This window comes from Peromyscus maniculatus, chromosome 5 (assembly GCF_049852395.1).
Source record: "Peromyscus maniculatus bairdii isolate BWxNUB_F1_BW_parent chromosome 5, HU_Pman_BW_mat_3.1, whole genome shotgun sequence".
Classification (NCBI taxonomy): Eukaryota; Metazoa; Chordata; class Mammalia; order Rodentia; family Cricetidae; genus Peromyscus; species Peromyscus maniculatus.
Window position 1 is genome coordinate 2,502,666 of NC_134856.1, and position 288,358 is coordinate 2,791,023.

General features: G+C 38.8%; 1 protein-coding gene across 3 annotated transcripts; it reads left to right on the plus strand.

Moving 5' to 3' along the window:
- The first annotated feature begins 18,882 nt into the window (after nucleotides 1–18,882).
- Cdh11 (cadherin 11) lies at nucleotides 18,883–183,364 on the plus strand. 3 transcript variants are annotated; one of them, XM_042277240.2, is made up of 13 exons: nucleotides 18,883–19,080; nucleotides 88,063–88,190; nucleotides 134,903–135,302; nucleotides 139,624–139,918; nucleotides 142,785–142,904; nucleotides 144,976–145,143; nucleotides 147,945–148,132; nucleotides 154,080–154,333; nucleotides 162,442–162,578; nucleotides 165,147–165,280; nucleotides 165,508–165,625; nucleotides 179,743–179,994; nucleotides 182,040–183,364. In XM_042277240.2, the coding sequence occupies exons 3-13, from the start codon at nucleotides 135,075–135,077 to the stop codon at nucleotides 182,534–182,536; spliced, it is 2,391 nt and encodes a 796-aa protein (XP_042133174.1). In that variant the 5' UTR covers nucleotides 18,883–19,080; nucleotides 88,063–88,190; nucleotides 134,903–135,074; the 3' UTR covers nucleotides 182,537–183,364. The 3 variants fall into 3 exon arrangements, with proteins under 3 accessions (XP_042133174.1, XP_006978545.1, XP_015852700.1); XM_006978483.4 differs by lacking the exon at nucleotides 18,883–19,080 and adding an exon at nucleotides 20,869–21,070; XM_015997214.3 differs by lacking the exon at nucleotides 18,883–19,080 and adding an exon at nucleotides 69,206–69,323.
- Nucleotides 183,365–288,358: the final 104,994 nt, after the last annotated feature.

A 288,358-nucleotide genomic window follows, 5' to 3' on the forward strand; every position in this document is an offset into this window, starting at 1 on the left:
TATATATATATATACAAAATAGAACTTACCATGTTAACCATTTTTAAATATATATCTTAGTTACTGTATTTGTATTGTTGTGAAGTCAGTTTCCCAAACCTTTTTCATCTTGAGAAACAAGGATCTAAATCCCTTAATCAAGAGTATTCCATCTATTCCTTCCACGGTTCCTGAAAACTACTATTGTTACTGTTTGTTTCAATAAGTTAAGCTGTACCTGATACTTCACTGATGTGAACTTATGCAGTATTTTTCCTCTTGTGACAGGATTATTTCACTGAATATCATGTCTTCAAGGATTGTGCCATTTTGTAGTGTTTGGCTGAATTTCCCTTTTGGCTGAATACTATTCTAGTGTCTGAACATACAATGCCTTGATGGTCCAGTGATTAATTTGGGTGTTTTCTACCTTCTAGCTACTGAGCATAATGCCACTATAGAAATGAATATGCCATTTCTTCTTAATCTTCACTATGTTTAAAACCTCAACTCAAAATGAAATGGTTTTATTTTCCAACCAAGCTGCAATTGGGCTAGAATCCAGCTGCAGAGACGAGTAGAATGTTGAAACACTTGCTCTGTTATAGAATTTAAGTGGCTTTACCAAATGCAGAACTCAAATCACATAGCATTTTAATAACTGTTAATAATGCCATAAAAGTACAAAAACTTTCGTTGTATTACAATATTAAGATTTTAAAGATATAGTGTGTAGCAACATTGTGAGGAAGCATATTTGAAATGGATGGAAAATAAATAAAATCAGAGATACTAATCCAGCCTTTATATAAAATTTGCCATTTTTGCTTTATAAAAATATTTTAAAATAATAAACTGAAAATTTACTATTTTTTTCCTGAGACTGTGTTTGTTGCTAAGGATTGAACTCAATACCTACAAATACTAGGCAAGTGTCCTACCACTGCACTAAGCTCAAAATCACCTGGTTACTGAGCTTTTGGATAACTCCCTAAATGATGCAACACTTGAGTATAGTTCTTTACTCTTTCCAGTGCCTCCTCTGTCAAAAGGATCCCTGTTTTGTGTTTACCCACTGGATTTACAAAATAATATCAGATCAAGCTTCCCTTCCATTATTATTATCTTTCTAAATAAGAAGCAAGAAAATGTCTAGCCCAAGTTCTCATCAACACATCCCACAACTCAGCCAAATACATCATTCTTTGGAATGCCCCCTTTTGTGTAAATAAACTTTTTTTGGACAAATTAGTTTTGTAGGTGATCAGCAGAACATAGCTAAAAAGACATTACTTGAGAATGCCTGGGGAAATATACAGCATGGACTGATGTATACAGATATGTACGACAATGCATAGTGTAGCTGTCTGAAGTAGGAGAGCCTGCGGTATTTTCATATTTAAGAAAGAAATTATCTTTTCACATAAGTATGCCAGGGCAGCATTCCGTGAAGTGCGTCCAGGGAAATGCCTAGACAGTGTTGGGGAAGAGGTCTCAAAGGCTGTTACAGAAGATGCACACAGCTTGTGAAGAGGTAAATTGATAATAGGCATGCTGACACAACCTAAAAACTGGTGTCACAACAGAAAGTTGACAATAGCTCTCTTTGCCTCTCCAGGGGAGGAAAGTTTATGTTGCATGATTTAGCATCCCCCTGTTGTTTCATGCTAACACGAAGTTTCACACAGGAAAAATGGGAGCTCTTGTTCACTACCTTATTAGAGCTGCTAGACTGGCATTGACAGAAAAATAGCATTTTGCTAATTTCATTTTAACTTTCATGAAATCATCGCTTAGAGCTGAAGGTTAGGGTCAAAGCTGGCTTAACAAGAAGGTGGGGAAAATGAATTGAAATTGATTAACTCGAAGACAAGGGGAAAGGCTCCTCTCTTAGACTGTAATGGTGAAATCCATTTCTCTGGCTGAGGCAAAGCAGGAGTTTCTTTTTATTAGATATTGACAGCTCAGCAGTCTTAAAGACATCCCATTACTAAAAGTAGACAACGTTTATTGGTTGCTTTCTGTATGCCAGATTCTGTGCTAAGCACTTATGTGGATTATTGTTTTTAATACTTATGCCAGGCTTATGAGACAGAAACTATAATTACTCCTATTTTCTACAAAAGGAAATTAGGTTCAGAGAGGTTAAGTCACTTACTAACTAACAGCCCTAGTAAAAGATAAAGTTGAGGTCTAAAGTCAGGCAACCTGTCTTCAGGGTCAGCTCCTAAGTACTGGTAGTTAAGCTTGAAGAGAAATAAGGGGAGAAAGGAAGAAAATGATCTAGGAAGGGATGGGGGAGGGAGGAAGAGAGAACAGATAAAATAAGGAATATAGGAAGGAAGATTGATCCACTTGTTAAATATTATTTTATTTTATAAGATAAGCCTTTACTGGATAGCCTAGGTTGGACTTAAGATTTTCTAGGTTCAGTTTCCAGAAAGTTCTAGACTTAGACACCTGCACCCAGGCTCAGTAAAATCTTTCTTTTTATAAACCCTTAGAAAGCACTGTTGGCCTCCAGCTGGCATCAGGTTCAGGTAAGAATTCTAAGCATTCTTCCTGTGACTAGCTTACATCATTCCAACTTTAAGGTATGTAATATCAACCCAGAAATATTACATCCACACAGTAGCTTTGTGCTTCCCATGCCCACTTTGTATATTATTAGTCAAAAGGAAGACCGGGAAAGGTACTACAAAGCAAAATGGAAAATATTTCAATGTCTAAGCCAAAGACAGAGGGCCTCAGATTGTTCCTGTAAAGAAGACATCTTCTTTGAGGTTCATCCATCAGAGCTTTGAGTCAGAATACAGTTTGATGTGTTAGGTTTCTAATGTTTCACAGCTGGTTTGTGATTGTGCTTTGTATAAACTATCTTGATAATACATAGCAACTATCAGGGTGACTAAGGAACTAAGCAAAAATATTAAGATGATGGGGTTTCACACCAGTCTACAATATTAAAATGAGGTATGAACCCCAACTCTTACAAAACTAGAATATTCTCATGATGGGAAGTTTTGAAAAACATGTTGACTGTCATGTTCATTCCATCAACCCTCTAATCTGCTTTGCTGCATCGTGTGTGTGTGTGTGTGTGTGTGTGTGTTCATTCATGTGTCTCTGTATATATCGCTGTACATGTATATCTCTCTCTCCCCCCTCTTCGTCTCTCTGCCTGTTTGTCTCTCTGCCTGTCTCTCTCTCTCTCTCTCTCTCTCTCTCTCTCTCTCTCTCTCTCTCTCTCTCTCTCTGTGTGTGTGTGTGTGTGTGTGTGTGTCTGGGCATTTGTGTATATATCCATACACCAGACGTGTGTATGTGTCAGTGCCTGTAGCTCACAGATTTTCTAAGACTTTGTAGTACTGTTACAGTGTAGCTGTGAAAATGAGTTTTGTGTTCTATCTCTATTATGTATTACAGGTGTACCATTAATAATATTATCTAACTCTTCTGGGATCTGCTTGAAATTAGTGCTAAGTTAGCTTCTAAGTGAAGAAATGTTCTCAAGGCCACCAAAATTTATGAAGTGATGCAGTTGAGATATGTGCATCTCACTTTATTTCTTCTAAGACAGAGTCTTGTTATGTAGCCTTAGATGGTCTTGAGCTCTCAATCTCATGCCTCAGCCTACTAAGTGTTGAGATTATAAGCATGCATTGCCAAAACCAATTTGAATGTTTTACCTTAATAATGATGATGATGGTGAAGATGCTGACCTGAACAGTACCTACTTTACAAAGACATTGGGAGGATTAAACAAGTAACCATGGAGACCACTTAGTAATGTCTAGTTAAAGATAGTCTTGAAATGTAGTAGCTTTTCCTATATTGTTTGATAACCATTATTTCTTATGTATAATTACAAGAATACTATCTAAATATAAGAATTCAGATTGGAAAAGCTTGGGGAACTCAGAGTACTTTAAATTTTAAGTAACATTTTATGATGCATTTCTTTTTATCCTAAGTGCATAGATTTTCATTGTCAAAGGTATTTCAAAAATAAATTCATACTTATTTCAAGAGATTCTTTTAAAATATTTGGGCTGATACTTCAGCTTACTCATGAATCATATTTTTACATTTTACAAATAGTGCATGCTCCAATACACACTTTTATGCCACTGCTGTAATTAATCAAGCAAAAAATGAGTATTCTATTTCCTAATGATAAATTTGTGCCTGAAAAAAAAAAACATTGCCTAGATTCTAATGTATCTATACGGTTGATTGTGTCAAAAATGTACAAACCTCCACCCTAAATTTAAGCTTTACTTGCTATAGGACCTAATTGTAAAATATATAAGTTTTTTTAATTTACTTTCAGTAGGTTTTATTTTTGAGTAGCATCATGCAATAATGACATGTGACACAAAAACAAAAGGACAAAGAACGCCAAGCATTGCAAATGTGTTTGGGAAAGACGGGTTAAGCTGCTACGAATTTTAATTTAGTATAACCTGAGAAAATGCATTTAACTTTAGACTTTAGAAAAAGGAAAAAAAGCTTTTGTTGTATGAAATGTGTGAAATAAAATATAGACTGTTCCATCAGAAAAACCTCATGCAATAATCAAATGCTTATTCCGCTTCTATTGTGTGTGCCTTGTTTTGTGCTAGGAATTTAAAGATGTAGACATTAAGAAAAGCAAAATTTTTCTCTTGATTTTGTGTTTGCAGTGTTGAGAATTTAATAAGTTGTTATTGTTTTGTCTTCATAATTCAGAACAAGAACAACAATCTGTGAAATTAAAAACCATAAAATTCGTGACAGATACCAAACGGCTGAAATGGGGGGTCAGCTCTTCTGCAAAGAACAGATTTGGCTGTAGCACAATTGCATGTCTTCAGATATTTAAAGAACAATGCAGCCATCAAAAGAGAGGGAAAACACTGAGAGATCCAACTGTATGATATAGACTATGTGGATCATTCCCCTATGAAAGTACTGAATTTTTTGGGGAGATGTTCCTAAGTCTGCATAGCTGAAGCCTCCTGTAAACTTCACAGTTTGAAGCCTCTGCATAACAGCAGCTCTTTTTTCCATTCATTTCTTCCATTAGAAGAAGTATTCTCATGGAATTACCAACACATGAACATACACATACATACACACATACAAGCATAAACATGCACACACACAACACGCATATACACAGACAGATACACACACACAGAGAGAGAGAGAGAGAGAGAGAGAGAGAGATCTCACTGTCATTAAATCCACACAGTAAGTTTATTATGAGTAGTCAATATGTTTGCTTTAATATAAGCAGATAGTAAATACATGTTGAATACCTTGTGTTTCTACAGTTTAATTTTGTTTAGAAGCTTTAACAGTTCTAACAGTTTGAGCTTATCATCATTATCACATACATATATGTAGGCCAAATGTCTTTTCTTCCATTCATTTTTGGGCTTTATGAGAAAAAAACTCCACCTATGGCAATTTAGGTTCATAATTCAGCCCATCTGTCAATATCTCATCTCCTCAAACCCAAGAAACATTATCAAACCTGACAAAATTTAATTACAGTCATCAGCAGGAAAATAGAGGGATACTTTGACACAGGGTCTTTATGGAAGTGTTCCACATTAGATGGTATTCCTTTTCTAATCACTTTCCAGACAGCTTATTAATAGAATCTCTCTGAAGTTGTTCGGCAGAACATTCCAGCTCCTATAGCTTGGTTTTACTGTGACTCTACCTACTTATTTTCCATCCTCTTAGTACTCAATTAAAGCAAAGTTCTTTTAGAGCTATGTTTTGCCTGACATGGTAGTTTGGAATCCATCTTTCTCTCCATGAGCATTTTCTTAATACTGTTAATAATTTCTTAATACCTACTGTGTATATTATTTATTTCTTCACAAAATGCAGTAGGATTTTCTTAGACTATCTGGTAAGGTAATGCCTTTATTGCCTTTCAATTAATTAGACAGTAAGTATCTGTTTTGTCCAGATCATTTTTTTCTCATCATTAAGATAACTCAAGTAGTAGAAAAATACAGTGAGCAAGGTAATCACCACTTTGAGGACTTAAACAAGACTGAATTATTGAATCTGCAAAATTGAAGGGTATATACTGAAATTCACTGTATTCTCCAAGTAGAGTTGAGTGAGATACACTGGAAAGGCCACTGAAGGCCTCTAGTTGGCACCTCCATAGGAACTGTAACCCATTGCATCCACTTACTTGGAGAAGGAACACATGAAAATAAGGGTGAAAATCCAGCATCACTTGATTTGGTCTCTAAATGAAGTTCCATGGATGACTTCCACAGGAGCTTGAGCAAAAAGCAGGGGAGCTAGAGAAATAAGAAAGAGCTTCACAATGATGCTAGATCATGTGGGAAAATGGGCAGAGAATGTGCCATATAAAAAGGACATCTTTTATGGAAAGACAGGCACAGGCCCTTTTGACATGCTTCCAAAGCATTTTCTCAACTGTCTAAATCAACTTAAGTAACTTTGTGTTCAGACACTTTTTTCCTTCCTCAGTTCCCCCTCCTTCCCCCTTCCCTTCTCTTCTCTTCCCTTCTTTCTTTCTTTCTTTCTTTCTTTCTTTCTTTCTTTCTTTCTTTCTTTCTTTCTTTCTTTCTTTCTTTCTTCGACTTTTTCTTTATTTTTCAGTTTTGAGGCTGGCTGATTTCATTATTTGTGTGTGTGTGTGTGTGTGTGTGTGTGTGTGTGTGTGTGTGTGTGTACTGATGCTATCTCCAATAGCATGTACATATATTTGCACAACCAATTATTTCACAAGTTCTTCAACTTACACAACTTACCCAACTTAAGCCCCTCCTGATTTCTCATTAGAGAATTATATTGCCATACTCAAAAGTTGATCTGTTACCATATATTTGTAATTTTTTTCTTTGAGTATGAAATGGCTTTATCAGAGAAAGACCCAAGCAAATAAATCTCTCACCAGTAATTGCATCTATCCAATCACTTACCTATTAGTGAAACATGCAAAAATCCGGGATATTTTATAAGCCAAATGCTGTCTTTCCTCAGATTCTAACTCAAGGCTGTGACTATTATTTCTTGTAACTCCCCTTTCTTTCCTCCCCTCCCTCTCATCTTTTCCTTTCCTATTATTTCCCATTGCCCCTTCTAAAACAAAAACAATTTATGTTTTCATTAACCACATATATATTTTGATGCTGCTTCCTGGCTATCTATGGGAAAGCAGATAGCTTCACCTCCAACAGCCTCAGTACCCTACAGTAGCAAAATGAGATTTGTGCCATCAGGTATACAAGTTTTTGTATAGGTTACAGTGCATGGGATTTATAAAATGAAAATAATCAAAAAGAAGGAATACCTATCCATTGCATAGTCACTACTCATCAAACTTTCTATTCCATGACTATTAAGTATAACTATAATAGTGGTGGCTGTATGTCCAGGTATCAGGCTGAGCTTTGGGAATCCAATTGATGAAAGAGAGGAAAGATACTGCAGGCGAGGGACATTGAGATCATGATGGGAGGACGTGCAGAGATGATCGGCCACACTAGTGGAAGCCCATGAAATGTGGACTGGTGTCTGTGGAACCCCCATGGGACTGGACTAGGCCCTCTGGATACAGAAGACAGTTGTTTGGCTTGAACTGTTTGGGGGGCACCCAGGCAGGGGGGTCAGGATCTATGGGCAGGCTTCTGGAACCCGATGCCTGTGGTGTGACACCTTGCACAGCCTTGGTGCAGTGGGAAGGGGCTTGGACCTGCTTAGGCTCAGTGTGCTGGCCTCTGTTGGCTCCCCATGGGAGACCTTGATTTTTGGGGATGTGGGGATGCAGGGTGGCTTGGGAAAGAGGGCTGGGCGTGGGAGGAGGGAGAAGGGGGGATCTGTGGAGAGCATGTGGAGCAAGTAGAAAATTTCTTAATAAAGAAAAATGAAAAAAAATAGTGGTGGCTGTATTGGAACATTAAGTAGTCAAAGAAAAGATCTTTTGTGCAAGCCTATACTCTCTAGGTATACTTGCTACATTTTCCAATAAAATAAATACAAAGAAGTCACAACCATCCTTTAGTGCCTTCTCTGCTTTAAAGCAGATGTTCACTGTGAAATATGACAGATATATCAAGTGGACATGTAGTCTGAGTCCAAAAAATGAAAATAACGCAAACTGTGCATCCCCAGGAGCACATAATCCTCCAGGAGAGATACAATTTCCTAGCACTCCCACCGTAGCTTGTGCAAAGTTCTCCCTCCCTGAAGATTCCACCCATTAGTCCTGGTTTTGTACCCCCCGGGGCTGAGAAAAATGAATAAAAATGCTCTTCTTCAGCCTTTGGGTATTTGAACAAAGTGATCGTATCTCCCTAGTGCAATCACTTCTGCAAACTCTACCACATCAAATCATTTTCCATGTGATTCACATTCTGGAAACTTCTGTATTATGAATTTCAACATGATTGCAGGACTGAAAACTTTAACACAAACCTTGGCAATTTTCAAGAACATTGGGTTGAGATCTGCATAATGTATTTATCAGTGAACTAAATCATTCAATAGTTTGTCTTGAGAGTGACCAGGTTAGCAGGTACATGAATCAGTAAAATATTCAGAGCTATAACATGTGTGTCCAAATTGTACATGCTGCCCCCCTCTCACTCTCTCTTTCTTCCCTCTGTGTGTGTCTTTCAGTCTGTCTGTTTCTTTCTTTTCCTCTCTTTTCCTCTCTCTGTAACAAATGGCTTTTGCCCATAGCTCCTATTCCACATGTTTGTGAGGCAAATCAAATGAATCTACATATGACCTGATTTGCATCGTACCTGGCCTGCATAAGAATTAAAAATGTCAGCTACTATTATTTTATCATATATATATATATATATATATATATATATATATATATATATATGGTGGGTGGAATCACACACACACACACACACACACACACACACACACTGAAAGTGATGGCTCATGGTCTCTATCTCTATAATATAGGGTGCTTAAAATACAAAGGGCAGATTTTATATCCACACTGGTGCTCTAAGAAGGGGAACAGAAAGGAATAACAGTTCAATACTTCTTGAGGCTAAGACACATAAACCCATTCTTAGAGAATATATGGGAGTGAGCCAGAACACTATGGAGAAGCTTGTTCTAAGCTGGAAGAACAGGGTGTGCAAAGGTAACAATGATACATATGGTGAGTCTTTGTAGAAAGATACAAGTAGATTTCCTTGCATCTCTATTTAGAATTATGACATCTGACGATGAGACATTTTCACTTGACAAGACATTACCAGCCCATCAAATTGAATGTTGTTCAGTTTTGTTTTAAGGAAAATCAAGGAATGCAGAGATAAGACAGTCCAGCACGGATACCCAAGTTCCACAATGCCTGATTTCTAAGCACACAGCTTCTCACCTGGAGCTGTAGCTCCTCCATCAGCATCATGGATGTGATAATGCTTGGCATTTCCCTTACAGGACCTGCTTAGGATGCTGCTGCACCTCTTGCCAAGGATGCTTTCTACTTATGACATGATATTTAAGACAGACATTGACCCAGTGAAACGTAAATGTTCCTGATGCCACCTTGTTAACAAAGCAAAGTCAAAGATGTTTATCATGAGAAAGCAATTACTGGGTGCTGGGCCTGAGGATGGGGAATGGTATTGGCTGCGGACTGGCTGCTATTTTTGGCTCCATTTCTGCTTTGAAATCGTAACTCCTTTTACACAATAGTCTAGTTGAATTTTTTTATTACCAAGCCATTGGCAAATACATGAACTTTTAGCTTAAAAGAAGTCTCACTTCATTTTGTACATCTGCCACTTCCAAACAATTTTATCTGATGATTGATTATTTTGTAGCTTATCTTCCAACTTTTGCTTCCATGAGTCATCTGACTTAAAGAAATTAGGCATCTGGGTGATGTTCCCCCTTCCTTGGTTGATACAAGCAAAGCTAAAGGAGCATAGTGTTTCCGACTACAAATACACATGGCAACTGTTGCTTCTTTTGATAAACATTTCTTAGTCAGTCAGGACTGTTGTCATTAAAGTGAACCTGATGATTGCATGCTGCAGAGTAAAGAACTAGGACTACAATTTTAAACAGCCAGTGATCTGTTTTTACTATGTGCCCTGGTTATTCTACACCAAAATTTATTTTGAAGAGCTGACATGACACATGACACCTCCCCTTCTCTCTTTTCATTCATCTTTTAGAATTCCTTATTTCAATAACTTTTTGGCAATAATAGTAAAATGATATTCATTCAATACCTCCTTATGCCTGCATGTTTGAGATAAACCAATAAAGTACTAATATTAACAGTTACTGGCTTTTAGATATCTTTGCATAGACATACACAAGAAATTCAGCATAAGGGATGATACACATATAGAACATATAGAAGACAGAATTATCGGTGAGAGTCTTTGTGGACAAGGAGATATTTTTCAAAAATGTCTCACCCCGTGTCTGCATTTTGTATTAGAGTAGGGACAGAAAGGAGGCAAGAAGGAACAGAGAGAGGAGAGAGGTGGCAAAAAGCACTCATCGACAATTTAGAATATTCAAGCCACAGCCAATTTTCTTTTCTAAGGAAAAACAATTCTCAGAAGCAAGTACGGAAGATGTTATCATCTTAGAGCTGCAGAAGTCAGTCTTCCAGGTCAGGTAAGCAAGGAGCACAAACTGAACTCAAGCCTTACTTAGCCTGTTCAATTTACAAGAGCATGTTCTTTGTCAGTAGAGTCTGCCCTTCCCCTGATGGAAACGGAGAAAGCACAATGTGACTGAGCATTGCACAGGCACATCAAGCAAAAAAAGATCACAGGTGATGATCCTTGGAGGCTGAGACTATCAACAAGCTGCTGACGAAAGGCTGGTACAATGACGTTAGAGGACCCAGGTGACTTCTGCTTAGAGCTCTAGGCTACCTGAATACCTCTGGTGTTTTGCCGTCCTAATCACTGCCTCATAGCCGTCTTTGTCTGTGTTCCACAACAGCTCCAACAGATATGAAATGAGTATGTATATCCTTTCTAGATGGCTTTCAGAAATCATCCTTGTGTTGGTCATAATCAGTAATCATGGACTGTTAGAAAGAAGTTGGCACATCAGAATCTTTGGAGCAAATCTTTACATTGTAGGGGACTACCCTCAGAGAGAAAGGTGGTCAGACAAAGTCCAGAATCTATATCTCTTGCCTCAGATATATCAACTTTGGATTTTTAACTAATTAAAGGTGAGGTGACTCTCTGTCATCCAGGAGGCGGTCTCTGAGAACCCTCATGTCCAAAATACTCTCACACAACCCTGAGCTTTAGAAACTTATGCCCAATTCCCATTCCCATATTTACACAACTGGCCATCATCCATATTTCTACTAGTCAGCAAAGTGTAACTTTAACTACCAATTACTTTAATTAGTCCCAGGAAAATGATTCTCAGTATATGTTTTGCTCTTGCTGCTACAGCTAGTACAATATGAAGATTTGATTCCAATTGTTTCCAAAACACATCTAAAATCATCTCCTCTGTTGTGATTCTTCAGTCTAAATTGAAGGCCCTCATCTGCTTAAGTGACCAGTCCTTAGCTGTGTATCAACAGAAGACCAATGAAAACAACAAAATCTATCCAATAAGTGCCACTACATGTGGATACAGTTTGGGAGTCTTTTCATAATATACAGAGCTCTGGGTTCTGTGTGTCTGCATTCTATACTGAAGCTTATTAAGCTTAAGTTTTATTGATCCCTTTTTATGTTATTAAGTATTTTTCAAATTCCAGTTTACCTAAAAGTCCTTATACAATCTATTGCTATTATATGAAACATTCTGTTGCACATGTATCCTAGGTGTTCTGTACACCACCACCTTCCACGCATAAGTTAGGTTCAGAGTCACACTACCTCTAGGGCTTGAGCAACTGAACATTATTTAATAATTCGCTTACCAACTGTTGGCTGACTTTGAGTAAAAATTTCCAGTGCTCTGAAATTCCCCATCATTACCTATAAAGTGTCTACAATGCTCTGTAAGATAATAGCAAGAGTTTGAATGAAAATATTTATGCATTAAATAGTGGGTACTGAAATATTTTCCTTGGCTGGGACATAACTTGCCGGTAAAGTGCTTGCTGAGCATGCCTAGGGCCTTAGAGTTCGTCGGGTGCTCTTTAATTTTACAAGTAGCCCAGAAATTTATGCAGTGAGGACTGAATCATGTTTTACATCACACAACTAAGGTGACTATCAATCAGAATAGACAGACTGTTCCAGAATATTGTTTCCTGGAAGAAAGCCCTCAAGCTACCTTTGGTCTAAAACCACTCCAGTTTTTGTTACATCTTGTGTTACAAGGAAACATCACTATTATTAGCCCTTGAGCCAGGGATACACTGGGAGAAGAAAACATGTTCAGCAACTAGATCAAATATGGAAATATTCACCTGTTATCCTAAGCATATTCAATTGCCTTAAGTCTAGAACATTAAGGAAGATTAAGGATGATTCCTGCCTTTCCGTTTCCAGTACTGAGTGAAAGGTCATGAAAATTGGAACACAGATCTCTATGGAACCCCGTTGTCCAAATTGTAGGCTATTTGTAAAGCAAGCCAGTCTCAAATTTGAATACGTTTCCAATGGTTCTCCTGGAGAGCAAACACATTTAAATGCTTCTATTCAGGATTTTTTAAAAGGATGTAAATATATGCACATATGAACGTGGAAATAGTCTTCTGTGAGGTGTTTCAACAAACCACTTTCCCAGTCCATACAGCAAACACAGTGAAGTCAAAAAGCAGCAGCGGAATTGTCATTATGCATACCTGTATACTTAATTTTCGGAAATTCGTACACTCTAGGAAAGTTGTCTGCATCCCATCATTCCGTAAATTGGATTATCATTTTTAAAGCGCTAAAGGAGGTAGCTATTTTAACTACCTTCTGAACGAAACCTTCAGTAAGTTGAAGGCTCGGGTTTTTGTAATGTGAGTAATCTGCATCATTAAATTCACTTTGTAAACAAGGGACACTCGCATCATGTTTAGATTCAAGCAGATGATCCATCTGCTTTAGGTTTGGGGACTCATTCATTCAGCTAGCATTATTCATGCATTTACTATTCATGAATTCATTCTACAAATATTTACTGAGTGCCTACCATATGCCCAGTACTGTGTTAGATGCTCAAGTTATAGGAGTGAACAAGGGAGAATATGTATTTTGCCCTCCTGAAGCTTGTATCTTAGTAGGGTGAGACAACCAACAAAAATACGTCAATAAAATGCACAGTGCTATTTACTCTAGATATATTCATTATGGACAGTGATAAATTTGTCACAATGGATAGGAAATGATGGCCACTGGTGATTGGAGTAATGAGTGGGTGCTGATGCTGATGAGAGTCAGAGGAATGAATGCCCAGTAAGTGAGCAAAGTGACAAAGTAAGCACAGAAAAACCAATTGAGAAAAGAAATCCTACATAGATACCATACAAGCAACAGATACAGGTGTCTTGAAGTTGGATTACTTTTCCTCAAACAATAGCAAAGAAATAAATTAGATCCTCAATGATCAAAGGGGACTCTACAAGGTAAACAAGAGCTGGTCATTTGCACCTAACAGAAAAAGTAGGCCTTGGTAAGATGGTTATTCTCAGCATCCTGAGGAAGTCAGGTGATTCAGTGCTTTTATTTTAAACCCACAAATTTATCCATAACATGGAAAGGGGCCATTTGCTCATGCAACTCTATGCTCTTCTTTACGACTTACTTCTTGTTCTTCTCTGTTTCTTTTTGAAAAAAATTCTGTGTGTGTGTGTGTGTGTGTGTGTGTGTGTGTGTGTCTGTGTGTGTGTGTGTAGGTCAGAGAACAGCCTGAAGAAGTCCTGACCTGATTCCATATGAATCTGGGGAGACTAAATTTGGGTCCATGGGCTTGGTGGCAAACTCCCTTACCTATGGAGCCCTCTCACTGCCTCTCTTCTGTTTCTTCTGGTCTTTCTTCTCTATCTGCTTTTTTCCTACCTGTTTATTGTCTACTCTTCAATTAATTATTTACCTATGTATGAGGCAATGTGCCTCAGATCTGATAGATGTCCTCCACCTTGAGAATATGGAACAAAATTCATTGTCTTTCTTCTTCCTCCTGTTTATCATACCAAGACTGAAGTCCATCACAAGTTTCTCCACTGAAAACCAGGCTAATGTAGCAGACACTTTGTAAGTAAACACCCACAGACTGGAGTCCTAGCTCTTCTGTTTACCAGCTGTTGTCAACTGACCAATGCACGTAACTTCATCTCTCACAGTTCTCTTATCTGTAAAATAGGCACAATAATACGGCCTTTGAAAGAGTATTTAGAGGATTGTTAGTTTTGTACCTAAATGTTTTTGGGATATAAAACAGGCTCAGTAAAGGTGAATGGTTACTTTATTAAGTAACAAAATTTACTTTATTAAGTAAAATTACATTATTAAAAAGCATATCTTCTTCCTTTCTGTCATGAACCTTGATAAAAAGTGAGTGCAATAGTTACACTGATTTGAAGTGAGGCTGAATGGTCCCACTGACCAACTGTCTCTAATGTTTTACAGAATTGTATTCATGTCTATCAGAACCTGTGTGACATGGTAACACAAGATGGCTATGAGAAAGGAATGATGGGAACCTGTTTCTGCCTGTTGAAGAATGTATCAACTGCTCTAACACTTCACGTACCCCTGTAGGGACACTTTTCCTTACTCAGCTCTGAAGTCTCTTCCACTGAGGAATCAGATTCTGGTCTTTCATTGCCTTAACTACCCATTTGGTCCTGTGATACGCATTGTCCAACAGAGTAAGTCAGAAGAGAGAGTCTCCAGTACTGGGCCTTAGAACTCCAAAGGTGTGTATATTCCCAAATGATGATGTCTTGTGTGGTTTCCTTCACTATTAGAATGTTACCACATTAATATAGAAAGAATGATGAGAAATCCAGAAAGACAAACTGAGTTTTCCTAAGCCAACTCACTATAGACCAAACAACCCCAACCAAATCACAGATAAGTGACTAAGTAAGTGTTGTTTTTAAGTCATTGATTATGGAGACCATTTATGATATAATATTGGCATGATAGCATTGAGGCAATACCCTGGTTTTAATTCCCTCAGAAATATTAGTTCATTCAAAAATATTCTCTGGTTTGTTTTCTTTTGTATGTGTCAGACACTGAGAGAGCTGCTAGAAATGGTTGTAGATATTAGTCATAAGGGTATCATCATTTCCCTTAGGGAAATTTACAGTTTAGGTGAGAAGGGAGCGATTAAAATATTACTTATAGACCTGTGAGGAAATTTCCTGGAAGGAGCTGTGTGCAGTCAAGAGTTTAGCAGGAGGTGGTGAGCTGCTTGCTCCTAGTGGCATAAAAGGGAATTGCAAATCTGAGGTGCTTTGCTTTATCTGTCTGTCTGTCTGTCTGTCTGTCTGTCTACCTATCTATCTATCTATCTATCTATCTATCTATCTATCTATCTATCTATCTATCTATCTATCTACAAGTGTGTTTTGCCTACATATCTGTCTGTGTAAGGGTGTCAGATCTTGGAGATAAAGACAGTTGTGAACTGCCATGTGGATGCTTGGAATTGAACCTGGGTCCTTTGGAAGAACTGTCAATGATCTTAACCACTGAGCCATCTCTTCAGCATGATGCTTTGCTTTTATGGAAGAGTCAGACAATTTTAATTCCAAAGCTTCAGCTCTTTAAGAATTCCCCACCCCCCATCCCAGAGCTCAACTTGGACAAACATTCATTTACAACTATGGGGAGTAAAGCTCAGAAAACAGGCATGGCTCATCCAGCTGTGACTCAAGGAGGAATTTGTGTTAGACGTAGGAATGAGCCCAGAGCCTTTTTGCTCTTGATATTGTCACTGCAAATGATGGTCTTAGTAGAGCTTTCAACAGCCATAATTTTTTAGACTGAGATTCGTATTTCTAATTCTCATAATTATAATCTATAACTACAACATGGCTTCTTCTTCTTCTTCTTCTTCTTCTTCTTCTTCTTCTTCTTCTTCTTCTTCTTCTTCTTCAGATCAATGAAGGTGTGGTAATTAAATATAATAATTAATAGTAATAACCAAGAGCTCCTATTAATTGAGTTTCTGCTCCAGGTACAACACTTATTGTTTCAGAATGTGGAGATACTGAATCTCCACAACAATTGTGGTACAGGCAATAACCTTATTTTACAGATCTAGAAACTGCATTTGGTAATAAAGGCTTGCTCAAAACTGTGCAACCAGTGAATGACTGCTGTGTATTGGTTTCCTATGAGATACGACAATATTTTGGGGAGAAGTTCGTAAAGACTTAGGGTAAAGCATTTCATTCTCCAGAGAATTCTATTAAGCTCACAAAGGAAACAATTCAATAGTTTCAGGAAGCCCCTGAAACTGACCAGATTCACTGGGTTCCCCCTTTGCCAAGTTTATATAATCAGCCTTAAAGACGGCTGAGTAACACTCTCAGACAAGCTGCGCTGCCTGGAAGTGGCACTTGGATTTAACCATAAGTCATGCAGTGTGCTTTGGAGTTCTTTGATGAGCCATGCTGGGCTGGGCTTTTGGCAGTAGAGATCTTTTTGAGACATTTCTGCACCTGTAAGTAAATCCAATATGCTCACTGTCTCACCACGTTGGACTTGGGCTTCCCCTTACTTTGGTCTAGAATGACTTGATATTTGTTCAAGTATTTCCATGAAAAATGGGACACAACAAGACAGAGACAGGATTTAGGCAAAGATCAAAGACACGACGTTCTTTTTCTTCCTTCCTTCCTTCCTTCCTTCCTTCCTTCCTTCCTTCCTTCCTTCCTTCCTTCCTTCCTTCCTTTCTTTCTTTCTTTCTTTCTTTCTTTCTTTCTTTCTTTCGAGTTGACTCAATGGTTTTCACATTTGATCTTTGTCTTTGTGCCTTCTCTGCTTGTGGAAGGCATGTCTGGAATCTAATCAGTTTTAAAGAAATATATTCCCTGCTTGAATTTTGCCTCACTTTTAAGGTCATTTACCAAGGGTCTCTCTAGAGCAAGAACTTTCTAGAAGGTCTGGGGATCCTGGAGCTTCTGACTGGAAACAAAGAACAGCAATGCAGATGCTGGCTATCTTCAGAGTCTGAGGAGAGACACATCAAAGAGACATGGTCCCTTTGATGAGGGAAGACAGGAAATTATCAGCCCTGCTCCAAGGATAGAGACAGAGACCAGTAGAGGATCATTTGGGCTTCCTCTGGATCTGGATTAGAAAGCACAGGCAACCTTGAACCCTCGTTTCCTCCCTTGAAAAACAAGACAAAAGCCAGAAAGACAAGCAGAAGAACTTGGTAGCTGCTTGTGAAACTGGTGACTTCCTTTTCTTTTTTCTCTTCTTATTCTTTTCCTTTTACAATCTGAACTAAAATCACACATTACTCCACCCAAGTGCTTAATATGGAATTCTATGACAGATCCTAACATAGTCATAAAAAAAGAAAAATTCCCCTCTGAAATGCATACTCTGAGCTGTGTAGGTGTGTCTAATAAGTCAGGGAGCTAGAATGCCTGAGTCTAGTTCCTAGGAATTAATCACTTATGAGATTTAAAGGGGGGAGGGGATTAACTTGCTTTAACATTTGTAAGGCTCTCAAACAGCTTCCAAAACAGAACTTGCCAAATAGACCTATGGCAGCCATCATCCATAAGAACAAGACTTGAAAAAACAATTTTTCATTTATTTTCTCTCTCCAAATGCCTTGCAAGAAGTCTCCCCTAAGGGCTGAGTTGCAGGTCACAGAATACCCTGAGAGTCTTCCTGAAAGAAATGCCTTTTGGCTTTTTTAAATTATCATCTGAGGTGTTTTAGCAAATTTGTACAGCCATCACTGCTATTTCGTTCACAGCACTTCTGAACAGAAACTGCTTTTATCCTCAAACCACAGTAGCTGGTTCCTGTTTGTAACCTCAACCTTGGCCAACCACAGATCTGTTGTCTGTATTTGTAAACTTGTTTTTTTGTGACACTACATATTAGTGGAATCATGCAATTTGTGATATTGTTTTTCACATTTACCATATTTTTAAAGTTTCTTCATGATCCAACAAGCATCAGTTTCCCTTTCCTTTCTGCTGCTGAATAATGCTCCATTAGTAAGGACACATCACTTTTTATATATCCAACTCATGTCTCCATGGCCATTTGCTTTGCTTTCCATATGTAGGACCCTGTAGCTAATGCTGCTATGAACATTCATTCATATGCCAGTCTTGGTATGGCATGCTTTCTCTGAGTTTGAGGAGAAAGAATTCTTGGCATAGAATTGTGTAAAGACCGTTCACTTCTGCTATCCACTACATAACTCTGATTAAAGTGTGCAATGCCAGTTAAAACCTACCAAGCGAAATTTAACTTCATTTTTGAGATTCCATTATGTTATCATTCATGAAACAGTCTAAAGAACAATTGTTGTTACTTGATGAATCTTGAACAGAAAGGGGAGGACAATTTTCAGCTAAAGTCAGGTCAGAAGTGAACAGGCTCAGCCTGAGATATACCTCCCACTGGAGTTCATGAGACTTTGCTCATGGGTGCCCTACTCATCACTGGCTCTGAGCCTCTCTCTAGCAAAGGGTTACATTGATGTTAGCTGTAAGTTTCGTTTGTTCTTTTCATGTCCACTTGGAAAGGATGCAAATATCCCAGCAAAGGTTTGAAGCCCTTTCAGAGCCACACTGGAGTAAATACTAGGGCAAGTCCGACCCTTTTCCCTCCTCCTGTCCAGTAACATCACTTGTACATAAGAATGATTAGGTAGCAGCCTCTGTGTTCTTTTGCAGTGGGGACTTCCGGTGGCGGTTTGGAAACTACCCAAAGTTTTAAGGTTTAGAGCAGACTTCAGATGCACGACAGAGCCAAAGAGATCAAGAAGAAGCAAAACCTAGCCTAATGGTGGAAAGGGCTTAAGTCCCTGAGCCAACAGGAGCAGGAAGAAGCTTGCACTCTCCAGAGAAGCACTTGATGCTCCCCTGTGCCGCAGCTGCTACAAGGCGGGTGTTGTGGCGGTGGCGGCGGGAGGCCTGGCACTTTGGGCACGATCCGGAGTGAGGTAAGCGGAGGAATAAGTAAAGTGGGTAACTGGAAGCTTAGCGCCCTCTTTTCCTAGAAGAAGAGTGGGCAGTTTAAAGGCCACGTCCACACGGAATGACAGAGGCTTTCTTTCCCGGCAGAATGGCGACTGGGGTGGGGGTGGGGGACAGCACCCAGTGTCACAGGGACCCCGAGGTGCTGTGGAAAAAGCAAGCACAAGGCAGATATTCCCCCAGTCTTGCCTACCTCTTGTTCCTGGTCACATTTCCCGGAGCCCAAGGGAAACCAAGGAATCTGTGAAAGTTCCGGGCCCCCTAGGCTGGTGGCTAAGAGCTCTGGTGCTGGGATTCAGCAATCATAGGCTCTCCCTGGGTCCTCAAGTGTCCTCCCCTTGCGCTTTGTATCCCAGGCGTTCTCTTCCTTCCTTGGCCTCTTTCCCTCTAACTTCTGGTCCCCGTTACTGGCCTCTTGGTTTTCTTGCTTCTGCTGCATCGCCCAGCTTTTCCCTTGGGTCTTATGTATTTATTTATTTTATTGTTCTTTTCTTGGGGTCACCACTGCCACGCCACCACGACCCTCAAGATTCCTTTTCAACCTTCACCCAGTGGAAATTTCATCTCTGCTCTTCCCACCACCTTTCAGGTTGGAAAGTTGTCCTAATCCAAGGTCCCCATGGAGGCACGGATCATTCATGACTCCACGTTCACAGAGCAGGTCCCCTCACTGCTCTCGGTACCAAAAGCGCCCCGCCTAGTCCCTGGCGTTTTTTCGGAATACCCAGCCCTTCTGCCCAGACACCTCTATAATGGGCAGGAAGTGGGTTGGGGTCTCCCTTGCTGTAGTGTGTCCTTGAGGGAAAGGGATAAACAGGAGGCTGAGTCTGGGTCCTGGCTATTCTTCACATAGGCCCATCCTCTAGCGGAATGGCATTCTCTCTGGGTCCTTGAGGGGCTCTGCGGTGACCAGTGGGGGAGGCAACAAGTGAAACTATGGGATGGGGGTAGGGGTGTTGCTTGTACCTGGCTGGGCAGAAACCAAGGAACACTCCTGGCTGGCTGACCCCAAGGAAGCTCTCCTCGCGTACCCGCCGAGGCTTTGCATATACGGTAGAATAAAATTGAGAAAAACCCACAGAGGCTGAGTTTTTTTTTCCAAGTCCGAATGCCTCTTTTCAGTGTCTTCACCGCTCTCCCGGAAAACCGACTTCGCAAAGGATAGGTGATGGGGTGCTGAAGGCGCGCGAGGGGGTGGCTGGGCAGGAGCGGTTAACGCGGAGAGATTTTTAGAGGGTGGGGTGCTAACTGATAAAGAATAGAAGGCGCTCCCAAATTCCCGATTGCCTCCCCGACTTGGGCAATGCCTTCCATCCAATCCACCCTCCGGCCGGCCAGTCGAGGCCCTAGCTTGTCCATCTGGAGCGGATTTCAGGAAAAGAGGAAAATGGGGGCTCCCAAGCCCTCTCCAGCTTCCCTCCGTCGCCCTTCCTGATTGGCTCTGTATCCCCGGAGCCCAACTTCAGTCGCTTCAGACTCAGTCTGAGCCCCCACAGGAGACTGAGCGCCGCGACCCGGAGCAGGAGGGGCGGCCACCTATCCCTGGGTTTAGCATCTTGCGGGTTCCCGGAGGGAGGGGCCCGGACAGGGTCGGCCCCGTTGCCTCCTCCAGGCCCAATTCTCCGCGTCTAGCAGGCTCGGTTCCTCTCCGCCCCCCTCCCTCTTCTTCCCTCCCAGCGGCGGCCTCCCTCCTCCTCCCCCCTACCCGCCCGCCTGCCCGCCACCTCCCCCCGGTTTCTCATTCCTGCCACTAGCGCGCTCCGCGGCTCATTCCGCGGCCGCCGCCAGCTGAGGGGAGCGTCGCGGGCCGAGGAGCAGATGCCGCGGGGGCCGCTCGCAGCAGCCGCCGCCGACTTGTGAATGGGACTCGGACTGGGGCCCGGGCTGACACCGCTGCGCACACCCAGTGCCAGGGACCGCCGGCCGGGAGGTCGCGTTCGCCCACTAGGGCTCCAGGTGAGGTGCTCTGCCAGTCTCTAGCCCCCCGTCTAGATGGGGCTTCTCGGAGTAGGCAGAAAGAGAAAAGAATTGCTCCTGGAAGAGATTGTCTACGAAAGGGGGAGGCTGCTGGTTGATGGAGATCACTAATGCAAAAAGGGAGGGCTTTTTTTTTTTGGGGGGGGGGGTGCTAAAATATATTTGTTTTTAAATTTAGAGAAAAAGAGAAGGCAGCCAGCTGTGGGCGCGGGCAGAGCAGGGGGTTGAGGCGCCAGATGTGTACTCCCCCGCTCTTTGATGTGTTGCTTTGGGTGGGGGACAGTGTTGCACCGAGGCTTCAGCATAGGGGGCTTGCTATGGATTAGGGCAAAGGACTGCAGAGCTGAGCTCTGGACACGCAGACTTCTCCGGTCATGTCTCTAGGGAAAGTCGACCCCTGTGCGGTGCCGCCCGCCCGCGCCGCTCCTGTTCCCTGTACAGGATAGCTCTCTGCAGGGCTCCTAGGGGTCCTCCAGCACCTCCGCAAAGAGAGCTACCCAGAACGCAGTCCCGGTGTAGAGAGTGCGGGGGGAAGCCCAGAAGAAAGCAAGCGGCCGGCCGGAGACGAGCGGCGATTGGCAGCACTTTGATAGCGTGGGTCCGGGTCTGCCGACTGCGGCTCCCAGGCCAGCGGCTGCGGAGCGCTTCAACCCTCCCAGTCAGCGCCTTTTCCGGGGCTCCGATCGCCCTTCCTAAGCGCCCCTTGGTGCAGGGGGTGGTCTGCGAGAGGCTCACACTCAGGCTGGGCTCAGGCTTGGGCTAGAGGAAGCTTTCCAGGGTCAATGTTAACTTTGAGAGTCAAACCTTCCCCGAAAGCCTGCGCCTCCTCTCGGAGCGCTCCAAGCCTCCCTAGCTTCAGCACGCTCGGCCTCCCTCCCTGCGCTTGGCCTCCCAGCCGCCGCGTAGGGAGGGCCAGGAGCGGCAGGAAGGGGGCGGCGGCAGGGGCATCTTTCCCCCTCGCTCCTACCCAGCCTCGCCTTGGCAGGGTCTTCTCGCTCTGGGATGTAAAGAGTCCCTGGAGAAAGTGGGACCCAGGAGGCCACGGGTCTAGCTTCCTGCTCTCTTTCTTGCCAAGGCCAGGGTTTCGCCAGAGCTCCGCGCTCCTGCCTTCCGTGGGTGAAAGGTTCGCTAGATGTTCGAAGAAGCCCTGTTGCTTTTGCTAATAAATGCAGCAGGAATTTCACAGGCTATCGCACTGCTATGAAGAAATCGCATCTTCTAATTATTTAACAGTGCCATTTCTGCACTAAGAAGGGTCGTCCCTAAGGGCTGGGAGTGGGTTTGTTAAAGAAAGCCTGTTACTGCAGGAGGGTAGAGATTTGTTTAAAGTCTCCCCTTCCGTTCCTTCTTCAAGAAGTCTTTTATGATGGCTCCCAAATCTTTTCCTATTTTTTCCTGATCGTTCTTATCTGTGTACTAGGAAGCAGTAAGTTTTCGGTTTAATCACAGAGAGCAGTGATAATTAATCTGGCCACAGGATAAATCAATTTCCTTATCGTTAGGGCTTGCAGCGAGGATTTTGCGGGGTGTCTAGATTTTCCGGGGGACTGGCATGCAGATGTGTTCTCAGGACCGAGGCTCCCTCAGCGGCACATCAACACATTAGCCAGCTTGAGCTGAGTGTGAGAGCCTTTAAGGCTAGCAGAGGAAAAAGAGAAGGGACTGACCTTGGTTTTATTAATGTTGGAGTTGTTTTTTGTTTTTTTTTTTTTTCCTATGAGCAAGGAGACAGAAGCCCCCGAACCTAGAGAGTGATGCTCAACCTTGTCTGCAGGCAGTCTGCTTCTCTTCTGGTAGACAAAGGACTAAAAGTTACAAAACAAAGGGACATAGATATGGCCAGTACTAGAGGGACCTTGAAGCCACAGGCATGTTAAGTTCTTTACACAATCTCTGGCTCTTAAGTTTTAGGTTGATCAGTTAGGCCCTGGAATTCGAACCCTCTGTGCAAAACATCTGTTTTGCCTAGTACAAAGGAATGTGAGCAGTTCTCAATAGAGACCAGGCAGAGGCATCCAAAGGCCAGGAAACTTTGCTGGGTGAAAATGGGCTTTGCATCTTGCTTCCAGAGACGTTAAATCTTAGCATGTTGAAGTACTTGGAGCCTATACTTTTATTTTTAGTAATAACCAGTGGTTACTGTCATTATTTTAATTGTTAGTTCAAAGTCTGCCTATACTGATCAGTAGATCAGTATGTTATATGGAGAGAGGGAAAGAAGGAGGCAGGAAGGAAGGGAGAGAGGGAGAGGGAGAGGGAGGGAGAGGGGAGAGAGAGAGAGAGAGAGAGAGAGAGAGAGAGAGAGAGAGAGAGAGAGAGAGAGAGAGAGACACTACATCCACCCCTGAGGGTAGGGGATGAACAAGTAAATGCATGCTTAGGAAGGATGGAAATAGATAGGACAATCTGGGGAGGCGAGACTTAGAGATTTGTTCAAAGTGGGTTTGTTGCACACTAGAAAAGAAGAAGAACAAGAGGAAAGCTTTTTAGAAACAGTTCTTGTGGAAGTACTGGGCCATCTTGATAACACCCCAGAACTTCCATTATGTTCAGAACGCTTATCAGTGCACCACAGCAAATTACTTGAAACTTAAATTCTATTTTCAATTAAGATGCAATCTTTTGTTAATTTGAAAAAAATTAAAAGTTACGGCTCTATATTTTTTATGGCACAGAACTCATATTTCCCATTTAGTGTGGTGGCTGCAGAATATTTATTTGTGGGAGGAGGGTGCAGAGTTGGAGAGCTGTGTCATCATTTGGGGGAATATGGATCAATTTCATGCCCCTTTAATGCACATCGCTTCGTAATTCATGGTTTTTCTCTTACTTTGAATAGAATTACATGGCTGCTTTGTCAGGATCCAGATTTGGGGACCCTCATGTGGGAATCACCATGACATTGACTTTATGGCTTGATTTACAAAAACCACACTCCCATGAGCTTTGTGTGTCTTGAAGCCTTTCCTATGAATGCCAATAACTTAGGAAGCAGACGGTTCACATAAACTTGGATCTGTTATATGTAAATCTCTCTTTTTTTTTTTCTGAACAAGCTAAACAAGGTCTACAAATCTGATTTTAATCCGCTTCCCCAATGCTTTTATGTTGGAAGTTCGAAAAGCAAGCTAAGTTTATTTGAGCTTATTTTCAACATTGACTTTTATTTTTTACTTTGATTATAGGCCTACCTATTTATTGGCTAGTAATAACAAAATACACTTCATGGAGCTGAGAGAAGGCAATGAACATTTTTGTTTCAGAATCAAGTCTGCAGAATTGCTCTAAATTTCCAAGTATTTCCTTAGAAATGTACATTCACTTTATATATTCACTAGCCAGTGGTTTTAGTTCATTAAAATATATTTGCAATGAGCTTCTCCTTTACAAAACCGGTCGTTATTCCACCAGAAGTTGGTTAATTTGTCAAGAACTTTCATTCTTTACTTAGAATTTGAAGTAGTCAATATTTCTATTTCAAACTAAATGATATATATATATATATATATATATATATATATATATATATCCTCTTTAAAACTGGAATTTATTTTTTTTAATGGGAAAAGGAGCAAAATCCACAGGTTTGTTGGGGAAAAAGTAAAGGAAGAAAAGCAGGAGAAAATTGGAAACATTGTGATTTCCCCACATGAATTTACTGATCCATCAGGATTACTGTGATGGTGGTCATCTACAGTTTCCTTTCTAAACAGGAAAGACTAACAAAAACAGTGGAGGAGGATAATTAAACATCTTTCTGCTTTAATTTTACACTGACATTGAGATCCTTGTCCATCTCTGAAAATGGACTCCTTTGAGGAAGATTGCACTTTTGGCCACTAGAGGGCAATGGTGACCTTCTCCAACTTCCTAGTTTGGGCCCCTCTGCATTTGAGAGCACATGAAGAGCAGTTTTGTTACTAGCCTTGTCCGTACCTCCGCGGAGAGGCAAGATTCCCATCTCTGAGGCTCTGGCTCCTGATCCGGTGGAGTGTGTGCATGAGCATCTTCCGAGGTGGAGGATCTGTCACCGGCGGTCTCTCCTTCTCACTTTGCAACTTGTTAGAAAGTTGGGAAATTTTGTGATTTGAGATTGTCTAAGTCAAACCTGAGTGGGGGTTGGGCAGAGGATAAATGAGGTTAGCTCTCACTGAGGCAGCTATCTGCTATCTGCGAGATAGGTGGGTGGATGGATAGGTGACAGATGGTGGTTTGGGGTTTTTGTTTTTGTTTTTTGTTTTTAATTTTGTGATAGGAAGAGAGTTTTGATTCAGGGAGGGGAATAAATCACAGGTGGGAGGAAAGAAGGAAGTATGCCTGAGACTTCTGTAATAACATTACCTCTTCTTTCAAGAGGTTTAAAAGACATTAGAAAGGCATTTGCAGTTTGAAAAAAAAAAAAAAGAAAGAGCTACACTTTAATTTTTAGTAAACACTTTGGAGTACTGAGTTTTAATATAGCAGTAATGTTTTACTCTTACCTTTAAATCATTTCTGATATTGCTGTATAAAACTTAACTTTAGCATGAAGCAAAATTTAATTCAAGTTTGGTCCTCAATCACTGAAATTTAATCATTGGGGTTTTTTTTCTTCCCTCAGTGATATGGAAATTATGGTTTATGATTAAATTGCACATTTCAGGCTGCACAAATTTATATTTGTTACTGTTTGATGGTGTCATTATGAAAGTTCAGAAGAATTGAAAGAACAAATGCTATGTTATAATTAAGAGGAAAGCTCTATTAAAAGTAAGTACTGTCTTAAGTGGATATTCCTGTATTTTTTTTTAAAAGCTGAATAGAGTTGTCTCCCCGGTGGTTCAGCAGTAGAGTTCTTTGCAGCTCTGAGCTGTGTTGAAATTTGTGGACATTTGATGAAGCAGGAATCAATGTAAATGGATTATGGGAGGGACTATTAAGTCACTCAGTGGAAAGTAAGATAGAGTGTTTTGTAAACTGATGCTCACTCACTACCAGACAGTTGATTTAACTTAAAAAAAAAAAGTCAGTTTTATCTTCTAAGGGCTTGTGAAGAATTCACGTTAGAACTGGAGACAAGATTTTCATTGTCATTTTGTTTGGTTAAGGGACATTTGTAGAGATCTGGGATACTTTCAGGGAGAAAGCGTTTGGTCCCATAGTCTGTCATTTCAAGATTTCAGCTCAGGCAGAGAGTCTGGTATCTTAGGGTGTTAAATGAGAAAGAATCTGCAGGAGAGGAGAAGGAAAGGGGAAAGAAAACAGAGGGAGTATGAGAGAGACAAGGGGGGCTATTCGTCATGGCAGGCTAAATACAGGTCTCCGTGGTGCTCTCTCTTACTTTCTCAATCTCCCAGGGTCCTCAGATAGAACATTTTGGGAGTTGAGCCTGGAAGGTGCTGTAAATGGCTCTACTGGCAGCAGTGAGCAGTGAATAGAGACCTACTCTGTGTCTTCTGTAACTGTGGGCTCCTTAAACAATACTTGAGGATGAGCACTGCTTTCTTATCAGATACTCTGGGCTGCTACAGATGAAGGAAAGCCTTTACTTCCTTATCTGGTCCATTCTACTAGGGTGATTTTTACATATTAAACTCAGCTGTCAGTGTTTTGGTTCTTTTGTGTGGAACGGCTTTAGGCACAGTGACAACTTCAGTGTAAGGGTGACCTAATTGTCAGAGCGAGCTGAGTGGTAGGAGGCTCCTCCCTAGTCTTAATATTAGATACATAGAGATCTGTTTCCAGTTCTCGTTACGTCCATGCAATGAAGCAAGACTTTAAATAGAGGCCTGGCTATCCACTCTGGATTATCCTTCTCTATATGAATAAGTTGGGTATGACCAGCACTGATGATCAAACTGTGGGAATTCACTGTGGTCTTTGGGAACATTTTGCCCATGGGCATGTCGTCGAATGGTTAAGCCAGGTTTTACCCTCACTGAGGATTGGACCAGTTATTTAGACATGGTGGTAGCTTTGCTCAGCAGCATGGCTAAGATGAGGACTAAGAATATGAGCTTAGGCGTGTATGTGCAGGGTTAAACCTGATCTTATTGAAGACTTTTTGTCTTTTATTCATCATGAATTTTTCCAACCATCTCTTAAAACAGATTTATTTGTATATTTTATGCATATTAATCTTTCCCCTGCATGTATGTAAGTATATGTGTGCCTGGTACCCATGGAGGACAGAAGAAGGCATGAGATTATGTGGAATTGTAGTTGCAGATAGCTGTGAGCTGCAGTGTGGGTTCTAGAAACTGAACCCAGGTTCTCTACAAGAGCAGCAAGTGCTGTGAACCACCACACCATCTCTCCAGGCTCTTTCCAATAATTTTGATTTTAAAATATAGTATTAAATATTGTTTCTTTTGATTACCCAGGATTCTTTTTTTTTTTCTTTTAATCTCCACATACATCCTTCATTGAGAGCTCGTTATCTGATCCTGGTCTCACCCACCTCTGGTCAGCACTGAAATTATGCTGTATTTAAAGCTCCTTTGTATATGGATATCTGGTGAAGACTAACAAAATCTATGCTAAGGCTCAGATGCCTCTTCTGTGAAAACAGACCCCATAGTAATATCTGTGTCCTGGGATTGTTATGAAGGTAAAAATCAAGTTTAGGCCAATGCCTAGTGATCCCCAAATAACCACTAAAGCTACCAACTGCTAAAAATAGACCTGGGGGCTCAGGAGACACTGCAGCCAGTCAAAGTGCTTGCTAAGTAAAGACAAGGACCCGAGTTCAACCCCTGGAACACATTTAAAAAGCCAGTAGCATACACTTTTTGTCTCAGTGCCTGGGAGGTAGAAACAGGCAAATCCTTGAGGCTCACTGGTCAGTGAGGCTAGCTTATTAGTGAGCTCCAGGTTCAATGAGAGACCCCATTTCAAAAACCAAGGTAGATGACAGCAGAGAAAAGATATCTCAAATTGTCTGTGGCCTCCACAGGCACATGCACACTCACACACAGTCCTTTCCTCACACACAGAACTGGGACTGAGTATTATAGACTAACTATGACAGCCAGCAGCTCTTCCTTTCCATGACTAGATGTAAATCTTTGCTCTGGATTGGAACATCTCTCAGTAAGTGATGGAATGTTCATTAGTGCCTTCCTTTTTTTTTTTTTTTGAATAATTTCATGTGTTTAAGTGATCCATCCTTTTTCCATTTATAATATTCGGGAGGCAGTGGAGATTTTCGAGATGGTTACTGCTTCCAGGAAGCTCCTGCCTCCTTTGTACATTTGTGAGTTTTGTTCCCACTGTTCATTTCACATATGGGTTGCTGTGGGAAGTTACCCCGAAGTAACGTCTTCCCGGGAAAGCTGCCTGAGCATGGGATGTGGAGATATCCATCAGGGGTCTGCTTTCGTGTGAAAAACGGCTCATTACTATTCCAGACGAGCTTAAAAGATAATTAGTCTCTTGATAAATTGTCTCAATTTCAAGACTGTTCCTGTTTGTTTTTCAGGTAAATGTAGTTTGGGATTTCAAGGGGTTTGAACAGTGACAATTTTAACTCCTGAAGAGACAACAGCTGAAGAAGTTTGTGCCCCACCTGGTGATTTCTGTCTGTGATGGGCCCAGACAAAAACAGTCACTTGACTTCTAGCTAAAATAAACAAACAAACAAACAAACAAACAAACAGGGGTCTCACTCTATTGTTTTCCCAACTGTTTTTACACCCTATCACTCAGCCAGTCTGGGTTTTGCAGGCTCCTGGGCCCTCCATGCTGCCTGCTGATTTCCACTTGCAGCCTAGTTGAGGCACCTGTTCCTGCCCCAGGCCAGTGTTCTCTCATGGGCTTTCCTGCCAATGAACAAGAATATCTGCTCTACTCACCTGGTAACAGGGATAGCAGAGAAAGCCAACTCTTCGAGATCCTACTACGTGCCATATGCTGGCCCCCTCCCTCTATCATTACATAGCCGGTATAGGAGCAGGGACTATAAACTCTTTACCAAAGAGGGAGATGGATAGCTTTCAGGGAAACTCAAAACACTTGAGGCTGAGTTTGCAAACCTAGTCTGAGTCCCAGTGCTCAGCAGTTTCCTACTATGTGGGGTGTGTGTCATACGCCTGGGCCTCCCTAGCAATCAGGGTCAGAGTGTTATGGTAGAAAATATGAGGTCATCCTGTGACCCCAGTACCCTGCACAGTCCATAAAAGGAGCTCCTGAGAGCTACTTGTTTAACTCTTCTCAGTAGGGTTTCTTTTTGTCAATGATCCCACAAGCATCTGAAATGCCTCAATGGATGGCAGCCTGTTAACCACCTCTCAGGGAACCTGGGAAGCAGCAGGTGATTCATTAACTTTGTTCATTAAAATGTCCTGTCTAATGCAGGAGGAACTTAAATGCTTCCTTGTGTAACTTCCTCCAAGGATTTACACTTTTGTGTCCCGGCATGTTTCTTATCTTTCTTGATAACACTACAGATATTAGAAACTGATTTTTCATAACTTTTGAGGTCTAGAGTTTATTGAGCACTAAGCCAGTGTGGCACTATGCTAAAAGGATTCCACACACTCTCAGAATTTCTACTCATAGGCACACTGGAAATTACTGTCAGCATCTTACAAAGGGTGAAAACATTCATTTTCAGTGTTCTACTGCAAGTCACAAACAAACCTGAGATCCAGATCCAGGCACCACATACCAGAGCTTGGCTACCATGTTGGCATGGTACCATGTTGGCATGTCCTGGCATCTAGAGTCTAACCAAACTGATGATATATGGCTCTCAGATTTTCTACCATGCTCATTTCCCATCTTCTTCTACCACCTCACCCCTAAAATTTGACAAATGGGATGATAAGTGATGTTCCAAGCTGCACTCTGACCGCTGTGGCTGAGTGAGTGGATTATTTATTATAATGAGGGCTGAGGACTTGGTTTTATCAAATATAACTCTCAGAAATCAGATGTATGAAATCATTAGAGAAATCATGCACTATTCCAGGAAGCCTTCGTGTAGAGATGAGGTTCTAGCATCTGTAGGTGAATCCAAAATGACATAGTTACCCCTGAGTGAATAGTAGACTCCTACTGACAAAGAACTGGGCTGTCTTTGCTCTTAACACAATCTCTTTTCATTATCTGCAAGCAAAAGTCAGGTTCATTTGGACAAACCCATGTGTGTGTGTGCATGTGACCTCCCATGTACACACACACACACACACACACACACACACACACACACACACACACACCATGTGTGTGTGTATTTAATTTAAGAATAATTTTAGTAGATATACTTGTGATCTATGACTTTAAAAACATCATTTAATTCAAGATTGTGTAAAGATACAGTATGTCACAGCCTCAGCAAGTTAAACTATGAGATTTTATATGACTCTTTCGTGAGAGTCTATAGTCAATTTGGTATGCTGTTTGATAATATTTTGTAATTGGTCTTGGCCTTTAGCTCTTTCCTGCTGTGTAGTGATTTCCCCAGGATGTATCCTTTCTGTGTTTCTCCTCAGGATAAATGAGAATGTTGCTTGTGACACTCAGCTTTCTAGCACTAACACCCTGTACCAAGGGTGATTTGTTTATAACGCAAAAACACACAATGTTAATCCATAATGGATTGGTTCTTTTGGCTTGTCCTTTGGCAAGACAGCCCATGATGATGGGAGTGAATCATGATGGGGTCTGTGTGTGTGTGTGTGTGTGTGTGTGTGTGTGTGTGTGTGTGTGTGATCACTTCCTTTATTATCAGGAAGCAAAAAGAAGGAAACAAAAGAGATCTGGGTCAGACAGTCAGTCCCCTTCAGGGGTACAGCCCTAGTGATATTAAGACCTCCCATCAGGCTCTACCTCCTGAAGTTTCCTTTATCTCCTAATAGTACCCATACTAGGGAAAGTCTTTAACACATGTGTATTGAGGGTACACTCAAAATCCAAACTTCAGCAGTGGCTTTCATTTACCTAGCCCAAACCTCAAAAGACCCTCTGTAAGGAGTTGGCTTAAGATTAATTATTCTGTCATTAAAGGGCTGTAAGTTGAACATACAGTTGTGGTAAAGTCACAAAGGAATTTTCTGAGTGAGCTGATATTATCTATACTGCAGAAAGTACTCAGTCTCCTATAAAACTTGAGTTTGCAGCAGTCGGTGATGCAGAAGAAGGAGACATTAGCACATTGGGCTGAAGAAAGAACAAGGCACTTCCACCTCACTGAGCAAAGATGGTTTTTAAAGGGGATGATGGAATCCAACTCCTGCATGTTAAATAGGGACCTTAGAGGCCATCTAGACTAAAGGATTGTGCCAGTAGGTGGTCGTGTCTTGGCTATCACACACCAATGATAATGTGGTACCCTTGCTGATGTGCAAGTCATTGTCCCTTTAAGAATATCATTGGCACATTGACATATGCAACTGTGAGAAATAGTTCCTTAGGTTGAGTCAAACTCAGACTCCTTGAAGATTATGTTCTTTGATTTTTGGTGCCATGTAAAATAAAAGTAATTCTCCCTTCACAGTATGACTATTTGTTATTTATCTACCAGGATGGCTTCTTCCACTCTCCATGTGTCTAGATTACACAGCCCATTCATTTTTCTCTCCAAACCTCTTCATAGAAATGGACTGTAGACTGAAATCTAGGCAGCTAGACTATAGATTATCAACTCACTTCTATACACTTCTTTTATTGCAGCCTGAGGCTACATTACATTAGCTTTTATTGCCAGCCACATCACCCAGAGGACTTACGCTCCACAGTTTATTTGTTTATTTGTTTTTCCTTATGTGCTGCTGTTAAGTCACATTTACCCACCTGTCCCTGTGCACATAAGACATGACAAGGCACCATCTGCATAGTATGGGCTCTAAAACCAAGCTGCCCTGCTTCAAATCCTGGCCCCGAGACCTACCAGTTGTGCAAGTATCTATTTTTCTTCTTTCTTTCCTTCCTCCCTTCCTTTCTTTTTTCTTCTCAGTTTCTCTAATATGTAGTGATCTACATTATAAGGCATCTCTGACATGAAATTATATTCGTATAAAATTATTTATGCAGTGAATAGAATGGAAGTATATCATTGCATTCACTTTTGTATTTGTATTGTTACATGTGTTTCACTGAAGTGTTGCACTAAATATTTTTAAATTTAAATTATAATTCTGCTATAAAAATATCTGTCATCTTTGTTAATCTCATTCTTTGGGTTGGTTTACCAACATCTGTTGGGAAAAAAAAAAGACTACAGGGACAAAAATAGAGATACCCAGATGCAAGCAGGGATAGAGTCACGTTCAGTCATTCAAGACCTCGATTTGAATGATCTGGCATCCCAGAAGAACACTTCCTGTCTATAACTCATTTTTCATAGTGAACATTTATCACTTTGTTTGCTTGATCTTCTATTTGGTCACAGAATCACTCCTCTGTGTTTGGAGAATAGGTGCCTATAAAAACTTTCCTATAAAAAGAAACTTCCTTCTACTTAGAGTCTTAAAGGACCAGAAAGTGCTTTTACTAGTTTCTGTGGAAGCCAGAGCAACAACTCAGCCCCAAGTTCTCAGTGTTTTAAATTTGTATTCAATACATTTTGTGTGTACAAATACAGAGAAAGAGAGCTTGAGAGAGGACTAGGAGATGGAGGAGGGGGGGATGAGGGAGGGAGGGTAAGTGGAGAGGGCAGCCATTGACATTGATGATGAGGGATCATCTCAATCATAACAATAATGGTATAGTAGAGGTGGTGCCTCTGTAGTGATGGCCTTCCCTTTATGGAGAAGATAGCCATGGTGCCTCTACCCATCTGATTCTATGGCAGAATCTGGTCCATAGTTCTAATTCTCCACTATCCTGAGGTTCCTGGTGTTTTCCTGAACCTGTCTGCGTTCCTGCGGAAACTGTACTACCTAGGGGTAATGAGGTTCTTTTTATTGCTTTCAACTGAGTAACCCCAAATACTTCATTTCCCCATATTTCCTTCAAGACTCTTGCAAGGAATGAGTCCACTGCAATACTTAGGTGAGGCATTTGAAGTTTGTATTATGCTGGATGGCTGGATAGAATGTTAGGGTATAGAGTGGAACACAAAGAAGTTTTGTCAAACATTAACTTGATTTAAGTTGAGTGTCAGTATGGTGGGCAGCATCAAATATTAGGACGTTAGTAGAGCTGCTTGATACAGCTCAATGGAAAAGGTTTTATTTCCAGGGATCCCCACAGGAGGCAGTAAAACAGGCTGCCATTTGCACGTCAAATGCTTTCTTGCATAGGATGCAAATTATGTGGAGAAAATGGCCCACAGATTTGAGCACTGTTAGCCATTGCAAAAGTCCTCAAAGTTAGAACAGATAGGGATTCCGGGGCACTGATGTGCATATGAAAGTGGGTCATGACCAGGATGGACAGGTAATGCAAATCAGACCTCAGCTCCTGGGCAGAGAAGTCTGCACGCCTCTTGTGCAGCTTCTGTGTTGGCCCTAAATAGCCGACTGTTTTTAGTGCATGAAACTGGATGAGTGCGAGAGGCAGGGCACACAGTGGAAATATCTTCTGGATTTTGCTGCACATTATTCCAGGATGTCTTTCCTGACTCACATTTGACTCAGTCAGCTTTTTAGGAACTAAAGCCTCTGTCATGTATCTAATGAGTTAAATGATTGAATCATGAGTGTTTTTTGTTTGTTTTGTTTCTTAAAGAAAAGTAATAGCATTCTTTGTTTGGAACTAGCCCATTTGCAAGTAAACTGCCCAGGCTAGGGCTCCTGAAGCCATGCATTTCATTTTCCATGTACTGCTTCTGTCTGATCACCATGAATCAAGGGGGCCTAGGCAAATCTAAGAGAGGCTACCTGGGAAGCTAGACAATATCAGCAGTTACTAGTTTTTTATGATCTATGTGTATTTAAAAGCAAACATAGTTTGGGACTGGCTAGATTGCTAAGCACTCAAGAGTATGTGCTGATTTTGCAGAGGATCCAGCTTCAGTTCCCAGAACCCACGCAGTAGCTCGCAAGTTTCTGTTACTCCAGTTCCACAGGATCTAGTGTCCTCTTTTGGCCTCTGTGTACAAATACCTATATGAAGGCAAAACACTCATTCATATAAGATGAAAAACAAATAATAACTCAGTTGAAGGTTTTCCAATGAGACATCTTTGACTGTAGTGGCAGAACTGGTTTTGAGCCTCAAAGCCAAAAACCAAATTAAGGTCCATTTATGGCAAGTATTCTAATTCACAATGTTTCCCCTAAAATAGATGAATAGTAAACAGATTTGTCTGTTATTATTTCATTTTACTGTATATACAGTGTACATAGACACAGCTGTAGTATAAGACACAGTTTTCATTTTCACTATTATTTTTTAGAGACTGCAACAGAACTGGATAAATGAAGCATCACTCTTAGAATTATCCTAGAGAAAAATCACAGTTTAGCTCTTAGTGCCAGGCCCACTTCCCTTCAGCATAATGTACTATTGAGTCTTGTGTTTTATTCATCATCATTTTGACCACAAATATATCAGGGAATCTCCAACTTCAGCAAATCTCATTTGCATATTTGGGAGTGTCAGTCAGGACGAAATACAGTCAGAGAGACCATGTGCTTGAAATTAATGATGGATCATATCACAAGGAATCATTTCAGAAACACTCTCCCAGTCACCCACCCCCTTCCATAATTCCCTGCATTGCAAGCCTGGGATGTAACTTACACTCACAGCAAAACAAACGTTATGTCCTTTTCTTATTAGATGCACACCTTCTGCCCCATATTTCATAAATGGACAAACATTCCCTATCAGTGAGTTTGTGGTCCATTGCTGACAAATATTTTTCCTAATAGGCTGCCCTCAGGCTCTGTCCCTCTAGGCAAGCCAGCAAAGGATTTGCTGATAAATAGCTGTGTGACCATTGAAAGCCAGTTGACCTCAGTTTTATCATCCATAAAGTGGCATTTTGGGGACTATTCAGCTGTAAAATAGGCTGGATCTCAAATCTTTATCCAGCAATCACTTGACATAGTGCTTGCTGATTCTCACATCTCAGAATTCTAAAGCAGGAGGCATGCAGAGGAGAATATCAGAATGTGTTTTGTCTGAGTTGAGTAGATGTCCCCAGGAAGTAATGGCACCCAAGCTTAGTATGCTTTGCAGAAGCTGTACTTGAATATCAACTTCAAGGCTTTGGTAATTATTCCCCAAGTCCTGGGAAAGGTTTACAGGATACGAAGCAAAAGAGTGTCCAGTGTTTTTTGTTAAATGGCAAAATAGACAAAAACTAATAGGAAGAAGTAGAACTCTAAGGAGTGAAATCTGCATGAGGAGGATCATGCTACAGATGCCGCAATTAGACTGATTATTGTAACAACTGTAATGAACATACTGTGCTCAGCACTTTCCATGAATTATCTCCATCCATCTTTAGTACAATATCAATGAGGTGGAAACTGTAATTATCTCCATTTATAAAAGGTGGGAAGTAAGATTAGGGATGGTCAAATAACTTTTCTCAGTGTTATGTAGTTGAAAAGTGGAGAGACACAAACTTGAGCATAGAGTTCCTGTGTTTTGTATTGTTCTGTTATATCCAACAGATTTAAGACACTTCCACTGTTTGATTCAGGAGACTTACTACTAATTATTCATGGACTGTAACAAAGTTCTTGAGTGAGTAACTGAAACTGGACTTCCTGTAATTTATCTCATTTTGTCTGGTTAGTCCTATAAGAGCCTGAGATGGCACACAGACAGTTTCAGAGGATTTGAATTCAGGACAGAAATTATCTGGAAAACTTTTCCTGTGATATTCTTTCTATGTCTAGGATTGATGGATTCTTGGCTCAATCCCCACCCAGGGTGATTTAAAGATGACACAGAGTGTTATATTTTCTGTGATGTGTTCACACAACTTAAATATTTTAAAAAGAAGTGTTAGACAGTAAGAAGTTGTGTTTCCAAAATTCATACTCTCTCCTGAAGTTTGGGCTTCTGTCCAGCCTTTTTGTAATGAAGGGAGGATGCCACCAAGAGTGTCACATCACAGTATGCATTTCATACTCAGAGTTTACAGTGTGCTTTTATGAGCTGTTGAAGGAAGACACATGCACTTAGTTTTGATACATCAGTAGCTGCTATCTACTTCTTGTGATGGGATGCATGTGAAAGACAGAAAGTCACATTCTAGGGGTTATGGCACATTTTTATATAGACAAAACTCATTAGTAGGTTCAAATCAATAATCTAAACTGGACTTCAGGATTACACTAAGAGACATCAAAACTGACATCCCAAGAAATTATTTCAAAACAAATGTAATTGTCAACACATGACAGAGATTTGCACCAATAAACAAAGGTCATCAGATGTTTATGCTGTGTGCTTTGATCTGCCATAATATAATGTTCTTGAGTCTTTTCTATTTGTATAAAACTGGATGCATCTTTTTACCAAGCACTCAACTTTCAAATAACTCACTGTGTACAAGAAGTAAATTACCTTACCTGGATTCACGTTTCTTTGTAGAAGACTAGATTGGAAACTATGTGGAAAAACATGGAAAAGAAAAGTTAAACTCTGATTAAAATGTATAGATAGAGGGAAGTTATTGTGCCTTGCTTGACTAGAGGCTCTGTTCCTAATCTGGCTTGTAGGCATCACATTTTTATTCAGACAATAAAAACTAAATGGCAAGGCATTGGACACTCAAGAATTTAATTCTCAGCCCTGCATGGAGCCTCCAAAAGGTGTTGCCAAACTCACTTAAGTGACTAGTGTTTGAAACTAGGAAAGTACAAGCTTTATGGGTAATATTGTGAACTGATCAAATACATGGAAATAGTATTAATCTTGGAGAAATGCTTGTGTTTGTTTGTTGCTGAGACTCTCCATACTACCCAGAAGTTGGTCTTCCTGATTTTACACTTGCACAGAAAACCATTTAAACCATATTATTATTCAGAAGATGTGTTCCTTCTGAGAACATGACCTTGATTGCCCCCCATGGTGCATATTTTCTTGTGTAGGGATGATTTGGACTTAGAACCAAGCAGTTTTGGGACCAGTAGAGCCACTTCCTTTCAAGGCTTAGTTGGGTTTACTACCAAGGAGCACTGAGGATGGCATTCATATGACCTCAAATGTGGAAAAAATATGCTAATCTGTTTTTAATTTCTACATCAAATTGAGCAGAAATTAATTTGTCAAAATAATTATGTCTACAGAGGTGCCAGGTTGGGTTGCTATGGATATTTGACTGTTGCCCTGTGAGGGGTCCTTGTGTTGTAAGGTGTACAGATGGAGGTCTTCTAGTCTGCTGGTCCCATTATACCCTCTACGACACTCTTAGGGACTATTTCTAGCTGCAGGCTTATTTCGGCTAAGAGATTTCCTTAAATCTTCCCTGTATCTAGTTCTATCTCTGCTTAATCCCCAGTGACTGCTATAGTCCATAGAAAAGAAAACAAAACAAAACCCACCAACTTTTACAAAATCTCAGAATTCTTAGGGCATTCACACTTTACTTCATACAGAAATCTTGTGACTGAATTCTGGTGGTATGAAGGTAAATGAAGGGAGAACTGGAAAGACCCAAGACACTTGTTGTAGTTAACATGTAGGAACCGGGGCCAATAGCCACAGGTAAGGATTCTTTATAGATTAATTGTTGAATATTTCTTCTCTAACATTTGTTGATCCCTATCTGGGCCACTATTAACCTATCAGAATTTACAAAGTTGACTTTTGTTCCTTCTTATATTTTTGGAGCTTTTATTTTGGGCTTGTTTGATCAGAATTGTTTAAAGTCTATGTCCCATTGTGACAACAACAACAATAGAAATACACATTCTCCTTAGATATTGGCTTTATGGTCCATCACCTCATTCAGTTTTGTTACAGCATGAGAGTCTCATCTGCATTTATAGCAATGATCAAAGGTTCAAATGACAAAGGGGTTTGGATGAACTGTGTTCAGTTCCATCACTCCAATCTCTTTCTGTGGGGCTCTGAGCACAGTGCAGGCTGAAGCTGTTTAACAGAGTTCCCTCATCTATACAGCTAGACTAATGGCAGCACTATGGTGGCCTACAGAGGCTTCCTAGTGGGACCTTACTCAAGGTCAGAATATCTGAGCTTGCTTTACCCAGTAGGGCTACCTAAAGGAATGATTTGGCCACAGGCATGTTTACCAGGTGTTTGGAAGGGTCTACACTTGGCTGTACAGTGTGCTTTGATCTTTCAAGGGGAGGTCTATTATGTCTTCCCTTGGCATATTATAAAGAGCCCTTTGAATAAAGCTCTGAATGGCTGGTTATTGACCCAGGGCCCTCCTGTGTAACTGAAAGTTTTCCTGTGCCCACTCAGCTCCCACGTCCTCGAGGTCCCACAGCCATTCAGACCCAAATGAACACACAAAGGCTTATATTAATTATGAACTGTATGGCCTATTGGCTCAGGCTTCTCACTAGCTAGATCTTACATCTTAAATTAACTCATTTCTATAAATCTATACTTTGCCACATGGCTCGTGGCTTACCGGTATCTTCACATCTTGCTTCTCATGGTGGCGGCTTGAAGTGTCTCCTCTGTTCTGGCTTTGTCCTTTCTCCTCTGTAGTTATAATGTCCCATCTAACCCTATTCTGCCTCACCATTGGCCAAAAGCTTTATTTTTCAACCAATCAGAACAACATATTTTCACAGCATACAAAAAGACATTCCCCCATCACTCCAAAAGCTATCCTGTGTCTCTGTCTTTCTTATTGTCTCCTTCTATCTTTCTATCTAATATTTCCTCACTCCTTTCTCCTTCACCCAAGAACCCTTTCATAGGTAGGAGCAGGTCAGAGCTAGACCCTGGCAGACTCCCACACAGCACCTACCAAAAGCAAAGTTGTGTAGTGAATACTTGTGTTGACTTTCTGTGGTTATGACAAAATATTTGAGGGATGTACATTAAAGAGGGAGGTTTACTTGGGCTCATGGTTTTAAAGATTTCAGTTTGTAGTCACATAGTTACTAGGCTGGTGGTGGGACAGAACAAGGAGAGAAGAACATGGTGAACAGAATTGCTCATTTCATTGTGTCTAGGAAGCATAGAGAGTGCAGAAGAGGGTTGAGGGATAAGGTATAGACTGACAAGGATCACTTCCTTCAGCTAGGTCCCAACCTCTAAGTTTCTATCACTTGCCTATAGCTCATCTAATTATGAAACAATCAACGGATTAAGCCATTGATAAAATCAGAGCCCTCATATTCCATTTACTTCCCCAAAGTTCCTTCTTAAAACAGTGATGCACTGGGGATCAAGGCTTCAACACACATGTATTTGGAAGCATTTCAGGTTCAAACAGTACTTAACAAATGGTAGCTGTAATACTGTATAAGTATGTAATATTTCTTTTCTATGGAGATTTCTGTCTCTATGCTGAGTTATGTGGGTTGAGTGGCACTATGGAATTGTTACTAAGTTCAAGTACTGCAGCACAGTTGCTCCTCTCCATGAGCCTCACTGAAGTTCACTAAGCAACTGTTCCTTCCACACCACACTGTCACTTAGATTTAAGAGAAACTTCTTGTTACCTGTGACCATTTAATGCTTTACCTCAGAAAGACACTGACATCTATAATGCTTCCTTCTCAGCATGAATCACATTTGCATAATGCTGAGGATGTTAAGAATTCAATTTTCTCTACCAATTCCTTTGTTTTTGAGCTTTTATGTGATTGCAATTGAAATTTCAGGAGAAATCTTCAACCCAGTGCTGCCGACAGAGTTATAATGCAGGGCATTAATGGAAATCACATAATTTAACGTTCTCTAGCAACCAGATTTTTAAAAAATGAGAGGAAATAGTGGGGTTAATTTGTACATATATACATAGTTACATAATTAATATACAGGTATGTACATATGTTAATTTGTACATATGTTAACATGTACATAAACAGTGGTGTTAATTTGTACATCTATGGCATAGACAAAATGTTATAACAGGATATAACAAAATATAAATCATGTACTTAATATTAACCACATGATTATTTTCCTACTGCATCTCAAACATATGGCATGTGCTTGGAATTTATAACTTATCTCAGTTTGGACCATATACATTTTAAATGTTCTATAGCTACATGCATTTGGCAGAAACTGTGTAGATGTGTGCAGAACTCAGCTCTTCAAGGAACACTTTATACAACATTTAAAAAATACTGTTGGTGAAGGAGATGCTCTGTTGAACACCTTGTCATGTTATCTTATTTCACAGTCAAAGCATCTCTACACTCCCACCCATATCATTCAGATAAGGTAAGAAAGCCTCAGAAATCTTAAATAAGCTTCTCTAGTGTGCTCATCATTATCAGTAAGATTCAGAACTTGAATTTATGCTTAAATATTTTGTTGCTCTGTACAGAATCATTTCTACACTGCTATAGCCATTCAAGAACAAAGAGGAAGAACATGGCAACAGTAGTGTCAACAGTTCTAGCATTAACACAACAACTCAGTTAACATAGGACATTAATAGATTGATAATATGTTTTTCTACATTTCTCATATACTGTACTTGATTAATATTTCCTATGTGTTTATGACTGAAATGAATCTCAATTCATTTTGCAAATTTCATAGCTAGTCAGGAAGGAAGAAGATGAAATAACCCAATAAACTAAGCCACTTCCAATGATGTCAAGTTTGTCTAGGAAATCAGATTCTTGTGAAGAGAAGATTGCCATGGAAGATCTGAACTTCGAAGAGTAGCAGGGGGTGCTGTGGCACTTTGACCATGTAGATAACTACCACTTATTTGTTTTGGGTTCTGTAACTAAGACATGGATTCGTGGAGACACATCATATCTATTCTGTTTGGTCCTGGAGATGAGGCAGCTAGATTTGGAATTTTGACTCTATTACAAAATATCTCGGGAATGGGAAACAAGTTAGCCTTTACTGGCTGATGATAGCTTGCATGACACTTAACTAGAGCCTCAAATTTTCAAGCAAATGGCTTCTTTGTGATTTTAAATTATGGTAGTTGACTTTGAAGAGGAAATAACTCAAAGACGTGTTTCGAAGGACAGTCTTGATGTACCTGTGTTCATGGCTTCATTATCTCATGTTTGTTTATGTCACCTTGACCAAGGGGCAGTTATGTGACTCAGTCTAGTATCACTGTATAACGATCTTTGCCAAAAAGCATGAATAAAATTAAGATCTCATGTTTAGTTTGAGGGAGCAGACAACCACAAAAGACACAGACAAGTGAAGAAAACAGCATCTAGTAGTGATAAGCATGGTGAGTGAAGCATAGCTGAAGTGTGTATCAGAAGCTGTTTGACATATGCAAATGAGAGCCACTGTCTCTGTGAGCCCTAGGACAAAGGGAAAGGCAGCAGTGATGTTCCTTGCTATTACTGGATCATATTAGAAGGTAAGTGGAGAAGGGAGAAAGTAGAGAAAAAAAAAGGAAAAATTAAAAACTAGAAAAAAAGAAGTGGAAAGGACCATGGGCAGCATCACAGTCAGTGATTGTCAGGCTTGTCTTCCCCCCAGTTGATCAAATCCATTCTAGCAGGGAAGGTCTAACTTAGCACTCATGTGTCAGGAGAGAGACAGTTCAGAGAGGTCAAGGAGGTTGAGAAACAGGTTTGTGCAAATAAATGTTTGGAAGGAGAAGAATATTAGACTATATCTCCCTTGAATAATGGATATCAGTTTTGAGGCAATGCCTGAGGGAAATTCCTCATACATATTTGAAGGATTGCTTTGAGGAGAGATATTACCAGATTTCAACCTCTGATGAGAGAGGAAAAAGAGAGAGAGAGAGAGAGAGAGAGAGAGAGAGAGAGAGAGAGAGAGAGAGAGAGAGACTAAATGTGAGAGTGAGTTTCAGGATGAGAAATTTAGATTAAATCTGAACTGCTCCCTTGAAAAGAGATGTGAGCTCTAAGTGGAAGGGCATGGAATCATTTTCTCAGAGGACATTAAACATAGCAATTGTCCATTCATCTTGAGTATCACAAATAAATGCCATTTTGGTTGGGGGGTACCTCTGGCTGTCCTTTGACTCCATCTTCCTTAAATTAATAATCTTCACATTTTTCCCTTTTTTGGGATGATAAACTTTTCCTTAGTGTGTTAATCAGCCTCACATTATTGCAATTAAATGTCTGCCACTGGATGCTTATAAAATAGAAGTTGCTCTTGGCTCAGAGTACAGATGACCAAATACAAATCAAATACACCCCTACTTTGGATCTCCACTAAACACAGTACATCATGTGTGATGTTGACATGTCTTGTCAGGAAGCAGAGGGAGAAGGGGAAGGAGAGAGAAAGGGAGAAAGAGAAAGAATGGGCCATGTCCCAATCTCTTTTTAGGGCAGGTTCACAATGACCTAAGGCTCTATAGTGTGTGCCTCCTCTTCAGGGTCCACAGTTTCAAAAATATATATATGCCAAGTATCCAGCTTTTAAATATAGACCTTTGGGCAACATTTTTTTAAACCTTAGCATTTATACTTTCTGAACCATCTCTGCTTTGATTGTATTATTTGCTGTTACTCTACTATTTAATTGGAGTTTCTTAGTGCCTGTTTTTTAGTGTTTTCTTCAGACATCCTCTTATGCCGTATTTTCCTGTTTTCAATGAGGACTCTTAAATTTATGACATTGCCACTCATGCTACTAGCTAATGGTCTTGCTACCAACCTTTAAATATGATCATTTCTTGTATTCTTTATTCCAATAGCATCAATATCATCCACTCAGAGAAAATTAACAAGCTAAAATTCCATCTTTTAAACCTCATTTTGAGTCCATTACCAGCTACTATTATTTATTTTGTTTCTGACACTTTTTTCAGTTTACGCACTTTGCTAATCCTAGTGCCTTTTTACAGTTTCTGTCTAGCATTTTCCTTCCGAGATCCCCACTTATTCTAACTGGTTTCTTTGTCTTTGACCCTCAGTTCTACTCCATTCTCCTCCACATGAATGAAGTGCCATGCTAGGTCACATCACCTGTTTATGAGGCAGACTGTAGAGGTCATGAGTTATATAATCATAGATCAAAAGTTGTAAAGGACATAAAGAAAAGGTATGTTTGAACTTATAATTAGGTAATTCAAACTTGGTCCAGCCTCACGCAAGAATTGGTACAGGATTTAACCTTAAGTTATTTTGAACTCTGTCTTCCCAAGTCTGTCTTTGTATATCTCCATCATTTGTATACATAGACATCTTCTTACTTCTGCTTCCTGTCAAATGTTCACCCCAAACTTATTGCTCATGGGAGGTCTTCCCTATGTGACAAAACAATGACACCATAGCCACTGGACATCTTACAACAAATCTTTTGTGCTTGCAGATTATCAAAGTAAGCAAAAACTATTTTTGTGTCTCTATCAATAAAATCCAAAGAATTTAGATTGCCTTATTTGAGTTCCATCTTTGAGAATATTTTCTGTGTGTTGTGAAGATCTCAATTTGAGCTCTGTGTTCAGCCTTACAGTGAACAGTGGAGTTTGGACAGAAAACAAATCTCACTAACCACACAGATGCTCTAAATTGTTGGGTGGGTAGATAGATGAGTGGATGTATTAATTAATTTTTGGCTTCTCTAAATGTTCTCTGTGTTTTAACTACTCTGTAGAATTCATTATGATCCAGCTTTCTGAGTGTCAAACCACTATATTTTGGATGCTATGAAGTCTGAATTAGCATACATACTCATAATCCATAGTATCATCTTTTAGGAAATGGATTGAATGAGTTCTTGGTTGATTATGCACATTGATAAGAGAAAGAAATGAGAAAATAGATGGTCATAAGACACCTTTGCAATTTATGCCCAATATATTGAATACTAATATATCAGAGATCTAAAAGTAACTTTGAGGGCCTTTTATATTATATATTGTTTTGGAAATGATTCTTTAGAGAAACATATACTGTTAACCTCTAGTCTCATAGCATAATCCTGGCAGAGCCAAGTCTAAGACTTTAGCAGTTTGGCCTTTCTTTTATAGACTGGAGTCTCTTAATATCTTTTAGTCATGAATGCTAGAATTACAGTTTGCTCCAATATGCATAGCTACACTAATACTTTTAAGTCCTAGAGTCCTAGTGAGCTACAACCTGTGTTACACATCTTATTGTCTTAATAAATGTTCATGGGACAAATAACTAATATATATATATATATATATATATATATATATATATATATATATATGGAAATGCTGTAAGAGATACAGCAATGCTAGAGTTCTGACTCTTTATAAACACAGACAAATGAGAAGATATTGACAAGGCCATACTACAAAGCATAAGATACAAGAGGGGAATCTTTCTTGCCAGATGACTCAACACTTGCTTTCTTTTCTTTTGTTTTGTTTTCTGTTCTTTTGTTAAGATGTTTTTGTAAGTATCTATCTACTAAACTTAAGTTATAGAGACATCTGAAGACTTCTTTGTTTTGGTCTTTTATGTCCCAGTACTCAGGGGACTTAGGGACAAAAGGGAGAGGGATTTGGTGGCAGTAGTTAGAGGCTATTTATTAATAAACACTCCACTCACTAGCTGTAGTCTCTGAGTTATCATATTGGCAGTGTTAGTCCTTCCTGTCATCACTCTACCCAGCCTCATGGCTCACCTTTCCTAGATCATGTATGCGGGTAATATCTACACTCCTTCAAGTTGGACAATTAAGCTGTTGTTCAACAAGATGGAAAAAACAACTGCTGTCATTTTGAAAAAGCTCATGCACTACCTATCTTTAACTGACAACTTGACATAGCCTAGTGTCACCTGGTAATGGAGTTTCAATGGATGGATTTCTTATATCAGATTGGCCTGTGGGCATATCTGGGTGTATCTTAGTAGTTATAAGAGCACCCATCCTAATGGGGATGGCATCATTTCCTGACCAGGTATCCTGGGCTCTATAAGAAATTTAGCTAAGCATGTGAATGTGGGTAAGCCAGCAAACAACATTCCCAATGGACTCTGCTTCAAGTTTCTACTTGAGTATCTGTGTCTTTAACATCTTCCAAGGGACAACTGCAGTCTCAAAGTTGAAATATGCCCCTAAATTGGTGCTTGTTAGAGTGTTTTATTACACAAGAAAGGAAACTAGAATGCATTCATAATGCAGACAGTCTGCACAATCTCTACCAGCAGGTTTCATTACTATAACAAAATACATGAGTCAGACTACATTATAAAAGTTATGGATAATTTGGGTTTATATTTCTGTACATATAGGTCAAAATAGCAATATATAGGCTGCACATAGGGCTTTCTTTGGTTGTATCTCATAATGGTGAGTACACTTTAGTTTCTCTATGGCAGTGTGATAGCTCTCCTTTTTACAAAGCTGTCAGAATCCAGTTGTGGGGATTTGACATAAACACTAGCCTTTTGTAACCACTTTGTAGAGTTCCTTATCTATAGTACATAATGGGGTTAATCATCTGCTCAATACTGGGATGAGTTTGCATGGCTCTCCTCTCTCTCTCTCTCTCTCTCTCTCTCTCTCTCTCTCTCTCTCTCTCTCTCCTCTCTCTCTCTCTCTCTCTCTCTCTCTCTCTCTCTCTCTCTCTCTCTCTCTCTCTCTTTCTCTCATGCTCTCTTGCTATCTCCCTCATTTGCTCGCTTGTTCGATCACTTCCTCTCACTCTCTCATTTCAGTTAGATTATTATTCTTGTAGAGTTCTGTTACCTGGATTAAGTCACATGGGAAACTAGTTTCTAAATTCATATTCTGAATTTCTTGTAATTTAAAAATGTGCGTATGAGTTTTTTTTTTTCTTTCTGAAAGTCCTCAGTTGTTACTGAGAGAAGAAAATGTCAGAGGCTTCCACATTAGGAGGGGTGATGATACTGCTCTGTTGTTTGTTACAGGGCTGATTGACATGATATATGTTCTTAATAAAATAAATAGACCAGTTCTGGAGCTTTGGTTTTCTGTATGCACATTACATTTTAAGATTTCAGAACAATGAAAGGCAAATACCACTCAAAATAATTCCTTGTGTAAAGCAATGGCAGTTTTTACACTAGAAAATGTTAAGAAAGATTTAGAAACATTTTTTCAAATCAAAATTTGGGAGAGGATGCTGTTGGCGTCTAGTGAGTAGAAGCCAGGGGTTCTGTTAAATGAACACTGCACAGGGTCTCCCTCCCTCAGTAGTCTAGTTGAAAGCATCCACAGTGTTGAGGTTGAGAAGCACTGCTCAGAGTACGAGAATTAGTCTTGAAGATTCACTGCTAAGAGACCATGACAACTTCCATTCACAGAGCCATATAGATCTGCATTACCCATTTGAGGAATCTGAGGCTAATAGATCACACAGATCAGAGTGCAGGTTCTTATGAAGCCCAAACCATTAATGTTTACAATAAATATCCTACTTTGTTTATTATTGCTTCTGCAGTACAAAATAATACTTTGAAAGTTTATGATTATGTTTTTCTCATGAAAGTGAGAGAAAATGTGTATGTTTGTGCATGTGTATGTGAGAGAAAGACAGAGAGAGAGAGAGGACAAAGACAGAGACAAAGAGAGACAGAGAAAGAGAATAAAACAACAAAAAACAGTTGTAACCAGAAGCTTTATAAAGATATTTTTCACATGGTCTTTTCAATAATGCCTTTATTGAAACATAATAATAGACCACCCTGGATTACTTTTTGCCCTGAGCTTGTCAAAAAAATATTGCAAGCTGGAAGCATTGCATTCTAGTTATTGAACTAGCTGAAATTTGACCTTTGGATACAGGTAAGGAAACAGCTGTCATTCAGGGAAGTTAAAATATGTTCCTGTATACTGTCAGGAGATTGGAAAGCCTCTTTTTATTATTTTATTCAGTTGGAAATCTGATGATGTTTCCAGTTGAAAACAACCCCCCCAACACACACACACACACACACACACACACACACACACACACACACACACACACACAGAATGCATCAGTAATCATTCCAATAAGGAACAAACCAATAGTGATAGTGATATATATATATATATATATATATATATATATATATATATATATATATATAAGCAACTCTATGTCTAAACCCCTATGAAGCTGCTGTAAAAACATGCTGAGACTGGATTATTTATAACACAAATTGAATGATCACAATTCTTGTAACAGTAAAGTCTACTAGCAAGGTGGTAAGGATTTGATGTCCGCTGATGCTTCACATATTGGAAGAGGGACACAAATTCCCTCAGGTCTCCTGTAAGTACACTAATCAGAGGACCTCATCCTTGTCCCTAACGTCTTGTGCTGAATATCACTGCATTGCAGGGCATGTTTCAACTTATGAAATGGTACATGAGGTTTGCTAGACTGATCTGAAATCTGAAGGGGAGGCAGACAAGCACAATAGAGGAGACAATGGAAGACGATCGATGCATGACATGAAGCTGTAGCCCACAGGACGTTCACTGTCTCAGTTGAGGGCTCAGTTCTGCTCATACTGCTTCTCAACTCCCAGGATCAGAACCATTCAGATTACCTAAGGTAATTTTCCTTAAAGTACAATGAGAATGGATGCTATTTATAACACTTAACTTGATGTTCAATTATAATATTGGGATTGATAACCTAGGCAAGTTAATAAATAAGCTGGACCATGCCTCCAGCTGCACTATAGATCAGTAGTAGTGTGCTTGTCTAGCATACACAATATCTTGGGTCCAATTCTCAGCACAAAACAGTTAACCATTTCACACATTTAACTATTTTATTCAGACACCAATTTGTTTCTGATGGTGAAATCAGGATATCAAAATCTATAGATACAATGGAATGCAAATCACATTTTCTCTATTCTTCCCATTTTTCCTGTTTGGAAGAGGCATCTGTGTATATTACCAGCTAATTGAAATTCTGTCTTGAAACTCACTTTGATGTCACTTGGGGCCCCAATGAGGTGAAATGGAAAGAGGGAGGTATGAGGAAGGTCTGGACACAGTATAGGGTAAGAGCTATTGGAAACTAAGCAGAATATATTAGTTCACTGCCTTGTAGATTTTGGTAAAGTTTATCAAACCTGGAAGTTGTCAGGGCAGTGTATTGGCAAGTTAGACATAGACATATGTACATAGAGTTATGAGAACACACATAGTTACTTTATTGAGTATCTATGAATCCATCAAAGTATCTAATATGTAATAGCCACAGTGCTGGGTCCTGGGTGCACAGACAGAAACCATTATAGCCTCCAGTTTTTAAATGTTAATAGTTGGAAGTGCAATAACCCTCACTTGGAGATTTTGTTCTGTTTTGTGCAATAACATAGACATTTGAAACCACATAAAAACCTCATTGAAGGTTAAATAATTGAAATCACAATTATTTAGCTCTAAATTTATCTTCCAGATGTGTATTTATTGGATGGACTTTCAACTAAGTCTGCCTGAGTAAAGAATTATTGTTGAGCTTTAACTAAATCTGGGCAGACCTCCCAGGAGAAAGGAGATTGGATTTCCAGCATCTGGCCCTGTGTAAAGCCCAGCCAGGGAGGTCTATGTACTTGTCTATTTATTTACAGTCTTCTCTGCTCTAAAAAGAAATTGAAGTAGCTTTCATAAATAGCAGCAATGAGTCGAGTTGTCAACAAATAGACATTTTACAGAAGTCAGTGTGAGGGGAAAGAAAGTGAAAGTGAAGCTGAAAGATGGACTGAAGACCTCCACTGGAAAATGCACCTCTCTATATGATATAGAACATTATTTCCTAGTATCCAGAGCAACTGAAGAAACAGCAATAGCAAAAGTGCTACCACCAAATAAAAATGCATTACTTTTCAGGTGAACACTTGATTGCTTAATGCCTGATGCCAGGGAACTTCTCCAAAGAGCCTTAGAAAGAGGTTAACACCACAGTGAGAACCAAAGGATAATCAGAAATCTCCATATGTGTTTATTTAATTCACACCAAGACCAGCATAGCAGTCCACTTCCATCTCAGAAACCATATGTTAGTATCTCTTCTTATGACTTCAAAGACCTTATGCAGTCCCAGCCTCTCCCATCTTCCTCTCCATGGTCCTTTAACCCACTGCTTAGTAGCCACGTCTCAGGAGAGATGACACTGTCCACCAGGAGAGGAGTAGAAGTGGGAAGCAGAGGTAGACATGCCCAAGGGAACAACCACACTGTCCAGAGTCTGATGATCTCACAATCTGCCTTGACTTTCTGCACCCTGTTGCCCATCTCTTCGTGTAGTTACAGACAAGGCATTTCCATTTGTGCCCACACAGGAGCAGACCTCCATGAAGCTAAGAATCTCTCGTGGGTCTCAGATATAAATCATGAGTAGCATGAGTAGATGCAGTGTCAGTGTCCAGGTGGGTTTTTGACTTGTGGAGCCTTCTCTTAAACTCTTCAAACAAAGAAACTTTTCAAAAAATAATATGGAATGCTTCATGACATTTTGACAAAGGGCACCTAACATTGCCATATAAATACCTTGAACATAATGTTTCTTTTTTTAAATTTTTTGTGGAAAGCATAAAAGCTATTCTGTTAAATATTTCTCAAGTGAAAGGGAAACCCCAGCCTTCTAGTGTAGAATCATGTCTAATGAACCTGGGTGTGAGTATAGGAAAGAAGCTATAGTTTGTGCTGAGTTACAAGAGGACACAGGACATACATTCCTAAACTGAGTAAGTGGACACCTGGTTTTGGTCTGTCCTGTCACTTGTCTGTGGCACATTCTTAGGCTCTTTCATGCTCTGAAGTGTTCCCAACAATAAGAGGGAGCCAGTGCGTTCCCCATCTTGTTCACCATACTATGAAAATAGTGTGTCAACATGATATCATGCTTGATTGGGATTGGATAGTGCCCTTTACAGTCTAGAAGAGAGGTTCCTCTCATTTGGCCCAGGTCACTTTACTACTGGGCTGTGTGGCTCAGAAGTGGTCAGTAGTTGGCCACTATGGGGAGAGTTCTGGCCTAGAAGTCTAGAGATTTTATATTATTATTCAGATTCTGTCATTCTCCAACATTAGCAAGTCATTTTCCATCTTGGGACATCTGTTTATACATATTTTTAGGTAATGACCTCTCTTTAAAGTGTGACCTTCAAGCCTTTCCATGTCCGAGGGGCTTCCACAGACCATGGGGTGGAGGTAAGTCAGTGGACAGAACAGATTACCATCTGTGACCATTGCATTCTGTGGAAAGTGGCATGGAATTAGTCAGGGCAGGACTAGCTTAGACTGTCACATTTGTCATGAAGGAAAAAAAAAAGACTCAGCAAACAGAATGCAAGAGTAATGGCTACGCCTAGCTGACAGAGTCTCGGAAGTTTTCTGCTACAGGATGCTATAGTTTGAGCTACTTCTGCATCATTGCAAAACCAGTTAAACATGCATCTAAAGAGCACTTTTTCCTATGTAAATAAGTCCTAGCAATAGCAGGGAGAACTGACTTAGCAAGCAATTCCTCTGCCCTAAATTCTTTATGGAATGTGTCAAGGCATAAATAAAGGAAAATGAATAAAAGAACCATAGTAACTTCAATATGGAATTAATTCCTATAGTTAAAACAAAGATGGAATTTGATATACAATTTTCAAGATTTGTCAATCAATGTAGTGAATATTTGTTGAACATCGGCACCAGAGTTGAATTCAGTGTGTTTAATTGACTAAAATTTTTCTCTAACAAGGGCTAATTTAGAGGTGAAAAAGATATATAAAAATAATTCTCTCCATATTGTTGTAACAAAGGTGATCTGAAGGGATGTAGAAACTCAGAGACATTGTCGGGCTATGAAACCTTCAAAAATAACACACAGAAATGCTAAAGATGAAGGCCTTGGTAATAAAAAAAATACTGGTATTAATGTGAAATAATGACATTTCTATAGGCATTTTATTACAACCATGTCACAATATTCTGAGATTAAAACTAAATGAACAGCTTCAAAACTATTTTAAAGAGTCGGTAATATGCTGGTGAAATGGTTCAGTGGGTACACATGCTTTCATCTAGACTGTGCATTCCACCCACCTAAGTTTCATCTCCAGAATTCAGATAAAGTTGGGAGAGAACTGACTCCACAGTGTTATACTCTAATTTTCACATGTGAGCCAGGGAATGTGTCTGTATGTGTCCATGTGTGCACGCGTGTTTTGTATACACACACACAAATAACAATGATGACATGACAATTGGATAATAAACTTAAAAAAAATGAAGTGCATGTCTTAGTTTGATTTCTATTGCTGTGATAAAGACCATGACCAAAGCAACTTGGGGAAGACAGGATTTATTTGGCTTATTCTTTTATGTCACATTCCATCACTGTGGGAAGCTGGGACAGCATCTCAGGGCAGGAACCTGGAGGCAGGAACTGAAACAGAGTCCTACTTACTGGTTTTCTTTCTTTGCCATGCTCAGTTGGCTTTCTTATACAACCCAAGATCACCTGCCCAGGAATGGCACCTCCCCACAGTAGACTGAACTCTTTCATATCAATCATTTAAACAAGAAAATGCCCCACAGACTTACCTACAGGCCATCTGAGGGAGGTGTACCAAGTTTCCCTCTTCAAGATTTCCCTAGTTTGTGTCAATTTAACAAAAAACTAATCAGCAGAGTCCAAAATATGCCTGTGGGCAGAAAAGGGAAAGAAAAGAAATACAAAGAAAACTTAGATATCAGGGGGGCTGTTAGAAATTATATATATTATTATAATCAATGATTAATTTACTCTGTTTAATAAATATTTAAGTAGACACATACCTAAATAAAATCTTAAGTGGTATAGGGTAGGTCATTGAATTATCTATTCAATCTGACTCTTTTCACACATGACCAAATACCAGCAGAACTGTGCAGCGCTGATGTGCCTGGTTTTTGTTTTTATTTTCCATTTTAATTTGAAATTCTAAGCCTTCCTCTGTATTCATTACTGCACATTAGTGTTCATATTAGTGTTAGAACAGAATTGAAATCACCCCAATCTTAGGATAACTGGAAGGGAATGGAAAAACTTCCTCTTCAAGTTTCCAGTTATTTCTGTGGTTTAGATGATTTAGTCACCAGATCACTGAAAAGAAGCTGGGCCTTGGATTATACAAAGATTTTTTTTATTTATTTTTTTAAATTTTATTTTACAATACTATTCAGTTCTACATAATAGCCACAGATTCCGTTGTTCTCTCCCTTCCTTCCCCCCAGCCCACCCTCCATTCCCACCTCCTCCAGATCAAGGTCTCCCCCAAGGACTGGGATCAACCTGATAGACTCAGTCCAGGCAGGTCCAGTCCCCTCCTCCCAGATTGAGCCAAGAGTCCCTGAATAAGTCCCAGGTTTCAAACAGCTAACTCATGCAACGAGCCCAGGACCTGGTACCACTGCCTAGATGCCTCCCAAACAGATCAAGCCAATCAACTGTCTCACCTATTCAGAAGGCCTGATCCAGTTGGGGGCCCCTCAGCCTTTGGTTCATAGTTCATGTGATTATACAAAGATTTTAACTTGAGGCATTTGTGATACTGCCTTTGTTTATTTCCTCAAATTAAAATGAAACAAGAATCAAATGCATACATGAATTTAGAAAACCTGTTTTTATTGTGTTTCTGTAGGCATCCCTGAGAGGGCTGGGGAAAAGATGACAGTATAATCATAAACAAAAAGGACCTTAGCATAGTCACTTCATGACCATGACGCCAAGCGTCCCAAAACTCTTCAAAGTACATAGTCACATGGCTGGCTGATAGGCACATGAGGTGCCATCAAGTTACATATGTGGAAAATAAGGCTAAAAAAAGAGTTTGGCCAAACTAAATCTTACCTTATGATTATTAGTGATGATCAAGACAGAATAAGGAGTCAGGCTTCTGCTCAGTTGGGAGGTACAATATGCTCTGTGATTTCAAGTGTAGAACCTTTGAACAGATTTTTTCACAAACAGAAACACGATGTCATAAAGGGAGTAACGAACCCACCGTCAATCATTGGAAACTCACGATCTAGGCTTAAGCTTTGCTTTTTCATGAAATCTCAGAACATGTCAAGTTTCAGAATAGAAATGTTTATCTCCATATCTGAATTTTAAAATTCGTTGTGCATATGTTCTGTGATTTAAAAGTAACAGTCTTTTCCATTTTTCTCATTCGATTGCAAATTGCAATCGCACCATGTCATCAAAAAGTTATTTAGTGACAACTTATGGGGAGCCAAAAAGTTTCCTGTAATTTGCATATATTTTCCACATTCAGAATTTTAGCGATTAAGTTTTTTCCCCTGTGTTCACTTAAAATAATATATTATTATTGAAAATAAATATAATAATAAATGTGAAATGTTGGCTGTAACGGCATATGCTAAACATTTTCACAGTGCGACACAGCATATGCTTAGTTCTTCATTAAGAGATTTTTTAAATAACTCGTATTTAGCAAGAATACATTATCTTTTATTCAGAATTAATTATATGCTGTTTTGTGTACCATAATTTAAAGTGCTACCCACTTCTAATATGTAATATCCAGAAGAAACTATGGTTACAATTCATTAGAATTGGCTTCTTTCCTTAGCAATTTAGTAGCATAATGAACGCATAGTGCTGAAATGCTATTTGTTACTTGAATCGAAAGTTACATGAAGTGCTGATAGCTAAGAGTTACAAATCCTTTATTATTTTTTTTTAAGCACAGCATGCCTCAGGAGAATGGGAGAAATCATGAGAGTAATTCTTGCATAATTAGTGACTTTCCCATTCTTTGATGGTTTTTAGAGTGTGTTTTCACAGGGGCTATTGGAATTTGAGGGGAGAACATTGAAAAGACATTTCATATTATTCAAACACAAAATGGCTTCAAATTATTTACCGTGTCAAGTCATACACTTTTGTTTTGCTTTTGTTTGGTTTTTTTTTTTTGGGGGGGGAGGCTTGTTTATGCAAGCAAACTCTAATTTTTGATGACTTTGAGTTTAGATGTGTAGTAAATGTGGCCTACCTACTTTAAAATGAAGTCACCTGTCTTAAACAACAACCCAGACTATCTCTGTTGCCTGCTTGGTATTTTATCATCTCCTACTTAAATCACTATCATTTTTATTACCATGAGGAAAACAATGGCCATTGAAGTTATAGCAATGTACCTCTTGAACAAAGATTGCATGGTTTGGAGTCCAGGATTTTGGCTGCTCTTTGAGCTCTATGCAATGCCCTCCATTCTCCATTTTAATCATTATCAACACTTTGGTTAAGAGAGGACTACAATGTGACTCCAACAATGCAGGGTGAACACGATGAAGGAGATAGAGGCAAATAATGAGTCAAAACAGAATTTACAATGCAGTATCCATGTTTTGAATTCTATGCTGGCATCTTGAATATTTTTTGAGTGAAAAAAATGACAGAATTTACTAATAATACTTACCTTATATGGCTGGAAAAAAAGAGGGAAAGTGCTAAGTCTCTCCTGAGAGGAATTAAACACACACAGACCATTTATCTTATTTGGTACCCAGCCTTTGTATATTCTAGGGAGCACATAAAGATGGAGATGTGACTATAAAGTACCTCCAAGGCAGTGTATATGCCTTATAATTTTACTTTGATAAAGCTGACAAAATTATTCACTATATTTTTATTCATTAAATATAAATATGAAGATGTTACTTTTTTAAAAGAAATCTTTAAATAGTAACAGTTCATTCATAAAACTTCATCCTGAGAAGCCACTGTTTATGCTCATTAAAATATTTTTAATAATCTAGTTTGTTTTGACCCCCTACATGTTCAACATATTGTTTAATGATGATTATTATTTTAAACTAAGGAAAGTTCAGTGAGGAGTCATCATGTACAGACATCTTTTCTATGTTTAAAGTGACCACATGTAGTTCCCCCTTTCACAGGATTCAACTGCAGTTAAATGATACCTTTTTTTTTTCTAACCAGGAGAAGCCAGTTAAGTGTATTGACTTATTAATATTGAATATTCTCAACTGCAATATTGGGGATCAACTCTGATACAATGTAAAATGATTTACAAGCAATTCATTTAACTTAATTCAATAATTTGCTCAACTCTCCATCTTTACATCAAGTCAATCATGGTTTTATAACTTAAATTATTTTGAGCAACACTCATTAAAGTGACAAGAGCAGGATTTGCTTACTACAGCAGCACAAGGTGGGCAACTTGAATCAGAATCTAGCATTCCCTGCTTCATACCTTCTTAGGGTTTGAGCCTAGGTTCAGGCATGGGATGTTAATATATTCCCTATAACCCATTAACTCAATTGCATATTCCTGTGAACTGTACCAAACATCTCTCATAAAAAGCCACTTGCATGTCCTCCACAGATGCTGACACTTCATTATTTTTAAGGGAAAGCAAAAGAAAATAACTAAATTCCCTGGATTCAGAAAGAAAGGGAAAATGATTAAGATGTTGAAATTGCTTGGGCTCTGTTACTGCCATTGCTGGAAGAAGCAATACTTATGTCAAGTGTAAAATTTAATAGTTCTGATTATCCAGTACCCATCTTCTGGGACATTTACCATTCACACCTAACTCTGAAAACTTTCCTAAATCAAAAGATTCCAGAGTGTGTGGGCCTAGCTTCTCTTTCATCTCAAATGCTATCACTTTTGTCTCATCTAAAATTCACTCTGAAGGTCCTAAAGTAGAATATTTGATTTAGATTTTACCTGAAAAAACTTAAGTGCATTTTTTAGTTTTACACTCTGCTGTGGACTTGGGGTATATAATATTGTTGGGTGTTCAATCTCTATACTGCACTGAAGCTTTCAGAGTGAGAGCTGTAGGCCTTTTGTCTTCTGTATATTAGAACTTGTATTTGTTTTATAAGAGGTGTCTGTGGACCATCTGATTCAACCTTATTTGGGACATTGTTTCAAAGGAAGTTTCTAGAACAATAACCTAGATCTTCTGTAACTGTGGCTAGTCTTTGAGAACATGACTTCAGGTGATGATGATAGTCCCTAACTTAAGAAGTGGTTGACTTGATCCTTTTCGTTTACAGCAGAAAGTTTTCCTCTGGTATTTTATTTTCTATTTCCTAGGAAACAGCTTTCTTTAGACACTGGCATATTCATAGAGTGTGTTCATTAGAACATCTCAGCTCAGTAATAGAGTATCTGAGAAAACAATGGTTTGTAGAAGGAAGGGTTTCTGATGACAAGACATTTCAGATTATGGTGGGTAAACCAGGAATGTCATAGTGGAAGGGTGTGGCAGAGAAATGTCATTCATCTCATGACAACCAGGAAGCAGAAATACAGTGAGGAAGAAGGTCACCAACATGAGATTATTTCCCTAAGAAAATGTCTCCCATTTTCATCCCAACATCTACTATCTCACCGTAGTCCATTCAATTTTCATTCCACCAGTGAATTAATCTGTTATCTAAGGCAGAGAGATACCTTATGATTGCATTACTTTTCTCTGACTGGATCTACTAGCAAGGACCACACCTTCCACTCATAGGTACTTCATATCCAAGCCATAGCACAAAGGTAAATATGCATTCCAATTTCACAGCACCAGTAGCAATGGACTTAGATGAGGATGTTTGACAATGTACTTCACGGAACAACAGCATCTACATCCTCTTGGAGTAGAATAGTGGGACACTTTTTGAGTTCATTATCTGATTTGGGGAGTCATAAACATTCGGTTTTATTAGTAAATGTCAGGGAGTAGAATTACAGCTCAGTGGTAGAAACTTTCTTAGAAAATGGGGAGTTTTGGGTGTAATTGCTAGCATCATGAAAAGAAAATACAACCAGATACTTGGAGATTTTTTGATATTTGGGAACCCCTAGTCTAAAGTATAATTTTAAGGCCTTCAGAGCCAGCTGCAAGCCTCCATTTATTAAGTTGTCTACCTCATCAATGTCTGCCATAGATGAGGCATCACCTTTTTCCATACCACAATTTCTGTTAGAGAATCTCCCTGAATTTATACCCTTGTAAGAAATTTTAGAATCAATGTCACAAGCAAATACTGCCTTTAAAACAGGTAATGGCCCTACTCAGAGAAGGTAATGGCTTGTTCTCCTAAAAGCAGCATCAAAATAGCATGACAAGACCTGTTGGGCCTTAAATTAGATGACAGGTTTCGAAGTTAAAGCTAATTGAATTGAATCTTGGTTTTGACATTTACCAGCTGCGTAGCTTTTAGGAAAGTTAAAGAATATCCAGGCACCTTATTTTTTTGTGCCTGAAAAGGAATAATGATGGTACCTTTCTCTCCCATGGCAATTTTGAACATTAAACAAGACAACAAATGGAAATGCTTTTAAGGGCCCAGTAAGCAGCAAAGCCTAAAAGAATGTTTTAAGACATGTGACCGTAGATACATACTGCCATACTTTCACCTTGGCTTTCCTCATTCTAAGTGGGGAGTGCATGTGGAATCTAAAAGATGATGAATTTCAACAACTAAATGGAGCAGAGTGTATCTCAGTAAGAACAGAGCCTAAGACTTTTCTGCAAAAGAGGGTTTACTGCCAACAGCCCCAGGGGCAAATACAGTCACTCAGCTTCCTTACATAGGAGGTAAACTGAATTGGTATAAATGGAATGGATGGTGCTTCAGCTCGCTAACTTCAGGGATACTGCATTTATTATTCTGCTATGCAGAATAAATAATATTCTTCTGCTATGCAGATCAACCTCAAGTGACTTTGTCTCCTGATCTCTAAACATAAGCAACAGAGGTATACAAGGTTAAAACTAATTTCTTCAGCATCTAGAGAAAAATAGGGAGAAAAAAATGATGTATTTATATGAATCATTAATGATTTTGTAATTTTATACCTATACGTCAATTAAATTTTAGCCAAAATGAGAAAAGAAAGCTTTTTATTTTGTAGAATTTTAACTTTTTTTTTGTTTTGTTTTTTGTTTTTGGTTTTTCAAGACAGGGTTTCTCTGTGTAGCTTTGCGCCTTTCCTGGGACTCACTTGTTAGCCCAGACTGGCCTCGAACTCACAGAGATCCATCTGGCTCTGCCTCTCGAGTGCTGGGATTAAAGGCATGTGTCACCATGCCTGGCTAAATATGTTTTTTAATGTAATAATATTTTAAACTCTTGTTCCATTTTACTTTTCTGTTGCTTTGATAAACACTATGGCCAAAAGCCATGTGAGAAGGAAACAGTTTGAAGTCTATGGAAAGAAGACAAGACAAGCTCCAGGCAGGAACCCAGAGGCAGGAATTGAATCAGAGATCCCAGCTCATGTTTGGCTACCTCTCTATATATTCCATACCTATGTGCCTAAGGATGGAACCAACCATAATAGGCTGGTTCCTTCCACATTAATTAGCAATGTGGAGAATTTCCACAGACATGCACAAAGGCCAGTCTGGTGGAGGTGATTCTTTAATTGAGAGCCCCTCTTTCCAGGTATGCACAGTTGACAACAAAGAGTTGCTATGGTAACTATCTTTTGATTAGATACAGAACATGGAAAGCACTTAGAAAAGTCTTTAGCTAAATGACTTACTACCGGCACACAACCTCAAGCCATTATCACTTTGCCAGACCATCAGGGCCACCTCTTCTGATACCTTCTATCTGTACAATGGTTCTTGTTCTCCTTACATATGCAGTGATCACCCCTTCATTGTCCATGAATTTTTTTCCAGATGCTATAGTTCAGAATGTCCATTTTTTCTCGAAATTGATCTTTTCAGTTTAGCTTAATCCACAAGTGACCTTATTTCCCCCTCTTATTGAAGAAATACTGTTGCTTATCATATAATCCAAGGTTCCTTACATTCAGCGTTATAGACTTTTTTTTTGGGGGGGGGGCATGGTTTCTCTGTGTAGTTTTGGAGCCTGTCCTGGAACTTACTTTGTAGTCTAGGCTGGCCTCAAACTCACAGAGATCCGCCTGCCTCTGCCTCCCGAGTGATGGAATTAAAGGCATACGCCACCACTGCCTGTCCATTATAGACATTTTGACCAGGGGAACTCTATACCCTGAGGGACTATCCTGTATGTTGTGAGATAATTACTTGTTTCTCTGGCCTCTACCCATTTGACTCCAGTATGGCTTCCTCCACAGTTGTGACATTCAAAAGAAGCTGTAGACACTGCAAAATATCTCCTAAGGAGCAAAGCTGGTTCCACTTAAGAAGAGTTGTATATTGTCCTTCTTGTCCTCTTAATTTTCTGAAAATTGCATCACAGAACTGAGTCTTAATTTGTATCCATTTATTTATTTAATCTTTATTCATTGATAAGACTGTTTCCTAGGTGGTTCTGAGGACTTTATTCTAGAAGCACAAAATGTTGGCACTTTGTCCTGTTGTCGTATATGCCTGACACTTGGAGCCTTTGTAAGGGGATCTTTTGGAAGATGTTATCTTTCCAATTTTATTATTTCTTTGTCCCTCATTTGTCAGAATATTTTTGTCAGCAAAAGTGGTCTGTCAACTAGTAATCAGTATGGCTGGAATAGAAAAGATAAGAGTTCTTAAGCTTCAAAGCAACTCCTAAGGCACTCATGAGGAAAAATGCAGAATGCTGGGGTATCTTACTTGGATTACCCAGCACTCACTTTTCATAGTTTACCTTTGAGTCCAAGTTTGGTTCACTACAAAGTCTACATTTGTTCTAATACATTACTGATAGTCCCAGTTTAGGTAGAATAGAGGCAAGGCACAGTGAGAGACAACTTTGCTACCCTTCATTATTCAGTGTCAGGGAAGGGGATGGGTGCAGACTATGTTGCTGACTATGGTGAAAGTCATGCTGAGCCTGGTGAGTGTGGAAGGAGTGTTGACTCAGTGGAGAGATGGAACATGACAGGTAGACTTGACCCCATTATTCTGATAAGGTAGTTCTTCCTTCAGAGCTGAGAAAAGTATGTTCATATGGCAAAGATGAGGATAGCTGACTTTTAGGTTTAAGATAGCCAAAGGAAATGGCTTCTGCTATTAGCTTGTGGTATGATCTCCTTACTCCACAGTCATGTTCAGATATGCAGGCACTTGTTCTAATCAGATGTTTCCACTCCTGTAATACAGAGCTTACTGGTTTACCCAGCCCTTCCAGATCCCTGTTTAGCTCCTAGGGAGGAATGACCTGAGCTGAGCTTCACATTTGGTCAGATTTCACGTTGCCACAGGCAAGAATTTAACATATTGCAATCCTGAAACTAAATCCCCAGAAAAGATGTGGTTGGGTAAGGGGCTCTGTGGTTCGTTCTTGGGTTGGAGAGCTCCTGACTGTAGCCTATGAGTGGGGCTTCATCCAGGTGGGAGGGGGAGATTGTGTGTAAGGTGAACCTTGACTGACATATCGAGGGGAGATCCTGGGGCCACAATGAAAAGAACAGGACCAGTCATCTTCAGGGACTCCTCCTAACTCAGGCATGTGATGTAAACTCTGCATGGTGTTTTCTTGAAGACATTCTTTGCTGATATCACTCATTTACAGTACAGGGTGATTTCAGGACACATCAATATGTGGTACTATATGGTTGCTTGAAAGCTTTATTTTAGAATATAACCAGAGGAAAAGCTTTTGAGTGACATGTCATTATTGTTTGTCCAAGACAGAAAAATGATCCTCATGTTTACTTTGGGCTGTTTGAAGCTTTGTTATGGACAGCTAGCAGTACTGTTTCAGAGACAGCTAAAGTAAGTGATTGTTTTAATGGACACAGTTACATAGACTCAAGTGCCACATGCCACCTACTTACTCTATTTTAGTCAGCATTTGATTGCTATTGCACTGACTGACTTGTCTAGGGACTACCTTTAACTTTTTATCCCAATCTCTAAAACATATGGCTTAAGTAGTAAAGAAAAATATTTAAATGCTAAAGATATTCTACATATATGCAATGTTCTGTCATGATACTAATAAAAGAATAAATATTTGAGCAATACTTCTTATCCTCTTTTATTTCACATGCTTGTGAAAAGCCAGCTGTGAGACAAGCTCCCACATGTTTACCCCAGGGTACTCTTGAGGAGTGAGGGATTCAAAATTTAGATAGAAGGGAGAGAAACATAGAAACACAGGATAGTGTCGGGAGGGGCTGGATCCTTATCCACTGGCCCCTTCTGTCTCTTCTAAAAGGCTATTTATAGGAATGCCAAGGGGTGGAGCAAAAAACTTCCTCCTAGCTCAGCCAAATGCAGACCCTTCCAATCCCCTAGTAACTATGCACATGGTCAAGCAATCCTCTAATGCAGCTCTGCTGGGTAAAGCAAGCTCAGATCTCACTAGTAAACCTCTGTGGGCCTCCACACATGCTGACTTATATTAATTCAAAACTAGAGTATAGTTACATTACTTCCCCCTTCCCCTTACCTCAACACTCCCCATGTTCCTCCTTCCAACCCCTCACATGTCTGTCTTCTCCCACCCCCTTCAAATTTTCAAATTGATCAAATTGATGACTTCTTTCTTTCTTTCTCACCCTTCATTTCTTCTTTTGTCTTCCTCCCCTCCTCCTCCTTTTCTTATTTTTATTTTTCTGTGCCTATTACCATTATGAGAAAGAGATTGTAAAGTGCATTTTATTATACTTCTAGAAGTACAATAATTAAAACATCATTTCTGAGAAATATTCTTCAATGTGTACACAGATTTTAAAACCCTTCCTCTTTTGACCTAGCAATTTCTCTTCTTAGCATTTGTTCTAAAAGAATGAGCAAGAGTGAGGACAGAGATTAATGTACAAAACATTTGCTACATTGTTACTTATAACAGCAAAATTTAAAAACTACATGTAGCCCAATAGTAGGGAGTAGAATGGTTCTATAGTTTGTTGTTCATCCTGAAAGGCAATTAAACAATCATTAGAAGCAGGGTTCCAAAAGATTGTTGAGTACTGGTGCATGAAAATGCCCAGGGTGCATATTCAGTCAGGTACAATAGAAGCAGAAAAACCTCAATTGTGTTAAAAAAAATAGCAAATAAAAAACAGTGGAAAGAAATGTGTGTTTTCTCATTTATGCATTTTATTTTCTAAAATTTTGACACTGAGTATGCATTAATGGGTAATAAGAATGATATGGATAAATAAAACCTAAGAATCCTATTGATACAAATAGCACTGTGTGAGATGAGAGATGTAAACTGAGGAAAGAAAGGTTTCCAGACATTCGATCTATTAATTCTTTACAAAGAAACAGGAACAGGGAGAAGATATGGGTGAGTGCTAAGAATCCACACATGATTTTCCAATAGACAAGGAAGATGTTTGTTTCAAGACCTTCAGGGGAATAGGCTGTATGAGTGACATGAGCATAAACACACCGGGATGGCTCATGGCATGAAGTTTATCAGCTGTGGCTGGGGCATGGACTTTGCTGAGCCTAGAACTCAATCGAATCAAGGAAGGCAGAAAAGCACCAGGCTGTGAAATGTTTTATTTTCCAGCCATGCTAACGGGTTTAAGGGGAAAAATATAATAAAGAAGACTAGAAGATTCACTATAGAATGGTGATAAGGGAACACATACTAAGACATATACTTATGCAGGCACACATTGCTTAAGTGTACAGGCAAAATACATGATAAATTTCATTGTTAAAATCAAAGGCACATCATACATAAAATATATATGCTAATAACATCTTTAAAAACATCTTGATAAGGTGCTTAGATGTAGCTGTTAAGTGGTATCATGCTTTCCCAGTGTGCTCAAGGTAACACACACACACACACACACACACACACACACACACACACACTCACACACACACACACGAGGGAGAAAACATCAAAGATATTTCTGCCCAAAAAATTCAAAGAAAATTATATTCTAAAAGATAAGGTACTTAAAATAATATTCCCTCATGTACATGTGCTTTTTGTCTACCTTTGAAGGCTTTCTTTGGCTAAATGTTTGTGCTGGAGAGACTTCCTCACCAAATATGCATTGGTAAGTCTTCTCTTCCACCTGCAATTTGTCAGGAATCACACTTCAATCCCAAATATCATACAGATAGAGATCTATTACTGCATCCTTTGTATCACAGCACCTGATATGCAGTTAATTACTAATTGTTTCCTGAATGGATTATGCAACATCTCATCCTGTAAAAGGTTTTGTCAAAATTCATGAGTTGACTTTTTAATTTTTGCTGTGACTCAGGCAACTCACTCCTAGTGTAGGAATCAGCACATGCATATTAGGCAGGGATCGTGCCACTTCTCATATCCAAGTTGAAGTGGATTTTGACATTGTTGTTAAGCTTGAAGACAAAAGCAGCTGCGTCACACCTTGTTTAACATCAGGCATCCAGCAGTCTTAGGCTGTGATTTATTTAGCCTCTGCTTCAAGTGCTCTACACAGCATTAGTTCTGCTTCCCACTCTGTTTCATTTTCTCCCTTCTGAAATGAGGATCTGGAATCATTCTGGCCTGCTGGTTCCAGAAGCCTATACCAGGAATGTTATTTTCACCCTGCCTCTTGAATTTTACTATGAAGTTGATTGGCAAGCATTACTTGATCAATATTTGATGACTTACGCATCAAAATCTCTCCTGGAATATGACCCTTCATAGTGTGAGCTGGAGTATATGTCTGGAAAGTTCTGAGGAAAATTCATTATAGGATAGAGGAAAAAGAGTTGCACTATATGCTAAAGCAAAAGGCTGTCTAGTCTATAGTGGGAGTGGCATGCCACTAAGTCTTCTTTGATGCTGTCATCTGTGGTATAGGAATTATGCCACAAGGAACATATGTATCATACATTAAGAGAAATGGAATATGAGAGGTTTTGAGTGCAGTCAGTTCATACACATTTGTTCACTAGTATCTGAATTGTTTTTCTCTACATAGAAATAGCACCATGAGAATAAGAAAGTCTTGTGAACAGTCCTATGTGTAGTTTTCTCTGATTTAACGTCAGTATCAGAGAGAATTCTTTGAAGTTTCTGCATTGACAGGACATACCAATCTCCAGCAGAATGAAGAAATAATGCCATCATTGGCTTTTTAAGTTAATGAATCTCCTAGGGTAGGGTGAGAGGTTTCTTTTTCTGACAGGCAAACAATGCATCCATGTTTCCGCATCCACGTGATGTTAGCCACACAGATAGCAGGCAGATGTGTCCATGGCTCACAGAGAGAAGAGTGTGGTTCATCATTAAGATGAAGGAAGGCAAGGAAGACACTGCAGTTCCTTTTAGATGAACAGAATGTGTGAAAGAACCCTTCAAATAATGGTGAAATTTGTTGTCCCTGAGTTCTGTAGATGTGAAATAACCTAGTATTTGATATAAAAGGATTTCTTCCTTTAAACATACTGTGCCGGATGCACATTTGAGGTTCTCTTTTTACAAAATCATATAAATTTTCCTTTCCTTGACTATGAGCAACGTGTTAGGATTTTGTGTAGATGAAATGAAACAGTTGTTAATGTGATTTTTCGTTTTCCTTACCATTTGCTATTGTGTTACTTTTGCCTTTGTAGTTAGATGAGGCGTTATTATTTCCATTGGTTTAGTTATTCTCTTCATGTTAAAATTTCATTTTTTTCTGCCACATGTACCTTACAACAAAATATTTTTCTTTTCTGGAGTTTAGGAAGGAAGCTACTCACATTATAGATTTCTGCAAGTTGTGCTCTCTGCTCGATTATCTCATTTTATCCATGTGTAATCATCTATAAAGATGCCCATATCATTTTTTTCCTTGGATAAGAAAACTGACATTTAGGGAGATCAAGTGATTTTCAGGTGTTCATACGTTGGAGCGGTGGAGCCAGAACTTAGACATGCTGGTGTCTTTACGATTTTGTGACCTTTGCTTGAAGTATTTGCCAAAGGATGAAAGCCAAAAGCACCCACCCTCCTTTCTTAAAATAACTCCATGCAGTGGAAAGTGTATAAAGAATACATGCCCAGGCAAATCTCAACTTTATTTATTGTCTGATAATGTCCTACACAGCTTTTGGGGAGTCAGATTCTCTTCGGTCCCCATTGCTCCTCAGACCAGAACTCTCTTTCCATATGTTTATTGGATTAGAAACTTTATGTCTCCAGAATGAGCTGGATTGCAGGGGTGGTTATTCCCTCTTCTGTCTCTTTCTCTAGTCTCCATTTTCCCATGCTGGGCTGTGAGGTTATGCTAACTGGAGTTGTCTCTTAGTGAGCTTATGAGGGAAGACTTTCTTCCTGGTTTACCTGCATCTTGGGAAACAGAAAAGTAAAAGGAAGACAGTCGTGCTTTTTAAGTGAGGGTGCAAGAACTGGAAGAGCAGTTTGTAAGAGACAAATCAAAGAAAATTGTCATGAATCAGTATAAATGAAGCCTGGGTTTAACAAGTAGAATTTGTGCTTCTCGTACTGAAATGTAATTACCATACATTGAAGGGGTCTATTGCTCATTGACAAACTCTTGAGAGGTACAGGTGTAGTGATCTCTTTCAGCCTGGGGCCAAGTACTCACAGCTTCTGCTCCCCGATAAAGGCAGAGTACTAGAGTGTCTGTTAATGCTGCTGTTTTCAGGGCATACATCCTTTGTCAAAAAAAAAAAAAACTGGTTCCCTGCATCAGGCCATACACACAAATCAAGATTTATTGTATTCCAGTTAGCATGCATGACAAACCATATAGAAAACTAACTTTTCTGTCTTATAGCTGAGATGGTTTTTCAGAAAAGGTGATCAGTTCCTTAGGGTCACTCTTTGGGAGAAGGCTGGTGGCCCTGAACTGTCTTGTGTGTTTCTTGCCTATAATGAGTGCTGCAGCCTCCTGGAAGCATCAGGCAATGCCTGTTTCATCCAAGGAGATAAATCTTCAGGGTTGGATTGCCTGTCAGAGGTAGATGCTCCTGAAACACTCTTTTGGCTGTCCTGTGAAAGCCAGTGATTCACGGATCCTTGCCAAGGGATCATCATAAATCCTGCTTAGACAGAGAAATCCCTAATGAAAGAAGGGGTCTTTGCAGTGGCCCACAGTCTTGAACAACCGCATCAAGAAGAGGACTGTTTGTAACAATGCTTGAGTGGAGGCTGAGGACTTTGATTGCATGGCCAGGGACACAGCTGGTCTTATAAGTAGGGTTTGATGATGAGAGTCCCCTCACACAACAAGGCGGGTGGAAAGAGCTTTAGTGCAGGATCATCCAAGAAGCTGCTGTCACATGTGGGTTCTTATAATCCTCCCTCAGAATTTCTATGCCCCCTTTTTTTAAATGAAAAAATATTGACTAATGCTCTGCCCTTCTGAGTTGTGAAAATTAAAGGTGTGCTGCCAGTCATTTTTTTTCAGTCTTTTTTTTTTTTTTTTTTTTTTTTTTTTTGCCTCTTTCTTTTCTTCTGGCCAGCAGTCCATGCTGGCAATGATCACTACACAATGGGATGTGGAGACACATTAGCAGCCACAGGAGTTTTTCCTTTTAGGAAGTCAGCCAGTTCAGATCTTCCCAGATGTAATTCATCATGTGCAGGATTCAGCTATGTGCTGGGGGAGAAAGATTTCAGGAGGAAGACAATATATGCGTGTGTGTGCTGAGGAATACTCCCTTTCCTTTGTAGTATATTTTCAGGTACATGGATTTTCATAAAAACATTAACCATTTCTTCTACTTTAGGATAGGAAATCACTTAATGTTACCCTCCTCTGACGATTGCAGCACTTTGTACAATAATTAGGAAGTGTTAGTAAAGCTTTTTCACTTCTGTGAAAGCCATTCCATTTGCCTGTCTTGACTCTCCTTTCTCTTTCCCTTAGGACCATCTTTTCTCCTTTTTCTGCTTCTGTGTTTCTTTCCCATGCAAATGGCACAATCTGAGAAAATTCTGGGACTTGGAAGAGGCTTCCCTGGGTGTTACAGAATGCAACTCCTGGGTACCTTTTGAGGAGCTTTGGGGGAACTAATGCTGTGCTCTTACATATGAGCTATTTCACATTAATAATTTTATAGAGTAGACATTATTGGAATCACATTCCAGGCTGGAAAAAACGAAAGCAAACACTAAGTTTCAGAGAGGTTTAGCCATTTGTCGGATATTGTGCAGCAAACAAGTGATGGAACCTCGTGGTGCACACTTCAACTCTCATTCCCCCTGGAGGTTTTCAGAAGGACAGGGAAAGGCATTTAATCCAGGTGTGTGGAATGAGGGCATGTTTCATTTCTCTCCTCAACATCTCATTCCCTTTGGAGACTCCCTGACCTGATAATGTAAACTGATGCACACTGCCTCCTCTGTGGCATTCCTACCTCTGATTCTGCAGCCAGGCAAAGAAAAAAGGGAAAAAGAAAGTTAAATGAACTCCCCAAAGGGCAGTCGCCAGGCATCAGTGGGTATTTGCTTTATTCGATTTGTTTGATTTAGAACAAAACAAAACAGTAAATGTTCCCACCTCTGGGTCCAAGTATTTAAGCACAGATTTAACAACAGTGGTTCTATGAATAATGAAAGAGTTTGCACCTTGTCAGGAAACAGCCCTGACATCAAAGAGGCACCAAAATGAAGCTCCAGTGAAAACTTCCTCCCAGCACCCCAGCTTCCTGCAAGGCGTTATTCTCTTTGAGTGCTGTCCCTGGACCGGACCAGGAGCTTGCTTGTTGTCTCCTGGGGAGTTACCAGCTATGAAGGACCTCTGACCCTACCTAGACCTCCTAGGGTAGACTTGGTTTAATAAGGCCCACAGTTGAACTGCACAAGAAAGTAACAGAAGCACCTCTCAGCAGAGGAGGGCTTACCTCACACTCAAGGCCAGGCTACTATGGGATGAGTGAGTCATCAGGGAATATAGGCTGGGTGATGGTGGTGCATCCCTTTAATCCCAGCACTCAGAAAGGAGGCGGAGACAGGTGGATCTCTGTGGGTTCTAGGCCAGCCTGGTCTACAGAGCTAGTTCCAGGACAGCTAGGGCTGTTACACAGAGAAATTCTGTCTCAAAAACCCAAGAGAGAGAGAGAGAGAGAGAGAGAGAGAGAGAGAGAGAGAGAGAGAGAGAGAGAGAGAAGAAGAAGAAGAAGAAGAAGAAGAAGAAGAAGAAGAAGAAGAAGAAGAAGAAGAAGAAGAAGAAAGAAAAGGGACTATAAAGCACAGTCATCAACATAAACAATATCTGAAAACTTTACACATATGCATTTAGTAGACACACATATACATGCTTTTAGGACATCTTCTGTCTTTTCTCTTCTGAATTCGAGAAGGCAAGAGAAGTTGGTTGGGCTGTAGGAAATTTCATTTCTTGTTTTCTTTAAATAGTCGTAATTTTCAGTGAGTGAAACTGTACCTAGTCATACTCATTTTAAGTTGCATATCTATCTGTGGATGGGATTTCAATAACTGGTCAGCCCTAAAGGACTTAGTATAATAATCTCAATTTTAAGGTCCAAGATTAGCTCAGTTCACTGAAGTCACACTAAGGATGGGACAGTGACCAAAGAAGGTGGGAAGCATCATGGAGCTCTACATGAGTACACCTTATCAGTCAACTCAGTCAGTTTCACAGGACAGACTAAGTGGCAGAGAACAAGTTAATCTGTTTCCTAAATAAGGAGGTGGAGACATTTCTAAGGTTATCCAGTGAGTAATCTGTGGAGGGATTCAATCACCTGCAGCTTGCTCCAAAGCTCATTGTTACTCTTAAGTTCTTAATGATCTACAATCTACAACAGAATTATGTCAAATAAACTTAATCATATTCAAAATTCTAAAGCAAACATACTATTTTATTTCATTCTGTGTTTGAGTACTACATTGCTAAGTACCTTGTTATTCTGAATATTGCCTTCTGATATTTATAAGTTAAGATATTCTTCAAGATAATGAAAGGAAAGCAATGCTTAAAGGGAGATCTGCTTGTAATTTTGACAGCCACTTTCCTGATAACTGAATTGGGGGGGAGGGCACAGTGTTTTCTTTAGTATGAACAATATAGCTATTTCCAATCCTGGGTGCTGGGACCCTACAGCTCCCATGGGCTGGAGTCCTGTGTGCCAGGTGGGCCCCACACGCTACTGCATGAGTGTTTGCTTCTCATCTGCCTCTTGTGCAACGGGCTACTGCACTGGCCTCTCTGGCTTGTGTCTGTGTGGGACTCATTAGCAGTGGGTATGTGTCTCACACAGTGGTTCATTCACAGGCCTGCTAGCAGTGCCAGGGGCTGGGACTGCCTCTTAAGCCATTCTGGGAGGCTGCTCTGCAGAACAAAGCTAGGCTGAGCCCTCTCACAGCCCTATGGCCCCTCCATTTCCACAAGTGAGATCACTGGGAAGGAAGCTTTCGGAACCATAGCTGGATCCTGACCCCCCTAGGATGACTGTAAGTGGCCAACTGCTGCTTGTGACCTTGTGGTGGTAGAGGGAGTAGGCACTGGATTTCTCAGGTCTTGCCTTCCCATCTGCTAGGCAATGTGCAGGTGCCAGTCACCCTGCCCAGCACAGGCAGTTCAGATATGGAACAGTGGCTTGTCGATCCTGGCAGAAGGGACCGGCTTTTGCAAGCTTTAGTTTGGCATTACCGTTTTATTTATGTCCTGTTTGTGTCACTGCAGCTGCCGGCTCAGCATCGTCCCACTATTTCTGTCCTTTCTCCTTGGGTCATGATTGTCATTTGATTCAGTTTGTTTTCATTCCACCCTGGTCATTGCAGTCAGAGCTATGGCTGGGTTGGCCAGGATCATGGATCTGTGTCTTAGGAGCTTCAGAAAGTTTTTTTCTGGTCTCTCTGTGAGAGAGATGGTGTGGACTGGGTGCTATTGCCAGATTGCAGAGTCTGGGACACGTGCTTGGGGCACTGTTTCCACCTTCTGTCTTTGGTTGCCTCCTCATTAAATCTTTCTGGGCCTGTGGAGTTGACTAGCAATTGGTTTCTGACCTAGTTACAGGGAGCCACTGTGTAACCCCTTGCTCATCACATCAAACGGATCTTACTGTTTTGTTCTTTGTGATTCAAAGTGGACTTGGCCATTTTAGTGTAATATTACCCCCACCCCGAGTGTGGGTGGATGGATGTGTATATATGTATGATGTGAACATGGAAGAATATGCCTGTCCTTACACAAGGGGGAGGGGACTGGGATTCAGCTGGCATTTTACATTGCTGTGTCTCTGAGCAGAACCATTAACAGGCTCTCTGGTTTCTGAGCCCACCCTCCTTGCATTTTCCACAGAGAGTACTTTCCCTTGAGCAAGAGTTCTCACAGTTCCCCCCACCCACCCATCCCTTGATTTCATCTCTGTTTGCCAGTCTTCTGCCAAAGGGCACCAGGGAATTCCTCAAAGGATCTTTTGGATTGTGTGTTTAATGAATGAAGATTTCAGTTGGGACAGTTACAGAGGACAGCACGTGGCTCTAGTTGGTCCCTTTCTCAGCACTGCTGAGCTATGAGTGACTCACCTATTTGGCCTTTGTTCATGCTGAGCTCACCAAGCAAATGTGAGGTTGGTTTGTTCAGCATCTGGTACCCCTCGCCATCATTTTTGTCATGTATTGTGAAAACTACTCTCGCTAAACAAACTGAATAAAGCAACAACCAAATTACTTTTTCCATATTAAGTTAATCATATGTGTCTAATTGCCAATCAACATTCTCATCAGTATGAGTTCATCAGAATAGCATTTATTTTCCTATAAAGCCTGACCTAAAGCAAGAACTGGGAAAAGAAAAGTGAAGGATATTCAGCCAGCGGTAGCAATTTCTAATTGTAATAACCTGCTTTTCATCTCTGTGTGACTTAAGCAGTTATCAAGAGTCTATTGTGTGTTTAGGGAGGAACCCTGTGCTTTTAGTTTTATGTTAATATAGATTATGCATCTTGAATAGTATGCCAAGCAACTCTGTAAGTTAGGCCTTACAGAAGAAGGCCTAACAATGCAGAAGCTGAGGGGTATTCAGCTGAGTTGAGAGACTGCCCTCCCTCACACACTCTTCCAGAGCAGCACATTTTCTGAGAAAGCAGAGGCAATGGTTTCAGTCTTGGATTGGACTCCCCAACTTCCTCCACGGATATAAGTCACTGAATAATACTCTCTGTATTACTTTCTTTTCTACGGGGCTATATAGCTGTTTGCTTTTAAGTGTAGTGAGCATGGCTCAAGTTCTTCCCATGTTCCATGACTTCTAATTTAGTCTTAATATCTTGGGCAAAAATGAGTCTGTTGCCCCTTAGAATAACAGAGCTTCAAGTTTTCAAGGACATTCATCTCACTCACCTACTATTTTGAAATATGAGAAAACTGAGGATCCAAGTGGTAAACTGTTTGCCTGCAGTCATAGGACATGAACTTGAATTCAGTCACCCCTGTCCAATGGCTGATTGGGTGGGTTATGGTGTATTACCTAGTTTATTCTGAGACTAGGTAGATCTCATGTGTTTCCTTTGGCAATGCTATCCAGGCTGCAGAAAGCACAGCTAAAATTAGGTACAATACAATCTCTCTAGGGACAGGGGTCCAGTATTATCCATCAATGTGTCCCTCAACCTCACTAGAGCCTTACAATGCACCGAAGGTGGTCAGATAGATGGATGGATGTCTTGGATGAATTGATGGGCCCTACAGGAACCTTCTCATGTTCTCATCATCAGTCTGGTACTTGCTGACCTCCCTTTCTGGATTCTCCAAACACCAGAGAGTATTTTAGACTCAAATTGATGCTATCAATATTTAATTTGACACTTCGATGATTCAGGCATTTAGTGTTGTAAACTATTTTCCTGTTTCTATTTTGGAATAAATTGGCTTGTTCTTTGGCAGCTGTAGGTGGAACACTTCTCCCTGGCTGTTGGAGAAAGAGGTAGAAAGGGTTTAAGTCCTCAGCACCCTAGTTCACTTTGGCTGTGGCCAATTGAAGGTCCACCCTTCAAAAAAATATGCAATGCTGCACATTGAGGTTGAGATCATGTAGCTTACAACATTGTACACCAATTCCTTTGACAGTAACTTTAACACTGAGGAAGAAGAAAGAAAATCTCACCACATTTTATTCATGGAAACTCATAAAATATCTTTTCCTTTTGATATAATACTTAAGGATAACTTTAAATTAGTGTTATTTGAGTAGTGACTTTTATTTCATAGTGCACAATACCAAAGTAGCACAGTGTATTTTCCATTTTGCTTTCCAATTCATGGAATTGCCAAGATAGGAAAGGCTTACGATTCTATGCAGTGTGGGGTCAGCACTTTACTTATATGTTCTCTTATTAAAGCAAGGCACTTCTAATATTATGTGGATATAACAATATAGTTCTTTTTAGCCATTTGGATGGAATAGAATGGGACTATTAAAGAGTCACTTTATTTATGAAGTGCTTAACATCACATCAGTTACTTCATTCCGAGTTAGACTGCCAAAGCTCCAATGTTTTATTTTTGTAATAAAAAAAAGTCCTTGAAACATGCACAGGCAAAAAATCTAGAAATTGTCAATATCAGGACGTTATTGTTCTTTTTCACATATTTTATAATTCAAATAATTAAGATAACTTTGTACACAGGAAGCTTCCATGGTTGCTAGAAGCATTTTCCTGTTCCTGAAGGTGAATGGCATTTCAACTGGGAGTCAGAACAACACATTCAATGAAGAATTAAACTATTCAAAAATAACCTTGTCTTCAAAGTCTCTTTCCTATAAATGAGTTAGAAGATCACTAATTATATTAAATACATTTGCTTACTTCCAGGTCAAATCTGTAAAGATTAGTCTTTTAATGAGGTGGCAAGGTTTTAGGTTAAGAGTCTGAGAGAGGATATGGAAATGAGCTGGCTTCTATGGGAGGGCAGAGAAACTTTTATTAACTAAGTGTACATCATAATTTGGCATGTTGCTGGGGAGTCTTCTAGACCACTAAAAATAGTCTCTTAGATCCAATCTTATCATTATTTCACCTTGCCTTTTCTTTAGTCATTTTGTTTTAGTAGCCTTCCTTTTTTTATGTTGAAGATCTTATCTGAGACCATCTACAGAAGGACTAAAGTCTAAGCGATCACCCAGATATGTGTGCTTTTCACTTGTTCCTTATGAGAGTCCAACATGCAGAGTGGCAAGTGAGATGTCTTAACAAGTAAAGATGCTCGCTTCCAAACTTGATTGTCTGTGTTCAATCTCCAGGACCCACATGATGGGTGGAAAGAACTGACTTGCAAAAGTTGTTTTCTGATTTCCACATTCACCACACATGCTGTGGCATGGGTATGCTCACTCCCCCGCCCCCCACCCACATACACTAGTATAGAAAATTTTGTCATGCACAACAATTATGAATGGCTGTCCACCCAAAGACATTATAAAAACACAGCAAACAAAGGCAAGCAACATGGAGCCTGGGAACAATATGCTGCAGATTGACATGATTGCCAATGCAAACCAACCATGACAGAGCATGCTGAGTTAAACAAAACGAAAAGTCTAGCTGAAAGTGAAAAACAAACAAGTTTATAACAATAAAGAAAAAGATCTTAACCCAAAATGCTAGCATCTAAAAGCCATAATGGAGAGAGCTTGTATGGATTAAACAGGAAGAGAAACGGATGGGACCCCCAGCTCTCTCTGCCCCACCATTGCCCTGACAGTAGCCTCTGTGATCTCTGGATTACCCATACCCTTCCAGGATTCATTTTGAAATCACTTGATTATATTACTGAGTTGCCATTTGACTCATAGTTCCTGAGATTTATGATGTCTATCAAGCCTGAAGTCTGGGTCTCTGTGTGCGTGATTTACAGCAAACACAGAGTTATACAACATATGTTGCAGGAGCAACAAGTAACATAGAGGACAGAGCCCTACTTTTCATAACTCCATAGGGATAAGGTGGTTTGGAAGTGGTTGGGTTTAAAAGCACATATTCAAGGACAGAAGGTCTTATTGGCTGAGAACAGTTGCTGTGGGTAGGGGCTGTTACCTTTCATTGGACCTTAGTCACTGCCTAATAGCTGCTTGCTGAACATGTGTGTCCTAGTGTAAATGGTTGGTTCCTAGAAAAGAAATCACAATCCACTCTGTTTCAAAAGCTTTCAAATGCTCTCTTTGTCCTTGATCACCTTCTAATTCTTGTCTGTTTTATCCTTGAGGAAGGCTCTGTAGAAAAAGAAATCTTCTTTGATTCCCTGGTGAACTGATTGTGTCTGGCACAAAGTATATGTTCAAGATATGCTCATGGACAGAGTGAATGGTCCCCATGGATGATACCTTTGTGAGGGGTCTGTGCTTGTGTGTTTGTTTGTGTCCAAAATAAATCCTGAGGGTGTGATATAAGGAAGTTGTATTGAGTCTTAAAGAACTAGGATTTCATAAAGAAGGGAAGCTTTCTATACATAGTAAAAGGAATGGGCAAGCATTGTGAAACAACACAGCCAACCCAGGAAATTAGTGGGTTTCTTGTAGAGTCTGGCCCAGGCCATATGGAAGGTCAGCTGAGGCTCACTTGGGAAGAGTCACCCTGAGTCAGTGCGCACTGGATATCTGGAACAGGAGGCCTAGAAGAAAACTCTCTGGGTGTGAATTCCTGCTAGCTATATGCCTGGACTAAATTACCTTAGATATATCTACTTTCAAATAGGGACAATCATTCTGACAATCTATTAAAGCATAACACTCCACACAAAGCAGGGTGTACAAAATAGGAGAATCAAAAGAGGGTGTAGGACATAAGAGACTTCAGTGTTTGGAAATTAGGAATAGTATATGTAGGCCTAGAGCTCATGTAAGCATATAGCAGCTATGTGAGGATGGGCTTTGTTCTTTTGAATAATGTTCTGTATCCTTCTCATCTCCCCTTACTTGAGATCAACTTCATGTCCTCATGTGCCAATAATGTGTGAGATGCTATAATTCCGCCTTTGAGGATGATGCTTGTTTTCAACACTACCTGAAAAAATAAAAAAAAAAAAACAGAGTAAATAAAACAGTGACATCAGCACCTGGGATGACTGTAATCAGACAGGACATGGTTTGTATATCTCTGACCCTTTGAGCAATATAGCTCTCAAAACGACGTGACTTTTGCTGAGAACAAGCTTTGCATTTAAAACCTTAGTCCAAATTATTTAATGTTGTCGTTTCCTCCTTTATAACATCCTATTATATAAAACACAACCATTTTTGGTACCAAATGTGCCTTGTAAGTAGTCTTCAATTCCCTTTAGAATAAAGCAGGGGATGTATAAATGTGCAAAATGAATTTTAAAGAAAGGAAAGCACAGGGTGTATTCTGTGCTCCGTAATTTCCAACCTAGTTTCTTTGCTATGAAGACCTAGTTTTGGGGAGTTCTTAGAGTATGCTCACTCCCCATCAGTGGGTCAGGATTGATATTGTCTCATATACTTTTTCTTCCTGTCCTTGGAAGAGAATTGCCATTTTTCTCAGTGGTCCCTTTAGACATCTCATCTGGCTTGCGATGCTAATGAGGCTAAGGTACAGAGATTCAGGATGCAAGAAGCAGAACCTATGGCCACTGAGGTAGCTGCAGACTCTGCTCCTTCTACACCTCAGTTTCTATCCCTTAAAAATAGACCAGTGTTCACTAACTCTGCAATCATTCTGTTTCCTTTATTATTTACTCAATACTGTGTTTTCACTCATTCTCCTTTTCTTAAATCTTTTTGAAGATAATTATATTGCTCTCATTTATGGGAAACTAGTAACTCTTGTAAAAATGAGGTAACCAAAAAGCTGGATATAATTAAAGAAGAGCAATATAGCTGAATGCATTAGGAGCCCCAGGCTGCCTTCTCTCTTTGTCACCAAAGAGAAGTCTCTAGGAATCACTGCAAATAGATTCTTTCTACGGAGATCAGAATTTTAAAAAATAGTTAAGATAACTCAGTAAGTCTTGGTTAGCTGTCATTTAATGCCAGTAGTAATTGATATTCATTGAGCCTTTATTGAATATCACATTGCACTAGTTTATTTTTATAGAGACTTTGCAGTGAACAATTATTTGTGATAATATCAATTAATATTTAGTAAGCAATGTTTTCCTAGAAACAAGAATATAATTTACAGACCTCATTTTCTTTGCCTCAGCATAGCTCTGTGAAGCTTATGCAGCAAAGTACCTGTTTGGCTGGTAAAGAAACTGAGTCTCAAGTCTCAGGGCTGGTGAGCCATAGAGTCCCAAATGAGAACCTTTCTGCATTTCTTCTTGGGATCTTTTTGTCACTACCACCAAAGCTTGGTCCCTTCATTGTTTCCTGCTTACTGAAAATGTAACTCCCTACCACCTGCCCACATGATCCTTTACATATGCCATATCCCTTATAGATCATCTTCTTTGTGATATTGGGATTGACTCGTGAACCCACTGACTCATGTTGAACATTAGAGAGGCACAATTTGTAAGAACACTGATACTGCCAGTGAAAGTGGGTTACTTTTAGCCAGGAGAACTGATGGTAACTGAGTAAAAGGGGTACTTACTTTTTATCACATTTACTGTGGTATCTAGTGTCAAATTAACTTGATAATTTACTGGATAGGGGAATTGGTTTAAGTGTTTTCCAAATATTAGAAATCAAATTATGAGTAGCATTTCTACTTTGTATGTACAAATTTACATATAAATTATACATCAATCTAACACCTATATATCAAACACCCATTTCAGACAGATACAAGCATCAAAGACAAGAGTACATTAGAAAAAAAAAAAAACTGACTTAAATGCAGCCCAACGCTCTTGGCTGAAGATGTAAGATAAAGCTCCGAGGGAGCATTATAGCACAAGGATTTTAAAAGGCTTCCAGCCTCTGACTTGAGCAGAGCTCCTTCATATATGAGCAAGATTTATTCTCTTTCATTCTTACCGAGGGGGGAACCACAGCCCTGTCTGATGCCATAACACAGCTCTACACAACTGCTGAGCATGTGTTGTTTTTCCTTCTTCCTTCTCGAGTCTTGACAGGATTCATAAAAGTGGGTACCACTTTTAACCCAACAAGAGTTATAAAAGAAGAAAATGTCAGGTAGATTTTTGAGGGCGTCTTTGCATATAGGCAAGTACCTCCGAGGTAAATCCTGGGGGAACTGGCCTAAATAACACTTCCCATGAGAATAGTAGATTTTAGACATTGTCGAGTGACTCTTCCAGGTAACTTCAAGAACAGTAAATGTATTCATACAAGTGAAGGACATTATTTCACTAACAAAGTACAGCAGAACACAACTAAAACACTTTAGCAGACTAAATCTAGTGTACTTAATGAGCTAAGAGGAAGACCCAGCGCCCCCGCTACACTCCTTCCCTGACTCATGTTACCCTTCAGTGGCCAAATGCAGTGTCTGAGGAAAATGACAGGCTTTCATTCACTGAAGCCCTTTGAAAAGTATGGGTGCCTTTGTGAAAACATGGTGCCAGGAATTTACTGCTCTTTTACCAGGTAACCTATTCAGATGCTGTTCACTGTCATTTTGCTTAGCTCTGTGTCAACCTGATAGACAATACCCAGGACAATAAGCAAGCTTTTTTTTCCCCAGCCTTGTGAATTTAAAGACAATTGGAGTTCTCAAAGCATTTATCTTCACAACACCTTAGTAGGGTTGACTAACAAGATAGCTTTTTGCTTTTTACATTTTACTCATTTTTATTTGAGAAGTGAAAGTTGGAGGGCAACTTTTGAAAGTCAGTTCTTTCTTGGATTTGGGGGGTTGGCCTCAGATCATGAGGCTTAGCAGCAAGAAGTTTCACTTGCTCAACAATTTCTCATCAACTGGTGTTGTTTCTCAGTGTGAAAGGATAGTCCTGCTTTATTTTCAGAATTTTGATTGTATTTCTATCTGAGTATCATTTCTCCAATGGGAACTCCCTCCTAACTCATTTTAAATCAGTCACATCGCTATGAATGTTATAATCTCCCTCTCTGCTGATGAGAAAGTAGTAACAGGCTGTGACAGGGCTAAAGCGCTGCAGTGGGTATGTGTCACAATGCTTCTCTGACCATGAATACTGGCATCTGCTCCATTGAAAAGTTTGCAGATAATTTTATGTCTTAATTGTGTGGAGGTTGCCTATACCAGATCAAATGTTAGAGACACTGTCTCTGGTCTGGAGTGAGGTTGAGAGTTGGTTCTTCACTGTCCTTATGGGTTCCCCCATCAGGCTACTTTCTCTGTGTATTACAGCAGCCTGGCAAGCTAATAGAGTTCTCACTCATTTTTTTTTAAATGACATCAGTGGACTACTTGCCCAAATATTTGCCCTATTTTATATATAAAGAATACAGTTGGTTTGAGCATTTAAATGAACTGCTGTAGAATGGAGTAGCCTATGTCTCAATCCTAGACTCACTGTGCTTTGACACTGTGATTGATGGGAACTTCATACATCATTTTTGTACTTCAATCTCATAGCTATGAAACAGAAGAAGCATAGTCCCTGACTACAAGAATCTTATAATAATATATATACAGGAAAGTCCAGCACTCAATGAAAAACAAACACTTAATAAATTGTATCAATTTTCAGTGCTTGTTTGGATTGAACTGAGTCTAGGTAACTCATATCTAAAGTTTCTGAGAGAGTTTATGCCACCTCTTCATGATGGTGATCACACATTAAATCCCCACAGGTGCTGAGATGCCTCACTTGGTGAGTGAAGCAGTGGAGATATGTCACTCATACTTTTCCAAACTCAATATTGGCACAAACAGAGGCATCTAATGACATTCAGAAGTTACCTGTTACTTTGCTACCTTTTTTATGATAGTCATATTTTTTCAACAAATGATAGCCTCTGTCTCTGATTTTCATTATTTTAGGAGAGAAACCAAAGAGTGTCATGTTCCATTATCAAGACAGTAATTTGAGCTAAAAGAGTACCTCATTATAGTCCTTGAAAACCAATCAGATTTATCCCTGTCATCAAATACACGAATGGGTAATTTTTTAGTCACACACACATATGTATACGTTCAGATAAATGCATTTTTGCTTTCTCACTCTGTTACATACATTTGTGCTCTCTCACTCTCTTTTTTTCCCTACTGTCATTCATTGGTGAGTGCAGTAAGTGAGCCCTGAAGAGGGTAGAAGTCTACTGACTCAAGAAAACAAAAATGAGTATAAGGTAAATTTCAGTACTCAGGTGGCTCATAGCTTCTCTGGATACAAAATTGTAAAGGGCAGATAGCCACAATAACAGAGTTTTTGCCCTTGAGAAAACCCAAAAGCCATAGAGTGTAGTAAGAGACTCCAATATGGTATTAAGAGGATCTTGGAGATCTCTTTAAGTTCACACAGGAAGTAAGATGAAGGTCTAGTGATGTTTTACCAACAATGAACAAAGAGTTTATTTAGATAAAGGGATGGCATGTTCAGAAAGGCACAGAGGTTATCAGCTGCCAAGTCAATGAACACCAGGATTCCTCATGCTGGATGTACTGTGGGCAGGTGAGACAGGCTCTGTAATGAGTAGGCTGTGTTAATGAATGTGGACACCTCTAGACTTGATGAGAAACCACTGAATGGGGGCTGGAGAGATGGCATGGTGGTTAAGAATACTTACTGCTTTTGTAGTGGACCCTAGTTTGGTTTCCAGTATGTCAGGTAGCTCACAACTACCTGTTAATCAAACTCCAAGTGAATTGATGCGCCCTCTGACCTCCTCAGCACCTGCACACATGTGGTACACATACAGACAAGCAGGTATACACACATGCACAGAAAATAAATAATTGTAAAAAAAAGAAATCACCGAGTATTTCAACATTTTCACACACACACACACACACACACACACACACACACACACACACACATTTAGATATAGTGTGTGTGCATTGCATTTCTGGTTGGTGGCTTCTGTTAAGAAAAAAGTGTCTGTTTTGTTATGTGTATATTTTCATGTTATTTCATTTAAGACAGAGAGGCAAACTGGCAAAGTAAAAGAAAAACTATAGAAAAAGGTAAATGTTGTTATAGAAGACATATGATCATGTACATGTGTTTGCCTTGTTCACATAGGTAATTCTCTATTAAATCTTATTAATAAGCTGTAAGAATGTCTTAAACACTTTCCTTAAGTTTGATTATATTACTTATTGCCTCTTTGCTTCTAAAAAAAATTACTGGAATTTTAGGGTAAGAATAAAATATACTATCTTAGACAAAGGATTTTAATGTCATTATATTGTAGTGTTCTCAGGTTGTATAATTACAGGAATATGTTCAGTGTGTGTGCACAGCTTTATTGTGATTATTCTCAGACTGAGTACACTTACTTATTGTGACAGGGGCCTCTTCTTCTTCTTCTTCTTCTTCTTCTTCTTCTTCTTCTTCTTCTTCTTCTTCTTCTTCTTCTTCTTCTTCTTCTTCCCAATTTCAAAGTTACCAGGATGGAATAAAAAGGGCAGGGACTTTGATGTCAGGGAAACCTAGATTGGAATTTTCATTGCCTGGTTATCTTGGGCAAGTTATTGGCCTCTCTGAACTCTGCATCCTTTTTCTTTTGTGAAGTTGGCATGAGATAAGCTAAAGCTTCTTTGAGCCTTGTTGGAAGCATTAATTAAGAATAAATGCATGCAACAAAACACACCTTGTCCATGGCAATAATATCAAGGATCTACAGTGGTTGGAGAATGATGCCAGATAATTCTGGAATTGTTAATATGCTAAAGAGAGAAAGTGAAACTGTAATTTGGGCAATAAATTGTAATAACATGTAGAGGAGCAGGAGGCTACCTCATATGCTAGAATACTGTTTGTTTATTCATTTCTCAAAGATATTACAAAGGCTGTGAATATTTATTTAGTGCTGCTTCCAATAGCCCTTCTAATAGGGAATTATTTGGGTACAACGAAAGACATTTGTAAATGCGGCTGATAAGACTGCCATTGGACAAGGAGTGTTTTGTTGGACACAAGAATTCTATTATCCCTGGCTTCAGTTGTCAAGTGCCCGGGGAACCCAGAATTTATGGTAGCAGCACAATGGGCCTTTCAGGACCCAACGAAAGAGCTGTGAGATCCTGCTCCACGGCTTTTCAGGGCTTCTAATCTTTTTATCAGGCCAGGACAATGCCGGATTCAGCTGCTGCCTGAGCCTCCTGACTGTCCATTGGCCATCAGGTATTGTGCAGTAATTACCATGGTGACAATGGACTCTCTTCTACGCCTGTCCATCGGCCCTTTAGAAAAAAGCAAAGGTTGTCACTTTGTATTAGGTGCTTCTGAAGGCATGGCTTACTTAGGGAAATGACTAAAGGGACATAAAAATAATCATGTTAAAAGATTAATTTAAAAGGCTGCTGTGTCAAATCCATTTGGAGCCCAGGAACTTTTTGTGGATAGTTTCTTGTAATTATGGTTAGTTTTGGGATATCATCCCATAGTTCTATCATTGAGGAACCAGCCTGGGAGACTTAAGAGGGGACATAAAACATGGGGTGCTGGAAGCCCCTAAATGCACATGGAAGCAGAGGTCTAAGCTCAGCCAATGAACATCACGGCATCTGTAAAACTCTTTGAGACTTGGTTTCCTCATATGAAAAAAGATGACAATGCTGGTGCTCACAGATGGATATTAGTTACATATTATATGATTGCAAATGTTCTATATAAATGCTGACTTATCTACTGATGAGCTTTATGAAAAGTAAACATACAAAGGAATATCAAACTACCATAACCACTGTAAATGTAAAATGTGTATCTGTCTTCTTACAATCACAGCTCATGATTATTAATTGAGGTTTTCAATTTATTCTTACTTACTGCTCTTCATGATAATCCTCCAAAATTGTTATAATCCACATTTTATATAGAGAAGGAGGACTCAGAGAGCTACTCCTTATCCATACTCAATCTAGTGCCGCACAGGCAAAACCTGAGCTTTAAGTCATGTTTTCTCACAGTGCTTCTCCCTTTCTTCTGAAAATTCATAATCGACAGGCTTATCTTTTGAAATATGCTTCACCATATGGTTTAGGGACTTTGGCAATAACGAGAAAAAAAAAAACACCCAGTGGTGATTATTAATGGCACTTAATCATCACTTTGACAATGTTGAGAACATGTAACACTCTAAAAAGCCGTAAGCTCCCATCTGTAGATGCCCAGAGTGTACTGCACTCATTGAGCCCCTTCTGCTGCTTGCTGAGCAAGAAAATCACAGAGCAGGATCAGCCACATGCCTCTAGTCATTGCTACTAGACGAGAGTAAAGTATAGTTCTAACAGCCATTTCACAAACCTGCTTTTTGACTCACTTTTACAGTGATGACATGCAAAAGCTTAGTCATTATTTGTTTTGAGTGACTCTGCTCCCAGCTCTCTTCAGTTCTTTGCTGCATGCTTACAGTAAATGTAGAAGGTATCTTTGGACACACAACAGGAACAGGCACTGCTTGCTCTGAGAAGTGGCCCAGATGTTGGGGATGTTAGAGATTGTGAGAGGAGTGGACTTGTGGCAACCTAGTACATTCCTGGTATTTCCCTGCTGCATGCACTTGGGCATTCATTACAAAGCCCCAGTTTCTGGACCTGTAAAATGAGGTTGCACTGCCATCTCCCTTGTCTACCTTGCTCCCCTCTGTCGTGGTATTTTTTTTTTTTTTTTTTTTTTTTTTTTTTTTTTGGTCAGCACAGAGGCTATGCTTTAATGCTGTCTCAAGCAGCAATTTCGGCTCTGCAGTTACTGGCCTGCTTTTCTGGCAGCAGCCTTGGCCACTCAGGCCTTAGCCTGGCAGGAATTCTGTTCCTGCAGGCACCGGCTATGTCGCTGGTGCCAAATATAGCTTTTAATTAAATCTCTATTGTTCTCTTTATCAATAAACCTCAGGAGTCAAAGGCTGGGGTGAAAACCTGCTAGCTCAGAGAGGTTGAGTAACAACTAGCTGACCTTGTCCCTTTTCTGGCATCTCCAAAAGAGAGCGTTCTTCCACTCTACTTAAACAAAGAAATCCATGCCAAACAAAGTCCCTCCCTACTCCTTTCTGTGCTTCTCTCCATTGTCTTACAGACACCCTCTGACTCTCTATGATTATTTTCTGTCAACTAGTTTCTAACTCAGCCTCCTGGCCCAAGGTTGATTTTATTTAATTAACTCAAATGCAAATGCAAACTTGGGGTTCACAGTGTGGTCAAATATCCCATAACACCCCTCTATGGCAGTGGTTTCTTTAAACCCTCATTCTTGCTATGGCTTTTGTGCCTACAGTACCTACAGATATAGGTCTGAAGATACTGATGGATGCATTGATGGAGTAAGTGGAAAGGGGGTACTTCAATATATTCTACACATACTATCATCCACCCCTCTACCACTGCAACACAGTTGGTTTTTTATCACTGTGCTGTTGAATATGCTTTTAGAATATACTCAGCCTTGCTGAACTTATATTCTAGAAGAGGGCCTCCACTCGAAATGGCTCAGTTCTTAAGGGTCCTTACCACCCATGCAGAAGTCAGATGCTTAGTTCCCATCAGCCATGCCAGAAGGATTGGAACCCTCTGTAACTCCAGTTCCAAGGGATGTGGTACCCTTTACCAGTCTCTGTAGGCACCGCCTCATGCCCAAAACACACACAGACACAAATACACACACACACACACACACACACACACACACACACACACTTAAAAATATAAAAATAAAGTCTTAGAAAAGGATCCACACATGGTAATCTATATGCCAAAGCACTAGTTTTAGAGATCTAGAAAAGAAAAAGACATGACTGTGTGTAAACCAAATCTTCACATTAGGGTCCTTCTCAAGCTATTAATACTTTACCCAGCCAGCCAGCCAGCTATTATTTTTTGAGACAGAATTTCATGTGGAAGCCAAGGTTTGTATCAAACTCACTATCTTCTATCCTAGATACCTGAATGTATGAATCACAGGCCTGCATACCTGTATTTGAGTGGTTTTGATTTTGATATGTATGCATAGTGATTTTCCCTTCACACTTGTAGCCTCCAGGTGTTCTTGTTCCTGATTTCTTTGTCTCTCAAATAATACATGCCATTGAATGCCTGTCTTCCTTAGAACTTTAATTCTATGGATGGGTGGCCATGTACAGCAATGAAAGGGGCTACTAGAGCACAGGGTGGCTGCACTGGTAGGTGACACCAATGACTCCTAGGCTTGGTACATGAAAGAGGAAGATCTTAGAACAGGTAGAGTATGGATGGGACAAGGCTGCAATTAGAAGAACAGAAGGCAACACATGATTCCAGGTTAGGGGGGCTTGGAATGTGTACAAAATGACAGAAAATGGACATTTTAACATGAAGAATTTTGCAGAAGGCAAAGATGTAGAGTAAACCCTTACAGCCCTCTCAGACCCTGAAACATTACTAAAAACTGAAATAAGTTTAGAGTGTTTGTATTTAATATGCCATAGTCAGAAGGCAACCCTTTCCCCAGAGCTCACAGCTCTTCATTCACAAAGTTTTGCAGTTAACAGAAGTCTAAATGCTTAAACAATGGCTATCTTTTGGTTTGGTTGTTTGTTTCTTCCAAAATGTCTCTGTGACCTTTGGATGAAAGGCATTTCATATGGAATAGCCTGCAAGGTGAAGAAGCAAGGCAAAATGAAGACTCCAGGTGGTTTCAGTAGATGAAATGAAGTTTTACAAATAGTGCTAGCCACGGAGTGCACCATAGCATTATTATCCTAGAGAAGAAAGACAGAAGGAACAAGAGCTTGGACATTTGTCTTTTAGATACTCACCCTGTCTATCTTGTTTTTGTCTGTGACCCTCAGCAATAGTTTTACTCCACTGAGTTGGACGGGGGATACCAACAGTGCTATCTCAGATACAAGAGAATGTATTACATATAACTTAGTTAAATGCCTTTTTCATGCTGTTTATAACATTTTAATAATCTATTGCTCATTAACATCCCATTAAGACATGTGTTGACTGATAACAATTCTTAATTACTCTACACAGTGCTGAAAGTTGTGTGAACACATGTAGACACTACTTTATCTGGAGTCTCTCCAGTCATGCAATTGGATAAGTCAAATTATATAAAGGTTTGAAAAGGTTGAAAATTAAAATTGGCACCTTTGTTCATATGTGTCTGGAACAAATAGAGATAGGAAGGTTCTCTCTCTCTCTCTCTCTCTCTCTCTCTCTCTCTCTCTCTCTCTCTCTCTCTCTCTCTGTGTGTGTGTGTGTGTGTGTGTCTATGCTGACTGCTCCAGGAAGACTAGCTTAAATAATATATACTTACCTCGAAGTCTGGAGACTAAGTAGTTCAACATGAAGGCACTAGTACATTTGGTTCCTGGGATAACCATTTTCTGGTCTTGCACACAGTCATCTTTTCACTTTTCACTGTTTTCTCACAGTGAACTATATATTTCTCTATAAGAGAAATATAGACACAGAAGATGAGAGAGAGAGAGAGAGAGAGAGAGAGAGAGAGAGAGAGAGCATGCTACTATGCATTCTCACTTTACATGGATGCTAATCTCACCAAAGGAGCCCTACTTCCACCTAAGTATCTCTCAGAAGAGGCACCAGCCTTCAAATACTGTCATATAGATATTGAGAGGAGGTCACAAACTTTCAACCTACAAGACTTTACCCTGTCCTCCAATTCATACTCTTTCACATACAAAATACAATCTTTCCATTTGAACAGCTCCTAAGTCTGACTTGTTTTCACACTACTTTCATACTTATTTATTTTTATTGAAAATATTTTTATATAATACATTCTGATTACCTTTTTCCCCTCCTGCAACTCCTCTGAGATCCTCCCTATTTCCCCACCCACCCAAATCCATACCCTTTTCTTCTTTCTCATCAGAATACAAACAGGCATCACAAAAAAGGCTAAAATAAAAACAGATGAACCAGAATAGGAAAAACAAACAAACAAACAGAAGAAAAGGTGCCCAAAGGAAAGCTCTAGGAATGCATATAGACACAGAAACAGACAAATATGTTCTTATACCTAGACCCAGAAATCTCATAAAAACACAAAACCAGAAACCACAATGTACACTCAAAGGGCATGCACGTGAGGTAAAACAGAGAACAATAACAACCAAAGCCCTAACATAGCATTATGAGAAAGAACCTCCAAACAATGCTATTGAGTTCCTTTCTTCTTGGCCATCTACTGCTAGGTATGGGGCCTAGCATCAAGAATGGCTCTGATACCCAATGAGACTACGTGGAGAAAACTAATATTTCCTTTGTGAGTGGCTATCATTTGGAGATAGCTTCTGGATTGAAGATGAGGGCTCATGCCCATTTCCCTTTTCAGGGCTGGGACTCCATCTATCCTAGACCCATGCAATTCCTATTCATGCTGCCACAGTCTATGTGTGGGGGTCCTATTGTATTTAGAAGGCCTTGTTTCCTTGGCATCCTCATGCCCTCTGGCTCTTCCAATCTTTTACCTTATATTCCTCAGGGTTCCCTGAACCGTAAGTGGTGGCAGGAAGTGTTTTAATCTTCTACCTCTCATCTAAATTTTATCTATATCAAACATGGAATAATCAAATCACAGTTCATCCTGAGGCCAAATACCCTGTAGATATGAATTTGTAGACCCAAATGAATTATGTGCTTCCATGATATGATGTTGAGAGGCATAGGGTAGATAGACATTCTCATTCCAAGAGGAAGAAATTGTAAGAAAGAGTGATGGGTCCCAAACAAGTCTAAACCTAAGAGAGCAAACCAATAGCTATGAAGGCTCAAGAAAAATTGTCTTCAGTTTGAAAACTCTGTTTTTTAAATTCATTGCAGTAAAGGCCCCTCGCCTGAGGTTCACTTAATGTCAGTTAATTGGTTATACCGATCTGGTTGAGATCCAGGTCCTGAGATCTAAACATGTGATTTATTGATGGCAACATATCTGCTGCCTGGCTACATGTCTGCTGCTTGCCTCATCAGCTCCATGTTGTGTGAATGCCTCCATGTGTGTCCAGGATAAGTCCAGGGCTGCCCTGTCCTTGGCATCCTGAGTATCTCACACAATAAGGTAATTTTATTGTTCTTGTTGATAAGATCTCTTAAGCAAGGTGCTAGGAGCACATTTTAGATTTCAAATGCATCTGTATTCTTTCAGTGAGGGTTTTTCTTTGTTTGTCTTTTATTTTGTGTTTTGTCTGTTTTATTTTGTTTGAATATGTCATATTAAGGAGTTATTACATAGAAAAAGGAAAAGTCGATTTTGAGATAAACAGTACAGTAAATAGTTAATGAAGATTTTGATTAAGACCAAACTGAGCTGGTCATAGAAGGCAGAAATTCTAGAGCTGAATGGCATTCAAGAACATCTGTAGGCTGCAGTCTTAGGGATGCTTTGCTTCTTGAGTTCAGTGCCTCAGTTTTCAAAGATGACAGCTGTTTAGACACTCCATGTATTTTTCTTCATTCCTTCAACTAATATATGAACAGATGCTCTGGAATAAGGAATGTGTTAAACACTTCAGTAGATACAAAGTTCAAGCAGACCAAAATCCAGACAGAACACATCTCCTCCCACACAGAAAATCTAGATTTTTGTTGTAGGGAAGGGGAAATGCAAGTCAGATGAAGATTGGCAAGAATGCTCAGTCAGCCCTGTGCTCTGATCTTCTTGGATGTGAACAACTATCCCAACACAGTTCCCTGTCGTGCTTGAGTAGATCATTGCATGAGGACTGGTCAGCTCCAAATTATTGTTTCTCACATTTGGATGGAATGCATGACTTTGAATCAGAGTATACATTGACTGAAAAATTCCCTCTGAACACTTTCTATCTACCCTGAAGAGGTTATTGTTATTTCTAGAGCAAGTGGATGTGATATTCACAGCAGCAGCACTTGGACAGTCCTCCAGCTTTACATTTGTTATCAAAGTACTAAAGATATATGTGGTTAATCACACTACACTGGTAATTCTAAATCCACAAGTTTCCCCAGTTTTTCATACAATTGTAATAGTTTATTTATATTTTCTTTGTATGCTTGTGGTATTGTCTTTGAAGGGAAAAGTCTGTCTTATGCAACTGCCTATCCCCAATATAAAGTAATGAGTCACTTTAGTAATTGCTACTGAGTCTATATTACTAATGATGCCTATTTTCTTTGTTTTTTCTTTCTTTCAGAAATCACTGTGCTTTTGGCTTTGTGGCCCTGTGAAGACATTCATTTCTGTTGTTATTTGTTGAATGACCAATCAGATGGGTGGAGTATGTTATAGGAATTGGCAGCAAGTGTCCAATGGGTGAAGAAGGTAAGATGGGCCAGCAGTACTGAGGGCATCACATGTTAAGTTACTGTGTTTGTGAAGATGGGAGTTATGTCTTCTAGTTACAGTCCTCATGTCTGGCTTGAGCTGGAATTTCACTAAACTCAAAGTGGAATTTTAGAGGGAGGGAAGTCCATCTCTTTGACTTTAAGAAGGCAACTATTGAATATTGTTTTGATTGGGTTCTCTTTAATTTGTATCTGTTAGGTGTCAATCTGGGGAGGACAATCTTTTTAACTGAATCTGGTATGGAAGAAAGGAGAAAGAATAAAGATGATAATTCTCTGATGAGGACATGTCTGAACAGACTGATTAAGATGATTGCTACCCTGACTTTTTATCATTTTCTCACTTTTGAAAGGAAGTTTTTAAAATAAAAATAAGGTGGCTTGCATTCTTAAAAAAAGAAAGAAAGAAAGAAAGAAAGAAAGAAAGAAAGAAAGAAAGAAAGAAAGAAAGAAAAAGAGCTTGCTAAGAGTCTGGAATGCTCATACCTCAAAAGCCAGGGAGGCTCAATCATGAGCCAGGAAGTCTGATTTTAATGCTAGGCCCAGCTCTGCTGTTCACTGACTGAATGTCTTTAAGTTAATGAGCTCTTTCCTGAGATAATACAGTGAATGGATCCTGAATCTCTGACAGTTCTTAAGTTTTAGAATTTCCCAAGTTCATTTACATTCATCTCATCTGTTCAATGGTGACTGACACCATTTCCACAGGCCATTGATATCGTATCCCCAGTTAGAAATTTGTGTTTCGGATGTTGTCTCTCTGTGGAGCTCTGAGTGTGGCCTGATACTCACTATGTAGACCAGGTTGGCCTTAAACTTACGAAAATCCACCTGCCTCTGTCTTCTAAGTATTAAGATTGAAGGCATACACCACCATACCTGACTTCTAGATAGAAATTTTAACATTTATTCTTTTGTGATGACTTGTTACTTTCTGGGATTCTAGATCTATCTATCCAAATGTCTGTGTCCATTGTGCATACCTACATCTTCCAGGTGGTACATGTGTACAGTCTGAATGCATGTTACATGTTTTTTTTTCTAAATCTTCACTGTATCCTATATCTCACATTTCAGTGGGAGAATAACTCTTCAGCCAGAACAGAAACACAGGAAAGATTCCATGTGTCTCTCAGTTCTTATCTCTTACAGTAACTGATTCTAGTAGATTCCTGTATGTACTAGTTTCAATTATTCCTTTATTATTTTTGTTCATCTATTACAACTGACACTATCCAAGGCAAGACATATTCTTCTCTAATATTACTGATATGTTGGCCTCTCTAGCTATCCATCTTCATCAGTTCCAAAGCGTTCCTTCTTCCATACATACAGTGAGAAGTGTTTCTCCAAGTCTGTGTATTATGTTATTCTTCTGGTTTGTCCCCTTTAAAGACAGACCTAAGGATTAATTATGAGTTTCTTTAAAAAAAAATAATTTATTTAACTTTGTTTTATGTGCACTGGTGTTAAGGTGTTGGGTCCCCTGAAACTGGGGTTACATACAGACAGTTGTGAGCTGCCAGGTAGGTACTGAGAATTGAACCTGGGTCTTCTGGAAGAACAACCAGTGCTCTTAATCACTGAGACATCTCTCCAGTCCCTAATTATGAGTTTCTTAAGAGACTTCCCGAATCCTTTAATAAGAAAGTCACCCTTTTACTAACCAGATTCACATCTCAGCCACTCTTTCTGCACACCCACTCTTGGATATATGTCTCTCCAGAAGCTATCCATTAGGACACAGGCTCATTTCCCCCAAACAATAACATTTCTCTTCTTTCTGTATGTTAGCTTGGACCTCATTATCCCTAAAAAGATTTGTTTGCTTGTTTGCTTTCATTTTTTATTCCCTAAGATCAAGTCATGGTTGTCTCCCAGACAATACTTCAGTGGCTAGGGATTACGCCATCCACAGTAATTTCACATCAGGTCATAATTGTCACTATATGAAACACTTTCGATCAAACAGAAACAGCTCTCAGGAGGAAAGATTTATTTTGGCTCGTTGTTTGGGGGAAACTGAGTTCAATGTAGTTGGGATGGTAGACTGTAGCTCAGGTCCATCACAATATAGATGAATGACAGAGCCCTTCACTTCACAGTATGGGGGCATAGGGGAATTACTAAGATCAGCTACCTGGCATTGCCCGTTTTCACTGTCAGAAGCATGCTGTCTTTAGAAGTATCACTCCCTTAATGCTTGCTTTATGTTGCAGCTACTATTATTATTCAAAAAATTTAAATGAGAAAACTCAACCTTGCAGAGGATAAGTTGCCCATGGCAATATACTGCAACTTTTTATCTTTTTACTTTGTATCAATGGAACATCTGACTTTTCTATAGCTGTGCCTTTTACCAATCTCCTTCTGCCTTTCCTCTAAATGAATCTACTAAATTATGAGCAAAAACATTTCCTCCACATGAGGCTGCTTCTTTAGTCCTCTGAAATTATTGTTAAAAAAAAAAAAGACAGCCATCTAGCCACTGTGTATGCAATGTATAAGTCTTTGGAGATTTCCCGGATTGTTTTGTCTCATATATTAATGAGAGTCTCTTTGGGGAGAGAATTTCCATTTGAGAAGTCTTCAAACTTTCCCCCCATGCTCTGGTTAACAGTCGATAGGAAAACAAAAACACAAACAAAACCACAGTGCGTGAAACAATCGGCAGTGGAAGCAAGGCTGCACCTCCTTGCTAATCACCAGCCTGTTTGGGAAATCGCAAGGCTGGGATGGGCTGCCCTGGTGCTGGCATCTCCTGTGCTCCTTTGCTCTGAAGCCTGCTTCGGCAGGTGGCGTGCATTTCTCCTGTGGTTATGCCTGTGAATGCTGATCATCTTGTTTGTTTGCAAAGGCTGATAGGCCTCTTCATTTTATCAGCTCTCTGAATTCTTCACCCGGGTGTGCTAATGACATTTCCTATTTTTTCTAGATAGTGGGGACAGGTAGCATAAGGTACTGATGAAACAGTCAAAAATTAAACAGAAAGCACTTGTAGGAAATCTGTTAGATTTTTTTCCCACCTAGAGATTAAACACAGCCTTTTCTTTGGGACTTTGCATTTGCTTTTTTATTCAAGGCGAGGAACCAAAATAGACTTATGCTTCCAGAAAAAAATCATTGAGAGCAAGGAGCCTGCTGCCCACAGCCCCTATACAAATTAGAAACCACCACCACAACAACAAAAAGCCAGAACACAGATGGAATAGATTCTTGGACTTATCAGGACAGGGTTCTATTCTCAAAGGAAGGGCTTTTATGTCTCAGGGGAGAAAACAGTTTGTTAATGCTCAGCTTCTAGGAAGAGCAAAGCAAGTCAAATAACGAGTTTGACTCAAGACTTCATTTCTTAACTTTGGTGGTTCAGATGATCTAGAAGTGTGTCCATTTCTTTTCTACTGATTGCCAATATATGAGGATTTAGGGGTTTCTTGATCAGATCCCTGTGATTTACCGTAAACACAGGTAGAGATGAAAAGGACATTTTCTTTCTTTTAATGATGCTTGCATCCAAGTAGATCTGTATGAGGTACTCAAATCTGGGTGTCAAGGAAACAGAAGAGAGACTTTCAGCACATGGTAGAGACAGGGTTGGGTACATAGGAACAGCTCTTAGGTCAACCTCTCAGGAAATTCGCTGGAGCTTTCCCTCCTATCTCTAGCCTATCTGTAACTTAGGTACTCTTCTCAGTTCACCAGAGGAATTCCCCAGGCAGCTGCAGGATAGATGTCAGCCCTGCAACCCTGCTGGGTCTTTAATAGAGCCCTGGAGCCTGCAAATGAATGTCTTGGAGAAGTGAAAGGGAAGTGTCCTTTGCAGAAGAGGAGCCCAAGTGCACTGACATCCCGCTGAGTAACAATCAGCAGGGGCTGCAGGTCACAGGTCACCCAATTATTTCTCATTTGCATAGAAGTCAATTCCAGAAAGCTGCTTGGAGGGCAGCTCACCTGTGCTGCCAAAGCCACCAGGCTCTGAATTGTCACTGACAGCTCTAAACACTGGCAACATGCTGCTGTGTCCTCTGTGCCTGCTGGGTCTGTCTGCGAATGCACATTTCCTGTTTCAGGATGTAGGCCACCATGGAGAAGGAGGCCAAGTATCTGTCTGAAGCCAGTGTCAATGGGATCATAAACAGACACTTTGTTCACTTGTTGACTATATACTGCAGATCTTCGCTATGTGTAATGAGACAGCTACTCCCTGATTCAAGAATCAAATGCATGATGCTATTATAGGCTAGGCCAAGTGAATATCTTATCCCTCAATGAACTCCAGTCTAAGGGATAATCTTACACTAAAGTGCAGGTGCCTTGTCTTGCTTAATTAACTCACAACACAAAAAAGGACCATTTTTTAATAATAATTGCACAGTGCTTATTGACCATCTTTATAAGGCAGGCTCAGTCTTCCACAGTTTGCAGTTATTATCTTGTTTGATGTAACTGAAACTTTGACAGACATGTTAGGTGTTCTGATAGATGCGGATACCGAGGTTCACAGTGGCTAGAGAACTTGCAGTGGGCTTCATGATTGACCATGCCTCTGTGCACGGTCAATATCTCGTAGCTATCAGCTTGCCTCTTGTAAGTCTTTTGCGCCTTGATTATTAGTCTCAATCAACTTGTGTGGGAGGAAGTTATAGGATGGTATTTATTGCAATTATTTTGGTATAGTCATGTTTCAAAACTCCATAACAGATTTAAAAGTTACATAGTGGTTTCCAGTACCAATAGCATTCTGGGGAGTTGTTTTTCATCAACCATCTTTCACAGGTGTGACTTATTTTATATTTTGAACTAGGTAATAAGCCTGCTATAAAAATCAGTGTTTACACATGAATATGACAGTGAAGCTGAAATTGTACCTGTAAACAACCCTGCCCTGCATTCTGTTGATGAAATGGGGCTGGCAGACTATTAATGCTACACACAGAAGGGCTAACTCTGCTAGACAAAATGAGAAGAGGCTTCAGTGAGGGGGGTAATCACTGGGTTTAGAGTTGAGCATGGGTAGGATTGACCAGGAGGAGATGAGCAATGGTTTGCTAGGTAAAGGGACTGCTACAGAAGTTCCTCATAACGACCATGATTAAATATGCCATAAATTGCTTATGTGTGGACAAATAAGATGATTGACTAGAGGTGATTTCAAAATCAAATGGAAAACTTGGTGCTCAGAGAAACCTTGTCCAACATGCATGCTTTAATTTCCATCCCTGTATGCCACCACTATGTTTGGTACATAACTGTCCAGAGACTTTCAAAGCAGTTACAGGGACATACATTGAAATAGTCATTTTTGTCCATGGAGGCACTCAACTGTTGCATACTGTTCTACGTCACAGTTTAAAAAAATGTTCCTTTCTTCTTTCAATTGTGCTTGTTTTGTTTAAAACATTTCTGTTTGCTTTTAAAACATTTCAAACCCAAGCAAGAATTTAAAAAAAAAAAAGAAAGAAAAAGAAATCATCACGAACTTTTCACCTAGTGTCACTGACTCATGAAAGTCATTTGGTTGTATTTTATACAATGGTTTTTATAAACTATCACTCCAAATCAGGATACAGCTTGTATGCCACTTAAACAGAGACCCCAGTAAGTTTCTTGTTTCCATGCTTTTATGGAAAGAAATAGCCCTGATGCATCAGCAACTAAGAGCATATTTCTTGACCTGCCAGAACTACCTGAGAAGCCTTGAGAATACAGGTGGACAGAGGAGACCATGTTTCAGTACCTTGACTTTTGGGGAAGAATTTGACACAGACTTAATTGATCATTAAGGGCAGTCATTTGAGGATAGTATGTTCGCTGTGCTTGTCTTGTGTGCTCAGTGGTACAGAGAAGCAACAGACAGTTCAATTGAAATGCAATCTCTTCATTTCCGACAAGCAGCCATTTAGTTGGCATTATCTTTTCTGTTCTGCTTGTCAAAGTCAACACGGCATCTCAAAGACTGGTGTAGGATTCCCTCCTTTGAAAGATCAAAGCATCTCAGCATTCCTCAAGTTATCTATGTACTTCCTCTGTGTATTACATAGCAAGGGATAATGTGTTTGCAAAGTGAGAGGACCTATGAATACTGGGACAGGCAGGAAGTATGCTGAAAAGTCGATGTGACAGAGTTTTGTAGCCCTGTGGTCTAGGTATAAAACGTTTGTTCTCTGGTGCTCATCCATTCTTTCTCTCAGCAAACAAGTCCTGAAAGCCTTCAGGGCACACTCTTTTTTTTTCTTTTTCATTTTTAAAATTTATTCTTCTCTCGTACAATACTTCCTGACCTCAGTTTCCCCTCTCTCCATTTCTCCCATCCCACCTACCTGCCTTCTCCCATATTTCCCTTCATAAAAGATTAGGCCTCCCAGGGTTATCAACTAAGGTTATCAACCAAACACAACATAACAAGTTACAATAAGGCTAGGCACAAACTTTCATATCGAGGTTGGATGAGGCAACCTAGTAGAAGGGAAAGGGTCCAAGAGTAGGCAAAAGTCAGGGATACCCTACTTTCACTGTTAGCAGTCTCACAAAAACCTACACAAGCATAACATATATGCAGAGGACCTAGCTCAGACCTATGCAGGCTCCTTGATTGTTGCTTCAGATTCTGTGAGTGCCTGTGAGCTCTGCTTAGATGATTCTGTGGGCCATGTTCTCCCGGTGTCCTCTACCCTTCAGGGTCCTACAATTCTCCCTCTTCCTCTGCAGGGTTCCCTGAAGTCCTAATGTTTGCCTGTGGGTCTCTTCATCTGGTCCCATCAGCTGTTGGATGAACCCTCTCTGATGACAATTGAGCTACGCACTGATCTATTATTATAGCAGAATATCATTAGGAATCATTTTATTGATTTTTTTTCTTGGCCAGTTGTGTTTGGTTCTATCTTAGGTCTCTGGGATACCCAGCTTCCAGTTCTTGGCCATCAAGGCAATGCCAGGCATGAGATCCATCTGGAGGTAGGGGCCACAAGTTAGAACAGTTATTGATTAGCTACTCCCACAAATTCTGTGCTACCATTCTCCCTGCATATCCGTCAGGCAGGACAAATTATAAGTTGAAGGTTTTGTAGCTGCATTGGTGTCCCATTCCCACTGCTGGAAGCCTTGCAGGGCACACTGTTTCATGATCGTTGTGGAGACATAGTTTTGTTTTTTGATTTTTTTTCCAAGTGGGGAGGGTTCCTCTCAGGAGATGAAAGTGAGACAAAGAAATATATTAGTTGAAAATGCAATTGAGGGGCTGGAGAAATGGCTCAGAGGTTAAGAGCACTGGCTGTTCTTCCAGTCCTGAGTTCAGTTCCCGGCAACCACATGGTGGCTCACAGCCATCTGTAATGAGATGTGGTGCCCTCTCACGGTGTGCAGGGGTACATGCAGGTAAAACACTGTATACATGATGAATAAATCTTAAAAAAAAAAAAGAAAGAAAATGCAATTGAATCTGAGCAGAGTGGGGTGGCATTTCAAGGAATAAATTCCTATATGTTCATTAACTAACTTATTTATTCATTAGACACACATCTATTGGCTGCTTACTCAAACTAAATTTACATAAGCTCCTGCCAATAAACTCATGATACTTCCTATTATAAGGGAACTCATAAACCTAAGCAAGGATCCTTTGTCCCTTTCTAAGTCTAGCTGTTCCCTTAGGGTGGAACCTATATGACATTTCAGCTGTCCCTTGATAGTTTCAGAAGGAAATCAAGCCTTTGCTCATCTGTCCTCCCCTGGTATCACATGGTTCCTAAGCCACAAGATTATCTTTCCCTCTAGAGGCACCCAGATTACCCTATGCCCTTTGGAAAACTCAGAGCTCAAGACAATGAGAGAAGAAAGGAGAGGGAAAGAAAGGTAACAAGCCATATTAAGTCTGCCACCAATTCTTTGTGTTTGTGGGGAATCCAGAAGGTTACTGTCAGACACCTGGCAGATGCCTCCATTTGGAAGCTTTAAAGAAATTTTGAAGGGGCCAGTGAGTTCATCCTTTTGAGAAGCTCTGAATTTTAGTATCCAAGCACCATGCCAAATGCTGTTAGGTTGCCATAGTAACAGTTCCTATACATTTTATTTCACAGAAAAAAAGCATTTTAAAAATATTGGTTACATACATGCAAAGGCTACTGAGTAAGTACCTTTCTCAATCGAAGTCTGGCAAATTTCTCTAACATCATACTTCTACCCATTATAGATATCATGCTGGATCTCTTGACACCTCTAACTACATTTCCTGATTACAGTTAATAAACAGACCTAGGCATGTACATAGGTAGGTAGGAAATTGCTTTTCTAACATGCACAAAGTCCTGTGTTTAATCTCCAGCATTGCCATTCCTCAAAAAGAAGTTTGGAGAAGTTTCAGAAAGACACATATTCATTGGCCTAAATGGTGTGCATTATTCTTGAGCAATGAAGGACAATGCTTGTGGTTTGAATGGTTTCACTTTTTGCAAGGCATGAGGCTGCACTACCTTCCCCACACAAGCCTTCACACTACTGCAATGCAGATATGGCAAGGATGGCTGGTGCTCAGGGTCTAATAACAATAAGTTCATGTTTTTCTTCTTGGTGTGTCTCCACTGAGCTGCATCATCTGGTTTTTGTAGTGCACATTGTGTCTAGTAGCTTTAGTTTGAGCCATAATCTTTAGAAGTTTGTACTCTTTCACCAGATACATTGCCAAGATCATTTACTGGTATATTAGACTAATATGAATCTCTTTCTAATGACTACTATCATTTACTGGTATATTAGACTAATATGAATCTCTTACTAATGACTACTCTTTCTTATCTTCAGAAGTCCCCATCCATCGTACCATGTAATCTCCCATCCACAACATGTTGCAGGTTGTCCCTATGCTGGTTTAAACCTGATGTTCCCACACCCATGCCCTTCTCTGCACCCATTTGTCTAGATTTGAAGATAAAATCCCTTCTTCTATGTAGGGATTGCTGATCCTGTGAGACAGCTGACAACTTCTTAACCCTGTTCATAGACATCTCAGTCCCTCAGAATCTCACTGTAAGGTCCATAGACTCTTTCCCTTCATGGACTCTTTTATCCATTAAAATACTGAAATTTTGTTTTGCAACAATTTTGGCTTAAAAATGAGTAAAATTTTCTACTTTAAAAGTTAATTTTTCTGGTTATTGCTTTTGCCCTTAACTACCCACCATAACTATTGATAATACCCAATTGCTAAAGATATTGACTACTTATGTCCATATATTAAGGACATAGAGGAATCAATATCAAACTAGATTGGAAATTTCCTATCTGCTTGTAGCCTTGTACACCTCCAGAGAGTGCTATGCAAGATGCTGGCAATAAGACATAACTGCTCTAAACAGTGCTGGACCCTAGCACAGTTTGGGTATATAATCTTCAAGCTGCTCCACACACTGAAGGGCAATTGGCAGTGGGTGGTTGCCAAACAAAGAGAATTATTCTTTACTGAGGATAGGTTCCCCTTGTACCAGTGGATGGCCCTGTCCCCACACCTATCCGTATATGAAATCACTAACTAAACATAGTGAGTTATTAAACAAACAAACAACAGACAATGAACAAAATGTTTGTGCGTTAAGTTTTAGAATAATAAATAGCTTTAAATTTTATTTTTCCTTCTGACTTGGAAAGAAATTATAGCATTTTGGTAGATGTCTAAGTGACTATGAGTCCTGACACTATGCTTACTGTGCCTACTGGAGAAGTCAGAGCTGTTGTTCCTCTGTTAATCCATTGCCATTTATCTTTCTTCAAGTCTTCAAGGTTTGGGAGGATAACCTTTGGGTGTTTAATATCATCCCATCTCTTGGGGTGTATGTGCATACTTGCTTGGTGAACAGGTTACAAAGGCATGAGACATAGTCCCAAACCACCTCACTTTCCACTGTTGTTGGTTTTGGCAGACTAACCTTTAGGATGATGGTTTTAAACCTACTTTTTAAAGGGACAGGAGTATTCCTCACACTAACTGTATAGCCCTTAAAAGTTTGCATTGGATTTCCTGTAACCTTTCCATCCTAGTTACTTGGATTGGCCCTGTCCATCTCATTTGTCTCATTACATGGAAGAGCAAATTGAAGCTGAGAGGGGTTAAGCAGAATCTAAAAAATAGAGTCCTGTCTGCACAGAGTCCAATACAATATATAATATGCAATGAAGCCGGAATCTAATATTAATCTCTTACTCATAAAATAACTTTCATGTTTCTCCAAAACTAGGCAACAACTAAGCCAAATTAAGGCAAAACTTGTTTCATTTTCTTTAACTATTCAGTGAGCACCAATATCTCTGAGAAACTGAGGATACCAAATGGAGTAGGATGTCTTTTAAACTAAGCAGTAAGTGTGCTAATTTTCATTACTGGAACAAACACCTTGAGATAAATCAGTTAAATTAAAGGTAGCTTTTTATTTCTCAGATCTATAGGTTTCAGTGTCTGGCTGTCTCCATACCATGGTAAAGCAGAACACCACGACAGAGGTGCATTCTGTAACAAAGATGATCACTTAATGGTGACTGGAAAGAAAAAGAGGGAAAGGAGGTGCTATCCTCAAACCCTGTCCAGGGAATACCTCAGTTATCTTCCTTCCTTACTCTAGTCCACACCATGAAAAGGTTCCAGGGTAGATGTAACCAGCCATCTTATTAAATAAGAAACACAGAACCAATGTAAAAGAGAAAGCCAAGAGGTCAGAGCTCAGAGCTAAAACCTTACCCTTCTTCCTGCGGTGGTCCTACCTCTCCGAAAGAGACCTACTTCCTGTGTGTTTGTCTTGATAAAGTCTTTCTGTTCTGCCTTCTCATTGGTTGTAAACCCAAACACGTGACTGCCTCCTCCCTGCCTGTAAGTACAGCCCTCCAGGTCTTAAAGGCGTGTGTCTCCAATGCTGGCTCTATCCCTGAACACACAGAGATCTACCTAGCTCTGTCTACCAAGTGCTGGGATTAAAGGTGTGCGCCACCACCGCCATGTTCTTTCTATGGCTCTAATAGCTCTGACCCCCAGGCAACTTTATTTATTAACATACAATCAAAATCACATTTCAGTACAAATAAAATACCACCATATTCCAGTGCTTGCCATAGTGCTCCATTGGTAGTTTGGGTGATACCTAAGAGTCAACCCTGTTACTATATTAGCCAGTGTTGTCCTCACTACAGGATTTATGGTCTCTGTGTTTGGCAGAGAACCTTCTTCAGTTTAGTCACTTCAAGGCTTGTTTTGATTGTAGGTTCCATCTCACTTAGGGAAATGGAGTTTCCATGTCCTAGATTAACACACATGGAGGACTGATAAGTAAATGTTTGGCCAACTCATCTCTAGTAGAGATAAATTCTATTCATCATCTACCTCTAGCCCAGAGGACCATGCAGGGTGATGAGAGCTATTGTGAGACTACATCACCCCACCCCCATCTCTGTAAGAATGCCTCTGCTTCTGTTAGTTTTCCTTTTCAGGTGTTGTTACCAAGAGTGCTCCCTAGGAAGAATACCAATGTTAAATTTCATCTCAATCCAATCTGTGACAAACTCTGTTGAATATTGCAAGCCTTCAATGTCATTGAATGAACCTATAGGATTCACTTGCTCCATCACTGTTTTCATTGATGACTTAATTATCCAATGATACTTAACACTGTGCTAAGAACAAAACTACAGCTGTGATCAGACTTTCTGGTCACATAGAATTTAACTGACAGCTACTCTAGACACAGAGGCTAATCCTGTTTCTGTACTCTATGCCTCTTCCCAAGCATTTTGGCTGTCATGTCCTCTGAAGGATGGTTAAGAGAAATCTCCTATTTCCTAGGTTCTTCTTAGGAAATTCCTATATCATAAGATAAATGCTGCCTTCAAGAGATCAGTAGTGGTGTTGGAATGACATTTCCTTACTCTATTTAGCCCTATATGAGGGTGCAAAATGGAGTCTGAGTTAAGGGGGTCATGGACTGGAGCAGAAGAACAGAGTATGAGATGATTACTCAGAATGGTTTGGAGATGTGAGACTGGCCTGCCAGTGGAAATCACTGCCGGGGTCAGAAATTGAAAAGATATGATGGGGGAGAAACAGATTTTAATTTAATTTCCAACAATATGCAATAAGGGTAGGGAGTAGGTTTCCTTGCAATTCTTATGGTTGCAATAAAAAAACCACTTAATGGAATTACAGCTGAATCAGACTCAAGCCAGATGCTAACTGTGCTGCCCATTTCCCCCTTTCTATGATTACTCTTTGCCCTATCGATTAACTTCAAGTCCCATTGCTGTTAAATGGCACGTCCACTTCTTGACTCAGGGACTCTGATGTTACCATGTTGTCAGCCTTGAAACCCTCCCTGTATAACTGGCACTTCCTAATTATTTCAGTATTGGCTTAAATGAACCTACTTGACAGGAATTCTCCGACTCCACAGAAAAGCCTCAACTTATACTCATTATGCTACTCTTCCATATTTCACTATTCCATCTAATCATCCAAAGACTATCATTCGTTGATGAATATGTTTGTTTCTTGTCACTGTTAATCTTTGTGTTGTCCAAGTCACTTATGCTATTGACAGCCCTCAAAGTTCTAGATGCCTGTCCTTGCCTGTATTATGAGGGCCAAGAGCAATGTGATCCATACCAGTTAGCTTTCTAAATACTTCTAGAGTGAATGACAGAACAAATGTAAAATTTTTTAATGTTTTTTGTATACGTTCATAGGACTGGATTGCTGTGTTGATTCACTAAACAAAGGACATAGAGTTTGGGCTCATCTGTAATTTTGGGTTGAGCAGAATCATTGGACAACTCTAAGTTCCTCCTGGATCATCAGGCAGATGGGAACAGCAGCCAGTCTTGGAATAGTCCGTTCCTGGGATGCCAATGGCTGCATTATCGTTTCCCTACATGTGCATTTGTGCATTAACATTGGCCTTTTGGGCTTTCCTGACCTATCTCTATGTAGGAAAGATTAAATTTGTAATATTGTGGAAAATTGGGGCTAACATGTAGTATGGTATCCAAAGTGGTTTCACTTGAAAAAATAGAGGACAGTAGCTGTGCACTTAAATGCTTGAGTAGGTATCAATCGGAAGAACGTACCTATAATCCATGTTTATAAAGCCTGTTAGCATAAATTTTTGAAATAGCACTCATACCACTTTATTCTTGACAAATGGTGTTTGTAGCCATTGAGATATTTTATTTCAATTATGCGCTTATGTTACGGGGAGAATTCTAACAATAGCCAGGCATAAGCCATTTTTACTGTATTCCTATCACTATTCTGGTTGTTAAACTCAACTGGACAGTTCATTAAGATTAAAAATTAACAACACATGTTAGGGGAAAAATGATCATGGGAAATGACAGTTTGTGGAGGCTTGCCTATTCAGGAATGCAGACAGAAGACAAACATGCTGGTCTTTGAGAGAAATGCCATGGGCCTATTATTCCTTACTCATGTGTTTGCCGAGCTTGTATTCAAGGCTATGGGAAAAAAATAGACATGATCATTGCCAATCAAGAACATATCTTGTAGTTTGGAAGGCTAGAGAGACTTCTGCTAATCAATCACTGGGCATTCCAGAAAGATATATGAGTGCTTCAAAGATTTTTATTATTATTTATGCTCTTCATTTGCAGGTGCCTACAGGGATGGGAAGTAACGCATGGGAGGGGGGGGGAGGCAGCGGTCAGATTCCCTGTATCAACCATTGCAGGCAATTGTGATTCATCTGACATGAGTGTTGGGATCGGAACTAAAGCAGGGATTTATCTTAACCACTGAGTACTGTTTGTGAACCACATGTATACACATGCTGTTATTTAGGAATAATTCACTCTGAACTTTAGAGAAGATTCATAGGCCTTGGTGATAGAGAGATGCTGATAAGCAACATATGTTCTAGAAACCTTAACTGCTAATGGCTATGATGCATTGCTTTTGAGGGACAGAAACACATTTTAGAATTAGAAAGTAAGGGATTCATGCATTATTTTGTGAATACTCGCTAAGCTTACTTTCAAAAGGTAAATTTTGTGACATTTGAATATTATTTTAATCTGTAATTTTAAAGTATGTTATGTACCATGCACATAAATTACAGCAAAGTTTGTTACATATTCAGAGTTGGAGTAATTTGATATAGCATGAAAGGATACAGCAGGTTGATTGAGGATTTCAAATCCTTCATGAAGTGAAATGGGGAAGCATATATCCATTCTGCAGATAAGAAGCCAAGTACAAGATCAGTGTAATGAGCCCAAGAAACTTCAGATCTGGGGCTTCATGTCTGGCCTTCATTGAGACAATATCCAAATTCTTCTACTTTATCCCACTGGTTCCAAGAAAATACAAGCTCTGGAATGTAGGAATAACATGGATGGGAGCAATCACCACTCAGATTTGTTCCTGCAGAAAGTTTTAAGTTTTGGAAAGCCCTACTCTTCATTTCACACATCTTTTCTTATAGCATCCCAGTGAGACAGTTGTATATGTACCTGAGGGGTGAGGCATCACCCAGCTGCAAAGGGATAAAGGGAAAGAGACATTACCTGCTTCCCCCCCCCCTTTTGTGTAGGGGATGTTGTGTTGTCTTTCCCAGGTATTCAAGTGTCTCCTTTGCACTTTCGCTTCCATTTTCAGCACCACCTCTCTGTAAACCATTCTAGGCATCTCATGTCCCCAAGCAAGGGAAATTTTGAAATGAAACCCTAGAGATGTGGGACCCAGGGACCTTTAAAAACAAGGGTTGGAATGATATGGCCTGTCTGTTAACTATTGAAGTGAGTGCTGCCTATTTTCTCCTTTGTAGAAAGAGAAGATCTGTGTTTCCATTGTACCATGCTTGTCTAGATTAAAGCCACTTAAGTCATTATCTCCCCTGCATTCATGAGAGAGCTTTGATGCCATTCTCACCATCCTAACTTCAATAAGGGTCAAATTCTCATCCTGTTTGGCAGGGTGAGAATCTGACTCAGGATTTGTAAACAGTGCTATGCTTCCCTTTCTTTCAGGGGGTCATTTTCTTCCCCTGGAGACAGAGGAACAGCAGCATCACTAGGTTTCAGCTGAGAAGTCAGGATGCATTAACCTAAGCAGTAAGATCAGAACAAAAGCTCTGTTTGTGATCCGCTAGAGCCCAGTTGAGGCAGTCCCTGCTGGTTCGCTGCATTCAAGAGGCATAAATATAATTAGATCTTCCAGAATGAAAAGGAACTAGGACTTAGCAAATGGAAATTTTAAGGAGTAAATGGCCTCTTTCCCTATTTCTCTGCAGTTTGGTTAGCTTTGAGGGAACTGCAGGAAACAGCTATCTACCTACAGTTATTTTCTTTATCACTAGTTAAAGGATTGGGACTTCCTGAAATAGGTCCTGATAATCTTGGAACATTTTCCCGCCACTGATGGGCTCAGACCTGGAGTAATGACATTTAGATTTGATCTTTATCTTATCAGGCTACTAATTGGGTAACAATAATAATACCTTAGTCATTGAAATTTTGTAACTATTAAAAGAAGCATATCTCTGATATATCTAGATCAGTGCTTGCCAATGGGAACCCTCCCTGAACTGGAGCAGAGTGATAATCATGGCAAGATTTAGGTGTCAAAACCATTTGACACCAGGTATTTTCAACTTTGGGATTATGTAGACAACTGTTGGAGTAACTTTTGGAATCTAGGTCATATCTGGGTTTTGGAGCATGTGTACGAGCTATCTTAGTTTATGCATGTGGTTTAAGCCAGGTTCCTCCATGGATCTCTGTGGCTGTACTTGTTGGATGCAATGGGCAAAAGCTTTACTTTGCAGAAGGAAAATGTCTATGAAAATGTCCTTCAGACTTCAGAAGCAGAAGGATGTGTGGGGCTAGCAGCGAGTCACTGTAAAAGATGGTGGACCTTCACTGGAATTTTACACTTGATTCTTACTTTGTGAATCTGAAAAGCTCTCTGGGAACCACATTTTTGCATAAAGAAAAAGGAGTGGAAAGCAGCAATGGCCTTCACTAACTTGCAGGGCTAGGGACAGACTTGCAGTTTTTGCACTGTGAAAGAAATTGCATTTGTTTTCTCCTTCCCAAAGTAGTATAGTACTATGCAGAAGAATAGGAGCTGTGGAAATATGTTGTATTAATTATGTCAATTAATTTGCAACTTCAGTCAAGTAATTTCGCCCCATGGAGTTTCCATTGTTTTAGCTTTCAAAAGGCTGTCTTAGCTTGCATCTGTAGCAAAATACCACATGTTAGGGCTCAATACACTAAGAATTTTATCCTACTGTTTGAAAAAAATCACAATTCACAGAGTCCTCAGGGCTCAAATCAAGTTGCAGGCAGGGCTGGAGGGCTTTGTTCCATCTGAAGACCAAAGAGAATAATCCATCCTCTTGATCTTGTCCTTTTGACATCCCAGATGCCTCCTTCCTCCTTTGGATCATAGTCTCTTCCTCTACCTCCAGAGAGCATCACTACAGCCACCCTTCTCCCACCCTTCCTTCTGCTTCCAACCTTCCTGTTGCTCTTTCTGTGTGATTGCATTGAATACACCAGATCAATCCAGGTTAACTCCCCAATCTCAAGATCTTTTTACTTATTTGTTTATTTTTCAGAGGCAAGATTTTACAGTATAGCTCAGGATGACCTCAAGTTCACTATCTTCCAGTCTCAGCCACTGGGTGCTGAGATTACAGGAATGAACTACCATCAAAATCCCTAAGTCAACTCTATTGGTAAAATCTCCTTTGCCATATAAGATCACATATTCAAAAATCCTTAGAATTTATTTTGAGGTATCTTTGTAGAACTACTATTATTCCTATAATAGGAACACAAATTGCACCAATTTATAGGGCAGTTGCAAGGATCAGATGAGATATTGCAAGCAAAGCATTCATCCACATTTGTAATGATAAGGCATGAGGGGTCCCTGGTTGGCCCAGCCAAGGTGTTCTACGGGTGGGGGGGAATGCCATCCAGATGCAGTGGTGGGCTGTGGTGCACAGAAAGTCACCCCAGACACTGCATCCACGTGGAGAGTTTATTATAATAGGAAGATAGAGAGAAAGACAGGGAAAGAGGGAAGGAGAGAAGAAGAAAGAAGGGAGGGAAAGCAGAGGTGTGCACACTTCATGGCAGGGAAGGGAGAAAGGGGAAGAGAGAGAGAGCAAAGGGAGAGGAGATTTTTCTTAAAGGGACCTTAGGAGGGTGTCAGGAAGATGCTGGGTGGATCCCTAAGGGACTGGTCATAATACTAGCAAGATTCCCCAGTACACACTAATAACTCACAAAACAATTTGGTATTATTGATGATGACACCTGCTTACACATAGCTTGTAGTCAGACAGATCTCTATAGCTTTGTGCTTTGACAGCCCTTCTGTCTGTTCATTAATGGCTGGAGGTCGTTTTAATCCTGAAGGGAAGCTGGTTTGCAGAAAGGGTATTGTCTGGATGAAACTCCTGTAGCAGATTATCTTGACCAAGTGTTGCCTCTTTTTGAGCCTTGGCTTTTGTTTGTAAACTCAGACAAGTCGGTGGCAGCTGAGGGGGTTGCCTCTGGGGCTTTGTGTTCCACTGAAAAATCTATGAACTATGATAAGTGGTACCAAGAGGATCAATGATGTGTGGTTGGTGTTATAGTAGGTTAACTGGCTTCCTATTACAAAATAATGACAGTAGCACAGCAGAAAAAAAAAATGTCATTCTTTGCAGCCACTGGTAGAGTTACTAATAAGGCTTCCCAATCATGAGTATTCCTTTTTCAAGGGCAAGCAATGCCATGCAAGAAAGGATAGCTTTGGGTCCTTTAAAAAAATTGGTCTTTAGGTTGAATGGGTCAGTAGTATAGCTGAGGACATGAATTCAGGTTTCCAAGGCTAGGGATAAAGCTGATTTTTTTTCTGTTAGAAATAATTGCATTCTCTGTAGATAAATGACTAAATAGGCAAAATGTAAAAAAAGAAAGACAGTGAGATTTCAATGGCATGCTGCATACATCCCTGATACTTAATTCCTACCACGTTGGCCATTGTTGGGAAGGAGAACAGAAATACTGAATCATTTGCCTAGTACTCTGAAGCTGGTGACAAAAGGCAGGGCTTGAGCTGATCCTTTTCATTCAAATAGAGATTTGATCTTCAGTAGGGGACCTTCCTTCTCCAAGATGTCATGCTTGTCTTTCATGGGATTACACACATGACAGACCCTAGAATGGGACTCAGTTGGCCCCTTAAGGTCTCTACTTTCTCCCTAACTGACAGATGCCCAAGGCCACAATATATCTTGTTTCAGTGTTTTGTTTTGTTTTTAACAGCTTCATCTGCCCTGTAACTTTAGTTCTACTGTGTGTCTTACTATCTTATATTTCATTCTTTCTAGTTTTAGGCAGAGTCAAATGACTGCTTGATTGAATTTAAGATTGTGACTCAAGCATCTCAGTGACACTTATGTTCAAAGTTCATCGCCCATTAAGGATGGAAATGATTCTTGTCACTTGTCTTTGAATTTAACCCTTTTGGGTTCTGTCTTGGGAGAATATGTGAAGTTTCTGAAGTTATCAGAAGACATTTCATTGCAGAACCATGGACTATGCCTCTCTACATGATCTGTGGTGTGCAGTGGTGTGTTACCACAAAGAGAAGGACTGGCGTTTATTTTGTGACTTGATGTTATCTCCATCAGTAAACTTGAATACAATGATTTCTAATGTTTGCCCGAAATTCATTTCTTCCACCAAAAACAGCAAATGATGTGGAGGAAAATAGTCAATGTTCCTACAAGCAGCTGTGTCTCAAATCTAGAATCTCTTAGTTTTTTTGCATTCCAAAGCCAACCCTATGTAGCAAACTACACACCATACCTCTGATCTGGTAAAAGCCACAGGGTAAATCAAGCAATTCTTTTTTTTTTTCCTTCATTAACTTTAATTTTTTTAAATTCATTTTTACATACCAACCACAGATCTGTCTCTCATCTCTGTTCCTCCTCTCTCCCACCCCTCATCCCCTTCTCCACCAGGGTAAGTTCTCCCATGGGGAGGCAGCTAAGCCTGGTACATTCAGTTGAGGCAGAACTAAGCTTCTCTCCACTTTATCAAGGATGAGCAAGGTGTCTGACCATAGGTAATGGGGTCCAGAAAGTCAGCTCATGCACCAAGGATAGATCCTGATCACACTGCCAGGGCCCCCTCAAACACACCCAGCTATACAACTGTCTCCCTTATGCAGAGGGTCTGGTCCCTGCAGGTTCCACAACTATAAGTCTAATGTTCGTGAGTTCCTTTGGGCTTTGTTCAGTTGTCTCTCTTGATTTCCCCATCATGATCTTGACCTCCTTTGGATTTACAAAGTAAATGATACAACAAACTAAAAGTAACATGGCTATTAAAAGAGACTGAACAGATTAGGCCATTTGCAAAAGTCCAATCATTATAAAACTAGAATCTTTAAGATCATTTGATCATTTGGCTATAGTGATATGACTTTGGGTGAGTAATAAAGCCTTTTAAAGCTTCGAGCTGGGCAGTGGTGGCTCATGCTTTTAATCCCAGCACTTGGGAGGCAGAGGCAGGTGGATCTCTGTGAGCTCGAGGCCAGCCTGGTCTACAGAATGAGTTCCAGGACAGGCTCTAAAGCTACACAGAAAAACCCTGTCTTGAAAAAAGAAAACAAAACAAAAAAAAACCTTTTAAAGCTTTAATTTCTTCGTCTATAAGATGTGAATAACTTGAGTAAAATCCCATGAAACTGGGAGCACATTGATGAAAGGAGTGTTTTGAGTACTCTGGACAACACTGTTTTTCTGCTAATTCTGCACATCAAGGACACTGAAAACTAGTCTCTGTGAGAGGTACCTTTTCATTTCTTGAGAAAAGATTTCCAGCATCAGCTCTATTATCAAATAACAACTGTTTACTCTCTAGAATCTGAGTACTAAAGACTATAACTGGCTTATTCTTTGCTCCATTGATTAAACGAGGAGAAACATAACCCTCACGTTTGTCATTCAGCTCATGTATAAAATGATCAAATGTTCATAAAAGTTCATTGTCAATTACCAAGTACACTAGAACATGATATATTATCTTATTTCTCTACTAAAGATGTGCCATAAATAGTGTAGATATTACTGGCATTCATAAAGCATTTGTGTCTTGTTAAGCAAGTATGTATAAACCATTAGCAGATGGGCTGGTAATGCAACCTTCTAATTTCAGCTTCAGTACCTTCTCATTAATATCCACTTTCTAGCAGTGGCCTTCCAGTGATGCTGTGGATGCTAGCAGGCCATAGGTCACAATAGTGACTACACATCCTGTATTTCCACTGGGTTTGGATTCCAACAACTAATGTACTTTGTGACAGTCTGATTGCCAACCATCTTCTGGATTCCACTTCCTCATTTGCAAAATAAAGGTAGAAATACCAACCTCATTGAGAACCTGAGGAGAGCAAACAAGATAGTGACCACAAAGCTACAGGATATTCCTTAGTGTAAGGGACAGAAAACCTCCTAACTACAGCTGAATGCTTTTCTGTGATTGACAGATAATCTCTTTTCTCTTGTCAGGCCATTTAGTAAAACACTAATTAGAGTTTGTGTCCTCCACTTTAGTTGGGTTCCCAGGAGCTCAAGGTCACAGCCATATGAGTTCTGCCTCTCCACTTCTTATCTTTCACTGGCTCAGTTGAACGTCAGGTTCTCCTAGTGAGTTCTAACATAGTGAGATTTCTGCCTCTTCTTGGTAAATTGAGAAAAGGGAAGAGAATGAGAATGGAAGAAATGGAGCAGAACAGATCAACCATTAAGTCATTATGCACAGTCATCCCCTGTAAATGGCAAAGGACCTACATAAACTCTACCCACATGACCAGCCAGCTCCCCATAGCCCAGCTAAGTCTGAATTAATGCTACTAGAATAAGAATTAATGGAATTGCAACATAATTAAATTTGGAGGTCAAGGCCTTGATGCTGATAATCATAGAAGACACTTATTTATTGAGCATTTATTATATGCAATAACTACTATAATGTTGTAAAATTACCTCATTTGACTCTCATATTAATGCACAATAATTTCAGTTTCCAAATAAAGAATAACAAAGTGGGTTCTTGGTCAGACTGCAGGGAGCTAGTGGTGAGTGGGCAGGATGCCTAGGAGATGAGGGACATCAGAGCACTAGGCTCTTCTCCAGTCTAACTCAGTCTGCAATTTGTCCTTCTCTGTTTGTATTAGTGTCTTGTGGTTGCCATAGTGACAAAATATCACTTAGTCATGACTTGAATAACTGAAATTTGTTGTCCCTCAGTTCTGCAGAAAGTATCAAGTCAAAGTATAGGCAGAATTGGTTTCTTCCGTGGGCTTTGAGGAAGAGTGTGTTCATGCCTTCGCCTTCATTTCCAGAAGCTTCTCACTTGCCTTTATTTGTAACCAATTATTTCCTGATGTCAGTTCCCCCTTTCCTATTGCTATCATTCATATTAGATTATCTTACTGAATAATTTGATATTTATCTTAACTTGACCATTTACAAAGATCCTATGTTCAAATAAGTCCATATTCAAGTTATTAGGAGTTTGGACATCAACTTTTGGGATGACAAATCTGACGTTGTAATATCATTCAATCTTATTTCTAGATATTCCTTTCAGGCACAAATGTGTGAGATGTATGACTTTTTTTTTTCTTTGCACCATCATTCATCAAACACCTACCGAAGTGTGTTTACATATACAACACTGTGCTCCTGGCAGACCTAAGGTGACCAACTCAGTACCCTGCTCTTTATCTTTATGAAGAATCTCATGCTGATCATAGTACCAGAGCCAGACTTTTCATCATTTACAATGAATGGCTTATCTAGGGAGAAAAAAAAAAAGTGAGCTCAACTTAATTTTTCTCAATAAACCTTGAGAGAATAACCAGAAGCCCAACATTAATATTTAATGGCTCTTATGTGCATGTTCATAGCTGTGATTTCTGTGTGGCTTTGCAGAGTTCTTGTCACTCTATGTGTGGTGAGGTGTCATTCCAGGCCTCTCAGACCATGCCTCACAAGCAGGATGGGCTTAACCAGGGCATATCACTTATTAGATGGTAGAGTGATTAGCCCGTGCTCTGCTTAATTAAGCTTTAGTTAATGGGCAAGCGTTTCTTTTAACAGGCTTGCTGTCACTTCATCAGTTATTTAAGGCAGTTCATTTCACAGCAGGGGGAAAAGAAAGAGAGGAGAAAAAAAATCCTCATTTGCTCCAACTCAATTGGTTTGAGGAAAAGCGTGGCTGTCTCGAAGGTGCCTAATTGCTGCTGTGATCATCTGCTTATTCTCTATTTAGTCCCAGCATTCTTATTGAAACGCTAATCAGGCTTAGGTCTCACCTCTTGATGAATGATTTTGTAAAAACTTGATATTCGTCATTTTAGCTAGGAAAGTCTGCATGCAAGTCTAATGCGGCTGAGGCTGAATGGGAGGATAACTAATGCCCTTAATTTTGCAAAGAGGCCCATGATTTGATACATACAGAGCAGATCAGGGGAAATCAGAATGAAATTAATTTCCTTCTTTGCATAGGCATCACCTCTGTTATATCAAGAGCTACTTTTCTTCGGATGTTTTTGCTGGAGATTCAGAGAATGAATGCTTGGCGTATGTGTGTGGGATTATTTCTGTCACTGGGGTCAAATTCAGGTTATGCCCTTTTATCTGGTGTCAGAAGTTGGGGAACTTAAAGTTTTCTAATTCTGTGTGTCAAGGGAGGAATAACAATCACTCTCTCACAAGACTGCAAGGATCAAATATAATTCATGCTTCTAGCTCAAGGTCTAACATGGTTGATGTACAATATAATGCTCACTCTTCCAATGTGTTCTCTGTTTGCTCCTGCACTAGCTCTTAAAACGTAAAACACAGATATGTTGTTAACTTCAAATAGTCAAGACACATCCTTAGTCTGAGACACTGATGCTGTGCTTATTCTGGGTTCTAGTGTAATGCATCCAAATGAATGTTGGACAATTGAAACAGTTTAATGCATCTAATTATTTTGACTCACAGACACAAACATGATGGACATTTGGCTTTTCTTCTCCATGCTTATCACACTTTTTATCCATCTTTGCCAGCTTCAGTATAACTATTTTCTTTACTCATGTTCATCAAAGAGATATAGTTGCTGTTGCTGTTGTTATTATTTTATTTATCACTTAGTAATCTCGTGTGTTTTTCACTGCCTGTCCACATACATTGCCTTACCCCTTTCCTGTACCTTGAATAGTCAGTACTTGTAATTCATAGGCTTGAATTCTGGTGATCACCTACATACAGGATCTAGTTTCAGTGTCTTATGTACTTAGTTATGCTGTTCATTCTGGCTGGAGTACTATGCCTTGCAACATTTGGTTCCTCAAATACATCAAAACTTAATCCAAATATCCCTGTTTGCCCACTAACCCATTCCTGAGTAACTGTCTGTTAGCAGTCTCCTTTGTATGCCTCCCCTCTGAACCCTGCATCAGCCTTCATCAAATAACTTTTTACATTGTATTTGCACTTATCTAAGATCTGGTCTGCCTCCCAGCCTACACCATCAAGTTATCTTCTAATTTTCTAGCTACTTTCGTAAGATCTCACCCTCTTCTCTCTCTGTCTCTTACCTTACAATACCAGGTTCCCACCCAGCAGCCCAAACCTTGGGAATGAATATATTTCTGCAACTTTGCAATACCTGGTAATAGATATCTATGAATGCTGCTTCCTGAAAAGACCTCAGAAGTTGTTCACTAATCTAGTATGGCAGTGCTCCTAATGCGATATAAATGATCTTGACTCCAGGATTACAGTATCAGTTGTTTTCTGAAAACTGTGTCAACCCAGAGGATGAAAGAGAACCCCTAATTCCTCAACAAATTAGCATCAAAGATAATCCTTTCATCCTTAGGTCTTTTACATTGCAGGTCATCTGTCAATAGGAAGGGCTTTTTGCCTTTCTCTAGGGAAATCAGATTTCAACTGAAGTTCTTTGACCTCAGAATGGTGGATGCGAAAAGTTCTCAAACTGTCAGCTTGTCTCCAGATGAGATCTCCTCTGTGCTGTGAGGCAGTCTCTTTGGGGTTGAGACAGAGCATCTTCAGTTCACAGAGATGAGAGTTGGAAAGAGATTTAGAATTATAGTAATTTGCAGCTTGAAGGTTTGGTTTACCTGGCTCAGTTCATTGTTTTAGTTTCCAATTGGGCTAGTAGATAAAATATAGAATACCAGTTAAAATTGGATTTCATGTAGAATCAGTGATTTTTTTAGTATAAATCTCCCAAACTATATGAATATCAAGGAACAAAACCATTAAGAAAACACTAGTGCTACTTACCTAGTACAGAAATTTAATTAGAAGACTGGTATTTAATTTTCTAAATCTGATTCTGTTTCCCATGCATGTTGATAACTTGGGCCTTATTATAGCAGAGGCTTGTTATAGCAGATATGATATAGTTTTTGAACCATTAGCTAGCTAGACTTTCTGAGTCCCAAGCCACTATTTGTTGTTAAAGTCTTGTGATCTGGAGGGGGAGTCTTTCAAATCCATTACAAAATGCTTTTTGCAAATTGGTGGTGATTATTGCTAGGATACCTAGAAGTCTTTTTTATTTCAGCAAAGTCAGTGTTGGTTTATTATGGTCCCCAACTCTAGATAAATGAGTCATCTTAAGATACTTGGATCAAGAATATTTGTGACAACTTTCTCAGTTATTCTTGCAACAAACGTCAGGGGAATTTTTTTTCAAGCACATCACATTATTATATGTAATATTGGAAATTTTGTTGTGTAGGACACTGAACAAGATGCAAAAAGAAATCTACCATGCAGAACCAAAATCACACTACAGAACAAGGAGAAAGCATCAATGGGGAAGTTTTCCTTTGGCTCAATATGTGGTGAACAGTCTCACCATATAAACTTTGAGTTCTGCAGGCCCACCAAGTAGCTGATTCAAAGTTCTTCGGTAATTGGTGAGGGAAAGAATTGTCATCACTCTTCTGCAACCGCAGCGTCTCCTCTTTGAGTTCTCCTTGTTCCAGGATGGCTTAAGGGGAGAAAGAAAACCACATCATTACAGCAAAGCCTTTATTACTCTTTGTAGAACTTCATTTTCATCTTTTGTCATTTATATTCTCAAAGTTCAATGCCAGTGCCAAGTTTTTTTATTTGTATTTGTTCGAAGAAGAATTTTCTTCTTTAAAATATTTTTAACATGTCTACTGTGTTTTCTCTGATCGCAGGAACACTTATTTCCATTGCCTCTTGTTTAGATGCTGTCATACTTCATTCAAAGCAACACCTCCACCCCTCTATTTCAAGAAGTCAATACTCTGCTCACTATATGTTAATTAGTGTAACACTTAAATCTTTCTTATTCAGGAGAAAGGTTTTATTTAAATATAGTTTACTTGCACAAAAATGTTATATTGTGATCAAAACTCCATAAGGTTTACCTTACATTTTAAAAACTGTATTTGTAGTACTACTTACTATAGATACAATATTGTATATCAGGTCTCTAGAAATATGCTCATTTTGTTCCACTGGCATTTGTATCTGTTGATTAATTAATTAAGAAGTCCCTCATCCCTCTCCTATCTCCAAACAACAATTGTTTAAAATTATTAATTTCAGTCTTTAAGATACTTCATACAGATGTGACCATGTGGAATTTGTCTTCTTTTGATTATATGACTTCATTCTATATCATATCCTGAAGATGTTTTCCATTTTGTTGCATATTATGCAAGAAGATCTCAAAACTCGCCCAAGCACTAAGAGCTGGGCATTTGTTTTGGTGGTTATACGATCTAGAAAATATTAACAGAAGAAAAGCAGTGGAGAGCTCAGTTCATCCTGTACCATACAAAGTGGCATTCAATAGCATCTTACAAAGATGCAGCCATCGAGTCAGCTGCAGAATGCAGGGAATGGAAAGACAGTGAGACATGGACATATGCATCTTGGAGAGGGTGGTGGTGGTGCTGTTTGTAGATGCAATAACTTTAAAACTACAAACACTCTTAAGATCCTTAGCCTCTTTGTCCTGGTTCATCCACAGAATGCTCATTTGGTGATGGTGCATTGACACAGCAGAGATACATAGACACAAGCAGGACACAGATTTTCTCTTCCATCTTCTCAATCTAGATACAGGTGGGACCCCAAGCCAGAAGCAGGCTCCAGGTGTTACTCAACCAGACCTCAAGCTCCCTAAGCATTTCAATTGCGTTCTCAGAAGGGCAGTGGTCACAGCAATGACCAGACAGTTAGTTTCTGAGGAAACATGGCCTGAACTTGTGCTGTAGAATGCACAATCATAGGAAAGAGATGGGGTAGAGAACAGCAGTATGTCTTCCTTCCATTTCTACCTTGAAAGCTTCTACCTATGTTTTCTGAATCTAGGTACTTTGTGATGTTTCCTGTAATCCTGAATGTATCTTCACTTGTCTTGGTGCTAATCTCTGATATTAATTTGATCAAATGGCTTGCTTTGGACCGGTTAGTCATTTTTCTCTGGGTGAATACTTATTGATTCACTAACTTTCAGTACTGACTTCCTCTTCCCTCTGAGAGTACAATCTAGATCAGAGTAGAGTAGAGGGGTTTAAACCTTGGGGACATCTTACAGTTATCTAGAAATAAAGGAGACGAAGGATACTTTGATGTTTCACAAAGTCAGCACAATTTCAAGGTTTAGATTGAGAAGCAATTGGAGCCCATGAACCATGAGATCAAGCCATGTTCCAGTGGTTTCCAGGTTAGACAGCCTTTACTTGCAAGAGTGTGCCTTTCTAGCATACTTTACCAGGAAGGCAGCCAGTCTTGATAGGTAGTTCATGATTTATTGATCTTTCACAATCTACTTCTTGTTTGATTGAAATCATTGTGACTCATCAGAGCTTTCCCTTAGGAAGTATTGCCAAAGGGCAATTTCCAACCAGTGATGCCATAGATTGCAAATTTATCCTTTCAGAAATCTCTTTAGAAGATTTAATTGGTCAGTAGGCTGCAAGACCTCTAAACCAAAGGCCAAATTTATGTCTGGCCACATATGTTCCTCCTGGGGAGACATTATACTGCTAATATCACTTAACTCTTTTTATTTATTTATTTATTTATTTATTTATTTATTTATTTATTTATTTATTTATTTATTTATTTATTGTGAACAACATACCCAATATCTTGGACAGTGATTCGCTCATGACATCACATGGAACTGTCTCCTGTTAGGTGGGCTCCATTTGCTAGAAGGTACTTACTGTCTGGCTGACTTCCTACAGTTTCTCGCACTACTTAGATCTGTTACTTATTAGCACATTCTTAGGAGACTTAGACAGTGAGGGATGCACAGCAAAATTCTGTTCTAATGTGAAAATGGTCCAAGAAAGGATTTTGAAAAAAAAAGTCATGATTTATTCATTTGGAAACTATTACAAGGAGTGAGTTAAGATGGAAACCATCTGTGGTATGATGGAGGATTCTTCTAAGCCAGTGTGGTCATTGCTTAAGATAGAGAATATAAAGTCTATTGGCTAAGAATTCCAGGAACCCATAAACTGCTTGACCACAAAGAATATATTTCACTACAATTTTGTACTTTACTATTTCAGAAATTCCATTCTCCACCAATATTTCTTAAATCACTATCATGTAGAAAAAGAGCTAGCTGAGTTATATGTACCTCCTAGAGGCAGACATTAGGATTATTACAATAGAATATATCTTTGCAAAATGCCAAAGAATAGATAAGCAAGAATTTCTGAGTGGGCCATGTAAAGCTTCAAAGTCCATTTTGGGACCTAGGTAGACAACTGAAAAAAAATAATGTCCCACCCCCCTTTTTTTCCTCATTTGGACAGTAGAAGCAATGACACCACTATGATAATGATGCTATAGAGAAACTGATCATTCAGAATGGAAGTAAAACACACATCCCAGTGCCTGTTACATAGGAGATATGTAGTGAAAAGAAGCTGATTGGTAGATGATATAATAACAGGCTGTTTTGTAAGGTCAAGAAAATGATCCACCAACCCTTGCCCTCCATTACCCCTAAAGAGAGCTTAGGGGAGTGGGAGGTGCCAGCTGGATCAGAACAAGGGAAGAGACACCATGATAAATGAAGACCCCATTGGAATAGGAAGAAGGAGAGTGCTAGAGAGGTCCCCAGAAATCTACAAAGATACCTCCACTATAGACTACTGGCAATGGTTGAGAGAGTGCCTGAACTGACCTATTCTGGTGATCAGATGGCCAAATACCCTAATTGTCATGATAGAACTCTCACTCATGTCCAGGTTGTTCATGTAGATCTCCATCATTGGGCGATCCTCGTGTCTTTCTTGGGGTCCTGTTTTCCAGGTAGCCTCCCTGGTGATGTGAGTAGCATTCCAGTCATCATTGTTCCTCCTCTAGTACCCTCCTATGAGTGAGTACATACTATATTTATCTTTCTGATTCTGGGTTACCTCACTCAGGATGATTTTCCGGTGACTGATGGAAGCAGATGCAGAGATCCACCACCAAGCCCCAGGTAAAACTCCAGGAGTCCAGTTGACGAGAGAGAGGAGGGATTATATGAGCAAGAGATACTGAGACCATGATTGGGAAAAGCACAGGGACAAATAGCCAAAACTAGTGGAAACACATGAACTATGAACCAATAGCTGTGGAGCCCCCATGGAACTGGACCAGGCCCTCTGGATAAGTGAGACAGTTGATAAGCTTGAACTGTTTAGGAGGTCCCCAGGCAGTGGAACCAGTGCATGAGCTGGCTTTTTGGAGCCTAGGGCCTATGCCGAGACACTTTTCTCAGCCTTGCTGTAGGGAGGGGGGACTCGACCTGCCTCAATTGAATCTACCAGGCTGGGCTGACTCCCCAGGGAGGACCTTGCCTTGGAGGAGGTGGGAATGGGGGGAGTGGATTGGGAGGGAAGGCTGGGGGGTGGGAGGACAGGGGAATCTGTGGCTGATATGTAAAATTAAATTAATTAGAAAATAAAAAAAGAAAGAAAATGATCCACAATGGCCATACTTTAGATTTTGAATAAATAGGTAAATTGAGTGTACAGAAATCAAAAATGAAGTAATAAATAGCAAGTAGCAAGGAAATGGATAGAATAGATTGCTAGTAAAATGCCAATGTAACTGACAGAGAGCCCAGCAGAGACTAGGGTAGTTTGAGTGAAAGAGCAAGTAATTAACACTGTCAAATTGGGGACTTACAGAGAGATCTGCCAGGAAGGCTGAGGCAGCCAGACTTATTTACCTACAGAGCTTCCTCTCAGGGTTGAGCTTGTGAACAGAGCAGTCTCTGAAAGTCAGAGAAGGGGAAGCTAGAGAATGAAAATGATTAAAATTCCTATATAAATATATGAAACCATTGAACAATAAAAATAAATTAATTGAAAGTGCAATTCTGGGAGCTAAAATAATCTTAAAAGGTCACAAAAAAGCATTCAAATCCACAAGATCCCAAAAGATCTTTTGGTAGAAGACCTAATTACATATTAATGAAACCCAGAAAAATAAATGAATATAAAGAAAACTATACAAGATACATCATAGCTGAATTACTGAAAGCTAAAATGAAATGTCACATCCAGAGAAAAAGAAATTAGATGATGTCCAATGCCTCATGAGAAAAATTTGCGGCCAGAGACAGTAGAATAATATCCGTAGAGACCTGGAAGAGTAAAAGAGCTGCCAATTCTGAATTTTATATTCAGGGAAAATATTCTTCTAAAATAAAGATATTTTCGGTTAATGGAAATTAAGAAGATGCATCACCAGCCAACTTTGTAATATGAGAAGTGTGAGGAGAATTCAGGCAGAATTCAGGACAAAATTTCAGCTGGGAATCCAGACACTTCAGAAGAAAGGGGCAGCATGAGAAGGGAGAGTGAGTGGACAACTGCGAAGACCACCTTTGTGTCTTAGTTTCTTTAAGATACAAAGACTATTTAAAACAAAAGTCATAATTGTAGCTAGTAGACAATACATGTAAATATTGCACATGTGATAGTTACTGTAAAAAAGAATAAAGCGTTTCAATAAACCAATGCATTTATAAAAGTTCTTAATTTTTCAAATAAAATTGAGGAAGATTGTGTAGCTTCTAAGAGAAGCTGGCTGGTAGGTCAAAGAAAAAGAAAACAGATTCATTGTTACACAATGGTCTTTTCTTAAAAAAAATAATTGTGTCTGGCCAGTGAATATTTTGTGGGGATTTGCATGACACAGACTTGGGGTTGGGGGAGGGGCAGATAGAATGCAATATTGCATAATGTTTATATTATATTTATTAAAAAAGATTTGTGTTAGATAAAATAGAATAACAATGAAAATGTAAGGATTATAAAAAGCAATAAAAACACACACACACACACACACACACACACACACACACACACGCACACACACACACACACACAACTCTGGAAAAGATAGCTTACATCAATTTCCCATCAGTTTTGTCTCTTCTCATGATTGCTTCATTCTCATCCCATATCATGGAAAACTTGAATGGTCCAGAATTTCTGCAGAAGATCTTGTGATTTGGGTCTCCTTAGAGCCCATGACTCATATGTAATAGTTTTCCTATTGGAGTCATACCTCCACCCTGTGGCCACCACACAGCATCTCACATGGAGGAACTGAGGTCATCATCTTAGTCCTCTCATGGGAGCACAATAGGATTCACGGGTTCTGGGATGAACAGAAAGGAAGTGTGTAGGTATAAAAGGGACCTGCTTGCAGTATCTAGGAAATATTTTTTTTTTAATCTGAGAAAAAAATGAAAAAAAAAAACCTACACCAATACACTTATCTGTCCTGCAATAATAAAGGATAATTTACATTTATCTACAATCCACAATGTTGAAGATTGAAAGTCAAAGCCTTTAAAATCAGCTGAAGAAGTCCAAAGTGTCATGGCTGTCAGTATTTTTCACCCTTATTCTCACCTACATAACCCACATTATGCTTTTATTAAAGCTGCTTCACCCATTATCTTACTTGAACCTGAAATTAGTTAGAGAGCAAGGGAGGTCAGACAACATTCATCTTGTTCTTCATACAAGAAAACAGCCTGGTTGGAGGAAAGTGAGTTATCAGTTGTCAGTGTTGCCAACACGTCCTAAGTGGAGTTCTCCTCCTCATGCCAGGAAATTATGTGCATTGAAGCAAGAATTTCTTAACCTGCTGAGATGGAGAGCCCACTAGGTATCAAGATATCACAAATGCTTTCGCTTTTTTTTTAATTTTTTTATAATAAAGAAGAGCTGGTTTTCAACAAGAAATTTTATTGAATCTACTTTCTGCACTCTGAGGAATGTGCAGGGTTTCAGCTCAGGCATCCGCACACATAGTAGTCCTTCCTATCTAGATTTTTCTGTTGATTTCCTTTGGTGAGCCACCTGAGCAACCAAGCCCTTCGTTTCATAGACATAAAGACTGGGGTTTGGGAACATAACACAGTGAGTTAGTGGCAGACCTTAGAAGCCCAATACAGCTTCGTTTGTGTATCTCCATCAATCAAACAATCATTATCTGTTTCAGAGGGTATTTTCACATCTAAGACAAAGATTGACTAACCAGACAGTATGCAGGGACTTAAATACCTACTTGAAATGGCTGAACACTGATTTAAATGGGACTAGTATATTGAGACACTAGGTACTAAAGCTTAGCTTAAAATTTAAGAGCTATAGACAATGGAATTCCCTTGGATCATCAAAAATAGTATATTCTGGGCTTAATTTATTTTTGTTTGACTTAGTGCATGGTAAGGAATTTTGTTGGCTCCCAGGCGATTCTACTGTTCAGTCAGGGTTGAGAGTAGAATGTCTAGATATTCAGTTCCATGAAGGAAAAATCAGTTTCTTCTGTGGTTCTTTGCATACAGTATGAATGAAGTGAGGAGTCTGTCACCATCTAAGTTTATAGAGAATTTAAGGTATACTACATGTCTTTGTAGGGCCAGAAAACCATTGAAATATACTATTTGAATATATTAATGGACAGCGTGGTCCAAAGAAAAGGAAATTGTCACTTCTACCCAAAGGGAAAAAAAAGAGGAAAGAACATTACTTTGCAATAATTATTGCAGCAATAAATTAAAATAAGGTATATGGGTATATTTATTTATTTATTTGCTTTCTTTGTGCCAGAAATGTGTTTAGAACAACAGATTATTCTTCTAGGAAAGTCAAAATCCACATCAGTAATTCTCAATGGGATTAACATAGGATTATAGAAAATGTAATTAAATGAACCATACCATCTGAGACCCACAAAAGACACTTGACATTGCCTTTGAAAGCCCTGTGTCTCCTGTACTGGGCTCAGCTTCAGCAAATACTCTACAAACACAGGAAGCACTGGTGAGTTCGCTGGGTCTCATTGCTTTTCTTTCATCAGGACTTAAAACAATACCATTCTTTTTGATAAATAGCATTAATTTACTGGAAAAAATGGGTTTTAAAGTTTGGATTTATTGAAACAACAATGAGATAATTATGAAGCTTTCTAAAAATAAGTGGGTAAGACATCTTTGTAATATACATGGGCATATAAAAGAGCCATTTAAATATGTCCTAGGATTTATTTAGACTGCTCTGAGCACGATGGGGTGGTCCAGACAGGAACATTAAGAAAGAGACCTCTGAAACAGCCCACCCACACTCTGGTTAAAATCAGGCCTCTGGTAATTGAAAGCAGCTTGACTGCATTCCTCTCTCCTCTTAAGGCCATCCACGCATTAGTTTAGCTGCAGTGATGCCTGTGGATCTCAGTGGATAAGGTCATGGAATATATGCTTCTGACAGAAGTTCTGGTCTGGACATTGGTGACTTCAGGCACTCTCTTCCCTGGTGGTAGTGATCAGTCAACAAGTTCTTGTCAACAATGAAGCCCAACTTCAGACAATCCTTCATCTCACTGTTTATCTACCAGAAAACAGACTGTCTCACAGTAGCTCTGTGCAAGACCTCAGGTATCAGGGAGAATATGCAGATTAATATCTCTTGTTTCTTTAGCCCCTGGTTCTGAAAGGAATACTCTTAGGTTATCTAGGAATGTATTTCCCTTTATAAATCCAAGTTTCTTGTTTCCATAGAAATAGCTTGAACAAAATACTACATTTAGGGCAGGAGACATTTATGCTATGAAAATTGTCTTTAACCTCCTGGTATTTTTCTTTCTCTGTCTATGAAGTAGGAAGTCCAAGTTTTGTTCATGTCATCTAGTTTTAAGTGTTTGCTATCACCTCTGTATTTCAGATTCCTCTCTTGTCTAATCAAAGGGGAAAAAAAAAACCTTAATAGTTGAATGTCTCTACCTTATCATTCAAATCTTAAGTTCTGGAAATTAACAACGTAACAAAATCTCCCAATCTGAAACAGAGAAGTCAACACTGGTGACAGTTATTCAAGGAAGAACTTTGGGAGGAAGTCTAGTGGTTTCACAAGATCAAAGTGTTTAAAACCCAATGTTTTTGTGCCGAATCCAGTCCTTCACTGAGGCTAAGAACTTCAGTATTCTCTCCTGTCTACTTCCTCACTGCCCTATCTTCAATATGTGAGTTCCAAAGGCCATCTACATGTTTTCTAGAATAGTTCTCTACCCACTGCCACCACAGCCTTATTTTTCTAGTTCTCACATGGAGTTTTGTCATCACCAAGAAGTCTTTGATGATATGCCTTCTTCTATCAAGAGCTTTGTAGAGTTCTAATACTTCACTGTCTACTTCTGGCTACTCAGCTCTTAAAATGTAGCTCCTCTGACCTGTGACTTAAGAATGAAATATCCACTGAACCCAAAACAAAATAGCAAAACAAAATAGAAACAAAGTAAGGTAGCTTATTACTTCATATGTTGAATACATACTACAATGATCTGATGGAGGCATTCAGTATATGATAAAATATGTTGTTAAAATTAATTTCTTTAATATTTTTACATCAAAAATGTATTTTTTTTCTGGAAATGCAATTTACCTGTGACTTCTGTTACAGTTTTTGTATATATTGCTGGTCTACTTTATGTTAAACTTATCACATATGTTAGTCACTATGTTTAGTGATGCCTGGTAGAAATACTGGTTTCTTCTTTCTGCGTATGTGCAGTAGTGAGTTCTTGGAATCTTTTGGAGCAAGTACATTACTGTATAAGGGCTTTAGAATGTATATTGTTGTTAATATTCTTTGTTATTTCCTGGGTACTGGCCATGTTCTGTGTAACAGCAATGGGGAGCAAAGGAACACTTTCTCTTCATAGACTGCATTTTTGTGCTTACCAGATGATGTGTGACAAGTACAGTACCCTTGTTACATCACTTCTTTTTTAAATCTTGCTTTTCCCCATCGAGACTGGTCTGACAATGTTTACTGTTTTCAGTATGGTGGCCTGATGCATACAGCCAGTGAGCAGTAAATTAGTTGTGTCCCTCCAAGCCCTCTGACACTGCAGCTTACGCTCAGTTTTGCCACCACTGAGGAATCTTAGCTCTGGTTCTCCAACATTCCTCTGAGAAGTTGGATACCATTAATATCCTGGTCAGTAATCATCAATGCATCCTTAACCAAGAAAGTCCAACTCCTCATGCCTAGATTCAGGACTGGCTCTGTCAGGAGGCTTCTCCTTTGCCCAATGCCAGGGGCACTATTCTCTAGATTTCAATAAAATTGATACTTGTGTGACTTCATGTAGTTCATAAGGATAGGCCTACTGGCTGGCCTTAAGCCTTACCAAGGGTGGAAAAATGCCCATCCAGGGAAAGGTTTCCAAACACTGACCTACAGACTTTTTCAGACAGAAACATTCAATGAACTATTTCTGCTATTCTATTTTAGAGGAGATATTTGGTCCCAAGGAAGGAGTACTTTGTCTAAGTTGTACAGTCTTGTACTAACAGAACCTAGATATGCTACAGTATATGCATCTTCATTTTTGGTCTAGAGATCTGTGGTCCAATCTTCTTTGGAAATTCAGAGACAAAAAAAGGCATTTTATATAATTGCATTAATGCTCTTTATAGTGGCAACAGTTCACTTTTGGTCAGAAAAAAAGAACTGCCAATTCTTTTCTCTCAGATTACTATGCATTTCTACATTTGCTGTTGGGGTGATAAAGCAAAACTCTCAGGCTAGTTCATACACAGGAGGTAGAGTCATCTTATACATAGGACATTGACCATGGGTTTGGCCCCATGGTAATGGTAAAAGGACAGTCACCTAGGTCTTCAGAGAATCAAGTTTACATTTTTGGTCATTTGCATGGTTCAAGGAGAGATGCTATAGTTTCTCTTTTACGTCTAATTGGTTTGGTTATGGCCTTGAATTTACTGAAACCTGGACAATTGCCTATCACTTTGTGGCTGCTCTATCCTTCAGGAGCCTCCTAACCCGAATGTGCCAGGCCCTTCACTAATTATAAAGGTTTTCTGCTGTCTTTCATTCAAATTCCTGGGAATTCTGATTTCCCTAGTCTGTCATTTGGATACAGATGATACTGAATTGTAATGATCAACAATTAGTTTATGGTTTACTCGTCAGTGTAGCAGGAATGGTTTAATCAGCCATAGTTCAGAGTGGTAGCAGATAAGACATTGGGGGCTATGGATATGGCTGTTTGCTTTGAAGGGGTTAGGGCTGGCAGCTACTACAGGAATGATCGATGTGTTACAGGCTCATGTGCTAAGCTGACAGCAGTTGCAGGTTCCTCTGTGCTTTGTACGTAGTGTTGTTTGTGCTGATGTTCCATTTACTACTTAGACCATGGACTATCACTCTTTGAGGAAGTGTAAGGGTCAGAAGTATACTGATGCCTATGTACAAGGTCCCATCCAGGTCTGACCCTGAATGAAAAAAGGGGCAAATAAAGATCACTTTCTACATATTTACTGTTTGGAGACAAAGAGAAGTTTATGCCTAAGCCTTTCATGTCACAGATGGTGTTACATTAGGCTGAGTATTTGCTCATCATTACCACTTTGTGCTGGTCGTCCCTCAGGTAGTTTAGTTCATGCCAAAGAAAAGTTGAAAGTGAAATCTATTTCTTTCCACACATTCCTATTCCACATGACTATTCACAGTCAGAGAAGACACTGCTCACAATATTGCTTCCTGTAGGTGTATTTTATTTATATTAATGATTAACATTTAGAAAATCTTACAATGAAAAAGACTGTCTTAAGAACTGAGTGGAGCATGAATAATGTTATTCTTTGGACACATTGGACATAACTATTTTATTGCTTAAACATGATTGAATTATTATGAAACATGAGGTCTTAGCTTAGCTTTCCATTGAAAGCTTATGACCAAGAAAATCCAAGAGTAATATATATTAAGCTATACTGAAAATGCAATGACATGCTGTATAACAAGCCCTCCCATTCTGGACAGTATTACAAAAATCAGATGGCTTGGAATGGATGAAAGTACTATCACTACTTCTATTTAATTTTCTAAAATCTATAAGTGATTTAACCATATTTTGGACCAAGGTTTGCACAACTCATAGGTTATCAGATACCATTCCTAATTCTAAAACTGTGCTTCCATAGTTCTTTTTGTATCTGGAAGGAAAGAGTGAGACTTATCTTTGAGCTTTGTAAAAATTCCATTCAAGTTTAGAAAATCTCTTCATTGATGTTTATTTGCTATAACACACTATAGCATTTTATTTTGCCATTTGCCAATGGGTCAATGTATATCATGATTTTTTTTTGTAGTGACCACTGTATATTTTGTACCTGAGAAGAAGTGGTTATTCTAAACTTAGGCTTTGCTCTGCATTCAGAAATCTGAGGTAGAGAATTATGTTTTAACAGTTCTTGTAATACTTTCTCTCTCCCTTCTCTATGATTTTCACAGACAAGGCATAATTCCTGTGATTTGATTTGAAAGGAGAGACCAGCTCTGCACTGAGTGATGAGATCTGAGCGGGGAATAAAATATTCTTGAATTAATTTGCATAATAGAATTCGATTGGTTACAAAGCTGTGTTTGTTGAAGGAGAGACCAGAGTCCCTGAGCTCACCCACAAGGGAGCATTGCAGATACAAAAATAGGATTTTGAGCTCTGGTGGGAACCTTGATAATATTCTTAGCGTAATGATAACCTGTCTTTAGCTGTAAATTAGCTAGCTAGAAATAAAAAGAATGGGTCAGTGTGTCTGATCCTTCCAGCTCTGTGGGGAGGAAAAGGCTGAAAACCAACTCTGCTTGCTTTTTTGCTAAGCGTTTTTGTCTTTCATTCTCTACCCAATAACAATTTCCAGCGGGAGTCCAAATATACTTAAACACCCATATATGTCATATTCTTTTACGGAGACAAAAGCAGGCACAGCAGGAGTGTTTTATGCTCAAGGCACAGCCACTTATGACGGACTATCTGCTCTCCAGATAGAGGGGTGAGCCTTCCACTTAGAACTGGCGATTTTGCAAATCCATTTTCCTGTCATGTTATTACTCCTGTGACTTTCAACAACATTTATTTTTCCCTTCAAGCAATGTGCTCCCACCATAAAGTAAAGTCTTCTTATACGTGTTAGTGGAACCCCAATGCTTAGGCATCCTAGCCAGCTGCTGGAAAGTACGTTAATGGAAAGATTACTCAAGAATTGCCTTGGGGGGTCTTTATTAATACTAATTAGAACATTGATATATTTCCCTAATTATTATCCATGTCAAGGTCTCCCTAGGAGAGCAGCTTCCTATTAATTTCTCTGTGAGATTCCTGATAAATTTTTACCATATTCATCATTCTATTCTTGAGATGCTGTAGGTCTTTCTTACAAAAATCCTAGAATTAGATAAACAAAACTCCCTGAATATATCATTCAAAGTCTATCTTTAGAAATTTTGGGATACAATTTTAAGGATAGAGAAATAAAGGCGAGCTACACCACATTGTAAGACTTGATTGTAATAATTTATCACCTCATGTCCATCTTTACTTTGATGACTTTTATGAAATGCTTTTTCTCTAACTTTCCAGTTTGACTAATTTTTTAAAAAAATCATAATCTATGTACTCTCCTTAGGCTCCTTTATCTTAATTTGTTATCATAGTAAGGTGATTTTGCAGACATAGATCCGTCTTTCTGTGTTTGGTCTTTGGCGTTCTCTTAGAGATGCTGGGTCAGGTAAGGGATGGAATCTATGGCTGGCAGGTATGAGAAGCATTATCCCACGGTGTCAATCTCTTCTTTCCCCCTGGCTGTCTCTGAAACCTTAGAAAAATGACTTATCTCTGTGTGTTTTATCATCCCACTTGCATATGTAATGGAGATGACGGTACTATTGTCCTTTGTATGGTTCTTGTGGTTAGTTAACTCATGGAAAGTCCTTCTATGCTTAGGCAGATAACACTAACAAGTGCTAGCTGATTTTTTAAAATCATGCTCTTATTATTGCTATAATCCAGTTCCAGCCAATGAGAACTTATATCCTGCATTCTGATAGCTTCTTGATTATTCTTTTCATTTCTTTATGCACTTTAAAAACAGACAGAGGGAAGAGAAGGTAATGTTCACTTGTTCAAAATAGACATTGAAGGGCTGAGTTTAAATCTCAGTCTAATTATCACCAGAACCTTACAGTAGCACAAGTTGTGTTTAATTTGTCTGGACCTCAGTGCTCAGATCCTTTAAAACAGAATAATCATGGTTCCCATTAACAGGGTTGATATGTTAATCAATAAGATGACTTAATAATTGTGACATTTTTAGAATCATGGCTAATAAAAACTAACTTGTTCAATAGATTTTTATTCTAAAGTGAATAAATGACTTAAAATTCAACTTTCATAATTCAAGGATTAATTACCAAGATAGCTAATATATTATATTTGGTCATATAAGCATTTAAAATCATGAGACCAATTAGTTATTTCTAAAAGGTTAGTTTTGATATTGTTTCCAACAGAAAATTTATGTTATCTCTTCATAAAAAGAGTAAGGTGTATTGTTTATTGGTCACATTGAAACTCTTATTCATTAACATGAAACTAGACTTTTTTTTTTATAAAGTGGAAAAGTTGTCATGTAGTTTCAGCACTTTGGTGTCAGAAATAATTGTGCTTTACAGCAAAATGGCAGCCAGAAAAAAGGAGGTGCAGAAATATCAACTTTAATTAAACCCTTTCTTTCAAATACACTTCACAGTTTATATGCCGGAATAATTTATCACCTCCTGAATGAACACTTAATACTTGGCATGGTACAAAATGGGCAGGGACCTTGCACCGTATGTTCTTTCCTTTCTCTTTCTAGAACTTCCATATGGGCAGCATTAAGTCTGAAGTTCAAGTGTTCATGAATTGAGCTGTTATGGATGGCTTCTTTGAGTTCAGGTCCTAGACATGTGTAGTAAATATAACCTTGACTGTTTAGAGACTACCAGCCTGTCAAAGACACAGAATTTGAATCAGAAGAAATACTCTCCATAATCTTTCATTAAAACCCTAACCACTTACAAGAAGTGGGAAGCCACTGATAGACAATTTCGTTCAAGACTTCCATTTTACAACCTGGAAGGCAGAGCCTTACAGAAGGGAACTGAAGTAGTTCAAGGACTGTTTCCTCAATTGAGTCCAGTGTTCTCACTGTTGCTTCTTATGGCCTCACCATAAAATCTCCTTCCTGCTGATGGTATTTTCTGTGTTTTTCCACATAGTGCCCTGGACTTGCTGTCAGTAGCATTTGTGGATTATTAAAATGATGACTGTTGGTGCTGGGGAGATGGTTTAGTGGTTAAGAGCACTTGCTCACTTGCTGTTCTTGCAGAGAGGACCTTAGTTGAGTTCCCAGCATGCATTTCCAGCAGCTCACAGCCACTGAGAGCTCACTTTCAGGGGATCTGAAGGCTCTGGCCTTTGTGAGCATCTGAGTTCATATGTATACCATTCTCTCACACACACATACACACACACACACACACACACACACAGAGAGAGAGAGAGAGAGAGAGAGAGAGAGAGAGAGAGAGAGAGAGAGAGAGAGAGAGGAGAGTTAAAAATGCAGTAACATATTTCAGTGATGAATGTTAATGAGGAATGAGGTTGATGTGTGGAGTAGAATACTAAGGTGTGTTACTTTTGCTTATGTTACATTTGTTTAACTCTGTGAAGCTGCGTTACTATGCCTGTGTAAAACACTTGATGGTCTAATAAAGAACTGGCCAATAGCAAGGCAAGAGAAAGGATATGTGGGGCTGGCAGGCAGAGAGTATATATAGAAGGAGAAATCTGTGAGGAGAGAAGAAAAAGAGATGGAGGAGGAGAGCTAGTAGCCAGAAAAGGAGGAGGACTCCAGGAGCCAGCCATCCAGCTACACAGCAAGCCATGGAGTAAGAGTAAGATTGACAGAAGTAAAAGGTGAAAGATTTATATGATCTGAAAAGAAACCAGAGTATGGTATGTACTCACTCATAGGAGGATACTAGATGTGCAACAAGGATGACTGGGCTGCTACTCACATCACCAGGGAGCCTACCTGGAAAACAGGACCCCAAGAAAGACACGGGGATCACCCAATGACAGAGAAATGGCTGGGATCTACATGAACAGCCTGGACATGAGTGGGAGTAATGAATGGCAAGGGTCGAGGGAAAGAGAGCCTCAGGGAGCGGGAGATGCCAGCTGGATCAAGAACAGAGAGAGAGAACAAGGAATAGGAGATTATGGTAAAAAAGACCACATGAGAAAAGGAAGAAACAAAGTGCTAGAGAGGCCCACAGAAATCCACAAAGATACCCTCACAATACACTGCTGGCAATGGTTGAGAGACAGCCGGAAATGACCTATTCTGGTGATGGGATGGCCAAACACCCTAATAGTTGTGCTAGGAACCCCATCCAATGACTGAAGGATCTGGATGCAGAGATCCACAGCTAGGCCCTGGGTGGAGCTCCGGGAGTCTAATTAGTGAGAAAGAGGAGGGTTTATATGAGCAAGAATTGTTGAAACCAAGGTTGGATAAAGCACAGGGATAAATAGTCCAACGAATGGAAACACATGAACTATGAACCAAAGGCTGAGGGGCCCCCAACTGGATCAGGCCCTCTGAATAGGTGAGACAGTTGATTGGCTTGATCTGTTTGGGAGGCATGTAGGCATCTAGGCATCTAGGCACCTAGGCATCTAGGTACTGGGTCCTGTGCTCATTGCATGATTTGGCTGTTTGAACCCTCGGGCTTATGCAGGGTCGATTGGCTCAGTCTGGGAGGAGGGGACTGGACCTGCCTGGACTGAGTCTACCAGGTTGATCTCAGTCCTGAGGGGAGGCTTTGCCCTGGAGGAGGTGGGAATGGGGGGTGAGCTGGGGGGAAAGGGAGGGGGGGCAGGAGGGGGGAGAACAAGGGAATCCGTGGCTGATATGTAGAACTGAATGGTATTGTAAAATAAAATGAAAGAAAAAAAAAAAAAGATTTACAGAAGTGAGAGAATGGGAAAAGCCCAGAGGCAAAAGGTAGATGGGATAAGTTAAGTAAGGAAAGCTGGCAAGAAAACAAGCCAAACTAAGGCTGGGCATTCATAATTTAGAATAAGCCTCTATGTTTGATTTATTTGGGAGCTGGGTGGCAGGCCCTCAAAAAACACCAAAAATGACAACAGCAAATGTGTGACAGCACTGCCTTTTTAACCTCCTCTCTTCTTACTGAATTTTATGCCTTCCAGTGCATACAATGAGTATAGCAAATGCCAAAAGCTTCAACTCCTATTCCTTGAGAAGAAACTGGAACAATACTATTGTGATTTTTTTTTTAATAAGAGCAGATACCTTTAACTTTGTACCTGCAGCCTCTTCCGTTATTATCTTGGCATATGGCAAAGAAACTAAAAGCTTAGAAAGCCAAGTCAAAAACTACCAAGGGAAACAGTATTTGCTCTGTGAAGAAGTATTCTACCAGCCCACTTGTGTCCTAGACTACAAAGGCCAAATGGCTACAGTGTCCCCTGGGACACTTATTTTTTCTTTCCTCTCTGAGCACCTCACTGCTCTCCTTTTTTCCCTCCACTTTCGAGGCACAAGTACATACCTGATGAGCAACAAATAGTGACAGGCTTGCATTTTGTTACCATGGGAAAAGAGGAAGAGTCCTGGGTCCTACTCGGTGTTTGTCCCTGGGTAGTGGAGTAATAGAGAATGCACATGTTTGAGTGCTAGCTTACACCTAGACTCTGGATGCCATGAAGAAAAAGCAGGTACTTTTATACAAAGAAACATGAAGGTTTTTTGTAAGTTAATTTTTTTAAATTTAATTTAATTTTATTTTACAATACCATTCAGTTCTACATAACAGCCACAGATTCCCTTGTTCTACCCCTTCCTGCCCCCTCCCCTTTCCCCCAGCCCACCCCATATTCCCACCTCCTCCAGGGCAAAGCCTCCCCTCAGGGCTGAGATCAACCTGGTAGACTCAGTCCAGGCAGGTCCAGTCCCCTCCTCCCAGACTGAGCCAAGTGTCCCTGCATAAACCCCAGGGTTCAAACAGCCAACTCACGCAATGAGCACAGGACCCGGTACCACTGCCTAGATGCCTCCCAAACAGATCAAGCCAATCAACTGTCTCATTTATTCAGAGGGCCTGATCCAGTTGGGGGCCCCTCAGCCTTTGGTTCATAGTTCATGTGTTTCCATTAATTTGGCTATTTGTCCCTGTGCTTTATCCAACCTTGGTTTCAACAATTCTCGCTCATATAAACCCTCCTCTTTCCCGATAATTAGACTCCTGGCGCTCCACTAGTTGTGGCCGAGTGGTTAAGGCGATGGACAAGAAACATGAGTTTTAAGAAAGGAAAGTAAGCAAAGTATTTTACGTAAGGAGGAAGTTATTTCTAGTACCAGAGTACTAAAACTCCAAGAGAAGACTAGGAACTTGAGAGACTGTAGGTTATGTATATACAAAGAATTTGGAAAGGTAAACTATGTCTGTGGCTCCTTCTTACTGCTGATGAATAGTGGCATGATGCTTGGGTTTGGGGAAGCAACATTGGATCTGTTACAGGTTTCTTGTTCAATTTTTCTTCTCATGATTGGAGTGAAGTTGGAAAGCATCCTATGTAAAACTGTCCAGTGAGATAGGATGCTAAGCTGATGAGGGAGACTTCAGATCATAAAATAGAAACAAATAGATGCTGTAGCTTAATTGACTTCTATAGCTTTAATAGATCCAGCAGTGAGTCAATGAGAATTTGACCTATTAGTTGACACTGTAGTGTTAATTGATCACTATAACTTTAATTAATTGATCCACAAAGCTCAATAAAGACTTGACCTTTTAAAATTTTTCTTTTTAAATACAGCATCTTGCTAGGTAGGGCTGGCCTGGAATTCACTATGGAGCTCAGATTAAAGTAGCCTCAAGTGTCTTTTCCTATTTAACTGATTCTTCCCTCATATATTACATTCCAACCATAGTCTCCCCTCCCTATTCTTATTCCAGCCTCTCCTCTCCCCTAGGTTCACTCCTCCTCTGTTTCCCTTCAGAAAAGGGCAGGCCTCCCCTCCCTGGGATATCAACCAAACATGGTATATCAAGTTGCAATAAGACTAGGCACATCTCCTCATATTAAGTTTGGACAAGGCAACCCAGTATGAGGAATAGAGTCCCAAAATCAGATAAAAGAGTCAGAGACAGTCCCTGTTCCCACCGTTAGGCGTCTCAGAAGAACACCAAGCTATATAACAATAACATATGTGCAGAAGACCTATCTCAGACCCATGCAGGCTCCTTTACAGTCACTTCAGTCTCTATGAGACCCCCTGAGCTCTAATTAGTTGATTCTGTTAGTTTTTTTGTGGTGTCTTTGATCCCTCTTGCTCCTACAATCCTTCCTCCCACTCTTCCATAGGATTCCCTGAACTCCTCCTAATGTTTGGCTCTGGATGTCAGCATCTGCTCCATCAGTTGATAGATGAAGCCTCTCTGATGACAATCATGCTAGTTTCTGGTCCACAAGTATAAGAATCATTTCATTGACTATTTTTTGCCATTCATATTTGGTTCTATCTTAGGTCTTTGCGCTATCCAAAGACCTGGGCCCTCCAGGCAGTGTCAGGCATGGACTACCTCTGGTGGCATGGCTCTCAAGCTGGACTAGTCATTGGTTGATCATTCCCACAAGTCCTGCACCACCACCTTTATCTCATCATATCTTGCAAGCAGAACAAATTTTAGGTCAAATGTTGGTGGCTGGGTTGGTGTCTCAATCCCTCCAGTGGAAGCCTTGACGGGTTACAGAGGGTGGCCAATTCAGGCTCCATATCCCCCAATACTAGGTGTCTTATTTAGGGTCATGGATTCCAGGGAGTTTTCATTGCACTATGTTTCTACTTCACCCCTGACATGTCCCCCAATTCCAGTTGTCTCTCACCTCACCTCACCCACGACATCCTTCCTGTTCTGTACCTGCTCCCCCACCTCGAGTCCACCAGAGATTTATATTCTATTTTGCATTCCCAGGGAGATTCATGCCTTGCTCCTTGAGCCCTATTTGTTACTTAGCTTTTCTGGGTCTGTGGATTGTAGCATGATTATCCTTTACTTTACAGCAAATATCTACTTATAAGTGAGTACATAGCATGTTTGCCTTTCTAGGTCTGGGTTATCTCACTCAGAATGATTTATTTCCTAGTTCCATCCACTTGCTTGCAAATTTCATGATGTTATTTTTTTAACACCTGAGTAATACTCCATTGTATATATATATATATAATATATATGTAATATATATATATTTATATTTATATTTATATATCCATTCTTTGGCATATAGGCTATTTCTAGTTCCTGGCTATTATGAATAAAGCTGCTATGAACATAAATGGGCATGTGTCTTTGTGATAAGATGGAGCATCCTTTGGGTATATGATGACCAGGAGTGGTATAGTTGGGCCTTGAGGGAGATTGATTCCCAATTTTCTGAGAAACCACATGCTGATTTCCAAAGTGGCTGTACAAGTTTGCACTCCCACCAGCAATGGAAGAGTGTCCATGCCAGTATGAGCTCATGTGTTTTTCATCTTAGCCATTCTGACAGGTGTAAGATGGAATTCCAAATTAATTTCAACTTGCATTTCCCCAGTGGCTAAGGATTTTAAATTTCCTTTAAGTGTGTCTTATCCATTTGAGATTCCTCTGTTGAGAATTCTTTGTTTATATCTGTACATCATTTTTAAATTGGATTATTTGGTTTCTTGGTACCTACTTTCTTGAGTTCTTTATATAGTTTAGATGTCAGTCCTCTGTCAGATGTGGAGTTTATGAAACTCTTTTCCCATTATATGGGCTGCTATTTTGTCCTATGGACAGTATCCTTTCCTTTACAGAAGCTTTTCAGTTTCATGAGGTTACATTTATTAATTGTGGATCTTAGTGCCTTTGCTATTGGTGTTCTGTTCAGAAGCTGTCTCCTGTACAAATGTGTTCAAGGCTATTTCCCACTTTCTGTTCTATCAGACTTAGTGTATCTGGTTTTGTGTTGAGATCTATGATCTACTTGGAATTGAGTTTTATGCAGGATGATAGATATGGATCTATTTGCATTCTTCTGCATGCTCACATCAAATTAGATCAGCACCATTTATTGAAGGTGCTTTCCTTTTCCTTGTATATTTCTGGCTTTTTAAAAAATAAAATAAAATAAAATAAAAAAGTGTCCACAGGTGTCTAGCATCTGGGTCTTCCATTCAATTTTTTTTTCCCTTTCACAATAGATCTGTAGTAGAGCTTGCATTCAGGGATGTGGTACCTCAAGTTCTTTTGCTGTAAAGGATTGTTTTGGGTATCTTGGCTTTTCTGTTTTTCTACATGAAGTTATGGGTGGGATGTAGCAATCAAGGGGTGGGGTCTCTTTGGGAAAGCTAGGTAGGCTCCGAGGAGTGTTGGAGGTCTGCAAGTGGGGTCTCATCTGGGGTTCTGGGTACAAGCATGGCCTCTGGTTGAGCCTCAAACTTCTAAACATTTGAGGTGTGATCTTTCTGAGTCTGTCTACCAAGTGCTGGATTGCACACCTGTACCCTCCGCCCCCACACACACCTTGACCATTTATTTCTTCATTGATTAATCTCATTCTTCCATCACAAAGTCTGTGACATAACTTGCTTATATTTCCTATTTGAGCTAAAGCCTTGGTATATGGTGTGATTGGCCACCTGTAATGGTTGGGGAATTCTGGTGTTTTTTCTCATGGTAGCCTATCCACCTTATTCTTAATATTCTTTAGTATTCAACCTATCCACCACATCCTCTAAGAAGTCTCCTTTGACGGCCAGCCTCTGGCATCCTTACTGTGGATACTGTGTTACTCTGCTGGGCTCCCTAAATATCCTTAGGAATATTCTCTAACACATGAACATAGCCAATCATAGTATGATCAATTAATTATAGAGAACTTCCTGTGTGCCAGACGCTGCTAGGGGCCTTATATTCACTTTTCACTTGATCTTGGTAGCAATCTTTCCATGAATACTATTCTTATTCTAAATGGGCAAGTTGCATTCAGAGAAAGCAGTCAGCTTTCCCAGAGCTGACAAGTGGTAAACTGACATTCATGTCAACATTTTTTTTTTTTTGCTAAATGGAAATGAAATGATGCAAGGATGAAGACTGCAGCTAACCCAACATCTCTCTGATTGCAGAAGCTGACTGGGGAAGTGGGCAGCCCTGACGTGATGTCCTCAGTGAGTGAAGATAACCCATTCCAGAGGAGGTCTACTTGACACATCTGGGCAGCCGCCATCTGAAAGACTACCACTTTGTTGGTGTAGGGAGTGACAGCTGCATTCTCCTGTGCCTACTGCATAACCAAAAATGAAGGAGAACTACTGTTTACAAGCTGCCCTGGTGTGCCTGAGCATGCTATACCACAGTCAGGCAGTTGCCCTGGAGCGACGAAACCACCTGCGACCCTCATTCCATGGACACCATGAGAAGGGCAAGGAGGGGCAGGTGCTGCAACGCTCCAAGAGAGGCTGGGTCTGGAATCAGTTCTTTGTGATAGAAGAGTACACTGGGCCTGACCCTGTGCTTGTGGGCAGGGTAAGTCATTTACATTCAATGTTGATGTATCTGTATGTCCTTATCATTGGAGCAGTATGGCATGGCCAAGATAAAGATCAAGCAAAAAGCAGGCAAACTAACAAACAGACAGAAGCTAGACACAATAAAACAAAAACAAACAAAAACAAGTTAGAAAGCACTAATGACCTGCTATCATCAAAAAAATAACCACATTGAACATATATCCTTTCATCCTCTCAGTTTTTCCCCCTTATTCATAGACTTAACCACACTGAGAATGCTTCTAATGTCCTCTTATATAATGTCTAATGTATCATAAGAATTCCGTTTGTAAAAATTGCTTTGTAGTCTATTGAAAGAAATACTTCCTTAATTTACTGAACCATTCTTCAACTGGAGGAATTTCTCTGATTATATCCTAGCTCCAACTCACCTGTCCCCATATTAATGTTCTCATGTCTCCCTGTACCCTTTCACCATGGTTCTCTTTTCTGTTTTACTCATGCCTGTCTCTAACCAGATTTCATTCTATTTTGTATGAAGGATTAGATTACCTTTGAATCCTCAGGTCTTGGTACTTACCCCCAATACAAGGATATTAATGAATGTATGCCATTAAAATAGGTGTGATTTTATCCTTATTGCCTTCAGGTATGGTTGCACCAGAGCTAGATTTCTACTTCTCCTTAGGTTGTACATTTGTTATGCAACCCAATCAAAAATATAAATGTAGAGAGTATATATATTTGTAGAGAGTATAAATATATTTGGCAAAATATATATAAATATATTTGATCTCTTACTGCTTATTAAAATAAAATATGTGGCTCTTTTAGATATATCGACATTATTAGGAGTTAGTTGTTTTCACATACACAAATTGAAGCTGTACTATGTGGAGAAGTGGTGATCAGCAGAGGATAAATCAGATTAAAGCAATGCCTGATCTCAGATAAAAAAGGGAAAAGGAGGAAGCAATGCATTCAATTAAGAAAGAAAAAAGCTTCAGCTAGAATTAGAAGGGTGATAAAATTCAATTTAATAATTATGAATTTATGTCCTTAACACTTATGAAACATAGAGGCAAGTATCTAACAACTTCTGACCTAAAAGTTAAACAAAAATGGTTCAACATAGAAGAAGAAATGTAAGCACAGATGATAGAGGCACACACCTTTGAACCCCAAGGATGCCAATAAAGTTGCCTTACTTGTCCCTTTATATAAAAACTGGAGTCTACTTTTATATCATTGATTTTTTTATACTCCGTGAATGTTCATGATAATCTCAACATAATTTAGAATTGGGAATGTTTTCTAGAAATGACATACTAAATAATTTCATTCATGCATACATAAAATGAAAAATATGTAGAAATAATCTTGATAAAATGGAAATACAGGCAAATAGTTGACAAGCAGACTCCCTAGGCTGAAGTGCTGTGCTAGTCCACAGAAAGAGAAAGGTAAAAGACAACCCAGCAAGGCAGGGCCACGTAGTTCTAGCAGTGTGCAGAGCTGGGCAGGAACTGCTCTGAGAAAATGACCTTCTGTTTTGTCACTGTTTTAGTGGGGGACAGTGCATGTGTTGAGACTTGGAAGCTGCAGAGAAGTCAGGACTTAGTGAGTCAGATGAGTTTTTGTCTCTCTGGACCTAGCAAATGTTATATTGCTGGAGAGAAGCACAGGAATAAAGAGGAGATTAAAACCTGACATCATCCACTGTCTGTTCTTGATAATTTAGGCTCCTGAAGCAAGTCTTGCTAGATGGAGCATGCATGAGTATGTGTGTGTGTGTGTGTGTGTGTGTGTGTGTGTGTGTGTGCGCGTGTGCGCGTGTGCGTGCGTGTGCGTGTGCATGTGCGCAGTTGGATCCATCAAACCCTTCTTTTTACTTTTGAAATACTGTTAAGATAGATATCCCTTAAGTAGGAGGAATAGCTGCCTTTTTCTCTAACAACCTTTGAATGGTGACATTCAAGGCTGAAGGCTTTAAAATTCCCTGAAAAGGTAGAATTTGGCAAAGCAGAAAGACTTACAGTTTTCATGTCCGAAATTTAGCCTGTGTCATGCTGTTCTGTGCAAAGAGAAAAGCCATCAGTCTTTGGCGTCAGGAACTGGCTGTACATGCCTCAGCAACTGGACCCTTGATAGCACTTGCTGTGTTCCCAAACTGCTTTCGTGTGGAACCTAATAAATAGTATTGTCAGTATAATAGATTGTCTTCGTGAGGGAGTAAAACTAGGAAATACCTATTCAACTTTTAAATCTTGAAGGGAGTAGAAACAAAAGAGAAACGTGATGAACAGAGGGCTTGGTAAAAATTTCAGGTACTTGGCTGATTATGAAATGCATCTCTCTAGTTTCTTATGTCATGCATGAAGACCCTTAGTGATCTTCAGTAGCTTTACATTCCTGTTTACTTCTTCAGTCCTCATTCATGGGACAGTACCTATAAATTTTGACACTTGTGAAGCAGAGAAAAAGGAACACAACAATCCTAGGTGGGATAGCAGAAGGGAACACAGGCCATGAAGAAAACAGCATGAAGATTGGGGCAATTCAACTTGTTCACTGACACCCATCAAGTAACTTCTTGTGGCCAAATTCTTAACAAATACATCAGCCATATTTCATTAAAATGATAGATTGTTTTGACTAACATGTTTTGAAGTAAACATTGTTTGCTTTCCCTGCTCCATAAGCCCTGTAATCCACAACCATAGTGGTCTTTGTGTTCACTGCTGAGCTGAAATGCTTGATGTTTCACTAAAACACTATAAATAAATTAGATACCTTTCAGTAAATTTAAATGGTACAAACATTTAAAAAAGTGGTATTGCCAAAGTAAAAAAGCGATATTTGGCCAGGCGGTGGTGGTGCACTCCTTTTTTTCTTAGCACTCGGGAGGCAGAGCCAGGCAGATCTCTTTAAGTTCAAGGCCAGTCTGGTCTACAGCATGAGATCCAGGACAGGAACCAAAAACTACACAGAGAAACTCTGTCTCGAAAAAAAACAAAAACAAAAAAGTGATATTTGTAATAACATTATATCAATTAATGTTATATGAAAATGAGTAATATTGTTTAATTTTGTGAACATTAAATAATTTTTTTTTACTGAATTTCTGTATGTAACAGGTTCACTCAATGGATATTTTTAAATCTCTTAGCTACTTTACAATACTATAAGAAAATGAAAATAGCATTTATATTGTCCCACAAGAAGAGATAATGGAGGCCAAGGAACTCAGAAATCATGAGGATGGAAGGGGAGTGTAGGGAGTTTATTGCTGCAGGAAAATTATTGAGGTCTGCTCTGAATTACATAGCAGAATTGAAGCAGAGCTGGTAGGAAAGGTAGCTAAGGGAACAGAGTGGATTCTTGATCATAGCCAGTATAAATTTAGACAAAAAATGTTTCTAGGATCTCTGGAAAATGTGAAAAATCCAAGGATATTGGAGGTTATTTCATGGATCTGAGGACTACATATCTATCACCCTGTTCCAACATCCTTTGTGGTCATAGGAGGCTCTTTTTCAAGAAGATAGCCATGCCAGTCCCTTATTAGACCCTGAGTACTAGGCAGAGGATGTGTAAAAGTTTGATTAGTTGAATTACTTGTAGTCACAAAAGCCTCGACTATAGAAATGTCTTTTGAGGAAGATTTCTGGAAGAAATGACAATTACATCAAGTGGAATATCATGAGGAAGCCCTTGGAATCTTGATGTTGAAAGGGCTACAGAAGTTTCAATTAGAGAAAGCTACAATAATTATATATAATCCATGGCCTGTTATTTTGTGAAATTAAACCAGGAACACTTATGAATCTATGGAGATAAGCTTGTATATGTATAGGCTTGAATAAATAACTCATAGTGGGGGGTCATAAGAAATAAGTAAAAATGGTGATTTCTAGTTAGAGAAAGTGAAGGGATGGGAGTAAAAATTGAGAGAAAGATAGTACATGAATTCATGCTTACACCTGTTCAAAATTCTGCATGCATTTCTTTCAAAATAATTATTGAGTCAGATGTATATGTATATATTTTGTATGTATGCATATGTAAGAAAGAAGAGAGAGGAAGAACATTGAGTCTCAGAATTAAAAATTTATTTGTACATTGGCCTTGTCATTACCCAGCTTAATGACCTTGGTCATGGTAGTTTTCTAAGACTGGATTTTGACATTCAGAAAATGATGGTGGAAATGACTTGCTCTCATGATATACGTATGAGTGTATGTATGTGCACATATGTGTACACAATGTAACAATCAGTCAGTGGGTTTTTATTATATTCCTTATGAAATTACAAATCCTGTTTTCTCTTTTTCTAGCTTCATTCTGATATTGACTCTGGTGATGGGAACATTAAATACATTCTCTCAGGTGAAGGAGCCGGAACCATTTTTGTGATTGATGACAAATCAGGGAACATTCATGCCACGAAGACACTGGACCGAGAAGAGAGAGCCCAGTACACACTGATGGCTCAGGCAGTGGACAGGGACACCAACAGGCCACTAGAACCACCATCAGAATTCATTGTCAAGGTCCAGGACATTAATGACAACCCTCCGGAGTTTCTGCATGAAACCTATCATGCCAATGTGCCTGAGAGGTCCAATGTGGGTGCGTAAGTGTGTGTGTGTGGGGTCACCTGCTCCACTTCTAGCTGGTGTCTCTGTAGGCGGGCAGGCTGGTGCCTGTCCTCTAAACTCAGGAACCAGAGCCTCTGTTGCATCTTTATTGCACATTAACAAAGAAAACTTGCCTAGCTGGATTTTTCATTTGTTAAAAATAGCATTCTTTCTTACATAATATACCCTCATTAAGATTTCCTCTTCCTCTACCCCTCCCAGCTCATCCCTACATGCCATCTCATCTGGCATCTCCCTCTTTCTGTCTTTCAGTAGAAAACAAAATATCCTTTTGTTTTCTAAGTGATAATTTTAAAAGAAAATATGATAAAATAAAACAAAAGATAATATATCGGAATAGGACAAAGGAAACAAACAGAAGGGAAAGAACCTGAGAAAAAGTGTATGAAACAGATACAGACACAGAATCATAGATTTTCTAATGTTCATAACAGACTTGAGATTGTAAAGAGATATTAACTATGAAGAGTCAAAGGGGAAAGAGTATGATTCAGTTTAGAAAATCCTAACTCGGAGCATCAGCTGAGTGATATGGCACCTGTTAATATCTTTTCTTCCTTTGTAGAATGGGAGTAACAATTCCCTATCTTCAAAGAGTATTGATAACACTCATCCAATCATTAGAGCATATTGATGTCCAATAAGTAACAGCAATGATAATGTTTGTTGCATTTGGATTTGTGTTAATTGATTGTGTACATACCCTATTGTGTATAACTTGGCCATGATTGAATTTGCAAAGCAGTTGATCCAGTTGGCCATGTATAAATGAGAAGCAAAAGCAGAAACAGATTAGCTAATTGAACCAGAGTCACTTGTGCTACTTAATCCATCCAGCATGCATACAACACAGTCATCATCTGATGATTTCAATATGCTTAAAGACACATTGCTTTTCCCAAAAATAGAATTCTAAATGTTTCCTCAAGTAGCTGCTTCCTAGGTATCACTTCCACTTGAATTTCTAGAATGTTCATGGTTGTGGTGGTTTGAGAAGGTCTGCTTTGTTGAGCTCGAGTGAATCTAAAGACAATCAGTGATGGATTTTTCACTTTACAAATGAGTAAAATAAGCACTGAAGATGAAGATTAGCTTATTCCAGAAATTCAGCTGAGAAATATAAGGTCCTTCCAGTCAGTGTGTGGAGTCTCTTGTGAGAGGAATGTCATTGCCCTCCATGTAAATTAAGGTCTTCTTTTACTGAGAAAAGGCCTGGCTGATTAATCTCTTCCATCCCTCCCATCACCTTTTCCTGTCCTGTCCTTTGTTCACTCTCTCCTCACACAGGAAAAGCAGGGTTGAGGAAGCGGGGCTAGCTCGGCATCCAAACTGATAACCCAGGGGACTTCTTATAGTTCCCTTCAGGGGGCACTTTCGTATGTAGGCCAGTGCCAGACTTTCTACTGTACCACATGAAACTATTGTCTTTGTGCCAGACAGCGATGTGAACACTGGCTTCTTTGTATATCTTCCTTAATTATCATTTTGTCAACTTTGAAATGAGGTTAACCAATGCGAGTTAAGTAAATATGTAAAGTAGAAGGATTTGACAACTACTTAACAAAACTGTAGAATTAAATACAATCATAATGGTTAGTAACTTCCTTGGGCATTCCATGAAATTTATTTCTGTTATAATCTCCATTTTTCTAGAAGAGTGTCTGGTTTGTGAGGAGGAGCTAAAAAAAGATAGCAGTATTAAAAAAAAAACTGATTTTGAAGAGTGTATTTGGTAGAGTGAGATTTTCTTTGTGTTTCTCATGGAAGTCACAGAAACCCCTGTGAAGTAGGGGATAGATACTTGTAAGCTGTGTAGCTGGCTTCTGTCCCTGACATGAAGATCCCTGCTTCTGATGATGATGTCAGAGAAGGAACTTGGGTTTCATTATTGCTGGACTTGGATTAGATTCCTGACTCCGACAATAAGTAGCTTTGACAGAGGTTTCGAAATGCCATATTTCTCACACCAAATCTTCCCCAGGTAAAATAGGTGCAAGAATGTCTAGCAGAGGAATGTTGGCACTTTACATGGAATTTACCCCAAACACCACTTGGCAAAGATAAACTGGATAATTGTTTCTTCCATCTTTCCATCTCTGCTCTCTCTACTCTGAAGCTTGACATGCCATTTCCTAGATTCTTACTGTGACAATGGAGCTTTTAAAGATAAAAAAATGAGATTCCCATCCTCCTATTCCTGATTCCCCTTTCTTCTGACCCAGGAATATGTCACTTAGATCCCATTGGGTGCTCACTGATGATTTGTATTGCATAGCTACCAGACCCAACAAAGATGGGAAATTGCAACTTTCATGCCAGTAGGGAACAGCATTCCATATAATATTTATAGCCATAAATTAATTAAAATTTAGTATTAGCAGTAATTGTATTACAGGCAAAGCAACAGTAAAATGATGTATTTGTTATTACAGATGGGAGAGTGCACTCTGTCCTTTCATGAAAAGCAATTCATCGTTAATTATCATTTATTACACTCTCTGGGAAGATTTTTATTTAATTATCTGATATCCTGAATATTTCCATCACAAAGTTCGAAGAATGTCTGACAAGGATGTTCATATTGTTATTTTTACTACCCAGTCATACAGGAGGCACTGTGAATATAGAAAGTTTAGTTTTAAACTATGAGAGTTAAAAAGAAAAAGAAGAGGAGAATGAGCAAAGGAAGAAGGAATGGAGGGGAGTGTTTTGTTCTTGAAACATATTGACTGATTGTGGGTCTCTCCTCAGGATTGATATTAAACAAAACTCTGTAAACACTAATGGAATTTGAAAAGTTTTGTGGGGCTTGCTAATTACTTTGTTTCCCTTTTTAGGAACATCAGTAATCCAAGTGACAGCCTCTGATGCAGATGACCCTACTTATGGAAATAGTGCCAAGTTGGTGTATAGCATTCTTGAAGGACAACCCTACTTCTCAGTGGAAGCACAGACAGGTAGAGTGGATTGCATTGTCATTGTGAGTCATGGTACATTGTAAATAAGGAGTCCATGCCTGTTCATTTAATTGTGTTGGCTCTGAAATTCCTTAAACTTGAAAGAAATAAAAGGGACACTTTGAAGGGTTAGTATGAGAGCCAGACAGCTTATGCATGTGCTGGGTTTAAGGCTGAATAAAGTAAAACTCAATTATTAGTGTCCCAGATCATAGTAATAAATATTTAAAAACCCAACTTACAAATTGGAAGTGTCTTAAATTGTGGATCCATATTAAAAGGACTCCAAAACTGTTATAAAGTAGTTAGCTTTCAAAGCATCCTTGGAAGAGTAAACTCAAGAGTGTCAGGAGTAATGGTTAATGTTCATGTTACACAAAGATTCAGCACATTCCCAGTCTCTCTTGCTGTGCACATAGGTTCCCAATGGATGTTATAAAATAAAGAGCAAACCAATAAAGTGAATCAATATACAACACAAACTAAAACCATGTTGTGCTTCATTTATACCAAATGTGATTCTCAACAAGAATAAACACTACCATGCTATGAAATTTCTCTTCCATAGTATTATAACAGGGAAATTTTGTTTCTCTATCATATGTTCTGAATTTTGGAAAAAGTTTTCATGTACTTTGCAAATTTTACATGTTGTTTCCTAATTTGATATTTTCTCATTTGCTTGCTTAATTCTACCTACCTGTGTATTAACTCATTTTCACCACCTTGCTCTAAACAACAACTTGTGTAGTTATTGTCTATGATTTCATAAAGCCATTTGCCATTAGTCTTTCAATTAAACCAAGGATAAATATGGGATTCTATAACTTGAATTCTAAAAGGTCTTGTTAATAAAAAATATGGAGCCAGATATTGAGGTGAATACTGTGAGATCAGATAGACAAAGGAACAAGCCACCACTTACTTCTAGGACTCCTCAGTCTGAAAAGCTTTCCTCAGCCTTTAGTTTCTGTCTCTTCACAGTTTATATACCTTTCTCCATCCAGCCTTCACTTCCTGTGATTAAAGGCTTGTGTGCTTCCCAAGCAAAGGCATGAGATATCAAGTGCTAGGATTAAAGGTGTGTGCCACCACTGTCAGGCCTCTATATTTGACCTAGTGGCTTGTTCTGTCCTCTGATCTTCAGGTGAAGTTTATTAGGATACAAAATATATCACCACAGGATTCATCTAGAGTTTCGGAGATTTTTAAAACTCTAATCTTTGTCTTGGGGAACCAAGGCTACCAACTACCAACTGAAGCCAACAAAACTATCTACCAGATAAGGAAAATGAGGTCTCAGGAGTTCCAGGCTATTGCAAAAAGCATGTCAACACTGGGACTTAGGAAAGCATAACAAAGATCAACAGTCCCTCTTTGCTCTTTGTATTTATGCTACAAATACTACCTTATTCACTGACTGCAGACACATCCATGTGATCTCTAGAGATATAAATAAGCATATTTCTCATGCAAATGATGTTTCAATGTACAGGGGTCATGAATAATTCAATCATTAATTTATCACGTTTGTCAATGAGAGGTGGTTATAGACTGAATCTTTGTTCAAGCTTTGCTCATCTTTCTAACTCATCAGTTCACTTACTAAAAAATTAATATTAGGATTTTAATGTATTGCATAAAGTTTTGGGCTCCTCTGTAAACTTTCTATGAGCTGTGAAAATGTTCCTAATAATAGCACGTAGGACTAGACTCCTGAAGGTTTTTGCTAGAAGTTCAGAAGTATAGATTCAGTTACAGAGAGACATACAATAGGTACTTGTCATTTCAGTGTTCAGGATCCTTGTGTCTGAGAAATAAAAGGCTTACTTGCATGCATAGTGAAAAACAAAACTAATTATTTCTATGTAAATATTTTTATTATTTGCTTGAAAATACATAGATGATTTGGGCATGACTGCTTTCTGTTAAAATTGTCATATTAAAAATGACTTTTCTTTGAGTAAACAGACTCTATTATGGATCCTTAGCTCCCCAGGATCTAAAATACTTCTCTTGTTGAAATTTTGTCATGAATGAATATCTGTAATTTTTATTGCTCACCTGACAGGTATTATCAGAACAGCCCTTCCCAATATGGACAGAGAAGCCAAGGAGGAGTACCACGTGGTGATCCAGGCCAAGGACATGGGTGGACACATGGGAGGACTCTCAGGGACAACCAAAGTGACGATCACACTGACTGATGTCAATGACAACCCACCAAAGTTTCCGCAGAGTAAGTAGTTGAGGTTGGTCAACTTTGCAGTTTACCACTGTACAGCTAGATCCTCATCTTTTTACTTTCTCTGAATTTACTCAGCTTTCAAAAATAAAAATCTAGAAAACTAAGAACCATTTTCATCATTCCTGCAGAAGACTAAACCAAGATAACAACTTACTCACAAACACACAAAAGAAAGTTAAATGGTATAGAGATAATATGAAAGGAAGACATTAAAAGATCTAAAACTTTAGAAACAAACAAACAAACAAAAACCCACCTATGTTTTAGGTATTTTTTACTTATTAGGTTATTAGTCATGCAAGGTGGGAATCAATTAACCTGTCTCTAAGTGTCTTCATTACTATCCTGCATGTTAACTGAACCTGGCTCTGTTATTTATTGCTCCATAACAAACTGCTCCCAATCTTGGTTTAAAATAATAATTTATTTGTCTTGACTTTTCAACTTGTGCAGAGCTCAGGAGAGATTGCTGTTCTATTTTCACTCCAGCATCAGCTGGTGACAATTATCCCACGGCTGAAAGCCTCACTTCTAAGATTACTTACAAGGCTGGCAAGTTGAGATTGACTTTTGCTTTCTCTCCACATGAGCCTTTTTGGGGCTGAGTTATGATGATAAGAACTCCAAGACCACAGGAACCAACTGCTTTGCCTTTTCTAAACTGACTGCAGAAGTCATGTGGCTCCTTTCACTATACCCATAAAGCTATGAAAATTTAAGAGGAGTTCATCCAGACCTCACCTTTCTATGGGAGGACTGGGAAATAATGTTGAAGAAGAGACCTGCAGGATGAGATATTCTTGTGTATTTTTAGAAGATGACATCTTAGTATATAATTTAAATATAATTGCTATTGTTTGGATTAACCCAGCTAGTGCTGATTTTTATAACTTCTAAAAAATTGACAATAATTGTTTAGCCATTGTTGTTTTGATTATTGCACAAAATTTATGAAATTATTGAGGTGAGCAAGGGGCTAGAGAGATGGTTTTGTAGTTAAGAATGCATATATATTACTTTTTCAGAAAACCAATATTGGTGGCTCCCAACTGCCTATAACTTAGCTCCAGGAGGATCTGTTGTCCTCTTCTGGTCTCTGCTGCACCTGCACTCTTGTGCGCATAGCCACATAGCCACAGACATATTTGAAAATAGATCTTTAAAATTTTATTTTTATTATTTTAAATTATGTGTTTATGAGTGTGTTTATGTGAGAGTATGTGTATCTATGTGAAGGTGTCCACAGAAGCCAGAGCTATCAGATTTCCCCCAGAGCTGTAGTTGTGTTTGTAAGCTGCCCAGTTTGGGTGCCAGAAACCAAACTCTAGTACACAGGAAGAGAAGCATAAGCTCTCAACCGTGAGCCATCACTCCAGCACCTAAAAAAAATAATTCTTTAGACAAAATGGTATTAAACTATTGAAATTAATAATAGCTGCTAATTGTACCATCATTTAATTACTTGTCACTAATATTATAAATAGCTAAGAAGAGCCTACATTTTATAGATTAAAAAGTGACTTCCATGGAAAGTTCAATGAGTGACCTAAAGAATACCCAAAACTATACTTTAACACAAATATGTGCATGTGCAAAGGTGAATACAGAGTTATAGCATAATCATAATGACTCTACTATTTCTCATAATGGAAAACAGTCACAACAAGCATCTTCTTCTTCAGAGCCTCTTCCTGCAGAGGACTTGGGTCAGTTGCCAGCACCCATATCAGGAAGCTTACAATTTACCTGTAGCTCCAAATACAGAGGATATGATACTCTTTTTGGTCTCTGCAGGCACCTCCCCACACACATGATATACACTGAAAGAGACACATGCACATCCATATAAATCAACGAAAAGGAAGGCAATTAATTATGACAATTAAAGAGATGACTTGGTTATTCAAATGAATGAAAAGATAACAATCTACAAAATAGAGATATCAAAGGTGAGGTTTATGAGACACATATTAGCTTTTGAGTATTCCAAAAGAGATGGGGGAACCTTGCTTTTCCTGGTCATATTGAGATTTATACATTTTTCATAATATCGAGGCTCATAAAACATTATCAAAGTTGCATATTCCATTCTGTACAATGTTCAATATGTCAGGAAGCGAGGGGGTAGAAAGCATTAATCATGAGTAGCCATTAATGTTCTTTCTTATATGAGTATGTGGCACCATTTACATTTTTGATTAACATACATATAAATATGGAGGGAGTAGACTATCTAAAAGCTTCCAGAGAATTCCATGCTTGACTTGGTGGAAAGGAAGTAGAGTAACTAATATAGCTATAAAAATATATTCTTGAAAGATAAAAATTTGTATTTATCTCTAAAATAATTACAAAGTGCTGGGAGGCTTTTAAATATAGGGGTGATTCTGCTTTTTTGTTTTTGGTCCTCCTTGAGCAATCAGCAGTGATACAGGTAAACCTTGGAATTAATTTGTGGGATATCATGAAAAAGCAAAAGGAAGACTCAGCTGTCCGAATATGTGGAGTCTTGTATAGTTCTCCATCATTTTTTTCCTTCCTTTCATGTAACAAGTGACCCCATCATCTCACCCAGGACCCCAATATTGTTTTATCATCCTGTAAAGAACACATTCTTCTAGCAAGCAGGCCATCTGGGACCCTCTTCCCATCCATCCGCTTCTCTTCTGTGTTCTACCAATAGAAAGTTCAATTTTAAACCCTTTGAGAAATTTACTGGGATTCAATGAAATCTGAAGTCTTACAGCTGCCAAATAAAAAGAAAAATAAAAGTAGATGTCTTCTTCTTTCAGGCGTGTACCAGATGTCTGTTTCAGAAGCAGCTGTCCCGGGGGAGGAAGTAGGAAGAGTGAAGGCTAAAGACCCAGACATTGGAGAAAATGGCTTAGTCACATACAACATCGTTGATGGAGATGGCATAGAACTATTTGAAATCACAACGGATTATGAGACACAGGAAGGTGTGGTGAAACTGAAAAAGGTGGGTCCGAGGAATCAAACAAATCAGTCAGGTGATCTTTGTTACCCAGGCAACCTGAGCGAAGACAGGGTACTGGTGGGTAAGAAATGAGCTTATGCAAGACTGAGGGGGGACCTCATCCATTTGCAGTGGAGGTCTGAATTCTGGGGAGATAAAAGAAGTCTTTTTCATACTGATACTGTGGCAGATGATGGCAAAAGTGTGGATTATACCTGTCTGAAGTAGCTGGCTTGTTCTCCTGTGTTTTGACAAAATTATCTGGTGGGAGAAAAGATGACTTGATAAGCCTGGGTTTTGGAAAAGAAACTGATTTCCTTGAGGTCTGCCAGCCTAAGTCAACTAATACAGACTGCACAGCTATTTTAAATATCCTTTGCTCCCTGCACTGTGTGATGGTCCATGAAATTTTAACCAATCTCCCCTTTTCTTTCCTCTCAAATCAGAACTTGAAGTAACCATAATGATTCTTCCTTCTTATTCAGTTAAACTATCAACAGAAACAAAACATATCCCTCCTCTAGATGTATTACACACAAGAGCTTTATTACTTCATTTTGCTTGGTTTTATATAAATAAATCTCATATTTACTCAGTACTGACTATTAAGCAGAAAGAACCCACCTCTCCTTCATTCTGAACAAGAGAAAGTCATATGAAATAGATTGTTCCAATGATCAACAATCCCTCAAATTATTTTGAAATAGAGATTCAGACGGACTCATTCACAGTCACATAAATACATGTAGAATTCACATATAGATGGTATTGGAGCAATGTCCCTTAATCTTAAGACATTTGGAAGCAACTGAGCCAGAAAGTCAGATAAGATTCACTTTAAAGTGAAGAAACGATTATAGTGCATTCTAAAGCAGTTCCCTCCTGATTTACCACTTGAGAAATCAACACCTCTCCATCATCACAGTGTATGGAGCATTAAATGTGAATTGGTTGAGGGGATTACCTTGGTTTTAATCAAGCATTCATTTTCTACTTGGTTTTATAGTATGGATATTAAGCTTCTTGGTGTGATAGAAAAGATTGAATTGTAACTGAGAAAAAATTAAACTGAAGAGTCAATAAAAAAGCTAGTAGCTAGAGGAGGAGAAGGTGGCCCTGGAGGACATTTTTAGCAGAGGGAACATGGGTGGCTGACCGCTCCCCGTAATACAACGCATACTGTGTGGGTGAACATATTTAAGGGACATAGAACTAAGGAAAGGTAGGTGACTGTACTGAGAAAGCAATAAAATCTCAAGTGGAAGTTGAGGTTAAGCCAGATATTTGCAAAAGTCTCCACTCCTGACTATGAGTTTCATAACCAAAGATGTCTAATTATCAGCCACAAGAGGATGGAGAGCTGTTCTTTCTGGTGTCTTTTTTTTTTTTTTTTGAAAAGTAGCTGTGTGAACTGTGTGCAGCTGTCAACTTTTTTTGTTAATTAATATTACTATCCCTCCTGTATGACACTCATGCACGAACATTGACATCAGCGATTCCTGCCTCCCATCCTTTGCTGTGCAAGTAATTGGATAGTTGGTTATGCGAAGGTTGTCACCTGTTTTGAGTGTATTCAGGGCATAAACACACACTGTTCTCTAAAATCCTGAGACATTTAAATCACCCCCATGAAACTCATACATGGCAAATGAGCTCTCTGCATATGATTAATTTGTGCACTTTCCCCCAATTCACTGTTTATTATAGGCAGTGGGATAAGCTTATACAAAGCACTGACATTTAGATTTAAAACAATGTAGGCTGCTATTTAATTTGGAAGAGAAGATTTGCCTTAACTTGCACCACAAAGTTCCAAATGTCCACCAGGAAAATGCAATCAAATGTGAAATTAGTAGACTAAAAATATGGGTCTCTTTGGAAGACATTATACACAATTTAACAATCTAAAGGCATGTGGAAAGATCTTAGAATAGTTTTAGTATTTTAAAGATTTTCTTTAATATGACATTTTCATTCAATTCTTGATTCACTTGTTTATTTTCTACTGGGTTAATCAGTTCTAATTATCTGTCAGGCAGACTGTGGCAAAAGCTGGTAATCTAAAATGTAAAAGATTGACTGCTAGCCACAGGGAATCACAGATTAACAGGAGAATTCAGTAAAAAGTTGTTTGTGATGAAAGGCATTTCCTCAACCTTGACAGTACTGGTGTTTCAGGCTTGATAAATCTTGGTTGTAGGGGAATGTTCTATGCAATGCAGGATACTTTACAGAATATGGACCTTCTTCATATATAAGTAAATAGACATACACTTTCCCTCATCCCACTGTTAATGATAATGGTTAAAAACATTGCTGTAGTTCTTACCAAATACATTTGGAGTGACTAGAAGCAAAATCAGTCCCCTTTTGAAAACTCAATTATGGTAAAATGTGTAAGACCATCCTGATGGGTCTGGGATGGTTTCCAAGAGGAATGCATCCTGAGTTGATTCCTGACAGCTAAACAGCACTTTCCCAGGTTCACAAGGAGAAAAGAAGGCAGGAACAGGGTTCAGGAAAGACTGGTTCAGAGAGAACAGGCCATAATGAAGAGACTGTAAGTCATTCCGTTCTTAGAGTGGAAAGACACAGTAGGACCACTTGAAAATCTGTTGGGATAAAAATGAGGGATTTCAAAATGCTGAAGAGGGTATGAGACTAATGAAGGAGAAGATTCCAGGGACCTTGAGGATTTGGGAGCTACCTCCAGTCATGTTTGGAAGGAAAGGAATATATTTGAAGACTGCTTCTTATACAGCAAAATGGTCGATGTACAAGGCCACATGGTATGGTCATTCTTAGGCATCTGGCAGACTTGATAGATTCATTTTTAAAATCCTTTCCAAAATCATGTTTGAAGATCTCTGACACAGGTTCAGAGTTTCATAGCAAAGAAGAAAGAATTATTCTGAGTATTTAACCACTCTCTGTGCAGTTATGTGGAGAACAATGTAAAATACGGGTTAGCCTCTACGTGGCTTGGTGGTGTCAGGAAGAAAATCCACTCACCTGTCCATTGCAGTATGTTCTGCCAGGTGGAAATTCCATCCACTGTAAACAAAGGCATGCATAGCTTCTAAACCGTTCATTTTAAACCAAATAAACTTGGGAGGTAGTGTGCGAACAGCAATAGAAAACATTTGAAGAGTTCCTTGTTCTAATCAATGTTATGTCTATTTTTTAATTTTTTCTTTGGTCTGTGTATTTGTACACATAGATGTAGATGTATAACATTTGCTTGCTTCCAGTCATAGGGTGATCTGATTTGTTAACTTAATGTCACATCATAAACACTTTACATGCTGTTATATAACACACATAATCATTTTTAATGACTACATTACATCCTATCCTATCTATGGACTGTGATTTCCTTAATAAAATCTCACAGTTGGATTTGTTGTTCCATGTGTACATTTCCCCAGATTAGATATAACCTTCTATTACATCTAAAAATATTATGTGTTTTTTCAATATTGTTTGTTTGCACTTTCTGTTGAATAAATCCCTTAGGGAGAATTTTCAGAGGTGAGGATTAGTAAGCTGGGGTGGGCAGTAAGAATTTTATGGCTTATGCAGTGTGTTGCCTCATTTAGTTTTATTTCAACTATTCATAATATGAGTATAAATGTCCACATGGGGAACTACCTCAAATCCTGTTTGGAAGGAGAAAAGGAATTATTGTAAGTAAATGCTTAAATGTTATCTAGTCACCATCCCTGCTGCTCATTCAGAAAAATGATTGATGCATATGACTACATGATGCAGTCTTCCTAGGCATAGGGAGACAAAAATCAACAAGGCTCAGTAGATTCTTTGGAGCTATTTTCCCTTTTATAATAAAGGGGAGCTATGAGACCACACACAGCTGTTTGTGGTTGTTGAGCAGGACTTCTTAAGGCTATAAAGCCGGGCTAACTTCCAGAGTACTTAGTACTTCATCCAGACCATTCCATCCTATGGTCTCCAGGTATTGATTAGAATGGTCTGGATGAAGTCAGTTGGTTAGGCTGCAAGCATGACCACGTGTTACTCAACACAAACAGGGATTTCTAGTGGTAACACATATCTGGGTCCTTAGGCATATATCTCCATCAAGTTCAAAAAGGTTTTGCTCTAGAAATATTAGCAGATGGAAATTTCATCTTTTCTGATTACAAATCACCTCGTCTCAGAATGATTTTATTCTGATGTGTGATTCAGTCTAGTCATTACAGAGATTTCTGAGAAATTGCAGCAGTCTTATATTGCCAATCTATAAATATCATTTATATCTGCTTCTCAACAACACAACCAATGATCTAGGAGCTACTGGGTCCCTTCCAGGAAGACAGAATGACGGAGAATTAGAGGACATGTTTAGCATCAGGGAAAAGGAGTGGTCCTTGATTGCAGAGGGTTGAAGGTGGGAGATAACAAAGTCAAAGTTGCTGAATATGCATAAGCTTTCTGAAATGATGATGGTCTTGGATCTGGAGTGGTGCAGAACTATGTCTGTCTAAGCCCTGTGATTAGATATCCATTCAGAATAAGTATTTACTAGGCAAACAACAACTGCACGGAAGGCAGTTGCCAGCCTTAAAAGATCAAGTTTGTTCCAAATATTTGTTAGCCCTGCCTCATTGGATTACTGCTTAGAAAGTTGTTTCTCAGGTGGTATGGCTTATATTTGTGCTACAATGTTGCTTTTCACCCTTTGCTAACTCTCTGTATTTCTTATTCGGAAGTAAAGGGCACTTACCATCTCCTTGTGACTGTGTCCATTCAAATGTTACCTCTGAGTTCTTTTGCTTACTTGTCCAAAACCATGTGCTACTTACACTTGTTATTCTATTAATGAATAAATTTGTCATTTATGTGTTCTGATCAAAAGAAAGAACTATCTTCAGTGTCACTTATCCCGAAGAGAAGGTAACTTAGCACTAAAGGGACTCAGAACAAAGCTTTGACATTACATTTTAACTAGAAAGCAGTGAATATCTTTCAAAAGGAGGCCTGGGAAGCACAACAGATATGTTAAAAAATAGCACTGAGATGTCCAGGAAGACAAAATTATGTCAATAAGTATGTAGGACTGGAAGAATTTTTTCAGTGGTTAGAGCACTTGCTGCACAAACAGTAGGCATGGAGACGGGCATTCACATACCCTGAACCTGTAAGAAAAATGGATCAGTGGAACAATCGGCTTGCAGTTTTGCTGCTGTGAATGAAGAGCCGGGATCCTGGAGCAGGCTGGCTGACTGGAGCAGTGGTACAGTGTCAGTGAGCTCTGAGTTCGATTGAGAGGCCTTGTGTGCATATCCATGTGTAAAGTGGAAGAAGGTTGAGGAAGATTTTTCCATGTCAGCCTGAAAGACATGCACACACACATACAAATGAAAACATGGGGAAAAAAGTAAATTAATGTGATTTAACAGCTCCACCTACCAAAATCTGTTCATAAACTATGATAAGTAACTATATGTATGTGCTGGTAAGGTCATAGTCTTTGGGAAACACAATCTAGTCGAAACTAAGCAAAAGGAATGAAGCTATCGGTATGATGATGCTAGGATATTATGTGTTTTTGTAGCTGGCAGTATGAGGCAGTGGTTAAATAAAATAGACCTTTGTATTCTAGCTAAAAATAATGTGTCCTTTTGTTACAAGATTTGTAGCACTTCACAGAGTGGGCACCAAATGAACATTAACTCCCTTCTTGGTGGCTGTAGAGAATGAGGTTGACTTTGTGTGGGGTGGCCCTTCTGTATTTGCCATGTTCTTTGGGTCATGTACACCTTGCATCATGTTTCAGCAACTGATTGTTCTGAACCATATAGATATTGAATCAGCATAGATTTTTCTCTCTTTGAGAAACTGTTTGCTTCACTCAGTGAACCAATCAGGTCTTTATCTTCCGTTATTCTTTCAAGGAACTGGTTGTCAATCTTCTCTTCATTCTTACCAGCCTGTAGATTTTGAAACCAAAAGAGCATATAGCTTGAAGGTAGAGGCCGCCAATGTGCACATTGATCCGAAGTTCATCAGCAATGGACCTTTCAAGGACACTGTGACGGTCAAGATTGCAGTAGAAGATGCTGATGAGCCTCCCATGTTCTTGGCCCCAAGTTATATCCATGAAGTCCAAGAAAATGCAGCTGCTGGCACTGTGGTTGGGAGAGTACATGCCAAAGACCCGGATGCTGCCAACAGCCCGATAAGGTACACGTGGTTTTATCTTAAGAACATACATGTGAGCTGGGCAGTGGTGGTGCATGCCTTTAATCCTAGCACTTGAGAGGCAGAGGCAGGCAGATTTCTGTGAGTTCCAGGCCAGTCTGGGGCACAGAGTGAGTTCTAGGACAGGTTCCAAAGCTACACAGAGAACATACGTTGGAAACTAGAGGCAGGAAATTTGGGAAGGGTCTTACAGGCACCATAGCATTTCTTTTCAAAACATATCAAGGTTCAATAGATTTCAAGCAAATTAAGATTTACCAGATAGGAGTCCACTTCATTTCTTCTACTAACATTTTGGCTAGGCTTCAAGCTACATTAGTTAGTTCTCTCTGAAACAGAGTCCTAATGTATACTAGCTGATATAACCATTAGCCAGATCTACATGCCTTCTGGAACTAGGATACAGTGTAATTAATTACTATAAAATAATTATAGTAATTATCTTGTGTTTAATATCTCCTTAAGTACCACTAACTTTAGTAGGTGTGTTAGATGTATGATCCAATTTATCTTTTCAACATTGTTGTTATATGAACTGTAGACTCCCTAAAAAAAAAATGAACTGTAGACTCCAAAATTGATCAAAAATTGAGGTTCTGCAAGATGAAATGAACAAAATGGAATAATTTGTGAGCTCTTACAAGTCATAGGGAAACCCTAATCTCTGATGAGCACTTTGCAAAGGTAACAGAATGATTATATGATTTTGTTTCTGTTATTCAGAAAAAAATATGCAGAATCATGCCTCTCCTTACCCCATTGACTACACCTACTGAAACATGAGGTTGATGACCAGGAGGGCATTGCAATGAGAATGAGGTTGAGAAGAGATTCAAACCATAGTTCTAAGACATTTATAGTGTGCAAATGTGAAGTTATCTGAAGTCCAGTTCCATAGACTGGGTTATCTTTTGTCCTCTCCACAGCTGCTCCTCTATTTTCTTTCTTCCATCTGCCTCCTCAGGATCTCTCTGCCTCTGTGCTCCCAGACATCCTAATGCTATTAACGTTGTAGCCAAAATGACTGCTATAAAATGTACATCCAAATATATATCATATGATTGAAAAGCAGCAATACTCTGTGACTAAATTATCGCTCATTAATTCGCCTTCCAAAATAATATAGTGTCAAATTTAGAGACCTTCCTCAATCCACAACCCAGTTTAGTCATTCTCTAGAGCAAATGTGCTAACTCTTAATTCCTACCCTATACATGTTCTGTCTTCAAACTGAAATCTCTGCTTTCCAAGTTGTGGTGTCATGCTTATTATGCTCATCTTAAATAGGCTTGGGCCTGTTTCATCCAAGCTTCATCATTTTAGCCAAATCCAAACACCACATTCTCTTATCTTTCCCTTTCTCTCCTTCCTCTTATCCATCCTTCCCTCCTTTCCGTCATTGCTTATTTCCCTATGAAAAATTTTCACACCATGAAGTGGAGTATACATTCTTTCAAAGCATACAAGTATTTAGTTTCACTCAAGTAAGCTAAATGCCACATGTGTTATTAGAGAACTGGATGTTTCCAATTAGAATTTTTTGGATAATCAAAACCATTTTAGATTATACCTAAAATTCATTTTTATTTCCAAATAATATACCATATGAATACACAGTGTCTTGTTTATCTGTATATCATTTACATGGACATTTATGTTCTTTTAGCTGTTGGATTTCACAGATACAGCTTCTGTTTATACTGCTCCCCAAGTTTTTGCATACATATATAGTCTTTCTCTCGACTATGTAACTAGAATTAGAATTACTTAATCATATAGCAAACCTGTGTTTAAATTTCTGAGCAGCTGTCCTTTTCCCCCCACAATACCTGCAGCATTTTCCAATGGTGTCAGCAGCATGGCTTGTATCTTTTGATTCTAGCTACCTTAGTAAATTCCAAACCACATATCATGTTTGTCTCACTGATACCAACTACTAGGAAGTATCTATATAAACACTGGTAATCCCCAATAAATCCAAATAATGTACAGAAAGACCTGATAAAAGATTTCTACAGTAAAATTATGCAAACATACAACAACTATGCAAGAAGTGCTGGGTAACAAGTTGGAGAGTGATAAAGCAGAACATCTAATATTCTTCTCTGGCCTTATACTCTACATGCTACACATTCATATACACTACATACACTCAAAAACACACAGAAACACAACAAATAATAACAAAAGACAAGCAAAAGAGCACACACACTCACTCTCATATATACATACAAATATACATATACATATACATATACATATACATATACATATACACACATAATGATGGGTGTGGTAGAGTAAATTTATAATCCCAACACTAGGGATGCAGAGATGGAAAAAAATATCCCTGGAGCTCACTGTCAAGCCTACCTAGCCTACTTGGTGAACTTCATGCAAGGGAGAAATCTTGTCTCTAAAAACCATATGGGCAGCCTTTAAGAAATGACACCCAAAAGTTATCCTCTGGCCTCTACATGCAGGTGCACACATGTAGACATCCACACACATGAACCCATGCACGAGTACATGTACATTCTTAAGATGGTTGGTATTGAAAATAGCCCAAAAAATGTAAGTGAAAACTACAATTTAAGTTTCCCCTTGCCACAGTTAGAATGACCATTCTCAACTAGAAAAACAAAAGCGAGAGAGGAAAATGCTAGCAAAGAAATAAAGAAAGGGAAAGACTTATTCACTGCCAATAAGAACGTAAGTTCAAATACCCACTACATAAAATAGTACCTGGGATCCAAAAATCAAGAGTAAGACTACCATCTGCCCCAGCACTATTACTATTGTACATCTATACAAAAGAAATAAAAGCTGTATGGTGGATGCATATTGGCACTTCCATGTTTATTGCAGCACTGTTCACAGGAGCCACAAATAATAATTGACTTGCTTAAGTTCACATGACCAGTTACAGAACCAACCTCAATCCCCATCCACAGATAAATGGATAAAGAAACTATGGAGCATACCTATAGTAAATAACTGTTCAGTAATAAAGGAAATCATGAAATTATATCATTTTCATTTTTAGGAATAAAGATAAACCTGAATAAAGGGACATCCCCTTCAGTGAAATAAGCCAGGGGATAAAACAACCAACCAATCAACAAACCAAAGCAAAGGACAGCAGATAATACATGATCTGTCTCATATGTGGAATGTGTAACCTCAAACTAATCTTGTGTGGATTATTAATTAGAGACGCTGCGCAGACTGGAAAGCCCAGGAACATGAGGAGGGTTTAGTAAATAGATTCAACATTACAGTAAGATATAATAAACTCTTGTGTCTTGGTGCACAGTAATATGACCATGACTAACATTAATAATCAAATACTTTGTTATGTATCTTGAAATGATTTTGAATATTTGTAATGGAAGACATTATAAGTTTAAGGTGATGATTAAGTTTAAGGCTAATGACCTTGATTTGAAAATTGCACAATGTAAACATTTACTGAAGCACCATCAAAACCATACATATCTACAATTCTTACATAAAAATAAAAACAATTCTCTAAAATGCTGCAGCATCAGAAAACAAACCCTAAACACATGAGTATATAAACAGGAAGAAATTTGCAACAGACCATGGAAGGAATATATACAATTCATAAAAAAAAAATGGGGACTCAGGGTGTAGCTCAATTGGTAGAATTTATGCCTAACATACCTGAGGCCCTGGATTTGATCAGTAGCCCAGCAAAATGGGGTATAGAGGTGTGGATCTGTAATCCCAATACTCCATAGGTGGCAGCTGAAGGATCAGATGTTCAGGTCATCCTTGGCTACATATTAAATTTTAGCTCATTCTGATCTCATATGTGAGATTCTTTTACCCCCAAAATGAAAAAAGCAAAGCAAAACAAAACAAAACAGCAGGATAGAAGATTATGTATTGCATTTTAGAATATTATCCTTATTGATGAGAAATATAATTTTTGAATGTTTTCTTAGAATCAGAACAATATGTTTAAAGCAGTTTTTTTGAATCCTCATAGAATATTTTGAGACTGTGTCTGTTTCAAAAGTCAGTTCATGGGAATATTATGCCCAGGGGATAATTGACTTGCTTAAGTTCACATGACCAGTTTGGAGACGGGATTTTAATCCAGATCTATTTTAGCTTCAATCTGCGCTCTTAGATACAGGCAACTGGTAACAGAAATGTTACTTCAGATACATATGACTATTCTGTTCTTTTGGTAAAGAAGCTCTTTATGTAATGGCAGGAAACTCTTCCTATGCCTCTAACTGCTTCAAGATATTCATAATTATGAGTTAATACAACTTACTTTTGACCTAGAATATCAAGGTGTATTGGGAACTTTTTTAGGAGAACAATGATATAAAGACATATAGAGCAACTACTTATTTCCCCTGGACTTCATTGTTTCCAGGGATCCAAATCTGCAATCCATTTATTTGGGTCATGTTTCAGTGGTAGCTGTTCTGTGCATGCAGGCCATTTCCAAGTCTATAGTTATTCACAGGTTCTCATAAGTAGACCCAAATCCCTACTCTATCCATTTGGGTTCCTCTTCTTAGAAATGTCAGACAAATTACAGGTGGACACACAAGTTTATACTGAATGAACTTTTTACCACCTAATGTCCTGAGTACTCTCTCCATCTTTACAGGTATTTGTAAATTTGGACATGAAGTTAAGACTTTATAATATCATTTAGACACTTAAAAATTGTGTGTGTGTGTGTGTGTGTGTGTGTGTGTGTGTGTAAGTGCATGTGTTGGGTGTATGTGCATATGTTTGTGCATGAGGGGTCACATACACTTGTCCGTATATACATTGACAAGTCAGAATTCAGTGCTGGATATCCATATCTGTTGCTCTCCACCTTAATTCTTTTTTTACATAGAACTTCTTATTGAACATACAGCTCACCAACTGGTTAGGCTGGCTGGAAAGCAAGCACCAATGATCTGTCTGTTGTTACCTCAGAGCTGGTGTTGTAGATTAATGCCATCATGATGGGCCTTTATGTGGTTAATGAGTCTCTGAATTCAGGTCCTCTTGTATATGCAACATTCTGAGCCTCTTACATATTTGCAGAGCTCTCTTCTCAGATTCTATATAACATTTAACACATTTTTCTTTAGCATTTTTTTTTACTGAAGCAATATCTCTCCTTGTTTTACATTCACTCCTTCCTGCTTCCCATCTGGTGTTTTGTTTAGTGTTTGGTCACTTTTCAAGCACTGAGGTCTCCCTAAGTCTCAGTGTTTGACTTCAAATTCTCTCTATGTCCACTCACCTATAGGATTTCACTCATGCTATGATTGAATTGAGTCAGCCTCTGGGCTGATTTTTCTCCTGATTCTAATTCTGAATTTATGAGAGTATATGCTGTTAATTTTTAATCCTTTGTTGTTCTTTCTTTACTGCTTACTTATTCGTCTTAAAGGCATTTGTGGGCAGAGATGGGTATGTAGATCAGTGCTAGAGAGCCTGGGAAGCATCAACAATGCCATGAGTTCAGGTTTCAGTGCTATAGAAGCACAATAAAGGTATCTGTGAGCTCATGTTTACTGTGCCTTATTTAAAAATGGAAAGAAGGGCACAGGTGTATCTTAGTAAAGTACTTAGTTGGGAAGCATGATGTTCTGAATTTGATCCCAAGGTCCCACAAGAAAATGATGGTTATGGTTGATCACACTTATAATTCTGGTGCTGAAGAAGAAGAGACAAGTGGATCCCTGGGGCTTTTTGGCCATGAGCTTAGCTTACTTAGAAAGCTCCAGTCTGGTGACAGACTCTGTCCCCAGAAATGTGGTATACAGTTCTTGAATACCAATAACCAAGTTTTTCCTGCAGCCTCTAAATGCACATGTACATACAGGTATCTTCTCCTACAACGTGCATCTGTATATCCACAAATGTATCACCACCACCGCTAGCACCACTACCACCACACGTCACACTCAAACAACTAATTATATCTCTATCTATCATAGAATTGAATCTTTGCTCTCTTAACATTGCAACCTATTTCTAGTTGAACTTCAATCTCTATTTTCTGCTAAATTAACTTAATTTTGTGTCTTCCAATAGCTCTCTTTCAGACAGTGAGGCCATAAAGTTTGAAAACTGTCATGGCCATCTCAGATATCTAAATCTCGAATGACTCCTACTGCTACTCCATTAGTCACATAGTTTTCAATCCCTCTGGCATTTCAGTAGCTATTTCTCTTATTTTGAAAACTATATCTAATTCTTAACTTTTCTCTGCTCTCTTTTTCTTTCCGATCATCTTTACTACACTTCCAGACTGATCACTCAGTTGTTCTGATTTCATTTATTTGCTTATTTGCTTAAAGTTCTACCATGTTTCTCATTGGCTTCACAATGGAGGCTACCCTCTGACATTCAAGAGATTTCATATTTTCTCCCTCAATACAACTGCAGCAGGAGCAAAAACTAAAATAACAACTTTGGGTTGCATTGCTTAATGTGGGTGAGTTTTGAGGATGCTTTGTTTAATTCTCACATATAAAGTTAGTTACAGTTGCTGTTCTAGAGTAAAGATAAATATGTTGAAGTTAAGAAATTTTAAGTGACTTTTTCAAAATTATATTATCCAGATTATGTGCAGTGGGGCATGACTGGATTTAAGATTTTGTCCATGGATGAGTTTTATGTCTTTAGAATTATGTCTTGCCTACCACCTTCCTTATTGTGTATGTGCTGTATTATTACTTAAATGGGAAGCTGCTTTATGCCAAAAAACAAGTCTTCTGTTATTGTACATAGAATCATATGCTGAGGGCTAAGCTACAGACTTTTACTGGCTTTGATGAAATGTAAGACCAAACTGAAGTTCATCCCCATGAAAAAGGGAAACTATTCATTTCTCATAAGGCGATGTATTCAAAGTCCATTATGAATGACCTTATGTTTTGAATACTATAACATTGTTGTCCATGTGTGACTGTCTTTTCTGGAAAGGATGTGACTGATCTGAGATAGGAAGATATGGCCTTCAACTTTGGTTCCTCAGAAATTGGACATATATCATTTGTAAATTCCATCCTGTATAAATTAGGAGAGTAGGCTCTTTGATATCCAGAATCCTTGCTTCCACTGATATTCTTGTATTTTCTGATTATTCTATGCATTTTATGAAAATGTTTCAAAAACATCTAAGATTTGGAAACTTCACTCTTTTTGAAGTTGGTGTGGTGAAATAAATTAGTGGGACCCTTCAAGCTTAGCAGTCCTATTAAAACTAAGTTGCTTGTACATGCCGAGTCTGGCTAAGTTATTTTACCTCACCTCAATCAAAGCCAAGTTTCTTTCCTTATCTCCAACCTGACCTTATGATAAAGACATCTCCATAATATTCTGAGAATCCTTTTGTCTTTGAAAGAGACAAATTCCAAGTGAGTAGGACTTGATAAACTTTTGCACTGTGCTGTGGAGTGCAGCACATTCTGTAAGGAATGAAGAGAATGACCTACAAGTAACTGGCTGAGCATGGTTTGTGTTTGCACCTTGGAATTCAGAACCAAATTACCTACAGGTCTCTATAGGTAACAAAACAAAACAAAACAGACACAAAATATAGCAAGCACTTTTCTTTAAATGTGGAAAATACTGACATTTAGATCTATAAATGATCTTGGATGGTGAATTTAGTTAACCTTGAAACTATTTAATATTTCATATGCCAAAATTTGGCAAAGGTTTGATACATTTGTGACTTTCTGAGTACTTTGGGAGTGAGACAAACTCATTCCCCAAACACAATTTCATAAATATTCAGATGGTGGGTGATTATAGTAAATATGGAGAAATATGCAACACATTATTATACTTCTCAATCAAATATGCTAAACAGCATTTTCATTCATTGTACTGAATAAAGAAGTCCAATGTACCAAAATGATTTCTATAAAAGATTCATGTGTAAAGTTTGAAAAATAAATTTGATTAAAAAGAAAACCTAAGTCATGAGATCAGTTGAAAAAAGTTGCTTTACATATAACATGGATACAATATTCAAATATTAAGCTGCTCTGAATGTCTTGGTCTAATTGCCTCTTTTGCATTCTGCTTAGGTATTCAATTGATCGTCATACTGACCTCGACAGGTTTTTCACAATTAATCCAGAGGATGGTTTCATTAAAACCACGAAACCTCTAGATAGAGAGGAAACCGCCTGGCTCAACATCTCTGTCTTTGCAGCAGAAATTCGTAAGTATTCTCTTAAGGGCTTTGATTTGACCTTACTAAATATTAATTCTGACTCTAGTCTATACAATAAAATTGCTGATATGGATTTTTTTGTTTATTTGTTTTGTTTTGTTTTAGATTTTTTTTACTCCTTTTATTGGAAATAGATTTTTTTCTAACTAATATATCTTGATTACATTACCCCTCCCTCTCCTGTTTTCAGTTCCTCTATACCTCCTATCCCACTGGAATCTACTCCCTAGCTGTCTCTCATTAGAAAAACAAATGGGCTTCTAAGGGATAATAATAAAATAAAATATAGTAAGATAAAACAAAAATTAACATATCTGAATTTGACAAAACAAACCAAGGGAAGAAAAAGAGTCCCAGGGAAGGCACAAGAATCAGACACCTACTTGTTCTCATACTCAGGAATCCCAAAAAATCACCAAAATGGAGGACATAATAAATTCAGACCCCTATGATGCAGCATTAATGCAGACTCTTGTAGGCTTTGTGCAAGGTGTGCCAATCTTTGGAAGTTCATATGAACTTTCAGGTTGATTTAGAGCACCTTGTGTTCTTGGTATCTTCCAACCCATCTGGTTCTTACACTCCTTCTGCCTCTTCTTCAGGCTTCCTTGAGGGGATGGAATTGATACAGATATACATTTTAGGGATGAGTATTCCAAGGTATCTCACTCTCTGCACAATGCCAAATTGTGGGTCTCTGTATTTATTCCTATCAGGTGCAGGAAGAATTTCCCTGATGATTGTTGAGCAAGACACTGATCTAGGAGTATAACAGAATGTCATTAAGAGTCACTTTTTGCTACATTCTATTATCTATATCTATCTATCTATCTATCTATCTATCATCTATCTATTTATATATAGAACAGTAGTATTTAATTTTATTTTAGGTCCCTGAGGTTATTATCATTATAATTATTTTTTGGTTTTTAATTTTATTTTTAGTTGTTCACATAGAACAATAATTAGCCAACTAGAAATGGTTTCATTTTCTTTGGACAATTTGTGTGCACACTGAGAAAGATGGTTTATTACTCAGGGTTTTCTAGAGTTACAGAACTTACAGAATTACTCTTTCTATATATATCAAAAGGAATTTATTACAATGACATACAGGCTGTGGTCCAGCTAATCCAACATGGCTGCCTATGAATGTAAGGCTCAAGAATCTAATACTTGTGTGGTTTACAAGCCTAGATGTCTCAGTTGGTCTCCAGTACATGCTAAAATCCTGAAGAAGTAGGCTCTAATGCCAGTGACAGATTGGACTTGGTAGTGAGGATGATAGCAAGTAGGCAATGAGAGAGAGAGAGAGTGAGAGCTTTTCTATTCCTTGTACTTTATTTAGGTCACTAGCAAAAGGTGTGGTTCAGATTAAAGATGGATATTTCGACTCAAAATATCTGGATTAAAGGTTTATATTTCCACCTCAAAGATCCAGTTTAGAAGTGTGTCCTCTCACTTCAAACAATTTAATTAAAAAAAAAAATCCCTCGTGAGTGTGCTTGGTCATTTGGATTTTAGTTAATTCCAGATGTAGTCAACTTGAGAACCAAGAATAGCCATCACAGATGGTTTACCTTCTCCAGCAGTTTAAAACTTATGATCATCATGTTAAATCTCAAACAATAGCCTTACAGTCAAGACTTGAGGCATTTTGCATAGGTGTTAACCATTAATTCTTGAACCTGATCATATATCAAACTCTCTCAACACATCTCATAGCTGGCGTATTATAACAAAATTTCTTGGACCAATCTTGAGATCCCCGATTCAGCAGATCTGTACTAGAGTCCAATCATTTATATGAGCAACAAATGACCAGATGGATCTGATGCTACATTTGGGAACCTACTTTGAAAATCATGGCAATAAACTACTTTCTAGCAGGACTAGGTTCTATTAGTAACCTTTAGAATTATTCTCAGTCAAAGTAGGAAAATGGTATAGTATTTCCTGGTTTAGGCATGACATTTATTTCAGGAATCCTTCCACAGAATTTCACACACTTTGATCTGAGATAGGTTTTGTGCCAATAAAGCATGTGTTAGTTTTTTTTTCCAGCTCTGTAAGAAGTACTCAGGAGAATAACTTAAAGGGAAGAGCATTTTAGTTGTGCCAACAGATTCCTAGTTTCATCCTAGGGTCCCCTTGTTCCATCCTTAAGTGCCTGTAAGGAGACAGAGCATTGTGGTGAGCAATATGCTACAGAGCAAAGATGTTCATGTCTTGGTAGACATGAAGTATGCTCCAGTGACATCATTCCTCCAACTTGACCCTACTTTCTACTTTTCATTCTACCACAATTTCCCAATAATACCACAATATTACAAGACCATCAATAGATTCTTAATTACATCAGAGCCCTCTGGATTGAATCACTCCCCAAAGCCCATGGACTCCTAAAGATATGAATACGTGTGAACATTTCCTAGTCAAACCATAATTATGCAATTCTTAGAACTGCACATATAGGTGGAAGAAGCTTGATCACTCTGAGAATTAGCATGGATCATTATATAGTATTTGTTTACTGTCTGAATTCTCTTTTCTCAGACAACAGACATCAGGAAGCCAAAGTTCCAGTGGCCATCAGGATCCTTGATGTCAACGACAATGCTCCTAAATTTGCTGCCCCTTATGAAGGCTTCATCTGTGAGAGTGATCAGACCAAGCCACTCTCCAACCAGGTAAATCTGGCTTCCCTTGTACTGCCCATAAGCAATGTGTTTGAAATAGAGTTTGTTTTTGTAATCATCACCTCTAGTTACCTGCCACTGTCCAAAAAAAAATTTCATATCTTAGTACTGCTTTTAAGAAATTTTAAAATCAGAGGTTTTAGCCTGCTAGGGAAAATCTGGATAAAAAATATGCTGATATTATCATGATTTATTTATGAGCCACCTTTCTCTTTCAGCCAATAGTTACAGTTAGTGCAGATGACCAGGACGACACAGCCAATGGACCAAGATTTATCTTCAGCCTGCCCCCTGAAATCATTCACAACCCAAATTTCACAGTGAGAGACAACAGAGGTTTGTACTAAAACTCCTATGTATTCAGAGAAGTAGAAATTGCAAACAAATGCCTTTCATATTACACAGCACAAATATTTTCACTAATCTAATAATGCCTTCCTAGTGAAGAATAAACAAGGAACAATAATGCCACTTCTGTTTGACACACAGATTCATTTGATACATACGAATAAGTGAGTCTAATTTTATTTTCCGTGTGTGTGTGTGTGTGTGTGTGTGTGTGTGTGTGTGTGTGTGTGTATGTGTTGGCTTTGATATTCATGAAGCAGCAGGAAAACCAAGTGGGAAAGCTTACAGGGTCAATATGCAAACAACTCCATTTATCTAATTTTTAAAAAGAGATTGATAAACCCTTCGGGGAAGCATGGCTTTATGAATATTGATATCAAGTAAAGCATGAAAAGAGATTAGTTCAACTTTGTAAGGCAGCATAATCTTTCACACACAGGCTTTACCCTCCAAACATAGTTGCAATGCAGTGTGGCTGGGAGCAGAACTCCATATCTAAAAATGCTGACAGTGGTATTGCCAGAAGGGTTAAAATGAAGCACTGTTTGTCCATTTTAAAAAAAATGACAGTATTCAATGTACTTCTTGCTTCTCATTCTGTGGGTCAAGGAAGTCACAGACTTGCAGGTTGTTAGGAGGAGATGCTTTGATTGTAGAGATCTGAAGTGGCACAGCCCCGGGACAAAGTTAGTGGCAGAGTCAGGGATGAAGATCAAGTAATCATGTTGATTCACAAACCATACTGTTATGCTCTGAGCATTTCTTCTCAGTAGAAACTGTATATGTAAATCTGTGACAGTGTCAGCCTATGAAATGCGGAGACCAGTGCAACCATCCGGGATGGGAAACAGAGGTAGGCCCTTCTTGATATAGCTGTTTTAACAGCCCCATGCTATCCATGTAAAGAATATAAGTGTGTTTCTTTCCTCATGACTTGAAGAAGACTAATAAGACAGGTCTCAAACTAATGTAAGAACACTGCTACTTCCCCACCACTGTTATGACTGCCATCAGTACCATGATGCCAGTAGCTACATTACAAGGACTATGCTGCGATTCCTCACTATTCTGTTCACTTAATTTTCACTGCACCACAGGCAGTAGTTATTATTATTCCCATTTGACAGATGAGGAAAATGAAGCACAAAACCATTATTAAATAATCTGCCCGAAAGGCAACCATGCAAAAAAAAGTAGAGCTGAGTTTTAAACCAAGTGGTCAAGCTTGATGTTACTGCTTTAACTTCTTCCTGTGGTGATATTAAAGCAGAGCAATATTCCTTATGCTACAGGATCTAGAGAGAATGTGGTTTGACATATTTTAATATTTCGTGAACTGACTAGAACATTTAATTATGGGACTTATAAATTAAGCATGTATCAAAATGAGACTACGAGGGAAAATGCCTGAGGTATTATGACAGGGGCTTTTCTCTCCCAATTCACTGCTTTCTCAGAAGAAGTGAGACAAGTCTTCTGCAGAGATATATGTTTTAAAGGAACCTTACAGTAAAGCTAGTGTTCACTTTTAAAATGGCCCTTATCATTTCAAAAATAGCATCTTTTCTTTGCATCCTTTTATTTTGTCCTTAGCCTTCATCTTGGCTTTATGTGTAGAAGTAAGCTCCTTCAGGAAATAATTGAACCAGACCCCCCGGGACACGGGCCTATAATCTACCATGCTCTGAAGTTTGAGGCAGGATCGCAAATTCAAGGACTTCCTAAACCACAGAATGGGTTCAAAGAAAGTTTACACAACTTAGCAAGATCCTGTCTCAAAAATAAAGTTAACTAAAAGGGATCAAGTTTCAGCAGCTGAAAGCTAGAGTGTTTTCATGGTATGCAAGAGGCACTAAGTATAGGATATGTGTTGGAAAGAGGGAGAGAGGGATGGAGATAGGCAGAGATGGAGGGAGAGGGAGAGGGGTGGGGAGGGGGAGGGGGAGGGGAGGGGAGAGAGAGAGAGAGAGAGAGAGAGAGAGAGAGAGAGAGAGAGAGAGAGAGAGAGAGAGAGAGAGAGAGATTGTTTGTGGGGCCTGCCTCCCAGCTCCCAAATAAATCACACACAGGATACTTTTTCTTACTTATAAATGTCTAGACTTAGCTTGACTTGTTGCTAGCCAGTTTTTCTTAACTTTAAATTATCCCATTTACCTTTTGCCTCTGGGCTTTTATCTTTCTCTATTCCTGTATAACCTTCATTATTTCTTACTTCGTGGCTTGCTGTGTAGCTGGGTGGCTGGCCCTTGGAGTCCTCTTCCTTCTCTGGCTACTTATTTCTCCTTTCAGATTTCTCCTTCTGTATATTCTTTCTGCCTGCCAGCCCTGCCTATCCTTTCTCCCTCCTCGCCATTGGTCATTCAGCTCTTTATTAGACCATCAGGTGTTTTAGACAGGCAAAGTATCACAGCTTCAGAGTTAAACAAATGCAACAAAAACAAAACTAACACACCTTAAAATAATGTTCTATTTCAGAGAGAGAAAAGAATTCTACAAAACAATAGGGTAGACAGGAGTTTCCAGCTAAGGACACATACCTTCATTTGGTACAGAGAGTAATATAGGAGCTTACTTTTGTCGTGATGTTCTTCCAGGAGAGGAGTGCAGGTGAGAACTGAATCAATGTGTACTTAGCTAAGTTGAGAAAGGTCTGCATAAAGATTTCATAAGGCTTTCTGAGGTATCTGTATTTTAGCACAAGACAATCCTTGCCTTAATTGTTAGAAGTTTCCATCTTCCCAAATTAGTTTCCAGTACTAGTCTGAATCATAAACCTTGTTTTGTTTTCACATTTTTCAGTGTTAATATTAGTTTAGTTTTCACTTATCTTTGTCAGTAGTGAGGAGACTTGATCAGCTATCCAGAAAACTCTGGTTGTGCTCATATATATATATATATATATATATATATATATATATATATATATGTTGATATAATTCCCAAATTACATTTGAAGTCTAATGCTTTGCTCTATTCCCTGCATGATCTGCATTTACAGTATGCAAGATCTACATTTACAGTATGCAAGATCTGCATTTACAGTATGCAAGATCTGCCTTTACAATATGCCTCCTACAAACAGTAGACTGTTCTGGGCTTTACTGAGTGGGCCAGGTTCATCTTCATCACCTGTTTAGTCTTTATTTTTAATGTAAAATCATATTTTGTCTCCATTAACCTCTGTAAACACTGTATTGTGGCATATTGTTCTCCAGAGGTTTATAAGTATTTTATTTTACCACAGTACTTTGTGGATGCCATCTATAATTTCATGGAGATTATATTACCACAGATGAGCCAGCCAACTACACAATTCATCTTCCCTACCTTCTCTTTTAGGAGACTAATCCTACTGTTGAGCTATACTTTTGCAGAGAATTGCTACTTCTTAAGAAAAATTACTTTATTAACTATGGCAAACAGTTAATGAAAACTCCCATGTTTAGTGCTATTACAGAACCTCAAAGCAAATACAGTCCTATAATTATCATTTAATGGAGTTACTTTCTGCTGGCTCCTAAAAGTAATTACATATTGAAGTAATCCAAAAGGAATAATCACATTCCACATCCTATTAATAGCCTACTGAGTTACCAAATTTCTCGGCAGAGACTATTTTCCATAGAAAACGGGAGATAATGGTTTAGATCATGCTGAGTAAAAGGATCAAGTCACTTTCTCCTTGAGTGTTTACTTCCATTATGCCATGTAGATAATCACTATTGTGTTTGCAGAAAGTCATCCTAAGCACCTTTAGAAATGTAAGAGGAAAACCCTCTTAGTACAAAACAGCCTTTTATTTCATTTTATCCTTCTCCATCCTGCACTCCTGGCTTCAAAGGTGGATCAGCAGGTATAAAGAAAGTAGAACATTGGGTAACACTTCAACATGTAAGTCCATCTTGAGCTATTAATACCAGATGGGAGTTGTTTGAGCAGATAAAGAACCAGTCCACTGAGTCCATTGAGATGCACTTACTTTGAAAATACCAGACTTATGACATTTCTGAAAATACAAGGAATGCATAATATCTAAGGAAAGCAGAAGGGTGGAAAAAGAGAGGGAATAATCCTTCACATTTAGCCAGTTCTTCACTGGCGTATAAAATCTTAACAGAACCATTTTTACCCAATTCGTCAAAGAGCCCATTAGGATGTGTTTTGTCTTTAGTCACAATTTCAAATGAGGCAAGAACAATAATTGTCCATAAGCAGTGATCTGTCCAAGGTCATACTCCCAGTCAGTCATGAAATGTAATCTAAATATTGGGAAGTCATTGCTTCGTACATGTGACATGCTGGAAAGTGCATAAAAAAACCCTATGTAGTATTTGTAGTTAATTCTGTTCTGTCTTTGTTTTACTGCATAGTTAAATAAGAATAATCCACAGAGAGGAAAAATTTATAGTTCTGTTCGTCAGTCTAGAATTCAGGGAATGTTGAAGAGAAAATGAAAAATGATTTTGATTTCCATTTCAATCATAGCCATAATAATTGTGATAAAATATATTTGCAAAGAATTTTATGATCCTTTTCTATTGTATAATTAATACATATCCCTTGTAGGAAGATTGGAAAACACGAGCAGTAGGAATAAGATTAAAAATTAATAAAAATAACATGGTGTACTCTAAAAAAAAAAATCACTGTTGTTTGTATTCTTCTCTAGCTGTTTTCTTTTCCTATTTTAATGAAAAGCAACTTAAACAATACATCTGTTTTCCACTCAGCATGTGATATACATTGGTCTGCATCAGAACAATGATGTCAGTGCCTTCTAGCTATGGTCCTGTTCACTATAGGACAACATTGGCCTGTTATTTTTAAAATCATTGCTTTTGCACACCTTTGCCAGTTGTGTGAGTAACGCTTTTAGGATGAATTCTTAGAATGGATTCAATAGACCAAAAGCTTTTTTGCTGTTGTTAGGTTTTCAGTTTTGTTTTACAAATGGAAGTTTTCATATAATATACGTTGATTTCTTCCTAGGCAAAGTGTTTGTTGGAAATGTCGCAGTGATTTCTGAATGCGTCAGGAAATTCACTCCACTCTCACTTTCTCATGTGCAAACTAAACTCACATAACTTCATTTTAGTCTTGCCTAATTGGCAAATAAAAGAGTGATATTATTTCACAATTCTAAGTTTTCCATCATTTGCAAAATTTAAATATCCATCGTTTCTTGTCTTATTTTTAGTTATTTTTATGTATGTGGTGGGGTCAGGTATGTGCAGATAAAAGTATATTTGGCCTGCAGAGACCAGAGAAATGGTATCCTGCTAGTGCTAGAGTTACTGGTAGTTGGGAGCTATCTGATGTGGTGCTAAGAATCAAATTTAGCTCCTCTGCAAGAGCAGTACTTACTCTTCACTCCTGAGCTCTCTCTCCAACGCCCTTGCTGCATTCTTAGAACTTGACCATTCACATTCCTTTTCCATGTCCTAAATAGTGGACTCATAATTTTACAGTTGAGTTTAAATCTCAACTGTTGGCAATGTTAACCTTTGGCCTGCCCTTTCCATCACGCAGACATCCTGATGTCTCAACATCTTTTCAATCCTGTTTATGCCACTCTCATTATAAATAGTGTACTTTTCCTCTTATATTATCCTTAATAATGCTTTTCTCACCGAAATTAATAACATTATTCACCTATTCATCTTCTTTGTGTGTCAGCTTTAAATTTCAGCCTTTTATCTGTGGATATTATGTGACCAGTCAGTCATTTTGTAACTACTTATGATTGACCATGTCCAAGAACATTTACCACCACTGTTATTATCTCCTACCTCATGTATGGTAGAAATCTAGGGTTTGTTGTTCTTCCCATTCTATTGATTAACTTCACTGTCAGTATATTGTTTTCTTTAGTGGTTGCAGGTACACAAATGCCAATGGGTATCTTACACATATTCTTTTGAAATTTGCTCTGGCCACTGTCTTAACTAACTGGCTTAAATTCTTTAAGTGGCTTAAATATCTCTAAATGTTTGTATTTCACTGAGTTCATGGGTACTATTTTTGTGTTTGTCTATGAAGCGCTTTTGTAAAAATATTATTTTCTACATTTTGCACCCCTCCAGCAAGGAGAAAATTCAACAAACATTACAGAAGATTTTAGTATAACAAATGTAATAATCTGTAACTATTCATATTCTGTCAATGTCAACACATAATACACACAGGTGTATACTTGAATTATATAGCTACATACAGGCAATTCTTGCTATCATGTTTCCTTTATGATATATATGTATACATATACATATACACATACACTATACATATATTGTAGATTCTACAACATAATTCCCCCAGAAGTGTACAACTTCTTGTTTCTTCTGGGAGTCATTGTAGCCACCACAGTCTTTTTTTTTTTTTTTTTTTTTTGGTTTTTCAAGACAGGGTTTCTCTGTGTAGCTTTGCACCTTTCCTGGAACTCACTTGGTAGCCCATGCTGGCCTTGAACTCACAGAGATCCGCCTGGCTCTGCCTCCGCCTCCCGAGTGCTAGGATTAAAGGCGTGCACCACCACCGCCCGGCTGCCACCACAGTCTTGAATCATCATTTACATTAGCAATTTAAAGGCCATCTGGTTTATAATTTGTAGCATTGTAATATTCCCTTTATTGAGCCAGGTGGTAGTGGCGCACACCTTTAATCTCAGCACTCGGGAGGCAGAGACAGGTGGATCTAAGTTCAAGGCCAGCCTTGTCTACAGAGTGAGATCCAGGACAGGCTCCAAAACTACACAGAGAAACCCGGTCTTGAAAAAATAAATTCCCTTTGTTGCAAAATACTGGTAAAATAAAATATTTGTTGGCTTTTGTAAATTTTTTGAAGGCTAAGTGTGTATGTGGACTTCTGACAAAGCTGTGGGAAGAGAAATATTCTGTGTGCTTTTTATTCTTTTTTTTTTTTTTTTTTTTTTTTTTTTGTCTCTCTGCAACACAGACCTTAGATTTTTAAGAGCTTTTTTTTTGTTGACTCTACTAAGGTCTAACCAATATTAAAGGAATAATATTATTAAAAGACATAACAGTTCCCAAGAGAAATATCAGTAGCCATATGTAGTGTTGCATGTTATTTTTAATTTAAAAATTTTATTTTAGAATTCATAGAAAACCCAAAGACAAGTATTTCTATTTACAAAAAGTAAAATGACAGTGATAAAACTTCAAATGGGACTAATTATATTTAATCTTGACCAAATACTTCAATACAAAGATAAGTTGTTAGGTGCATAAACAACAAAACTATGTGTTGCTTACATGAGACAAATACATTTGAAATTTTCTTTGGCCCACCAACCAGCTCCCAAATAAAACCACAGAGACTTATTATAAATTATGAATGCTCAGCCTTAGCTTAGGCTTGTCTCACTAGCTCTTTTAATTTAATTTAATCTGTTTCTAGTCATCTATGTTTTGCCTCAATGTTGTATGTTTTAATTCTAGTCCTTAGGAGGCTGGGGCTTTTGAAGACATCCTAGGCTACAAAGTGAGTTCTAGGCCATCTTGGGGCACAGAATAAGACCTTGTCCCTAAAGAAAAATAGGAAAAAGACAAATCAGTAATATGTACTGTATAGATAAAGGTGGCAAAGATCAGATTAGGTTTGAAAGTAAGTAATGTGAAGTGATAGGCTCGAAATTAGTGAATCTTTAAAATGTGACCATAAAAATACTAGATCAGTATTTGGTGTATTGAAAACAGTAGCCTGGCAGGAGCTGGTGACATGGGATGTGCTTGTGTGCCTATAACTTCAATATTTCAGGACTGAGAAGGTCAGATCTTGGGAGCTTGCTAGTCAGCCAGCCTAGTTAAATGCGAAGTGCTTTAGGTTCAATGAGAAACTCTGTTTCAAGGGAATAATGTGACAAATGTTAGGGCAGAACAACTTTTGTCTTCTAATGGCCTCTGTAAGCATGCACACAACTCACAGGGACACACATACACATCATACTATAGTTATGCACAGAGGCCCATACTCTTATAGCCACATACATATCTACACTCATGGGCACACAGATTTACACACCTTCATCCATGCATACACAGGCACATACACACATACCCCATATACAAATAAGAACTGTGTAGTATTGTTGTTGTTTTCTCTTTGCTTTTTGTTCTTTTGGGGCCCGCCACCCAGCTCCTAAATAAATACATGGATACTTATTTTTACTTAAGAATGCCTGGCCTTAGCTTGGCTTGTTTCTACCCAGATTTTCACATCGACCTTTTGTCTCTGAGCTTTTACCTTTCTCTGTTCTACCTTTCTTTACTTCTTACTCTGTGTCCAGCTATGTGGCTGGTAGCTGGCCCCTGGCATCCTTCTCCCTTTTTCATTCCTCTTTTCTTCTGCTTCTATTTATTCTTTTTGCAAGCCAGCTCTCCCTATCCCTCTCCTGCCTTGCTACTGGCCACTCAGCTCTTTATTAGACCCATCAGGTGTTTTAGACAGGCAGAATAACACAGCTTCACAGAGTTAAACAAATGCAAGGTAAAAGAATGCAACACATCTTTGCATAGTTAAATAAATATTCCACAGCATAAATGAATGTAACACATCCTAAATAGTATTCCACAACAGCATAAAAACACAAGAAATCATTTATTCTACCAACATATAGAATACTACAGACACACAGATAACAACAAAACAGTGAATGAAACAAAGTACCTGAAGTTTGTGTTTTGTGGAGACCACAGGCATTCAAAGTTTACTGTGGGCTGTGAAACACAAATTACCCACAACTAGAGAAAGAGACCCCAGGGTAATTAAAAAGGCAAGAAAATGAGAATATATGTGGCCAATAAGTTCATCTTTGAACACACATATGTATACTACCGACTTTACAAATACTATTTTTAATTTTTAATATTTATGCCACTCAGGTTGATAATGACAAGCTGCTTGGTATACCAAATTAAAAGAAATTATTAAAAATTCACAAAGTTAAATGAGCATAAAATAATTATGTAAAGTTAAGCTTTGTAATGATATTTATATAATTGTGCATCATCCTGCTTTCTGAAATTGTTAAGGTTTAATACTTCTTGAAGACTTTTGGGTCATATGCATCTTCTTTCCTTACACACACACACACATACACACACACACACACACACACACACACACACATTATACACATACATAATATATATAATAGAGCTATTGCCTGTCCTAGGTAAGCTGGAGCCCAATAGAAAGTAAATAAATATTTATTCTGCTAGTGACTTGATAATGAACTTCCTTAATATATGGAAGAGGTCTTACTAAAGTTGATAGATGTACTTCTTCCATAAGGATATGATGAATTGGTAAAACAGGCAAATTTTAGTGAGAAGGAAAGAAAGTATCTCCCTAAGAGTAAGGCCTACTTTAAACTTCCCCAAATATTTAATGATTGCAAGAGCAGATTCTCAGACTAAAGCATCTGAAGCATCTTATAAATAACCAGAGTGCTTCAGCAGTTCAGGAAATAAGGGTTCTTTACCTTCAGAGACTAGAAGGACATAGAACCAAGAGTGGCAAGGAAGAACTTCCCTCTGATATCAACAGGAAAACAGCAGACTATTCTCGTCCCTTGCTGCCATGCTTTCTTTGATCACATTTTAACATGCAGGAGCTGTGCTCATTTCTGGCAATATGTTTTAGATTAATGCAAGATCTGCTGTCCAGTGCAGCCACATATCAAGGGGTATTTCTCCACCAGAATTTTCCCTTTTAGTGTCATATTTTATGTTTCTCCCCAGTGGGCTATATCATCATCATAATGCTTCTATAAGCATCCCAACCAGGTGCCATGGAGACCATGATCATTAGGAAACTTTGAATTTTGTTAGTATAATGAAAAACTGTGCAGGTAAAAGCAGCATGCAATTAGGAGTCCATGTTTTAGACATAAAATTTTGAAACCTGAATTTATTTTCTCCATTTATAGAAACACTACAATCTGTGCATGTCATATACCAGTAATTAATGGCAACATTTGCAAAGTTTTGCCTAAGTGGGGAAAAGGAGAACTAGTTACCTACCTGTACCCAGTGTTGAAAATGTTGAGCATCAGGATGTAAAATCAAGGTGCTTGAACAATATTTTGTTATCCTGGGAAAATATATAACTTAGAACTGAAGCACTAAACAATTTCCTACATAGGGAGTATAAGCACTTCCATGTAGGCAGTTTTATTAGAAGCCTCAGTAACATTTCTATGAATTCACATTCCCATCCTTGCCAATGAGTTCCTCTTCCTCATTAGTCTCCTACTCAAAGATGAGAGTTTCCAGAAAAGAATTAATATTCTCCTATCATTATCAACAGGCCAACACCACACTAAGTACTTTTGTGAATGAAAGCAAAGTTAATTCTAAATATATTAATTTTATGTTTAAAATCAAATAACAAATATGGAGAAGTTTCAAGATATAAACTACTTCCATTTGATCCTTAAGAATGATTGTGGTATTTTTCTTTTGAAGGATTTTTCATGGGTTGGAAAAGGGTCTTTGAAGTCTCAAAATAGAACATTTAAAATTAATGCAATATTTGTTTTTTTTTTTTATGGCTCCTCTTAGTTACCATGTTGAAATCTATCCTTCTCTGTAAATATGCTCATACTTAACCTCTTCTTTTACTTTCATTAATTCAAACTAAGGGCACTTTCAAAGACAGAGTATGAATGGCCAGCCAATTAAAATAATTTAGATGAAAAGTGTACATATTCATTCTTAAAATGCAGCACTTTTTCCCAGAAAGGAGTTTTGCTATTGTTAGTTTATTTCTTTTCTGATTAGTGCGTTTAGAACTGCTTTTCACTTGTTCATGACCATAGTGTCTATTGTTGACCATGTTATAGATGGATCACAAGAAATATTATCATAGGCTCTGATGCTAGTGCTCAGAACTGCTCATCTAGAAAAAATTCATACTCCTATGGGAGATGGGGCAATGTGGACTTAGAGAGAATACACTTTATGGATTTAAGAAGCTTAGATTAGCTCAGTGTTAGGTCAGATTGGTATATAATACTTATAAGTGAGTTTTTCTGTTCTGGGAGCCACTTCCAAATTAACACACAGAGACATATATTAACTGTAAATGCTTGGGCAAGAGCTGAGGCTTATCACTAACTAGCTTTTACATTTTAAGTTAACTTATATTTCTTATTTGTGCTCTGCCACGTGGCTGTACTTTTATTAACATGTCACATTCATCTACTGCTCCCTCTGCATCTGGCTGCTGACTCTTCACCCTGCCATTCCTTGTCCCATCATTCTCAGTTTGGCTCTACCACTTAACTTTATCCTGTTCAGCTGTTGACTAGTTAGCTTCTTTATTAAACCAATCATGGTGAAATATATTCACAGAGTGTACAGAAGGATTATTCAACAGCAAAGACTTATATCTATGACCTTAACACTTCATTAAGGCTCATGTATGGACTTGGCTTTGGGTGTTAAGTTTTTTGTTGGCAGATTCTATGGGTCCTCTGGAAGACCAACTAGTCAGAGGACAATCAATGAAGTATATTACATCATTTAGTTCCAGTAGCTATTTCATGTTTTTTGTGGTGTATGGATAGATTTCCTTGTTTAAAAATGAGCAAGCAAGGCTCCAGACAGGAAAAAACAAGATTCATCATGAAACTTTCAATTAGAATTTTTGGAAGACTCATAGTCCATTTCATTCCTATCCTTAGAATTGGTCCTAATCTCTAGGTACATAAACATCATTTACTAGAAGAGATTTTAAAAGAAGTTTTAGTGATCCTGCTGTTCTACCATTCTGAATTGGACCCAATTCAGCAGACCTGGAACTCTGATGAACTTTTCTGTAGTAGTTTCAGTGTTTCTGAGAACATCTGGCTTTGGAGAAGATGACTCATCTCTGTTTCACATATTGCTGGTGTTTACAGAACTGTGTTATACATGAGTGTTTGAGTTTAAACTACTCTTGTGTAGAAGCCTGACTGCTGCGATCTGAAGAGACAAGCTTGCATGAATGACTGGTTGAAAAACATATTCCAAATTCTGTTTTCAAAAGTTTATAAAAACAGAAAGAAAAAATGCTCAATTCTCATTATCTCCAGCTATAATATCATGTTGCCAGAGTGGACCCTGCATAGTTAAGCTGAATCAAGGTCCACTGGGGACCCATATTATGGTTAGTTTGATCAAGACATCTAATTAATTTGCTTATGTTTATGAATTTTTAATATTTATTTTATCCATAATGTTTATAATGATATTTCAAATTGTTAAAATGGAGCAAAGATTGTAAATTTTTAGTTGTGGAAGGCTTATTTGAACACAGAAAAGCAAAAAAGAGACAATGTCTTTAAATAATTTATTATAGGCATGTACACTTAATAATGAAGTGAGGGACAGAGTTGTCACCCTGAACAGAAGAGCACCACCTGGAGACTAACTTTTGTTTGGCTAATTTACTTTTCATGCTATTTTATGTAGTATATATAACTTTGCTCTAATAATAAAAGCACAGTATACCAATCAAATAAAATCCAGAAAATATAGAAATGTGAGACATAGCTGTTCTTCCTTGGCTTAGTTGAGGTGTTGGCAGTGCAAGGCTGAGAAACTATCATCATAAAGATTGCCAAAATCAGTAAATAAGGATGGCTCACCTTCAACACTACTTAGCCTTGTGTGCTCAACCTTAAATGAGACCAGATCTACCGAACAGGCCAAGTAAAATCAATTGCATTTTTTCTTTTACCTAAAATGCATCAATTTTATTTCAAGATTCTTTGATTTTTCCTACTAAAGGAACAAATTTGTAGCCCTATCAACCTTGTTTAAGCTTTCCAGCTATGTGGCCTTGCTGTGGGCTATATCACTCACTTTGCTATAAATTATTGCTTCTTAACCTACAAATGGACAGGCCATGCCAGTAGATCAGGGTGTCATATGCAATTTGATGGAGCATGTTAAATTCCCACTTCTTCCTTTAAACAACAACAAGGACAACAGCTATGTTTTCCCTCTAGGAAATATATCCTATACTGGATTTTTTTCTGTAGAGAGAACATGATGAGGAAGCAATTGGGGAATAAAAGTTATAAAACATGGAAGAAATATGAAAGCCAACATTTGGATTTTGGTTAAACTTTTTCAGGACCTGGTTACACTATTTGCTCAACAAATATTTATTAAATGTCTGCTGTGCATCTGAATGGAAAGAGCCTGAGATGAATCAGATAAAATCTCCCACTTTCTAGAAATCCCCAGTCTCATTGAGGTCAAAGTGGTTATGTCAGTAGATTCTGAAAGATGTGGAGAACATGTACTTCTGTAGAAACAGGAAAATACAGTGTGGTTATTCACAATGGACAGGGGTAATGGAAAGGTTCGGGGGGCATCCTTAAGGGATGAATTAGTGTTGAATTTTTGAGCCAGAAGTCCTACTGTCATGATAGAACATAGCTATTTGATGCAAGAAAACATGGAAGAAAAGACATGACAGGTGCAAAAGCAATGAATGCTTGGAACAGGAGTGAGTTCCCTATGTTGGACTGAACTAGTTCATTTGGGACAGCGCAGACTGTGTTAACCCAGAAAACACCATTAAGCCTAGGTACATAAAACACGATGTTCTGCTTTGGAGTCTTGGGCTGTGCAATGTGAGTGACAGAGAGAACTGTTGAATCAGGATCGGGTGAAATGTTTAATGACTTGGTTGCTGAGGCTTGCTATAGTTTGAAGAAAACAAGAATGAGCTGCAAGGTTAAATCAAGCATTTCCACTTTCTTGAAGAAATTTTCCTGTGGTTCATGAATGGGTTCATGATGTGGGTGCAGAAGGATGTGGAATTTCTGTAGAAAATATAAATACAAACTACCAAAGGACGAACCTTAAAAAGCCAACTTCTCTATCTTATTCCAAAATGTGAAATGATTTTACCATCTTATCATGCTATGTCCAAAGCCTCTATAACATCTAGATGAATTATCAAGCAAGAAAGCTTCTAACTTGGGCTTTGGTAACACAAAATGTGTCTTCAGAGCTGGAAAGCTGCAGGCATCTGTGATCCATATGGCCCTTTGATGAAAATATACCCTGTCTCTCTTCTTCAAACAGATAACACTGCAGGGGTATATGCCCGTCGAGGAGGGTTCAGTCGGCAGAAGCAGGACTTTTACCTCCTGCCCATCGTGATCAGCGATGGTGGCATTCCACCTATGAGTAGCACCAATACTCTCACTATCAAAGTCTGTGGATGTGATGTGAATGGGGCACTGCTGTCCTGTAATGCTGAGGCCTACATCCTGAATGCTGGCCTGAGCACTGGGGCCCTCATCGCCATTCTTGCCTGCATTGTCATTCTCCTGGGTAAGGATTTCCCTGTTACATGGTACAACCAATGGACATCCTTTGAATGATTTATCTGGTATAGGGTGGTTCCAAGGACTGTACTGTGCATATTCACAGAGTTAAAAACAAATAAGGTGTGACAGCTTTCATGAATTCTATTGCACAATGGGTAGAGCATGTGAATGGACAGATTTTGAAGTAAGAGTCTAAGGAAAGTCATGATGAGCATCTTACTTTGTATCGCAGGACTATAGGGCAGATTTCATCTCTAAGCTGGAGGGACATGGGAGACAGTTCTGTAGCTGAGGAATTTAGGCAGAAACCTGTTATCTGAGCAAGGTTTCTCTAAATAAATAAATAAATAAATAATAAAAATGGATGGAGAAAGATTAGGGACAATGGAGAAGAATGAGTAATTATTACTATGATGGATCAATGAAGGAAGAAGAGAAAACTTAGCCAGCAGAAGCTGAGCTGTGACCTTCTAATTATCTGCAACATCCATCTGCATGCTTCAGCCTTATGGTGTTGCCTGTAAGCTTTTCCTGTAGTTGCTGGTGAGGTAGCTCTCATCATCTGCTCATGTCCTAACATTTCAGAACCCAAAAGTACCATGATAAAACTTCAAACCCAGCCGGGCGGTGGTGGCGCACGCCTTTAATCCTAGCACTCGGGAGGCAGAGCCAGGTGGATCTCTGTGAGTTCGAGGCCAGCCTGGGCTACCAAGTGAGTTCCAGGAAAGGCGCAAAGCTACACAGAGAAACCCTGTCTCGAAAAACCAAAAAAAAAAAAAAAAAAAAAAAAAAAACTTCAAACCCAAGGAGTCTGACATCAAACATGGATGTTTTCCATTGAATGAATTAATAGGACGACTTCCATAGAAAATTGGGGGGGAAGTTGGTTCAACAGTTACTGAGTGTTATCTGGGAGTCAGACCATATGGGAAAATCTGAGAGATAGTCTCTGTGTTGGATGAATCCACAGCTTCTCAAGGAAGTAATTCACAAAGAGACACACAGAATAGATCCTATGATTGGGACAAGAGGTAATATAAACATAGGTTAGAGAATGCCCAACATTGCCCAAGAATGCCAGATACATATTCCTAGAGGATACGTATAAATTCTGGAAGCTAATGAAAGAGGGTTTCCATGAATGAGTGAATGAATGATGAATGAATGAATAAAGTGAAAGTGTGGGTTTTAAAATGATGACTATGTTGGAGACAATTCACAGGGCTTTAGGGACCTTGTGAAATCTGAGTGAAGTGTAGTTTCTCATCCCTGAATCCCAGAACTATGTGAACTCATAGAAGCTCTCACTCTATTTACCAAATACAGCTGCAAACCGTGTTTTCAATCTTGCTGAGTGTGTGAGAGTCTTCAAACAAAAGATTGTTGGAGCCTCTTGATAAGGGTGGGGAAGACACAGAATCGATAAAGAATTAAGAAGTGTCTAGAGTTCCTTATAAATGATTGCTTGCTCTGGCAAGAAAGTGCCAAGACTAATGGAATACCTCTCCCAGAGAAGACAGGATGGCTTCACCTGTGCTTTTAAATGACACTCTGTTTTTATGTTCAAATAGGTAGTATATTTTTCTCCTGAAAGTTTTTATAGTTGTCCTCTCTCCTACCCATTATGATAAGGTTTACTTTTGTATTACAGAGTAGGGCCTTTGGACAGGAGCCCATTTTTTACCTCAGAAAGTTAAATTCTAAGTTCTCTGAACGTTCTAGTCCTAAAATTGGAGAAGCCAGTTACATTCATTTGCAAGAAGAAAAATGCACACATCCCTTTCAGTAAACAGTAATCCTTCCTAATTCTTAAGAAGACAGCCAAATAGCATTGGGATTCATTTGCAAAATGTTCAAGATAATTCCAACCTGTCAGGTCACAGGGCATAATACTCTCAGGGCCGATTGTCCTGGTGGAGACAGGTCAGTGTGGAGCTTTGGTGAGTTCTGGAAAAGCGATCATTTTCTCACCATTCCAGGTTCTGAAGCAGAGCCTCTCCAGGGAGGCTGGGCTTAATCTTTGCTGACTTTCTTTTTCTTTTCCTACAGTCATTGTTGTATTGTTTGTGACTCTGAGGAGGCAAAAGAAAGAGCCACTCATTGTGTTTGAGGAAGAAGATGTTCGTGAGAACATCATAACCTATGATGATGAAGGAGGTGGTGAGGAAGACACAGAGGCCTTCGACATTGCCACCCTGCAGAATCCTGATGGTATCAATGGATTTATCCCTCGCAAAGACATCAAACCTGAGTATCAGTACATGCCTAGACCTGGGCTGCGACCAGCACCCAACAGTGTGGATGTAGATGATTTCATCAACACAAGAATACAGGAGGCAGATAATGACCCCACGGCCCCTCCCTATGACTCCATCCAAATCTATGGTTATGAGGGCAGGGGTTCTGTGGCAGGGTCCTTGAGCTCCTTAGAGTCTGCCACCACAGATTCAGACCTGGACTACGACTATCTACAGAACTGGGGACCTCGCTTTAAGAAACTAGCAGACTTGTATGGCTCCAAAGACACTTTTGATGATGACTCTTAACAATAATGATACAAATTTGGCCTTAAGAACTGTGTCTGGCATTCTCAAGAATCTAGAAGATGTGTAAACAGGTATTTTTTTAAAACAAGGAAAGGCTCATTTAAAGCAAGCAGAGTTTTACAGAGAGGAAACATTTAATAAAACTGCAAGGACATCGAAGTGGTAAATACTGTGAAGTACCTTTTCCCACTAAAAAAAGCAAATATTGAAGTTGTTTATCAACTTCATTAGAGAAAAACCACTTGGCACACAAAATATTTAAATGAAGGAAAAGTCTACGGTGAACTTACAATGAAGGGAAATCGTCTATGTGTTATGAACATCTAAGTCTCTCTTATTTTATTTTTTAATTTGTCAAAGAAGCTTCCACAAAATTAGAAAGGACAACAGTTCTGAGCTGTAATTTCGCCTTAAACTATGGACACTCTATCTGTAGTGCATTTTTAAACTTGAAATATATAATATCCAGCCAGCTTAAACCCATACGATGTATGTACAATACAATGTACAATTATGTCTCTTGAGCATCAATCTTGTTACTGCTGATTCTTGTAAATCTTTTTGCTTCTACTTTCATCCTAAACTAATACGTGCCAGATATAACTGTCTTGTTTCAGTGAGGAGCACCCTATTTCTATGTCATTTTTAATGTATCTATTTGTACAATTTTAAAGTTCTTATTTTAGTATACATACAAATATCAGTATTCTGACATGTACGGAAATGTTACAGCATCACACTTATATTTTATGAACATTGTACTGTTGCTTTAATATGAGCTTCAATATAAGAAGCAACCTTTGAAATAAAAAAAAGATTCTTTTTTAATTCTGGGTTTGATTCTTAACATTGAAAAAATGAGGTTTTCTAATGATCCGTTTATATTTCTAATTTAATTGTGATCTTTTAATAACCCTATTTATGATCTGTTATAGTCTGCTGCTCTATTTGTTTATTTAAATCAAATATGTTTGAGTTTTTAAGATAAGAATCTGTAACTTCATGTAAATTATTTTTTTGTACGTTATGGTTTTACATCCTGGCTTTTCCTCAAGTATAACTTCTGAAGAAGGACATTAGGGATCTAGACTAGCCTATGATTAGCCTATGGTTTTACAATGTGTTATATAATATGCATTTAACCTGTGAACTCATAGTTATGAGAGACAAATTCATGAGGATTGTCAGACCTCTCGATGTTCTAGATATAGACTTGATACCCCACCTTGAGCATTGTAGAGTTGGAGGAGTGAATAGTCAAAACTGACACTACTCTAGTTTTCTTTATGTAGATTTTATTAGGATAAAGTAAGATGACTGGCAGTTGAAAGTGCTCATTTTTCCTCCTGTAATTTTATTTTGTCTTAAAATAATAGGAAATTTCAAGTCTTCGGGACAGAAAGGGCAATTCTTAGAGACCTTTATTTTAGAAGATGCTTTGGGCCATGTGCTCACAATGAGATCAGGGACCTTGTTGAATACTGAAGGTTGATGACATTTGATCTGTGCTTATGTCGCAGTCATCTGCAGTTGCCTAGTTTCTTGGGGACTGGAACTTCTATGAAGGACATTTCACTTGTACAGTGGACCAAAGGTCCAGACAAAGCAATACTTGGGGAGACAACACATAGAACCACACTGCAAATATTTCTCCTTTTCTTGAAACGTAGGGCACATGTTTTTTTTTTCTTGGATTGTGGACAATTTTGATTATCTTTTTTTACTTTATTGTCATTATTTCATGACACCCTATTATATACTATGTTTTATGACTCAGTCAAAATGCATAGAAAAAGAGTGGTTTTGATGATGTGCTCACTCCTAGTTTACTTTGCACTGAAATCAAATCAGTTGAATAACTCAATGGGATAAACTCAGTGGACACTGCCACCTTGAAGTCTTTTATCCCAGGAAGGAATGTACATTCTTGGTACTTGTGTAATTGCTGGTTGCAGTCATTTTTTAAAATAGTCTTTGTAATCCAAAGAATATTTTGCTAGGTTTGTGAAGATCTCCAACTGAATTTGAAATGACTGAATAACTCAAAAGGAAAACGAAAATTACTTACTCAGCTGCAAGTCACCCAACCCCTACAATAATCCTTTTTACTTATATAGGAATGTAGTCAGAATAGAATTGACAACTACGTTTTCACATTTTTATGTCAAGGATTTTTTTCAGGATTGTCTACTTTTCAATAGGTAAAAAGAGCTTAATTTTCCTCTTCTTTTCCCCCTTTATTTTCTTTTTCACTTGAAGGCTCCTAATGTTGTAGAACCCTCTTAGAAGCTTGGAAATAAAATGTCTTTCCAAACTCATGGAATCCTTTTTCATTTGGAACATGTTGCCTTAAAAGAAATTTTATCTGAAGTGGTCTTTCCATATTTGGATATAAAGCAATCACAGATTTATGAGATTGACACATGCATACATTAGAAGGAATGCTGCTCTGTTCTACCTGTCCTTGCAGAATGTGTATGGTATGGTTATGTCCATCATTTATTCTTTCATCAATTGACTGATGCATTCATTCACCAAAATCTAATTTTACATGCCTTGCAGTATCCAGTTGAAGCTGTAAATTAATCATTGCTCTCTTCTTTGACATTATTTATTCTTCCCAATTACAGTCCAAAGTACCTGTTTTATTGTCTTCCAATCACCCATTTAATGTTTTGGTAATCCACCTAGGAAGACAATGCAATGTTAAGGGATGCAATGTATGGTAGGATACATGTAAGAAATGATAAGATGGAGTATAGGTTCACCACCACAGCTGTTGTGGGCAGAGATGCTGAGGATGACATGGAAACATGAGAGCAAATTATCTACTTCTATTGGAGAACATGCTAAAGATAGTGATTCATAATGCCCAATGCATGCAGCTCTCTAAGTCAGGTGGGATCTGGTAAGGAGTATATCAAACTGCTCTTAGGTCTTTGTTAAACACTTCTCTAATTTATGAGTATCTTTACAGTTCAGTCAAAATAGACATAGAGAAATTGGACTACTGAAGGAAGAGTGCCACACTTTATGGGACAAGCAGTTCAGGACAGATGAGAAGCATATATACCCACAAACAAGACAATGTTATCTTTAGAAAGATCAAAATAAGATACACTGAGATCGTGAAATTCAGTTCATCACAGATGGAGAAGAAGAAAGAGCCCCTTTCCCTCAAGCACTTCTAAGCTGGTCTATGCTACTATCATCTGAGGCCTGAAAGACTTACTTTCACTCTTGTTTTTTTTTTCCACAGAGAAGCTACAATGTTATTTTTAGAAAATAAGTCAGATCAAAGGGTTCCATAGCTTAAATAACCTTTTTGCTTTCCCAAAGACTTAAGATGAATTTTGATTTTTTTGTTTTATTATTTTATGAGACTATGGCTCTGTAAATCTCTTCAATATTATCTTAGTCCATCCTCTGGCCAGTGGTTGGTGCTGCAACCACACTTGCTGCCTTTTAGTTCTCATATAGATAAAATGTGTCCCCCTTTATATGGTCAATTAATGGTCAATTTCCTGAGCATCAATAGTCACTCATAGTTACTTTCCTTATAGCCTTTTTTCCTTGGGCTTTTCTGACCACCTATGCGAATGTAAGAAAGCAGGGCTTTTGCTTTCTTGTTATGAAAGAACAATAAATATTTGCTATGGATGTGAGCACACTAACGTGACAAGGTTTTCAGGATTTGATAACAGATTAAAGAACACCATTATGACTTTAAATTTTCTTTTCTGAAAATCTGGTCTACTCTGACCTTGATACCTGAGACTATGTTGTGAAAAGAAAAAAAATGAGATTGGAGGAAAGAAGTTGAGTTAAATTTAGGGAGTCATTTGAATTAAAATGGTTATTAGAATTAGCTAGGTTATGACCCATGTGTAAGTACAAGCTGGGGAAGCAGGGAGTGAGTACAGGTTGGGGAACTGTGGAGTGGCCACTCAAACTCAGCAGTTCTTCTAATTGGTTTTTACTACTCTCTCCCAAGCTTAAAAGAATATTTCAATAAGGATAGTGGCTTCTGGTTTTCCAGATTAATACAGATTTTACTTTTATGAGGATAGTTAATACATATAAAATTTACCTTTGCATATAAAAGACTTTGAAAACTAGAAAGAGAGCATTACTTAGTGTATTGATTTCCCCTTAATTTAGAGAAACTTTTGAAGTCTCTTATTATATGGGAGCCATGTGCTAACATGTAAACACATAACTTTTTTCTGTGGGAACTGAAAGTGGGTGTTACAGTGAAGGACGTGGCAGTTTTGAAAGGTTTAATATCTCCCCAAAGAATTACAGAATCAATGTAAAGATTGTATAGGAAAGAGTCTTAGCTCTTCCGCACTGACTGGGAGCCCCATCCTCTAAACTTAGGCTGAAGGTGTCACTGAAAATAGCTATTCCTCAGGGTTTGGTAGCTTAGCTGGTACACTGGGCATGAGAACTTGAAAGGAGATGGAGGCTTCCTCATATTCATTTGCTTAGTTTACTTTTTGTGGTTTTAGAACACATTGGTATCAAACCTCAGAGAATTTAGCTGCCTGCTAGGTCCAAAGGGGCTTAGGAGTCAGAATTGTGATTTGTACTGCTAGAAATTCCATCTGTGAATTTTTAAAGATGAATAGAAAGGGCAGCAGTTAGACAACCCCTAGGTGTTCATGTGTTTCATAGAGAAATCTGGTATTTCAACTTCTCACAGAATTAAAATGCATAAAAGCAAAGAAGTTTCCTCACTGGTGGTCTTGAAAGTTCTTGGTGAGGGAGAGAACATTTGCAGTCTATCTCCTTAAATGGCAAGTCCTCATTTCCTGTGGATGAAGAAATACTCCATTGTTCTTTGTGACTTTTAGAAAGTGTTGGTCAACACTTGGATATCTCTCATTGGTTCACAAAGCCAAAACACATTAAGGCTCGGGATTCACAGAGCTCAATTCTTTAGCAAAACTTTAAAAACAATCTATCCCATATTGGATGTGGCTGGCCTTCAATACTTTTTGTAAAAAACACTCCAGTATATAATAGCTTTGTGACTTCAGGTGCATATCTTGACCCCTCTGAATTTCATTTTTCCAAATGTATGATGTAAATATCAGTGTCTAATTTGCCAGCAGTTGTTAAAAAAATGAATGAACTCCTGTTTCTGGATTCACTAAGTGGTCCCAGGATTCACTAGAAGGTGGCAGTTATTTTATAAATATCTTTATTGTTTTCCCAACTTCAGGGTCTAGAACAATGCAAGGGAAAATTCACCCATTAGGCTTCTGGTTTCCTCCTGTCTTTAAAAATCAGTTCATCCCTCTTTTTTCTCTCTTCCAAATCCAAAGAGATAACAGATGTCTTGACACAATCATAGCTTCGCTTAGGCAGAGACCTGATTGACAGTGCTCCTACACCAGAAGATAAAAAGAAAGCAACAACATAATTACTTTTTCAGTGGATACATAGAAATTTGTATGAACTACTGAGCATAATACTGGAAAAGAAAGATATGAAGTAGCTATTAAGTATTTTGTTCAGAATACAAATTCACATGACTATGAAATATATATATATATGAATTATATATATATGAATTATACATATGTATATATATATGTGTGTGTGTGTGTATCCACACACACATACACACACACACACACACACACACACACTGTGAACAAATACTCAGAAGAAACAATTTTGGAGAAGAGAGATTTATTTTGCTCAGTTTCAGAGGTCAGTCCATGGCAGGGAGGGTGTGGTGGAACAGAACAGTTCAAGTCACAGCAGTAAGAAAGCAGAGCAGGTGCCTATGGTGGGACACCTTACACAGCCTTGGTGCAGGGGGAGGAGCTTGGACCTGCTTCAGTTGAATGTACCAGGCTCTGCTGACTCCCCATGGGAAGCCTTGGAGGAGGTGGGAATGGGGGTTGGTTTGGGGGGAAGGCTGGGGATGGGAGGAGAGGGGGATTTGTGATTGGTATGTAAAATGAGTAGAAAATTTCTTAATAATAAAAAAGAAGAAAAAATAAATTACAAAAAAAAGAAAGAAAGCAGAGCAGGAGATACAACAGGAAAGGACCAGGGTAAGATAGATTCCCAGGGATGCATACCTAGTAATCTGCTTCCTTCATCCATGCCCTACATGACATAGTCTCACCACTTCCTGTAGGATACTAAACATCCATATTTGTCAATGGATGAATCCATTCAAGAATTCAGAGTTGTCATGTTTAAACTGTATGAGAACATACTCACACAGACACATGAACAGGTGGGCTTCCCTAACCTTCATGGCATATTTTAATCCCCTGAAGTTGACAATCACAATTACTCAGGGCAATTGGATGGGAACTATGTACAACTGATATTTGAAACTTGATTGCACTTGTCAAGATCTGCACAGTTTGACAACTCCAACATAAGTAATTTCATGTTTGATATATTTTTGCCTCATTGTTCACATAATGGTGCTGACTTCTATTAGACACATAACTCTTCTCTAAAATATTTAGATTTTAAGACATACAATTAGAATCCTATTTTCATTATCAGTCTAATGAGTTTAATTACAATACTTACATCATTTCAGCACTTGGAAATCTGGAATTATTGTATGCTTTGGTGACATTATCCTGCTTTCCCTTATTTCCAAGCAGTAACTAAGAAAAAAAGCATGGCTATGCTTTAAATTATAATTATCAAACCATTTTTTGTTATGATTTAGTAAACAGATGGTCAGTTTGGTAAATATCACCTAAAGACATATATACTTAAGGGTATGTGGCTAGTGGGCTCTTATGGAATACCCATTTCATTTTTATATAAATTTAAATTTTTATATTATTAGCACAGAGTAGGTATTGGGCAAATATTTGAGACAGGAGACAAGAACTCAGAGATGGGGATATGAAAAGGGATGTGAAACAAGTTACTCATTTCATGAACTGTGTAGGACAGCAGTCTAAGCCACTAGAATGGCAAACAATTAGTTTGTATAGGTGGCTTTCCTTTTTCTAGCTCTCATGTTGTGTTAGTATCATTATGGCCCCATGGAATTCTGTGATATAGAAATGAAGAACACACAGAGTGAATCAGTGCTCACTGTACTGAACAGATCTCAGAAATGGCATCAGATATCAGATGGCATCATCTGTAGGACTCACAGATCCTTGGAGGTGCACGATTTTTGTCTCCTTTTATCTGCATATACAATAGGGTGATGTTATCTGTTTGTGGCATGCTTTCAAGAATTTAAAAGAACATTGTCCTAGAATAGAAAGTAAAAGCAAATTTATAACTCACTGCATAGGTTAATGATTTCATTGCTTTGTTATTATCTGGCATGATCTAGGGATCAGAGAAAGAACTTGTGGAGGGGGATGTGGCTGGTACAGTGAGGGAGAGCTGTGTAAAATCACCTGTTTATGCTTACTATGGGAGTTCTGCTGTAAATCAGAACTATCTAGTCCTGACAAAACATTAAAAAAAAAAGCCTCAGATGCAAAGACAAAGTTGAGGGGCCTGTGGCTTTCCCTTTGAAGCCTCGGATCCAATAGCCACAAAGCACTGCTTCTGGGAGTGGAGCCTGCCATTTGCTAGGTAAGGATGGTCACTCCAAGAGTTCTCTTGGCTCAGCACTACTCTCTAATCCTAGTCTAGAAATCAGTCTCCCAGAAAGTCAGGCCTGTGAGCAACTCCCATTCTGGGCTCCAGTGTTTTCTAAGTCTGAAATGTGTCTATTGCATCACTGAATGTTGGAAAGAAGAGGCAATAAGTGACATTTTAAAGAGAAAGATAGAGTCCCCTTTAAATTTCTTAATAAAAAAAAGTGGAAAAAATAAATAAAAAAGTTTCAACTCACAAAAATAATATCACTTTTCCTTTCAAAATGCATTTGTTTAGGTACAAACAATTCAACGATGTATAGATGCATATTGCATCTGTGACTTTAACATGTTATGGGAAAGAAGGATTCTGATGAATTCAAGTGGGTCCTCAGAATTTGGACAAACTCAGGGTGCCTGACCAGGATGTGTCAGCTCCATTTTTATCACTGTGACAAAGTATGTGACAGAAATAACTTGAGGAAAGGATTACTCATTTTGACTTAAAATTTCAGAGGGTTCTGTCCCTGTTTGGCTGAATCTTTGTGTCTGAAAAGATCACCATGTTTGCAGGATTGTGGAGCAGGGAATGATGGGAAACAAAGCAGAGACAGCAGCTCCAAGTAACAGGTATAATATACCCACGATGACATCCTCCCAGTGATCTCCTTTTTCAAGTTAGTTACAGCTTCCCAAAGTACCCAGAACCCAAAATGCCATCACCAATTGGGACCAAGTCCTTTAAAACAAGAGCTTCTGGGAGACATTCTGTATTTAATCTGTAAAAGCCCATTGCTGTGGGCAGGAACTATGATTCGAAAGGCAAGCAAATTGAATTTAGAAGGATGAAGGAAGGAACAGGATCTAGAAAGAAAGCTCAGATTCTACTGTGTGTCACTGTGAGTTTTAGAACTCCCGAACCACAAAGGGATCTGTCAGTATTTGAGACAGTTCCTCAGGACAGGGTTTTTGTTGTAGCTTCCCATGTCCAGAAACAGGAATGCCCTTCCTTACCTATCCATTGTTCATCTCCTTGAACATCAGCTTCTTAAAAAGACCTCTGTTGATCATGTCTATAAAAATATCAGTTTCTCTGAGAGTCTTTCCAAAATCTTACATTTTCTTTTATTATTATTATTAACCCAGATCAATATTATAATTGTTATTTATATATTTGCTTTAATGCTTGCAAATGTATAACACACACACACACACACACACACACACACACACACACACAAACATACACTATACCACCTCATAGCCTATTGAACACTTCACTAGGAGAGTAGTTTGCTTTGTACTTCTCTGTACAAGAGATACCTTGATAGAGGGAGACATCAAGGGGGTAGGGAGAAACCTGGTGCTAGGGAAGTTCCTAAAAATCCACAAGTATGACTTTAGCTTAGACTACTAGCAATAGTGGAGAGGGTGCCTGAGCTGGCTTACCCCAGTAATCAGATCAGTGAATATCCTGTCATCATAGAGGCTTAGTCTAGTAACTGATGGAAGCAGAAACAGAGATCCACAGCCAAGCACCAGGCTGAGCTCCAGAAGTCCAGTCAAGGAGGGGGAAGAAGGATTCTATGAGCAAAGGGCATTAAGATTATGATGGGGAAACCTACCGAGACAACCAAATCAAGCTAGTGGGAACTCATGAACTTTAGACCAACAGCTGTGGAGCCTCCACAGGATTGGCCTTCTCATAATCCAGGCAGTTGTGTAGCTTGATCTGCCTAGGGGCCTCCTGGCAGTAGGATCAGAATCCATCCCTGCTGCATGAGCTGACTTTTTGGAGCCTATTACCTGTGCTGCGACACCTTGCACAGCCTTGATGCTGGGGGAGGGGCTTGGACTTGCCTCAACTGAATACACCAGGCTCTGCTGACTCTCCATGGGAGGTCTTACCTTTTAGGAGGAGGGAATGGAGGGTGAGTTGGGAGGAGGAAGGCTGGGAGGGGGGCTGGAGGAGGGAAGAGTATGGGAATCTGTGATAGGTATGTAAAATGAATAACAAATTTCTTAACAAAAAAAAAGAATGTAAGAATGCAAAACCATACCTGGTACTTATTGTCATTCTGATAAAAAAGCACTTAACAAGTGAATGAGTAATAATAAGCATTACCAAAACCTAACTCTTAAGCTTTCGTTGTATAGTTTGTTTTCAGACAACCTCTTATTTTATTCCTCCTTGTTAATATAAATTAGTTAATATATTAATTCCAAATATAGATCAAGGAAAAACAGCTGAGCTGTATTCTCTTCCAGAGTATCTATAGGAAAGCAGGCTAATAAATCAGCTTGTGTGAATCCCTTCTAGGATTTCCTTTCCAGCTTTTTTGGTGTCCAACAAGCTAGATGACCAGAAATCAATATATTTCCTGTGCTACACAAGTATCTGTAGATGAAGGGAATGAAGATACATGATTTGTCAAATAATTCTTATAGACAGCTTTGCTCAGGTCTGAACATTTAAACAAAAGAAAGTTTCACAAACATATTCTAATCTAATATCCCACAGTAATATGGACTTCATTGCCATCAAGTGTCCTGTAGTCAATGTGATGGACTTCTGCTTTAATTTTGATGTATTATGGAGTCCCTAGGTTACATAAATAAAACTAAATCAGTATTAGTCATTGTGCTAAACATCTACTTTTACCTGTTGTGTTGGATGATGTACATGTGATTCACACCCTAAAATATCAAATGGGCAATTTACTTATGGCCTAATATGGTCTAAATATTGGGTCATTTTAAAATTGTAGTGAACTCTCTTTAAATGGTTCATTGTTTTATGTAAAATACATAATATTCATGATGCTGGAACCTTTATAGATGTTATATCTTTTGTGATATTCCTGGCAAGGTAATTTTTTTAGTTTATTTTATATTTTTTTACTTACGTATTTACTTTTTATAGGATTGGTGTATGCATGTAAGGGCTTACTTGTGGAGGTCACAAGACAATTGTTGGAAATCACTTCTCTTTTCTTATTGAGGAAATTCAAGGTGATTGAACTCAGGTCCTCACATCTGGTGGCAAAAACCCTTATCTTCTGAACCATCTTTCCAGCTTATCATTTTGGTTATTAAAAATGGTCTCATGTATCTCAGGCTAGCATTAAACACACTATGTAGTGGATAATTATTGAGAAGCACTGATCTTCCTGCTTTTGCCTCCCAAGTGCTATGATTGCACGTGTGTGCTATTACACCTGAAGAAATTATTGAAATCCTAAGGATATAAATATATGGTAGCAGTACTTTTTCCTGTTTTTTTGTCCACTAGAGACAGGTTGGATCAGGATACTTCTTATGGGTATTGCTAATGTCCATAGTCATTTGTTGTCTTGTTTCTCCCTGAGATACTCTCACGTTCATAGTTTTAGAGTAACTTTAAATAGTACCACTTTAATCCCCCAAATTGACTCATTACAGTGAATAAACAATATAGTTATAATACTTTGTTGGTAGTCTACTGGGTTTCTGATGGCCAAAGGACAGGAGAAAAAGGGACAGAAGTTGGATTTCCTTAATCTTCTAAAAAAATTTCCACTCTTTGCAGCTTTGAAGTTTACTGGTGACTTAAAAAAAAATACCCTTAAGCCTCTCTCCTGGGATCTATAAATATTAGAAAGAAGAGGCAAATGTTGTGTTCATATTGTTTATGTAGTTTCTTTTCCTCTCTATTACAGTCAAGATACGCACATGTTGAATATTAAAAATTAATGTTTTCAGCTCTTCCTTGAATGGTTGCCTAATTGTTTACTATGTGGAGGAGTCACTACTTGTTGTCTTACAAAATTCCCAAATATGTTTGACAAAAAAAATGAGCTGATGACAAGCTAAATTCTGGTGATGGCACAAGGCAAGTAGCAGTAACAAAGTGGACCAAGTTCCTGCCTTCTGGTGAGTTCAGCTCCAGAGGGAATGTCCAGATGGAGAAGTACTAAGGGAGATATATAACTAAACTAAAACCTATAATTACAGAGGACATAACAGCAAGCCATTATAATTAGAACGGAAATCAGTCTGACCCTTCCGGTGTTACACATAGCATTAAATTAATACACACACACACACACACACACACACACACACACACACACACACACACACACACACAGTGCAGAGTTTTGCGCCTTGATTATTCCCTTTGGATGGGTTCCAAGAAGGGAGTCTGAGAAGAGAAACCGGGAAACAGCATACAAACCTCATTGTCTGGAATTTGAACACATTTCTTTTTAAAAAGAGTTTTTTTTTGTTTGTTTTGTTTTCATTTAGTGTTTTAGTGGCAAAGCATGTGACTTCAAGTAAACTTTTGAAGTAAAGTATAAGAGTTTATTAATTGGATTTGCAGTGAAACATCACGTTTCCTAGCTTTATTAATGTCCTGCAGTTGTTTTCAAACTGACACTGTCTTTTCATGTCCTCTGGCCCCACTTGAAGTTTTTTTTTTCCCCTTTCTTCCTCTTCTTTTTTTTTCAATCTTAGGTTTATGAGGCTTCATTCCTTTATAATATTGAGAAGATGGTGTCTAATATTTGATGAAAATATCTTTCCTGTTTTATGTTTGTGATTAATTCTGTGCTTTTACTGACACCAAAATACTATTCACAGAAACACTTATGATATTGTCCTTTTGATTCTCCCATTGCTTTTCTATTAAATAAATCAATTTTTTTTGTATTATGACATGAGAGTTTAGATCTTCTAATTTGACTATCCAATCAATGAAGCTCCTTTATTGAAAATATTCAGTCAACCCAAGTTGCCAGAGGAACAGATAGATTAGTGCCTATTCCAATCTTCATTAGAGAGGCTTCATCTAGCAATTGATTGGAGCAGTGCAGAGACCAATGGCCAAACATTAAGTGGAGCATGGGGAATCCCATGGAAGTGGGGGAAGAAGAGTTGTAGAATCTAGATGGATCAAGGACACCAGGAGAACACAGCCCACAGAATCAACTAAGCAGGGCTCATAGCGGTCTGAGATCGGTCCTTTGCATATATATTATTGGTTATATAGCTTGATGTTTTTGTGGGACTCCTAACCATGGGAGTGGGGGCTGTCTGTGACTCTCGTGCCTGCTCTTGGGACCCTTTTATTCCTACTGGGTTGTGTAATCCAACCTTGATATGAGAGTTTATGCCTAGTCTTATTGAAACTTGGTGCTGTGTTAGGTTGGTATTCCTGGTAGGCCTGCACTTTTCCAAAGGTAATAGAGGAGCAGTGGAACTGGGGAACATGGGAGAGGTGGGGGAGAATTGAGAGAGGGGGAAGGAGGGGAAACTGTAATCAGGATGTACTGTATGATAGAAGAATACATTTAAAAAAAGGAATAGTCATAAATTATTCATTTTAATTGTCAACATACACTTACAATTTAGAATCACCTGGGAAAGAGTTTCAAGTAGGGGTTGTGTATGTCAGGTTAGCCTGTGACTGTGGGTTCTTATTTTGATTACCTTAACTAATATGTGAATGACCCCACCCTTTGTGGGTAGCAATGTTTCCTATGTTTGGGTTCTGGACTGACACAAGTGAAAAAATGAGTTGAGGAACAGGATTATATTCCTTTCTCTCTGCTTTTGATTGTGGATGGGATGTGACCAGCTATTTGAAGTTCGTACAACCTTGATTTTCCTTATATGATGAACCTGGAATGTGATGATATATTGTATATCAAATAAAACTTGCCTGAGGATCAGAGGCCAGAGCCAGCCATTAGATTAAACATAGAGGCCAAGCAGTGGTGGCACACACCTTTAATCCTAGCACTTGGGAGGCAGAGATCCATCCGGATCTCTGTAAGTTAAAAGCCATCCTAGATTACATGAGATTGATTCCGTATAGGAGAGAAACAGAGTCAGGAAGTGGTGGTACACACCTTTAATCCCAGTATTTGAGACCTCATGCCTTTGCTACTAGTATTTGGGAAGCACACATGCCTTTAATTCCAGCACTAGGAAGGAGGTGATATGGCTGGGCAGAGAAAGGCATATAAGGTGTAAAGAGACAGGAACTAGAGCACTTTCCTTTTGGCTGAGGACTCAAAGGCTTTCAGTCAGAGGATTCATGGAGATAGGATCTCCCCTCCCATTTGTCCCGAGGATTTTAAAGTGGTGAGAAGTTTCTCTAGTGGCTTGTTCCTTTGTTTCTCTGATCTTTCAGCATTTACCCCAATATCTGGCTCTGGGTTTTTTGTTGAAAGACAATTTAAGATTTGTGCAACACTGGAATTTGAGCTTAAAGTTTTTCTCCCCTAAGATGCATTTTGCCAGACATTTTGTCAGAGTATCGGAAAGCAAACTGCAACATGAACTTTAGCATTTATTTTTATAGAAGTGACACTTAACAAGGGCATAATCATGATCACAAACAAATCAGCCATGTCAATATAGGTCGGCTTCTAGAGTATGTAGTCTGCCCTGTTGGCATATACATTTAATTTGACTTTATGTACAACTTCATGTACAATTTTGGAGTCATGTTATATGGATGTTTTATTGTTTGATATTTTTAAAGATTTATTTTAGTTTTGATTCATATTTATGTGTGTATGTGAGTATTCACCATGTATGATCAAATGCCTGCAGAAGCAAAAAGAGCCAGAGAGTCCTTGTAGCCATGTAGTCCATGTGACATGGGTACTAGAAACTGAACACTGGTCTTCTGGAAGACCTGTTATGCACTCTGAACCATTAAGCCATATCTAAGTTCTCATTTTCTTGATTTTGCAAAATGTTCACTAAATCCCCTGTAGACAAATTTCTAAGCAGTCTTATTAAATTAAAAAACACGGAGCCAAATATAGGGGTGAAAGCCTTAGAGGTCAGGAAAAAAAGGAATAGTGACCAGCTAACCTTACCTCACCATGCTGCAGCTTCCAAAGTGAGCTACTTCCTGTTTCCCTGTGCCTTTATTGTCTTGCTGTTCTGCCCTCTCATTGGCTGTTATTCCAGCTACCTCACTTCCTTGTCACTGCCTGTCTGTACAGATCTCCATGTCTCTATGGTTGGTACTGGGATTAAAGGTGTGTTTCACGACTCTTGGATCTGTTCCCTAGTGTGGCCTTGAACACACAGAGACCCTGCCTGCCAAATGATTGGATTAAGAGTGTATGTGGTACCATTGCCTGACTATTGTGTTTACCTAAAATGGCTTGCTATTTCCTCTGATCTCCAGGCAAACTTTATTAATACGCAAATAAATTATCACCACATTTCAGCACAAATAAAATATCACCACAATCCCCATTCCTCAAATCATTCCACTTGCTCATAACATGTTCCTGTACAACAGTTTCCTCTGAGATTTCAACCTTCCATCTGGGAAGAAAGGTTGGTAAGACACAGAATGTTAAAAGGGAGTCAAAACAACAGATGTTCTAAGGGGAGGTGAATCATTCAATCCTGAAGGGAAACTTGTTGACTTCAAGAAAATCAACAACCCAACAGATTTAGGAAGTTACTGAAGCTGGCCAGATTCACCAGGATCCTCCTTCCCTTGTGTACATAAGCTCTAAGGACTTCTGACAGTCACTGTTGGACAGGCTGAATTGACTAGGAGAAGGACACTCAAACCATCCTAACCACCTGAAAGAAGCAGAGACCAGCTAAACTGCTTGAAAAGAGGCTCAGACCAACAGAACTGTCTGAAAAGGACACTTTCTAACCTATCGAGCTTCTTGTAGTACAATACAGGTTCCAACTTCTTTCCTGAGTTGTCATGCATTCTAAGGTGGGTATTAGTGACATGACTGTTTTTAAGTCATTTCTTCTCTTGTAAGTAATTCCTTACCCATATTTTTGTAAGTAACATCAATAAATCCATTGGTCAGCCAAATTGGACTGTGGCGGCATCTGTTCATTTTTTCTGTCATCCATTTCCTATGTGGGGTGAGTAATCCTTTATTCACAGGTCTTCAGGAATAATATCAAACAACACATGTATTAGCTTTACATTTCTTTTTTATATTATTAGTTTAAATTTTATTGGGGTCATAGAAAATACCTCATGTCATTTTAAGTTTTGTGAAATTTTGCAATCATTTTTAAGGACCAAAATTTGCTCTATGTTCATAAATGTTGCTCAAGTGCTCAGGAATGTGCTTACATCATTGGTTGGGTTTTTAACTAGTGTCAATTAAACTAAATTAGAAAAAAATACTCAAATATCTGTATTCTTACTTACCAATTTTCCCTTTAATGATTTTTTAAAAATCAATTACCTTGAAAATAACTATTGAAATGTATAATTATAATTCTAGATTTCTCTCTTTTTTTCTTTTATCTCTGTTCATTTTTTGCATCAGGTATTTGAAATGCTATTATTGGGAATATATTTTTAGGATAGTTACCTTGTCTTATCTCTGGTAACAGTCTATGCTCTCAAGTGTAATTTTCCTAATGTTAATGTCATCAGTTCTTTCTTAGTTTGTACTGCATACCAGTTTGCAAGGTGTTCCATTCTTTCACTTTTAAATTAGTCCCTTTACACTGAAACAGGCATGTGTATTGTTCTTTTTATGGCATTCTGAAAAACCCACTGTTCTAAATTCAGAGAATCAAGATCATTAATTTTTAATTTCTTTTGTCTTAGTATTGCTCTGTACAAAAATGATGAAGATTCTGAAAGCTCTTGTATGTATTTGCATATGCATTTATCTTTAACTTTAATAATTGAAAATTAAGTATGCATTAATCAATTACTTTCAGAATAAGAATGAAAATCGTATTACAGTTAATATTGAAATATTTTGCATTTAGAAAAGTTCACAGAGTGCCTTATGCTATTATTAAACTAAGAAAGTATCTTCAAGTCCTCAGTAACCCTGCTACATATAGATGTAACAGTGTTTCACAGAAGCAAGCAATGCACAGAGAATCGTCTCTTGTGGTCCAAATAACTCATTCTTCTCTTACAAAGGCCTAATTCCTTTAGGTCTTACAAAAACCTTGAGTCAGCTTCCTCAGCATCACACCTCTCTCTGCCTTAGATGAGGTGCAAGTAGAACGTTAAATGTCTTCCTACTCATTCACATTGCCTCTTCATTGGATTTAATCTTTCATGAGAAGACTATGCAAAGCTATTTGACTTCAGGCTATGTCTACTTTCTGCAGGGAAAATATCCTAGAGGTTAGAAAATAAACAATCTTCACAGACTTTCTAAAATGGAAGAGACTGGAACAGAAAAATTAAGAAGAATCAACACCATTTTAATTTAAAAAGAACCTGAGACAAAATAGACCAGAGACCTAAGGAAAAACCAAATACTAATAGAATGCAAAATGAATGTAGTAATAAAAATGAGTCCTGATGATATTTTGCTATACTCATAGATCAGTATCTTTCTCAGCCAACAACAGAAAAGCTTCCTCCTACAATAAATGAGAACAAATACAGAGACTCACATCTGGATAATGTGTGGAGAGTGAGAGACCTTGGAGCACTCAGTCCTTAATGGGATGTGACCATCAAGTCCCTTCCATCAGGGCTCAGATAACCTGTGAAGAAGAGGCAGTAAGAGTGTAAGTCCATGGGGATGGAAGACACTGAGGAAACAAGACCCTTTAAGAACAACCGATACAGATGCATATGAAATCACAGAGACTGTGGCAGAATGCACAGGGTCTGCACAGGTATGGGCCAGATGTGATCTTTGCTCTGAAAGGGAAATGGACACACTTCTCCATCCCTAACCTAGAAACTGTCTCCATTTGATAACTGCTGGTTAAAGAGAAATTAGTTTTTCCAATGGAGTTTCACTGGGTAGAAAAACCACTGTTAGGGCAGGCCCCAAGCCCAGCTGTAGATGCCCAACATAAGATGACTCAATGGCATCTCTGTAGGCTCTTTTGTGCCATGTTTGTCAGGGATTATTTTAAAAGCTTTATGGACCCTTTGTGTTTATATTATGTAGGCTTTCTGTGTGTAGGAACATGTATGTAGCTGTACAAGAAATATGAATTTCTTGTCTCTGTTTTCATTGTATCTTATATTGTTGCTATTTATTTTAGATGCTTGTATTTTAATGTGTGTGAGGGGGAGGATATCTGGGTAGACAGGGAAGTGGGAAGGATATGGGAGGAGTTGAGGGAGGGGAAACTGTAATAAGAATAGATTGAAGCAACAATCATGGAACCTGCATTGGACTATGTTAGGTCCTCTGCATATATGTTGTGGTTGTTTAGCTTGGGATTTTTATGGAACTCATAACAGCGGATTGGGAGCATCTCTGACTCTTTTACTGCTCTTGACACCCTTTTCTTCCTGCTGGGTTGCCTCATTCAGCCTTCATATGAGAGTTTGTGTCTAATCTCATTACATCTTGCTGTGCTATATTTGCTTGAGATTCCTGGGAGGCCTGTTCTTTTCTGAAGGGATATAGAAGAGGAGCAGATCTGGGGGAGAGAGGAGGTGGGGTGAGCTGGGAGGAGTGGAGGGAGGGGAAATTGTGTTTGGGATGTATTATACAAGAAAAGAATAAGTAAAAACTAATCTATCTCCATGGGAAAAGAGTATTGTACTGTATCATCTAGTGGAAGTGAAAGATAGATCAACCATAAACAGTTTCTGAAGAAATTACTAAAACTACCAATCAACATATATGTGCATATATGAAGGAAGAATTAAAATTTTATACAACTATGAAGTAGTACTATAAGTAGGGTAACTAAAATAGATGCAATGGAAAGAGATTATCATATTTGAAACATCTATACTTGTAAGGATGTGACGAGCTAATCACAAAAAAGATAACTAGTGGAAGAAAATTTCAAGCAGGGGAAATAGTAAGGAAGAAAACAGAGTATGAAGACCCTAATGAGGATTGGTAAATATTTACAAAAAATAATGTAGGAATAGAATTTGAATTTGCCATTGAAACAGTTCTTATAAGTCAGGAAGACACAATTAGATAAATAAGCAAATAACCACAAAAGTATAAATGCAACTGGCAAAGAATAACACCAAAATATCATGTGTATATCACCATTAGTTGTAATAATATATGAACATTAAACAGAGGTAAACTTCGAATGATTTAAATAAAACTAAGATAAAGTAAACAAATAGAGCTAAGATCATGAAAGTAACCTTGGCAAGAACTCAGAGGGGGGAAAAACACTTTAATGTTTTGATGGCAGGAATGTAAATTCATATATTTGTTCAGGAAAACATTTTGACTTTTTTACTACTGCATACAATTTGACTGTTTTACTACTGCACAATACTACTACATTGTGTAAATATACCACAATTTCTTTATCCATTCTTCAGTTGAAGGACTTCTAGGTTGTTACCAGGTTCTGGCTATTACACATAATGCTGCTATGAACATAGTTGAGCAAATGTCCTTGTGGTGTGATTGAGCATATTTTGGGTATATGCCCAGGAGTGGTATTGCTGTATCTTGAGGTAGAATAATTCCTAATTTTCTGAGATACTGCTATAGTGATTTCCACAGTGGCTGTACAAGATTGCATTCCGACCAGCAGTGGAGGAGTGTTCCCCTTTGTCTACATCCTCTGCAACATAAACTGTCATTAGTGATTTTTATCTTAGCCATTCTGACAGGTGTAAGATGGTATCTCAGAGCTGTTTTGATTTGCATTTCCCTGATGGCTAAGATGTTGAACACTTCCTTGTAGATGTAACCAACTGTCTTATTAAATAAGAAACACAGAACCAATGTAAAAGAGAAAGCCAAGAGGTCAGAGCTCAGAGCTAAAATCTCACCCTTCCTCCTGCAGTGGTCCTAGCTCTCCGAAAGAGACCTACTTCCTGTGTGTATGTCTTTTCATAGTCTTTTTGTTCTGCCTTCTCATTGGTTGTAAACCAAAACATGTGAGTGACTCGTCACTGTCTGTATGTACAGCCCTCTAGGTCTTAAAGGTGTATGTCTCCAATGCTGGCTGTATCCCTGAACACACAGAGTTCTGTGGGATTAAAGGCATGCGCTACCACCGCCACGCTCTGTCTATGGCTCTAATAGCTCTGACCCCCAGGCAACTTTATTTATTAACATACAATTAAAATCACATTTCAGTACAATTATAATACCACCACACTTCCTTAAATGTGTTTCAACTGTTTGAGATTCTTCTGTTGAGAATTCTCTGTTTAGCTCTGTAGCCCATTTTAAAAATTGGATTGTTTGGTACTTTTTAAAAAAATTATTCATTTTACATGCCAACCATAGATCCCCCCTCATCCCTCCACCTGCTACTGCCCGCCTTCCTTCCCCACCCCTCATCTCCTCCTCCAATAGGGTAAGTTCTCCCAAGAGGAAACAGCTAAGCCTGGTATATTCAGTTGAGGCAGGACCAAGCCCTTCCCAATTTTATCAGGAGTGAGCAAGTAGCTGAACATAGGCAATGGGATTTGGAAAGCCAGTTCATGCGCCAGGCATAGATCCTGATCACACTGCCAGGGGCCCCTCAAACAGACCCAACTACACATCTGTCTCTTGTATGCAGTGTGGCTAGTCCAGTCCCATGCAGGTTCCACAATTGTTTCTGTAGATTTCCCCATCATGATCTTGACCCCTATCCCCTATTCATATTATCCTTCTTCCCTTTCTTTGATTGGAAGCTCGGCATGATGCTTGGTTGTGGATCTCTGTATCTGCTTCCATCAGTTACTGGATGAAAGCTCTATGAGGACTATTGACCAATCATATTATCAGAGTAGGCCAGGTATTTTGATGTCAAGCTTCTTGAATTATTTATGTATTTTGGAGATAAGCCTTCTGTCAGATGTGGGGTTGGTGAAGATCTTTTCCCATTCTGTAGGCTGCCATTTTGTCTTATTGACAGTGTCATTTGAGTAGGCCAGGTATTTTGATGTCAAGTTTCTTGAATTATTTATGTATTTTGGAGATAAGCCTTCTGTCAGATGTGGGGTTGGTGAAGATCTTTTCCCATTCTGTAGGCTGCCATTTTGTCTTATTGACAGTGTCATTTGCCTTACAGACGCTTTTCAGTTTCAGGAGGTCTCATTTATTAATCCTTGCTCTCAGTTTCTGTGCTACTGGTATTATATTTAGTCATCTCTTGTGCCAATGTGTTCTAGGCTGCTTCCCACTTTCTCTTCTATGAGGTTCAGTGTAACTGGATTTATGCTGAGGTCTTTGATCCATTTGGACTTGAGTTTTGTGCATAGTGTTAGATATGGATCAATTTGCATTCTTCTACATGTAGATAACTAGTTATGTCAACACTATTTGTTGAAGATGCTTTCTTTTGTCCATTTTATAATTTTGGCTTCTTTATTAAAAATCAGGTATCCAAATGTGTGTGAGTTAATGTCACGGTCTACAATTTGATTCCATTGATCAAAGTGTCTGTTTTTATGCCAATAACAAGCTGTTCTTGTTATAGCTCTATAGTAGAGCTTGAAGTCAGGGATGGTGATGCCTCCAGAAGTTCCTTTATTATATAGGAATGCTTTGGCTATCCTGCTTTTTTCCCCCCATATGTAGTTGGGTATTGATTTTTCAAGGTCTGTATAGAATTGTGTTGGGATTTTAATGGAGATTGCACTGAATCTGTAGATTGCTTTTGGTAAGATTGCCATTTTTACTATGGTGATCCTACCTATGCAAGAACATGGGAGATCTTTCCATTTTCTGATCTGTTTTTCAATTTCTTTCTTCAAAGAAATTAATGTTCTTGTCATACAGGTCTTTCACTTTTTTAGTTAGAGTTACCCCAAGATACTTTATGTTATTTGTGGCTATTGCAAAGGGTGATATTTCTCTAATTTCTTTCTCAGCCCATTTATCATTTGTATACATGGGGGCTATTGATTTGTTTGAGTTAATCTTGTATCATGCCACATTACTGAAGGTGTTTTTCACCTGTAGGAGTTCCTTGTTAGAATTTTTGGGGGTCACTTATGTATACTATAATATTGTCTGCAAATAGTGAAAGTTTGATTCTTCCTTTTCAATTTTTATTCCCTTGATCTCCTTTTGTTGTCTTATTGCTCTAGGTAGAACTTCAAGTACTATATTGAATAGATATGGAGAGAGTGGCCATCCTTGTCTTGTTCCTGATTTTAGTGGAATCACTTTGAGTTTCACACCATTTAGTTTGATGTTGGCTGTTGGCTTGCTATATATTGCCTTTATTATGTTTAGGTATGTTCCTTGTATCCCAGATCTCTCCAAAACCTTTATCATTAAGGGGTGCTGGATTTCATTGAAGGTTTTTTTTTGGCATCTAATGAAATGATCATATGGTTTTTTTTCTTTCAGTTTGTTTATATGGTGGATTACATTGACAGATTTTCATATGTTGAACCATTCCTGCATCTCTGGGATGAAGCCTACTTGATCACAGTGGATGATTTTTTTGATTTGTTCTTGAATTCAGTTTGCTAAAATTTTATTGAGTATTTTTGCATCAATGTTCATGAGGGAGATTGGTCTGTAATTCTCGTTCTTAATTGCATCATTATGCAGCAGTAAAAAACAATGTCATAATAAAATTTGTAGGGAGATGGATGGAACTAGAAAAAATCATCCTGAGTGAGGTAACCCAGACCCAGAAAGACAAACACAGTATGTACTTACTCATAAATGAATCTTAGATTCAAAGCAAAGGATAACCAGGCTATAATCCACAACCCTTAGAAGCTAAGGAAAGAGGAAGACCCTAAGAGCGACACACATGGATTGCCACAGGAAGGGAAAAGGGTTAAGATATCCTGGGTAAACAGGGAGGGGGAATAGAGAGGAGGGCATGGGAGAGGATGGGAGGTGGGAACATGGGAGGGAGAGTAATGAAAGAGATATCTTGACAGAGTGTACCCTTAAGGGGATGGGTAGTAATCTTCAACTAGGGAAAACCCCAGGAACTCACAAGATTGTACCCAGCTAAGACTCATAGCAATGGTAGAGAAGATGCTTGAACCAGCCTTCCCTTGCATTCAGATAGGTGTCTACCCTAACTGTCATCATAGAACCTACATCCAGTGACTGATGGAAGCAGATGTTGAGAACCACAGCCAAGCCCTCAGCCAAGATCCTGAAGTTCAGTTGAAGAGAGGCAGAAATGATTATAGGAGCAAGAGGAGTCAGGATCATGATGGGAAAAACCACAGTGATAACTTACCCATGCAAGTGGGAGCTCATAGACTCTGTACTAACAGCTGGGAACCTGCATGGAACTGAACTAGGCCCTCTGAATGTGGGTGAATGTTGCGTGACTTGATGTGTCCCTGGCAATGGGACAAGGACTTATCCTAGGTACATGAACTAACTTTTTAGAGCCCATTCCCTATGTTGCAATGCCTTACTCAGCCTTGATGCAGGGGGGGAGGGGCTAGGTCTGATCCCTACTTGGTTTACCAGTCTGTGTTTACTACCCAAGGGAGCCCTTATCTCCTATGAGGAAGGGATTGGAGGGATTGGGGGAGGTGGGGGGTTGGGAGCAGGGGTTGGTATGCACAAGGAAAGAAATTTCTTTAAATAAAAAATTATTAAAAAATCTATTTGGCAATATCTATCAAGAGCCAAATTATTGCAATCACCCTAATGTTACCTCTATCTACCCAAAGATATGTTCTTAAAACTGTATGCCTCCAAGTTTTGCATTTAAGTGGTAAAATCATGCTAAGAGCTGAGAATGAAGATGTTGATTAAAATATGTAATTGAAGGAGAAAGAAAACAAAAACTTAATTAATATAATAAATAGAGAACCATTAAAAATCAGTATGAAAAGAAGACCTTTGGACTTCAAGAATTCTGATCTTCATCATATTCATCATCGTAAGAGAAGGAAATACATGAGGAAAAATGACAAAAATAAACTAAGTGTTTAAATTACATAGTAACTATTTCCAAATCAGTTAATTAGAACATGAGCAGATGACTCAAAACAGGATCAAAACTTCTATTACAATGGGAATATTTAAATGTAAAAATCCCCATGTTTTATCTTATGAAAAGTTAAATCAGAGGTTAATATGTCTAAATGTAATTTTTAAAAACTATAAAATAACAAAAAGATATGTGGAAGATATTTATCACTTTGAATGAGGCAAAGAGTTTTTAATCTATTCTAGGAACTATATGGCTCAAGATTAGTAGCTTTCCTAATAATATATAATGACTCAAGAAAGTTATCTTTTAATGTCCATGGTTTGTCAGTGGGTCTCAATAGATCCATGGACCTTATATGCACCCTGTGGGACCTGGGCATCCCTTCATCTTTTGGCAACACCTCCATGATATCTTAATTATTATGAGGGAAAGAGCTGTAGCCTGAATGTTTCTGGGCAGCTTAAACACAGTTAAGGTGACAAAATACTTAGGCCAGGGCAGGATGGAAAAGTTCTCAGGAGTAGAGTCCTCCTGAGGGTTTCATCTATCTGCCTGTCCATTTGTATTTCTGTCTGTGTTAAAATATTCTAGCCCAAATTATTTTTCAAAAATAACATTGACAACTTTAAACCATTAAAATATAATTGGTTAACTGGAGGTCATTCTAGCTTTAGATACCTTAGAGGACAAAATGAAGAAAGAAACAGGGATTTTGGTAAACTGACATTTTCTTAGAAGTATTTAAGGCTCTTTATAAACCATTTAAATTCCCTGATTCTCTATGGATATTGTGAGGCTTCCTCTTAATTGGAGTGACTATTGCTGTAGTGAAACATCATGACCAAGGCAACTTGGGGAGGGAAGTTTATCAGACTTACACCTCCACATTACTGTTTATGATTGAAGGAAGTCAGGACAGGAACTTAGGACAGAAACCTGAAGGCAGGAGCTGATTCAGAGGCCACGGAGGGTAACTGATTACTGGCTTGCTTAGCCTGCTTTCTTATAGAACACAGGACCATCATTCCAGATGTAGCACTGCCCACAATGGGTTGAGCCTTCCTGCACCTATCACTAATTAAGAAAATATCTTATAGATTGGCCTACAGTTTGACTTTATTGAGACATTTTCTCAGTCAAAGCTCCCTCCTCTCAGATGACTATGATTTGGGTCATATTGAGATACAAATAGCCAGCACAACTGATCTCTTATAAACTTGATACATAAACACATAATTATTAAGCCACATCTTTCCTTTCTTTTTCATCCCTAAAAATCACATATTAATAAAGATATAACAGTACAAAAAAATTCACGAATTTAAGAAGTCCCACAATCTTTCAAATTCAAAACCTTCAAAACTGTGTGTTTAAAAAAATCAAAAGATGATCTTAACTAAGAGTCATAGCAAAAGTGGATATGGAGCCTGAACTGGCCCTCTTCTGTGACCATGCTGGTGACTAACCCATTGTCATCACAGAGTCTTCATCCAGTAACTGATGGAAACAGATGCAGAGACCCACAGCCAAACATTAGGCCTAGCTCAGAAAATCCTGCTGAAAAGAGGAAGGAAGGATCATAGGAGACAGAAGGGTCAAGGACATCACAAGAAAACCAACAGAAACAACTAACCTGACTCATAGAAATTCAGAGTATGAAAAAAAAAACAACCAAGGAGCTTGCATGGGACCAACAAAGGCCCTCTATGGATATGTGACAGTTGTGTAGCTTGGTCTACTTGTGGGATTCCTAACAATGGGAGCAGGAGCTGTCCTGAATGTTTTGGCTAGCTCTTGGGAGCCTATTTCTTATACTAGATTGTCTTGCCCAGCCTTAATACAAAGGGAGGTTTTGCTATGCTTTGTTGATACCATGTGAGGTATCGGGGACTATGGGGGTCCAGCCCCTCGATAGTCCCCTCCCAGGGTCCGGGAAGAATCTACAACCAGCTGATAATTAATCTTTAATGAAAAGAAATGAATCTATGTACACGAAACTCCTTAGTCCATATACTTTATTATTCTGTGACAGTTACAAGCTTATATTCTGCTCTCATATTTAGGTCATCTTTAGCCTGATTTCTCTCTACACTTGTCTGCGATCCCCTCTGAAGGGTTCACAACACGCCCCCACGGTCGCATATACCAGGCGAACACTTCCGCCTAGCCATTTCCAGTCAGGATAGGTATTTCCGGGTCAGGGCATCTCTCGTAACCAGGATACCCGGCGGACCTGGACACCTCCGCCTAGCCAGTTCCAGGTCAAGATAGCCATTTCCGGGTCAAGACGTCTCACGTAACCAGGATCCGTTATGTTTCATGGCCACGTAAGTGCGCAACGTGACCATGTGATCTACGCACATGCGTGGAGTAGTGACGTGACCTGGCCACGCCCCCAGCCAGTTTTTAAAGTGGGGCGCCATATTCCCGGTTCTCTCTTCTCTCTTCTCTTCTTCTTCTCCATGCACGTGTCTCTCCCACAGGCCTGCGCTCTCTCTATCCCTTTATCTCTAATAAACTCTTATAAGCGGATTCTGTCATGTTTCGTGACACTTCCTTGCAGGGTAAGAACACAACACAGCTAAATAACTAACACCCTCTATGTTCTATCTTAATTCCTTCATCTAGTTCTGTCCCTTCTAGGTTCTCATCTATCTAGTTCTTTCTCCTATCAGCTCCTCTCCCGTCTCCTTCTCTCTCATCTGGCTCTTCCTCATCTTGTTCTTTCCCATCTTCCATCTCGTTCCTCTTGTCCTCTCTTCTAGTCCTTCAATCTAGTTCTTTCCCATCTCAGTTCGTTCCTCGTAAGGTCTTGGCCATCTAGTTCTTCCATTCTCTTCTCTCTTCTCTTCCTCATGCCCTGGAAGTCCCGGTATATAAAAGGGAGAGTCTGAGCTAAATTGTGTAAAGCTATTAACGTCCACCTCTCCTAGGCAGCGTCTCCTTGGGGAATTTACCGTAAGTCAGGAGACTTGCATGTGGGCTGTTACCATTGTTAGTCCACCTGGGACTAACAATGGGCGCCCACCTGGGTGGTGTTTCCTGTAGTCCTTGAGAGTGGCCAAGGGAGATAATCTGATTCCAGAGAAAGCCTTTCCTGAGGCTGTTCTCCAAATACCTGGAATGTGTATGTCCAGAGAGTGATCAGTCTACACTGTTAGTCCTTCTTAGGGGAAAGTCAATTGGGAAAATTATGAAGGCACACATGATTTTCATAACAGAATACAGCTGATATATAACAAGCCAAATAACACCAAAAACTCCTTGGGATTTGGCTTCCTCTGGAGGAATTCCCTGATTCCTCCAGGTAGTGACTTGGCCATAACCAGCTGAGTTCTTATGATAATCCTGCGGCCCGCAGCAGTGAGGCCATGAAAAGGATTGGATTAAGGAGGCTGGAGAGGAGGTGGCAGGGGGCAGGATTGGGGGTAGAGGAGGGAGGGGAAACTGAAGTTGGGATATAAAATAAATAAACAAAACAAAAAGATATCTATTCTCTTTCAAAACCAAAAGTCTCTGTAAACCTCCAAAATATTTCCTAAAAATTTAAAGACTCTCAATTATGGGCTTCTATAAAAAAGTAATAATAAATTAATTACTTTCTTACTTAAAGTAGAAAGAACCAGGGCACAGTCAGAACCTGAACAAAACACAACCAAACTCCAACAGTGTAAATAATTCAATGTACAATGTCTGGAATTTACTCATGACTTTGTGGACACAGCCAGATTCCTTAGGTTACCTCTCCAGCTCAGCTCCCTGCAGCACACAGAGCTTGTCTTCTAAGCTCAGACAGGTTCCACTCCACCACTGCTGCTATTCTTCATGGTCATCCCATGGCACTGGCATCTCCGATACCTGATGCAACTGAGCTGCACTTTTATCAATAGCCTCTCATGGTCTGTCTTCATGGTGCCAAGCCTCAACTTCTTTGCATGAACCCTTCAATCCTGATCCTTCAACTGCTACTAATGATTCACCTTCACCAATCTCCTCTCTTGGCCTTGTACATTGTCAAGCTTCAGCTGCTCTCCATGACCCCTTCATGCCTTCAAAACCAGTACCAACTGGATGATTCTTACACTACCAATTTTGGCTGCCAGAATGAGGCACAACCTTAGCTGCCTCTGGAACATATGGTTTCTGTATGCCTACTCTTAGGAAACACTTCCCAGAAGATTTCACTTTGGTAATGCTGCTGGTCTCTTCTTAAACACAGCTAATTTTTCAGCTCCAGATAACCAGCATCAATTGTCCCCAGTAAAGCAAAGCTTTCATTTCAGTGGTGCTACTCTCTTGCTAATCATAGCTCACTCTTAAGCCCCAGTTAACCAGAGCCACAGAATCTTAATTCAAAATAGCAAATATACAATGGTCCTCATATTCATTAAGTAGCCCTCAAACTTTCCTGTGGAAATTCACAAGCCAGGCCTCCATCATTTAATTTCCCTTCACATTTTTTTTTTCTTCTAAGCTCCCACAGAAGAGCTCATCAAGGTTTTAACATTCAATAGTGTTGTGTACCCAAAGCTCCAAACTTCCTCCACAATTCTCCCCAAAACAACACGGACAGGCCCGTCACATCAATACCCCACTAACCTGATAATAATTTCTGTCTTAGTTAAGGTTATCAATAATGTGAAGAAACATCATGACCAAAAACACCTGAGGAAGAAAGGGCTTGTCCGGCTTCTACTTCCACATCACTGTTCAGGAAGTCAAGACAGGAATTCAAACATGGCAGGAATCTGGAGGCAGGAGCTAATGCAGAGGCCATGAAGGAGTACTACTTACTGGTTTGCTCTCCTACTTTACTCAGCCTGCTTTCTTATAGAACTCAGGAACACCAGCCAAGGGGTGGCTCCACCCACAATAGACTTGGCCCTCCGCTATCACTCAATTTAAAAATGATCTCTAGGCTTGTTGCCTGCAGCCTGATCTTATGGAAACATTTTCTTGTGGTGGTACTGTGTTCCCCAAAATATTGCACACCCTAATAAACTTATCTGGGGTCAGAGACAAAACAGCCACTAGATACAAAGGCTAGAAAATGGTGGCACTCACACCTTTAATCCTAAGATTCCAGAGATCCAGATCCCTCTGGATCTCTGTGAGTTCAAGGCCATATTGGAAACAGCCAGGCATATGACACATGCCTTTAATCCCAGAAAGTGAGCCTTTAATCCCAGGGAGTGACAGTAGAAAGGAAAGATATATAAGGTGTGAAGACCAGAAACTGGAAGCATTTGGTTGGTTAGATTCATTCTGGATGAGGACTCAGAGACTTTCAGTCTGAGAAAACAGGACCAGCTGAGGAACTGGCAAGGTGAGGTAGCTGTGGCTTGTTCTGCTTCTCTGATAATCCACTGTTCACCCCAATACCTGGCTTCAGGTTTGATTTTACTAATAAGAACTTTTTAAGATTCATGCTACATTTTCTCAATTGAGGCTCCATCATCTCCAATGACTATATCTTGTGTCAAGCTGTCATATAACTAACTACCCAGCACAGACTTGCCCAGTCTTGATCCATGTCCTTTTGTCCTGAGTGTGCATTGCAGAGCAGGCTTCTCAGGTGCAGTCTCCTCTCCAATGCTCACACTTCTTTCAGGTAAACAGTGAAGCATATGAGGACTCTCTTGTACCTTCTCATTCCTCTTTTTTCCTTCAAGGCAGTTCTTCCAAGGTCTGAAGATCCTTCAGTAGCCTCTGCCTCTTAAAATAATACAAATAATTGTATTATTTTAATACAGTTCCAAATAATACAAATCCTCAGACCAATCTTTAACACAAGGGAGACCCAGTCAAGAGGCAAATTATGCCAGCATGTTTCTCTATATGACTGTTTTTAGTCAGAGGCATCTGTGTTAAGCCCTGGGCACATGCTTCCACAGAAGTGAACTCCAACATGCTTTCCTTAATTTGATGAAATCTCCAAGTCCAAATGAGTCTTTTTCTTTATGTTACCTCTGTTTTGTGTTTTGTGACAGTGATGAGAAAAATAATGAATGCAGACAAGAAACAGCAGTGATTATCAATCATGTAAGATGTGAGAGGAATTTGACTGTACAAGGAACTTCTCTTAAATGTTGATTAAGATAGTAGTTATATAATATTTGTGTTTGTTAAGCTCAGACCAGTGCACCAAAAAGTACAAATATTAAAGATTGTGCCATAGACTTCCATAAAAGACATGGAAAAACGTATTAAGTCATGGAACTTTTTGGCATTATGAAGCAAGAGCATCAGGATCTCCTGCCATTGCCACAGTGGTGTTCCTGGTGCAGATACAGAATTCTAGAAGTTGTAGCCTTGCCTGCTTGGTACACCTATGTGTGCTTAACATAGGGTGGGCCTCCTGCCAATGCTAGGTGGCTTTGCAAGCTGCCAAGAAGTATTTTTCCACTCCTATTAACCCCATTAAGAACAAGCCAATGGCTTTAATTTGGATTCCTGATTGAACTATAAACTGTGCTCCATCTGCTTTGTAGTCTAAGCAACAGATAGACCAACAGTTCCTGGAAGGGGTTTGTGCATAATGATAAAACTGAGGAAATGGGAAGCTGAAGATATTGCCATCAAAGCTCTGGCCATTAGGAGAGTCACCTTCAGGCTGAATGTGAGAGATAGACTTTTGCTGATGAGTTCATCTCTCTACATCTATGTAGCCTTTGTGGAGAGTACAGAAATGTGTCTTAATTTGGATGATGAACTTGCTGTGTGACTCTACTTGTTAGATCTCATCTGGTCCTTGTTTAAGAAGCATGCTCGGGAGAGAAAGTGGAGGAAGTTTTACAGCGGGGGAATCGGTGTTCTCACATTTTAGTTGCTACTTCGTCTAAATTTAAACAAAAACTGTAAGCATACCACATGGGAGAAATTAAAACCGATAAAATTAAAACTGATAAGACTGGGAACTTTGGAAGAACTTTCACTAACAGTTTCAGGGTAGTGGTTCCAGTTGTCCAGATCCGAAAGGACTCTGACTTTGCATGGTAAAATTCTTCTCCGTTGGTGTAGTCCAAACAAGAGCATCCATCACCAACATGGTCCTTTGGAACACTTAAGGTATAAAATCAAAGAAGACAGTGAGGCGGAAAAGAAATGAGATTCTTGGGATCAGATATTGGGGCATTTTCTTCAAGGAGTGTTGAAGAGAGAAGTAATAAAGTGGTTATACTGTGGAAGAAAAATGAATGGAAAATAATGTTCTAAATGTGTGCTACAATCTATACCCAAGATAGGTCAGAGAGAACCTGGCTTAGAAGATAATTTTGTTCATTCAAGTTTTGTGAAATTCTTGTCTTTTACTTGTTCTGTTTTAGATTTTACCAAAGGTCTGAGCATGGGTCATACCACTGATGAATACTGTCAATCATTTTATGTGATGAGACTTTCAAAAACCCTCTTCCTGTATTTATCTAACTCTCCTCTACCTTGATTAATCTTGTCCCTACAACTTTTCCTGAAAAAAAAATCTGAAATTAGATCCCAAAGTCTTGTTTTTATTGCTTTCAGTAGCTCTTCACTGGTTGTGGAATGAGACACAAACACTCATCAGAATATTTAAGGCTCCTGACAATTTGGATTTGATTTCATCCAATATCATCCATCTACCACAAGCTGGCAAGAGCCACTTGTTTCCTAAAATTTTTACATTCAGTCTTACTCTATTTCCTAGATCTCAGTGTGTATGAATAGTCAGATCTTGTTGCAAGGAATGTTCTACCCATGGTTATTAAGTAGATACTTTAGCCGGGCGGTGGTGGCGCACGCCTTTAATCCCAGCACTCGGGAGGCAGAGCCAGGCGGATCTTTGTGAGTTCGAGGCCAGCCTGGGCTACCAAGTGAGTTCCAGGAAAGGCGCAAAGCTACACAGAGAAACCCTGTCTCGAAAAATCCAAAAAAAAAAAAAAAAAAAAAAAAGTAGATACTTTATAAGTAACATATCTCAGAATACTAATATCTATTCCTTAAAATGTTCCCTTATAAATCAATGAGCCAATGCTATATTCATCTTTTACACATGCCAGTATTGATTTTTAACTCATATTTTTTTATAATTTATTAATGCAAGGTATGAATTCAATGTATTTCTAAAACTATATTATTATCATATAAAGCATTACTACTATTCTTAGGCACATTTCATTCTCTCCTATTAGAAAGACTTTGCACATAAACAGCCAATGTTCATTGACCCTAACTCCAGCACATTCCCTGACTACTACTGATCATTATACATAGATAGGCTCAAACAATATATGGTCTTACATGAGTATTACATGTCACATAGTTTCCTGTTAGAAACAAAATATTTTAGATAATGTCAAAATAACATATTTTTTCTCTCATGTCTTATTACTTTTTTTTTGAATCCTGGATTCCTTAAGTAACATTTTGTAATAAGTTTGGATAGCGATCCCCCAGGAAGCTATTGATTTGCCTGTTTGTTTGATTCCTTATTTGTTCTGTGATTTGGATGATTCTGTGAAATCTTCATGGTTGACAGTGTCTAGCATTTTATAGATGGGGTGCTTTATACTTGCCCCTTGGTGGCCATAAATTGCATATTGATTAATGTTAATATTTAAGCTTTTTCTTTTTCATTTCACTATTGGATGTGTATGGTGTACCAGCCTCCACATCAAGCTACAGAATCAGTAGTATTTTATCCCATAAGGCATGAGTTCCCTCTCTTATTTCTTCCATGTGGCATGCTTACAGTTTTTTCAGAACAACTGCACTGAATATAATTTCACATATCAGAAAAATTTCTTGATCTGACTGTCCCTCAAGAAAGTCTGTCAGGTTGTAGTGAAACCTCAAGTAGAAGAACAGCTTCTACTCTGGCTTGAGGGGTGTGAGTGTGGCCATGGCCATGCTTTGCTTTTCATTCTTGTCTTCTTGGTTCTTGGATGTATTTAGACTGACATTCATAAGCCAGTGGGTTATCCCACAATGCAGGGAATTAATTACAATCCTGGAATGTTCTTACTGATTTTCCATTTCCTTTGTATTCTATGCTTTCTTTTATTCTTCTGTTGCCTCTGCCATTTTGCTTACATTATGTAACTATTGTCTTCCTCTCCGGGTCTTCATGACTTCACTGAGCGCTCACAGGACTGTAGTTCTTCACCTCACAGAATGGGAACTTCGTCGAAGCAACAACCCTAATGTCTTTCAGTTTCATTAGAACTTGCAACAAATGTATGTGTTCAAGTGAAGTTAGGAAATAAAGAGGGTTCTCAATTTTATGACCTGTTCTACCCATAGATAAGTTTTCCTGTAGGAGTGAAGAGTGAGTAAATAAAGACAGTTATGGGTTACTGAGTGGGGAAAAAAAGCTTTGTACAGTATAGTTTGGAAATAAAGGGTATGGAAAAAGCAGACAGCATGCTCTTAGAAAATCCCTCATAGTCTCACCATGAGAATGTAGTATCTCCATCTTCTTAGATACACCTGCCCACCGCCGGTCATGACTCATATAGCACCAACTTTAATTTTCTCTATATATGATAAATTTCCTTGAATGAATATATTTATATTCTAATATTTCTTTGGGGTACTTGCAAGAGATTTTAAATGTTTGTTATCCTTAAAATTTTCACCAGTTTAATTAGTCTTTTGCTGGCCAAAGGACATTGGCCAATTTGGAAGGGCTGGAATTATTTCCTTCTCACAAATACATGCTATACTGAAGATAGCAAGAGCAAATGTTTCCCTCCACATGTGACCTCCATTTGTTTATCTTCTTACTTTTAGGTCTGTGAACTTCTCTCTCTTAAGCTTAGACTTTTGAGATCCCCCTCAATTTGCTCTTGCTCACAATTTTCTTTTATCATCATGCAAAAACAATTCAGTTGAAAGCACTTATCAAATTTGACTGACTCTTTGCCTTCATACTCTGAATCAGAACTTTACAAGCATAGAGCAAAATTAATACATGATTATTTCTTTTCTCTCATTGCATCACCAAATATGTTTTGCCTTTGTTTCTGGTGGTAACAAGTTTGTCCATTTCCATTGCTTGAGTATCAGCCTCTGAAGGTGAGGACACTTGTGTTTCTTTTCCTGAACTCCCCATGGAGGTGGCAATACACTTTTCATGTGACAGTACATATCTAGTTATTCATTAATGATATACAATGGGAATTTCTTCTTATGGAATTGTTCTAGAAGGGTGTAGAGGGAAAGAAACAAGAAAGAGATGAAGGTCTCTCATCAGTGCAGAAGGATTCTGGTCCATGTTGCAAGACTTGCAGTCTTATGCTGGGTGGCCATGGCTGTGTGGGATATAGTTATTGAAAGAGTTAGGATATCAATCACCATAAAACATAAGAAATGAACCACCCAAGACATAACCATTGTTAAATATAGACTGTGGGAGTTTATGAAATCTTACAGTAACATTTTGCTGGCATGGTCGAAGGCAAGTAGAAAGATAAGAATCCAAGACTGCCACAAAACATCTCATGTTGTCCTTTTTGGTACATTAAATTATATATATGCCAAAAGAGGGATGCAGATAAGCTAACAGTGGTGTGGTCACTAGATCAAAAACAAAGTTTTTATTGGACAATCTAAAATTTTCTTTTTAGTTCTGTGCAGGTTGTCAGCACCTGATGAGTTATAGAACTCTGTGGGTTTATTGCTTATTAAAATAGCCAGACTCTATGTTCTGTGGGTGGGCTGTTGGGAGTAACCCTGAAACAGAGGAAGTGGGGTATCTTTCTGTCTGATGTTGACTGTGTGGGCTGAAAAGCTTCAAAGAGGTGACTTTTATGGGCTCAACACTGATGATGAAGGAAAACAAATGAAGATAAATGAGCCATGTATCTCTGTACATGGCATAAACTGGCACGAACAAGACAAAGCTGTTGATTAAAATATACTTTAGAATTTTATTGCAAATTATATTTTAAAGAAAAATGTTCCCGTTCAAACTACCTAGATATTGACTGAAGTAGAAACAAAAGATGAAAGCAGTTGCCCCAACCTCGCTATCAAACATCCCTCAGCCCTTCCCCAGGACACTTCCTTTCCTGTCTAGCCTATTTTGTATGCAAGTCCTACACTGCCGTGATCATATTCTATGCACAATTCTGCACCTTGCATCTTTCTCCTAATAATATATCACATGTATTTTTTATGTTACCAATTTTCCATAAGCACCATTTTAATGGCTGCATAACAGTTCATCATATGGATGTGTTATCATTTAATAATTTCTTTTATTATCTATTTAGTTTTTTATCATATCAACAAAATGGGAAACTGTGCAGTAATAAACATATTTCTGCAAATATATTTATACATATTTATTTTCCCACATGTCTTAGGTTATTTCATTTGGAGAGGTTTCTGGAATGGAATTGCTGGATCATAATAACCTTGTATGAGCAATTTTAAGACTCTTGATCTATTAATGCTAAATTGCTTTGCAAGACTGTTGCATCAATTTACATTCCTGTGAAGCATATGTGAGTCCTTAGGAAGATAAATAGTAAGGCATAGAGAAAGAGAAGATGCCAGAGCATCTAGGTAAGAATTATTAAAATGAACTGCAGGTTATCTTGCAAGAGATGGATAGAAATAAAACCACACTAATGTTGTTGTACAATTAGCAAGCATTCCTGGTAAACATCTGAGTAGTAAGTGATGGCTTGTTACTATCTTGTACCACAATGCCTCTTTGCCAGGGCTCTTCCACATTTCTTCCATTAAAATGGGTAAGTTGGAAGAACACCTTACAGAGAGTCCTCTAGTACCCTGACCCTAACACCTCCTGTTAAATCTGGTTCTGCTCATATAAATATCGTATGTCCCAGTTCATCAGAGGTAATCACACAAAATTTGTTGTAATTGATGTTCGTGGAAAAAGAGCACAGAGGATACACAAAGAGAGGAGGCTAAAGGAAGGTGAGTTAAGAATCAATATTGGTCCAGGGAAGCAAGATGAAGTAAGCATTGAGTTTACTGTGTTAAATTCTGTTTCCTCCCTGGCTATGAGTTTGAAACAATTACCTTGTGTAGTTTCTGGAGCATTTCACAAGAATAGTGCAAAGAGAGCTGATATTACCAGAAACAGATGAGGCTGAGGCCATGCAGCTAGCATACATGGATTTAAGACTGGTCCCCTCCCAGTCTTAGAGAGGTACTGTTGTATGTGTGCTTCCAGAGGGTCTTGGGAAGGTACAGGGGCACAGCTAGATGCTCAGATAGGAGAGACTGTTTCCTAGAGAGAACAGCCATTCCAGCTGTCAATGACCTGAGACAAGTTTACATTTCACAGAAAAAAATACCATGAAAACAAAACAAACAAAACATGGAGAGGAACCTGTCTCCTTGCTACATAACCATGCTTTTGAATTGGATTCGAAAAGAGGCTGTGCATCTTGTTATGAAGAAATCTTTACCACAGTTTTACATACAACAAAGGCCATGTCTACAGATCTCAGGAGAAGGGACTGTCCTAGGACTTATAGAAAGGAAGGCTAGCCAGAGCCACTATGTTAGCATATCTTAATGTCACTCACCAAAAGAAACTGAGCAGATGTCAACAAAATAAGAAGACACAGGAAGGGCCTTTGATCTGCTCCTGAAGCAGAAGTTCTTTACCTGTGAGGAATCAGTGCTTGGTGACATTAGGTATGGCCAACATTCAACCACTAAGTATTGGAAGGGCTCTTCTGCTACAAATCACATTATCTGTCATCCACCAGGGACAAGATGGGCTATTCTAATCAGGTTTTCCTTTTCTTCTGCTGAAGGATTTCTGCATGTATACAGACTCAGTAATTCTTTATGGCCACCTCAATGATTCTCTGTATAAGCATACATTTATTATATAGAGAGAATATTCATATATAAATTACATTAAATGTTGAGTATTAAATCCTGGACCAGGGAAAAGGCCTTGGCTATGTTTAAAAAAGCTAAAAAACAAAACAAAATAGAAATCTTAAAGAGGTAGCTACTGACCCCTTGTTCCTTGTCACACCAAGCAAAATGTGAAATAAATGAACTAGGATGCTAGACATGAAGAGATAGGCAATATCTGAACACATTAGCAAATAAAAGTGAGAGCATTTTATCAAAAGGTTTACAAAAAAATTGGCTGTGAGTGATCTGATTCTAGGCAATCTGATTGTTTTAGTTAATATTGATTTTATGTATTCACTGCCAGTTAAGTATGTTTAAGACTAACTCAAGTTATCTTGGAATGAAAGCACAAAATAAAACTTGGAGAACAAAGATGTTTTTCAGAAAGAACAGTATCTTCATAAAAATAGAATTTTAAGTTAGCATATAAAGTAATGGGTTTTATTTCAACATTTTCCTGCATGTACACTATCATAATCTGTTATTTTTTAATCTCCTTGACTCCTCCCCAGCTCTTCTCTTCCTCTAGTTAAACAGTCCCTTTCCTACGTGGACCATGCAAATTTTAAGCATGTGTAGAAAGAGAGGATATAATTCACTTAGGTTGCAAAATTAACCTGTGAGGATGGAGGTGAGAAAAATTGATGGTAAAAGGAAACTGAAATGATGCAGGAATGTCACAAAAGTCAGCAAGTAGCATCTACTCTCTAGCTTGTGGGCTGGGGGGTTTTAAACATGTAGCACTATGCATAGTTTTTTACATTAAAATTATGAAATTAATTTAAGTGAGATAAAGTTATAAAAAAAGTGTAAGACTCCTTTACAAAGTTTTTGTCATTTCTAGTGTAGTTCAGGCAAACTTATTTTTTATTTCATTTTTTTTTATTAAGAAATTTTCGCTGGGCGGTGGTGGCGCACGCCTTTAATCCCAGCATGCGGGAGGCAGAGCCAGGCGGATCTCTGTGAGTTCGAGGCCAGCCTGGACTACCAAGTGAGTTCCAGGAAAGGCGCAAAGCTACACAAGAGAAACCCTGTCTCGAAAAACCAAAAAAAAAAAAAAAAAAAAGAAAAGAAAAGAAAAGAAATTTTCTACCCACTCTACATACCACCCATAGATCCTACCTGCTCCCTCCTCCCACCCCCTAGCTCTACCTCCCAAGCCACCTCACATCCCCACATCACTCAAATCAAGGTCTCCCATGGGGAGTCAGCAGAGCCTGGCACACTAAGCCTAGGCAGGTCCAAGCCCCTCCTTGTGCAAACTTATAACTAGATGGACTGTCTTCTATCAGGAGAATGTCCTCCATCTCTGCATACAGAAAAGTCAACATCCTCTGTTAGGTTCCAAATGAAAGATGCTGTCTTTACTGGTCAGCAGTGCCTTTTATTTGTATGTTATTTGGCACTTAATTACAACAGTTTCCTTAGAAAAATCAGTGTCTCCTCTGGAGGGCCCTAAATTTGTATTTCTGTACAGTGAGTATTTAGTAAACAAGTCGAAATGAAAGCAGGGCATTTTTTTTTCTTTGTAATTTCAAAGCATTCTTCATGTATTTCAGTGTGAGTAATGCATTGGTGATGAAAGCCTCATTTGCAAATTTATACTACAGTAGAATTACCGTTGTCCCCTTCAATGCAATATTTGATAGCCCCGTGAATCAAGCGGAAAATAAGTAGCCCCACTGGTGAGCTTTGATTGACACAGCCCATCTATTTTGGGCAAAGTTCTGTGCTCAGCATGGGGATGGCTGAATCAATAGAACACTAAAGCCTCAAACCCATCTTGGAGATGTTTGAATGCCCAAATGGAAATGTTGACCTTTTCTTGCTGGAAACTCAGTTCTCCATTTAATGAAGTTGCAGCTACAAAGAAAAGTGCATGGTCAGCTGGAGTCAGGAAATGATTTTGTACTGATTGGATGTTGATCATGCCTGACATCAACTCCCCTCCCTGAGCCCTGTTATTCTAGGTCTTCCTTAGAGAGCAGAACTTTGGCCCACTCTCTCCTTCCACTCTCAAACGGAACTATGAGAAATGAGAAAGGACAAATCACTTCCTTTTTCTCACAGAGACTCAAAGGCAGATCAAACAACACTGAAAACTATAACCTGAGAGGTAGCCCAGGAGATGAGAGAACAATGATTTTAAAATTCTGGCTTCCTGCCATTACTGATAAGTAGAAATGTGATATGTTTCAAGAGCACACTGGTTTATGGTCCAAGCATTTCTCAGTGATGGGAAAATCAGATTTCCTTGACATTCTTGGTTGTTGAGGATTTGGTCCCTTAAATGTGAGTCATCTCTTTAATGAGGCTGGGGAGACAGCACAGCCACTGATGTGTTTGACATGTAGACATGAAGACCTAAGCTTAGATGCCAGCGTCAGCAGAGTCAAGTGCACAGTGGTGCCTGTAATCCCAGCATGGGAGAGGCAGAGACAAGGGATTAGCTAGACTGCTCTTGTCAGGCAGTCTAGTTGAACTGGTGAGTTCCAGGTTTGATAAGAGACTCCATTTCAAAATATTAAGATAGGGAAGCCAATGAGGAAATCACCCACTGTTAACTCTTGGCACACACCCTGGCAGACATATCCTTGTGCCCACATATATACCCAAACAAAATAGGAAACAAAGAAAAGGGGACATCTGAATTTTGCATTTTACTCAGTGGGTACAATTGCCCCTCAGTCCCTCTGAGCTGCAGCTGTGCTAATCTCAGAGTGCTCATATAGAAGCCTGAAGTCATGGAAGATAAGAAAGTGAGACCCAGCTTGAAGAATACTGCTGGTTTTTATTTTTATTTTTATTTTTTGTAAATCCCTGGCTAGACCAGAGGTCTCAAATATCAGAAGGAGACATCTTCAGAGGAAAACTCTTCTTCAGTCCTTCTTCACAAAGGTCTCAATATGTGTATCCATAAATATATATTTATATTATTATAAAGAAATTAAAAGTGCCAGCAATTGTTAGTGGCATGAATACAGAGTTGACTTCAATTGATGAAAATTGATTCTATCACCTGTAAAATATGACTTTAGAAACATTCCTCCCTTAAGGAGTGGGCATGGGGACTGAATGTGGTACCCCGTGTACTGTGTTTTGCAGAGCCTCTCACCGAAGGAAGCATTCACTTTCAAATTTAGTTCTCTCCTTAGAAATAATTCAGCTGTTATCTGAGCAGTGCTCCACCTAGAATTCTGATTAATATTTAAATATGTATCGTGCTCCAAGGTGTCCACCTCAAATGTCTCAGGAAAGAGAAGTTTTAATAAGCATTCGTGCTTACACTGGTGATATGCTGACATTTAAAAGCAATAATGTTTGAACTGAGCAAGGAGAAAGGCTGGCACCCCAACGTGACTACCCTGAATAATCACCACAGCCCTTTTCTTGTTCACAAGGCAAGATTATGCACTCAGATCAGATAGCACCGTTTGCTTTGTTTGCAGACAAAGTCTAAATCCAGTGTTAGTCATTGATACACTATTGGCCTGCTTCCCCAAGGTCACTGTCAGAAAGTAGAAGCAAAAAAGTAAGTTCCTCTATTATTCTTACACTTCTGATTGTCAAGAAGCTCGTCTTAAAGAGATATCATTAAGAACTAAGTACTGAGCAGAAATCATAAAGTTCATCAATATTGCTTTGATCCCTAAGGAGTTACTTTCTCATGAAATTTTTGTGTTTAACAATAATATAAAAGAATCATGTGTAGTTAACACCCCTCTTGCCCACAAAAGAACACAATCATTTTATTTAATCTTATTAAAAGAAAATAATCTTGTAATAAACTATAATATAAAGTATATTATATTAGAATATAATATACTCACAAATAAAAACATAAAGTAATAGCTTAAAGAATTAGGGTATGCTAGCCCTTTTGGACATAAAAAGATGTTATGTAGTAGCAGAAATTAAGACAGCATGGTACCTGGGCAGAATTACACAGGTAGATCAATGAGACAGAAAGGAAAACCTATTTGGGCATTTATCCGTAGGACTTCAAACTTTTATTGTGTAATTGGTGGAACAGAGCCATTGTACAGACGGCATTTTTAAAATTAGCTAATCTCTGAGGGAATGAAAATTTAAATAACTTCTACACATCTACAAAACAATATAAATCTCTGATGGACAAAGAATATAAACACACACACATATATGTGCATATGTATATATATATAATTAAAATAGAATAAAATAGTATTAACATTTTATGAGATCTTTGAAGGAGAATATATTTAAAAGTTTTGAAATGTATTTTTTGCACAACTTTATCTCTCATAAAATACAGAACCCCCCTACAGTCAAATAAAACAAGAACAGTAACAGCAAGAAGAAAAAAGAAAACTTTTTTGAAATCCTCACAAAGGTACTTATGTCTAAAATACTTAAAATAAAATGTATCCCAGATAATACATACATTGAAATGAAAGAGGTAGATGTTTAGCAAGGGAAAGAAAGTAGCATTATATCTTTTGGATATAATCTGAAACTTGAGGAGAAAATCAAGGATAAGGTGGGAAAAAGAGTGGAATGTCCTCCTGTTTAGATGTAGCTCAGTCAAGACCTTAGTGAAGCAGCTTCCAAGGAAAGCATTGCAAATGCTTGCACTCAGAGGTGCTCAGGCAGGTTAGGGAGAGGCCCTTTGGAACTGAAATGATGTGACCTAGGGATTTTATTTATCCTTTTTTTATAACTAGTAGAAAATTAATATAGTACAATGTTATGTAGCATGAATTATAATTGGTCTTAATAATACAAATCTGGAGTCAGATATCAGGGTGAAAGATGAAATTCTTACCTCTAGGAATCTTTAGACTGAAAGGGGCCTAGCTCCTGTCTCTACCCCATCTTATTCTTTCCTCTCTCCACCCAGCCATATCACTTCCTGTTTTCTCCTCCTAAGTGCTGAGATTAAAGGCATGTGCCTCCTAAGTAATAGGATCAAAGGCATGAGATCCCAAGTGCTGGGATTAAAGTTGTGTGCCACCACTGCCTGGCCTCTAGTGGCTAGCTCTGCCCTCTGATCTCCAGGCAAGCTTTGTTAGAGCACACACAAAATATCACCACACTGTTATAGCTACAGTGTCTATGCACACTACATTTTCATCAATTGTGTTTATTCTTTGTAGCAATCTCAAGAGGTAGAGAAAGAAATTGTCTCCATCCTCCAACTAAATCTGCAAGCAAGACCAGAGAGGCCCAACACTATGTCAGAATGTGTCCCCTATAGATCCTGTATTGGAAACTCAGTCCCCAATGTAACAGTTTTGAAGGGTGAATCATTAAAAGATTGATGAAGCATGATGGACCAGATGTCACTAGCAGGAGTAGGGTATCAGTAGAAGGATGGGGTTGGCCTACTCCTTTCTCTCTCACTGGTGGCCTTTCCTGCCTTTTCACCTTGTCATGAGACAATGCAGCTGTAAGGTTCCCTTGACCTCAGTCTTCCTAGAAGCCCTAGTTCTTCTCTGTATCCATTTCAGTCTTTTGTGTTTAATCTGTCCAGGAACAACATGAGTTAAGTAAATAATTTCATTTAACAGATCAAGAAACTGAGGCTTACCTGAGGCCACCACAGTTTCAACTGTGTGACTTAGGGATTTTCAGCTCTGTCTCCACATCACTACTAACTAGAAATATTTAAAAAATATTAAAGCCTAGGTTGCTGCATGTCAAAACATTTGAATCAGTATTTCTTGTGTAAAGCCCAGGCTCCCATAAATGTGAAAAAATATTCCAAGAAGGGTCGAAGATGAATCAGTTGCTAGAGTGCTCTCCATGAAATCCTGAGTACCAAAGTTTGGATTCTCAGCACATACACAAAAGCCAGGCTCCACTGAGCTGTCTGTGACCCCAGTGTAGTGTGTATATGAGTAGGAGACAGAAGATCCTTGGGGCTCATTAGCTAGATGACCTATTTGCATCAGTGAACTCCTGGTTCAATAAGAGACTGTTCCAAAAACAAAGGTAGAAAACAATAAAACAATTCACCTGACAACTGTCCTACATACCTAAGTGTACATACACACTAGCCCACATATTTGCATGAATACATACCCTTTCTCACAGAGACATACACCACATAGACACACATCTATAAATAGGTGCTCCAAGAAATTGTCATGAGCAGCCAAGTTTGAGATCTATCACAGTTAGCTTTGTCTATCAATGTCATCCAAATCTACTGAAGAACAGTCAAGGTAAGATTTATCTGTGGCTGCATTTGTGAGGCATGTTCTTAATTGCTAATTGATATAGGAAGGCCTTGCCTACCATGAAAAGTGCCATTCCTAGGCAGATGGACCTATGATGTGTACGAAAGCTAGCTGAGTAAGCCAGAGGGAGAAAGCCAATAAACAGCACTCCTTAGTTGGCTTCCTCTTTGAATCCCTGTTATAGTTCCTGTGTTTTCTTCCCCCTATGATGAACTGTATAGCCTATAAGCTAAATTAAACCCCTTTCTCCTCACGTTATTTTTGGTCATAATGTTTATCACAGCAGAAACGTAACCTAGAAAAATATCTCATGTCTAAATATTTAATGTTGATGACTTTTCATGGATTCTAAGAAATACAAAGGAATTCAAGGGTTAAACCCACCCCTTTCCTTCACATACTTTATCTTCTTTCCATCTCCACTCTCTTCCTCTTTCCTCCTTTTTCCCCTCTCTTCCCCTGTACCCTCCTCCCTTGTTTCTTTTACTTTGTCTTTTCTCCTCTGCCCTTCCTCCTACAGTACACACAAAAGCAGACTAATTTAGGCTCCTGGAAATGGGAATCATGGGAAAATGTTTATCTAAGGATTCATTTATTTAATTGTTGTATATTTATAGCCTTAAATTAATATTATATCTAATCATTATAGTTTTAAAGTGTATAATTTCCTTGTCATGAAAATTAATTCATATTCACACTGTTATTTCAATCAACAACAACAAAAAAGGCAAAGCACAGTATCACATGAAATTTCACAGCTGGAAGAGACAAGTATCATTTTCTTGGTAGTTTTGATTTTCCTCTGTTCCCTTCTGCATGAGTGTTTAGTACATATGCACAATTACAAATTTACTGTTTAAAAAATTTTAGCTGTCTGTTTTCCGGGGTCTATGGTATAGTTCAGTTGTAGAGCACTTGCCTATAATGCTGGAGCCTTGGGTCCTATTGTCAGTGGTAGATAAAAATAATAGTTAATTTCTTTGACTAGATTCTAAATTCTTATTTTTCCATAATAAAAAAACCCCAATAAATAAAATTGTTTGTTTTGAATATCACTATGTGTTGTAGGCTAGCATAAAAATCATGATTCTGCTGCATCAGCCTCCAAAGTTTTGAGAACAATTTTATATTGAATGGCTTAATTGTGTAGGGAGGGATTAAGTAGTTGACTGATATATATATATATATATTATATATGCTACATATAAGTATTAATAATAACATTTAGTTGTATATGTCTGCAAGAGGCTATAAAGCCTCAACTAGGATGTTGAACATTGTTCAGCACAATAGCTGACATTTTATGTAAATTAAATAAATCATTATTTGTTATTCATTTGTTAATACTTTTTAATCTAAATTAAATTTGTTCTTCATGCTAACTTTGTCCTTCTATAGCATCTACAAAAGCATGTTTTCTTAAAATATTTCCATAATTAGATAACCTTTCCTTATTCATGTATTAACTAATTAATTAATTAATTCTTATTTGCTGAGCTGACAGTCCAGCATACTTTATATTAATTTTGTTAACTATGATTACCAGGAAAGCTGAGTCTAAAGCCACTAGTTTATTCATCAGTTTGCTTTGCTTTAGTGCTCAGAGTTTAATTTTCTCCCAACCAAGCCACGCCATTTTGCAAATGCTTAATTTCCTACCTTTGTCTAGCAAGAATTCAGATTTTATCTTCCCAGTAAAAATGAGAGCCTGGGGCACTCAGTTGTAACTTTAGAAAGAGAGGCAGTTGTCTAAGAATAGTTCTCTTCTCCCCAGCCTTAGTTCCCAGAGGGATTGGCCTGGGATTATGACCAGTCAACCAAGTGGTAAATTTTATCTATTTAAAATCAGTCACAGACATAAGACACATTTTGCTCTCTTTGTGGATACAAGTTATTTTTATTGCAAATCACTTCATCAAATCAATCTTTTTTATTCCTTTGCAAATCTTATTTGCCACATGTAAGACAATATTCTAAGAGATTGTTTTAGGAGAGTTCTATTGGAAAAAACTAAGTATCTCCCTAACTATAAAAAGTGCCCTCTTTCATTGACATTTGTTTGTGAACATCCATGAATTTTTCATTAAACTCTTTTGTGTAGATGCTATACTGTTTTGATTATTAGAAGTACAATACCCTGATGGGAAAAGCCACAGAAATCCTGGCCCAAGCTAGTGGGAGCTCATGGACTCTGGATTGACAGCTGGGAAGCCTGCAAGGGACCAAGCTAGGACCTCTGAATGTGGTATGGCTTGATGTGTTTGTGAGTCCCCTGGCAATGGGAACAGGACTTATCCCAGGTACACAAACTGGCTTTTTAGAGCCCATTCCCTATGATGCAATGCTTTACTCAAGTCTTAATTCAAGGAGGAGGGGCTAAGTCCAGCCCCATCCTGGTATGCCAGCCTGTGTTGACTACCCAAGGGAGGCCTTGCCCTCTTTGAAGAGGGCATGGGGGTGGAATGGGGGTCGGTGTGGGTGGAGTGGGAGAAGTGGAGGGAGGCAGAATAGGGGTTGATATGTAAAAGGGAAGAAAAAATTTAAATAAAAAAGTTCAATAACCTAGATACATAATATGAATATTGCTATATAAATGAATATATGAAAAGATGTTATCCATATTTATGGTCCCATGACAGTGAAGTCAAAGAGTCAGTATTTTCACCTATTGAGGAATGAGCAACTTCAATCAAACAGATGAATGTTTGCAAAGTTGATACCTAAGAAGAACTATTAGGACATACCATGATCAAATCCTTATATATGCCTAAAAGAATCACTATATTTTCAGAGTGCACTAGAGAAAAGATGAGTGGATGAATGATGGATAGATGATAGATACATAAATATTTTCAATAGCATCTGGATGCATCCATATCAACATGTACTTATGCCTATACATGCTCTGTGTGCGTTCATGCATGCTTTTGGGAAAACTGGTTAACTGGTTCAAATGAACTTTAAATTGTTACTGGATGCTAAGCTTTTCCCCCTCCCTACTTTATCCTAATACCCATTTTACTGAACTCTGAGGTCACTGTTATTTCAGACAAGCTATGAGTACTCTAGGCAGATGTCAATTATTTCTTTTAGAGACCATTTTGCTATTTTAAGCTGAAAGCAGAAAAGCCCAGACTGAGTGTTTTGGGGAGAAGGGCTGTGATTGAAAGAGAGATACTGAAGGGATGAAATATGGAAGACTTCTTATTCCTCCTCTTTTGCAAGTTTATATTCCTTACTTGGCCAATGACCATACTGTCTGGAGTGAAGAGCTCGCTACAGTTAGATACACAACATAGAGAATATTTGTTTCTAACTTTTGGAAACTTAGAACTTCACCTTATCCAAAGGATCCCTGTGCTAATGAAATGACCCTTCACTCAAGTGAATATTCCAAAAGGCTGCTGATCCAATGCAGTCCTTCCTCTGATAACTGAAGTCACAAAATTCCAGAAGAAATTTCCAGGCTCCCTCTGCCTCTCTTATCTGTGAGACAATTTCAGTTGTCTGCTGTCTCCTTCACACCATTTGTCTCGTCTCTTGCTTGTCTACCATGGACTTTGACTGTCTTCCTGCCCTTTGCAGGCTGACACACTGCTGAAGAGGAAGTCATGCCTTGTGTTTCTGGGCAGATTTCCCAATGTGTCTGACCTTGACCCCCTTTCGTTCAGGGAGGGCTCTCTGTCATTCTCTGTTGGGCTCTTATCTCTCCCATCCCTGCAAGGGTGTCAGAATGTCCCAGAGAATCATTAATCATGCCCCCTGTCCTGACATCAGCTCTTTAGAACCTCCCGGGTGCCTTGAGTGCTTGGGGAGGTCTGGGCAGACCGCACTGGGTGGCTTTTATCCACAGAACCACCCTTTAGTAGCACGTTGATTGATGGAAAAATGGGGAATTAAACATTTATGCATGGAAGACCAGAGAGGTACAGGAAGAAAGGAGTTTAAGTGCCTGTGTTTGCAAGAGGTGCATTCTTCTTATCAGCACTGTGATTCCTCTAATGTCCATCTGTCTCATTCTTGTGAGCCTATAAAGAAAATCACCTCCTTGGAGCAGCAGTTCCAGGGCTAACCAATCTTCGTCTTCGATCCTTGAGTGAATTCCCCACCCAAAGACTTGCAAAATACTTATGATCATTTTTTCTCCCTTTAAGGTTTGCTATAATGATACCATTTCAGCTCATTTCATGGGGCTTCCTCCCCCCCCACAATCCTGGAAAATCCCCCTTTCTATAGGATAGCTGAGAACCTACAACCTAGAATCAGAGAAGACTTACAGGGAGGGGTGTCAGTAGAATGAGGAGGATAGCTCCCATTTCTTCTGCTGTATGTCATGATTAAGGAGTCATAATCATTATAAGCCAGATTAGGACTGGGAGAGGGAACAGTCATCTCTGTGGTAGTGTGGATTTTCTAACAAACTTGCATATACTGAATCACACACACTCACCAGAGCTAGTGGGCCTTCATTTATATGACAGCTTTTAAGAAAGTGTGAGAAACTTTCTTAGTAACAATGAGAGGGGGACCAGGGGATTTTTAATGACCTGCCACATGATGAAACTTTGGAGCTTCTTGTGTATTCTTGATATCCTTGAAATTCCTCCTGATAGTGCCTTTGTGTTGTTCTCAAAGGGTTTGTTTGACTTGGGTCTCCTACTAAACAGGGAGTGATTTCTTCACAGGATGGACATACTTCACAGGATGTCCATTAATGGACATACTTTTTTATCTACAATACAGAAAAGGTTTTGCTTACATTTCTCAATGATCTTAATGTGTGGATGTATATTACCTAATTCCTCTGGGCTCTAAACTGGTTTGGAAATTTTTTTGTAAACTTGAGTAGGTGATTACATTGTCCTAAAGAAAATGATAAGTTGCATATGAATTAAAGTGACTGGTTTGTTCATTATTGTGTTGTGAATTTTTCTAATGAGAGGGCAGCATTTTCCACATATTGTAAGGGGAAGAAACTTTTGGGACCTTCTGGAACACGCCTGTGATTTTTATGGTGCTTGAACATAGGCTTTGGGGTCTGTTGAAGATAAATTTAAAATCTGGTATAATCTCCATACCTCCGAATCTCCTATTTCCTTAAAAATATAGGAGATGTTATACTAATTTTTACCAAAACTAATGCCAATAGATCTTAGTATGATAGAAATAAACTACTGCTAAAGGTCTGGTAAGTAGTGATTCATTATAAATTATTGAGTAAAGATATTCTGTCTTCTCTTCATAATGCTATAACAAAATGTCATGTAATAGGAAGCTTCTAAACAACAGAAATCTATTTCACTTACTTCTGGGGCTGGGAAGCCTAAGTCCAAGGCAGTAGCATATTCATTGTTGGTGAGGATCATGTTCTGGGATGATGGCTGGGATCTTTCTATTGTCTTCTTCCATGATGAAAGGAGAAATAAGCACATTCAGGCCTCCACTATAGGAGCACCAAAACCATTCCTGAGGACCTTTACCTTCACTGTCACACTTCTTGCAAAATTAAATTCTAAATGTCTCTATAAAAACCACATCATAGAAATTTACTCCTTAATTACCATTACAGTGGGAGTTATGATTCAAAATATAAATAGGGGTGTGGGCAAACACTTACTGAACTGATTCAAAGAACAAAGAACTACAACTTACATTTTTCAATTCCAGAACTGAAGTGTTCTGTAAGTGTAAAGATTTATGAAGTAGTTCAAAGGAACTGAACTCACAGGCCTGGCATACCTGTGTATAGAAGGTATGCTCATTTTTTAAAAATTTAATTTAATTTTATTTTACAGTACAATTCAGTTCTACATATCAGCCACGGATTCCCTTGTTCTCCTCCCTCCCGCCCCCCTCCCCTTCCCCCCAGCCTACCCCTATTCCTACCTCCTCCAGGGCAAAGCCTCCCCCAAGGACTGAAATCAACCTGGAAGACTCAGTCCAGGCAGGTCCAGTCCCCTCCTCCTAGATTGAGCCAAGCGTCCCTGCATAAGCCCCAGGGTTCAAACAGCCAACTCATGCAATGAGCACAGGACCCGGTCCCACTACCTGGATGCCTCCCAAACAGATCAAGCCAATCAACTGTCTCACCCATTCAGAGGGCCTGATCCAGTTGCGGGCCCCTCAGCCTTTGGTTCGTAGTTCATGTGTTTCCATTCATTTGGCTATTTGTCCCTGTGCTTTATCCAAACTTGGTTTCAACAATTCCTACTGATATAAACACTCCCTTTTCTCACTAACTGGACTCCGGGAGCTCCACCCAGGGCCTAGCCATGGATCTCTGCATCCAGTTCCCTCAGTCATTGGACAGGGTTTCTAGGAGGACAATTAGGGTGTTTGGCCATCCCATCACCAGAGTACATCAATTCGGGCTGTCTCTTGACCATTGCCAACAGTCTATTGTGGGGGTATCTTTGTGGATTTCTGTGGGCTTCTCTAGCACTTTGCTTCTTCCTATTCTCATGTGGTCTTCATTTACCATGGTCTCCTATTCCTTGTTCTCCCTCTTTGTTCTTGATCCAGCTGGGATTTCCCGCTCCCCCAAGGTCTCTTTCTCTCAACCCTCACCCTTCATTACCCCCACTCATGTCCAGGTTGTTCATGTAGATCTCAGCCATTTCTCCATCATTGGGTGATCCCCGTGTCTTTCTTGGGGTCCTGTTTTCCAGGTAGGCTACCTGGTGATGTGAGTAGCAGTCCAGTCATCCTTGTTCCACATCTAGTATCCTGCAATGAGTGAGGACATACCATGTTTGTCTTTCTGAGTCTGGGTTACCTCGCTCAGGATGATTTTTTTCTAGATCCATCCATTTGCCTGCAAACCTCATGATGTCATTGTTTTTCTCTGCTGAGTAGTATTCCATTGTGTATATGTACCACATTTTATTTATTCATTCTTCAGTTGAAGGGCATCTAGGTTGTTTCCATGTTCTAGCTATTACAAACAATGCTGATATGAACATTTTAAGATGGATGGATTTTGAGCTTGGTGATTCTCAGAGGTGGACCTGATGACTTGGGGATAATGGCCTAGGTAGGCCTAGAGCAGAAGTCTGAATGGGCTTATTAATTTTGGGATTTGATTTATATGTTTTTTTTAAATGTTGTATGGATCAGAACATGTTGATGGGCTTAGCTTTTTTTGGGGAAAGACACTGGGGCTTGGTTTTACTATGTGGCAGTTACCTGGTAGGTTCAATGATCTTGACAGAATAAATTGATGGCACAGGCCCTGTGCTATCATGAGATGCTCTGCTTAGATCTTATACGAATTTCTTTGCATCTTCACAGCTTCTGGAAGAAGGTGCTATTTTTGTGAATCACTTTGTGTTTTCAGGAAGTATCAGGTTTTTAAGCACAGATTTCCTCAGAAGCACTAGGTGCTTTGTGCCACATGCCTTCCTTTAATCTGTTCTAAAATATTTTAGAGTACCCTTATGCTGATATACTCAAATTCATTCTAAAAAACAACCTCAGTGATTCTGTAGTCTGTGAAGTAATTGTCATTTGTATCTTGTGTTTTTGAAGATAAACTTTATTAATCACATATAGGAGCATGTATACATATTATAGAATTGGTCACATTGCATTGTGATTGTCAATTTATTTACTTCTCTCTATTCACTGAGAAGAGAAATAATGTCATAATCATCTTTGTATACCAAATTCTTAGGATTTTTATTATAGGAAGGGTATATGCAAATATGTGAATAAATGAGTTTTTAAATGGGTTTACATATAAAATTAAAACTTGTCTCATTAGATATCCTCAGAAGTCATAGTTTCAGGATAGGCATAGACAACTTCGGATAAAAAAAAATAGCAAATAGCCAAATCTCCTATTTTACATTAGAAAGAGATATTTTTGACCTTTTAAAGTAATAATTACAGGTACATATGGTGCTTTTATTCAGTCCAATATACCTCCCAAAGGAAAAGAGCATAATTTAGAATGTTTCTCCTCAGTGCTAACCAGTCGCCTAAGTTGCAACTAAACATAGAGTGTAGGTGAAGTGGGAGAACTGTTTCTGGAACTCTGGCTCTTTCTAGCAATAAGTATCACCCTTCTCGGAAAATGCATCAGCAACATTACCTTAGGTCCCCTGGAGACCTACTCCTGCTCATACACATGCATTATGAAGGGTGTACTCCGTTCTGTTGTCAGATGTGCTGGTAGTTATCCATCTTGGTCTTGAAAATACCTCTTTGGTGTGTGATCTCATACACAAAGAGCTACTTACATTGGGCTTTCCTCTATCAAACCACATCCCTTAGAGATTTCTACTTGGCTTTTTAATGTATTAGCTAAAGCTGCAGTTATCAAGTGGCATGGGAGTTTTCTCTCCATAGTTTCTCTTCGGTCATAATATATACACTCGCCCTTACTCTGTATCAATCTACTCATATATACATGACTACATTATATTAACAATTATCCTCTTTGAGAAGCTCTGAGACTTGTGATGCATTTTAAGTGATCTTTTTGAAGTTCTAAATTTATAGGTAAGAGTACAGATAACAAGAATGAGCAAGAGATTGTTTTCCTTTCATACAATGGAATTTTCTGCTTTAGAATCACAAGTGTGGTTAATATAGGGTCAATTGAGACAGGTGGTGACCTTGGCTGTCCACCTCAGTTCTAGTGTTTAATGTTACCTCTTTCTCTAATTCTTATATTTCCTGATCTATGTGTCAAGTACACAATAAGAATTGTCCCATTTGTCAGGCCAGTAAAGGTTGTAACATAGCCTCAGATGTCATATACCCCATGTACATTATAGAACTGCCTCTCTCAAGATGGTTCTCTTTATTTGAATCACTCATTGGTTTTAGATATTTCTATTGTATTGCAATTGCATTCTTTGAATTTATGTTTCATCTCATAATGTAATGTATCCTTTATGTTATTTGCTTCTTGCTTATCTCTCCAGTCTCAGCCATGACTTTCTGGCCTGTGGTCTATAAATTGTCACAGAAAAATATCAGAAAGATGATATTAAAGAACTGAATTAACTCTTGAAGACTATTTGTAAGATAACAATGGTGATGTTATTCAGCTGAAAGTAGTTGGAATTGGAATTGAATCAATGGACACAATGTACCTATAAGTTTGTATGCCTATAAAAAAGGTAAAGAGGGAGTAAACAGAGGACAGACCATACAAGAATGGGTAATGAGAATATACCTAAAGTATATTGGCTGCTTATTATATGCTGGATGGAAGATTAAACTCTACATTCCATCTTTGGCCTAACTTCGAGTTGTAGATATTCTTATCTTGAACAGGAAGGAACAAAGCATCAGACGGATAAGACCCAAACCAATAATTCCATTCATATTGGTAGATCTGAAGGTTGATCAAGCTTTGTAGAAAGCAAAAACACCAGTTTCACTGTGGATCGGAAAAGAAGGGTTCACATTGTATTTGTAGCTTTGAAAAATGTTCTGAAATATTTAGTCTAGTTTTCTCCCAAATTATACAGCAAACCTAACAAAGAGCCATAGTTAATGTATAATCAAATAGGGTTGTTATGATTTACAGAGATAAAGAATTTAAGACCAGAAAAATATTCCATTCATGCAATGAAGTACCAGGCAGCTCTTTAGAAAATGATGACAAACAGATCATTTGGCATTGAAAAATGTGTTCTTTGGGTTGTTGAGTGACACAGGCAGGCTAGACAGTAGCACGCATTGTGCAATTGTGTATTTCTGAATGAGCAGGCCTGGCTCTCACAACCAGAAATGACAGTTATGCTCTCTAAATTTGAAAAAATCAAAGTAAACTCCTTTCACACACGAGCCTAAAAGAAAACAAAATCATTCGATTATATATATCGGACTAGCTATGTAACAAGTGTCTGCCCTGAGAGACATTTGGACAGCAGTCATTCCTTTCTGACATCTTATCACCAGACCCTAGCTCAGAGATTGTCACTGAGTACATTTGCAAAAGCTAGCATGCTGTATGATTACGTGATTACAGAATGTGTGGATGTGTGTGTTCACAAGTGTGCACTGGAAGCCTCATCTTTTATATTTATCTGTTCTCAAGTTTCCAGGCCTTAAAGTGCCAGAAAAGATTGCTATACTCTCAAATCTACAGTCTCTGAAAAATTTTCATATCTGATCATTATTTTCATTTTTAGTGGGTTCCGTTGTTGTTGGAGGGCTTCTCTCTAGGTTCCACCAAGCCCTGCAGTCCCACAATCCACGTATAAAATAATCACTCAGACGCTTATATCACTTATAAACTGTATGGCCGTGGCAGGCTTCTTGCTAACTGTTTTTATATTTTAAATTAACCCATTTCTATAAATCCATACCTTGCCACATGGCTGGTGGCTTACCGGCATCTTTACATACTGCTTGTCCTGGCGGTGGCTGCAGTGTCTCTCCTCCTTCTTCCTGTTTCCCCAATTCTCCTCTCTCTTTGTCCTGCCTATATTTCCTGCCTGGTCACTGGCCATCAGTGTTTTATTTATATAGAGTGATATCGACAGCATTCCATAAATTAATTCAAGTAAGTAAAAATAGTAAGAGTTCCCATCAACCTTCCACCTCAGAGAGTAAGCCTTGCTACAGCTATGACAATCTGGATACCAGCACAAAATATTCCATGGCTTTGAAGGTTATTGACTTCCCTCTTCTCTTGCTTCCTGCTTATAATGGCTGTGTCCCCAGAACTCCCAACAACTAGCATTCAGAGCTGTGTGGTCCATGGAACACTGTAACTGCCCTTTTCCTAGCCTATTCTTTAAGCATCTAATTTTCACATCATCCTCCACTCCCGTTGCTGGTAAGTGGAATATTTTATTCTCCAATAAAGAGCTACAAAAGACCCCCTCAATAATGTATGAAGTTCAAACCTTTGAATGATCTATAAACATGGGACAGCTAAAAGCAGAGGCACAGAGGGGAGAATAGGGACCACAGTCCTGAAGTGAACTACAAGGTCATATATACATTAACTACAGTGTTAAAAGAGACCACACATGCATGTGATATATTTGTGATCATTCAGTCACACACACACACACACACACACACACACACACACACACACACACACACACTGACAGAAAAGAGATTGAGACAGGAGGAGAGAGGATAGAGAGAGATAGGGTTAAATAATAGATGAATGGATGGATGGATGGATGGATGCATGGACTGATGAATGGATGGATGCATGGGTACACAGAGAGGGGGAAGGAGGAAGAATGTGTGTGTGTGTCCATTGATGGGAAGAATTATAAAAGTTTAGGGTTAAGGCAAAGGAAATACTTAATGGAAACTAAAACAAACAAAAATGAAAATTAGTGTCAGATGAAGTATCTGAGGCTATCAGGATCAGTTCTGATGAGTGAAAAATAATCAGAAATCAGAATAAACAACAAAAGTTAGGGGCAGGCAAAGCCTTTTTTCCCCTACCAAATGTATTGTGAAGGGCATACCCTTCTCCTGAAATACATTTTGGACTTGTCGCACCCCTAAAGCAATCTAAGGTAAAAGCAGTCTGAGCAAGGAAAATTTTGGGAGAGAGTGCATCTGAAATACTCTTTGGTCCCCTCATCCCTTCAATTCACCATCTTGAATCACACATAATTCCTGTTGCTGAACTCAAAATTTATAGGAAGGCCATACACACTATCCTCTTGGTTTTGTAAGAAAGTAAATAAGAATTAATCCAAAGGAGATGTGTAATCTTCAACAGATTTTCAAACTAGCAAGCCACATCAGGTTTTCCTTCAGGGGATCCCCTGCTCTTTGATTGCTGGCTGGCTCCTAACTAAATCTGTGCTCTTCATCAAGGGTGCTGCAGCTGCTTCCTCATTTGTCTCTTTCAGAGTAAACCATTAGCTTGTCATTTCACTCCTCTAAAACTACTATGATTGACACAACATATTAAATAGCGGGAAATTGAACGATAATTAGTGCCCCAGACAAAGTATTTCCAGAGATATTTATCACTGTGGACTAACAGTGTAATACTCTGTCTAACGATATCATAAACAGGTTTCTGGGGGCTGGAGAGATGGCTCAGTGGTTAAAAATATTGGCTGCTTTTCCAGAGGTCCTGAGTTCAATTCTCAGCAATCACGTGGTAGCTCACAACCATCTGTAAGGAGACCTGGTGCCCTCTTTTGGCCTGCATGCATGCATGTGGGCAGAACACTATACATAATAAATAATAAATATTAAAAAAAATAACAAAAATATTTTAGCAGGGTGATGGTGGCATATACCTTTAATCCCAGCACTTGGGAGACAGAAGCAGGTGAGAGTTTGAGGTTATCTTGCTCTACAAAATGAATTCCAGGACAGCTAGGACTGTTAAGCAGAGAAACCCTGTCTCAAAAATTCAGAATCAAAACAAAATAAAATAACAACAGCAAAGCAGGTTTCCTTATGTATTCTGATGCTCCTCTATGTCCTTCTTTGTTTTATAATTCCTATAATACTTAACATTATGCAATTTCATGTAATTGAAAGCTTCTTTCATTCGGGATGTTTTTGTTTTGTTCATTTATTAATACCTTTCCTGAATATTTATGGTACTATAGATAATGGTTATGAAATAATAGAAGAAAATCTTTAGCTTTATCTTTTATTCCTGTTGGTATAGTGTCCACAGTCACCAGTCCTCTATGTATAAAACCAGGTGAAGTCACAATAGCTAAAGACTGTATATTTCCTTTCCTAATATTTATTTTAGCTGATCATGTTTCACACATAAATGCATTTTACTGTGGAGTACCAGCTGACACATTGTGCAGTGCTGTAGTCATCATCTTAATGTACAAAAATGATTTGTTAAAAGTGGATGGACATTGAAGTATTATTTTGTTAGATTTCAGACCTACCTTCCCTAGAATAATGGGTAAACTCTGTGAAGGAAGCATGTTCCTTTAACTCTTAGTAAAGAACCCAGGATTGAAATCTAAGTCAAGAAATCTAAGTCAAGCATGGTTAGAAGACACTACTTTTGAAACAGCAAGTGGGTAAATGAAGAAAATTCAAAGGGGTCTAATAATTGGGGTAAATGTGAGTGATATTTTCCTGGACTGAGAGTTATGTCTTGTGAGCAGTTCCCTTTTAGTTCTTCTCTTACTACCCCATGAGTCCCAGACCACAGCTCTAGATTCTGAAATAGAACTCACCAGTAGACAGAGCTAGCATATCATTTGTGTAGCTTGTGCATTCATTCATTTATTTATTTTCATTGTGTCGGGAGCAGCTTAACTACTAAATGCTCATATAACAGTTAATTAAAACAGCTTTTAGATATTATATTTTTCAATTAAGAGGCAATCCACTAAGCCAATCAATTACAGGTTATTATTGCATTTCAAAGGTGACTTAAAAATGTAATAGCCTAGAATTAAGAAACTGTAATTTGCTTGAAAGGACCAGCTTCCATTTAAAGTGTCAACCAGCAAACTGTACATGATCTCCAGGACCTACACTGTCCCTGTGTCTAACAAATGCATTAAAATATATTAAGAGGGCAATTTGGAAATACACCTCTGAAGTTTTCCCACACTATTAAATCAGGGACTAGTCACACACATTATACAGGCCTGCCAGCGATTTGTTCTGCTCTTGAGATACATGGAAATTGGTAAGAGCTAACACCCCCTTTTGGGAAAGAAGCATGTGGCAATGTGGGGCTTTTTCTGCCTCTTGCCCCGACTGATACACCTCTGAGTGTACCCAGACATGGACACACATCTTATTATGGGGTATTCTCCTGACAAGCTTGTGGTAGGAAATCTCTCATTAGGTTGGAGCTGTGGATGTCATTAAAAAAGAACATGATTAGTATTGACTGTGGGCAACAAAGGTCAGCCAGGGGCCTGCCTTTCCCATTACTGTTCCTTTTCATACCCATCTAATCATTTCAGGTCCCGATGAGTCTTTTGTGTGTGGGATCCCTGCTTTAAATGTGGTAATATATCAAGCCAGGGTTCATCTCCAGAAATGTGCTTTGAAGGCTGTTCCAATTTTGCTGCCGTAAATTTATTATTTAAAGAAAATGCTGTGACACACAATATTTTAGTATCTGAAAAATGCAGGAGGGCTTTAACTCAGAGGGCATGAAGGGAAGGGAAGATGAGCAATAACCTTCATCAGCTGCTGCTGGAGCTGGACTGTCAAGCATGGCCAGAGCCATCTAAAGTGGGGGATCCTGTAATAACAGGAGAGCAGGAGGAGAAGGTGTCATTTTTGTGTCATCCCCACTCTCCAGGCCTGGGTAAATACAGCACCTTTGTAAACCCTAATAGATGCCTGCTCATACATTTCTCCTTAACAGCAAAACCAATGTCAGTCTTTATTGTCACTGACATTTTCTCATCTCTCTGTCTATTAATGAACACCCAGGGTCCTTAGGCTCTCCTCACTTTCTATCAGACAAACAAAGTATAGCTGGTAATTATCTCTGTACTTTTGTAACATTTCCAAGGAACTAAAAATAAACTCATTAAGCTTTGGCCAAGGCAGTGAGTATGTGAGCATCAGTGTCTTGGGAAGGAAGTTTCAGCCATAAGCAGTCTGGGTCCCGCTTTTCTGGTCATTCACTTGGATAATCCTACGAACTTTGCATTGCAGTGACATTATTTATAGGAAAAGAGACCCTGCCTCATGATAGTTAACCAAATCAGTAATATAAAATGCAACCTGCCTTGCAGGTGCTTTCTTTTTCCAGCTTCTTATTGCTCTAAAGTCCTTAATAATTTTCTGGTTCCATCAAAAACAAAACTACAGCAACAGCAACAACAACAACAAAAAACAACATTTGGAGAAGAGATTAGTTTCTTCTATCTGTACTGTTTTCTATGTACAGGATTTTGCACCATTGTCTGGGTCTCACTTTGTGATGCTGGTAACCTGCTTTCTCCTCACCAAAGAGAGTTTCTTTCTCTTCTCCCCAGAAGCCACCAAGAATGAAATTGCTTGGACATCCATGGTACCCAACAAGTAATACTTTAATTGCAATTAATTTTCCACTTAGTCAACATGTTTTAGTGACTTCTTCAGTTCAGGGTTAGAAACAATCTCTTGCTCTCAAAATCAGCATCACTGTCCTCAGTCAAATCTCAAGAGGAACAGGTATTTTCCCAGATTTACCCATCCTCATTTGAAGTCTAGCCAGCTTCCTCCTTTTCCAGACATAGTTTCCCTTTCATGCATAATAACATTCTTTGTGGTATCACTAATCATGATAAACCCTGAGCATGACTGAGGTATTTTTGAGGATATCAGTATAGAATGTATTTTGCCAAAACCATCTATGTGAACATAACCAATTTAAAGAGGCTCAATAGAACTCCTTTAAAAATATTTTCACATTCCACATGTTAGAACTGTGTGTACTCTAGAGGTTTGTTGTGAGCTTATATGAAGGAAACACTTAACAGTTATGTTGTCAATAAGAACAAGTGAAGAGATTGTTATTATCATATAGTCAATGGAATCACCATTATTCTGATGGACTAAGCAAGCCCTTCCATGGCTTTTGCTAGTGACAACTGAATGGAATGAAAATGGGCTCTTTCACCATGGAAAGACCGTGGAGGTGGAAAAACGGTGTTCACAAGAAGTCTAGAATGACTTGCTATGAAATTTTCTTTTCTGTATGACTTTTCTGTTCATCTTTGTATTCCCACAGTCTTTTTAAAAAGAGCAATCTCCCAGTGTCTAGCAAAGCATACATAGACAGTCTTTGTGGTGCCACTGGTGGACTCAAAATGCCGAAGTTATTCTTATACTTTTCTGTTTGGTGACAATGAACTTACATGGTGCCAGTGTGTGGATTGTGTACAAACTTCTGTATGGCCCCAAGATTGTGCTTGTAAGTTTCCTGTCTTTTCAGACACACTGGCATCTCAGAACCAGTGTGTACTGCTCTAGATGTGGTTTCTGCCAACTACAGAGAAGCTATTCTGTGCAGGCAATCATTTCTTATGAAGAGTAGATAATTTTTAAGTAATTTGATTGTTAATTAGTTTACCAGATAAAGTTTCTTTATGGAATTTTCATATAATTTATTTCTGTTGACCTCTCCCCAATGCCTGTCCTTCTTTTCTCACTGTACCCTCAATCCTAGCATTTCCCCTTTTCACTTTCATATCTCATATGTTTCACACACACCCCTTAAACTTCCATTTTCCCCTTTTTGTCTCATGAGGCTCTTTCTAGTTTCCTGACCATTACCCACATTTAAAACTTATATTAAAGAATTAAATTAAATAATGGCCCATCTGATCAATGTAGAGATTGAGCATAACATTCAAGTGAATTAATTTGATGCTTTCTGTCCATAGGTTTTTATCGGAGTATCTGGGGTTTGTCTTTTGCTCTGTTTGAGCTGAATTCTCCATTTACTCTTCTATCATTCCTCTACAACTCAGAAGATGTTGGAAGAGTTAGACGGATGCTTGAATGTTTTATTTATTAATTTAAGGTAAGTGCATTTACACTTTGATTTTGGGAAAGAAAGGTTTTGAAATTACCTCCACTGTTCCTATGAGACAAAGGAAACACCATCTTCCCAGGACTATAGATAGTGGGTTGAATCATACAAGAATCAGGTAAATAAATGACCAACTATAAGAAAAATACTGTCAGTAATAAATTCACTTCCCTTATCTTTATGGTTATATTTGAAAGTGCAAGTAAAACTTTCTATTAAAGAAGTTACATATGAAGTCTCTAGGAATCTCCCAGACTTCAAACAACTCTCTGACTCATCCGTGGTTTATAGATGAGTCTGAGTGAGTGAGTTGTCTTAATGTCATCCAGAAGGAAAATGGTAAGCCCAGTTGGGAGTCTAGGTGACTTTTATGGATCAGACAGTGTGACATTTGCTCTTCTGAGATGCCTTCATTCCACAGAGCTTGGTTAGACTCTGCGGTTCATGACCCATCATATGCTGTTTCTCATCTTCACAGGCTCATGTGCCTACAGTACTGTGCCAAGCCCCATCCTTTCCCCAAGGCTCCATCTGACTATTAGGACAGCATAGCTGACATCACTTGTTTCATTTGACTCCTTTGGCTATTTTGGTAGCATTTGTGAAAATGTGTTTTTCCAGGTCGGAACATAAGTGTCACAGTTTAAAAAGTGTTACTTGCACTGCTTTCCTTTAGGTAATCGCTTTGATAAATAAAGTAAACCTTATCCCATTTCTCAGATTAGGATAGCCAGATCATGGCAGCTGACAGCTTGTATGGCTTTAGATTCAATAAAGAGGCAAAGAGAAGATTTATCATTCAAATGTCACAAACAGACTTGCCCCTTTTCATTAGGTAGTGGCAGGCCATATATTGAAATTATAACCTGTCATCTCCCCTGATGACCTTTGAGCTATCGATCCTTGTACTCTTCTTAAATGAATATTCCATCTGCAAGACATGTACCTGCCAATTCCAGAGATCAATACCATCCTTTCTGGTAGTCATTACAGGAACTTGTTATGTTACCCATCTAATAGATTCCTGAGTCAGGAGGAAGCAATTCATTCTGTCTAGTACAAACAGACCTCAGCATTCTTGTTGAAAAATGCAACAGTCTCAAAGAATCACTTTCTCTAATGAGCAGTCTTATTGAGAAAGATGCTATACTCCAGGGGAGTCTGAGTCAGTCATTTGTAGTCATTAAATGTTTCTTTTTTTTCTTCATTTTATTACACACCTATAGTGTGTCAAACTCAGTACTAGGTATACATACTATAAATACTAATGTTATAAATGCTAATGATAGGCACCTTAGCATAAATATACAACATATATGCATTATGAATATGTGAATATATGCCTGAATACATGTATATGTATGCTAGAATCATTGATTTGCAGAAATCACATGAATATCAATAACCACCATATAACTAAAAGTACTGAATATAAAAAATAATAGATACAGCTAATATGCTGTAAGTATTAGAAGAGGAAAGAAAACTGTCATCTTTGTATATGTCAGAGATAATTTCAGGGTATGAAGTCTGGGGTTGGCTTGGAAAAATGTAAATGAGGAACAGAAAGTATTGAGAAGAGAGGGGAGCTATAAAGAGATAGTATGTCTATGAACAGGAGCTGGTTATATACACCACGCATTAGGGTGAGAATGGATTTTACTTGTTTTCATTTTTCTAGCATTGTGTGTCAACATATGGTGTGTGGTCACTGAAGGTTTGTTGAGTGACAGTGGCTATGGATAGTGTAGCAGTTTGAATGAGAATGACTCTAGAGGCTCCTGTATTTGAATGCTTGCTTCCCAGTTGGACTGTTTAGGTAGAATTAGGAGGTGTGGCCTTGTAGAAGGTGTGTCATTTGGGGTGAGCTTTGAGGTTTCAAAGGCCCATGCTGGGGCCCAGGCACTTTCTGTGTCTGTTTCCTGCCAGCTGATAAGGATGAAAGCTCTCATTTACTGCTCCACAGCCATGCTTTCCTGTGTCCCTGTTTCCTACCATGATAATTATGGACTAACCCTCAGAAACTGTGACAAGCTCCCAATTAAATGCTTCCCTTTATAAGCTGCTTTGGTTGTGGTGTCTCTTTAGAGTGTTAGAGCAGTAACTAAAATAGACAAATTAAATAAATCTTAAGGACAATTGATTCTCTATAATCTATACATTAGAGATATTAAAAACTTAAGTATAGGAGATACAGAGAGAAAGATGCGGGTACAGGTACAGAAGCAGATGCGGGTGATACTGATGCAGGTGCAGTTCTAGATGGATCTCGGTACAGATACAGAGAAAGATGTCTACATAGATAGCAATAACACACACATTTCTTCTGCTCTGATGGATAGAATGTGTCCTTGACAATTTTGATAAATATCTTACTAGTGGCTGACCTTAAGATACTTAGCTATTGGCGCTAGTGTTATGGGTCAGTGTTTAAGATCATATATATCTCTTTCACTTGACCTGAGTTTGGTTTGTAGTATACAAATCAGGCAGCTGATGTGGGACGGTCTGTATGTCAAATTGCTCTAATTGGTCAATAAATAAAACACTGTTGGCCAGTGGCCAGGCAGGAAGTAGGTGGGACAAGGAGAGAGGAGAATTCTGGGAAGCAGAAGGCTGAGGAGAGAGACACTGCAGCCGCCGCCATGACCAGCAGCATGTGAAGATGCCGGTAAGCCACCAGCCACGTGGCAAGGTATAGATTTATGGAAATGGATTAATTTAAGATAAAAGAACAGTTAGCAAGAAGCCTGCCACGGCCATACAGTTTGTAAGCAATATAAGTCTCTGTGTTTACTTGGTTGCATCTGAGCGGCTGTGGGACTGGTGGGTGACAAAGATTTGTCCTGACTGTGGGCCAGGCAGGAAAACTCAAGCAACAGGCAGCTCACAGTAGCCTGAAACTCCAGCTCCAGGACATATGATGCCCTTCTCTGGCATCTATAATTACATGCATTCCTGTGCACATAGTTCTACACAGAATCACAGTGAAAAGAAAAAGAATCTTGAAAAAAAAAGAGAGAAAGGGAAATGCATAGCATTTGAATACTAAGCATTATTCAATCAACTTAAGACAAAGTCTAGGAGTAGTCTTATCCCATTGAAGGGAAGTTGCTCTGGGGTTAGCATCTTCTGGGATAAAATGATTACCAAACTACAAATCTGACTTGTGGATCTCCCTGTCTTGGAAGAGGTTGAGTTTCTTTCTGATTCTCTTTGAAGTTGTAAGGGTCTCAGATGTGAACATGTCTGGTACTCTTCTGTTTCTGATGCCATCAGCGTTTGCCAGCATGCATTCACTGTCTTATTTGGTGGGCTGTAAATGAATGTGGCTGGAAGCCAGTCAGAGAGCAGCACCATGCCTGGGTATAAGTGTTGGAGCAATGTTCTCACAAAACTGACCTGGTAGAGGTGATACTTGAAGCAACGCATGTGGTTCTTGATAAAAGCTCAGGGACTTGAAAAAAAAGGCATAATAGTGATAAGAGATTTTAATGATAGCAAGAATGCTGGAGAGGTATTTCTGTGGAAATCTGTCTCAAGCTTTCCTAAGGAGAAATGAATTTACTTTTTCCTCATGATGAGAAATACTGAGTTTGAAGTTAGCTGTTCCCACTGACTTTAAGAATATCACTGTCTTTCCCTTTGTTCTTTTTCTTCTTTCTTAGAGTTTCAGTGTTGATTTTTCTAATAGCTCGTCTTTGGTCTTTGATTTGTAGTCAGGCAATATCCCATAGGCAGAAAAGACAGATTCAAGTGTATTCTGACCCAGGATTTTATCAGCTTAACTCTATTAACCCTAAAGAAGTAGAGAGCTGTGTATTAGTTCACACACAATCCAGAGAGGGCATCTAGTGCAGACATAGGACATGGTCATTGTGAAGTCACTGTGGCCGCAGAAGTAGGGGGACTATAAGGGCACAGACTTTGGTTAGGGGCACAAACTGTAGGCAATAGATGCAGCAGTATTTGACAGTCTGAGCAGAAATGCCCTGAGTGGAGGTGGGGCAAGTTCCTAAAACAGTGTCTGGAGTTGGGAGTCCTATAAAATGCAAGAAAAGCAAGAGGAGGAGAGAACTGGCCAGGCATGGTAGCTCATGCCTTTAATGCCAGCACTCTGAAGGTAGAGGCAGTTTTCTGTGAGTTTGAAGCCCCATGCCACCAATCTACATAGTGAGTTCCAGGCTAGCCAAAGTGTGTGTGTGTGTGTGTGTGTGTGTGTGTGTGTGTGTGTGTGTGTGTGTGTGTGTGTGTTGGGGGGTCTTTTAGAAATGGGAGAAAGATGTTAAGATGTTTCTGGGTCATTTACCACATTGAGCATCAGAATATTCTTAATTTCTAGAACCTTCTTTACTAGATGAAAGTAGAATGATAGAAGGAAAAAAAAGAAAAGAAAAAAAAAGTAACAAGGATGTTCTGAGGAAATGCATCATTTCCAGCATGTAGCAGGACATTCTTAGTTTTGCAATAACGTGCAATTGAGACTTTTGAAATATTTGGGCTCACCTTCAATGTCATCAAGTCCAACTGTGACAAATACAATTGTGTCCTTTTCTATCAACAATAATTGTGACAAAGGCAATATTTTCAGGTAAAGAATCTGTGTCAGTTAGAGTCAATATTAGGTGCATATATATATATATCCTTAAGTTATGTAGAGCCTTAGGGGTGAAGGCATGGAAGCTAAGCCCGGTAGAATCCCAGAAGTAGACTTGAAAAATGTCACTTAAATTACAGCACTGAGCATCAACTCCAAGCAAAACCTCATCTACTTTGTTTCACTCTTTCAGCCGATCCTTCAGCAACGTCTCCAGTAAGAAGCTCTTGTAATTGCTTCAGTTATAAAAGAAGGCTGAAACATGGAAAGGGTTTCTTGCACAAGGTCAAACCACATGAAGGTGATTTTGCTGCAGTGCCAAGCGAAGCTCACAAATGCCTGCTCCTGCAGCATGTGTGCCAAGCTACTCCCTTCTAGTGCAGCAAGCAAGGGGTGTTAGAGTAGGAGGATGAGGGCTTCAGGAACATAAAAAAATATGAGCATGAAATACTTCTGGTCTTGCAGGAGGCATGGTGCCACCCTGAATGGGAAAAAACCAAAGCCACACACTAGAAACTGTGTCTTTTGAGAACGGGAGGTTTTGCAGGATGAATATTGTCAATCTAATACTCAGAGCCCAAAATAGCTGCCCAAAAATGTATGTTAAATGAGTAAATAAATGATAAATGAATCAATGAGCGAATTCATTCATTCAGCAGTTTTTAAGCTTATGAAACCTCATTATTAATGCACATGATGTATTACGTCTGCTGGAGTCTTTAAGGAATTGCGCAAATCAATACACTCCTTGCCTCATTTCCACAAAGCTTTCCACGTAAATGAATATGAGGAAATCATGCCTCTCTGCTCTTGCACCTCATTCCCATTTCCCATGTCTCCTCTTAAAGGGTTCACAAATCTTTGCTTCTTAACAAAAATTTGAGTGTCTGATAAAGAAAAGCTTCCATGAGTTAGAATATTTTTTCTTTAATATAGGACAGTCAAAATGAAGCATTTTGGTGGCCACTTAATTTGAAGGGCATTATTTTTAGCCTTGCAAAGGACCAGTGGCAAGAAAACAATTAGGATCTTTTGTCAAGTTAATTAAATTTTACTAAGTGTAGTAATCTCAGTGGGCTTCCTACACCAGAGGTAAAACTAATTAAAACGCAAATTTGTCCTAGTCTAATAAGGAGCTCTAACTTGGGCAGTCGAGGAATGTTGTGCATACTGAGAGATATTCAAAACTAATTTATAACGAGATGAGGGCAGACTCTTAAATGGCTCAGTTCTTTTGAAGGCTCACTTGAGAGCACCAATAAGTATGTTAAATTGGAAGCGACCACTTAAGGAAAAGAAAACTGACTGGCAGCTGGCAAGGTTTGCTGAATGTAGGAGAAAAACAGATCCAGCTTAGACATGTGAGAATGGCAATGCCAGTGGAAATGAGTGATCCAGATTTTGATCTCAAAAAAAAGCTGTTCTCTCCCCAGGTTGCTTTCCTTCACTAACTTCTTTGAGGGCTGACTCCACCAAATGCAATTGTTTTTCTTGGAGCAGTCTTTACTTAAGACCATTGAAAGACTGAAGGAAAACTCCCCTTATTCTAGAAATTAGCTGGGTATTAAGACGACACACTAAAATGGCTCTTCCCTTAGAACCATTGACACCAATTTCAACCTCCAGTCAAATGTGTACACATTACAAATCTGCAGTTAGATAATTCCAAATGACTGCTGACTCAAAATAGGCAACACTCATGTAAACTTGATCACACATCTGTTGATACTCTTTGCTTACCCATGGATTGAAAGAGGCACCATCCCTGTGACCTCATTTCAATGCACACCCTGTAGCCTGGCTCTGGTTATGACATAATTCCATTGTTTTTGGCATGTTCTCCTCATTCTGTTATCATCACCAAATCAAATAGCTTTCCATTGTCACTCCCTTTAAGCAGATTGGAAAGTTTAGCCACCGAACCCTCCCATCCCCTTCAGCCATATTTTCATCTGCAGTGCTAATATTATTCAGTAAAGCCTACAGGAATCATGCAATACTAAAGTGCCTTTCGGAGAAGGGGCTTTTGTCTTGCTTTCCTTCCCGTAGGTATACAAAGATGTTGAATGAAAAGGGGATGCTATTATATTTGTTTATTTAGAGTAAATCTGAGATATTTATTTTTCCTGGATTGCTTCAATGACTGTTTAATATAAAAGTGCATACATGTATACTTTAAATTCAGAAAAAGAAAAAAAGAACAGTTAAAAGGGAAGGAGAAAGCTGAACATAAATGACAAAGGATTCTTTTCTTTTTTCTCCTTGCTGTTTTCTGCCCCTGACAAGTCAGTACAAGTAAGGGTCTCTGCTAATCTTTGTTATTTAATACTCTCACTTGAGCCATTTTCCAGGTAACTGAGAGAATTTCATAAGCAATTCAATGTGGTAGAAAAAATAGGGAGTTTTTAATTTGGCACATCTTATCTTAAAGACCAGTTCTATCTTTTATCATCTATGTAATGCTAAATGATACTTTGAATAATTCTTTCTAATGCAAGTTTTTCTTTGTATGTCAGAAATGATAATAATTATATTATAAGCTTGATAGAAATTATAAAGGATAAAGTCATAGATTTGGCTAGTGTTTAAACTGTATCTAGCTATGGAAATTATTTCTGGCATTATTTTCACAGTGCTTTATGCTTTCACAATATTTTGTTATGTAAATGTTTCATAACTTACTTAAATTTATTATCATTAAAATTATCAATAGGCTCATTCATACTTTAGTTTACTAAAATCCTTATTTCTAAAATGGCTATAATCATATCTACATATCTACATTACTAATGTTTAGACACACAAATACAATGTACTTGACAGAAAGTTTGTACGTTTTCAGCCATTCAGTAGAGATCTGGTCTCTTATTTCACCAGCTGCTTTGGTGACTATAGCAAGAAGAATGTCAATTAAGAACTGTTTCTGCCAGTGAAGTAGCCCAGCCCTTCCAGATAGCTTCTGTTCCCAGTTTTTACCCAAACTCACTGGCCTTTCCTTCCATCAGAGTGGGCCATATAACTATGGAGGCAATGCCCTTGACTGGATGGAATCTAAAGGGGGTGAGATGAAAGATGAAATGGAAGAAATGAAGAAACTGTCCCTAGGAGAAAGATTAAATATAATTCTATGGAATTTGAATTTTGTCACCTATATGTTATAGAATCATTGAAGATTTTGGTGGACATTGACTTTACATTCATTGTTTTTAATTTCTAGTCTGTTCCCTGAGTAATGATAGACTATGATGAAGCTGAGAGTCAAGTTATACATCAAATATAAGGAGAAAGCTGGTATTGCTTGCATTGACTGTGGTGGAAGAGTCATGTGACTTACAATGAACTAAGTGAGAGAGCTGAATGCAAGGGTATATTTTTTTCCTAGAGTGTTGAACAAAGGGAAGATCCCTTTGGGGACTGCCATCATAGCCTTTTAATAATTGCAGGGCAATAAGCTAATTTCTGTGTTTTATCTTCTTCCTACATAGAGCTCCAAATTGAATGAATAAACTGGAAACATTAGTTTAAAGACACGAACAAGCAAAACCACCACCCACCAGAAAGAAAACAATGGAAGCAGTATAACAGGGGCTTCAAACTTTGCTCTGCTTCTCTTCTCTAAACTCAGAGTTCCTTTGCTTTTTGCATATAATTGAGTTAGATCTTGTGAAAACCAGTGCAGGATAGTCCTGCCGAAAGTCAAGGTTCTAATGCACTCCACATTCCCACAGTGTAGTCTATGTTCTTGTTAGTTGCTGATAGTTTCTTATACTCAGTTACCACCCACAGCTTTTGGATATAAGGGGTTCAATGTCAGTAGTCCAATCCTTGATGCATTAGACACAATCAGTCTTTCTAATTCTATAGTCACTGCTGAGTACAATTGTTTTTAATCATATTGATCCACTCTTATCTCTTTTCATTACAAATATTTTATAAACATTTCTTAAATTCATAATTAATATAAACTGTTTGCTTTCATAATTTAAAAAAAAAAAACAATGTCCCAGTTGTAATATATAAGAGAAGTTAAAGGAAGTGCACCATAATAACTATTTCATCATAAGTTAAGAATTCTGGTAGGACATGACAAGAAGATATAATGTACTAGTAGGATGCACCTATATTTGTATAAGTAGTCACTGAAAACTGGATTGCTAAAACTATAGAATGAAACAGATGTACTCAACTGGAAGTATAAATGCCAGGAAGTCTATTTCTGTGAGTGGTATGATTTTCCAAAAGGTAAGCAATGTTTGGCATCATTTTTAATGTTACTATCTTTTTCAATTTACACAAAAGTTGTATCCCTGATTCCCAAAGCTTCAGTATACTTTCAAGCAATGAAATAAAACCTAATTCATGTGTAAAATTAACCTCAATCCAGGCATAGATGATGATGTAGTATCGAAATCTACCTGAATAGCTAATTTACTCCTATACCTCTTGGAATGCAAGCTCATTTTTAATTTATTAATGAATTCTGTATTAATAGACACATTCGTGAGCTGGTATTGTCTATTATACATAAAAATTTCTGCCTTGTTCAAAACATTATGTATGTTATTACTTCAAGGACTGAATTTTCTAAATTCTTTAATATTACACATCTAATACATATATGTGTATGGCCTACTATTATGGTTGGATTATGTCATGCCAAAACTCGTATGTTACATTTCTCATCTTCAAGAGATGAAAATATGTCTATATTTAGGGTTAGGGTCTCAAAAAATGTAATTAGCTTAAATGAAGCCATCAGGATAATCATTATTCCATAATGACATGATTATAAAAATTATGAGAAATTTTTAAGTTTTCAAGTTTGTATATAGTTATTACTAAATATACAATCTTTTAAAATGCTTTTTTATTACATTTTTCTACCCTTTCTCTTTCCCTGAACACAACATATAATCTCTATCATTTCTGTAAGATAATATACTCATCGTCAAAGGACAAAATGGAAGATATTGAGCCCTCAGATTGTGTGATATGTGGCAATTTCTATTTTGGTAAGGAATTCAACAAAATCACACATGGATTGGTTTACTCATTTTAAGCAGACTCAGATCCTTCCAGTACACTACTTACTATGCCTCCTACCCCTCATACAAATGTGTGATGTCAAGGAACACACATATTCTATCACACAAAGTTTTCATTTGCTGCTTGGTGCTAAATAGCTGAAGATATAGAGATGCATGCATGTTCAATAAAAAGAAACCCTTTTAAAAACAAGATGTTTCCACCTTCCATTCAGAGGCTGTTGCATCATGTACATGACACTGCAGACTTTAGAAAATTTCATGCCCTTTTTAATTATTATTTTTAATCTCAATCTGAAAGACATATTCCAGAGAGTCTTGATTGTGTCCACAGGTGAGCATGAATCCTACTACATTCTGGTTGTACTGGAGAATTAACTCTTTATCCCAGCAATAGGGAACATAGGAATGTACTCGCCACCAGAGTAAAACCAGCATCAATGAGACTGTTCTGCTGCAAACTCTCAATTCTGTGACTATCAATGGAAATTTCTTTGTTGTATATTACCTGTTGAAATACATCTGCCATTCTTGGGTTGAAATCATTGGAGCAATTAATGTTGAGCATGTGGCCACTTGAGTAGGGGTCAGTTGTAGGTGATAATCATGCAGGCAGTATATGTGTCTAGAGATTAGACTTAGGAAAAGCTGTCCAGAAGAGATGAAAAGGTGCAAGCATATCAACAATTTTGTACATCATTGCAGTGTAGAGTTGTGCGGTAGCAGCTATTTATTATTATTTTTTTTAATTCATGTTTGATAGCCTTCAAGTCTCAGGTGTGAACACAATGTTCTGATCCACTGCTCCTAGGTAATCTGCAGAGTCTAGGTGTCATTGGGATTTATGGATGACTCTAAATTTCAAGAAAGGATGCTAACCAACATCACTGGTGCAAGGTAATGATGAACACCTGAATGCAAAACTCAGCTATCATTTACTTTCATGGTAATACACCAACTCTGTCATGTCTCTGGGTTTCAGTTACCTCATTTGTAGAATGTCTACACTTAAATACATATGTTGTAGGGCTGTTTGAAGTTTAAACAAGTTTATAAAAAGAAAGTTACCAGAAAAGTGCCTAAAAAAGAACAAATGTCGAGGTATTATTATTGTCAAAGGGTGTTATATATTGGAGAAAACAAGCAAGATAATGTTTGGGCTTCAGAAAAGTGTTGAGATCAGGATTAAAAATATCTCCTGCTCAGTCCAGTGTCCAAATTAGCTTGCCTGGAGCCAAATGTGCACTCCTGGATAGGAGAATACTGAAAACCTGGAAGATGACTAAATCAAGCCTAGGTGTGAAGTACAGCCTGATTATCCCCTGGCTGATTGCCTTTGGGAGCATCTCTAACTTCTCTGAATTTATTTTTTTTATGTTATATGGAAATGGTAATACTTTCTGTGTTCTTAGCCGTTTATAGATACACACTAAGGAAAATATTGAAGAGACCAAGTCACGTTTAAAAAAAATTAATAAAGTTCTTGCCCTTTTATCTAGTTCTGTTTGGCTACTGGGGGTTGAATTTCTTGAATGCTTTTCTCCTTCCTCATACTTAGTACAGACTACTCACTCTCAAAACTGCAGTTTCATTTAGAAAAAATATAAGTAAAATAAAATAAAATAGCCCTCATTCTCTGGTCAGATCTAGGGCAATTAGATCCCTGAGCATACCGCATTAAGTAGAACCATATAAAAGAGACACTCAGGCTCATAGGAGAAGAGCCAATGAAAGCAATACAAGGTCTGTCTGTAGATGAAGAGTTCAGATTTCTATCTATTCTGAATGACAGCTATTGTGCCTGCTGGCTTGTGACATGTGAACAGCTTAAATTGGTACAAATTTCTTAGAAGATTTGTATCAGAAGCCTTAAAATTATGCATGACATTTGAAGCATTATTCAACTGAAAAGTACTAACACATAAACATGTGAACAGATAAATGAGAGCAAGGTGGTTATAAAACTACTATGTGTTTAAAGAGTCACATTCAAAAGTCACCAATATACAATTTGTTAGTTGTTACAGGTATGACTGACTTAGCATTTCAGCCATTTGAATTTCCATTTCAAGGACATTTTAGTATAGAGGGTAACAACCATGCCTTGATCTTAAAAAAATAAAATAAGGAACTTTTATGTGGGGTACAAATCCAATTATGTGAGAGTGCAAACAATGGAGGGAAAATTTGCCTGGGAAAGAACAGAGTCTCTGTTCAGCAACACTGGTTTCTTGTTATTTGTATTTAATTTGTTCACTAAAATGAACTTAAATGAATGGAAAAGTATTTCAAGTGTTATTTCCTGTTGGTTCTTCTGGATTTCTCTTGAGTTTAGGATGGTTAGTTCTCTGGGATTGCCCTAGAATGCCCACACACAACTTTTAAGTCTGGGATTTAGTGCTCCTGGACACCCATCCACAGCTGCTTTCTTCTCTCCCACCTTGCACAGAAGGGCATTAGATAGGATGTACTGTGGTCCAGATGCTTTTATCCTTGGGATTGTGAAAGTTGTGATTAAAAGACATTCTTTACTTGGTGTCTGTGTTACATAGAGCAGTTGGTGCTTTAAATGTACCACTTCACAAGATTCTGAGGCCCAGAGATGGTGCAGACAGTGGGTGAGAGAACAAAGGTGCTAGTGTGCAAAATTGAAGCACATAGTTGGATTCCTGCTTGCTTCCTAAGTTATTTGTTGCCCTTATATTAATCTTACCCTCAGTCTTTCTTACTCAGTGAGCAAGATGGCTTGCTCACTGCTATGGAACTTGGAATAGTATGAGTTTAACTGCAACCTCAAACACCTGCTTTTCATCCCTATGTTTTCTCCTTTATATCCACCTGTAGATTTTAGAAGTCAGGAACATCACACATTACATGAATCACTTATTTTTCTGTCTGTGTACCAAAAGGCAACAGGATTCTTAATGTTTAAATGCAGAAAATGAAGGTATACTTTATCAAACAGGAAGAATGGCAACATGATCCAATATGAATGTATTTCCCAATTTGAAGATGGAAACTACCAGGAAGATCCCAAGACCAGAATGGAAACTGCTGTGCCAGATTAACCAGCCACACAGATCATAATCTGTGAGACACAAATGGTCTTCCCAGCAGCTACTGGACTCTGCCATTCTGTCATTGGCAGGTAAGGCTGAGTTAATTACATGCCACATATTCTGCAGCTAAGCTGAGTTCTGGGTTCACAGACAGTCCCCCTGGGTAGCCAGTTAGCAACAAACTATTAAGCCAACACTTCATGTGACAAGAACAGGGTCAAATAAAGACTTCTAGTCAGTTCCATGCACTAGAAGAAAAATGCAATCATTGGAGCAGAATCCCTCAAGGAGCTAGATGGAGGCATTTTCCCCCTCCCTACTTGGGCTAACTCTAACACCTGACAAAACACAGCCCAGTCCTTCAAAACCACTTTATAAGTCCCTGCAAATATTTTCCAGTAATGGTGTCATTTTCCTACACCAAGAATAAATGGAGTGTTTCCAACCGTTTCTCATGTATATGAGTTCTCAAAAAACCCATTCAGAAAAACAAAAAAAAATCAATCACCAAATATGCCATGGGAGTCGGGGTGAAATTTTAGTTACTCATGCAACATTTTAAAAGTTAATGTTATTTTTTTGTTATTAGAGGAATTTTCTTTTTTTTGAGATTATAATATGATTACATCATTTCTTCTTTTCCTTCCTCCAACCTTTCTATACATTTCTTGTTGTCCTTCACACCCACAGCCTCTTTTCTCATTAATTGTTATTATATGCATACATGCATATATTTGTAACTATAGCATCCTCAGTCTGTATTTAAGTAAACTTTAAAAAAAAAAGGTAAATAAAATATCACATACCAAAATTAACTAGCCATAAGTACATCCAATGAATTTTTATTCCAAAGCTATGGAACTTCATATTGTGTTCTATACTTTCACTGGCAAATATATTTTTATACACTTATCTACCACAAAAACCAAATAATAATAATAATAATAATAATAATAATAATAATAATAATAATCCCAGAGAAACTCGGGGAACTCTCCTCCACTGCTGGTGGGAATACAAGCTTGTACAACCACTTTGGAAATCAATATGGCGCTTTCTTAGAAAATTGGGAATCAATCTCCCCCAAGATCCAGCTATACCACTCTTGGGCAAATACCCAAGAAATACTCAATCATACCACAAGAGCACTTGCTCAGCTATGTTCATATCAGCATTGTTTGTAATAGGCAAACCTGGAAACAACCTAGATGCCCTTCAACTGAAGAATGGATAAATAAATTGTGGCATATATACACAATGGAATACTACTCAGCAGAGAAAAACAATGACATCATGAGGTTTGCAGGCAAATGGATGGATCTAGAAAAAAATCATCCTGAGTGAGGTAACCCAGACTCAGAAAGACAAATATGGTATGTCCTCACTCATTGCAGGATACTAGATGTGGAACAAGGATGACTGGACTGCTACTCACATCACCAGGTAGCCTACCTGGGAAACAGGACCCCAAGAAATACACAGGGATCACCCAATGATGGAGAAATGGCTGTGATCTACATGAACAACCTGGACATGAGTGGGGTAATGAAGGGTGAGGGTTGAGAGAAAGAGACCTTGGAGGAGCGGGAAATCCCAGCTGGATCAAGAACAAAGAGGGAGAACAAGGAATAGGAGACCATGGTAAATGAAGACCACATGAGAATAGGAAGAAACAGTGTTAAAGAGGCCCACAGAAATCCACAAAGATACTAGCCAAAAGACTGCTGGCAATGGCCAAGAGACAGCCGGGACTGACCTACTCTGGTGATGGGATGGCCAAACACCCTAATTGTTGTGCCAGAAACCTCATCCAAGTACTGAGGAATCTGGATGCAGACATCCACAGCTAGGCCCCGGGAGGAGCGCTGGGAGTCTAATTAGTAAGAAAGAGGAGGGTTTATATGAGTGAGAATTGTTGAAACCAAGGTTGGATAAAGCACAAGGACAAATAGCCAAATGAATGGAAACACATGAACTATGAACCAAAGGCTGAAGGGCCCCCAACTGGATCAGGCCCTCTGAATAGGTGAGACAGTTGATTGGCTTGATCTGTTTGGGAGGCATCTAGGCAGTGGTACCGGGTCCTGTGCTCATTGCATGAGTTGGCTGTTTGAAACCTGGGACTTATACAGGGATGCTTGGCTCAATCTGGGAGGAGGGGACTGGACCTGCCTGGACTGAGTCTATCAGGTCGATTTCAGTCCTCGGGGGTGGCCTTGATCTGGAGGTGGTGAGAATGGGGGGTGGGCTGGAGGGAAGGGGAGGGGAGCAGGAGGGAGGAGAACAAGGGAATCCGTGGCTGATATGTAGAACTGAATAGTATTGTAAAATAAAATAAATAAATAAATGAAAAAAAAAATCCCAGGGAGAGTTAAAACTTAAAAAAAAAAAAAAAAAGCTTGGTGATGGTGGCACACACCTTTAATCCCAGCACTTGGGAGGCAGAGACAGGCAGATATCTGTGAGTTCTAGGCCAGCCTGGTCTACAGAGTGAGTTCCAGGACTGCCAGGGCTGTTACACAGAGAAACTCTGTCTCAAAAATTAAAGAAAATAAAAAAAATAGAAATCAGCTTTATGTTTTTGTTCATAACACTGCTCCATTTGTTAAGATCTAGGTGTCAGGTTGTTGTAGCATGATTTCACTTACTATTTCCACACCCAGTAAGGTCATTTTGGTTTATTTTCCTACTTTTACTGATGAGGAAACCGAATGATATGGTGTAGGGTGTTAGATATTTCATCTGACATTCCAGTCAGTGAGCACTGAAAATGATGATGTTCAAAATGGCAACTGCTGGCCTTTTCTCTTGCTTTCTTCTATAAAGGTGTAAAATAGAATTCCATTTAGCTGAATTATGGCATGGCACATACAAGTGATTAATGCATGCTTACTGAATGAATGATTAGTGACTGTATTTAGATCTTGAATCCATAAATTTAATATATATTGAGCTAAGCAAGGTGCTTCACTGGAAAGATGGAAGTTAAAACAGGTCATTTTTTTTTGATACAGAAAGACTTCAATGTGTTCATGGCTCTCGCATATCATTTCTCTCTGACATGAGCATTGGCTATGCATTTGCGACCTGACTCTCTTTGTTACTGGAAGGTGGCCCCACTATCTTGTTTGCATACAGTGTGCAGTGAAGAAGGGAGATTAGTTCTTTTGCAAAACTGCTTACATCTCCCTAGTAATGGAAAGTACCAAGGAGCCAAAGAACCACCCATGCCCCTCTCCTTTTTAATCCTGATAACTTTCTGATTCTTCATTTCCTTGCCTGAAAAGTGAAATCTGTATTAACTTTTCTTACATTTTTCACATTCTTAAAGTTGCACGTAACCTTTTATTCTTTATTAAAATTTTATTATTTAAAACAATTTTATATTTAAATATATTTTAACCATGGTCGTTCTTTCCCTCGAGTGCTTCCAGATCTTCTCTTCCTCCACCCAACTTTAACTTCTTTCTCAAAGCACAAGAGCTCAGTGTAACAACAAATGCCCCACCCCCAAACCAAGGAAACAAAACAAAACAAATCTACACATACAAAGAGAAACATGAAGCAAACAACAACAACAACAAACCCCACCAATCTGTAACCAAATAAAAGTACACACACACAAAATCTGTGGAGTCCATTAAGTGGTCAACTACTCCTGAATATCAGGCCTGTCCTGGAGTGGTTGATGTACCCAGTGTCACACCATTGCAGAAAACTGATTTTCTTTCTCCCAACAGGTATAAGTGACAGTTCAGTTGTTAACCTGTATCCTAGTACTGGGTTTTCATTCATTAATTAATACATTCATTCATTCATTCATTCATTCATTCATTCTTTCATTATTTTAAAAGAAAAGCATGGAATATTTTATATTCCCCTTATTTAGAAGCTACTCATTAATAGGCACCCTAGTTTTTGTGCACTCTATTTCCTCATTAGAAACAAAACCAAACATACAATGCTTAAGTTTGCAGTGACTATTGTGTTGAGAAATAATTTAACTCACTTGCAGAAAATTGCAACCTTTTTAAAGTTCTGATTCTGCCATGCAAGTCTAGCATCCTTCTGCCTAAGCACTAAAAACGTTCCGTTGCCTACCCCTGTTTTAAAAGAATGTTATGCTTCCATGGGTTAGTTAGGGTCTGCCTTCCACCTGCATCACCCTCTCCCCTCCTGCCACTCATCTGTCAGTTCTCTGTACCTTCTACTCCTTCGTTCTAGAACTCTTTTAAACACTTCACATATATATCCTAGTTAATACCTGTTCACTTTTCAGATCCCCACCACATTGATCTTTAATCTTTAGGAAGCTGAACCACTAATCAGCTTTTTGCTTGGCCTGCTTTCTATATTCAGATAGTTTTTATATGTGTATAATTTGGGTAGTGTTGATATTTTCCCTTTAGATAATGGAATGTTTTGGACAATTAACATTCCTAATATACAACCCTGTCTTGGTCACAGAATGGGGTTTTACTGACTTGCTTATTCAATGGAGAGTGATATATAGAATTTTGGTCTAAGCTGGGTCTAGTTTAACTCTGGTGTCCGGTGTGCTTACTCAATGTGTCACAGTGTGGTTTGTAGTTGTGAAACTAGACTTAGTTTCAAAAGATCGGACTGTGTCAAACTCTGTCACTAACTATCTGAGTCTAACGAGACAGTCAAGAGAAGTCCCTGGGTTCCTGGTTTATTCTCTTGGGGAGGATAATTACTGCTCTTCCTAGAATTTTGGCAAGGACTAATGAAACTGTAAACTCTTAAAATATGAAAGCACCACAGGAATCTCAGGGATTGCTTCTACTTTTCATTTCCTGAGGATAACTGTGACCCTGATTGGTTTATAAAAGCAATTCTCGTGGAGCACCCTGTTGGAGTAGGGACAATGATGATCCCATTAATATACTTATTGCTTGCCAGGTTTCTGAGTGCTCGAGGACCACTGCAATCACATGATAATTATGAAGTTCTTTTCTCTAAGTTTCTAAGTATTTTAATTTACGTTAGTATTTCATTTAGATGTTTCCACTCCAAAGAAAAAAACAATTTTCCATATAAGGGGGCAGCTAGTTGCCAAATAAAAGTTAAGAACAACATTCTTAGTAGTGTGAAGTTTCTCTGCTCTATAAAAGAACAGTGTGATTTAATTACAGCCCTTTTCACAATGTGGGATTTAATGGTGTTATTCTGTTGACACTTACTAGCAGGAATGGATACATTCATAAATTCTACTTATTGAGAATTTATGCATGCATACAATGTATTTTAATCATTTCTACTTTCCATTCTATGTCTTCAGGCAAATGTTTCCCAGGCCCCTAACATATCCCCTTCCCAATTTAATATTCTTTTTTTTTTTAAACCCACCCAGGCCACTTAGTGCTGTCTGTATGAGTATTGGCCCATAACAACCTCTTTAAGGCCACATCCCTGAAGAAACTGTTGAATGCCTTACAGTTCCCCAATTAAAAATGAAGGAGAAGATGATGGGGTGTATTTCTTGAATCAATTTTCATCATATTTCAGATATACATGTTTCTGATCTGTGTTTTTCGAATTTCCTTCATCTATATCTTTACTGAGTAAATCCATATCTGAGAAATTTGCCTCTAAACTCCAATTCTTTATCTAACTCCTGAGATTTTCCATTTCTAGGTCCAGGCTCAGATTTAAGTTCCACATATGGAAAAAGCAGAATAAAACCAGCATCTTTTATACATTCAACACCTGACATGATGTTTGAGACACAATGAGGACTTGATCAATATTGCATCATTTAACTAAACCTTGTATCACTTTCTGAAGATCCTGTAAGGAATTAGAGAATGTTTTAAATACCTTTTGTCTTTGTCCTTCTGGTTCCACTTTAAAAAAAAAATCATCATTTCTACAGATGACCTTTCCCTAAACTTTATTATTTGCTGGCAAGAAAAAGATTCAATTAAAAGTTAAAATTAGGCAAGTTCCCCTAGGATTACAAGAGTCCCTGCTTTAGACAAGAGTATTGATAAAAAGAATTTGTTCTCAACCTGAAACAACCCAATTTTAGCCAGTATTTAAGAACTGAGCTATGTTCTTTTGCTCGTGATTAGATATTTGGCTTTTAAAATTCCTCCTTTTGGGCCGGGCGTTGGTGGCGCACGCCTTTAATCCCAGCACTCGGGAGGCAGAGCCAGGTGGATCTCTGTGAGTTCGAGGCCAGCCTGGGCTACCAAGTGAGTTCCAGGAAAGGTGCAAAGCTACACAGAGAAACCCTGTCTCGAAAAATCAAAAAAAAAAAAAAAATTCCTCCTTTTGAAATGTTTAGTTGTGGGATTTAAAAAAATGAAAATGACCATTTGGGTATTTAGTAACTTCTCATTTCATTAGAAAACATTTGAATGTATTTGAAGGCAGCTAGTGTGTTGTAGAAGGCTACAGTCTTCTATAATTGCTATGTGGCTCTTAGGATCCTAAAAGAGCATTGGCCAACTAATCTTCCTCAATATTTAGATATTTTGACATGGCTATTGCCATCATGTATCACTATGATCACATTTCCTAGGTCTTTATACCATATCACCTCCACCTGCATTTGGACTTCTATCACCAGTAAGATAGTCCTGTTGGCTGGTCAAGTTATATAGTCCAGAGAACCAGAGATTTAAATCACTTTGAGTCCTGGGAGCCACAGTTCTCTTCATTCTCAGAAGGCCACCTCGTTTGCATTATTTGATGATTAGAAAAAAGTATTCCATGGTCCCCTTCATGACAAATAGTACAACCAGTTTCTGCATCACTCCTTATCTAGATTCTATTTCTAGGCTGCTTTCTCTCTACCACCTCCTCTGAGATCTGAGACCCAAGAAATGTGTGATTCTTCTTTTCCTCACTTTCTGACGTGTGGTCTGTGAGAAACAGCAGGTGTGATGTGCCAGGTGGTGGGTCCTTGGGTCTGTCTGTTGATCCATTAACACACTCAAGTGCCTGCTTCCTTCTGTAAGCTAATACTACTGCCTGTGCAGCTTTATTATTAATTAGCCCAATACTAAAAATAGTTCTCCAGCTTCTGAATGAGGTTTTCTCAGCAGTGTATTTTCTCAGGTCTTTATCTTTAACAGTGCCAGGACACAGGGTGGTGAAGGAGTCAAATCTTGAGAAAGAATTACAGAGAGTACTCCATTGTCTCAGAACTGATTGCTCTTTGCTACAATTCTCTTTAGAATTTGTAGAATTTGGTAGAATACTTGTTGTGTTGGGATTGGTATAAACAATATACCTTTATGTTAAAGTCTTTGTTTATTTTTCAGTGATGCATGGATTGTGCCTACAAAATGCCAAACTTCATTTTATGTACCAAGTCCACTCTATTAGTAATGGCTACTAAAGCTGAATAAGGTCCTTAAGCTAAACTCTGATGAGCAGGCTGGCATATAATTCACACCCAGGTTAGTGTGGCATGGATGCAGACAGGAGCAGATTCACAGGTGGCCAATCTGCAGTAGGAAATTAGTTTCATTTAAACACAAAATTTGAAAGGACTATAAAGGGTATTTTTTTGTATAAAATTTATCTTTCATATTAGCAACACAAGGTTTTAAAGTGTCAATTCACTACCTCTAGGAAAGAATGAGAGTCCGAAAAAGAAATGAAATCCATACCTTTTCCCACTTTCTGTCTCTCCATTTCCATCTCTCCCAAGTTTTATAGTCTTGTTTTGGCGACTAAGTTCACAATGATGTTTCCCTGAAAATGAATCTGAGGTGCAACATCTGTCCATGGAATTCATTGTTTTATCCTCCCCTGAATAAAGAATATTATGATATAGTTATGATTTGGATATAGTGAGTGTGTTTCCCAAAGTTTTGTGATTAACACTTGGCCTTTGGTGTACTGTCGACATATAAGAAATAGAAAGGCAAAGGAGCTTACTAGGGTTGCTGCTCTTGGAAGGGATGAATGGTACTCTTGTGGGATGATTTAGTTCTCACAAGAATGGGTTGTCATAAAAAAAGAACCAAACTAGCCCATCTCAGGTCTCTTGTTTCCTGCCTTGACCATGGGATTGCCTGCATGTCAGTTCCTACATCATCAATTCTGTAGTACACAATGGATCTATCCAATCTTTGATGTTCTGCCTCTAAAAAGGTGATCTAGATAAACATCTTCACTTTATATATTATCCACCATATCCTGATATGTTGTTATATGAATAGAAAATGGACAAACATATGTTCCTGTTTCCTAGAATGATTTCAAAGACTAACAAGAATTATTCCAAAGACTAATTATTTCAAAGAACCCAGTTCTGCTCCACAGTCTTTTGACCGCAAGCATTAATATTATTGATACTGATTTCATTTTTATAATTAATTTTTGTAATATATAGTTAGTTTTCATACCTTGAATTGGTATTCCTATTTGGGCCAATAATGACCTATTTCTTAAACAATAAGGCAGGAAGACCTTTGCTTTTTGCTTATTTATTCATTTAATTTGTTTTTAAATTTGTTAGAAGGGCCTAGTCTTTGCCATCAATAAGAACAGGAGCAGCTGCACTCCCACATAGGCATGGTTTTTGTGGGCTTCTCTCAATTATTCCATGAATGTGCTCTCACACATTACTCTATTTCAGAAATTCCTGAGAGGCAATAGGAAGGAAAGATAATGCAGGAACATTTGGGTTCTACCTTAATAGAACTTGTTTTTATGGTAATATGCTAGAACCACTGCTCCTAGCTCACCCCTGCAGCAGCTCCACACTCAGGTGTTCAATTGATTATTGAATCTCCTCATATTCCTTGTGCTCTCCATTACACTCTAGTCCTGATTTTAGAGTGAACATCCCATATTCATTCTCCTGCCTTCTCCTTGTTATACCTTGCCTGTTTTTGTCCACTGTTGAAGTATAAGAGTGATATTAGTAAGAAGATAATCTAGATGACACAAATGATAGGATCCTCTATTGCTAACATTAGACGATGTATAAAGCTCTTCAAACTTGTTGCTGTCCATCATGGCAACCTCATCTATCTTCTGATACAGTTATGTGACTTGATATATGGAAATACATAAGGTTATTCAAATACTCCTAACACTTCAGATGTAAGGATCTGAACAAATTCTGGCTTTAGATTTTGTACACACTTGCTTGACATACCTCAGTTAGAGGCAAGACAGAAAAAAAATAATGTTTAATGTATTTGCCACTCTGCAGATTTCAATAATGTACATGAAACATGAAAAAATAGTACATTATTCACTTGTGCCTAGTTAAGGAGGAAGTGGAGGTGGGAGTAATTGACACACCGTAAGGTGTGAAAGATGTCTCCATGTTTCCTTATCCCTCTGACAATTTTTAATTTCTAATTCTTGTTCATCAGAATGTTTCTTCTGATTGTTAAAACAAATAAAAGGAAAAAGAAAAAAACTATTTGTGCAGGTTAACATGGAAGCATAATGTAGAAATGACACTTTGGATGTTCTTACATGAGGAAATTAATGCTTATCTACAATGTTGCCTCAGAGTTTGTTCTTACTAAGTGATTAAGTTTAGGAAGGAACATAGTTTGAATGAATGTTTGGTAGTGTATCTAAAATAATGGCTTTTGGTATGTTTTATGAGCATGAGGCTTCATAAAACTAATTCACATGCATATGCAAAATTGATGTATCAAAAATATATAACCTATTTTATGTTTAAATTAGCAAATTTATTCTTTCAAACAAGTCAAGGATTTTATCTGCCTTCATCTGTGCATTTTCCATATTATATGTTCCCTAGAATTAGATCCAACTAAAGACAGGGTCAATCGTTGTGGTAATTGAGTATTCACAAAACCACCACACTGGATGCAGTGGAATGAAATGGTGGTGCTGCCACTGACTGAAACATAAAGTCACATCATGTGCAATATATATGTAATTAAAGCAGGAATTCAGAAGTGTAAATTCCTGGGTTATGTTGTTCTGGCCAGAAAAAAAAATCCTGTATATGTGCCCTAATGAAATACTGGTCCAAAATCTCAACCCTCCTTATATGCTTACAACAAGGCATCATTTGTCATTTTCTCCCAGAACATACAAGTGCATTTTAATGGCAGAAATAATTACAGGAAGTGAAGTAATATAGTCATTATTAAACATTTATTGAGGTCCAACTGTGTGGGAGTCACTGCTTCATTATGAGAATAACTTTCTCACCATAACACTTGAACTATAACCACACTTACTTTGCATTTAAGTTTTTTAATGGATATAGGAAATTATAATTGTTAAGATTTTTTTGCAATTCCCATGGAGGCCACAGAAGAGAGAGCTGAAAAGATTAAAGTGATATTTTATGAAACTCAAGGATGCATACTCTGTTGAGTTTATACTGATGGCCAAATAGCAAGATGATATGCTATGTTTCTCTTAATTTTGAGCTTTTTGAATTTGATCCAAGGACCCTCAACTTCTGAGCTATCCAGAGATTTGAGATGGAAACTTTATGTTACTTGGCTGGAATATAGATAACTGCAGCTACAAAGTGACTTATTTTATGTTTATTATGAGCTGAAAATCTTTTTGGGTATATAGCTACATTGCAGAGATGCAGTGATTATATATACATATATACATATACAGACATACACAACACACATGCACACATCTCACATCTCCCCACTTTCAATAATATATTTGTCTCTGCCCTGTCTTACTGAAGACTTCATTGTAAGTGGTTTTCAACAAGTGTCTTGAATGCACATTCTTGCATCATTTCATTATATACAGAAGCAGGTATAGATGGTGAGCATATGATTCAAGTGACTTGTGGCATGTGATTACTAACTAGTAGGGGAAGGTGAGAAATAGTTTATTTTTTCCTGTGTGACAATGAGAGTATGAATTTGTCCTTTCCAGAAAACATCTCTTCAGCAATAGGAAGAGGAAACCATGACTGAAGCAGAATTAAATTGGGGTGACAAGAAAATATGAAGTTGAGCTACATCTAACAAAGTAAAGGCAGAGGAATTTGTGAGCAGCAAGAAGAGTACTGGATGGGAGGAAGAAACAGAGAGAACAAAGGAGGGAAAAGGAAAAAGATAAAGAGAAGGAAGAGAAGACAGAGGGGCAGGATAAAGAGGTTGAGGAAGAGGCAGAAGAATCTGCTTAGACATAACTTTAGTGTTTGCTTTATATCCAAGAATTCCAATGAATGCATTCTTCCATGATTTTAAATTGAAAAGTATTTATTATGTTGACTTATTATTATTTTTACGAATTTAATCTTAAGTGACATGAGCTATATAAGTTAAGTTTATTTAATTACTGCATTTTTTGGAGTGTTTGCACTATTGTTGCCTTGTTGTTGGTGAAAGAACATGAACAAAGAAAGAAAAAATGTTGTGCTCATTCAGAATCATTTCTATATAAAGTGATTTAGAATCTCAGGCTTTGAGCTCACAAGGACAAAACCAAACCCAAGTGATGAATTCAGCTCTTGGAATGCTCTGATTATATCATTAAGTCCCCAGTCAAAAAATCACTTGACTCTTCAAAGCCCCACGAGAAACTAAATCTTTCATCCTTAAAATTTTATGGTAAAACTAAGTAAATAAGGTTGGGAAAAATTACTTTAAAAAAAAAAGACATAGGTTAATAATATTTGATGTTATACTGTAAATATCCTTTAAGAGTCCAGTGCTCTTAGTGACGTTTGAGTTCTTTCTACTTCACCTCAACTAAATATGCCTATGTGTTTTGTCTTGTGTCAAGTCATATACTCACTATGATGCAGTTGAGGATACGATCTTTGAATCATTCCTGCATTTATGTGCAATCTGTGGTAATGTTGACACTCACATTCCATTTATGTTTCAAAAATATGTTTTTTAGTAAAATAGTATTACATTGCTTTCCTTCCTCTTTTCTCACTCCAGCAACTCCTGTCTACTCTCCCTTGAACCTCTTCAATATCCTTCCTCAAGTTGATAGCCTCTTTTTCTTTTATTATTATTGTGATGTACATTTATTCATGTGTATGCATGTATATAAACACATATGCATGCATATGTACAAATACATATAAATAAACACAACCTATATATAATTTCAAAGCTGACCACTTTGTCTTTACTTTTGTTTTCTCTTTCTTGCTGCTTTCAAAAATAAAAATGTGTAGGATTCCAGTTTCTCTTTTTTATATTCCCATATTTCAATTATTCTTTTAATGATAGAAATTTTCTCAAACCAAACAAATTAAGAGAGGAATGTCAGCACATTCTTTATATATTTTTAGTCACATGTACCAAATGACCTTGAAATGAAAATATATGCACCTCTTTGTCTATCCAGTGAGTCAGGTGGTGATGGACACAGTGAGTTCTGAAAATTAATAGAGGTAGCTGAAAGCACATATCCCATAGTCCACGTCCTAGTGGGCACAAGGGCAATAGTCAAAGAAGGTAAACTGTAGTCCAACAGTCTTCCATACTCAGACACAGGGTGAGAAGCCAAATGTAATTTTTTGGAAGCTTGGTCATAAGACAAATAGGAATTGAATTGGCAGTGATAAGGGGAAATGATTTGGGTTCACACATGCCTCACAGTTCATTCATGCCTTCCTCCTTCACCTGGGACTACACAGGTGTAGTCAGAAGATTTCCTGTGTCCTGGCCTGCCAGCAACCAGGACAAATGTCTCCCACTTGTGTCCCCCAAGTAAACACATAGAGGCTTATATTAATTATAATTGCATGGCCATGGTTCAAGCCTTTTGCGAGCTAGCTCTATATCTTAAATTAACCCATAACTATTAATCTATGTATTGCACATACTCCGTGGCTTTACCTGCATCCCATTATATGCCCATTATATGTTGCTCCTTGGGCAGTTTGCTGGTGTCTCCTTCCATTTTCTTCCTGTCTCTCTCTTTGAATTTCCCACCTGCCTCTAAGCTGCCTTGTCATAGGCCAAATGGCTTTATTTATTAACCAGTCAGAGCAACACATATTCACAGCATACAGAAAGACATTCCCCATTCACATAGGCTCAGTCATTTTACCAGCATCACATGAAACACAAAGGTCTGGCAAAACAAAACTGTGTCTAGCTCAGAGGAACTAAATGAGTAATAACTGGCTTAAATATATGCCATTTGGAGACAAGTGATATAAGGACCAGCAAGACTCACCAGAACTAGAGCTTTTGTTTCTTCTGCATGAAGGAGGAGGAGGTGGTGGAGGTCTGACCAATCTTCAGCCCAGAGACCCACAGACATTGTAAAGAGAGAAAATCAGTTATTCACTAACTCACCAAATATTATTGTAGTCCTACTAGATATTGTATTCTTTGAGTTGAATGAGGGTAGGAAAAGAGTTATTCAGGGAACTAGAGTAGAGTCAGAGGCAGTAAGGTTAAGAATTTGCAAGAGAAACAGATGAGACATGGGCTTGGAAAGGAATTAAACCCATCCAAGTGCTGTCAAAGGAGATGACAGTATTAGCCTTGGGTAACTGAAAGCCTTCTCATAGATTCTGTTTAGTATATGCTCATACTTTCCTTTCTGTGATGGCCAGCTTTTGGTGTCAACTATACTAGATTGATGGATAGCTAGAAAATTGGTCAAGTGAGCTGGAGTGATGTCTCAGTTGTTCAGAGTACTTGTTGCTCTTGCAGAGGACATGGATTACATTTCTAGTCCCATAACCATCAATAACTTCAGTTTTATAGAATCCAAGGCTGTCTTGCACCTCCATGAATGCCAGACATATAAGGTGAACATATATACATTTTGACAAAACACTCACACACATAAAATAGATAAACATTTGGGAGACAGAGAAATAGATTAAAGATATTCTTTCCTCTCTGCTTCACTGAGTTCTGCATTCTTTTTTACAGCATTGATGTTGGAAAATGAAAGTGTTGATTAGGTTAATGGAGGAATGACTTGGTGGCTGTTTGATGGATAAGTTTAAGGATTGATTATTATTGTGTCACTCTACCATTAATCTTGTTTGAGTGAGAAAATTTAAATAAGCATGTCCTAAAATGTTGTATAATGTGTATTTCTGCCTCATTATTCTTTGATTTACACATTCACACTCAATGTAAGTTCATTATTGATTTTGTTGTTTGACATGTCCATAGAGCCGCATAATACCCTCTGGTCACTCTTTCCCTTACACTTCTCTGACTCCTTCCTGCATCTACCAACCACCTCTCATCACTACCAGCACGCACAGTATATTATTAGAACTTTCCCAGTATATGTTCTTGCACTCTTTTTAGAGATCAGGAAACTGAAGGCTCAGTAAGATATGCAGTTATATTTAACTCAAGATCTCCTGGTCACTGACAGATTGATTGTGCATGCTGGCTCCACTAAGAGTGTGTGAGATGAAACTGCTCTGTTATACTATCCACTCCTTCCTTACTTTCTTCTTCTCTTCCTCTTTTTTTTTTTGCTTTTTTGTTTCTCAATGAAAAAAAGACAGTCTTTAAAGCATAAGCATTGTTGTCCTGTGCATGGCACTGAGACTTTTGTTTAGTGAACCATGTCCTTGGGAGTGCCATTATTCACCTTGCTGTTTACCTCTGGTTAAACTTCAAAGGTTTTCTTTTTTATTAAGAATTTTTTTCATTCATTTTATACACCAAAGATCCTTCTCTTCCCTCTTACTGCACTCAAAGCCTCCCCCTCACAACTGCCCCCCATTACCGCCCCCACAAGAAGGCAAGGCGTCCCATAGGGAGGCTTATCCAGTAGAGGCAAATCCAAGCCCTTCTCCCTCCCTCAAGGATACACAAGGTGCCCCATCATAACTAGCAGGCTCCAAAAAGCCACCTCATACACCAGGCATGGATTCTGATTTTATTGCCAAGGGACACCCTCAAGCAGATCAAGCTACACAATTGTCTTGCCCTGCAGAGGGCCTAGTCCAGTCCCATGCAGGCTCCACAACCATTGATTCAACTTTCATCAGTTCCCACTAGTTTGGTTTTGTCATCTATGCAGGTTTCCCCATCATGATCCTGATGCACTTGCTCATAGAATCCCTCCTCTTTCTCTGATACTAGACTCCTAGAGCTCTGCCTGGTGTTTGGCTGTGGGTCTCTGCATCTACCTCCATCAGTCATTGGAGAAAAGTTCTGTGATCACAGTTAGGGTATTCAGCAATCTGATAAGTGGGGCAAGCCAGTTCAGTTCAGGCACCCTCTCCACTATTGCTAGTAGTCCAAGCTGGGTTCATCCTTGGGGATTCCTGGCAACTTCCCTAGCACTGGGTTTCTCTATATCCTCATGATATCTCCCTTCATCGTGTATCTTTTTCACTGCTTTTGCACTCCATCCCTAGTCCAGCTTGACCATCCCATTCCCTTATGTTCTCATCCCCCATTCCCTACTCTCCATTACCCACCCTCACTCCCAGTTCACTCATGGAGATCTCATCTATTTCCCCTTCCCAGGGCAATACATGCATCCCTCTTTGGATCTTTCCTTTTAGCTAGCTTCTCTGGAGTTGTGGGTTAAAGAACTCAAGAAACTAGACATCAAAATAATGAACAATCCAATTAAAAAAATGGGCTACAGAGCTAAACAGAGAATTCTCAAAGGAAGAATTTCAAATGGCCAAAAGACATTTAAGGAATAATTGGTCAGCATCCTTAGTCATCAGGGATATCCAAATCAAAACGACTCTGAGATAACATCTTACACCTGTCAGAATGGCTAAGATCAAAAGCACTGCAGATAGTTTGTGTTGGAGAGGATGTGGAGCAAGGAGAACACTCCTACACTGTTGGTGGGAGTGCAAACTTGTACAGCCACTTTGGAAATCAGTGTGGCAGTTTATCAGAAAAACGGGAATCAATCTTCCTCAAGAACCAGCTATACAACTCTTGGGCATATATATACTGTTGCTGGAGAGCTTCTCTCCAGCTTCCCTAAGCCCTGCAGTCCCACAATCCACTTATAAAATAATCACTCAGACGCTTGTATCACTTATAAACTGTATGGCCGTGGCAGGCTTCTTGCTAACTGTTCTTTTATCTTAAATTAACCCATTTCTATAAATCTATACCTTGCCACGTGGCTGGTGGCTTACCAGCGTCTTCACATGCTGCTTGTCCTGGTGGTGGCTGCAGTCTCTCTCCTCTCTTCTTCCTGTTTCCCCAATTCTCCTCTCTCTTTGTCCCGCCTATACTTCCTGCCTGGTCACTGGCCATCAGTGTTTTATTTACATAGAGTAATATCCACAGCAATATACCCAAGGAATACTCAATCATACCACAGGGTCACATGCTCATCTATATTCATAGAAGCATTATTTTTAATAGCCAGAACCTGGAAACAACCTAGATGCCCCTCAACTAAAGAATGGATAAAGAAAATATGGTACATATACACAAAAAATACTACTCAGCAGAGAAAAACAATGACATTCTGAAATTTGCAGACAAATGGATAGAACTAGAAAATATCATCCTGAGTGAGGTAACCCAGACTCAGAAGGACAAACATGGTATGTACCCACTCATAAGTGGATACTAGATGTAAAGCAAAGGATAACCAAAGATTTCCTGTTATGTTTTTGGTTATATTTTAATTAACTTATTAACTAACAGTGTTTTATATTGCTTCTTCATACTTTTTTAGTTTGGGTTAACCTACCCACTCCTTTCCTCACTTCAGCTTCCTGCATGTGTCCTGCTTAAACCTTTATCTCCTAGTATTCACTTCCTCCCCATTCTTTAATATCTCATGTGTTCTACTCTAACTTCATTTGTTTGCTTGAGTTGCAAGATCATAGTTTTCCATGGGGCTTCTTCTTTTCATTTTGTTAAATCCATTCCTTTCTGCTTATTACCAGATCTCCAACAATCCATTGCCTGTATGAACCTTCTATTCCCAGTATCCTCCTCTCTACTTTCATTTCACCTATATTCCAAATTCCCTTTCCCTAAATGTATTCCTCTCATTGCCTGTTTCTGCTTTTCTGACTTCTATTTGAAATCCATGCTATACACACAAAATAAAATATTTGAAGTTAGGGCCCACATACAAGAGAGAACATGAGGCATTTCTTTTGTGGCCTAGACTTTACTCAATAAAATTTCTAGTTTTATCCATTTACCTACAAATCAATGTCATTATTTCAGTTTTATTTACAACTGGGTAATATTCTATTGTATATTTTACTATATTTTCATTATGCATTCATCACTCAATAAATATCTGGGTGGATTCAGTTCATAGCTATTGCAAATATACATGAATTGAACATGGATGTGCAAAGATCTTCATGATAAGAGACAAAGTCATTTGGTATATGCTCAAGAGTGGTATACCTCAGCCATGTGGAATTCTATTGGTACATCTTTGACAAATCTTCAGACAAAGCTCCAAAGTGACTGTACCAATTTACCTTCCCCAAATAAGTGCATAAGTATTTTCCTTTGAACACATTCACCTCAGAATTTGTTAGCATTTGTACTTTTGATGATGATTACTCTGACTGTGGGAAGTAAGGGTCTTACAATAATTTTTAAATCAATTCTCTGGTGGTAGCTAAGGACGTTGGGCACTTTTGAAAGCACTAACAAGCCTTTTGAATTTCATTTTTTGAGAAACATCCAAATTCAAGTAGGTGATTTACACAACTTTAGGTTGCCTATTATAAATAGATATCAAGACCCTACAGTAGAAGATAACACTCATTTTGGATACAGGACTGACCAGGAAACTCTCTGCCTGTTGGCTAGATTATATTGTGCTAGACAGTGGATCTCAACCTTCCTAGTGCTGTGACCCTTTACTACAGCTCTTCAGGTTGTGGTAGCCCCTAAACATAAAACTATTTATGTCACTAATTTATAATTGAATTTTGCTATTGTTATGAATTATAAGTAAATATTTTTGGCAATAGAGGTTTGCTGTAGTGGTCATGTCCCACGGGTTAAGAACCACCATGCTAGAAGGTTACTAAGGAGGCAATTGAGGAAGAAAAAACATCAAAGGTCTTACTCATTGCTGTCCTCTGTGTGCTACAAAGCTAATCTACCAGACAAGGTGTACCTCTTGGTTCAACAGTGGCACAAACATTTATTCGGGTGTGCATCTTAATTATAGATGCCTCAACTCTGTCCTTCCAGCCCCCCTTGGACTCCCTCACCAATATATGTTTTTGTTAGATTCATGACTCTATTGACTAGATTTGAGGCCTGCTTCAATGGAGGAAATTCATTTATGGTACTGTAAATGTGATCAAAACTCATGGTATCGATGGCATAGACTAAAAGGGGAACCATCTGATTTCTTTTGTTAAATGGTCATGTTGTCAAACTGGTTTCTGAATGTTTATGTTTTTATACATAGATTTGTGCTACTCTCATCTTTGGGCAAGAAGTTTCTTACTGCATTGGTCATTGGTTAGTGCAAAGATTCACAGTGATTCAAAGTGATGACAATAAATGACTGTCAATGTTTAGTTGTGGGTGGCAGCTATTTCAACTTCTCCCCAAGGATCTGAGAACATTGTGGAAGAGAGTCTGAAAAAATAATAAGAGCCAGAGGATATGGAGCATTGCTAAAAACATTCTTTCCTCTGGACATGGCAAGGTAGGTGCACATAAAGACTCGGAGTAAATATAGTTTCTTACACTTAACAATCCTAGTGCAGAGGCAGGAGGGGTATGGTAGTTTGAGAGAAAATGCCCCCCAAAAGGAGTGGCACTACTAGGAGGTGTGGCCTTGTTCGAGTAGGTGTGATCTTGTTGGAGGAAGTGTGTCACTTTGGATTCAGGGTTTGAGGTCTCATATAAGCTCAAACCATGCTCAGTGATACAGACCACTTTATGTTGTCTACATATCATATCAAGATGTAGCCAGCACCATGTCTGCCTGCATGCTTTCACACTCCCAGACACCAGCTTCCCACCATGATGATAATAGATTAAAACTTTGCACTGTAAGCCATCACATCAATTGAATGTTTTCCTTTATAAGAGTTGCTGTGGTCATGGTGTCTCTTCACAGCAACAGAAACCCTAAGACAAGGGTCTTCTGAAAAACCTCGATACATAAAGAGCTACTAAGAGTTGATGGCTATTAAGGTACTAAGAATCACTTTAAATGTGAGTGATGGCCTCTTTTAACAGGTTGCCCATGACCAAGTTGATGATTTGACAACCTTATGCATATGGACAGTACTGACTGAACTCAGTGTGCTATGAAAATTAAAAAGGACTTAAAGCTAGAAATTATGCGTATTGTGGAGGGAGGCCAAAGTAGATTAGAGGGAAATTATTGGGCCAGATATAATTAATACGTATTGTACACAGGTATGAAATTTCAAAGAACAATTTTTAAAAGAATCTCTAATTTTCTCCATAAATTTCCCCCTTCTCTCTGCCACTTGTCTTTGTATTTCATTGTAGCTACGTCTTTCCTTTCTACACAATTCTGTGGCAATTGTTCTAGGGTTGCAGGTGATATGGAAAAGAAAGATTTGTTCAGTGGTTGTTGTTGTTTGATTGTTTGTTTGTTTGTTCCAAGTAAGAGATCTGAAAACCAAGGAAACTCTTAAAAGAATTTGACTTTACATTTAGATTAGTCAAAATACTCATTGGTTTTATCTGGTAGAAGAAGGTAGCTTTACCTCCATAAACACCTTCCATGGGGATCCTTCCCATGGAATAAATACAGCACTCTAACTAACTGAAGTCTCATTTGGAAATATGGCTTGCTTGGGCTAATAAATACTGAGCAGAAAAGGCTCAAGCCGTATTTGAGTAGAAGCACAAAACACCAATATGGGTTGGGGAGAATGCACTAACATAAAGTGTGCGTCATGCAGGAATGAAGATCTGAGTTCAGATCCCTGAGACCCATGTGAAACCTGTGCACAAAGGCATAGGTTTATAAACCCAGTTCCAGAAAGGCAGAGACAGGGATATCTTTGAAGTTTGCTGGCCGTCTAATCTAGCCAACTTGTTGAACTCAGGTTTAGTAACTGACATTGTTCAAAAGCATAAAATATGAGGCATCGAGGACAAATGCATTTATGTTAAAGTGCTCCCTTGGGTGAGTGCACTTTATCCTAGTGACCTGGGAAGTTCATGCAAAGGGCCTTCCTTACACCACGCTGTGATTTATTCACCCTCTAGGCCTCATTCAAAGCATGTTAGGACAAATATCTTGTCATGGAAGTGTGTGAGATGCCTCCTATCTGTCAGATCAGCTAGAAATGGGATCTGTGGTGTCAGATGCTGGGGTAAGAATGGTAGGTCAGCAAATCCCTATTTATAGAGATGTGGCAGAGTCAATGGGTTGATGAGACTGGGTTCTGACTGACTTAGATAGGGCCACATCCATACATGTGTGTAGATGAACATGAGAATCAGGCAGTGTGAAACAGAAAACAACTGACTGATGGGTAGGATAGGAGATGGAAAACTTAGGAAATGGAGAGGGATCCGTTCCAAATCCAGATGAAAAAGGCCAGAGTATGTAATCACCAATCTAACAAACACGGTTATGATGATTTTTTAAGCCTCAATTTGCTGGTAAGAAAATTGGACTGTATATTTACATTTTAGATATTTCAATTAAGCTATGAATCTGTTCTTTCCTTTTTATAAAATCTATATTTTTTTTACACTCTCTTTATGTTACCTCAGAACAACCACTTTTCTTTCCCTCTCTCAAATGAGATACCATGAATGCTTGCCAGAAATATCAAGTTAATGCCCAAGCCAGCTCTAGTCCTGATTTATCTTCCATGTTGACTGGGAATAAAGGAGCCATACATTAAGGAACAAAACTCGTTGCTGCGGTATTTTTAACCTTGTCTTTTAAAACATTTGGCAGACATCCAGACCCTCCATATGTTCACAGTATTAAACTTTACCATAAAAGGAAGTAAAGAGTTACATTTGAAGAAAGCTGCTATTGTATGGTCTGAAAGTCTGGCAGTTAAAAAAAATAATCAAGTCCGACTTGAAATAACAGACGTTCTATGATCCTGCTGAATGTTTAAATCTCACACAACAACATCCTGCTCTCCCTAGCACTGCAGATGCCATATTTCAGGAGCGTTCACAATGACTCAGAGCAGACACATCGAGCTCATGAGCTTGGGTTAATAAGGATACATTCCTGAGTAGTGAGGACTGGGAAGGAAGGCTGTTGAGGAAGGGCCTGGGGACCAGCCCTAGTACACACAGCGTCTTCCCAGAAGAGCTGTGCAGAGCCAGGCATGGCTGTTATATAGGTAATATGTTCCTGGGGGAACACACATGAATCTATGGGTTGAAATGGAATGTTCACACCTATAAGTGGAATTAATATCCATTTATATAAAAAGAAAATAAGCCAGCAGCCAGCAGGACAGCTCAGTGGGTAAAGGTGCTTGTTGCCAGTCTTATGGCCTGAGATCAATTCCCCAGGACTATATAGATACATGGTAGAAGGAGAGAACCATATCCCCCATGTTGTCCACTGACCTCCATGTTCATGCAGTGGTATCTTGGAAGCAAACACACACACACACACACACACACACACACACACACACACACACACACACCACATACACGCACAAATTGTTTTTAAAAGACAAATTTTTATTCATGTTGTGTTTTAGTTTTTATATATTTTAGAGTTGATAGGCCTAATATTGTTGCACAGCTAAGGTAACATAGCAATAAAAGAACTACTAACTACATTCTGCTATGCCCATAGATCAGTGCCTCACTGAGACATCATCTGAGATGCTTTTTATTGTAGTAGCTGGGAACTAACACAGAAAGCCACAATTAGACAATGTGCAGAGAAATATGAGACTTTGGAAAACTTGGTCCTAATTAATGTCTTCATGAATGCCCTCTCCTTAGGATTCAAGGAGCTAGGTGGAAGAGAAGGCAGAAAGATTGTAAGGGACACAGAATATGGGTGACTCCAAAGAAACAGTATCTTCTAGAGAATAAAAGGACTGATGCACATGTGACCTCACAGATGCTGAGGCAGTGTGCACAGGGCCTGCACAGGTTCAAAATGAATGGAGTCCCAGTGCTGAGAGAAGGAAGTGGACACCAGCTCCTACCCCTAACCAAAAACGGTATCTGCAATTGACCTTCTCCTTGCAAGAAAAATTAGTTTTCTCCAATGAAGTCTTGGGTATATTAACCTCACTTACTGGTAGGCCGGTGCCCAACTCTAGATAACCAACACAAAATGAACCTAATGGTAGTTTTATAGACATTTGGTCTTGTATTGCTGTGTTCAGACTTCTTTTTTTCTGCCTAACTGGTCTTTTCCTTGCACATTATTGTTTCAAATTTTGTGTTTTTATGGCTTTTATTTGTGTGTATGATATATATGGTGTGTGTGTGTGTGTGTGTGTGTGTGTGTGTGTGTGTGTGTGTGTGTGAATTTTGATATTTGGTTTATTTGCCATTTTTTTTTTTGCTTTGAAAAGAGAAAAAAACAAGGGACATGGATTTGGGTGGGTGAGGAGCTGGAAAGAATCTGGGAGAAATTGGAGGGGACAAGATCAGAACATAATGTACTGTGGGATAATGCTCTTGTACACTGTAAAGATTTGTCAGTCAAATTGGTTTAATTAAATGCTGATTGGCGAGTAGCCAGGCAGGAAGTTTAGGCAGGGAGACCAGATTAGGATAATTCTTGGAAGAGGAAAAGCAGAGACAGGTGTCACCAGCCAGATGCAGAGGAAGCAAGATGAGATTGCCAGAGTGAGAAAAGGTACCAAGCCATGTGGCTAAACATAGATAAGAATTATGGGTTAATTTAAGTGTGAGAGCTAGTAAGTAATAAGCCTGAGCTACTGGCTGAGCATTTATAAGTAATATTAAGCCTTAGAGTCCATTATTGGGAAGTGACTACCGGGTATTTGGGAGTTTCTGGTGTCATTTCCACCTTTCTTTTCTCCTTCCAGACACTTCCATATACCCTTCCTTGCTCTCTTTCAAATTCATGAATTCTTTATTCATTAATTGTTGTTAAATACATATACATATACATATATGCATATACATATATTTTACTAAATATATAAATATAACTTGTTCAGTCTGTCTTTTTCTTGTATGTATATTTTCCAGGCTGACCACTTGGTATTGGATAGTGATTGATATGCCATTGGGAAGACTATTTCTCCCACTCTCAGAATCCCTTAGTTGTCTTTAGTTTGTTGTATAGGGTTGAGGTCTTATGGGCTTTTCTCTATCCCCTCAACAAGGAAAATTTTCATTGCTACAGAAGACAGTTATAGAAAATTACAACCAATCAAAATGGAGAGTTGTGGAGTACAGTATTAATGGATACACCTACAAAACAACTCCTATACTTACAAGTCAGGGAACATTGTAGAAGAGAGGCAACCAACAGCAGGAAAAGATGCCCAGAATCAGGCAAAAGAGAGTCAGAGGCACTATTAGCCATCTCAGAAAATGGCCAAGCTAACATCCATAGCTTCTATGCAGAGGGCCTCCTGCTGACCCATGCAGGCCCCTTGCTTACTGCTTCAGTCTCTGTGAGCCCATATGAGTGAGCCCTGCTTATTGATTCTGTGGGCCACATTCTGGTGTCCTCCAAGCTCTCTGACTCCTACAGTTTTTCCTCCCCATCTTTCAAAGGGTTCCCTGTGTGTAATATCTGGCTGTGTGTTTCTTGTCTACTCTCATCTACTGTTGGAGGAAGTCTCTTTCATGACCACTGGACAAGGCATCCATCTATGACTATACCAGAATATCATTAGCAATTATTTAATTGGTTTACTTGGGTACATGTGCCTGTCTGCATATATGTGCCCAAGTGTGCTAGCACCTGTTGAGAGCAGAAGCAAGTGTTAGATTCCCTGGAGGTAGAATTACAGCCAGTTGTGAGGAGCCTAATGTAGGTTCTGGGAACTGAACTCACGTCCTCAGAAAAAAACATCAAGCTCTCTTAACCATTGAGCCCTCTTTCCAGATCTTTGACAGTTTTAAAAAAAAAATTAGAAGGTCCATTTTACACCAAGTATGGAGGGCTACCAGCATCAGCTAGTAATACTTCTCTGCTAATTTCCTTGCCATGTTACCCCTTATTTAATTCTATAGTTTTGTTAAATCATATATAAGTTAGTAAAGAAGGCTAACTAATTTTTGGTGACTTGCTCTGATTTCAAGACATTATTTTTCTTGAGTTATCCATGTTTGCTTTTTTAATTAACTTTGGGATTTACTTCCTATGTAGTAATAGTACCCTTTATTTAATTCAGCCTTTTTTTAAATTTTATTTTACAATACTATTCAGTTCTACATAACAGCCACAGATTCCCATGTTCTCTCCCTTCCTGCCCCCCTCCCCTTCCCCCCAGCCCACCCCCCTTTCCCACCACCTCCAGATCAAGGTCTCCCCCGAGGACTGGGATCAACCTGATAGACTCAGTCCAGGCAGGTCCAGTCCCCCCCTCCCAGATTGAGCAAGCGTCCCTGCATAAGTCCCAGGTTTCAAACAGCTAACTCATGCAATGAGCCCAGGACCTGGTACCACTGCCTAGATGCCTCCCAAACAGATCAAGCCAATCGACTGTCTCACCTATTCAGAGGGCCTGATCCAGTTGGGGGCCCCTCAGCCTTTGGTTCATAGTTCATGTATTTCCATTCATTTGGTTATTTGTCCCTGTGCTTTATCCAACCTTAGTTTCAACAATTTTCACTCATATAAACCCTCCTCTTTCTTACTAATTAGACTCCCAGCGCTCCACCCAGGGCCTAGCATCCAGATTCCTCAGTCCTTGGATGGGATTTCTGGCACAACTATTAGGGTCCAGTAATCCTTGTTCCACATCTAGCATCCGCCTATGAGTGAGTACATACCATATTTGTTTTTCTGAGTCTGGGTTACCTCACTCAGGATCATTTTTTCTAGATCCATCCATTTGCCTGCAAACCCCATGATGTCATTGTTTTTCTCTGCTGAGTAGTATTCCATTGTGTATATGTGCCACAGTTTATTTATCCATTCTTCAGTTGAAGGGCATCTAGGTTGTTTCCAGGTTTGCCTATTACAAACAATGCTGATATGAACATAGCTGAGCAAGTGCTCTTGTGGTATGATTGAGCATTTCTTGGGTATATGCCCAAGAGTGGTATAGCTGGATCTTGGGGGAGATTGATTCCTAATTTTCTAAGAAAGCACCATATTGATTTCCAAAGTGGTTGTACAAGCTTGCATTCCCACCAGCAGTGGAGAAGAGTTCCCTTAGTTCCACATCCTCTCCAGCATAAAGTGTCTTCAGCCTTTATATGTTGTTGTTCCTTTAGATTATGTCTTCCTGGTTGGTATAGTGATACTACTTCTTCTCTTTGTTGGAAGAATAAGTATGAGAATTATCAGACTGGAGTTCTGAAATGAACCAGGCCTATGCAGTGACCTGAGACATGAGAAGGACATGGGCAATGGTATACCAGCAGATAGATGCTTCACTAAGGTCAGAAGGTCACACCCAGAAAGTAACAGACAAAAGAGCTATATTGGCTACAGTAATCTTAAAAGCGTCAAAAGTTGTCTCATTTCTTTTTCCTCCTCCTCCTTGTATCTCTTTCCTACCTGTCTCCATTGATTTCCATCCACTTACTAGCTTTATTCTCACTAAGACTGTCTGTGTGGCCAGGAAAAAATGGACTTGGAAGCTCCTTGCTTGTAACACTCAAATAGTATTTCATTTCATTCTTATGTGTATATGGCTAGTTTCCCTCCATGTATGTCTGTGAACCACATTTGTGTCTGGGACCTGCAGAAGACAGAAGAAGATGTTATATTCCCTGGAACTGATTGTTATGAGCCATCATTTGAGTTCTGGGAATCAAACTGGGGTCTGCTGCAAAAGCAGCCTTGCTCTTAAATGCTGAGCCATCTTTGAACCTCCACATATAGCCTTTCATCTCAGGAAGAGGGATTTACTTCTTTTTATCTTCCTATATCCATTCCTCCTTTCCTTTTGCTTCTGATCTTTTACCTAGAATTCCCTCTTCTCTCAGGTCTCTATAGAAAGCCTTACATATCATTGTCCCAGCTTAGAATTGCCATGTTTATCCTTCTGGATCAATTTTGATATCTTCAGAAAAGGGTAATTGAGAATCATGATAATCTATGTTGTAAGATGTCCAGAAATGCTGAAGGACCATCAAACACCCAGTAATAAAAATCGCTATGAGACTCACTGGTGAAGAAATATAACATAGAGATACCTTTATCAGATGCCAATTAGCCAAAGGGAAATCTCAAAATACTTGTTGGGGTAGTCTCAAGGATGCTACTATTCTTCCATAATGATACCTAAGAGACTCATAGCTTTAACAATCTGAGATTTCTTTGGGACAAGTACCACCTCTAACACATTGAAACCTCTGTCATTGGTGGATTCCCAAACAGAGAAGTTTGGTTAGTCAGGGTTTCTTTTAAAGGAAGCTGGGGGCTTTTCATTTTAGACATTTCTAACCTTTAATTTTGCAGTTGTTATGGGTTTATAGAAAGATCAGTTGTAAAGTGCAGAATTAAGTACTTTACCTCCTTACCTCTATGTTTCCTTTATTACTAACATCATGCATATGTCTTTACATTTACTATAATTGATGAATCAATACTGATACATTATTTAAAGTCCCTGCCTCATACTGGAGTTGGCTTTTTGTTGAATATTCTATTAGTTTTAACAAATCTATTATGATACATATTCAGTATTATGATATCACACACAATAATTTATGTGTTCTTTGTACCCATCATTCCAAGAGGTGACAACCAACCACTGATCTTTTTAAGCTTCCTCCAATTTTGCCTTTCCAAAATGCCATGCAAATGAAATCAGATCTCATATAGCCTTTTTCTGTTGGATCATTTCATTCAACAGTAGCACTTAATATTCCTGCCTGTCCTTTTAATTTTTAGTTTTGTTTTTATGATTAAAACATTTAGTTATCAGATCACCTCTGGTCCCACCATTCTCTCCCAAATTCAAATGTTTTTTTTTTAAACCCACTGTGATCACCATGTGATGGGGTTAGTATCATTTTCTGGAGAGTGGGTAGTCTCTTGTGTGCTGCATCCCTGAAGAAAACTGACTCTCTTTCCCCCAGCATCCATATCTCTTTTCAATATCTGTTCAGCAAGGGATAAGACGTTGTAGCTCTCTCCCTTGTCATTTTTATGGCTCCAGGTCTCATTTTCCCTTATTGTTGAGTGATATTCCATTATATTGGAATATAAATGACAGTTTACTTACTGTACACCTACTGAAGTCTATGTCAATTAATAGCCTACTTTAACAATTGTGAAATATATCTACCATCAACATATGTGAACAAGTTTCCTATTTATTTTTTAAATTTTATGTGTCTTTTACATCATATATCTTGATACCATTCATTTCCCAGTTGCTTTGCATCTGCTGTCTGCCCCTGCACCCCCCCCAAATAAAACAAAATTTAAGGGAAAAATAAAATGAGGAAAAAAATATCACCGTGGAATCTCCAGTGTGACTCGGTAAGTCACACTGTAGACCCCCTTTATCATTATCTTTACTTGCAAGTGTTTGTTGCAAAGCGTCATTGGTCTGATTTGAGGCCCCCGGTTTCTTCTACACTATCAACTCTGGGTCCTTACTAGGACTCCTCCTGGTATTCTGTTGTTGCCCTGTGTTGTGGAGATCCTGCAACTTTGGGTCTGCAGGTCAGCTTCCTTCACCTAATCCAGCAGGTCATATATGGGGTGGATGTTGAAATGGCCAAGTCATAACCCTGGGTCTGGACCTGGGCAGCTGTAGGGTTCATCCTCCAGATGAGAAATGGACACTGCTCTCCCATGTTTACAACTTCAAGGCTGGCTCATCCACACCTGTGCTAATCAGGTTGGCTCTCTGGCTCTCGCAGAGCCAGTTCTTCCATCTTCCTGAGGTATTGATGGGCAGGGTGGTATAAAGGCAACTCTCCCCTGCCTATGCCCATGCTGCCACAAGACAGATAGGTAATGGGGACAGCTCTCCCATGCTCACAACTTGGGGGCTGGCTCACACATTCCTGCACTAACAGGGTTGGCTCTATTGGGCTTCCCTGGAGAGGTACAGGGCCTGCTCTCCCAAGGGATGCAGCTTGTGGAGGACACAGACAGTTCTCCCACTCTTGTTGCCTCAGGGTCAACTCCCCCACCTCCTTAGATGTTGATGAGCAGGGATGGAGAAATGGTATCTCTCCCTAGTCCATGCCGTCAAGCCACTGGCAGATCAGGGGTGGTTCTAGGTCTCCCAAGTTCACATTCTTAGGGCTGGCTCACCTATACTCTCATCAACAGGATCATCTCTGCTGTGATGCCCAAAGTGCAGGGCTCACTTTGCCTTGTGCTGCCTCTGGTCAAGGGGTCATCTCCCTTAACATCTCAGTCGGCTCCGTTCCTATTTCATCTCTTCATTATGCCCCTATTCATAGGACCTGAGCCATTCTCTCTCTTTGTCTCCCTTGCTCTCTCTCTCTCTCATTTCCTGCCCCTGCCAGGAAGTCAGGCAGGCTTAGTGCATTTCACTAAGTTCTGCCCACCCCCGCCACATGGTAGGGAGTAGGTACTTTGCTTGAGTCCAGCAGGCCAGGGTTAGGAACCCCAGCCCCTGCTTGGCTGAGAGCCGCCCACCCTGGCTGCATGGCATGAGGTGGGTTGTGTACAAGTTTCTATATGAGCATCAGTTTTTTTTAACTCATTTGAAAAAATATTTGGGACCATGATTGCTGGATTAAAATGGAAACCTTTGATAGATTTTGTAAGAAAGTTGCCAAATTGTCTTCGAAAAAACGGCCACCATTTTGGATGTCCATCAACAATAAATAGAAGTTTTTTTGTGTGTGTGCTCTACATTTTGCAAACATTTGGTGTTGCTGATGCCTTGAGTTATTACCCATTTTAGTAGATGTGTAGTAGACAAGGTGAGTACTCAATTTCCTCCACATATATACCAATGGATGACACTTTGTACATCCTCGGGCTTTGTTCTTCATTCCCATTGTGCCAGTCCCCTCACAGGGGATTGGGGTGGGCTACTTGTAATTTACAGAGAATAGAATTTGCTGTCATTTCTTAAAAACATTGACTCCTATTGTCTTTCTTGTTTCAAAATAGCAGATTTTTCTGAGAGAACCCCACATCCTAAAAACTGAGCCCTGAGTCATCTTGGCTTGGAGCAATGGCTTTAGGATTCAGAACTCCCAATTTGTCATTTGTACAAAAAGTATCTGGGAGGGTTGAATGAAATAGCTGCTGTGAAGGTCCTTGGGACAGAGAGTAGCAAAAGCAGCTGCTGAACCAACTGTTTTCTTCCTCCTTTCCTAGGTGCTTCATCCCCACATATTGCCCTTCATGCAGCTGATTAAACCAATGCCTAATTCTCGTGGTTGAATAGGCAGACCTGGTCCTCATTGCCTAAGTTCACTGAGTTCATATTATTTCACAAAGAAATTTGGCATGAAAGAAAGTGTGATAGATTATTATGAAAATATAAACTAGACTCTGCTTGAGCGTTTGCTTATGAGGTTAGTTATGGGCTCTTTAGGTGCTACCTCCAGCTTCCCCTAGACTATGTGCTCTTTCTGGTATCCTTTCCTCTTGTGTTACCCTCTAACATGGAAGATCAGCTGAGACATTAGATTCCAGTTCTAACACCTGACATTTTAATTTCCTTGGTTCCTTACAAAGCAGTGAATGAGACAGTCCACTTCCTGGTCATGTAATTTCTACATACCTGTATACACGTTATCCAAGATCTTTGAACCCATACACTCCAATCAAGATTTTTCTCCCTCTTCACCATGTTGTCTTGAAACACAGCATTCTGTTCTTCCACTAAGACGAAGTGATTTGTCAGGAGCCAGGAGCCAGGAGCCAGGCAAAGTGGTACCTTCCTTTAATCTTGGCTTATATGAAGATGAAGAAGTAAGATCATGAGATTGTGAACATGAACTATACCTTAGGACCTTCTCTAATAAAACACAACTACCCTAAACAAAAAAGTAACTTTTACAGTATCATTTCATTATACTTTTTCACTGTATTATCCCCATTTTCTTTTGAAAGAATCTGCTTTAAAATGAAAGTTTATACTTATTTATGATGAAACTGACTCTTTAGATGTCCATGACTTCATGTGTGTTTACAGAAACCTATATACTTACAATATCAAAACATACACACACACACACACACACACACACACACACACACACACACACACACGCATGCACACATGCACGGGGCGGGGGGGGGAGGATGACTTAAAATTTTAAAGATTCAGTTAAAAAAATCTCAGTTAAATAATATTCATTTCATTTTACTTATTCTCATATTTTATTATGAGAATTATCTTATAATCATAGCCTCTCATCTGCGTGAAAAGGCACAATAAAATGATTTGTTAAAATTTCCACAAAATGTCACCTATAAGATATCATCAATATTCTTAAGACCATTTAAAATCTGTAGAGAATGAAAATTTCATCATGAAGACTCTTATGTTAATTTAAAAAATCTAATAAAGACAGTGGAATTATCTCTTGCATTACCAAGGATTCAATCAGTAAAAAATAAAGATTCAGATCTGAAGGCTATATCTTGGTCTGATGTAGAAATAGGCAATACATAAATAAATAAATAGAAACCATAATAAAAATAAAAGTCTTTTAAACAGCCCTTATGTATATCCTGGGAATCTTACTGTGGGGACTCTTGGAAATTATTACAGTGTTCATAGCATGGGACTTAAAGATACGGAGCATTTTTTTTTCTGGAACGATATAAGAGAGTTTCTCTGTCAAATAATTTTGATAGCTAAGTTTGTATTGATCTCTGCATTCTCAAATATGAAAACCAACTTGTCAGTGATAAAAAAAGAAAGTGGCCAGAGACCTCCCAGGAATTTCCTGCTAGGAAAAAAATATAGTTCTTTGCTGTCCAAATGCTCAGCATGTTAAACCACACTTTGAATTGGCCTTTCAGCAGATAATGAGGTGGTAACACAATACAGGGCTGTAATAGAAATGGATTGAGTGAAAAAGAATTTCTCAGGATATGAGCTGTGATATGTATACAAACCAGGCAGCAATCATTAATAAAATGCATTCTTTGGACTCACTCTCAATCTATCTTCCCTACGCAGTTGGATGCTAGGATTTTTTAGCAGAGAATAACACATCAAACAACACATCTGCGTGGTTAATGAAGGTGTCAGACTGGAGTTGGGTTTTAAAATGGAAATCCTTTGGCATACTGCAATAAGGAGATAAGATACTTTTTTATGGATTGCAAGAACTTAAATACTTAGAATGGCTTTCATAGAATGCCCCTTAGTTTTAATAATATCTAGCCCTGCATAGTTTACAATGAATGAATAAGCAGAGAATGTATTTTACATTGCATAATTACCGATAAGCTATTTTGAAATGAAAGTAATAGAATTCTCCCAATTTCTCCCCACTTTTGTGTGTGTGTGTGTGTGTGTGTGTGTATGTGTGTGTGTGTGTGTGTGTGTGTGTGTGTGTGTGTGTGTGTTTTCAATTAAGGGAGACTTAATGCAAATGTCTTTTTACTACTTCACTCTACATATGAGAAAAACAGGCAACTTTCCTCATCATTTCACTATGATTTATAATAACTCAGATTTGAAAGCAAACAGAGTATCTTTGGTCTTAATTTAAAATAGTAAGAACCAGAGAGTCAAGCCTCTAAGACCCAGGCCCTGGGACACAGCCAGTCCTCCAGATCCCTAGCCAACTCTACCACAGTTTCTGGCCAGCAAGGAAAACTCCTTCAGGCAAGCTCTCCCACCAAACCCCCCCCATCAGAACTGCAATCTTCATGTTCCATGCCCTACCCCAATACCCATCTGCCTGTGACCCCAGTAACCTCCTGAAACAGGGAATCTAATAACTCTCATTTGTAGCATGAATCATAAAGGTACTTATTAATAAAATCAAAGCTGAGTCCAGTTATTGGGGTGAATGCTGGAAGATCAGAGAAGCAGAACAGGCCACAGCTACCTCACTTTGCCAGTTCCTCAGCTGATCCTGTTTCCTCAGACTGGAAGCCTCTGAGTCCTCATCCAAATGAATCTCAGCTGAACTGCTACTCACAGCCTGAAAGCTTAACTAGCCAAAAGCTTCTAGTTCCTGGTCTACATGCCTTATATACCTTTCTGCTATTTGCCATCACTCCCTGGGATTAAACGCTCACTTCTAGGGATTAAAGGTGTGTGTCACCATGCCTGGCTGTTTCCAATGTGGCCTTGAACTCACGGAGATCCAGATGGATTTCTGCCTCTGCAATGCAAGGATTAAAGGCATGTGCTATCACTGCCTATCCTCTATGTTTAATATTGTGGCTGTTCTCTTCTCTGACCCCAGATAAGTTTATTAGCATGCACAATATTTTGGGGAACACAATACCACCACATTCATTGGATCATGAATGGCTTTCTGAGACATAGAATCCATCAGCTCTGACTGGACCAAGAGCCCTGAAAAGACCAAGAGTGGCTCCCTGAGCCACAGATTCAACTAGATTGGATTGGACCAAGAACAACTCCCTGAGATACAGAATCTGCCAGCTCCAATTAGACCAAGACCCAAGATTGGATCCAGAGGGGACCCCTGAGACACAGACACAGCAAGCAGAGATTGGACCAATAGCAGCTCACCCAAACACACTTTTGCACATATTGGAGGAAGAGATTGGTAGATGCCACTGCAAAAATAATACAGCAAAATAAAGAGCAATATGGCATCACCAGAACCTAGCCCTTCTACAACAACAAGACCTGAACATCTCGATGTAGAAGAAGCAGAAGAAAGTGACATTAAAAATAATTTCATGAAGATGCTAGAGGCTTTTAAAGAGGAAATGAATAATTTCCCTAAAGAAATTGAGGAAAAGACAAAAAAAATTGGAAGAAATCAATAAATTCCTTTTTTAAAAAAAGCCAAGAAAACCACGAAAAGGCAATTAAACATGTGAAGGAAACAGTTCAAGATCTGAAAAGGGAAATAGAAAAAATGAAAAAGACACAAACAGAGAGAATGCTGGAAATAGAAAATCTGTGTAAATGAACCGGAAACACAGATGCAAGCAAAACCAACAGAATACAAGAGATGGAAAAGAGAATCTCTGGTGTAGAGGATACAATAGAGGAAGCAAATTCGTCAGTCAAAGAAAACACCAAAGCTAAAAAAGTCATAACACAAAATGTCCAGGAAATCTGGACCAGGAAAAGGCCAAACCTAAGAATAATAGGGATAGAAGAAGGAAAAGAACACCAACTCAAAGGCACAGAAAATATATTCAACAAAATAATAGAAGAAAACTTTCCCAAGTTAAAAGAAGGAAATGCCTATGAGGATACAAGGAGCTTATAGAACACCAAATAGACTAGACGCCCCCACCCCCAAAAGTCCCCTTGATAATAATTAAACCACCAGGCATACAAAATAAAGAAAGAATATTAAGAGCAGCAAGGAAAAAGGCCAAGTGACTTATAAAGGCAGACCCATCAGAATAACACCTGACTTCTCAAAGGAGACTTTGAAAGCCAGAGGGTCCTAGACAGATGTAATGCAGATGCTAAGAGACCATGGATGCCTGCTTAAACTAATATAACCAGCAAAACTTTCTTTTTTTATTAAGAGATTTTCTATTCATTTAGCATATCAACCACAGATTCCCCTTTTTTCCCTCCTCCCCCCCCAACCCCCCACCCAACTTCACCCTCCATTCCCATCTGTACCAAGGCAAGGTCTCCCATGGGGAGTCAGCAGAGCCTGGAATATTCAGTATTCAGTTGAGGCAGGTCCAAGCTCCTCCCTACACCAATGCTGCACAGGGTTTCACTATAGGCACTGTGTTCCAAAAAGCCAGCTCATGCACTAGGGACAGGTCCTGATCACACTGCATGGGGGACCCCTAAACAGTTCAAGCTGAACAACTCTATCACTCATCCAGAGGGCCCAGTCCAGTACCATGGGGCCTCCTCAGCTATTGTTCCACAGTTCACGTGTTTCTGCTAGTTTGGCTAGTTGTCTCTGTAGTTTTTGCAATCATGGTCTCAATAT

Coding starts and splice junctions, on each gene's coding strand:
- Cdh11 (XM_042277240.2), top strand. CDS start 135,075: ATGAAGGAGAACTACTGTTTACAAGCTGCCCTGGTGTGCCTGAGCATG. Junction 148,133..154,079: donor GTGTGGTGAAACTGAAAAAG/GTGGGTCCGAGG, acceptor CATTCTTACCAG/CCTGTAGATTTTGAAACCAA. Junction 154,334..162,441: donor GCTGCCAACAGCCCGATAAG/GTACACGTGGTT, acceptor CATTCTGCTTAG/GTATTCAATTGATCGTCATA.